Raw genomic sequence first — 271,555 nt, 5'->3', positions numbered from 1 at the left:
CTTTCATACATTGGTTCACTCCCCAAATGGTCTTGGGCCAGCCTACACTGCTTTCCCAGGTGCATTAGCAGAGAGCTGGATCACAAGTGGAGCATCAAGCCGGCGCCGCGGCTCAATAGGCTAATCCTCCTCCTTGGGGCGCTGGCACACCGGGTTCTAGTCCCGGTCGGGGCACTGGATTCTGTCCCGGTTGCCCCTCTTCCAGGCCAGCTCTCTGCTGTGGCCAGGGAGTGCAGTGGAGGATGGCCCAAGTGCTTGGGCCCTGCACCCCATGGGAGACCAGGATAAGTACCTGGCTCCTGCCATCGGATCAGTGCGGTGCACTGGCCGCAGCAGCCATTGGAGGGTGAACCAATGGCAAAGGAAGACCTTTCTCTCTGTCTCTCTCTCTCACTGTCCACTCTGTCAAAAAAAAAAAAAAAAAAAAGAAGAAGTGGAGCAGCCAGGACTCAAACCAGTGCCCATATGGGATGCCAGCACTGCAGGTGGTGGCTTTACCTGCTATACCACAGTGCCAGCCCCAAAGCAGAAGATTTGAATTCTAGTAAATTTCAACTTAGTTTTTCTCCCATGGTCATGCTTTTGGTGCTGTATGTAAACTGCTTCTTCTGTTAGTGCGTGAATGCCCAGTGTCCACCACTTCTGCAACTCACAACGACCATTCCTTGTCCTCAGCAGCTGCCTTTGCTGTGGAATAGTGTCAGGCCATCCCTGTGTATACCTAACAGCAGCCACAGCTTCCCATAAATGTAGCGGGCAGAGGAAGGAGAAGAGCAGCGCCGTGAACATGCAGCGTGGCCCCTCCCTTCACGAGGCTGCGAGGCTGTGTGTCCTTCCCCCCACTCATCCCAGCTTCTCACCTCAGCGGGAGTCCTGTCAGATGAGGCCACACCCACCTTTAGTTCTGTACAATCCAGTCTTTGATGGGCATATTTTTTAAAAGATTTATTTAACTATTTAAAAGGCAGAGAGAGAGGTCTTCCATCCACTGGTTCATTCTCCAGATGGCCACAATGGCCAGAGATGCACTGATCTGAAGCCAAGAGCCAGGAGCTTCTTCCAGGTCTCCCACGTGGGTGCAGGGGCCCAAGCACTTGGGCCATCTTCTACTGCTTTCCCAGGCCATAGCAGAGAGCTGGATCGGAAGTGGAACAGCCAGGACTAGAATCAGCGCCCATATGAAATACCAGCACTGCAGGTAGTGGCTTTACCCATTACACCACAGCACTGCCCCCCACCTTTGATTGTTGAAGTTTCTATTGACTGGTGTCCCTGAGCCAAGGACTATGAAGAGAGAGTCTCAGTGCGTCTCATGGTTGAGTTAGCCATTTCTGGGTGGTAGGGCACGTGTTACGTGAATTCCATTTGATTTCATGTTCACCAAGGGCAAGTTTAGTAGCTCCCCCATGAATCAGACCTTGCTCATTTCCATGATGCAAATACTCCAAGGTGAGTTGCCCCAGGAGAGGACTTGTGGGTTGGTACTGTGGCTCAGTGGGTTAGGTTGCCGTCTGCAGTGCTGGCATCCCACACAGGCACCTGTTCTTGTCCCAGCTGCTCTGCTTCTGAGCCAGCTCCCTGCTAATGGCCTGTGGAAGCAGCAGAGGATGGCTCAAGTCCTTGGGCCCCTGCATCCACCTGGAAGACAGAGAGGAGACTCCCGGATTTGGCCTGCCCAGCCCAAGCTGTTGCGATCACTTCAGTAGTGAACCAGCAGATGAAGATCTCTTTCTCTCTCTCTTCTCTCTGCTTTATAATAAATATTAAAAATCTTTGTAAAAAAAGAACTTGCAAAGAGATTATATAGTATCTTACTATACAAATACAATTGATGCAAATAATAACTGCAGGAGCACAAATAATAACAAATTCTAAAAAAGAAGAAAACGACACACTTTGTGTATTTGTTACAGAAAAAGCCTAGGTCTAATTGAGAAAGAAATCGTACAGTGGTTTTACAGGGAGTTTAACGTGAAGAATTAAGTAGTGACAAGCAAGAAACTCCCAGTTACAAGGAAACTCTAAATGGGACCCAGGTCTGCAGAAAGGCAACCAAGAAGTGGCCAACTTGGAAGAGCTCCGGCGGCACGGGATGACGTCACCAGATGACGTAACTGCGGCTGCTCAGCAGGTGGCGGAGAAGTCTGTCTTCCTTGCCACACCGGGTTCAGGGCCACTGGGCAGACAAGAAGGCAAGCCACAGGCAGGACTCAGGCAAGCCAGAGCCAGAGACTGCGCCCACGCGCCTGCAGGCTGTGAGGTGCTGGTGCAGGCGGGAAGCCCAAAGCAAGTGACGCCCACAGTCGAGGGCCACAGCAAGGGCCTTCGTCCTTGCAATCATAGTTCTCACCATGAACCTGTTGGACAAGCACTGGAGAGGTTGGGGAAAGAGGCAGACACCTGTGGGACAGCTCCTCTGTACCAGCGCGTTAGGACGAGCCTCCCAGCCCAAGGCTGCCCTCTAGTGTCACTTGCTTGAATGACATGTCTCCATAGCCGGCCCGTTAGAAAGCTCCACGTTCCCGACCTTCCCATTGTGTTCTTGCCAAGTGCCCTGACTACCCAGCTCACCCTTTAGCCAGGGAGTGTGTGCAAATCTGTGCTCAGCCATCTCTTCTTCCAGTGGAAGCGGCTAACCAGTTATGCTGCCTGAAGTTTGGTCCACAGGGAAAAATTCCCTTCAGGAATGCCTCTTGGGGTTGCAGCTGGAAACAGCTGCCATGCACCCCCTCAACTGCTGTCAGAGGCCATGCAGAAGAAACCCTCTGTGCGATGAAATGCGGGCAATGTTCCACTTGTCACTGAATTTTAACGAGCCCCCACTCAGAAAATAAGTGGGCTGAGATAGCACTTTGGATTTGGACACAATGTATTAATTCTGAGTCCCGGCCTGTAAGTCCAGGGTGGCCTGTGAACTTTCATTTCCCAGGACACATTGACCTTGGTCAATGACAGCAAACCTATCAGGGGGGAAGTCCGAGGTCAGAGCCTCCGTAGAACCCTATTGCAAGCCTCTAACTCCAAGGAAGGTTCCCATTGATCCAGGCGCTCTGTTCATGAACTAGTTCCATTCAAGGAGCTGAATAAGAGGCTGTGAATCTGCCCACAGTTACGTTCTGTGGACCTAGAATACCCACACCTGCGCGAGGGGGCAGCATGTCAGTGAGCTGCCCATCTATTGGGGACGACTACATGGGGTCCCACGGGGTGGGGGTGACCTTCCCAGGCCTCCACGTGCTGATCCCCCGCTGACCTGGGGCTTGCTGTGGTCACTGCAGCCCTCTCTCACTGACAGCTAAGTGCTGTCGCCTGGCCTCTGCCACGCTGAGATCCCGTTCATATTAGAGAAGCCAGCTGCACACCTTCATGGCTCAGTACGGAGTGAGGAGCTCTGTGTCTTCCCGGGGTGATCAGCATAACAATAGACACTTTTTTTTTTTTTGACAGGCAGAGTGGACAGTGAGAGAGACAGAGATTTTCCTTTACCGTGGACACTTTCTGATTTATTCCTCTGCGGGGGCTTTTCCGGGATGCTACAAAGGCCCTGGCCTCTCACCCTCACTGACTGCAGGCCACCGAGCAGACACCACTCCCAGGCGCTCAACACCTCAAATCCCACTGCTAAGGTGGGGAGTGGCACCCCATTGATAAACTTGACCTGGTCTTATCAACGAGGACCCCCTTAGAAGTCAGACACACACACAGCCACTGTGCTCTTCCAGGCCATCTGCCGCAGGAACAGGTGTGTCTGTCTCCGAGGAACACTGGGCTCTACCTTCCACTAGGGGCCTAGAGGCGATGAGAGGTGCTGGGGCTGGGTTCTGGACTCTCACATCATCTTATGGAGCAGGATGGAGAGGATGCAGGAGGGGGCACAGCAGGTTCAGGGTTCTCCTCCACCTCCCTGTCCTCCATCTTGCATATTCAACAGGTACTGCCATACCACCATCATGAGTGTATATGATACGTCAGCTTGTTTCCCTTCAGTTATTTCACTTATTTGAAAGGCGGGGGGGGGGTATCTTCCATCTTTGGTTTCACTCCCCAGATGGGCACGATGGTTGCGGTTGAGCCAGGCTGAAGCCAGGAGCCTAGCACTCTGTCTGGGTCTCCCAGGTGGATGCAGGGGTACAAGCACTCGAGCCCTCCCATGCATACTGGCAGGGGCTGGATCGGAGGCAGAGAAGCTGGAGTTCAAGTGCTTGGGCCCCTGTGCCCATGTGGGAGACCTGGAAAAGGCTCCAGGCTCCTAGCTCCAGCCTGGCCCAGCCCCAGCCCCAGCCCCAGCCCCAGCTGTTGTGGCCATTTGGGGAGTGAACCAGCAGATGAAAGATTCTCTCTCTCTCTGCCTTTCAAATAAATAAACACAGCAAAAAGAGAGAAAGAGCGAAAAAGAGAGAGAGAGAGAGAAAGAAAGAAAGAAAGAGAAAGAAAGAAAGAAAGAAAGAAAGAAAGAAAGAAAGAAAGAAAGAAAGAGAAAGAAATAAAGGAAGGAAGGAAGGAAGGAAGGAAGGAAGGAAGGAAGGAAGGAAGGAAAGGAAAGGAAATGAAATTAAGATGGGGAGGTGGAGAGGTGACAGACAAAAGGAGGGAGGAGCTCTTTTTGGATAAACAGATGATAACTGATCGTTTTCCTCCCTGGAGGCAGCTGCTGACCAGGAGCACAGGTCAAGGATTAGCACTGATCTATAATCATATCAAGAAAGGGAGGGGCTGGCACTGTGGCTTAGTGGTAAAGTTGCCTCCTGTGATCCCAGCATCCTATATGGGCACCTGTTCCTGTCCCGGTTGCTCCACTTCCGATCCAGTTACCTGCTAATGGCCTGGGAAAAGCCCAAGTGTTTGGGCCCCTGCACCCACATGGGAGACCTGGATGAAGCTCCTGGCTCCTGGCTTCAGCCTGACCCAGCACTAGCCATTGCAAGCCATTTGGGAAGTGACCCATGAGATGGAAGATCTCTCTCTCTCTCTCTCTCTCTCTCTCTCTCTCTCTCTCTGCAACTCTGACCTTCAAATAAATAAGCAAGTCTTTTTTTTTTTTATTAAAGATTTACTTATTTATTTGAAAGGTAGAGATACAGAAAGAGGAGAAAGGGAGAGAGAGAGAAAAAGAGAGTGAGAGAGAATCTTCCATCCACTGGTTCACTCTCCAAATGACCACAATGACTAGGGCTGGGCCAGGCTGAAGCCAGGAGTCAGGAGCTTCATCCAGATCTCCCAAGCACTGCAGGGGCCCAAGTCCTTGGGCCATCTTCTGCTGCTTTTCCAAATGCATTAAGCAGGGAGCTGGATCAGAAGTAGAGCAGCCAGGACTTGAACTGGTACCCATATGGGATGCCAGCTCTGCAAGTGGAGGCTTAACATTCTACACCACAGTGCCAGCCCCAAGAAAATTTTTTTTTTTTAATGATGAAGGAGCAAGTTAAATGGTACCACAGAAAAATGAGATAACTCCAGAATGTAGAAGATTCTGTAAGAAAACTGGCCTGGTCTCTTCAGAGCCGGTTCAGAGAAGAAAGACTGGGTTTTCCAGGGTAAAAAGGAGGGGAGGGCACTTTTTAACAATGTGGAGGCAGGAGTCAGCACAATGGTTAAGATGGTGCTTGGGATGCCGGCAGGGCAGCCACATGGAAGTGCCTGGGGCAGAGTCTCAGCTCTGCTCCCAGTTCCGGCTTCCTGCTGAAGTGCATCCTGGCAGGCAGCAGGTCCTCACCTAACACATGCGGTTCCCAGAGCCCTGGTCTGAACTCTCTGCTCCTGGCTTCAGCTTGGCGCAGCTCCAGCCATTGCAGCCTACTGGGGAGTGAACCAGCGGATGGAAGACCTCTCTCTCTCTATGCCTCTCCTTCTCTTTCTGTGTAACTCTGATTTTCAAATAAATAAGCCTTTTAAAAAATCTATTAAAAACAATAATGGTCTTTCAAAAAAAATCACCCAAGCAACTCAACACAGATTCAGCAAACCCTAACTTTGCCATCTTTGCTTTGTCTCCACCTATCTTTCATATCTGTCTCCACCTATCTTTTCTGAACCATTTAAAATACACTGCAAATACCGGGACCATTCATCCCTAAATACTTCGGGTACATCTCCTCCACAATCACAACAGAATTATCATAGCTAATCAATTAGTAATCCCTAGTGTAATCTAACATCTGTCCATATTCAAACTTTCCAAATTAAAATGCCTTTCATAGCATTTTTTATCTTTTCCAAAAATGTATTAGCTTTTGAACTTTTCCCAGCTTTACTTATTTAGGTAAGTAAAAATTTTATCTCTGGGATGTGAGTATCCCAAGCAGCATCTTTATTTTATTTTTATTCAAAAGGCAGAGAGAAAGAAGCAGAGGGAAAGGGAGACAGAGATCTTCCATCTGCCAGTTTACGCCCCAGATGGCCACAACAGCCCTGGCTGGGCCAAACCAAAACCAAGAACCAGGAGCTTCTTCCTGGTCTCCTACATAGGTGCAGGGGCCCAAGGACTTGGACCATCTTCCACTGCTTTTCTCAGGCCAGCAGCAGAGAGCTGGATCAGAAGTGGAGCAGCTGGAACACGAATTGGCACCCATAGGGGATGCCAGGTGTCACACATGGCAGCTTTACCCACAACGCCGGCCCCTCCCAAGCAGCGTCTTACTCGCTGTGCCAAACATCTACCCCATTTGGGTGTTTATGGTCTTCTTCTGTGTTAGAAAACTTTCAAACTAGAAAGTTGGAAAGAATTTTTACACTATCCTGATTTCTGCACAATAACAGAAGACATTCCAAGCTGAGGCTCGTTAATATTACCTCTCCTTTGTTCTGGGGAATCAAAATGTTCTCGTTTATGATTTTTTTTTTCAAAAGGCACATTAAGAAACACACATTAAGAAACATAATGAAAACTCTGTGGTCTCTTCATTCAAGTTTGGCTTTAATATTTTATTAAAAATCCTAGAATTTGTAAATAGTAAAACACTGAAACTTGCTTCCGACACAAGAGTGACAATGCACTAACAATAAAGTCAAGGTAGAAGCTAAACTATCCAGAAACAGTAGCAACTCCATAGCCGGAAGGTAATCTGAGCAGGCAATTTTGCAGTGCAAAGCAGCCTCTCGGCCTGCAGTGGTGCTTCCTCACCGGCAGATGGCGCTGCAAAGCTTCCTGGGTGCCGGGGGAAGCCCATTTACCAATGGCTGTTGCCAACCGATGTGTTCGTATTAGAATTACTTTTACTGCTTACCGCAGTTACTCTTACACTACTCACTAACTGGTACAGAAGTGTTTTAACGACTACCAGTGCGAGCCGGCTGAATGTCAGCGCAGTTTCTTGGGAGGTGATCTGGAGCCAAGGGCTCCCGCCTGAGGGTGGTCCCTGCCCCGGGACCCTCCAGCTCCCCGCCGCACTGCCTGCGCGCTCAGCCCACCCCCTGCGTCTGAGCAAAACGCTGCAGACGCGGGCAAGCCTCAACTCCCTCCACCTCTCCTTCGTTGCAACCACAGCCAAGCTTCTTGGCGATGCTCTCCCCACCTCCACGCCTCCGACACCCGGGCCCCACGAGCTCACCTCTCCGAGGGAACTGCCTAGCTACTTCTCTCCTGGCTCGCTTGCACGTGCCCGCGCTTCCTCAGCCTTCTCTCACGTCGCATACCTTGGATGCCCCCACCCGCGTCCTCCTCCTCCCTGCCCATGCCCTAGATCAGTCTCTAGCGAGACTCCTTCTTCCCCAAACCCCATCACCTACCCAGCTGCCAACTCAGAGGCCCCACGTGCACTCTTGGCGCGCGCCTCTCCCCTCATCACACGGCCAAAGAACCGCAAGGCCCCTCCACGCTGGCCCCTGAGCACCCCACAGAAATCTAGTCCCCTTCTTCCCATCTGCCACCACCCCCACCTCTGGCTCCCATTCTCTTCATCCTGATCTCTCTCGTCTACAGCACTTTCCACGCTGCGGTCTCAGGGATCTCTCGAAGGCACGGTTCTCTCTTTTGGTCCTGGGCTTAATGGTCTTCAGTTCCTCTCGATGAAGCGGACACCTCCCCCCGGCTGCCAGGGCCCAGCAGCAGCTGGACCAAGCCCTACCTCTCCAGCTTCACCGTTCCCCAGCTTTGCACCTCTCTGCCAGCCCCACGTCTGGTTAAAGGGTCTTCAGGCCTCAGCTTGCACCTCTGTTCTGCTAGGGACCCCTCACTCATCAGCGCTGATGTAGGTGCCCCAGACCAGCAACACAGGGAAAGCAGCAGGGCTACCAACAGAACTGACTTTTCTTCCTCTTAAGGAAATGGATCCAACGTCCCTGCCCCACCTCCTGCAGTGGAGAAGCCCCCCCCCCCCCCAGCATCCCTGACCATCAGGAACCCTCCAGGGAGTGGCCTGGGGCTCCCCCTTCCTCCATCAGAAGAGCCATCTGTGGAGCTACCGAGCCCCTGGTGAGACAGGTGGCAGCTCTCCCAGCTGGGAGGTTTCCCTTTTCCAGTGCACTCTGGGCCGACTGCAAGCACATTCACATGCTCTGGGTATGTCAACCTTGCACGGGAACGCAGATATCGGCACGTCTGTCCCGCTAGGACCAGGGAGGGTGTGGGCTTTGAAGGGATGTGCAACCGCTTCTAAATGACTTTTCTTTGCTCCTTGGGTGACAGGGTCTCTGCTGGCCATTAGCGCAACTGCCCAGTGATGCAGGGCCCGAATGGGGACGTGGTGACCGAGGAAAAGCAATCTGGTGCTCCCTCTTCTCACCCTGACAGCTAATGGTCACCCTGACAAACCGCCCGTTTCGCTGCCATCCAGCCCAGCCCCACTGCGGCAGCCCACAAAGCAAAGCCCATCCTCCCTGTTCTCTAAGAGGTAACTCTTGCTGTTGGGGTCGACTACAGAGAACGCAGTCACACGTAAGCCCTGACTCAAGAGATGGCTGCTGCTGAAACTCGGAGCCCACACGCCTGGTGGCCCTGACCACCTGCTGCCTCCTGGCACAGCCCCTAACCCGGTGCTCCCTGGGACTGGTTCTGCATCCTCTCTCAAGTCTTGTGTAGACCTCTAGCTGCCAAATCTTCTAAAGATTTCTACCAAAAGGAAGTTCTAGAATCGCAGCAATTGAAACCCCAGGATGTGGAGACACTGTACGCCCTTGCTAACCCAAATGCTCGGCGCAGCCAGGCTGTGAATTTCGGTCAGGCCCCTGTGTGCGCACCTTTGTAGGATCAGCACTTAATCCGGGTCAACACACGTGGCAGACCCTCGAGAAACACTTGTTGGATTTGAAAAATTCCTGTAAAAATCTCCCTTGAAGGCATCAGACTGAGAACCTTCTCCCAGAAGCTCCTGGTATAACCCAGGTCGGGCAGCAGGGGGCGCGCGCAGGGCTGCCACTCTGGTCAGAGGGACCCGCACCAACACCAAGAGGCCTGGATTTGGACCGCCCCGCCCCACGTGCATGATGGGATTCCTAAGTTGCATGGTGAGAGAGCAGGCAGGAGGCAGGCTTCAGGGCCTAAGAACCCACTGAGTTAACTGCTAAGAGTATATGGAAAGAAGGGCGGAGGGGTCAGGCCCCCGCAGCTCAGCCTGAAGCAGCGCTCTCACCTCAGTTCATCTGGGGAAGGGGCTACAAAGCAGACAATCTTTATTCACAACTGGGGCGGCGGAGGGATGATACCCCTGGGTCAGTCCAAAAGCAGAGACAGTGGGTGGGAAGATGGCCACGGGCGGGGACTCAGCACTCGTCCTCACCCAGCAGGGCATAAGGGTTTCGGGCGGCCAGGCTGGACCCTGGGGCTGAGCCTGGGGTGTCCTCCTCCCCTTCTCCCTCCTCATCCGCATCCCGGTCCTCCTCTCCCTCCTCCTCACAGGAACTGCTCAGCTCTTCCTCTTCCTCCTCCTCCTCGTCACCTGCTGGCCCCACCCTGCCCTGTAAAACCACCAGCTCCGTGGTCTCTGGATGAGACTCCCAGGTGCCTGGGGAACCAAAACAAGAAAGAGAACGGGGGAAGAGTTTTGAGCAAGGAACTAAAAGCCAGAGAGACGGGCAAGAGGCAAGAACTAGGAGGAAAAACCATTGAGACAGCTGCTGGCGATCCTTCATTCGCTCAACCTCCCACGTGCACAGAGCTGGACAGAAGCTGTGGACACGCGTCAACGTCAGCCTTCAGCCACAAAGCCCATACCCTCTTGCCCACACCATGGAGGGGCCTGGGGGAGAGTATCTGGGCTCTGACCTTTCTGTTCGCTGTAGCCCGGCGGGTGGAAACACAGGCTGAGGCGGCCGTCCACCGCCAGCCGCAGGAGGCTGTTGGCCGCTCTGTACACATCATTGCGGGCTGCCTTGGCTGTCTTGTAACCGCGTTTCTCTGCCCAGGCTGCAGGGAGAGAAGAAGGATGGGAAGGGAAGCTGGCTAGCCAGGTGCCAACACAGTCCTCCCGGTTTTGCCCCCAAACATCCTAGGCCTAAAGATCTTGCTGACCCTGCAGTAGCAGCCTGGGGCTGCGTGCACGGCTGCTTCATCAGTGGCAGAATCTCTATGGAGAGGAAGGAAAAGACAGGGCAGGGTAAAGAGCGAGGCCCACGGGAATGGAGGGCAGCGGGAGGAGAGTCAGGAGGCGAGAGGCAGGGCTGGCAGTGCGGCGCAGCGGGCTAAGCTGCAGCCTGCCAACGCCGGCATCCCATACAGGAGCACCAGCTGGAGTCCCCCTCGCTGCACTTCTGATCCAGCTCTCTGCCACTGCCCCTGGGAGGGTGGCAGAAGCTGGCCTGAGTACCCGGACCCCTGCCTCCCCTGTGGGTGACCCAGGCGACTTCCAGACTCCTTACTCAGCCTGGGCCAGCCCCAACTAATGTGGCCATTTGGGGAGTGAACCAGCTGGGGGAGATCTCTGTTATTCTGCTTTGTAAATAACCTAAAGTAAACCTTAAAAAAAGAAAGAGAGAGGTGAGAAGCCAGGAGCAGGGCGCTCACCTTCGCAGATGTCCCAGGCACACCAGGGGTGTTCTGCTGAGGGGTCGTTGGCCTCCGGGTGGCGCAGGTGCAGCAGGGCCTGCACGGGGATGCGGGAGGCCAGGTAGCCCACAGCCGTGTAGGGCTCCTGGATCTGGGCGATGGGGTAGATCCCTGCCAGGACCTGCAGGGGGTGGAAACAAGCACTCAGCTCCCACCCGGCGCTTCTCCTCGCCCCCCACCCGGTCTGCCTGCGCACCTGCAGCTGCCTGGGCAGAAGGGAGGGGAAGATCAGGCCGGGGCAGTCGCAGAGCTTCACGGACGGGGTGAGGAAGTAGGTCTGGAAGTACCGCGTGTGCCCAGGGGTCCTGGAGACGCTCACCACCTTGCGCCCCACCAGCCCGTTGATGAGCGAGGACTTGCCCACGTTGGGGAAACCTGAGACAAAGACGACAGACATTTGACAGGTCCTCCGCGGAGGCTCAGGACCTAGGGAAGGGGTATACCCTTGCGAACGATAGATTGGGCTCCCGCCCGCCGTGCTCAGGTCCCAGCCTCTCCATTTCCCAGTGCAGTGACCTCAGGCAATGTACTTCCTGGATCCACAGGGCAGGTGTCTCTGCCTCACAGAGGTCAGGGGGAATCAACGGTGCAGGTCGAGCCTGCGCCAGCACAGCGAGATGCCTCGGGGCTCACTGCCACTCTCCCCCGCCAGCACCTTCAGGCTGGCTGACCGCGCTGTCTGCCCCGCCTGCGACTCAGCTCCAGACACCATTTCCTTCATGCCCCCTGGGCGACCGCTGCGGCAGTCACATCTGGAAGGCTTCAGGTTCCTGCACCTCTCTTCCTCCTGACATCCATCTTCCCAGCTCCCCTATTCTGGTCCCTTCATCCAGGGAGTCTTTGCTCCCGACTCTAGCACAGCGAGACCATGCAACACGCAACATGTGTCCTCAGGCCCCTCCTGACCCACCTCAGATTCCACGACCCAGCGGACAAGGCCGTGGTTCTGCCTCTCCCCTCTGTCCTACCCATCTGACCAAATCCCAGCCCTGTAAGATGCAAGGCTCCGCCCACCCAGCACCTGCTCCTGGGCAGCCCGAAGGCACGCTGGAGGCCTCCTTCCCTAAGAGGGAAGGAACAACTCTTCAACGCTCACCAGCCCCAGTTCTCTCTCCCGATTATAGAGAAACTCCTTTAAAGCTTTTTCTCACCACTTCTTTGTGCCATCTTCCTTGTGTCTATGTAACACACAACAAAACACACACAGTATCAGTGTGCAGCCACATGAACCCCATTCCATGCAGCCCTGGACCCAGAGTGAGGTACTGACCGCACCCTGTTCTTCTCCATCCTAACTCTCTCTGCCTTTTGATGTGAGCCTTTGCCTGACTCGAGACTCCACCCCTAATGTTTCTTTTTCTTTTTTTTTTTAAAGATTTGTTTATTTGAAAGGCAGAGAATGAGAGCAAGGAAGAGAAGCGAAGAGAGAGAGATGTTCCATCCACTGGTTCACTCCTCAAATGGCAACAACAGCCAGGGCTGGGCCAGGACAAGGCCAGGAATCAGGATCTCCATCCAGGCCTCCCAAGTGGGTGGCAGGGACTTGAGCACTCAAACTTCCCCACATGTCTTAGCAGGGAGCTGGATCAGAAGCGGAGCAGCCAGGGCTTGAGCCAGCACGATATGGGATGTCAGCGTCGCAAGTAGCAGCTAAACCTGGTGTGCCAAACGCTGGCCCTCCTTGTATTCCTTCTTCATTGATGACCTGTGCCTGGATCTCTGAATGGTGTAGCTTCAGTCTGCAGCTTTTGAACTTCACAAGCGTGGAAGCTGTGGCAGCAGGCTCCTTCCACACAATGCCACGTGAGGCTCCCTGCACTGCCACTGTTCACCCCTTCGGTTTCCTCCTCCCCATTCCACGGGCTCCTCCCCCTCCCAGTCTACTGCAGTAATTCCAGTTGCTCAGAATGCAACCTGGAGGTCCTTTCTTCCTGGCTTTCTCCTGCACGCCGAGTGCAAGCCATGAGCAACCTCATTTTTTCTACGTTCAGAACACATCCTGGGGTGGGCACGTGGCCCAGCAGGCAAGATGCCCACTGAGATGCTTGCATCCCCTATCAGAGTATCTGGGTTCAATACCCGGCTGGCTCCTGGCTCCAGCTTCCTGCTAATGCAGACCCTGGAAGGCAGTGGCGATGGCTCAAGTAATTGGGTTCCTGCCACCCAAGTTGGAGACCTGGATTTGGAGTTCCTGACTCCCAGTTTCCACCTACCCTAATGTTGCAGGCATTTTGAGAATGAACCAGGGGCCGGCACTGCGGCATAACAGGTAAAGCTGCCACCTGCGTTGCCGGCATCCCATATGGGTGCCGGTTCAAGATCTGGCTGCTCCACTTCCGATCCAGCTCTCTTCTATGGCCTCAGAAAGCAGTGGAAGATGGCACAAGTCCTTGGGCCTCTGTACCCCTGTGGGAGAGCCAGAGGAAGGTCCTGGCTCCTGGCTTCAGATTGGCATAGCTCCGGCCATTATAGCCAACTGGGGAGTAAACCAGCAGATGGAAGATCTCTCTCTCTCTCTCTCTGCCTCTCCTCTGTGTAACTCTGATTTTCAAATAAATAAATAAATCTTTAAAAATAAAAAGAGTGAACCAGCAGATGGAAGTGTATGCACGCACGTTCTCTCTCTACACACATGCATGTTTTTTTTTTAAATAGATCCTGTGTTTGATCCCGCCTTACCACCTCCGACTCCACCACCCTACCTAAGCAACTCCTACTTCTCTCCTAGACCAGGATAATGGCCTCTGACGGCTCTCTGCTTTCCTTTCTTGCCCATCACTACCATTTATTCTCCAGTAGATAGGAAAAAAAATCTCACGAGACTTAGATGAAAACCCAAAATGCCCGTCATAACCGGTCACTAGACCTGTCCCCGCCCCCGGCACTCCTGCTGGTCCCGGGATCATGAAGCTTCTTCTCGCCTCCAGACCCTTTCTCTCGCTACCCTCCTAGCTCCGAGTGGGTCACTCCCTGTTACCCAGGGCTCTCCTGGGGAGGCTCCCCCTGAGGCCCCAGTCACTCTCCATCCCCCGTCAATGCTTGATTTTGCTTTGTTGCCCCTGAATAATAACTGCGGATCACAAATCTGTCTACTCGCGAGAGAAGTAAGCTGCACTGAGTGTGGGGACTTCCGCGTCATGTCCCCGGTGGCGCGTCCATCACCAGCATGGCACCTGCCCTGACGGCGGGCGCTCGGGAAACCTTCGTTCAGCGGGTAAATGAGTGAGAACTGATGACAAGTCTACACTCAGGGCTTCCCGGGCAAAGCACTCTCCTCTCACTCTACCAAGGGAGGGAGCAGAGGGCCCTGCGACTGAGACCTAGGATCGGACATCAGGGAGCAATCACTCAGCCATCAGGCTGGCTCTGCCCAGGACAAAGGAGACGCTGAAACACAGGTGGAGGCACTTCAAAGGAGCCCTGCCGGGCTGCTCCGGAGTCAGGCTCTCTCCCCACTGCTATTATCTCAGATGTCATAACTTCACAAGGTCCCTTCACACCTCTCCCCCAACCTGGACAGCGCCCTGGGTCCCAGGCACACACTCCTTTCCCCCCACTCGGAGCTGTCACAGAGCCCTTAACTGAGGGGAGCCTGTCCCTGACAACACACTTAAAGCGTGATGACCTGCACGGAAACTACTCCCTGCTGCTACCAGGATTTAACACGCGCCGTCCTCGGGTCTAATTACGATGATGATGATGGAATCGGGGAGTATTCTCGTCCGGCTGGTGCATAACTGCTACATCTTAACAACCACCACCATCACCTCTGTTACTACTGTGTATCAGAAGCCCCTATTCCCTTCATTCCTCACAACTATTCTTTTAATTGGGTAAAAAATTCCCCACTTTAAAAATGAAAGTGAGGGGCCGGTGCTGTGGCATAGCGGGTAAGGCCGCTTACCCCCCACCCCCCATGGGTACCAGTTTGAGTCCCAGCTGCTCCACTTCTGATCCAGCTCCCTGCTATGGCCTGGGAAAGCAGTGGAAGATGGCCCAAATCCTTAGGCTCCCACACCCACATGGAGACCCAGAAAACGTTCCTGGCTACAGATTGGCCCAACTCTGGCCATTGTGGCCATTTGGGGAGTAAACTAGCACATGGAAGACCTCTCTCTCTCTCTTCCTGCCTCTGCCTCTCTGCAACCCTGCCTTTCAAACAAATACATCTTAAAGTAAAAAAAAAAAAAAAAAAAGAAAGAAAGAAAAAAGAAAGAGAGAGAGAGAGAAAGAAAGAGAGATTCAAATAACCTGCCCAGATCTCACTGCTGAGAAGAGGTGGGACTTCCCTGAGGCTGCCCGGGCCCTCCACTACAGCGGATGGCCTCCCCTGCCTTGTCTATGACCACAGGCAGAGGTCCCGCCTCAGAGAACTGATCTCCTTCACTCTTTTCCAAATCCTGAACTCCTGTACCCCGGGGACGCCACCACGCACAGGCAGCCGCTTCCTCACCCACGCAGCCAATGGTCACCACCCCGTCCTTGTAGCGCTCCCGGGTTGGGCCCGTGGGCTCCATCGCTGAGTCAGTCTGCTGCTCCACCAGGACTGCTGGCCCATCCTCCTCTTCTTCCTCTTCCCCGGAGCCATTGCCCCAGGTGGCCCCGGCCACATCCCGGGCAATCTTCTCCCGCCAACTGCTCAAGTCCACTGCTCAGAGAAGGACAAGAGGACAGAGGTTCTCCTGGGGCCCGCTGTGTGACAATGGCACCTGCAGTGCCGACCTGCACAACCGAAGGCTAGAGAACAACCTTGGCCGGCACCTGACCCCACACTAGAAGCACACACGCTGCTGTGAAGTACAGGAAACCAGAGCAGTAAGCCACTGGGCTTCTGTCCCCCTGCAGTCTCTCTTCACCCAGCAAGCCCATCTGTTCCTGGTTCCATCCCTGTCCCCGGCCTCTAGCGTCCACCCACCAGGGAGAGGCTGTCCTCAGACGGGGAGCAAAACGACTCCTGGGCTTGGCACCCCCACAGCCTCCCATGGCTCCCACAACCAAGGGCCACACACCTTTCCCAGCAGTGATGGCTTCACAGGCTCTCAGCAGCTGCTCCGGCCCCAGAGCCCGAGTCCATCCTCTCCCCCGCCTCCGATTCTTCTTCAAGACTGAGATCGGAGGGGAAAGAGGGTTAGCACACAGGGCTGTATGCCTCATCTCGCTCACCACCCTTAGGCCTGAGACCGAGCACCGGTCAACAAGACCCTCTGTGTCCCCCCTGTGGCCCCTGCCACCCCACCTCTCCCACGGTGCTCTTCACTGCCAGCTCACCACTACTGGAGTCCTGCGGGGTGCGGGGGTCCCGTGGGAAAGAGGTGAAGAGGACGACATGGAGCTGGGGGTAGTGCTGGTGGAAGTAGTGCTTCCAGGCCACCACAAGGGCTGGCGGGGCCAGATCCACCTTGTTCAGGACCAGCACCAAGGCGAGTCCCAGCTCTCCAGTCACATACTCGTAAAGTGCTGGCGGGAAGTTCACAACCTGGGATTGGGAACAACGAGCGGTCGGCCCAGAGTGCTCTGCCTCCAGCTCCCTCCCACTCACCAGGCCCAGCTTAGAGACAAAGCCCTGCCCATACTGGAGTCTGGGTCAAAAACAGTACAGCAGCCACGGTGAACACAGTAAAGCCAGGGTCCAGGTCATGGGCACAGGTAGCAGGGAATCGAACACCAGGCAAGGAAATAACACACAGCACACTCAAGGAAAGGCAGGGGTCAGGCACAGGGATGGGGGGTTGGGTAGAAAGTATTGTTTTCACGTGCACGTTTGAGTACACGTGCATATGTGTGTGCAAGCACATAGGTGCATGTCTGTGTGTTAAGCGTGTTTTGTGAACACGTGTATAAATATGCCTGTGTACAGACGTGCAGGCACACCTGAATCCGTGAGTGGATGTGTACACATCATGAGGGCCCCCCCAACCTAAGAGTCTCCATAGACCTCCTTTTCTCCAGCAGAGCCAGCACTCACTCAGGGTAGCCCAGCAGCACAGTCTACAGCCTCAGCCCCCCCGCCCCCAACACCGCACATGGGTTCTACAGCGACCAGAGTGGCCGGGCTAAGACGACAGAGGGGGAAAAGGCATCTTTGGCCTGGGCAGCATGGAGCTCCCAGCTGGCTCGCAACACCCTCTGGAGCTCCACACTGGGGCTTTCTACAGGGCCGGCTCTGCTAGGCTGGGAGTCAGGATAAACAAGGTGAAGGCGTGTCAGCTGGCCAGGAGAGGAGTGACAGACTATGGTGAGATGGGAATGAACAAACTGAGTTCCTGACTGCAGTTATCAGCACAGGGTAGGGGAGGCTGGAAAGAAAGGAAGAACAAAACCTCTCTGTCTCCAACCCCCACCCCTGCCCTTCATCCTCTAAGAACCTCCCTCCCTCCCCGCCCCCGCACTCACTGGATGTCGGATATCAGTGATAAGCAGGACAATGTCCGACATCTCTAACACTCGCCACAGCTGCCTCCAAGTCTGCAAACACAAGATTGGGGGGCGAGAACTTGAGGCAGAGCCCCCGTCTCGCCTGACCCAGATCGCCCAACCGCGGCTCGCTGTGGCCCGGTCCCGCCCCCAGCCCGCTGTCACCTCCAGATTGTGCTCAAAGTAGCTGAGTTTCTCTGAGGTGAACGCCCCGTGGATCTTCCCAAGGTACTCCTGGAAGCTCCGCTCCTCCTGGCTCATCAGTTGCTCCTTGGACATCTCATAGCTCCAAGGTGGGCGGCGGGGGAAGTCCAGCACTGGGGATCCATGGAGAAGTGCAAAGAAGCAGGAGAAGTTTCAGGACCCCTGCCTGGCTCACTGTCCGCTCACCCGTCCACCCCGGGGTCTCGCTCGCTCTCACCTGAGCCGGGCTGGTAGACCTCCCGGATGTCCAGCTCCAGCAGCTCGGCGCTGACCGGCTGCAGCACCTGCTCCCGGGCTGCTCTCTTCCTCTTCTCCACCTCCTCCCTGCTGTCCCGCTCGAAATGCAGCCGGTATCTAAGGAAACACGGGCCGCGGTACCCAGCGCCAGCCCGGGAGCCAGACAACTTCGCCAAGCTTTCTCTCCGGAGCCGCTGAGAGTCTCTCTCCCAGCCAACCGTTCTCTCCTTCCCACAGTAGCGAAAACCAGACTCTCGGGCCCCTTTGTCAGGGAGGGCTGCGGCGGCTTGGGGCGGGGGGAACCTCGACCCGCCAGCAGCCGGCTTGCCCTGGACGCCCGGGGCCAGAGTCCCCCCTCCACGCTCACCGATTCGGGTCGTAGCCCCGCGGACCCAGGCCCTGGGAAGGCTGCTGATTAAGCCTGCGGATGTGATGGGTCACAGACTCCCCGTCCGAGGTGTCGGTCTGCTCCTCCCGCCGCTCCCGGCTCCCGCTGCGGCTGTTGGAACTGGAGCGCAGCCCATCTTGAAGTCCTGCGGGGAGGGGCCGGTGACGCCAGCGCTGGCCGGCTCTCAGGGGCCATAAGACCCCCCCACACACGCCCCCGCCCCGGCCCCAGCCCCGGGAGGCCTGGCTCCCCTCCACCCACCCAACTTCCTCCGCGGCTCGGCCCTCCCAGCCACGCGCCCCAGGACCCCTCCGGATGTGCGCGGGGGCAGTCGCTGCTCCAGGGAGCTGCGGGAACGGCTTCCCCTCCCCCAGCTCCCCATCCTCGCCCACCCCTTCCAGCTATGGGGGAACCCCTCCACGGCCGCCCGCGCACCTCGGCGCGCGCTCGCCGCCCCCTCCCACGCCCCCTCCCCAGGTGCAGCGGGCACACCCCTCCCTCAGAGGTGCGGGAGCCCGAGCCCCGCCCCCTCCGCCCGCTCCCGCACTGACCTCGCTTCCGTTCGCGCTTGTCCTGCAGCTGCTTCTTCTTCTGCTTCACGCTGAAGGGCTTCTTCCTCGGCATGGCCCGGACCAGTCACCGGGCCCGCCCCTCCGCCGAGCTCCCGCCGCCTCAACTGACTCCCGGGGGCAGCCCCCGCCGCCAGGGCCCGGGACCCTCGAGGAGGCGGGGCTAGCGGGTGACGTCACGGACGGGCCGGGCCGGCCGGCGGCGGCTGCCGGGATGGAAAGCAGACACGGGGTGGTCACGTCTCTCCCGGAGCGAGGCGAGGGGCTGAGGGGACGGGGCGGGCGGCCGGCACGTGAGAGTCAGCGGCACCGGCGGGGCGCAGCGGCGGTGGAGAAGGAGGCGCGCGTGGGAGGATCGGGCCCGCTCCGTCACGGACGCTACCAACGGGCGCCCGCAGGAGGGGGGGCGCGTGTCATCACTACCTTGCGCTCCCGGGAGACGCTACCACTCACCTGGCGGGGGCGGCGGAGCGGAGGGCGGGCCCAGCTACCTTCGGAGGGAGGGGGCGGGGACGCGCCGAGGCGACAGCACCGAGCGGGGATTGGCCTGGGTGGAAAGCGGAGACGGAGCACCCCGAGAGGGAAGCCCGCTTGCTGGCGACTCGTGGGGCACGGCCGGAGGTCTTAAGGGGCGGGTGGCGTTCTGCCGGTTCCCGGGCGCGGACCTGCTGGGACCCGAATTTCGATGCTAACGGGCGGGTCTGCAGACCCCAAGCGCGGGCGGGAAGGGAGACCCAGGTGGGACAAGGACTTTTGGAGGGAGGTCAGAGGGCACCGAGTTGTGCCTGCGGCTGTTCCCATGGTAACAGGGCACCGGAAGTGGCGACGTTAGGACGCGACAGCCCGCTCTCTCCTCAGGCCGTCCGGCCCGAAAGCCCGTGGGCTCTGCAGCACACTGGTGTTTCTTGGCGGAGGAGAGGGCACTTGTAAGCACTTGGAGAGATGCAGCACAGGTAAGGTTTGAGGTTGCCGCCGTGCCTAGCAGAGCGGGAGCGGGGCGGTTTTCGGGCGGGTGCGGCCGCGGCAGGGGCTCCCCGCTGCCTCCCGGAAGTGGAATGGCGGGAGCCTCAGCCCCGCTGCCCACCGGGCTCCCCCCGGAAGCGGAAACAGCTTCCAGCGTGCCCCTTCCTCACTGCCCTCCAAATCCCGCTGCAGCCATTGCCGCAGCCACGATGCCGAAACGAAAGAAGCAGAATCCGCAGCCGCCGCCACAGCAGCCCCCACGGCCCGAGCGGGAGGAGACTGGAGACGAGGAAGATGGTTGTCCCATGGGTAAGGGAGCGCACGTTCTCGGCAGCTGGGCCAGGCTGGGGCCAGGGACTAGGCAGGTGCGGGGGAGGGGGCGCTCACGGAAGGCGCGAGGGCGCACGCGCAGGGGAAGGGGCTGTCCTGCATGCAGCTTTAAGCCAGGAGTTTACTCACCTGAACTCCTGGCCTTTATCCGGCCCCCAAACCTTTCTGGAGGAGGCGGGGGAGGAAAAGCTAAAGTGCGGAGTGCGCAGCCGCAGGAGGAGAGGGGCGCGATGTTGCAGGCTGTGGCGGGTGGGAGCGCAGTCTGAGATCAAACTAGGAGGGTAGAATGCAGTGCGGCCGCCTTTTAAGCACTCCCCTGGGGGAGGGGGAGGGGAAAAGAGCTGTTTGATTGGCCAGCAGTTCAGGTGGGGGATTGAATTAGCCCTGGAATTACCTAGGATGTTGTGGTTGCACCAGTATGAGGGAAAGACAGTGGTCAGCGTCATTCCTGCATGACCGGGTTTCCTGAGTCTCTGCTTTCTAGCAGAACATGGAAACAGCTTGGCAGAGGAAAGGGCCCACAGATGGGGTGAGAATGTGCAACACTGATGATACATAGCTCACTTCGCTGATTGAGTTAAGGAGTGCATTCTAGAAGGACATCTGAGGACAGGATCATAGCCCATTCTGATGACGGTATTTTCATGTCTACTCTTAGGACCACCCAGCCTTCTGGGCCCTCCCCCCATGGCCAATGGAAAGCCTGGTGACCCCAAGTCAGGTGAGGAGGAGGGGACCCGGATCCTTGTATTAGATGCTGGAGAAGGGTGCAAGAGGAGAAGTGAAACCTAGCAAGAATTTCACATCTTACAATCCAGGATTCGATGCCTAAGTGAATGGAGAGAAGTTATGCATTCACAGACTGGAAAAGTCATAATATTGGCGTGAAAATGCAGGGAATCAGGGTGAGAGACTGTAAAGACAGTGTAAGTGAGAGGGCTACTCTGAACATCAAGATTTTTTGTAAAGCTACAGTGGTTACAGCTGTGACTTTGATGCAACAGAACAGATTAAAAAGGCAAGTAACAGGCCCACACATAATGAAAGTGCCTCAAAAAATTGATGGAAAACAGTTAAAACATAAGTTTATCTTGGTGCCTAAAATTTTCAAAGTGCATGCATGGTTTTTTCCTAATATGTGTTTTCTGTGAATTTTTTGACGTCTTCGTGTGTGAGCTCTTCATTTATAAAGATAGAACTGAAAAAGTGGTCTTTTCGATAAATGATGCTAGATCAGTTGGATAGTCGTGTAGGAAACGAATGGAATTTAACCTCCTCACAGTCTTAAAAATAACAGTACTAGTTGGACTGCAGATCTAAGTATAAAAGGTAAAAGAAAAATTATTGTAGAAAGTAAGTGTATATTCTTGGTCTTAGAGTAGCTAACAGTTCTTAGATGAGAAATACACATACACAAATTATAAAGAAAAGATTACTATATTCAACTACATTAGGTAACATAAACTTCTTTTAATCAGATGACATTGATTAACAGGAAGCCATAGAGTAGAAGACGATATGTTCAACAAATATAACCAATAAAGAGCTCTTATCTGGAATATAAGAAGAACTCTTCCAGACAGTTCATTAGAAAAATTGGCAGAAGACCAGAACAGATTCTGGAGATCTTAATGGACCCAAACTGTGTGAACTAGTAGTCAACATCATTAGTCATCAAATACAGAATGAAAATATACCACGTTGGAGTTGGAACTCGTATGCATTATTGATGGGATTGTAAAATGGTACAAGCACTATGGAAAACAATATGGAATTTCTTCAAAAACTTAGAACTGCCATATGATCCAGTCCCACTTGTGGATATATATCCAAAATTACTGAAAGCAGGGTTTTGAGGAGATGTTTGCCCACCCATGTTCGTAGAGTATTCCCAGTAGGCAAGACCTGGAAGCAACCCAAATGTCCATTGATAGAAGAATGGATAAGCGAAGATAAAAGTACAATGGAATACCTTAAAAAAGGAAGAAAATGCTGTCACATAACTACAACCCAGATGAACTTGGAGGACTTTCTAAGTGAAACAAGCCCGTCACAGACAAATGCTGTATGATTCCACTTACATGAGGTATCTCAAGTCAAACTCATAGAAACAATAGAATGGTGGCTACCAGGGGCTGGGGGGCAGAGGGATGGAGGAAAGGGAATTGTTTAATGGGTACGGAGTTTTAGTTTTGCAACAGACAGTTCTGAAGATCTGTTTCACAACATGAATATACTTAACACTATTGAACTGTACACTAATACATAATTAAGATGGTACATTTTTAATATTTTTAACCACAATAAAAGGCAAAAAACAACTCACCACTTTTCACATTCACCAGAATGGCAAAATCAAAAAGAATGATCATAGCAAGTGTTAAGCCTGTGTGATAATTGCTGGTGGGAGTGTAAATTGGTACAAACATTTTATAACAAAGCTTGACATTATTAAATTTGAGCATACATATGCTCTATGACCCAGCAATACCTACATATACTCAACAGAAATGCATGCATACGTATGTGTAACAAAGACATGTATAAAGATGTTCATAGCAGCATTTTTCGTTATAGCCCCAAACTGGAAGCCACCCACATGTCCATCTTCAGTAGAATGGATAAATCAGTTGTTATGTATGTATGCAATGGGAAACTACACTGCAATGAAAATGAACGAACTGCTACTGGCAACCGGATGAATCTCACAAATACGATGTTGGCGAAAGAAGCCAGACACAAAAGAATGCAGACTGTATGATTCTATTTATGCGAAGTTCAAAAACGGGCAAAAACTAACCTGTGGTGTGAGCAGTCAGGACAGCGTGACTTTTGGGAGGGGGGAGGAGCATGGGGGCCCTTTTGAAGTGCTAATAAGGCTCTATCTCTTCACCTGGGTGGTGGAAACACAGCCTTGTTTACTTTGTGGTAACTGAGTTTGACACTTAAAAAAGTCTGTGCATCTTTCTGTCTATATACTGTACTTCAATAAAAGGGGGAAAAACAGGCTTCCGAGTCGGGCTAAACTGCTTGCTGATTGCTTTTCTGTGTCTTTCTCTTTCTCCAGCTTTTCACAGAGGTCCTCCGGGAGCAAGGGGACCAATGATTCCACCGCTGCTGAGTCTCCCTCCTCCTCCCCGGGGTAGAGGCCCAATGCGGGGAGGCCTTGGCCCCAGGTGTGGTCCATATGGTCGTGGTTGGTGGGGGGTCAACGCTGAACCTCCTTTTCCTGGGCCAGGCCATGGGGGTCCCTCCAGGGAAAGCTTTCACAAAGAACAGAGAAACCCTCGAAGGCTCAAAAGCTGGTCTCTTATCAAGAACACCTGCCCACCTAAGGATGGCCCCCAGGTTATGGAAGGTGAGGTCCATTTTGTTATACCCGTACACACTGAGTGAGTGGCTTCGTTTCCAGAATGCCTGTGACTCCTTTGGGATATCCTTTTCCTGTTGAAGTAGGAGTGGCCCTGATTGCTTTCTCTCTCAAGAGAAAGACCACCATGCCCAAATAGCTCGAAATGGCGGGGAGTAAGAAATCTGACCTCCTCTGTTTCTGCATGTCATTACAATTGCTTCCTTCTTTTCTCCGATTTTAAACTGCCCAATTTTCACTTGTTCACAGACAAATCTGACCGCCCTGTCTGCCGACACTTTTCCAAAAAGGGCCACTGTCGATATGAAGACCTCTGTGCCTTCTACCACCCGGGTGTCAATGGACCTCCTCTGTGAGACTGTGCCTTCCCGTCCAGGGTGGAAGAAGCCCTCTGTGACCTCGTGGGCATGCATTTCCCTGTGGCCCTGTGGTGGCTACTGTGAGGCTCTTCTGCCCACCCCCATCTACCACCTTTCCCGTCTGGGGTCCCAAGTGAGTCATCACCCGTGCGTGGTGTCCACACTTTCTTCTGATCCAGCCTCCAGAGACTGGCCTTCAGGACCCCGTCATTGCTCCCTTCAACTGCCTCCTGGATCCTCCCCCCTCGCCAAGTGACTGCTAAACAGGAAACCTCTTTGGTTGGTGCTGTTTCTTGTACATCTGTCCACCTATTCCCCAGTACTGCCCTCAATTCCTGAGAGCCCTGGAGTGGTTTCCTACCCCCTCTAACTGCTTGTTTTTAAAGTCTCTCACTTTTTTTTTTTTTTTTTTTTTTTTAATGTGACATCCTCTATGTTGTCAGCTGCTCGTGAAACTCCAGGTTGCCTGATCTGGGGTCAAGTTTGGGGGACTGGCTCAGAGGTCCTCCCTGAAAGGCCCCACTCCCTGCTTTTGGATTCCGTAGTCTCTCTGTCAGTAGCATGATCCCCGCCGCTATGGTCTGTGACCGCTGTGCTTTGTGAAACTCTGCAGCCCCCTCGTAGCCTTTCTCAGTGTCTGTGGCATTTTTGTGACTTCTCAACACTAGAATATGTTTTTCTGCCAAAATGAGTGAAGCTCATGGTGCCCTCTTAACTTTCCCTCCAACATGGGAGAATTGTGAAGCTTTCCACAGACTGCCTCCCTGCTCCTTCCCGTTCCCCTGGTGTTGGCTATTCCAGGTCTGACATGGGCCTCTGGGCCCCGTCTAGTTCCTTTCCAGCCCACTTCAGTTTCACTGTCATTGTGAGGCCAGCGGCCCTCTCATTGGAATTCTGTGAATCCCACCTGGCCTATCTTTGGGTGGAACCTGGACAGTACTGTTGCCCTCTCCCAACCCTCTGTCCACATCCCTGGCACTGGTTGTTTTCTGTGAAAACGGCAGTGAACAGGTTCAGTCTTGAACTGGCCCTGAAGAAATGGGTCAGGAGTTAGGTGGCAGGAGGGTTGGAGGAGAACCGTTGGAAAACTGAGAATGAATTTTTTTTTCTTTTTAACTTTTTTTTAATATATTAGTAATAAATGCAGTGAAAATGAACATTTTCCTTACTCCCTGTGTTCCGGTCATCTTTGGAGGTGCAGCCACTGTTCTTCATGGAGTCCATCAGCTCATTCTTTGTTCAGTTCACGCACAGTGGTAATGGACAGTGACAGAGCTTATGTTTCTTCCAACATGAAAGAACCGTTGAGATCCCGTTGGCCTGGAGCTGGCTGCAGTGTGTTCAAGGGCAATGTTTTGTAGACCAGAAGAAAAGTCAAGTGTCTGTGGGGGTGATTTTTTAAACATTTTACCTATGTTTGTAAGTTTGGTGTTTATGGAGTGGTAATGAGAAGTAGTCTTCAAGTATCCATGGACCAGACAATGCACTATGCATTAGAGATAACAAGCAAAACCAAGGAATTTTAAATCTACAGAAGACACGTTCATCAAATCACAAATACATAAAAAAGTTACACTTGTCAAAAAGGCTATGAAGAAGGGCAGGTGTGGCAAAGCAGGTTAAGCCACTATTTGGGATGCCCACGTCCCATACTTATGGGAGTGCCTAGGATCAAGTCCTGCCCACACCTCCTGCTTCAGTCATGCTCCCTGCTAGTGCACCAGGGAGACCACAGATCAAGTCTCAGGCATTTGAGTAGCTGCCACTAGGATGGAGTTCCCGGTTCCTGGCTTCAGCCTGACCTATTCCCAGCTGTTGTGACATTTGGAAAGTGAACTAGTGGATGGAAGATTTCTCTCCCTGCCTTTCGAGTAAATAAACATGAGTGAACACTGAACAGAAACAGCGAAAGGAGCATGTAGTGTCAGGGAAATAGTACCGATGCTAAGATTGAAAGAGATGCTTTGGAATGGTAACAGTCCTAGCTGCCTTTTATGACGTGTAAACAAATACATAAAGTAGGTAGCTGCATAAACAGGCATGCTGTTCATGTTAATGCTAGAGGCTGCCAGGACTGTGGCATAATGGATAAAGCTTCTGTTTGTGGTGCCAGCATCCCATATGGGCACTGGTTTGAGTCCCGGGTGCTCCACTTCTGATCCAGCTCTCTGCTAATGACCTGGAAAGGCAGCAGAGGATGACCCAAGCCCTGGGCCCCCACCTAGGAGACTTGAAAGAAGACCCCAACTCCTGGCTTGGGATCGGCCCAGCTCTAGCTGTTGGGGCCGTATGGAGACTGAAGCAGTGGGTAGAACTCTAACTCCATGAATCTTTTAGGGGGAAAAAAAAACCAAAAACTAGACATAAACCTGAGGTATCTATATAGGTTGTGGCTGAAGCCATGATCATGGATAATAGGAGTCTTCAGAAAGTTCAAGGAAAATGCGTATTGCGAAAATGCATGGATTTAATTCTGTTTTACTATGAACTTTAAGTACCTTCATATTCCTTCACTCTGTAAGTATCCAGTGCCTATTGTATTCCAGTTTATCAGGTTGACAGAAACCCAAGTTAATGGAAACTCAAGATCAGTCTTGAACAAAATAGAAGTTTATTTCTCTGACAAGACTTATGGCTTGACAGTCTAAGCCATATGTGACAGTTGTGCCACCACAAGGTTCTCAGGTATTTAGAACCCAGTCACCAGCTTCCAGGTCCACAGCCAATAACCACAGATTCCTGTTCACAATACAAAATGAAGCTCGCTCTTCCTCAGCTGTGTTCAAAGACTCGGGAGGAAGGAAGAGTGGAATACCTAAATTTTCAGTTAGTGTACAGCTCTTCAACTTCTGTTGCCACTGGTAGTAATTCCTGAATTCTAGCTCTTTGGAAAAGTAGTCTTTGTTCAGGTAGTTATGTGCTAAACAACTTACTAGGGGGTTTTAGCTGGTAACAACATTGTAGAATGAATAGCCCCTACCCGCTATCCACTGCTGCAGTTTGGAGTGCAATAGGAAACAGCGGTAAGTGTCAGTGTCCTCCAGGCAAAGAGTACTAGGAATGCACCCACAGTCGAAGTTGTGTTTATTCTGCTCAGGTTTTTAAGAGATTAGGAATAGGTAGGCACTGTGGCACAGCGGGTTAAACTGCTGCCTGCTGCGCCAGCATCCCATATGGATGCCAGTTCTAGTCCCTGCTCCTCTGCTTCCAATCCACCTTGCTGTTAATACACCTGGGAAAGCAGCAGAAGATGGCCCAAGTCCTTAGGTCCTGCACCCAGGTGGGAGACCCAGATGAAGCTCCTGGCTCCTGGCTTCGGCTTGGCTAGCCCAGCCTGGGCTGATGTGGCTGGAGAGTGAACCAGTAAATGGAAGATTATTTTCTCTCTCTGTCCAACTCAGCCTCTCAAATAAATAAATCTTTAAAAAAAAAAAAAAAAAACTAGGAGTGACAGGATTAGAATTTGTGTCAGATAATTTCAAAGAAACCAGGAATTATTCTGGTTTGGATGCTGTCAGGAAGTAGGGGACAATCATAAACTGCACATCTTAGTAAATTTTTTAAAAAAGATCTATTGATTTATTCGAAGGAGTTACAGAAAGGCGCAGAGAGAGAGTCTTCCATCTGCTTGTTCACTCCCCAGATGGCTGCAACAGCTGGAACTGGGCGAATCCAAAGCCAGGAGCCAGGAGCCGCTTATGGGTCTCCCATGACAGCGCAGGGGCCCAAGGACTTGGGCCATCTTATGCTTTCCCAGGCCGTAGCAGAGAGTGGGATCGGAAGTGGAGCAGCCAGGACTCAAACCAGCGCCCACATGGGATGCCAGCACTGCAGGCAGAGGCTTTACCTTCTATGCCACAGCAACAGCCCTCTTAGAAAGTGTTATCTAGAAGGTGGGTGGAATGAAATGTGAGTGAAGCTGTAACCATCACTCATTTTAGCCAAGAGAGGACGCATTTTGTGACTCGTGCAATGATGTCATTTTTGTCTTGCTTAGACAAGATTGTGAAGTTTCTCTTCACCACAGTTACAGGATAACTTAATGTGACACCGGTTTTCTGTGAGATTGTTTTTGTTTAACAAGAGTAGCAAGGCCTGGTGCATGAGTGTCAGGCCAGCAGCACCTATTACTGATGGACTGGTTCCCAGATGTCACGCTGCTTTTCTCAAAAGTAAACAAAGGAGTCTGCGTCCATACCACCGTGAACGCCCAATCTCGCCTGATCTTGGAAAAGTAAACAAAGGAGTAATTACAGGTTGTGATGGATGATATGAAGGTAATAAAAGGTACCAAATAGAGATCAGTAGTTGGGAGACTACTCAAAACATAGTATGGAGGATAGAGCTCTCCCCTGAGGAAGTTACAGTTGAAACCACCCGGGGAGGAAAGTCTGACATCTAATACCTGAGTTGAGGGCAAGCAAGGAAGGGCCTAAGAAGGAGGCTGACGGAGGGCAGAGAGGCAGGGAGGCGTCTGAGCATGGCGGCGGCTGGCTGTTTGCTCTATGCTAACATAATGTGTGAAGTGTTTATATGCATTGTCTTGTCTCAAACTTGTTGAATGAACACTTCAGTGCCTGTCCTGGGAAGGCACTGTTTTAGGAGCTGAGAAGAACAAAAATCACTCCCCATATGGAGCCTGCATTGTTTTGAGGATGTTAGACAATAAGTACATGTATAATATGACTTTAAGTAATAATAAGTGCTCTGAAGAAGTGGAGGAAGAGGCCAGAAAGTGACAGGACAAGGAGTGGTGGTTAACCTTGTGCTTGAGATGCCAGTGAAGACACCCGCATCCCATACCCGAGGACCTGGGTTTGAGATCTGGCTCCCGATTCCAGCTTCCTGCTAATGCAGACCCAGAGAGGCAGCCACAGTGGCTCAGGTAATTGTGTTCCTACCATCCATGTGGGAGACCTGGATTGAGTTCTTGGTTACTAGCTGTTGCAGACATTTGAGGAGTGAGCCAGCGGATGGAAACTCTGTATCTTTCTCTGCATCTCAAAAATTTGAAAAAAAATTTAATGTAAATTGGGTCATGTTAACTCTACTCATCACCCTGCAATATCTTCCGTTTTAGTCAAAAGGAGAAGTTAAGGAGCCAGCATTGTGGCATAGTGGGTAAAGCCATCCCCTGCAATGCCAGCATCCATGTGGGTGCTGGTTCGTGTCCTGGCTGTTCCACTTCTGATCCAGCTCCCTGCTAATGGCCTGGGAAAAGCAGTGGAAGATGGTCTAGCTGTTTGGGTCCCTGTGGGAGACCAGGTTGAAGCTCCTGGTTCCTGGCTTTGGCCTGGCCCAGCCCTGGCCATTGCAGCCATTTGGGGAATGAACTAGCAGATAGAAATTCTCTCTTCTCAAAAAAAAAAAAAAAGGTATTTTTAAAGTCAGAGTTAGAAAGAGAGGGAAAGAGAGAAACACTACCTCTCAAATAAATTTTTAAAAATATTTATTTATTTGAAAGAGTTACACAGAAAGAGGAGAGGCAGAGAGAGGTCTTCCATCTGCTGGTTCACTCCCAAAATGGCTGCAACAGCCAGAGCTGTGCCGATCGAAAACCAGGAGCCAGGAGCTCTGGGTCATCTTCTACTGCTTTCCCAGGCCATAGCAGAGAGCTGGATCAGAAATGGAGCAGCCAGGACTCGAACTGGCCCCCATATGGCACTGCAGGCGGCAGCTTTACCCACTATGCCACAGCACCAGCCCTTCAAGTAAATAAATTAAAAAAATTTTATTATTAAAAACTTAATCTGAGTCACTTCAGCATTTTAAAAAAGATACTTATTTACTTCAACATTTAGACCTCAGGAAGCGAAGCCAGCAAAGGCATGAAAAGAGCAGCCGTGGAGATGGAAAGGAGAGGTGCAAGCCTAGTGTCCCTGAGGGCGTGACCAGCTGTATCAGATGTTGCTGGGACAGTAGGCAGGATGAGCTCAGAGAACCGGCCCCTGAGCTGCTGACCTTGGCAAGAGTGAACTCAGCCAGTGACCAACACAAAGGCATGATTATAGTGGCTTACGGAGAGAAAGGAAGCGCCCTGCCCTAGCTCCCACACCTATTATTCACTGGAAGAGCTGGCAGTGACCCAGATCTTGACCGTGGTGATGGCGTGATGGATGTATGCCTGTCAAAATCTGCCAAAGTGGACACTTTGCACTTTATTGTCAATTATACTTCAGGAAGCTGTTGTCAAAAAATTTTTTTAAGAAAGGAGAAAACAGTATATCCAAGCGGCACTGCGCCGAGATTTCTACTCGCTGGGCTGGAGTTCCGCATTTCCAATTGTTTACTTCGGGATTCTATAACACATCAAGGCCGGCAGCTTTAGTGGGCACACCTTACGTAAGGTTTCGTAGCACGTACCAGGCACATAATATATATATGTATATATATGTGTGTATATATATATATATATATATATTCCAACATCTCCATGCTAGCCGGTAGCCGGTGTAGCAGGGTCACCAGGTCAGGCTGTCCGGGGTGTCATAAACCCAACACTGACGCGACCGTAGCTGGAGCCGGCCCGCCGCGTCGCTGCAGGCCACGCCCCGACAAGCCGCGGTCACGCCCCCGGGTAGGCGGTGCGGCGCGCACGTGGGCTGCCGGGGGCGGGGCGGCCTCCTCGGCGAGGAGAGCCCGCCTACTCCATGCCGCCGGAAGCGGAAATAGGCCGGACGCTGCCGGAGCACCGGTAACTGCCACCGCGATGCCGAAGGGGCCCAAGCAGCAGCCGCCGGAACCCGAGTGGATCGGGGACGGAGAGAGCACGAGCCCCGCAGGTGAGCCTGGGGGGCGAGAAGAAAAGAAGAGTTTTAGAAGCGGGACAAGCAGAATGCGCGTGTCCTGGGAAGAGGGGGCCGGGGCGCGAGGGTGGCCGGCCGTGCGGGGCTTACTGCGCATGTGTGCGGTGGGGCCGGCAGCGCTGAGTTAGGAGTCGGGGCGACGGCAGAGGTTGTGGGGTGTCGCGCACGGGCTGTAGGGGACTGGGCTGGAGACGAGGGAAGTGGGGGAATGAGAAAGCCCTGCTTTCTTCTCCTGTGGGCCTCCGTCCGTCCAGCCACGCCGTCTCGCAGCCGGTGCCTGAGCTGGCCTCGGCCTCCCTCCCGCCGGCGCTCCGCTTGCTTCTATGCCTCGTCCGACTCAACTGCAGCAGGGATTTGGGTTTGGGTGTTAAAGTGGGGGTAGAGATTTACCTACAGAGCAGCAGGTGTTTGTTGGGCGCCTGTTGGTTTTTTTCTTCTGTTTCGTAAATTTCATTTATTTGAAAGGTAGAGAGACAGTGAGGAACCTCCCATCCACTGGTTCACCCTGCACATTGCTGGCAACAGCTGGGGACGGGGCCAGGAGGAAGCCAGGAGGGCCTGTTTTTGCTTAGGCTGTGCTTTTGGGAGGGGAAGGGGGAAAAAAAAATGCAGGCAGCCTCCCAGGCTTGAAGGCACTTGACAGCGGAGATAAATGAATCCGAATAGCTACAGCAGATACAAAGGTGACTAATTTTACAAGCATTTATTGGATGCCTACCGTGCACCAAGTGCTGTGCTGAGGCACTGGGGATGCAGAGAGAAAAGGTAAGCCTTTCCCTCAAGGGGCACTCAGGCTGGTGGGGGCGATGGAGCATTACCCAGACTCTGATGGACAGGGGTGGTGGACGTGCTTGGGAAGGCTCTGCCTGTGCAAGCAGAGGGGCGCCCCCTCAGACGGGCAAGCTAGGACTGTCAGCAAACCTCCCGGACACAGGCGGTGTTTCTTCACGTTCACTCTTGAAGGACTGCTGTGAGACAGCACCTGGGAAGAGTCTTCCAGGCTAGAAGTTTGTGTACACGAGCCTGGCTGGTTCCCGCTGGGGCCTGATGACCCGTGTGATGGCGTTGAAAGATGAGCAGAAGTAAGGAAAGGCTTGAAGTGCTACTATTCCAAGGGGTTTAGTCCTAAAAACATGAAAACATGAAGAGGAAGGATCCACAGAAATGCGTAAGGGATGGTGTGGTCAGTTCCCTCAATAACACTGAACAGTCGAGAATGGACCTTGAATTGATTGGGGTGGATGCGCGGAGGCCATGTAGGGGGCTCCAGGAGAGAAATGGTAAGAGAAGAGTTACTAAGGAAATGGCATGGACCAGAGCTCGGGACTGATTATATGGAGAAGCATTAAGGTTGACACTGCAGAACCCATTGGGTATGGGGCTGGCATGGAGGTGTAGCAGGTCATGCTGCTGCCTGTGGTGCCAGTATCCCATATGGGCGCTGGTTCAAGTCCCCACTGCTCTACTTCCAATCCAGCTCCTCGCTAATGCACCTGGGAAAGCAGCAGAAGATGGTCCAAGTGCTTGGGCCTCTGCACCCACATGGGAGACCCAAAAGAGACTCCTGGCTTCAGTCTGGCCCAGCTCTGACTGTTGGCAGCCATTTGGGGAGTGAACCAGTAGATGGAAGATCTCTCTCCCTGTAGTAACTCTGCCTATCAAATAAATAGATAAAAATAAACCCCTTTTTAAAAGAAACTCAGTGTGTAGCAGACCATCAGTTGAAACAATGATGGGTGGAGGGTGGGAAGAGATAAGGTCATTTTGAATGCTGAGTTGGACGCTTCTAAGAAGAGGTGGCAGGGAGAGATTGTTTGTCGGCTGTGGAGACTAGAAATGAAGACACGGGGCCGGCGCCGCGGCTCACTAGGCTAATCCTCCGCCTAGCGGCGCCGGCACACCGGGTTCTAGTCCCGGTCGGGGCGCCGGATTCTGTCCTGGTTGCCCCTCTTCCAGGCCAGCCCTCTGCTGTGGCCCGGGAGTGCAGTGGAGGATGGCCCAGGTGCTTGGGCCCTGCACCCCATGGGAGACCAGGAAAAGCACCTGGCTCCTGGCTCCTGCCATCGGATCGGTGCGGTGCGCCGGCCGCAGCGCGCCGGCCGCGGCGGCCATTGGAGGGTGAACCAACGGCAAAAGGAAGACCTTTCTCTCTGTCTCTCTCTCACTGTCCACTCTGCCTGTCAAAAAAAAAAAATAAATAAATAAATAAAAAAAAAAAAAAAAAAAAGAAATGAAGACACGGGAGAGCATAGTTGCGGCGTTACACACAGAAGACTTCTCTACAGAGTACAGTGAACAGAGGACCGCCACGTGGGTGGCAGGAGCAGTGAAGAACCAGGTTTTTAAGGGAAGAAGGCTGAGGAAGATGAGACTGAGAAAGGTGAGCAGCTAGGGAAACTGCAGGCAAACCAGGAACACGCAGGATCCCAGAAGTTAAGAAACAGAAGGGGCCCAAGGCTGTGGTGCAGTGGGTAAAGCCACTGCCTATGATGCTGGTATCCCTTATGGGCACCAGTTCTTGTCCCAGCTGCTCCACTTCCAATCCAGCTCACCGTTCATGTGCCTGGCAAGACAGCAGATGACGGCCCAAGTGCTTGGGCCCCTGCCAACCACGTGGGAGACCTGGATGGAGTTCCATTTTCTGGCTTCAGCTTGGCCCTGCCCTAGCTATTTAGGGAGTGAACCAATGAGACATCCTTCTCTCTCCCTGTCTCCCGTTCTCTGTATCTTTGCCTTTCAAAGAATAGATAAATCTTTATTAAAATAAAAATTCTGGGATTGACCACCTAACAGGCTAATTATAACTTAGAGAAAAGTAGTTTCTGTCAGATGATACCCACATCAGATTGCAGTATGTTCACAAAGGGATGGTTGGCCAGCTTTTGACCAGGTGGTTATGGTCCCTGTGCCCCACGTTGGAATGCCTGGGTCGATATCCAGCTCTGGCTCCTGCTCCTGCTCCTGCTCCCTGATGATGTGGGCCGTGGGAGGCTGTTGTGAGGGCCACATAATTGAATTCCTGCAACCCACAAGGAAGATTCAGTTCCTGGGCTGAAGCAGTCATTTGGAGGGTAGGATGGGAGCATGCTGTCTCCACCCCACTCCCAAATAAATGAACAAAATTTAAAACAACCACAGCCAAACAGGAGGTGAGGCGGTAGAACTGGTGAACTGCCCTTTTGAGACTGAAGATAAGGGTGGAGAACATGATTGGTTGGGGAATGTGTGGCAGGTTAAGGAAAGTATTTTTTTTTTTTTTTAAGATTTATTTATTTTATTTGAAAGGCAGAGTTACATAGAGGCACAGGCAGAGAGAGAGGTCTTTTATCCACTGGTTCACTTCCCAGTTGGCCACAATGGCTGGAGCTACGCTGATCCAAAGCCAGGAGCCAGGAGCTTCTTCCCAGTCTCCCATGTGATTGGCAGGGTTCAATGACTTGGGCCATCTTCTGCTGCTTTCCCAGGCCATAGCAGAGAGCTGGATCAGAAGAGGAGCATCTAGGACTTGGACTACCACCCATTTTGGATGCCAGCATTGCAGGTGGCGGCTTTACCTGCTATGCCACAGCACCGGCCCCCATTACTCTTTTTAAAAATGTTTATTTTCATATGCTTGAAAGGCAGAGCATGAGAGAGAGGTATCTTTCAGCTACTGTTTTGTACAGCAAATACCTGTAACATCCAGGGCTGGGCAAGGCCTAAGCCAAGAGCTGGGAACTTCATGTGGGTTTCCCAGATGCATTATTAGGAGTCTGGGTCAGAAGGGGCAGCTGGGACTTGAAAGAGCACTCTGTTGTGGAATACGGACATCCCAAGCTGTGGCTTAACTGCCTGTGCCACAGCACACACCTGCCGTTACTAATCTTTTTTTATTAAAGATTTTTATTTATTTGTTTGAGAGGTAATATTACAGACAGAGGAGAGACAGAAAGGTTTTCCATCCACTGGTTCATTCTCCACATGGCTGCAACAGCTGGAGCTGGGCTGATGCGGAGCCAGGAGCCAGGAGCTTCTTCTGGGTCTCCCATATGGGGTATAAGTACTTGGGCTATCTTCAACTGCTTTCCCAGGCCAATAGCTGGGAGCTGGATTCGAAGAGGAGCAGCCAGGACTCGAACCAGTGCCTATATGGGTTGCAGGCACTATAGGCAGAGGCTTAGCCTACTGCATCACAGCGCCAGACCCTGATCTTTTTTTTTTTTTTTTTTTTTTTTTTTTTTTTTTTTTTTTGACAGGCAGAGTGGACAGTGAGAGAGAGAGACAGAAAGGTCTTCCTTTACCGTTGGTTCACCCTCCAATGGCCGCCGCGGACGGCGCGTCGCGCTGATCTGAAGCCAGGAGCCAGGTGCTTCTCCTGGTCTCCCATGGGGTGCAGGGCCCAAGCACCTGGGCCATCCTCCACTGCACTCCCTGGCCACAGCAGAGAGCTGGCCTGGAAGAGGGGCAACCGGGACAGAATCCGGCGCCCCGACCGGGACTAGAACCTGGTGTGCTGGCGCCGCTAGGTGGAGGATTAGCCTAGTGAGCCGCAGCGCCGGCTTTTTTTTCTTTTAAAGATTTATTTATGGGGCCCACACTGTGGCACAGCAGGTTAAAGCCCCAACCTGCAGCACCAGCATTCCATATGGGTGCCGGTTTGATTCTCAGCTGCTCTGCTTCCAATCTAGTTCTCTGCTAATGCGCCTGGGAAAGCAGCAGAGGATGGCCCACATCCTTGGGCCCCTGCACCCACATGGGAGCCCCAGAAGAAGTTCCTGGCTCCTGGCTTCGGATCAGCTCAGTTCTGGCTATTGCCGCCATCTAGGGAGTGAACCAACAGATGGAAGACACCTCTCTCTCTCCCCTTGTCCCTGTAACTCTCTTTCAAATAAATAAAATATTTTTAAAAAATTATTTATTTGAAAGAGTTACAGAGAGAGGGAGAGACAGAAAGGTCTTTCATCTGTTGGTTCACTGCCCAAATGGCTGCAGCAGCCAGAACTGAGCTGTTCTGAAGCCAGGAGCTTCTTCCAGGGCTCCCATATGGGTGCAGGGGTCCAAGGACTTGGGCTGTCTTCCACTGTTTTCCCAGGTACATTAGCAGGAAGCTGGATCGGAAGTAAGCAGCCAAGACTCCAACTGCTGCACATGTGGGATGCTGGTGTGGCAGGTGGTGGCTTAACCTGCTAAGCTGCAGCGCCAGCCCTAATTATTAATCTTGTACATCTTTCTAATTGCATCATGTTGGTCACCCGGTACAAGGGTCAGATTTTGAAATGTGTTCTTGATGGAGGACACTGATCAAGCAAAGACAGACACAAGTATGCCTGGCATTTCATCAAGGAGCAAAAGACAAGCCAGGGTCTTAAATGCAGGTGTGAGTAGGAAGCAGAAAAGAGAGGATGGGGCCCTTAAGGTCTGTGAAGCCCTGAATTACAGGGATTATCTCAAGGTTTTCGGCAAAGTAGATAGATGCTCAATAAACCTTTGCTGATAAACTACTATGATGGGATTCTGATTTTGGAATACTTGTGCTTCATGTAGTGAAGAACAGGAAGCCACCAATCATTTTCAGAAAAAACTGAAATGATTACAGGAATGCTTTTGGATAAAATTGAACAGCAGTGGTTGAAGGAGATGGTTTGATAAGGAAAGGGTAGTGGCTAGGCCTGGGCATGAAAACGAATCATGAGGCTACTTGGCTGCCTTCTAATATGATAGTGGAAGGGAGATAGGCATGTCCCCGCCCATAGGGAAACAAGGATGGACAGAAGGGAGGAGCTGGAGTTTGTCCAGTCAGTAAGTACACTTTTACTGACTTAAGCACAAATAGTCTCGGTTCACTTTCTGGGACGAAAGACTGACACAGCAAACACAGCCAATCCTCACTGACTGTAGATTCAACCAACCACTGATTGAAAATATTCACAGAAAAGAATTGCATGTGTCTTGCTAGTGTGGGGACGTTTTGTTATTGTTGTTTCCTAAACAATACAGTGTAACAGTTATGTATCACATTGTGTCAGTGTTACAGGGCCTGTAGAGATTACTTAAAAGATGGGGAGGGGGGGTGTATAGTGTGTGTGTGTGCATGGTTTGATGTGTGGGGCACTCAGGGATGGTCGTGGGACAGCATGATCTGTGCTAACAGACATGAGTAGGGTTCATTTATTTACCAGATGACACCACGGCCTGCAGGTTCCTCTCACAACACATCCCAAACAATTCATAATGTCGTTTTCCTACCCTTTCCCAATGGGGGTGGGAGAAAGGACCTTTTCTTCCACTATTTAACCCGCTCACTTTTGCCAACTGAAAACCTGGAGATGTGTCTGAGTGTACAGTTTTAACTTGTTCTCTGTCCCCACCCTGTGGATCTTCCTTCCGTCCCTCACCTGGCCACCGCTGCTGTCGGCCTCCTGTGTTACTGCATTGCCTCCTCACAGATCTCCTGCTACACTCTTCCCCTCCCACCCTTGCTCCATTCTGAAGTCAGAGTGGGGCCCGCGGTGTGAGAGTGACCCTGCAGTGAGGTCCCCGTTCCTCACCTGACTGCTGTCTCCCCTGGCCCTCTTGCACCCCTCAGTCTGAGTCTCAGCCCCACCGAACCTTCCCCTGCGTCTCCATGCGTTTGCATCTCACACTTGGAGCTGTGCACGCCACTAGAACCCCGCAGTGTGCCCAGAACTTCTCACACTTCGGGTGTTAGCTAGAGTGTTGTTTCCACAGGAAGGCCAGCCCCAAAGGTGAGGTCAGCATGTCCCCACAACAAGTAGCTTTTAGCTTCCCTTCTGTAATTACTGTTTACAAATCCCTCTTGCAAAGCCTGCGTGCTTCAGGGAAACCCAGTGTCTGGTGCTGCGTCCCCTGCACTGGCACAGGGTGTGACACATGGAAGCTGTATCGGGTGAATGAGTGGAGCGCGGGATGATGCTTTCTGCAGGAGTTGGGGCAGTGACAATGTCTAGGGAGCGATAGTTGAGCTAGGAAAAGAATGAAACGGGGTGGAGAATCCTGGGAGCCCTGTAGCGGAGAGGACACTGCTCTGGATTTGCTGATGAGCATTCATAATATCTGCTTAACCTTCCAGACAAAGTGGTGAAGAAAGGGAAGAAGGACAAGAAGACCAAAAAGACGGTGAGAAAGTAAAGGCTGAGGATGGGGGGCGGGTCTTGGGGGACGAGCAGAGATCTTGTCAAGAGAGGAGGCGGGATGCGGGTGAGATGCAGGCCCACTGGGCCTGTGTGGGGCGGGGAGGGCTTGGTTGGCCTTGGAGCCATGCTTACCCACCTCTTAACTCTTTATAGTTCTTTGAAGAACTGGCAGTAGAAGATAAACAGGCTGGGGAGGAAGAGAAAGTGCTCAGAGAGCGGGAGAAGGAGCAGCAGCAGCAGCAGCAGCAGCAGCAGGTACAGGTGACTTGGAGCCCCGAACCCTGGATCCAGCGCCCTCCGCAGGCCACGCTGGCTCTCTTAGCTGACGGGGAGCTCTGTGGTCAGGCCCGCAGCAGTGGCCGGGCTCTGCTCTCTCACTGCCTTTTGCTTTCAGCAGCAGAAAAAGAAGCGAGACGCCCGGAAAGGCCGGCGGAAGAAGGATGTGGATGACGATGGGGAGGAGAAGGAGCTCATGGAGCGCCTCAAGAAGCTGTCGGTGCCGGCCAGCGATGAGGAGGACGAGGGTAAGCGGCCCGGGGCAGGCAGGCGCGCCGAGTCCCAGACGCAGACGAGGCCACAGGCGCCGCCTTGGGGAGGGATCGGGGCACAGCCAGACGGCATCGGTCTGGGTCCTGTCTCATCTCCCCTTGTCGTTTCAGCGCCTGCCCCAGCACCCCGAGGAGGGAAGAAGAACAAGGTGAGCTGTCTGTGTGGTAGACGGAGACCCCACGTGCAGCCTCACCTCCCCACTGACTTCTCTGGCCTTTTCATTTTCCAGGGTGGGAATGTTTTTGCAGCCCTGATTCAAGATCAGAGTGAGGAAGAGGAGGAGGAAGAAAAGCGCCCTCCTAAGCCTGCCAAGCCAGAGAAGAATCAGATCAATAAGGTGAAAGTGGTGACTCTGTCTGTCACTCCTTCTCTGTTCACCTGCTGGCCATGGTGTGGAAATTTACTGCTTTTTTTCTTTTTTTGACAGGCAGAGTGGACAGTGAGAGAGAGAGAGACAGAGAGAAAGGTCTTCCTTTACCGTTGGTTCACCCTCCAATGGCCGCCGCGGACGGCGCACCGCGCTGATCCGATGGCAGGAGCCAGGTACTTCTCCTGGTCTCCCATGGGGTGCAGGGCCCAAGCACTTGGGCCATCCTCCACTGCACTCCCTGGCCACAGCAGAGAGCTTGCTTGGAAGAGGGGCAACCGGGACAGAATCCGGCGCCCCGACCGGGACTAGAACCCGGTGTGCCGGCGCCGCAAGGTGGAGGATTAGCCTAGTGAGCCACGGCGCCGGCCCCAAAATTTACTGCTTTTAAATGAGCTCTTGTCAGTCTGTCTGTCTGCTGCTGTCAGTCATCTTTCAGAACATGGCCGTCACTCACACCTGCAGTGATTCTCTTGCACAGGTGGGGAACCTTTCCACTGGCCAGGATCATTGAGATATTTGGAGTACCATTCGCAGGCCGTACAAAATCATTAAGTTAAAAATTAGCCTCCACAGCCGGCGCTGTGGCTCACTTGGTTAATCCTCCGCCTGCGGCACTGACATCCCATATGAGCACCGGTTCTAGTCCCGGCTGCTCCTCTTCCAGTCCAGCTCTCTGCTGTGGCCCGGGAAGGCAGTGGGAGACCAGGAAGAAGCACCTGGCTCCTGGCTTCAGATCAGCGCAGTTCTGGCCATAGCGACCATTTTGGGGGGGTGAACTAATGAAAGGAAGACCTTTCTCTCTGTCTCTCTCTCTCACTGTCTATAACTCTACCTGTCAAATAAAAAAAAAAAAAAAATGAATTAGCCTCCAGTAGATGTAGTGCATTTTTGAGTCCTGCCTGCAGTTGCGTTGGCAGGACCAGACCAGATTTTGCAGGACGTTCCTCACCCCTGTTCTGCTTTAAACTCGAAACCTAAACCTGCTTTTCACTGGGAGCTGCTCCGTGCATCACTCAGATTGCTCTGATTGCTTGCCGGCGTTCAGTGTGCCCACGTCCATGTCGCTGCTGCTGCTTCCTCCTTCCCAGAGCACCTTCTCCACACCTGCACCGTTGCCTCTTGTCGGGATTGGCTGTCGTGCCTGCGTCGTCCCTCGCCTTCGTTGATATTTCCTAGTCCTCTCTGACGGTGTGTGTGTCTTCCAGGTTGTGTCTGAAGAACAACGGCCAGGTCTCAAAGGCAAAAAAGGAAAGGAAGAGAAGTCAAAAGGCAAAGCTAAGGTGAGAGGAGCTGGTAGGAGGTGGCACCAGTTCTCAGGAGATAGAGCATCTTCTCAGACCTGTGTTTTCCCTCTTAGCCTCAGAATAAGTTTGTTGCTCTGAACAGTGAAGAGGAAGAAGAAGAAGAAGAAGTAACGAAAGAAAAGGAGCCTCCCAAACAAGGGAAGGAGAAGGCCAAGAAAACAGAGCGGGTGTGTATTTTGGTGTTGGGAGCAGAGGGAACTTGGATTCTGTGGCTCTTAGGTGAAAGTTGGTTACTATGCAATAACAACAAATCAAAGTTTTAAAGACTGATTGATTGATATGAAAAGTAGAGTGACAGAGTAAGCAAGCCTCCATCTACTGGTTCTCTGTCCAAATGGTTGCAACAGCCAACACTGGGCCAGGCCAAAGCCAGGGGCCAGCGACTCCAGTAGGGTATCCCACGGAGGTGGCCGTGTTCTGCTGCCTCTCAGGTGCATTAATTGGAAGCTGGACCAGCAGCAGGACTGGATCCCAGGCGCTGTGATATGAGATGCCGGCACCCCAAGCAGTTGCTTAACTTGCTGCACCACAACACTGCCCTGGCAGACTTTCTGTACAGGCCTACACAGTAATATTCTTGGCTTTGCAGGCCACACACAGTCTCGCTGTGTCATCGTCATCATTCTTGTCTTTTTTTGTTTGTTTTAAAAATTCTTGCCGGCGCCACGGCTCAATAGGCTAATCCTCCGCCTTGCGGCGCTGGCACACCGGGTTCTAGTCCTGGTCGGGACGCTGGATTCTGTCCCAGTTGCCCCTCTTCCAGGCCAGCTCTCTGCTGTGGCCAGGGAGTGCAGTGGAGGATGGCCCAAGTGCTTGGGCCCTGCACCCCATGGGAGACCAGGAGAAGCACCTGGCTCCTGCCATCGGTTCAGCGCGGTGTGCCAGCCGCAGCGCGCCGGCCGCAGCGGCCATTGAAGGGTGAACCAAGGGCAAAGGAAGACCTTTCTCTCTGTCTTTCTCTCTCTCTCACTGTCCACTCTGCCTGTCCAAAAAAAAAAAATTTTTTTTCTTATAAAATGTAAAAGCCTTTTTAACTCAGGGCACGTAGAAACAGGCATCAGGTCCGATTTGGACCAGTGACTGTGGTTTGCACTGCCTGCTCCAGCAAAGAAAGGACTCCAGAGTTAGTCTCAGGCGGTCTGGGTTCTGGCTCTGCATTTATTGGCCATGTGACCTTGAGTGCGTCTTTCCACGTCCTTGGTCGGAGCTTGTCTCATCTTTGTGAGCAAGGGGAGGCTGGTGCCCTGGTGCGCCTTTACTGTCAGCACTTCCTCGTTCTCTGATCCTGCCTGGCTCCTGGGGGTTGTGTGTTAGGGCTGCCTGATTGCCTCTTGGCATGTAAACGTGTCAGCCACGCAACCTCATCAGCCACAGAGGAAGCTCCTGTCCTACGCCTGCAGTTCTGTTGTCTTGGGTGCTGTACCCACAGGCCCGTAGGAGTCTGCGCTGCGGCTTTGTGTGCGTGTGTGCTCGCAGCACCTGTGCTACCACCATTCCTGCTGGCAGAGATTGACAGAGGGCCGCGTGTGAGAGGGTGGAGGATCCCAAGATAAATAGCCCAGGACTCTGGGTGGAACTGGGGGAGGGGTGTGAAATCTGAGTCTGCCAAGGCCTCTCAAATTTCTTGATACCACCTCTGGTTCTCATAGGGTTCAGAGGACGAAGGGGAGGAAGAAGAGGAGGAGGAGGGGGAGCCTAAGGCAGATGATCCGTATGCTCACCTCAGCAAAAAGGAGAAGAAAAAGCTGAAGAAGCAGGTAAAGCGGCAGGTGTGAGTGGCTTTGACTGTCGTGCTGAACTCAGAGCCGTGGAGGAAGGAGAGCTCTGGGGGCTGCTCACGTAAAGCAGGGGAGGAGCTGTGCCGCGTGAGCCTCGGCTCAGGCCCCCAGTGGCACGGGCCTCACTCCCGTTCTGCTTCCTTCTCAGATGGAATATGAGCGCCAGGTGGCTTCTCTGAAAGCAGCGAATGCGGCCGAAAACGACTTCTCCGTTTCCCAAGCGGAGGTGTCCTCCCGACAGGCCATGTTAGAGAACGCGTCTGACATCAAGGTGAGGCCTGAGGGCCGCCTCCCCTGCTCAGCTGGGAGAGCTGGTTCCCTCATCTCGCCTGAGTGCTGTGGCAAGCAGGGCCACCGTGGAAGCGTTAGTGCTGAGGAAGAAAGCTGTGTCTGCCGCCGTGAGCGAGGCAGAGGAGTCCAGCCTTGGAGGCCGTGGTGCCCAGGGAGGGCCAGCCCTGGGGAGCGGGCGGTTCTGTGGGAGGCTCTGGTTTGGCAGGTTTCCACATGGGGAGAAGGCTGCTGCTCTGGCCCCACTGGGAGAATTCTCACCTGCTCGTCCCTTCCTCGTGCCCACCCTCCCTGATGGCCACAGCTAGAAAAGTTCAGCATCTCTGCCCACGGCAAGGAACTGTTTGTCAACGCGGACCTGTACATTGTAGCCGGCCGCCGCTACGGGCTGGTGGGCCCCAACGGGTGAGGAGAGGAGGGGGCTGGGGGCACAGAAGGGGACGGGGCTGGAGTGGAAAGAAGAGACGTGGCGGCCTGGTGCTAATGGCTGTCACTCCCCAGCAAGGGCAAGACCACACTCCTCAAGCACATTGCCAACCGTGCCCTGAGCATCCCTCCCAACATCGACGTGCTGCTGTGTGAGCAGGGTGAGGCTGGGGGCAGGGCCCTCGCGGGCTGGGCACTGGAGTAGGAGAGCAGCCGAGGGTAGAGGAAGCCGGGGTAGTGGGGTAGGAAGGGGTGTGTGGGGAGCCTGGGGCCTGGGAACGAATGCTCCCGGGAGGAGGGGAGGAGCAGGTGCCCCTGCATCGGAGCGCCTGGGTGTGATACCTGGCTCTGGCTCCTGACTGCAGCTTCTGGTTAATGCAGACCTTGGAAGACAGTGGTGATGGCTCAAGTAATCAGGCTCCTGCCACTCACATAGGAATTGGAATTGATTTCCCATTCTCAGCTTCAGTGCCCAGCCTGAGCCTGGTGGGGGTCGTCGTGGGCCTTGGGGAGTGAACCAGTGGGTGAGAACTCACTGCCCTCCACCCAGCCTCTCAAAAATGTTATTAAAATTTTTTTAAAAGGAGGGTTGAGTGAATGAGGGAGTAAGTGCAGAGAGCTGGGCAAGGTGAGGGCAGCAAGAACGGAGCTGAAGGGGGCAGGGAGTAGGTCCTGGGGCCCGTGGGGTGACTGCCCGTTACCCTACTGCAGAGGTGGTCGCGGATGAGACTCCAGCCGTGCAGGCTGTTCTTCGAGCCGACACCAAGCGACTGAAACTGCTGGAAGAGGAGCGCCGGCTTCAGGGACGGCTGGAGCAAGGGGACGACACAGCCGCCGAGATGCTGGAGAAGGTAGAGGCAGTGGCACAGGGCGCCTGGGCTGAGATTCGGGGGTGCCGGGGCCCTGTGGCATGCGTCCTCTCCTCTGCCATCCCAGGTGTACGAGGAATTGCGGGCCACCGGGGCAGCGGCTGCAGAGGCCAAAGCAAGACGGATTCTGGCTGGTCTGGGCTTTGACCCTGAAATGCAGAATCGGCCCACCCAGAAGTTCTCGGGGGGCTGGCGTATGCGTGTCTCCTTGGCCAGGTGGGACATCCCCCTCAGCATTCACCATTCTAGACCCCAGACCACCAGGGCTGTTTCCTTCCTTCCCTGCCTGCATTGTAAGAACTGGGCGTCTTCTCCATTTCTCACCCTACCCGGGGGTGTGTCCTCAGCATCTCCTGCATCAGAACTCCCGGGAGAGCTTGGGAAGGGGCGTTCAGGTTCTCAGGCTCCACCTCACAGGGGCTTCTCTGGGTTCCGTGAGCAAGGACCTTCGTCCCCCTGACCCTATGCTCTGCTGCCCCACCCCCCACAGGGCACTGTTCATGGAGCCCACGCTGCTGATGTTGGATGAGCCCACCAACCACCTGGACCTCAACGCCGTCATCTGGCTCAATAAGTGCGTTGTCCCTGGTGACAGCCACTCGTGCGCGCGCCCCTGTAGCTCTCCCGCCTCTCAGCCCAGCCCTGCTTTTCTCCCTCCACCGCCTCCTGTGTGCTTCCCCTACTTGTCTCTCATGTTGTCCTTCTTCAAAACACAGCTACCTCCAGGGCTGGCGGAAGACACTGCTGATCGTCTCCCACGACCAGGGCTTCCTGGATGACGTCTGCACAGACATCATCCATCTGGACGCGCAGCGGCTGCATTACTACAGGGGCAATTACAGTGAGTGGGGTCGTCGGTAAGGGGCGGAGCTGCAGGCATGGGCTTGGGAAGTGGGACCCAGCGTGGAGACACGTGCCCTGGCCCATGTCACCGGTCCCTGGTCGGCATGTGCCCGGGGGAGGGTGGCCTTCATGCCTGTCCCCCTCCTGCCCAGTGACCTTCAAGAAGATGTACCAGCAGAAGCAGAAGGAGCTGCTGAAGCAGTACGAGAAGCAGGAGAAGAGGCTGAAGGAGCTGAAGGCGGGCGGCAAGTCCACCAAGCAGGCGGTGCGCACTGGGCCACGCGGGCCGGCACTCGGCGCAGGCACCGCCGCGCAGCGCGCAGACTTGTCCCTTCCTTCCACCCCTCCAGGAAAAGCAAACGAAAGAAGCCCTGACTCGAAAGCAGCAGAAATGCCGGCGGAAGAACCAGGATGAGGAGTCCCAGGAGGCCCCCGAGCTCCTGAAGCGCCCCAAGGAGTACACCGTGCGCTTCACGTTCCCGAACCCGCCGCCCCTCAGCCCGCCCGTGCTGGGTCTGCACGGTGAGTCTGAGCGTGCCCCCGGCGTGCACCCCAGCTCCTGCCCCGAGGCCGGCACCTCGAGGGGGCGGGCTGTGAGTTGCCGCTTTTCCTGGCTTTCAGGTGTGACATTTGGCTACGAGGGGCAGAAACCACTGTTTAAGAATCTGGATTTTGGCATCGACATGGACTCGAGGAGTGAGTTGACGATGTGGGGCAGGAGCCGGTGAGGTTTCTGGGGTCCTCCTTGTCTGACTGCTTGTCTGTCTGCTTGCAGTCTGCATCGTGGGCCCTAACGGCGTGGGGAAGAGCACACTGCTCCTGCTGCTGACTGGCAAGCTGACGCCGGTGAGTCGCGCAGCCCGGGCAGGAGAGCGAGGGAAGTGGAAGACCCAGCTTGTTCCCCAGACGCTAAGATCAGGGCGTCCGCCTGGCGGTGCAGGGTCAGGTCCAGAAATCAGCATAGGTTTCTGTAAGAGGGGCTGTAGATGGGAAGAGTTTAGATCTTCTAGGAAGAGAGGTAGGATTGGGCTTGGACTCAGTGCCAGTGCCATACTCTGGGGCTGCTGCCGCTTTTTTTTTTTTTTTTATTAAGTTTTAAATTTTATTTGATATGCAAAGAGATAAAGCTCTCTCATCCACTGGTTCACCCCCCAAATGCCACAGCAGCTGGGCAGAGCCAGGTGGGAGCCAGGAGCTGGAACTGCATCCAGGTATCCCATGTAGGTTGCCAGGGACCTGAGTACAAGAGTCATCGCTGTTGCCTCCCAGTGCACAGTAGCAGGAAGCTGAACCAGCAGCAGAAGAGCCAGGACTCACACTAGGCAGTCTGATGTGGGAGGCAGACGTCTCGAGCAGTGACTTACCCATCCACCGGACACCCTGAGCAGTCCCCGACCCCCCATGTTTTGGTTATACAAGGATGTGTGTAGACATCACATAACCCAGGGCCGACGCTGCGGTACAGTAGGTTAAGCCACCATCTGCAGTGCTGGCATCCTATATGGGCGCTGGTTCGAGTCCCGGCTGCTTCACTTTCTCTCCTGCTAATGTGCCTGGGAAAGCAGCGGAGGATGGCGCAAGTCCTTGGCCCTGCACCCACGTGGGAGACCCAAAGAAGCTCCTGGCTTCAAGTACTGGCTCCTGTCTCTTGTGCTTACAGTGCATCCATTTGGGGAGTGACCCAGTGGACGGAAGATCTTTCTGTGTCTCTGTTTCTCTCTGTAACTGCTTTACAAATGAATACATATTTGAAGAAAATAGGCTAGAAGTTGTATAACCCAAGAGAGAAAACTAGAGAAGCCAGTAAACTAATGTTTTATTGGATAATTCTTTTCTTTGTAAACTTGGGGTACATTTTCTAAGAGAACAGGCTATCATGTGAATTGTTTACTAGCCGGCCTTCTTTGGGTCATAGATATTAAGCATGTTTCCATGCTAATAGTCACGTGCTTACGTATACCTTATAAAGATCTAAAATGACTTTCTTAAAAAAAAAAGATTTGTTTATTTACTTCTTTGAAAGGCATAGTTGGCCGGTGCCGCGGCTCACTAGGCTAATCCTCCACCTGCGGCGCCGGCACACCGGGTTCTAGTCCTGGTCGGGCGCCAGATTCTGTCCTGGTTGCCCCTCTTCCAGGCCAGCTCTCTGCTGTGGCCAGGGAGTGCAGTGGAGGATGGCCCAGGTGCTTGGGCCCTGCACCCGCTTGGGAGACTAGGAGAAGCACCTGGCTCCTGGCTTCAGATCAGCGCGGTGCGCCGGCCGCAGTGGCCATTGGAGGGTGAACCAACGGTAGAGGAAGACCTTTCTCTCTGTCTCTCTCTCACTGTCCACTCTGCCTGTCAAAGAAAAAAAAAAAAGGCATAGTGACAGAGGAAGAGACAGAGATCTTCCATCTGCTGGATCAGTCCCCAAATAGCCAGAACTGAAACCAGACCAGGACCTCCATCCTGGTCTCATGAGTGGCAGGGACCCAAGCACGTGGGCCGTCATCCACTGTCTTCCCAGATGCAGCAGCAGGGAGGTGGATTGGAAGTGGAGCAGCCAGGACTCGAACCAGTGCTCTGATAGGGGTGCTGGCATCACAAGCCGCTGCGCCCCTCGTGCTGCGCCGACACGGGCTCCTACCATGCCTTCATGCGAGACGTCTGGAGTCGCTTGTAGGACCTGTGCCGTGTTGCCTGTGGTACCACAGAAAGGCTGCAGCCACTTCTCCCTCCAGGATACCGAGGGGCCTCTTACTGAGGCCCACAGAGAGCGATCTTTAGGAGGATGTCAATTAGACACCGCCCTCCCCCAGTGAAACTCTCTTAACGGCCCCCCGAGGCGGAACCCTAAAACGTGCTGCTTGCGAGCCTAGCTGCCCCTCGCCCTGCGGGTTTCCCGTGTGTGCCTTGGTTAGGGAGAAGCTCCGTGTTCCGTTCTGGCGTGCGTTTGCCCTTCTGAAAAGTTGGGATTCAGGCTGCAGCCCTTCCCTTGTCTCACCACTTTCTTTCTCCTTGCAGACCCGCGGGGAAATGAGAAAGAACCACCGGCTGGTAGGTGGGCTTTGGGAGTCGGGGGCGGGGGGAAGTCTGACAGAGCAGCATCACTCATGACCACCTCCCTCTCGGGCAGAAAATTGGCTTCTTCAACCAGCAGTATGCAGAGCAGCTGCACATGGAGGAGACGCCCACTGAGTACCTGCAGCGCAGCTTCAACCTGCCCTACCAGGATGCCCGCAAGTGCCTGGGCCGCTTTGGCCTCGAGAGCCACGCCCACACCATCCAGATCTGCAAGCTCTCTGGTACCGTGCTGGGGGCCAGGGGAGGCCAGGGGGTCTCAGTCTGGCTATGCAGTGTCAGGCTGTGGGTGTGATGGGCCACCTCCTCTCTGTTGCAGGGGGGCAGAAAGCCCGAGTGGTGTTTGCAGAGCTGGCCTGTCGGGAGCCTGACGTCCTCATCTTGGTGAGTGCACTGGGCCATGGGCGAGGGACAGGTGGCCACGGTGGGAGGTGGGAGTGCCCGTGCGCTCTGATGAGCTTCTTCGTCTCTGTAGGATGAGCCTACCAATAACTTGGACATAGAGTCCATCGATGCTCTGGGCGAGGCCATCAACGAGTACCAGGGTGGTGAGTCAGCGTAACGCACCCCGGCCCGGCCTCTCCCTGGGGACCTTCAGCTGGGGCGGCCGCCTTCCTTGTGCTCACTCGGCTCTTCTTTCTCCAAAGCTGTGATCGTCGTCAGCCACGATGCTCGCCTCATCACGGAAACCAACTGCCAGCTGTGGGTGGTGGAGGAGCAGAGCGTTAGCCAGATTGACGGCGACTTCGAGGACTACAAACGGGAGGTGTTGGAGGCCCTGGGTGAGGTCATGGTCAGCCGGCCGCGAGAGTGAGCTTCCGGCCCGCAGCGTCCCGAGAGACCAGCGGACGCGGGCCGGAAGCCCCCGTCATCGCCCGCCTCTGGGCCGCAGCTCACCCAGCGACCAGTCGGGCAGCTGGAGGTAGAGTGTGGCCTCGGGCCACCAGGATACCACTGGATTGCGTCCGTTCTCCCTGAAAGACTTGCCTGGTGGACTCCCCTGCAGGCAGCTGTGCTGGCCTCATCTGTGAGTCCCTCCGCACAGAGCTTACTCCTGCAGTGGGCTCCAGCAGCCTCGCTCGCCTGGCCTGGCGTCTCGAGACTCAGTGCTCAGAAACCTGCCTCTGGGCCGCCTTAAAGCTCCGGCGCAGCTGCGCCTGGGCTCGAGTGCTGCTGTCCTCTCCTGGGGGTCCCGTTCTGACTGTGTGATGCTGGCAGCTCGTGGAGCTCAGCTGGACGGGGCGCCTACAGCCGCTTGTCTCTTGGGACCTGGAGCAGTGAACGCTGCCGCCCTCTGATCGCCCTCTGCAGGGCAGGAAATAAAAGGCATCGCTGCCACCCTGTCCCTGCGCGGAGATTGCTGTGAGTCGGCGCCCCCGGGCCCCTTCCTCACTAACACAGGTGGCTCTGCCTGTGCCCTGCCCCTCCCCCGCAGACAGGGCAAGGGAGAGCGCTTTGCCCCTTGTCTGTGTCCAAGCTGAGTTCTCAGTGAGGAGGTGCTCCACTCAGTGGTCAGGGACAGAGTACTGGGCCTCCTAAAGCTTAGTAAATCAGCCGGCCACTGAGCCCCTGCTGTGAGGGGCAGGAAGGGAAGGGCGCCCCCTGCTGTGGTGAGCAGAGAACGTTGGAGAGCTGCACTATGGCGTGTGCGCAGATGTGGTCGATTCCCAGAAGCGGCGGGTGCCGTGTGTCTGAGGAGGGAAGGGATGGTGCAGGGCTTTGTATCTGTCAGGATCACTTGAGGGTGGACCTTCAAAAATAATAAGCACTGGGGCAGAGTAATGAAGAACAAGGAGCCGATATTTCGAAACTGGAAAACATAGCTAAGGCCTGAAGAGAGTGCTGTTGGGAGTCAGTGAGGGAGCCTGACGTGGCCATTTTTCTCGGCATGGGGACATGGGTGTGGAAAGTCAGGGGTCAGTGGGTGGTGATGGGTCAGGTGCAGTGGAAGCAGGGTGGACCGCACAACTGTGTCCAGTAGGCCGGCAGTGCTGGCAGGCACCAGTAGGGGGGGTGGGGGCGTGGTGCGGAGATGGCTGTGTGGGTGCAGAGGGGCTGCAGGAGTCAGGGGAGAATCTGAAGGCCGGACAGCCGACTGCCGGGAAGGCGTCCTGCAACAGCAGGAGCCAGGCTCTGGGCCCGCTTGCTGATGCTGGAGCCGTGGACAGGCTGCTGGGGCCAGCGTCCTCGTCTGCAAGGTGAGGAAGTGCCTCCCTCATCACACTTCCCGGGGATTAGATATGTAGTGTTTTTTTTTTTTAAGATTTATTTATTTATTTGAAAGGCAGAGATAGGAGGAAAGAAAGAGCTTCCACTGATTCACTCCCTAAGTAGCTGCAATGGCCAGGGCAGGGCCAGACCGAAGCCAGGAGCTTCTTCCAAGTCTCCCACATGGATGCAGCAGCCCAATCACTTGGTCCAACTCCCACTGCTTTCTCAGGCTTATCAGCAGGGAGCTGGATCGGAAGTGGAGCAAACCGGTGCCCAAACAGGATGCCAGCACCGCGGGCAGAGGCTTAACCTGCTCCGCCACAGTGCCGGCCTCTAGGTGTATGGTATAAAGTGCTTTGCTTTCTTTTGTTACACGCATCTCCTGTTGCACTTCAAATTTTCAGCTCACTAGTCGAGATGTGATGATGATAATATATAATAGGGCTGGTGCCGCGGCTCACTAGGCTAATCCTCCACCTGCGGCGCCGGCACACCGGGTTCTAGTCCCGGTCGGGGCGCCGGATTCTGTTCCGGTTGCTCCTCTTCTTGTCCAGCTCTTTGCTGTGGCCCGGGAGTGCAGCGGAGGATGGCCCAAGTGCTTGGGCCCTGCACCCCATGGGAGACCAGGAGAAGCACCTGGCTCCTGGCTTCAGATCAGCGTGGTGCGCCGGCCGCAGCGGCCATTGGAGGGTGAACCAATGGTAAAGGAAGGCCTTTCTCTCACTGTCCACCCTGCCTGTCAAAATTTTAAAAAAAAATAAAATATATAATAGGAGGGTTACTTATAAAATGAATATCAAAATTTTGTATTTCAGTTTGTTTCAAGCACTTGAATCTTTTTTTTTTTTTTTAAGAGTTTTTATTTGAAAGGCTTAGTTAAGAGGGAGGTACAGGAGGAGAGAGATCTTCCTCGGCTGGTTCACTTCCCAAATGCCCTCAGTGGCCAGGGCTGGAACCCATTTGACCCAAAACCAGCAGCCTGGAACTCCATCCAGGTCTCCCACATAGGTGGCAGGGACCCTGGTACCTGAGCCATCTGCTGCTTCCTGGGCACATTAATAGGAATTTGGATCAGAGGTGGAGCAGCCGGGACTTGAACAGGTGCTCATAGGGGATGCCAGTGTCTCACCAACAGCTTAACCAACCGTGCCACAACACCAGCCCCAGTGTTTCAAGTGTTTGATCACTAATGTCAGGTACTTGAGGTGCTATGAAAGGACCTCCATCCTGGGCACACATTTCCTTCCTTTAATACACATAGTCTGGGGCCGGTGTTGTGGTGCAGCGGGGCACCAGTTCGAGACCCGGCCGCTCCACTTCCAATCCAGCTCTCTGATGTGGCCTGGGAAAGCAGTGGAAGATGGCCTAAGTGCTTGGGCCCTTGCACTCATGTGGGAGACCTGGAAGAAATTCCTGAGTCCTGGCTTTGGATCGGCGCATCTCTGGCCATTGTGGCCAACTGGGGAGTGAACCAGCGGATGGAAGACTTGCCTCTGCCTCTGCCTCTCCTCTCTCTGTATAACTCTGACTTTCGAATAAATAAATCTTTTAAAAAATATATACTCTGTAGCGGGATTATCAGTAATTCACCTAAGCGTGGGCAAACATATGCCCTGCCTCAAACCCAGCGAAGAAACAGCAGGAAAGGTAGGAGGGCGCACAGATTTACATGGTGGGGAAAGTGGAATCAAGTCTTTTACTCGCAGATTGAACTTGTAGCTACAGTTCATGGAGATGTGGTACATGGTCATGATTGTCCACACCTTCCTGATGAGAAAACAAAACCCAACCCTGCCTGCCCCGTGTCACCCAGCCTGGAGAGGCAGAGCTGGGATGGTGGCCCCTGGTGGCTCCAGTGTCTGGGTTCTCTCCTCATCTGAGGCTGTGGACAAGATGAGCAAAGGACGCATCCCAGAGGCACGGTAACCACCATCAGGCTGTGGAAGGTGTTAGGAGGGTCACGACAACAGTGGGGAAGGTGAGAACCAAGAAAGGCCCATGGCCACAGGAAGCTGCCAGGGGAGAGAAGTGAGAAGTCGCCCCGTGTGGCCAGAGCTGAGAGCAACACCTGGCAGTTAGAAGTGCAGACAGCAGCAGCAGGTGCTGTGGGAAGGGCACTCTGCGTCACCCTTACGTGGGTGAGCAGGGGTGGTGTCAGCAGAAACACTGCAGGCAAGACCTGAACGTGGACAAGGAACCAGCCCGACTAAGAGGAACGAGCTGTCAGGGGTCAGGAATGCAAAGGCACGGAGACTGCTCTAGATGCGTGTCTTGAGGGGCCGGCGCCGTGGCCCAGCGTGTAGCCACTGCTCGTGAGGCCTGCGTCCCGTGTTGCAGTGCCAGTCTGAGTCCTGACCCGCATGCTGGGGTGCAGCAGGTGACTCAGGTGCTTGGGTCCCCACCGCACATTGGAGACCCAGATGGAATTCCAGGCCCGGGGCTCTGGCTTGGCCCAGCCCTGGTGGTTGTGAGCTTCAGAGGGGTGAACCAGTACCTGGAGGACCAGTCTGCCTTACAAGGAGACTAAAGTAAGCAACAAGAGAAACGTGAGAGTGAGCAGCAGCCAGCAGGCATAGGGCCACGTGCCCGGGGAGGGACTTGGAATCTGACTCTAGGGACATAGGGTGGGCATTGGTGCTGTTTCAGCAGGAGTGTGAATTGGTCTTTGTTTTACAAAACTGTTCTGGCTGCTGGGTGGAGCACGGTGGTGGGGAGACAGCAGGTGTGTCCCATGTGGAGAGAAGACCCTCCTCTTCCTCTAAGAATGGACAGCAGGCCGGCGCCGCGGCTCACTAGGCTAATCCTCCACCTAGCGGCGCCGGCACACCGGGTTCTAGTCCCGGTCGGGGCGCCGGATTCTGTCCCGGTTGCCCCTCTTCCAGGCCAGCTCTCTGCTGTGGCCAGGGAGTGCAGTGGAGGATGGCCCAGGTGCTTGGGCCCTGCACCCCATGGGAGACCAGGAAAAGCACCTGGCTCCTGGCTCCTGGCTCCTGCCACCGGATCAGCGCGGTGTGCCGGCCGCAGCGCGCTGGTTGCGGTGGCCATTGGAGGGTGAACCAATGGTAAAGGGAGACCTTTCTCTCTGTCTGTCTCACTGTCCACTCTGCCTGTCAAAAAAAAAAAAAAAAAAAAAAAAAAAAACGGACAGCAGCAAGCAGACGTGTGACTCGGTGATGAAGATGTTGCTTGGGCTGCCTGGCATCCCGTAGCAAAGTGCCTGGGTCCCAGCTTCCTGCTAGGGCAGCAGTGATGGCTCGGGTGCCTGGGTCCCCGCCACCCACAGGGTTGGATTGAGTTCTGGGTTCCCAGCTTTGGCCTAGCCCAGCCTCAGCCATTCTGGGCATTTGGAGAGAGAACTAGCAGATGGGAGGCTGTCTTTCTCTCTTCTGCCTTTCAAATAAATTCTGAAAGAAAAAAGTAGTGGTGACTTGGGTGTTTGCCTATGATGAGAAAGGCAGTGGGGCACAGAGGGGATGAGACTTCCCTTCTCAAAAGTTTGGTTCAGCCTGCACTGTGGCGCAGCAGGTTAATGCCCTGGCCTGAAGTGCCAGCATCTCATAGCCGGTTCAAGACCCAGCTGCTCCACTTCCCATTCAGCTCTGCTATGGCTGGGAAAGCAGTAGAAGATGGCCCAAGACCTTGGGCCCCTGCACCTGTGTGGGAGACCCAGAAGAAGTTCCTGGCTTCGGATTGGCACAGCTCCAGCCATTGTGGCCAATTGGGGAGTGAATCAGAGGATGAAAGACCTTTCTCTCTCTCTCTCTCTCTCTGCCTCTCCTCTCTGTAACTTTCAGATAAATAAATAAATCTTAAAAAAAAAAAAAAAAAAAAGTTCTGGTCCCAGAATCAAGAAGGGAAGTTTTCCAAGCAGCAGTAAGTGTTGGCCCAATGCTGATGTTAACTTGTACTGTGTCAAGATGGTAGGATTTCCTGCCCAGGAGCAGGAAGGAGAATTGCGAGTATTGCTGACTCAGCACTGGGGACAGCCTGGCTTGCCTGGGGTCAGGGTGTAACGTTGAAGGGATATTTTGGAAGGGGAGAATGGGAGCAGGAGTAAGAAAAGCCTCCAGGGCTTGGAGGGAACGGTCAGGTGCCCTGGTGCCACGCCCGTGCCTCCCGGCCCACTTCCCTGCACCGAGGCAAAGGCTTGTTTCCTTCAGCGAGGGGTAACTGGGTCCTTTGGGTTTTGAGAATTTGGCAGAAAAAAAACTAAACTCTTAGGTTCCCGTGGGCCCTTATGAGGGGGAGGAAAGGGAGGAGCAGCACTAGACGGAAGAGAAGCCCATCACCCTGCTGCCACTAGGTCAGGTGGTGGCTTTTTTTTTTCCTTTTTTTTTTTTGATTTATTTAATTTGAAAGAGTTACGGGGGAGGAGGGGATATCTCCCACCGGCTGGTTCCCTCCTCAAATGGCTGCAGTGGCCAGGGCTGGGCCAGGCTGAAGCCAGGAGCTTCAGCAGGGTCTCCCACATGGGTGCAGGGGCCAGAGCACTGGCCCGGTCAGTTGATTTTCACTTGAACAATATTTATTTGATATTTTACTTTTTTTAAAGGTTTATTCATGCATTCATTTGAAAGGAAGAGACAGATTTTCCATCCACTGCTTTATTCCCCAAATGGTTGCAACAGCAGCAAGGCTAGGCCAGGCCTAAGCCAGGAGCCCCATCCAGATCTCCCACGTGGTTGGCAAGGACTTGAGTACTTGAGCCATCACCTTCTGCCCTCCCAAGCTTCTTAGCAGGAAGTTGGGTTGGAAATGGAGTAGTCCGGCCTCCAACTGGCATTCAAATATGGAATGTGGCGTCTTACCCCTTCTGTACCACAATGCCTGCCCAGGTATTTCACCTTTTAGCTTGGGCCTTAAATTATGTCTTCTCATCCATGGTCTCCCAGTGCACAGAGCAACAGACTTCAACACCCTCACAAGACTGGGCAAAGGGAGTGTAAAAGTAGCACCATTGGCCAATAGGGAATGGGGCCTGTGAGATGTAGGAAGTTGTTGCCCTCTTGTGGCCAATGCTGGAAATAACAGCCAAGACATGTTAGCTTTTTGCACATCAGCAGCACCTGGGACTTGTTTAGAACTGTAGAATCATCCCAGCCCTGCTGAATCAGGCTTTGCCAGGCAGTTCAGATGATTCTGATGAATGCCAGAATATTTGAAAGCCATAATTCTCAAGTGACCACATCCCAATATCCCCATCTTCCCCCATCTCCCACTGGGTAGTGCACTCCTCGTTTCAGGTTTTGAGAAAGAACTTCCTGTTTTGAAGTTCATCCTCTCCCTCAGTGTTCTGGTCCCCCAAACCTCCTGCATCACGTTGCATCAGGCCTTCAATGTAATACCTACCTATCCTTAGCAACTAAAAATAACTTGGGGCCAGGCGTTGTGGTGCAGCAGGTTAAGCCACCACTGGTGATGTCATCCCATGAGTGGTGGTTTGAATCCCAGCCTCTCTCCTTCAATCCCGCTCCCCAGTATGCACCTGGGAAGGCAGTGAAGGTCATCCAGGTAGCATGGACTCCTGCCACCTGCGTGGGAGACCCAAGTGGGGTTCCAGTGTCAACGTGGCTCAGCCCTGGCCATGGTGGCCATTTGGGAAATGAACTAGCAGACTTTCAAATTAATAATTTTACCCTCTAACAGCAGGCCTATTTTCTTCCCACTTTTTTGGGACAGTCTATATGGTTTCCCTTTTCTTGTCTTTCTCCACTGAAATTGCTCCTCTTAAAAATGATCAGCCTGGGGGCTGACGCTGTGGCATAGTGGGGAAAGCCTGCAGTGCCCGCATCTCACATGGGCGCCAGTTCAAGTCCCAGCTGCTCCATTTGTGATCCAGCTCTGTTATGGCCTGGAAAAGCAGAAGATGGTGCAAGTCCTTGGGCTCCTGCACCACGAGGGAGACCTGGAGGAGTCACCAGGCTTTGGATCAGCCCAGCTCGAGCTGTTGCAGCCATCTGGGGAGTAAACCAGCGATGAAAGACCTTTCCTTCCTCTCTGTAACTTTTTCAAATAGATTTGGAAGGCAGAGGAGAGACATCCTTATCTGCTGGTTCACTCCCTAAATGGTTGGGCCAGGCTGAAGCCAGGGGACAAGAACTCCCACATAGGTGGCAGCTCAGGCACCTGACATCTACTGCCTCCCAGGCGCACATTAGTAGGAAAGCTGCACTGGAAGTGGAGCTGCTGGGGCTCGGCACCCTGAGGCGAGATGCAGGTGTCCTTCATGGGGCCTAACCCACTGCACCTGCACTCACCCTGTCAGTCAAGATGCACACACAAGGGCATCTGGAATTAACTCCCAGCTCAGGCTGCAGACTCCAGCTTCCTGCCAACACGGGCCCTAGGAGGCAGTGGAGCCGGCTCACAGAGCTGGATTCCTGGCTCGTGCTCCTGGCTGCATTACCTGTCTGGCAACAGCCATGCGACCATTTGGAGAGTTAATCAGTGGACAGGAGTTCCCTATTTCTACTTAAAAAAAAAAAAAAAATACTCCAAACACAACATGGATTAAATAAGCTGCTTCTCTTTCCACTGTTTATTATTAATGTACAAAATATACAAAACCAAAAGAAAAAGAAAATACTTATCCTCAAATCCATTGTGGCTCTAACCCAAGACCCTGCACAAAACCCAACCAATCCACTGTTTTCATAGAAAACAACTGATGCCAAGACAGGTGGAGGAGAGGACTGGGACAGGGTGAAACCATCTTGTTGAATCCATCCAGGAAGGCGCCCGGGAGGGATCCGGAGGTGCCGACAGGGCGAGGCTGGTGGATGCCTCACACTGACAAGGTTCCAGGTGGGGGCAGGGAGCACGCTCAGCTCCGAGAGGCAGTGCATGTAGTGTGACGGTCAGGCCCAGCGTGCTGGGCTCAGAGTTGATGAGAAGCTGGTCTCACTGAAGTCATTTCTGAAGTCTCCAGAATGGCTATGGGCAAAGGCAGGCCAACGCCACTGGCCTCACCCATGCAGCTAGAACTGTCAATGGCTGCAGACATGAATTTGCCATCACTGAACCTAGCAAACCCAGGATGCAGACGTGGGGACAGAAGACTGTGAAGTCTTAGTTGAGAGAGGGCTCTGTGTCAGGCAAGGGGTGGGGACGACGTGATCCAGAACTCAGCTGCAGGCTGACTGAGCCCTCAGTGCAGAGGGATATACCATACCCCTTGAGCATCTCCCCACCCCAGGGGGAGTAATGAACTTGGCTGGGATGGTTTCCTAAGTGCAGCTGATGCCGTGTGGAGGGCCCAGGACAGGAGAGCAGAGGTGTTCTCCAGGGTAACCAGCTTTAGGTTCTCAGGCATGAAAGGTAATACTGGAAAGGGGTTTAGGGTACAGGGTGAAATCTCCTCAAAAAGTGAAGCCAACTGGGTCTCCTCTTCAGTAGTCCAGGGTACAGAACGTGTCCAGTCTCTCTCCTCCCCAGACTGGAGGAAAATATGTACATCAATGCGCACCAGTGATCAGAAACCCCCCAGGAACCCAAGCAGGTGGGAACTGAAGGGGCCGGCTCATCAGCTGGGGAACGGGGAAACGGGCCTCACAGAAGCCATAACAAGGTGGAAGGAGCAAGGCTGCAATCCACGGGGGCGGGGGGGCAGGCGGTCCCTAGGGCAGGGGGGGCCCATTGACACCCGGGTGGTAGAAGGCACAGTTGTTCTCATAGCGGCAGTTGCCCTTCATCATGAAATGTCGGCACACAGGGCGGTTTGACATGTCTGTGGGAACAACGGCAGACTGGTTAGGGGACACGCCAGGAGGCCACCCCCACCCTCACCACCCCATCCACACAGCCCTGGGGAAAGGGCAGGGGGTGGGGCTTGCCATGCATGTGGGGACACCAAGAGACCCAGTGCTCCCTGGCACACCCATGGCACCGGGTCTCCCCTGCTCCCCTGGGACACCACAAGCTGCAGGCAGAGCAGGGAGCGTCCTCACCTCCTCCATGACTGTGGCCTCCATCGTGCCCTCGGTGACCCCCTCCCCCATGGCCAGGGCCATCGTGGCCACGATGCTCGTGAGGAGGTGGCCCTCGGTGGTCGTGGCTTCGGTGACCGGGCACATCATGAGGCCGGTGGCCATGGGGCCCCCCGTGTCCAGGGCCTTCGTGGGGGCGATGTCCACTACTTCCACCCATGCTCCCGCCAGGGCCTTCGTGGGGGCGGTGTCCACCACCACCACCCATGCCACCGCCAGGGCCTTCGTGGGGACGGTGGCCGCTGCCCATGCCACCGCCAGGGCCTTCGTGGGGACGGTGGCCACTGCCACTCCCCATGCCCCCTCCAGGGCCTTCATGGGGACGATGGCCACCACCTCCAACCATGCCCCCGCCAGGGCCCCCGCGTCCGTTTGGGGGTCCTCCCCCAGAGCGACCGCCTCGGGCCCCTCGGAATGGAGGAGGTGGGGGAGGAGGTTCGTTCCCTGCTCGGCCCCCCCGGCCTCTATGGTACGGCCCGGGGCCTGGTCCTGGACCCCCTCGCATCGGGCCTCCCCTCATGGGGTCACCTGGGCCATCCCAGAAGGGGTCACCCCCCCGGGGAGGGGGTGGGGGACCCAGGAGACGCGGACCCACTGGCCCACCAGGGCCTCCGTGGGGACCTGTTGGGGAAAGCAAAGCAGAGAAAGACTGTCAGCCGCGCACTGCACACAGACCGCCGACGCCCACCCTGAACCACCTCCACCTTTCTGATCAATCCCACATGCAGGACTTCACAAACATCGGAATTAAAAGATGTCTATTTTGCTACCAAAAAAAAAAAAAAAGAAATCCATGCATACTTTTCTCCTAATACACACTGGGGACTTCGGTGAAGACCCTCATACACCAGTGTGATGTTCAGCACCCAAGCCCCTTCCCACCCTCCACTCAACCCTACCTGGCATAGGCCCGCCAGGTCCAGGCGGGAAGTGCTGCATGCCCTTGGGGCCCCCAGGGCCTCCTGGTGGGAAACCATTGGCTATTGGACCAGGGCCTAGGAGTCCATGTGGCACTGTTAAGGGAAATGGAGTGAAATAGTCAAGCAAGAGAATTCTAGAAGAATGGCCTCACTTCCCATTTAGGTGTGCCCTACTGACCCTCACGGACCAACACGGCTGAGCGGTGCCCTTTCTGTCCAGTCTCTCCCCCATTCCCTGCCTAGTGGCAACAGCCCGGCCCTGCTTCCCCAACTCTGCTGCAGGCTTCCTCCCCCAGGGCCCTGGGGCTGCCCATGAAGATTACCCAGCATCTGCTTGATCTTATCAGAATAGTCTGGTTGTTTCAGCAGTTCCTCTGAGGGGTGGCTGTTCGGGCTACCCTGTGAAGATACAAGAGGATGTTCACCAGACAGCGGATACAGGGATGGTCAAATAGAAGGTAAGCGGAAAGACGAGCACTGGGGTAGAGAGCTGGGAGATGGCTCACACAGAACCCTAAGGGGGTTCCCAGGGGCGTGGGAAGGGGGAGGAGGCCCGTACCATGATGGAGGTAAGGATCTCCTGGACGTTGATGCCCCCTCCTGCAGGACCTTGGGGGCTCTTCCCAGCACCCATGCTTCCCATGAGATTGGCCAGAACCGGAGGTAACTTAGAGCCTCCTGCACCATCAGGTGAGCCCCCTGACCCCCCAGGCTCCAGGGTCTCAACATACGGGGTCTCATCCATGGAACACTCCTGAAAGAACACGAGGAAAATTAAACTCAAAGTGTAGAGAGAGATTCTCACATGAAAAACCCACCGACATCAAGCACCGTCACAAGCCCCGCCCCCCGCCCCGCCCTGCGACTCACCTCATCCAGGGGGATGAGTTTAGGAGGGATGGGCTCGTAGGGCTCAGGATCCGGCTCGTGAGGGCTGTCCAGAAAGCCACAGTCAGTGGGGAAAGGAACAGACATTGATTCGTGCCCCCCAGCTCTTCCCAGGCCCACCCTCCTCTTAAGGCCCACCCCCCGTGGGGGGGTCTCAGCCCACGGCACCGCAGCGCAAGGACACCGTTCTGCTCACCTCTCCTTGTTCAGGAAGAGCTCCTGAAGGATTCCCTTCTCCCGCTCAGCCTGGATGTAGCGCTCCTGACTGTTACTTCCAGGGGTGACAAGAGGTGAGGGCAGAGCCAGGGGCCGGGGACACACCCAGGGCACCTTCTCCTCCATGTTGTCGTGGCTCAACCGCCGAGCTGTCTCAAACGCGTGTCGGTCTGACAGTATCTCCCGTTTAGCCGCCTCGCCAAAGTCCTTGATCTTATTCACATTTACTATTGGCAAGGGGGAAAAACCGAGAGGGGACGTAAGCAACCAAGCCCTTTAGAAATGCCCCGTACCACCCCGTCATGTAGGAAATCACTTCTCACCTCGCTCCGTTTCATCCAGTTCAAAATAGAAATATTCTCTCAACTTGCCCTCCTCGGGCCACGTCACAGACTTCCTCTTCCTGCCTTTCCGCGTCAGCTGGCTGGGATCCCCGGGACTCTCCACAGGCTTTGCATCCAGAGCCCCCGGCTCCAGGGAGGCTGGAAGAGGCGAGGTTTCAGACCCAGATCCTTCCTTGCAGGACACCCCAGACCTGACCCCATGTCTACCTTACCTGTATCCATGAGCTCTGGGACTTCCACAGGGGGGACGGGGGTGCCCGGACGGTCTGTGTCCATAGTCTCAGAGGGAGGTGCTGGTTCTGGGGAAGAAGGTTTGGCTGTGCTTGGTTCTGTGCTTGTTTTCCCTTCAAAGGGGCTTGGCTATTATGGAAGAGAAAGAAGTTAATGAGCTGACAGAAAAGCTAAGAAAAAGTAAGGGTCCTAGGCAGGATGCCCCAATGGTGCCATATTATAAAGGAAGACCGTCTCCGACCCGGCCCCACCCCTCCCAGCCTCCCTCACCTGTTACACCCTGCCACTGAAGCCTCCTTCTAGGGGCCATACCTTGGCAGCTGTAGGTGACAGCACCTTCTTCTTCTTCTTAATTTTGATGCCTGGGACAGGGGCTGAATTGAGAGCATCCAGAAAGCCCAGGCCTTCCATAGCTAGAAAAAGCACAAAATGAAATCACCAAACCTCCTTTATAATTCCCTTCCTACGTGTAGTCTAGGAAGAAAATGGGCCAGGGGAGACCCCCGCCTCAACTTAGGACACGGTCAGCCGATGGTGACCAAGGGGCAGCGCAGGCAGGAGGATTCACCCAGAAGTCCTGTCATCATTCCACCATCCTCTTGGCAAGAAACTGTGGCTTTGGATTCGACTTAGAGCTCAGGCAACTGCAACAGCAGGGCCTGGGCAGAGCAGACCCCGTGCCAGGAAGGAGTGTCCTGACTGGCCGCCGCCGAAGGTGCCACTCCCTCACTTCTGAAATTGCTCCAAAGCAACCCCACGAAAAGGGAGTTCCAGGGGTGGAAAAATGTAAGGATACCCTGAGAGAAAATAGCTCCTCCCCTGCCTCTGGACATCCATTCCAATTAAAAGCTTGCTCTCAATTAAAAATACACTTGAGAGGCTGGTGCTGTGACACAGTAGGCATCCCATTTGGGTGCCGGATCCGAGTCCTGGCTGTCCCACTTTCGATCCAGCTCCCTGTTAACGTGCATAGGAAAGCAACAAAGGATGGTCCCAGTGATTGGGCCTCTGCACCTGTGGGAGACCCCAAGGAAGCTCCTGGCTTCAGCTTCGCCCAGCCCTGGCCCTTGAGGCCATTTGGGGAGTGAACCAGCAGATGGAAGATCTCTCTCTGCCTCTGCCTCTCTGTAATTCTGTCTTTCAAATAAATAAATACATCTTTAAAAAAAAAGAGTCCCTGCTTTGCTTACGCTGCGGCGGGATGATCTTCACTTTGATCTCTTTGGTGGCATTGGGTGTCGTATTGAGGGGCTTGTACTTCTTCTCTGCAGGGGGCACAGCATCTCCTGGCGCAGCTGCAGTGCTGTCAGGAGAGGAACCGTCACCTTCTCTGACTCCTCTCTTCTCTCCCCTCCCGTCCACAGACCCCCCCCCCCCCAGACATCTGCCACGCAGCCCATACCTCTGCCGCTTGAGGGGGATGGGTTTAAGGTTGTACTTGTCAGAGACCACCACTGCACTGGCGTTCTTCTTCACAGGCACCAGAGACGGCGTCTCCAGCTCCAGTCCTGGGAGAGAGACGCGGTGTTGGCAGGGGAGCCCAGGGCCCCCACTCCTCTGACTTCCTGCCAAACACTCCCCCAGACCTGTATGATGACCCCAAAGCCTCTCCCGTGAGGCCGGCCTACAGCCTCACCAGTGGATCGGAACTTGGCGTGACTGGGTGCTGTGGTTCGAAGAGACTTGGGCTTCTCCTTCTTCTTCTCCGGGGCCTCCTCAGCCCGGGGCTCAGCCTTCACCTCAGTCAAAGGCCGCTCAGGAGGGGTGGTTCGACTCTTCCCCTCCTCTTTACGTTTCTTCTTATCTTTCTCTGTTTCAAAAACACATAGCACAAAGGATTTATTTAAAGAGAAAGCCATCAGAAGTGAAGCAGGCTGGGACACACAAAGCACACAGGACCGAGGCCTCACCAGCAGGCTGAGCACTGCTCTGGGAACGGATGACAGCCATCCAGTCGCTGACAAGGACCGAGGCCAACTTCCGGAGCTCTGCAGGTGAGAGAGGAAACGCCTAAGTAGTTTACATAATTTCATCATTCTTCCAGCAACAGAAAATGGGACATCTGTAAAACTGCTGTAAACATCTATGCAATGGAAAAAGCAATCCAGAGTTTTAAAGCTGAGATACACTTAAAAACCAAAGTCTTAAGTGTCTTTATTTATTTATTTTTTTGACAGGCAGAGTGGACAGTGAGAGAGAGAGAGAGAAAGGTCTTCCTTTGCCGTTGGTTCACCCTCCAATGGCTGCTGCGGCCGGCGCACCGCGCTGATCCGAAGCCAGGAGCCAGGTGCTTCTCCTGGTCTCCCATGGGGTGCAGGGCCCAAGCACTTGGGCCATCCTCCACTGCGCTCCTGGGCCACAGCAGAGAGCTGGCCTGGAAGAGGGGCAACCGGGACAGAATCTGGCGCCCTGACCGGGACTAGAACCCTGTGTGCCGGCGCCGCAAGGTGGAGGATTAGCCTAGTGTGCCGCGGCGTCGGCCAAGTGTCTTTATTTTTTTAAAGATTTGAAAGTCAGAGTTACAAAGAGAGGAGAGATAGTGAGAGAGGTCTCCCATCCACTGGTTCACTCCCAGCTGGCTGCAACTGCCAGAGCTGTGCTGATCTGAAGTCAGGAGTCAGGAACTTCTTCCAGGTCTCTCTCACCGGTCCCTCAAGTGCACCACTGCACCAAACAGCCACCTTGTTGTTTTTTTTTTTAAGTCATTGTCACTAACATCATTCCGGGGAAAAATTAAAAGGTTGCTTAGGCACTGTGGTGTAAAGGGTAAAGCCGCTGCCTGCAGTACTGGCATCCCATATGGGCACCAGTTCAAGTCCAGGCTGCCCCACTTCCAATCTAGCTCTCTTTTATGGCCTGGGAAAGCAGTGGAAGATGGCCCAAGTCTTTGGGGCCCTGCACCCACGTGGGAGACCCAGAAGCTCCTGGCTTTAGATCAGCTCAGCTCCAGCCATTGCGGCCATCTGGGGAGTGAACCAGTGGATGGAAGACTTCCTTCTCTCTCTCTGTAACTCTGCCTTTCTAATAAAATAATCATAAAAAAAAAACACACACCACCACTTGAGTTGCCTATATCCCCTGTCAGAGTGCCTGAGTTGCAGTCCTGCCTCCCCTTCCAATTCCAGCTTCCTGCTAACATACACCATGGGAGGCAGCAGTGATGTCTCAAGTACTGTCACCCACACGGAAGACCTGGATTAACCTGCCAGCTCCTGGCCCTGGCTGTTGTATGCCTTTGGGGAGTCAATCAGTGGATGAAAATCTGTCTCTCTGCCTTTCAAATAAATAGAGAGCTTATAAGTAGGCCAATCTAGGTTTGGGAAATCAGAGAATCAAAAGAATATAATTTGTTTCTAAACATATGAAAACAAGACTTTTGTAGCTTGTTTTGTATCTCCTTTCATATATGGAAAATAACATCTCATCTACAGCACCTCTCTCGCAAATATTTCCATTTACAGGCTCATTTAATTAACTAGAGTATCAAAGAACATTAAAAAATCTAATTTTTCAAAACAGTCACACAATTGCCAATGTCTGTACCTAGGGTAACATAAGCCTCAATGCGTCCCCAATGCAGGAATATCCTAACACCTTGGGGGAGCCAGTGCAAGGCATATATAGATTTCACTATCTAAAGGAATTAGAGTAATTAAATCCACATTCAAATGGGGCAGCTAGCTCAAAGAGGAAACAGAAAAAAGAAGATTGGCAGTGACTGAATGAGAACCCCTGCATTACAGGTCACATTGCCTGTAATTATTACTAAGAATACTCAGAGAGCTGCTCAGTATCTAAAAGGACTCCAACACTGAGAATTAATACAAGAATGGAAAGCTTGGGAATGTTCTGCTACCTGAACAAAACTGTGAGTTCAAATAAACAGGGATGCCAGTGCTCTGTTCCACAGTAAAGGGCCCCAGGCAGGCATGCCTTTTATGGAAGGAACTAGGATATGATTCCCTAAAGCAGCAACCTTGTATTTTTATCAGGATAAAAAAAATACTGATTTCTGCTCTGGTAGAACACTGCCTACATGGTGGGAAACCAGCTTAGGCCTTAGCTGGAGGTAAAGGGACTTGACCTTGACTTAAGCTTCAGGAAAGGCTGGGCCCTTCAGAGCCAGGCTTTTACTTCAAGTCAAACCAGGAGCTCCCAATCAACATGTTGCCCTCAGAGCTGTGGAACACTCCCATCAGTCAGGCTTTTGCCAGTCTCTACAAGAATGCTCATCAGGGGCTGGTGCTGTGCCTTAGCGGGGAAAGCCACTGCCTGCAGTGCTGGCATCCTGTACGGACACTGGTTTGAGTGCCAGCTGCTCCACTTCTGATCCAGCTCTCTGCTACAGGCCAGGAAAGCAGTAGACAATGGCCCAAGTCCTTGGGTCCCTGCACATGCATGGGAGACCCGGAAGAAGCTCCTGGCTTCAGATTAGCCCAGTTCCAGCCATTGCAGCCATCTGGGGAGTGAACCAGTGAAGACACCTCTCTCTCTCTCTCTCTCTCTGCCTCTCTGTAATTCTGCCTTTCGAATAAATACATAAATCTTTTAAAAATAAATAAATAAAAAATGTTTATTGGCAGAAAGTGTGTTTACTATCAGAAAAAGATGCTGAAGGGCCCACAACATGCTACATTTATTGAGAAAGATGGAAATAAATGATAATCGACTCTAGGACTTCTCCCGAAGGACTGGAAGTGTCTGCCTTACACCAAGCAATCTGAAGAATCAGCTTCCAGTTAGCATGTTACCGTAGGTTATAGTCAACGTGACAGAAACAATTTCTACTTGGAACTGAGAACAGGAAAGGAAGGGATAGTTAGAGGGACTAACTTTTTAAAAAGAAAGAAAAGTAAGGTGAGGTAGAAAGAGGAGGGAGTGAGCAGACAATCCACAGATGAGGCAAGAACCGAGGGCAGTGAGCGAGGTCGGGGAAGGACTGGCACCCTACCTTCATCCTCGCTGGACTTGCTCAGTTGCTTCACCAGTTTGGCTGTGTTATTCTACGACAGATGGCAACAGCAGAAAGGTAAATGCCACGAGGAAAGCAAGCCCAGAGCTAACACCCCCTCCTATCACCCAACAGTCCCTCAACAGCAACAGCCCCACTACACCCCTTTACCTACTGTACCTTTACAGCATCTTTGCAGACATACTGATTTAATCCTTAAAACCCTGTAGGCAGGCTTACTTATTTCCATCTCATAGATGAACAAACAGAGGCTCAGAGGTATGAACTACCCAAGCCACATCAAGTCTTTGGACAAATTCCATTCCAATTTTTTTCTACCATTCTCCCTTGAAAGTCCAAGCCTGCAGCTACATCTCTTTCCTCTATGAAGCTCAACCAAAAAGGAAGAATCAGGTTGTAAAGACTGACAGTACCTGCTTAAGGTGGTCCACAGTGAGCGGCAGGTGCTGCAGGGTCAGTAGAATTTGCTGGAGGAGAGGAATGTTATTGGTTGTCTTGGAATACGTCAGCCAATTGTTAAGAAGCTTATAGCCACCAACATCGATAAACCTGCAGGCAGACAAAAGGAGAATCTAGAATGCCCGTCCTTGGTTTTGGAACTCCATATCCTGCATTCCTGGCCTCCATCAGCAACCCAAGAACCCCATGCCTCACGTCCCCACCTGCCGACCACGTGTCCCCATTGCGCCACAGGTCCCTGCTTACTTGACCAGTATTTCTGGAGAGCGGGTCTGCAGGAGAATGTTCAAGTATGTGCACCGACTCACCATCTTTCGTGCTTCCTTCATCAGACTGTAGGGGAGGAGTCAGGGTTAGAAATGGGAAAGCCGGTCTTGTTTTCAGCAGAACAGTGTCCAATCTGTGGAACCCTTAAGAGATCCCTGATGACTTGAGACTTTGAGCGGAGGAGTCACACAGGCCTCCAGTGGGATGGGGATAGATCCAGAGTGACACGGAACCCATGGAAGGATGGAAGACAAATGAGGACACCCCAAAGTCTCTCAGCTGGGGTCGGGAGCATCGCTGCTTCCCTCGCACACAGGAGACATTTGATTCTGCTTCCAGGCGAAGAGTCCCACCCTCAATAACCATCTCTTCAAGGCTTGTGTTTTGGCACAATGGGTAAAGCCACCCCTTGCGACACCAGCATCCCATATTGGAGCATCAGTTAGAGTCCTGGCTGCTCCACTTCTAGTCCAGCTTCCTGCTTATGTACTGGGTCAACAGCAGATGGTCCAAGCACTTGGGTCCTGCTACCCATGTAGGAAACCCTGATAGAGTTTCAGGCTCCTGAGTTTGACCTAGCCCAGCCCCAGCCATTGTAACTCTATCTGGGGAGTGAACCAGTGGATGCAATCTCTCTCTGTTGCTCTTTCAAATAAATCTTCATAATCTGTTCAAGATAGCTTATTTGCTTTCCCCTGGAAAATGAGAGTCCCTGAAGGAAAATGACATTTTGAGTAGGCAGAACATGATTAAAAACAAAAATTCTGTCACCAGGCTCCCCTGCTCTCATTCCCAAGTGTTACCTCCTTGGGGCTCCAGCTCCATTATGGGCACCAACAAAGGACTCTTCCTGTCACTCACCCTGCAGTCACTGGATCGGAATCCTAATCCAACTCTCCCCTTCCTCTCCAGAAGCACCCATTCCTGTCTGCCAGACTGCTAGGCACGTTAGCACACAGCGACCTGTCCTCACAGTGAATGCGAACGACAGACTCACCTGAAGATCTTGGAAATCCCATCCACACTCTTGACTTCCCCATCTCGGTTAAGGAAGCTATCCAGGCCCTTGAGAAGCTCTTTGGGGTCTATGGGACCTGAACCCATGCTTGTGGTTTCTAAGAGGAAACGACAAAACAAACCCAGAGTAAATGGGAGGCAAGGACAGTGCAGCACGCCCTCCAGGGAATCCCACGGCTGCGCCTCACAGCACAGCCCCTCACTGCTCCCTCTACAGCCAGCACCCGCTTTCTGGGTGTTAACTACTGAGGTAGTCCTGGCAAGTTAGGTGGGCGACTGATACATCACTGAGTGGGAAGGCAATCAGATTGGAGCACTGGGGCTCTCTTACCAAGCCAGCTAAACTTCACTAGACTGTATCGGAGCTCACTCAAGTTCCCACAAGATGCTCAGTCCACTAAGCCTTTTGCCCAATATTAGCTCGTCTCACTCAGCTGCTGCTAAATTCGGCTCTGAGAAAGCTTATAGTTTGCACGGAACTGGGCCAATCTTTGGTATTTGGGCCCATTTCTCTTTATCGTGGTCCATTAAGAGGCATAATCACTGCAAATGACAGGATATGTATCACCTGAAGCTGTAGAAGAAAACAATTTGGGGGGGAAAAAATAAGAGAAAGCCTCCCAAGGGATTTGGAGGTGAGGCAGGAGAGCGGGGCTCTGAAATGTCCTTCCAGGCCGTGAGTGGATACCACTCAATTACCAAACCATGCACAAGTTTTTACTGCCTCAAAGGAATATTAGTTTTTGGTTTCAAAAGCAGGCACAAATCTGGCTATTCCCCTTAAAATCATGCCACCATCCAAAGTCCTCAAGAAACTCTTGAAACTAGAAGCCATGGAACCAGCAAGAACGAACAAATAAAGATAAAGGCTGAAAAACTGCCACTAAATTTTAAAGCAGCTACCTTGATCAGATCGGAAAGGGAGTTAAAAGCGAGACTCCTTTTATGGAAAGAACAGAAGTGTGAAGCAATTTCTGGGCCAGAATAAAAATTCTCTAACACTGACTTCTGAGAACCAAGACAGCAAGCCACCTTGGCAATTTCTGCCTTTGGGAAATCAGGCTAACAGTGGGAAGGAAGAGGCAGACGGAAAAACCACCTCCTGTATCCCACACCATGACAGAGCTAACAGACACAATCCCCACAAAAGTGTGGGAAAACGAGCCAGCACTTTAAGAGATGATTCTATTTTATATAGAAGACAGGTTTCTTGTAAGATAATGCCAATCAGTTCTCAGCAAAACCACAAAAGAAAAACATTAACAACCTAAGCTTTTTTAGTCCTCCCAACAAGGTCAACTTCTAACTTTACAGATCCTAACAAACTAGGCAAGCAGCAGCAGCAGAGAAGGCAGCCCAGGAAGGCAGAGCGGGAGTACAATCTTGGTTCTGGCGATCATAACCTGTGGCTGAACCTAGGGAGAGAAGACGAGACGAGACAAGCGGTGAGCCAATCTAGGTCAGCTGTGCTGTTGCCCCTGGCCTGGGAGCTTCACGAGGACAAGGGGAACCTGAGGTCAGAGGGAAAAACACTGACGTCCAATCCTGGAAAGGATTACAAGTTTGTGGGACAGATCCACTGAAGTGTGAAAGAGAAAGGAATTCTTCCCACGTATTAAGACACTATACAGAAATGACACTTGGGATACGATAAAGGGGTATGTGAAAACCAATTTCTCATCTGCTGGAGCCTGGAAAAGCAATGAACAGGTCCAAAGCAGTAATACATATCATTTGCAACCAAGAGAGTAAGAAATTTTCAAAATATTAATCCACACACACATACATACACCTACCATCAGATCCTAAACCAAAAATACGCAATTTGACAAAAAAAGCTTTGAGTTAAACATCACTTTGAGCCAGTCCCTATGAACACAGCTAACTCCATGGGTTTCAACCCAGAGCAGAATATACAAAACCTTGGAGAACTTCCTTTTGCACATCCAACTCTTAAGTTAAGCCAATAGGCCTACTTCCTCCAGAACTAAAAATCTATAGTCATCTGAGCATAAATGCTCCTTCACTAAATAGGGTGCGAGACAAGAGAATATTCATCCTTAGCCAGAAATATGGACCAATGAGTACAAAGGTAAATTCTGCCCGGTGCCCTCTGCTGGGGATAGCAGCCAAGTACTTTTAAATTCCTTTTTATAAACAGCAAGAATAAAAGCCCTAACAGTCAAGGGAGGCTACAGAAATGTTAACTATTGACCTGTATCTTGGAAATGCGAGTTTTGTTTCATGAGCACCAGCCATGTGATAAATTCCAAGTGGGTTTTTCTCATGATGGCTTTAACCCAGATTTTTACTTTTTTAAAAAATTAAGGGCCCCGAGTGTTTGAAATCCTAGCTCCCTTACTTTGAAACAAAGAAGCTCCAAGTCACTCAAGTAGACAGGAATAAAGAGCTTAACAGAGCCAGCCCAGGCCTATAGTGGAGAATGCAAGGGAGCTGAAAAGGGAAAACACGCAAGGGCAGCGATCGAGTGTAGTAACATTACCTACTTAGGGTCTGGAGCCTCGAGTGAAAGCTTTCTGGAACCATAAATATTCCAGGGCCATGACTGTTTTCTTCTAATGAGCTGCTACTTTTCTTGAAGGCAGAACATATTAGAAAGCTGGAGGCAGCCCCTGGCCTACCTCCACCACGTCAAGTTATGGTTTCCTTATGGATGCTGCACACAGGGCCATGCACTGCTTTGGTGCAAAGCACTGGGAATTTTTATCACACTGTGACACGATTCCTGCCTCCAGAATGAATTTTACTTGAAAGTTATTCAATTTAAAAGGGGAAAAAAAAATATGTAACTTGGCTATTTATTCCAAACCCATCGCCAGTAGGACTGAATTGGTTCAGGACAAAAATTCTATAAAGAGCCCATTAAAAAGGAACAGGACTATCTTCTAACAAAAGGACAAAGTCCCAAGTTTACCTTCATTTAGAAGCCTTGGCACTTCAGGATATCCCTTTACTGCCCTTTTCCTTGTTTTAGGCATTTCTTAGAACTCAGCAGTGAACAGAACCTCTCAGGTGACTGGCAAGAGCCCATCTTTATTCTGAGTACTAAGTCCCTACCCCTCAAAACCGTTTTGAGAACCTGGTACATGAGTTTTCCAGATGCTTAACTGCTTTTCAATAGGATGCAAAAACCATACATATCATCCCCACCCTTAAAAAGGATCTCAAAATACTACTAGTCACAAACTACGAGGAACAGGATCTCCAGATAGATTGTTCCCCTGGTAGGCCTCGTTCTCCAGCTCTTATGTGAAGAACCATCTTCTTAATTAATCCCCTGTTCACTAGCGATCAGGAACCCCAATGGGCAGACTGCAGCTCCCAAGGAATGTATACTGCAGAGGCACATGGCAAACTGCTTAAGAGATAAAAAAATAATAATAAAAGAACTTGTGGCCAACAGACACATCGAAGAGTCCCTCCCATCCAATCCAGATCCTTTTAATAATGTAAGAACCCATCCCGAGAGGATTAGTCCTAAATCACTACAGGACAGCTCTACAGAATGGTTTCCGGTCCTGGATTCTGTCTAGAACCTCTCCATTGCAATGCAGGATTTTTTTTAAATGAAAGTAGGAGAGCTTGATAAAGATTGACTTTGAAAAGTTGAGGGAAGAAAAGCAAGAAAAGAATTGGACACCGAATACCACTGATAGGGCATGGCTTTCAAACATGCACCAATTGCCAAAGCAAGTTGAAAATGAGGACATTATTTTTGCATTAATGCTTTTAAGGAATTTCTTAGAAGAGCAGGAAAAAGAAATTCTACAAAGGTGACTCCTTGGAAAAAAATGGAGGTTGTGAAATGTAATACCAGAAATGATTTTGCTTACCAGAAACCGTAGCTTCATTCCCCCTGCCTTGAGTTTACAACTGCCGCCTCCTTTCCTAAAGATTCACTTCTCATCCTAGTACCAATGTGCAGGAAAACTACGTAACTGCAGAACGTGACACAGCACTGAAGACAAAGAGCTCACCCCCAAACCGAGGTGGGAATAGGGCAATTTAGGAAGTTCTAAAAGTACCCCACCTCCCCCATATTCTCAGAGAACACAAAGCGACCAAATGCACAAGGCTCAAGGACTGGCTCCCCGGTAGAAATGGCACATTTGTTCATTAGGCCGTTTGTCTAAAGTTACTCTCTGATCACAAGCCCGTGTGTCTTCCCCAGCCTCCCCCAACACATATACGCCCGCACTCACGCTCCCTCTCTCTCTCACACACACACACACACGCTGACCCCTGAAAGCTTCCCAGGCTTAAAGTACAGTTGAGGTTTACTGGTTCTTCACTCTTGGCAACTGAAGTGGGGAAAACTTCCAAGCAATTGTGATGAGTGAAGGAAGGTGAAAATCAAAGCAAGGGGCTGATCATTAAATATAAAAACTACATCTACCCAAGGAGATGTACAGCCTTGATAGCTAAATCCTAAAAGCATTTGTCTTTTAAGACTTTTAAAAAACGATTTTATCTAAAAGAAAATACAGAAATTGTCTTTGCCTAGCAGCACTGAGCACAGGGAGCCCAGAAGGAATCTGCCCAGGGGTGGAGTCTGAGGGTGGAGAGAGGAGGAAGCAAGCGGATTACATCACCTTTCATTGCTGCTCCTCCCCCTCACCAAGTGTCTAGGGCGGCCCTAGGCGCCGGATGGCAGAAGGGGGAGAAAAAACAACAAAGAAGGAGGGCGGCCATCTTGTCATGGAGAAGAGGACTCAGAAGGTACAAAGCCGCCCCGGCCCTGCCGGCAGCTCGTTACATTATAAACACCCCTTTTCAGTTGAGTAACAAAAACCGGCAGCCCATCCTCAATAACTCTCGATCTATTTTGAATCATTTAAGAGCGTAATGAAAAGCAGTAAAATATTAAAAACAATTTTCTGCGGGAAAGAATTCAATTTGCCAAGGAAGTTCAATCTGCTACCGCTGACCACCCCCATTATCCCAAAACGGGAAAGGGGGAGGACTTGAGCCCCCCTCAACAATAGGGTTGAGGTGGGAGGACAGGAGAAAAATGGGTCAAGACACAACCTGCACCGCCGCCGGGAAGACAAAAGGACAAGGAAAAGTCGCCATTTTGAAGCAGGGAAGAAAAAAAAATTCCTTTTAACGACACAAATCTTTTAGAAAGCTAGCATTCAATGCACTAAATAATGGCTTTTAAAATTATACTCCTGTATTCCACATTCCCCAACCCTCTATTTCAACTGTATCCCCCCCACCAAAAAGATACCAAGTTAAAATGTAATTAATCAGTTTGCTTTTAAATAACCTATGCAACCTGCAACAATTACAAAACATTCTTTACCGCCCCAACTGTTATATTGTATGTACTGGCACTAATATTATTTTGCCCTAAATTAAGTGTCTTGCAATCTTTATTCCTAGATTGCCACGTATTTAACCACACAAATATACCCCAAGCAAATTACATTAAAATTGAGAGGATTTAACAATCATTTAAAAAGTCATAGCCAGCTGTTTTTTTCTCTGCCCATCTCCTTACCCTGCAATCTTTATGTACAGATTGCTTATTAATCTGGCAAATTGAAAGGCACCCTGCGTGTCTCACACACAAAGAAGTGGGACTCTGGGCCTCAAGATCCACCATCTTTTGTATGTGAGCTCATTAACCCTTTTGAAGACTGCTGCTAACCGGAGGAAGGCAACCCGTTCCTCCTTATAAAAAGTAACCACTATGGCTTTGGCAGTCTGGAAATTGGCTGGATTACCAAGGGTTAACCATCAAAATCCTCACTTGCTGGCCCTCCCTCCACCCTCTCCAGGCCTGCAGCAGAGCAGGGAAGAGGTAGGTGGTAGGGGAGAGAGAACAAGACTGTTCAGACCCCAAGGCCCGTTTTTTAATGGAGACCAAGTGACCGGCTCGGTCCTTCTCCAGTTCTATTTGTTCTACGGTCTCATTGCTTCCTCTCATTAGTTTTGGTTTCACAACGGGAAACGTTGATTTCTTGTTGCAAGGCTGGTTTTTGAAAATTCGACACTTACTATCCAATTTTTTTGCGACGTCAGCACCTCGGGCTCAGGGGGGAGGGGGGGTAAAATTTTGGAGGAAAAAAAAAACAACCAACCAGGACCCAAAACTCAAATGACTTGGGGGGGCCTCATTGGATCAAAAAGTCTCTTTAAAAAAAATAAAGGCCGACTCAATATTCATTTCCCCCCCCACCCAACTCCATATAGGGAGGGGGGTCGCAGAAAAAAAATTCTGAGTGGATTCAAAAAAGTAAGCGCTGGATGAGTGGACTTGGGCGGGTTTGGGCAGGGAGGGTGGCTGATTATTGTTTGCAGTTATGTGGTGACGGTCCTTCGGCCGCAGATTTCAAGTCCCAAGCAGCGTGGGCTGGTGGGGTGGGCAAGTGGGAGGGGGCAGAAGACACAGTGGTTGGGCTGGTGGCGGCTGTTTCCCTTTCCCCCCTCAGGATCCTTTCAAGGGCTTAGATGTTGCTGCGGCTTGTTTCTGCTTTCCTCGTGGCCGGCCTGTCTTTCTCCGAGAAAATTCAGACCTGGGGTGAGAGGAACACAAGGGAGAAAGAGGTCATCAGTACGGGCAGCCTTTCCAACACCCTGGAGAGCCATCTTTGTTGTCCCCAAGCACACCTCCACGTCCCGCTTCCAACACAGCCCATTTCGTACAGAAGCCATGGGTCGCAACCGAAACCACTGCTACCCCGCGCCCCAGACCAACGGGCTCCGCGAAAACAGCCTCAGCCTCCAAACAACAAGTACCCAAACTTACCTCTAAACGAACCCCAGAATGGCGGCTGCCCGATCGGGCAGAGTTTTTTATACCCGGACGCCGCCCAACGCGCCCAAACGTGCTAGTGAAACGCCCTTGTCGCGAGACATTGTGCGCGAGGCGTGAACTCATTGGTCCACCCGAAAGACAACTCGCCATCTGATTGGCCCCACTTCCTTTCCCCTTCGCTCAGCCCCTTCCCCTGAGCATCCTCTTCCGCCTCCTTCGTGCCCCGCCCGCGGCGTGCGCGTGACTGGGATCTTAGCCCCGCCCTTTCCTCCGCTCCCACCACTTCCGCCCTCGAGAACGTGTCTCACCCTGGGTTGGTAGAAAGGAAACGGCGCATGCGCACTTAGAGGGCTCCGGACAAAATCGCCTTCAAAAAAGCTCAAGACGAGAGCTCCAAGTATGGAATGTAGGAATGGTAGTGATCGGTCCCCCAAAAAAGAAATTTCGAGGGCTAATTTGATTGTGACGCAGTTGAAATTAGTTTCTCCCCCCGCCCCCCTTCTGCACTTCCGTCCTGACGCAAACGCGCCGCAGCCTTCCGCACTGCGGGCCGGCCCTTAGCCCTACCTTAGCCAGTTCCCTGGAGCATGCGCAGTCGCTTCTCCGGGCGTGCCTGCCGGGGGGCCTCCGGCAAGATGGCGGCCTCCGTATTGAACACGCTGCTGTGGCGGGTTCCTAGACTTTCGCTTTTCAGAAGTGCCTACGGAGTTCAGGTAACTCCTCGGAGGACCTTTTGCACAACCGTATCTTTGGTGTACCCTCTCTAGGTTGTCGCTGCACTGCCAGGAACCCACGAACGGAGACCTTCCCACGTGCTTTGTCTCGGCTGTCTAGTCTACGCCTTACTTCCTGCATCCACCCCTTACCCCGACCAGTGCTGTGCGCATTGCCTGACCTGGGCCGATCGAGGGCTAAGAACCAGGGTTAGGTATCATCCTCGTCCCCAAATCCCGTCTCGGCAAAAGAACTAGGTGATGACTTTGGCCCCTTGGTTCCGCATAGCTGGATGCAGGTGGTTAACTCTGATGTCCCAGAGTGCCCTTTGATTGAAAAGACACCCTCCCTGCTCCCTCCCAGGAAAGCCAGCAGACATTGTCGCCCCCTGGGACCGGTTTCAGTGTCTTGTCTTATGGTACATGAGAACTTAGTCCTGTGAACGGATGTTGCCCTTCGGCCTCACGTACTCACCACTCTGGAGGTTCTTGGTGGGGCAGGGGGGACAGGACGGCTTGCCAGCTGCCACTCCCTGAAGTGGGGCTGAAGACCGGTGACGGAGGTCACCTCGGAGTTAATAATAGGCCCCGGAGCTTTACGGCCGGCGTTAGGACTCAAGCTTGTTTTGTCCCATGGAATGTTGACCTTCAACTTTGTATTAAACCGGGAACTCTGGTGACCGAACTGGGTTGGATTGGCGACTCCCCCGCCTCCCCACAGTACATCTTAGTTTTCAGAGACTGGACAGCCTCCCTTTTCTTCCGCCAAACTCTGTTTCCCATAAGCACGAATACCTTTTATGTGCCAGGTTCTTAAATCTTCCCTCTCAGATAAGAGCACTTCCCAATCACCTATCCAAGTTACCCCCTAACATTGGGTTTTCTTTCAGGATCCAGGTGGAGAGAAGTATGGCTTTAGACTTTTTTCAGTTTAACAACAGAGATCATAGCTCTTCTTGCTGTATTCTGCTAACACAAGGGCTCTGCGTTCCCCTTCTTCCCAAAGTGTGACAAGCAAAACAGTTGACATCTTTCCATCAACTCGTTCTCTGTTTTCCCCTCCTTTATAGGTGCCCTTCCAGACTCTTTGCTCCAAAGCCCCCCCTGAGAAAGATTCTTTGCCCACTGGTCCCATTTCCCCGTATAAGGATGAACCCTGGAAATACCTGGACTCAGAAGGTATCCGTGCATGGTGGGACCTGGGGTAGACAAGCGGGGTCTGAGATAAGTGGACAGAAAGAACCTCTGTCCTGCCGGGGAGTGACTTGTGTGGGCTTTCATTTCAGAATACCAGAACCGCTATGGTTCTCGCCCGGTCTGGGCTGACTACCGCCGCAACCACAAAGGTGGGGTACCCCCACAGCGGACTCGAAAGACATGTATTGTGAGTTTCTGAGGGCTGGGAGGTCGGGGGGTGGAGGCCCTAGTGACCGTGGCAGCAGCACTTTTTTGAACACCTTTGACTGCGAGCGCCTTCTCTCTGCAGCGTAAGGATAAAATCGCCGGGAATCCCTGCCCCATCTGTCGGGATCACAAGTTGCACGTGGACTTCAGGGTAAGGAGGATCCTTTCTCCAGAATGAGGATTTGGGGGCTTTTTGTGACACTACAGGGATTGTTGCAGGTGCCCCACATTTCTTTGTGCCTTTGTATGTATTTTGCAGTGATTTTCTGGCAACATAAAAACACTCCTGGGGCAGGCATTTGGCATAGTGGTTAAGGCACTGCTTGGGACTCCAGCATCCCTTATTGGAGTACGCAGCCCTATTCCCAGTTCCGCCTTCCTGTTAATGTGTATCCTGGGAAGCAGCAGGTGATTGCTCAAGTAGATGGATCCCTGCCAACCGCACAGGAGCCTGGATTTAGTCCTGGACTCCCGGCTTTGGTTTGTAGCAGCCCTGGCTATTGAAGGCATTTGGGAAGTGAACCAGCAGATGGGAGTTCTTTCTCTGTCTCTATGTCCCGTCCCCCCCCCAATCTCTGGCCTGTTGCTTTATGCTGTGGATTATACTGAAAAGCCTTATGCTGTGCCTGTGGAGTTTATGGTCTACATCGGCAGGTAGGGGAAATGCCCTTTTCTAATCGGATAGCAATGTCAAGACTCATGTATAGTCATTACAATTACTGACAGGTGTATTGGCCTTCTTTTTTCCTGTGGGTTTCTTTATTCTTTCATCATGTTCAGTAGTGTGCTAGGACACCTCAGCTGGGGCTGAAACACAGTAATAGAGCATTTTTTCAGAAAGCCTTCGTCATGAGGACAAGATTTGTTCCTTAAAGAATGTGACAGCGTAGAGCTGCCGCCTTTAGGAAAGTGCTGTTCTGAGCCTGTAGTGAAGGTGTTAGAGGGGAAGCTGAGCGGCTGTCCATCGGAAAGCTGGAAGGTGTTGGTGTGCCAGTCAGCAGGTGGGGTATCCCAGAGCTGGAAGGTACGAGCTGCAAACCCCTCGGATAATTGCCCGCTTCCAACTGTGTACGACTGGTCTTTAAAAAATATATATTTATTTATTTGAAAGGCAGAGTTAGAGAAACAGAGAGAGAAGGAGAGAGAGGTCTTCCATCCATTGGTTCACTCCCCAGATGGCCGCAACAGCTGGAGCTGTGCCAATCTGAAGCCAGGAGCCGTGAGCTTCTTCCAGGTCTCCCACGTGGGTGCATGGACTTGGGCCATCTTCTACTACTATCCCAGGCCACAGCAGAGAGCTGGATGGGAAGTAGAGCAGCTGAGTCTCAAACCAGTGTACATATGGGATGCAGGCACTGCAGATGGTGGCTTTACCTGCCACACCACAGCACTGGCCCTGACGATTGGTTTTGAAAGCAATAGACCAATTGCATGGCCAAGGGAGTCAGAAAGATTACAGACTGAGTAGCACATATGCTTCTCACTCCATTCCATAAACCTACCTGCTGTTTCTTCAAGAGTCTCATTTCCTCTGATTACTTTGCTAGCTGAGAATCGTTCTATGTAATTAAAGATGCAAAATTGTTCTGAGTATGTATTATATTCAGTGTGCTGTTATGTACATTAAACACTTACACGTGCAGATGACAGCATTCTTGGGGGTGATTTCTGGACTTTCCAGTAACCATCCCGACTGCTTGCCCAAAGGCTGGCTTTAGAATCTAGGTACTGCAGAGGGGATTTCTCCGTGAGGTCAGTGACAGAGTCGAGAATGTGCATGTGAGGTGGCTGGTCCCCAAAGACCTTTCTGCTCTCCCCTCATGGCCCTCTACCATTCTCCTCTGCAGAACGTGAAGCTCTTGGAACAGTTTGTCTGCGCCCACACGGGTATCATCTTCCATGCTCCATACACAGGTTTGCCCGTCATCCCTGCCAGCACCCGAATATTATCTCCTTGACTGTGCAGTTAAACAGGTGGCTCCTGCTTACAGCGTACAAAGTGTATTTGAACCTCGTGGTTTAGTGAGGATACTCACATGCTGAACCAGTTATCTGTTGGCAGAAGGTACAGGCAGGTACCTTTGTAAGCAAACTGAGTGTAGTTCTTAACAAAATAAATGTTGGTGGTTGTTTCTCTTCTATTATAAAGTTTCTTCTCTTTTACAAAAGGTTTGCATCATAGTTAGTGGTCAGATAAGTTCTTATGCTGTTCATTGAAAGTTCAGTTAAATTTTCCAGAATTGGCATTGTGAGTTTGGCAGTTCAGAAATATATGTAGCCTCTAACCGTGGCCTCAGGCCAGATCTAGCCCTTTGCTCTCCATTTGTTTTCGTATTGTCCACAGCTGCTTCCAGGTTACAGTGGCATAGTAGCTGAGACAGAGACCACAGAACCTTTGAGACCACAATATTAACTGTGTGGCTCTAAGCAGAAAACTGGCCAGTCTGTGCTCTGAAGCAAGGTGAATTTGCACAATGCTGAATCCACCATTATTGGAGGTGGCAGATGATCAGTGTTCAGTTTGTCGGAGCTTTTTATCTTTCCGCTGTAGAAGGCAGAAGGGACAGTTGTTGCTACTCTGAGATCACCCTCCCCAGATCTGGAATCACGTCTCCCCATAGCGGGTCTTTCTCTGCGGATTGTCCCCTTCTGTCCTTTAGTCACCCACACTTGCCCTTTGGATTATGTTCTGCTTCCAGTCTTGCGGCCTTTGTTACGTGGCTTCTGTGTGGTGCTGGGCCCTCCCCCTGAAGCTTCATCCCAGCTCTTAGTAGGTGGGGAGGATTGTACCCATGGAGCAGACGGGAAAGTGGAGGCCCACGAGGGAGTCAGGCGGACAGGGTGTTTGGGTAAAGCTGTATTCCAACTCAGTTCTGTCCCCGTCCAGAGCACCTGTGTTCTGTTACTCACTGTGCCATATAGGATGAGCACCACATTAACCATTCTTCTCCCCACAGGAGTCTGTATGAAGCAGCACAAGAAGTTGACCCAGGCCATCCAGAAAGCCAGAGATCACGGTGAGTGTGAAATGGGGCACCAGGCAGTTTTGTTAGGCTCCTTTTGTGAGGTGCCTCCGATCTGGAGCATTGCTGCAGATGGCCTGTCTGAGAAGGAAACACCCTGAAGTCCTTGTCTTACTGCACTCCCTGTCCCCTCTCCTGTCCTTGCCATTGCCCCTCCCTTTGTTGTTCATCTCTCCTTACCCCCCCCCCTTTTTTTTGACAGGCAGAGTGGACAGTGAGAGAGACAGAGAGAAAGGTCTTCCTTTGCCGTTGGTTCACCCTCCAATGGCTGCCGCGGCCGGCGCACTGCGCTGATCCGATGGCAGGAGCCAGGTACTTCTCCTGGTCTCCCAGGGGGTGCAGGGCCCAAGCACCTGGGCCATCCTCCACTGCACTCCCTGGCCACAGCAGAGAGCTGGCCTGGAAGAGGGGCAACCGGGACAGAATCCGGCGCCCCGACCGGGACTAGAACCCTGTGTGCTGGCGCCGCAAGGCGGAGGATTAGCCTAGTGAGCCGCAGTGCCGGCCTCTCCCCTCCCTCTTACTCTGTGACTTAGGGTTCCACTGCTATAGCAGGCTGTGGACAGTTCTGGCCCTGGCCACACAGCACCTTTGTACAGACAGTGAGAAGTCTCCTGCTGGGTTTGTGCTCTCATAGCCATGGTGCACGGCTGTACGGGCAGTATGAGCTCATACCAGTTGCCTTTGTGTAATATACACCGTGCATAAGTGCACCTTTTACGGGGGCATCTTTTCTTATTGTCTTAGTCCCCTGTTAGGTCCCTCTGTGGCCCCTCCCTCATTTTGTCCTTTTAATCTCCAGGTCTCCTCAGGTACCACATTCCCCAGGTTGAGCCCCGGGACCTTGACTTCAGTACCTCTCACGGAGCTGTGAGTGCCACTCCACCAGCCCCCACCCTGGTTTCCGGCGATCCCTGGTACCCGTGGTACAGCTGGACACAGCCACCAGAGAGAGAACTGTCCCGCCTTCGGCGGCTCTATCAGGGCCATCTCCGAGAAGAGAGCGGCCCTCCGCCTGCAGCACCAGCAGAAGCCCCCTCCAGTGAGGGGGCGGGCTCCCAGAGTGCTCTGCAGGGGCTGTAGCCTGGGAAGGCAGCCTGCGGGTTAGGAGACAGTGCCTAGGGTTACGTGCTTGGATGTACCTTGTCAAATTGTATTTACTGTGTGGCCAGCAGCAGGTCCAGGGAGAACATGGTTGGTGATGAAGGGGTATACATTCATCGGGCTGAGGGGGCCAGCACAGGTGTGTGTGGAAACTGTCCCCTATATACTGTAAATAAATGGGCTGAACATTCGGCTGCTGCTTCTTCAGATTTCTGCCACCTCAGCTTCTCCACAATAAAGCTTTATCTCCTGTCTCTGGCTTGCTTTGGGCGTGGATGAATGCTACTGGGGGCGGGGGTGACCAGCTGGTGTCCGGTCTTGGCTTTTAAGTGAAGAAGCCGCGTGCTGCTGTGGACAGGAGAGGGCCAGGTCTAAGCCGGCCCTGACCCTGACCAGAAGCGGGTGGGGATGGGCAGCTGTGCCCCTCACCCATGCGTAGTGGTCGCAGCATGTCCAGCAGTTCACCGAGGCCCAAGGAGGGTTGAGAACGACATGCTAGGCCAAGGATAAATGCGTTGCCATGGTACCGGCTTGCGGTGGGGGGGCGTTGCCAAGGGGACAGCTGCCAGGGCTTGGGGGAGGGAACAAAGGACTCCCTGGGGGTGGGTCTTGGATGCCGCTGGGCGTGGTTCCTGAAATAGACCGGGGTGGGGGGGGAGGCAGAGGGAAGGGGCGGAAGTGACGTCGTGTGGGGCGGGTCCGGCCGCGCACAATGGGCCATGGAGTTCCCGTTCGATGTGGACGCGCTGTTCCCGGAGCGGATCACGGTGCTGGACCAGCACCTGCGGCCCCCGGCCCGCCGACCCGGAACCACAACTCCGGCCCGGTGACCTCTCATACCCGCCCCGTGTCCCTTCTCTCCCAGTTACTCAGCCAGCCGGGACCAGGCGCCACGCCCCCTTCTCATCCTCTAGCGGCCGTTCCTTTTGATGTCCCGGCCTGCCCTTTTGATGACCTTTAACCCTAAACTTAGTGGGCTTATCAGAGCTTGGACCTGTGACCTTTCACCCTTTTGCCCAATGCGGTCCCAAATTGGCCTGCCCTCCCTACTTCCCCACCGCAACCTTAAGGGAGGAGGGAGAGGTGTGTTGAAAGTTTGGGATCCAGCGGGGCGGGTGGAGACTCCCAAGCAAAGGTGGAGAGGAGGAGCCTTCAGGAGGAGCCGGGGTTGGAGTTGTGGCCCAGGGGCTCAGGAGTGACTGCCCAGGACCACCTAATTCAGTGAGTGAGTATCTGACTCTTTGTTTCCTCTCTTCTTATAGTATTGATCTGCAGCAGCAAATTATGACCATTGTAGATGAACTGGGCAAGGCTTCTGCCAAGGTACTGGGGAGTCTCGGGGTAAAGGGGGCCCTCTGTAGGGATGGCAAATAAGGGAGGCCCAAGTCCTGTGGAAGGGACGTGCAGGAAGTCTCTTCCTCCTCCTGACAGGCCCAGCACCTTCCTGCTCCCATCACCAGCGCGTCAAGGATGCAGAGCAACCGCCATGTCATTTATGTGCTCAAAGACACTGCAGCCCGACCGTGAGTGCCACTCGCCCTTCCAGCCCTTCGTCCTCCGCTCACTAACAGATAGCCACCACTAGCTTGTTCACTATTTTCCCGTTCTGCAGGGCTGGGAAAGGAGCCATTATTGGTTTCATCAAAGTTGGATACAAGAAGCTCTTTGTATTGGTGAGTGTTGTTGGAAGCTGGATGTTCTTATGCCTTGGTTCCAGAGAACAAACATGCTGGTGGCTGGAAGGCAGCAAAGATACCTGGATCCTAAAAAAGCCCGTAATATTCTTTGCTACACAGGATGATCGTGAGGCTCACAATGAGGTAGAACCACTCTGCATCTTGGACTTTTACATACACGAGTCGGTGCAACGCCATGGCCACGGGCGAGAACTCTTCCAGTACATGCTGCAGGTATCAGTTGTCTTTTTTTTTTTTTTAATCCAGCCCCCCTCCTCGTACCCCCACTGCCATGTTCCCCTGTCCTCCTAATCCCTTCCAGGCTCCTTTGGCCTGCCCTCTCCATACCTCCCCTACTCCATCCTGTTCCCTGCAGAAGGAGCGCGTCGAACCACACCAGCTGGCCATTGACCGGCCTTCACCGAAGCTGCTGAAGTTCCTGAATAAGCACTACAACCTGGAGACCACCGTCCCACAGGTTAGAAGCTGCAGAGGATAAATTCCCACTGAGCATTCCCATTGAACTTATTTATTATTTTGGTCAAAGAAACAGTGCCTTCCAAGAGCTCCTTATTTCTCATTGAACAGAGTTAACTGAATACAGTTAAGCTTGCTTTTTTTTAAAAGACATTTATTTATTTGAAAGAGTTACACAGAGAGAGAAGGAGAGGCAGAGAGAGAGAGAGAAGAGGTCTTCCATCCTCTGCTTCACTCCTCAATGGGCCGCAACAGCTGGAACTGGGCTGATCAAAGCCAGGAACCAGGATCTTCTTCCAGGTCTCCCGTGCAGGTTCAGGGGCCCAAGGACTCAGGCCATCTTCTGTTGCCTTCCCAGGCCATAGCAGAGAGCTGGATTGTAAGTGGAGCAGCCAGGTCCAGAACCAGTGCCCATATGGGATGCTGGCACTGCAGGTGGCGGCTTTACCTGCTATGCCACAGTGCCACCCCCAAGCTTGGTTTTCTTCTCATTGTACCATCTCTCATCTTGAAGTCTTTCATGTTCATCTATTTCTCAAGTCTCTTTAAAATTTTTTAATTTGTTGACTTGAGGTACAGAGAGATAGAGAGGGAGAGCTCCCTTCTACCTGTTCACTGCTTAGATGTCTACAATTGCTCAGGCTTGGCCAGGCAGAAGCTGGGTGCTGGGAACTCAATCCAGGTCTCCCATGAGGATGGCAGGAGCCTAACTCTTGAGCTCCCTGCCAAAGTCTGCATTAGCAAGAAGCTGGAATTAGGACACAGAGTAGACTGTCCAACTCAGGTACTCTAATGTGTGAGAACAGTGTCAACCACTGGGCTAAATGTGTCCACATGCATCTATACTTATCCTGAGTTGTTTCCTACACATCATTTTTACTTCGTTCTCACACTAGCCACTGCTCATTTACATTTATTAAAGATTGAGAAAAATGTATTTTCTCTGGCAGCTTTATCCTAAGATGGGGAAAGTGGCTTGTTTAAAATTAAGCGCAATAAAATGTTACTAATCCTGCCCATCCATTCAAAAAATATGTACTGAGCACTCAGTGCTGTTCTGGGTGCTGGGAACACTTTACTCAGTAGAAGAGACAGAAGTCCCTGCTCTGGCAGAACTTACATTCTAGCTGGGGAGACAGACAAACAGTAAATCAAGCGTATACCATGGTCAATGATTAGCACTCCAGGTAGATGAGAGCGAGTAAGAGGGCTTGAGTATGCCATGGTGGGTGTGGGGTTTTGGGATTGCAAGTTCAAGTGACAACCAGAGAAGGCCTCACTGACAAAGTGCCACTGGAGCAGTAACTCAAAGGAAGTGAATCCTGAAGGGACAGCGTCCCGGACAGAGGGGACAGCCTGTTGAAAGGTCGTGAGGCAGGAATGGGCCTGGATGGAGGAATAGTGCTAAGTGATGGGGGGTGCAGTAGATGCGATCAAAGAGGTAATGAAGTATTTTGAAGGTAAATAGATAAGATTTCCTAATAGCTTGTATGTGGGAAAAAAGAGGGTTAATTTAAAGGTTGATTTATTTACTTATTTATTTGAAAGAGTTACAGAGAGTGAGAAAGATCTTCCATCTGCTGGTTCACTCCCCAAATGGCCACAACAGCCACGGCTGGGTCAGGCCAAAGTCAGGAGCCAGGAGCTTCCTATGGGTCTTCCACATGGGTGTAGGAGCCCAAGCACTTGGGCCATCTTCTGGTGCTTTCCCAAGCCATTAGCAGGGAGCTGGATTGGAAGTGGAGCAGCTGAGACTTGAACTCGTGCCCATATGGGATGCTGGTGTTCAGGCAGTGGCTTTACCCTACACCACAGTGCTAGCCCATGAGAGAGGGCTTAAGAATGACCCCCAGGGGCCGGTGCTATGGTGTAGTAGGTAAAACTGCCACCTACAGTGCCAGCATCCCATACGGGTGCCGGTTCGAATTCTGGCTGCTCCACTTCCCATCCAGCTCTCTGCTATGGCCTGGGAAAGCAGTAGAAGATGGCCTAAGACCTTGGGCCCCTGCACCCATGGGGGAGACCTAGAAGAAGATCCTGGCTCCTGGCTTTGGATCAGCTCAGCTCCAGCCATTCCAGCCAACTGGGGAGTGAACCAGCGGATGGAAGACTCTCTGTCTGCCTCTCCTTCACTCTCTGTGTAACTCTGACTTTCAAATAAATAAATAAATCTTAAAAAAAAAAAAAAAAAAAAAAAAAAGAATGGCCCTTACAGTTCTTGGGGTAAACATTTGCATTTGGGAGGATGAATTTGCATAAAATGAGATGGTAGATAGGTCAGCTTTGGGAGGAAATTTTTTTGATATTTGTTTGAGAGTCAAAGAGACTCCAATCCACTGGTTCACTCTTCAGATGCCCATAACAGCTAGGGATGGGTGAGAGCTGAAGCTGGAACCAGGAATACAGTCCAGTTTGTCCAAGTGAATGGCAGGAATCCAATTACTTGAAATATCATAGGGTCTACATTAGCAGGAAGCTGGAGTCAAGAGCTGCAACTAGGAGCCGGTACTGTGGCATAAAGTCACTGCCTGCAGCACCAGAATCTCATATCAGCGCCAGTTCCAGGTCTGGCTGCTCCACTTCCAGTCCAGCTCCCTGCTAATATGCCTGGGAAAGCAGTGAAAGATGACCCAAGTCCTTGGGCCCCTGCACTCATGTGAGAGACCCAGAAGAAGCTCCTGGCTTCAGCCTGGCCAGGTCCTGACCATTGTGATCACTTGGGGAGTGAACCAGAGTGGATGGAGGGTCTCTCTCTCTCTCTGGCTGTGCTTTTGCCTCTCCTTCTCTGTAACTCTTAACTTTAAAATAAATAAATATTAAAAAAATAAAAGGGGGCTACAGCTGTGGATGGATTCCAGGTACTCTGGGAGTCGAGTGTAGTAAACTGTTAGGATAAAGGCCCATTCAGAAATCCACTTCTAATATATTAATTGAAGATGCCTATGATGTGTTGAGGTTGAGTACAGTTTGGTACTTCCTGGGATATCCAGGGGGAGGTTTGGAGTGGAGTTTTAAGCATACACACAGTATTTATTTATTTATTTAAAAGATTTATTTATTTGTAGGGGAGGATGACATACATCTGTACACATACCCACCCATGCACACAGGAGAGACAGCAACAGAGAGAGATCATCCATCTGTTGGTTCACTCCCCAGATGACTGCAATGGCAGCTGAGGCTCGTCCAGGCCTGTAGTCTGGGTCTCTCACATGGGTGCAAGGGCCCGAGCACTTGGGCCATCCTCTGCTGCTTTCCCAGGCTCGTTAGAAGGGAGCCAGTTCACAAGCAGAGCAGTCAGGACTCAAACATATGCTCCAATGTGGGATGCTGATGTTACAGTCAGTAGCCTAATTCAGTGTGCCACGCTGCCAGCCTTGCATACACATGGTATTTAAAGCACTGAGATGGGATGAGATCACCAGAGAGACAGTAAAGAGAAGTGGTCCAAGACTTAAGTCCGTGAGCATTCTTTTAGAAAAGTAGAGAGAGGGCCAACATTATGGTGTCAGTAGATTAAGCTATCACTTGTGGCATCCGATATCAAAGTGCCAGTTTCAGGGGGCCAGTTCAAGTCCCGGCTGCTCCACTTCCAATCCAGCTCTCTGCTATGGCCTGGGAAAGCAGAAGATGGCCCAAGACTTTGGATCCCTGCACCCGTGTGGGAGGCCCAGAAGCTCCTGGCTCCTGGTTTTGGATTGGCCCAGCTCCAGCCATTGTGGCCATTTTGGGGGAGTGAATAGTGGATGGAAGACCTCTCTAACTCTGCCTCTCAAAAAAATAAATCTTTTTTTTTTTAAAAAAGTGCCAGTTTTAGACCCAGATACGGTTTTTGGCTCCTGGCTTCAGCTTTGCCCGGACATTGGCTGTTTTGGTCATTTGGGGAGTGAACCAGTGGATAAAAAATCTGTTTCTCTCTCTCTGCCTTTCATATAAATAAATAAATATTAGAAAAGTAAAAGGTAGAAGAACAGCCAGCAAATGCAACCAAGGGCCAGTAAAGTTAAAAGTGAGGTGACCTAGAAGGCTGGTGAAGACTATGTTTCCAGGAGAAAAGAACGGTTTACTGGAAACATGCTGCTGATCAGTGGAATAAGAAGTCTGAGGAGTGGCTGTCGGATTTAGCTAGCACAGCCCTGGGGATCCTAAGCACCTGTTTTGGTGCCATGGTGGGTGGAAGCCAGGAATGAGTGGGTTTGGTACATTTGAGAAGCCAGGACCGGAGACAGCAAGGATAGGTCACTCCTAAATGTTGCTTTAAGGGGAACAGAGAAAACAGAGCAATAACTAGAGGCAGAAATGAATCCGAGAAGACAAACTCTTTTCAGAACTAACAGCGTAGGAATGATTCAGCAGAGAGAAGATCTGATGACGGCAGAGCAAGTGGGGAAAATGCTGAAGTGATACTGTTGGGTTGGCAGGACGGGTTGGGATTTGATTGTCAGGTTAGCCTTGGATCTGAGTGTGGACAGTTAATCCACTGTAACATTACTTGACATGGTCACAGGGAAGGCACAAAGACATCACGAGTGCTTCCTTGGGTTGGGAATTGGATAGAGAAAGGCTTGATGTATGTTTAATCTTTTTCTTAAAAAGATTTATTTATTTATTTGAAAGAGTTATAGAGGCAGAGAAGGAGAAGCAAAGAGAAGTCTTCCATCCGACAGTCACTCCCCAATTGGCTGAAACTGCTAGAGTTGCGCCAATCCAAAGCCAGGAGCCAAGAGCTTCCTCCAGGTCTCCCACGTGGGTGCAGGGGCCCAAGGACTTGGGCCATTTTCTACTGCTTTCTCAGGCCATAGCAGAGAGCTGGATCGGAAGTGGAGCAGCCAGATCTTGAACCAGCGCCCATATGGGATGCCAGCACTGCAGGCGGCAGCTTTACCCGCAGCACTGGCCCCTGTATGTTTAATCTTAAAAGGCAAATGTTCTTCACTTGGACAAACTGGGGTGGACTAGTGTATGGACCAGCATGAGCAAAGGCAGAAAGCAATCAAACCACCATTCTGGGCACTGCCACCAGCAGTGTGCTGTGATGGAGTGCTGGCATGTGCCAAGTAGGGGAAGATGAGGATAGGCTGGTAGCATTACAGCAAGGTCAAGGCAAGCAGTAAGCAGGGTCTACTCCCTCTCCAGGAGATTTCTCCATGAGGAGGCAGCAGAGAGCAGAAGGAGTACAACGCCTGACATCTAACACTTTACTCAGTGAACACAAAGGATTAGAGGGATGCACTGTACAGAATGTGTCATGGTCTATCTAGATGCGTCATCTCAGAACCTTGCCCGTCTCATTTGAGCTAGTCTCTTTTGAGCTGTGTGCACTCATACAAATCAGTGACTTACCAGAGTCACACAGCTAGTAAGTGCTATGTCCAGATTTGAACTGAGTCCTGTTCATGTCACTGCACTCTGGCCAGGACACCACCACTAGAATCGGGAGTTGCAAGCCTAAGGCCCAGTGCTGCCGCTTGTACTTCTTGACTTTGGGCAAGCTGTGTCTCCAAGTTTTGTTGGTTTGGGTTTGTTTTTGTTTTTGTTTTGTTTTTTTTTCTTTGCATAGTGACTCCAGTGTTTTTAATATTTAATTACTTATTTGAAAGGCAGATTTACAGAGAGGGAGGAAGGGAGAGAGAGAGAGGACAGAGATCTTCTATCCACTGGTTCACTCCCCAGGTAGCTGCAATGGCCAAGGCTGGGCCAGGCCAAAGTGAGGGGCCTGGAACTCCACCTGGGTCTGCCACATGGGTGGCAGGAGGTGCAAACATTTGGGCCATCATCTGCTGCCTTCCCAGGCACCTCAGCAGGGAGCTGGAGCATAAGTGGAGCAGCTGGGACTTGAACCAGCACTTATGTGGGATGCTGGCATCGCAGGCAGTGGCTTAACGGCTGTACCATGCTGCCAGCCCCTCTAACAATTATTTGAATGTAATAATACAATTGTGCTTCAAAAAGCTCATGGAAATAGAATTAAGAGGTAGGTAGGTAGGTTTATTTTTTTAAAGATTCATTTATTTGTAAAGCAGAGTAACAGCGAGCTTCCATCTACTGCTTCACTCCCCAAATGGATGCAATGGCCAGGGCTGGGTCAGGCCAAAGCCAGAAGCCTGTAGCTTCATCTGGGTCTCCCACATGGGGTAGCAGGGGCCCAAGCACTTAGGCCATCTTCTGCTGCGTTCCCAGGTGCATTAGAAGGGAGCTGGATTGAAAATGGAGCAGTGAGGACTCAAACCTGTGCTCATACGGGATGCTGGTATCCCAAGTGGTAGCTTAATCCATGATACCACAACACTAGCCCCTAATGTTTATCTTTATTTGAAAAGTATAACAGAGAGAGAGAGAGAGAGAGAGAATATCTTCTATCTACTGCTTTACCCCCCAACTTCAAAAAACAGCCAGGGCTGGGCCAGGCCAAAGCCAAGGAGACACCATCCAGATCTCTCATGAGGACCTCAGGAACTCAGATACTTGAGCCATCACTAATTTACCAGGATACATATTAGCAGGAAGTTGGACTGGAAACAGAGTAGCTGGATTAAGCAGGCATTCTGTTATAGGATATGGGTGTCCCAAGCAGCAGCCTCACCTACTGCACCATGACCCCTACCCCAAGAAGTGTTTATGGACATACAGTAACTATAGATGTTTATGGAGTAGAGTGTGGGAATTCAGTACATGTGTAAAATGTGTAATGATCAAATCAGAACATCTAGCATTTCCATATCATTCATCATCAAGAACATTCAAACTCTTTTCTTCTTTTTTTTTTTTTTTTGCAAGACTTATTTATTTACTTGAGAAGCAGAGTTACAGACAGAGGTATCTTCTGTCCACTGGTTCACTTCCCCAAATGGCTGCAATGGCCAGAGCTGCGCTGATCTGAAGTCAGGAGCCTGGAGCTTCTTCTGGGTCTCCCACATGAGTGAAGGGACCCAAGCACTTGGGTCATCTTCCAGTGCTTTCCCAGGCTATAAGCAGGGAGCTGGATCAGAAGTGGAGCAACCAGGACTCAAACTGGTGCCCATATGGGAGGTTGACACCACAGGCAGAGGCTTAACCTACTAGGCCACAGCGCCAGCCCCCTTCTGGCTCTTTATACAATGTAAAATGAATTGTTAGCTATGGTGGCTACTGACTTATACTTGTATCTCTAGTTCTGTCAGTGTGTACCTAAGAGTGGGACTGTGGAGTCACTCAGTAATTCTTTTCACTTTCTGAGGACTGACAAGCTGTTTCTCCGCAATGGCTGTACCATTTTACCTCTGCACTAGTAGTGTAAGAGGGTTCCGATTTCTCCATGTTCTTGCCAGCAGGTTAATTTCCATTTTCCTTAAAACAGGCATTCTAATCGATACAAAGTGGTTTTGGTGGTTTTGATTTGCATTTCCCTATTGTCTAATGATGTTGAACATCTTCTTATGTGCTTATTGGAAATTGTGTTCTCTAGAGAAATGTTCAGTTAAATATTTTGCTCATTCATTTTTTTAAAATTTATTTATCTGAAAGGCAAAGTTAGAGAGAGGGAGAGACAGAGATCTTCCATCTACTGGCTCACCCCCCAAATAGCCACAATGACCAGGCCAGGCTTAAGCCAGGAGCCTAGAACTCCATCCAGGTCTCCCACTTGGGTGGCAGGGAGCCAAGCACTCAGGCCATTTTGTGTTGCTTTCCCAGAACATTAGCAGGGAGTTGGATTAGAAGTGGAGCAGCTGGGACTTGAACCAGTGCTCCTAAGGTATGCCAGCATCACAGATGGTCCTTAATTTGCTATGCCACAACAATGGCTCATTTTTTTTTTTTTTTTTGGTAGTGTGTTTGAAACACAAATTTTTTAAGAACTGATTCATTTATTTGAAAGTCAAAGTCAGAGTTAGAGAGAATCCTCCATCCACTGGCTCACTCCCCAGATGGCTACAACAGCCAGGGCTGGACCAAGCTGAAGCCAGGAGCTTCATTCGTTTCTCTCATGTGGGTGCAGGGGCCCAAGGACTTGGATCATCTTCTGCTGCTTTTCTCAGGCCATTAGTAGGGGGCTGGATTAGAATTGGAACCTCTGGGGCCAGCACTGTGGCATGAAAGGTTAAGCCTCTGCCTGTGGTGCTGGCATCCCATCTGAGTGCTGGTTGAGTCCTGGATACTCTATTCCCAGTCCAGCTCTCTGCTAATTCACCTGGGGAAGCAGTGGAAGATGGCCCAAGTGCTTGGGCCCCTGTACCCAGGTGGGAGACCCAGAAGAAGCTCCTGGTCCTGATCAGCTCTGGCCATTGTGGCCATTTGGGGAGTGAACCAGTGGATGAAAGATCTCTCTCACTACTCTGTGTCTCTCCCTCTCTCTCTGTAACTCTGCCTCTCAAATAAATGTTAAAAATCTGAAAAAAAAAAAAAAAAAGAAGTAGAACATCTGGGACACTAGCGCTCATATGGGATGCCAGCATTGCAGGCAGCAGCTTTATCCACTATGCCACAACACCAGCCCTAAACCACAAAATTTTTAATTTTGATGAAGTCTATTTTTTGTTGGTTATGCCTTTTGTATCATACTTAAGAAACTGTTGGGGCTGGCTCTGTGATACAGCAGGTAAAGCCACTGCCCATAGTGCCAGCATCCCATATAGGCACAGGTTGGAGTCCTGGCTGCTCAGTTTCCTATCCAGTTCCCTGGTAATATGTCTGGGAAAGCAGCGCATCATGGTCCAAGTTCTTTGTCCTATGTACCATCTGGGAGACCGGGAAGAAACTCCTGGCTCTGGGCTGGCCCAGCTCTGGCTTTTGTGGCCATTTGGGGAGTGAATCAGTAGATAGATCTCTCTCTCTGCCTCTGCTTATGCCTCTCTGTAACTCTTTCAAATAAAATAAAATAAAACTTAAGAAAAAAGAACGGTTGCCTAATCCATAGCTGTGATTTTCCAATTCCCTTCTAAGAGTTTCATAGTTTTAGCTGTTACATTTAGGCCTTTGATCCACTGTGAGTTATTTTTTGTCATTGGTACACATCCAAATTCTCAATCTCGCATGTGGATATTTGGTTATCTAAGTACCATTTAAGGGAGACTGTTCTTTGTCCCACTGAATGGTATTGGCACCCTCGTCTAATTGACTACGGACACATACATTTATTTCTAGACTCTCAATCCTATTCCACTGACTATGTATTTGGCCTTATGCCACCACCACGCTGTTTTGACTACTGTAGGTCGGTGAGAGTTTTAAAATTAGAAAGTCCTCTGTGTTTGTCCTTCTTTTTCAAGGACTGGCTATTCAAGGTCTTTTGCAATTCCATATGAACTTTAGGTTCAGCTTGGTGGAGGCTAGGTTTTTTGAGTGGGTCTGTTTGCCCAGGACGAACTGTCTGGCTTCTGCTCTTCCCTGTATGGTTTTCCCAGTGCAAGGTTCTGTACCCAAGGGTGTGCCAAGTGGCCGACTCAGGCGTTTTGTTTGCTTCATCTTCTAGGTGAACAACTTTGTGATCTTTGAAGGTTTCTTCGCCCATCAACATCGTAAGTTTCCTCAGCTCCTGTGTAGTTGGGATGAGGGGAAGGAAGAGGTGGGCTCTTGGCCCTGCAGGCCCCCACTGAGGGGCACCACGGCTTCCTTCCTCACAGGGCCCCCCGCTCCCTCTCTGAGGGCGATGCGACAGGCTCGTGCTGCAGTTGATGCCACGCCCGCTGGTAAAGCCCGCCTGGAGTGCGTGGACCGCAGCGCAGGGAGGGCTAGTTACTCTGGGGACGGCCCAAACACAGTGCTGTCTGCGCTGCCCACTGGCCTCTGCCCTCACTGGAGCTCAGTGCATTTTTGCCTCGCCTGTATTTTTAACCAAGCAAGCTCCCTGGGGGCCTGTTGATGCCAGGGGCACCTCCTGCTAGCTCAGGTCCATCCAAATAGGCCTGAGTTGGGTCCCTTTGTAACGCATTAGGGTTTCGTCAGGAGTGAAGGACAGGTGAGCGCAGGCAGCCCTTCTGTTTCCAGAGAGAACAGTGACAGGGATGGTCCAAAGTTTACATGTGAGTGTTAGGAGGTAATGCTCAGAACTTATAGCATTTCCAGCTAAAGTGCTCCCCAGGTCTCATCCTCATCCACACCCTCAACCTGGCTGCCCATGGGGGCCCCTCACCCCTTCTCGCTCCCGCCTGGAGGACGAGCAGCACAGGGCACACAAGGGCTCCCTTTCGGAGCCAGCTTTCTGGCTGGTTCTCACTGTCCTCCATGGCTGGCAAAGAAAGGGGGGGCTGGTCCTCCACCTGATGTCACCAGGGCCAGGCACCGAGGGGCACGTGATACGGCTGACTTTGGTTTCCAAGCTCCTGCTGGCACAGATGGTAAGAGGGGGTGCGAGCCAACAGGGATGTGAGGATTCAGGCCCATGGGGCTGAGCTGAGGATGAAGCTGACATGTGCTGGCTGAGGAGCCTGTCCGTGGCCACACATGGCAGAGCAGCTCTTCAAGGGGAGAAGGGGGAGCAGGGAGAGGAGTGAGGAGAGGGGCTGTAGACAACATGTCTCATAGCTCCCTTTCAGATGTCCAAATTCTCTGTTTTCGTTTAACTTAGGGAAACTTCAGTCTCTCCCTCTTTGCATAGGGAAGAAAGGTTCTGCCCCACACCAATCCCCCGTGAGCTCCCCAGAGCAATTCCTGATTAACCAAGGGCTTTGTCCATCTCATCTAGACAAACCCACGGTCCTTGCTGGCCCAGCTGGGACCATTGCACTGCCCCAGAATCCCAGGGGGGCCTGACAGCACCCACCAACAGTAAGAGCTCTCCTCCCCTCGGCCACCCTTCTCCTGCATCTCCCAGGATCCTGGAATCTCCCTCGGATCTTTCTCCCTTAACTCTTGTGTTTGGCCTACTCCTCTGGCTCTCCTCCAAAGTGCTCCAGCATCCTCCTGAATTCCCTCTCGCGCGTCGGCACCGCCACAGCACACCTTCTGCGATGGAGTTCCCAGGAGGAAGTGTGGCGTCCGGGAGCAGAGGCCTGGGGCTCTGGGGGTAGCGGCTGGGAGGAGGGGTGCTAATGCTCACCTTGTCTGTCTCCACCACCAGCCCCAGCACGGAAGCTGCCACCCAAGAGAGCAGAGGGAGACATTAAGCCATACTCCTCTAGTGACCGAGAATGTAAGAGGGGCTGGGGTTCCCGGGAAGGGCGGCAGTGTCCAAAGACTCTGGTTTCTCTTCTTTCGACCCTAATCCTTCCTGTCGTTAACACCTACCTCTTCCTTCCCTCTTTTCGTCCTCTTACTTTTTTTCCCTCCCTCTCCCCAGTTCTGAAGGTAGCTGTGGAGCCTCCTTGGCCCCTCAACAGGGCCCCTCGCCGTACCACACCTCCAGCCCACCCGCCCCCACGCTCCAGCAGCTTGGGAAATTCGCCAGATCGGGGTCCCCTCCGCCCCTTCGTGCCAGAGCAGGAGCTGCTGCGTTCCCTGCGCCTCTGCCCCCCACACCCTACCGCCCGCCTTCTGCTGGCCACCGACCCCGGAGGCAGCCCAGCCCAGCGTCGCCGCACCAGGTAACAGGAGTCGGTGGGTCAGGGAGTCCGCAGGCTGTGCAGGAAGAGGTCGGGAATGGAACTGAAGGGCGGGCGGACTGGGGAGTCCAGAAAGCTTTCCAGAAAAGTCAGTGCACTGACTGTATTTGTGGAACAATTGGGAAGCAAATTATATTATTATGGGGAGCCCAGTTTTAACACTGGAGTTGCATGGAAGGGTGGAAGAGCACAGAGGGCCAATGGGCGGGGCATCTAGGCCTTCTGAGACCAGGAAGGGCAGTGTCCCTGACACCGACCAGGGAGCCACTGGCCCCAAGTCCTAGCGGGCAGGGCACGGGCGTCTCCTTTGTTTCTCTCCCTGGCTTTCTCTTCACCTCTGATTTCTCTGTTTTTCTCTCTCCCCCATTTTCCTTCTCCCTTCCTCCCACCCCTAACATCCCTCCACAGCTCCCTTCCCCGCTCTGATGACAGTCGATACTGACAGCCACCCACCTCCCTCCCTGGGAGACGCGGGGTAGGCAGAGACCCTCCCCCCAGGAACCTCAGACCCGCTCTTCCACTGCATCCTCCAGGACCCAGTGGAACCCATAGGATTCCCTCTTCCCCTTTCTTGGAGAACTGGGTTGTCAGGGTCCCAAATGGCCTAATCCTTGGTAGGTTTTCTTACCACAAAAGGCGCCCCGCTCCCCTGACTTGTGTTCTAACTCGCTCCCCACAGACACTAATTATCTAGAGAAGCACACTCTGGCCTGCTGTCAGACTCTAGAGCACCCTGGCAGGCCCGAGGGCCTCGGCCAGCAGGGAACCCTGGAGCCTCGCCCACGGAGTGACTCTCATACTCCCTCTGCACTGCCGGCGGCTCCAATACTGCTTGGTGCTGCCTGCCCTTGGCAGCCAGTGAACAATCCAGGGGCCGTCAGCTCCCCAGTGGGGTCCATTCAACGTTGCCAAACTCTCAATTTCCATGTTTGTGTATGTGTTAGGGAGCCCCCAAACCCATGTTGCTTTGGGGACTCCGAAGGAGACTTGCTGACACCACCACATGCCCTAGATCCAGATTCTCTGAGGGAGCACGTTTCTTGGCAGGGGAATCCCAAAAAGCCCCCTGGGATCACTCAGCCATGTTTCTCAAGTTAGGTTTGGGTCTCAAGGGTCTATCAGATCCTGGAATCTCCTCACATGCATCCTGCCCTGTAGCTTTGCGGATATATTCTTGTCTTGTGAGACTGTCTTGAGATGAGATGGGGTACCACTCTTCCTCCGGCCTTCCCCCTCTTCTTTCCTCCATAGCAAAAACCTCCCTCCCTGCTCCACGCCCAGGGTATAGACAGCTCCTCCCCCTCCACACCCCTTTATGTGTGTAGATCAGGTACCCCCTGCCACTGTGTTCCCTGAAACCCTTGGGAGCAGGATCTCCCTCTCTCCCTACTCCTCCCTTTTCTTTTCCCTCTCAGTGTTGTCTGAATAAAGTAAGAATTCTTTTGTGTTTTCTAAATTGACATTTTCACTGAAAAAAAAAAAAAAAGAAACACTAAAAAAAAAATCTTCAGGTGTCAGCCTCGTTTGTGTATCACCCCTATCTTCCTGGGATCTCAGGCCCACTGTCTCTCTCACCCTCCTCCCCTCTGGGATCTGCAGAACACCTGCCAGGGAGCCTCCGCGCTGGGTCTCCTGCAGAGTCCGCCCCTCTGGTGCAGTGGCTGAACCCTCTGCGCCAGCCCTCTGCATCCTCTCCCTCATTCCCTCAACGATCTCCACCCTTCACCCCGGTGCCAGCCCCTGCTGAGATGCCAAGGTCTACCAACATCTTGGGATCCACTAACTGCCTCCCAGCTGATCCCTGGATTCCTCTTCCCATTTTGATTTCCTGATGTCTGCCCCACTGAACCCTTGGATCTCTCTCTCTCTCTCAAGACAAGCCCTTACCTCCATCCACAGTCCAGCACAACTGGTCACCCTATTCCAAAGGCTCCCTTCCTTTTCCTCCTAAATTTGCCTTTGGCCTATGGTATCTTAGAGTAACCACATTTTCCAAACCATGTATCAGGGCACCAGGTCCAGCAAATTCTTTTTTGCCTATACAAGCGTCTGTTTTTCTAAGATGACTTGGATCACATTTAGCCATACATTTAACACATTACCTCAGCTGGAAGGAAAAAAGCAACAACTCGGGACTGCTCCAGAAAATCTTGGGGCACAAAAGGAGCTCCCTCCCCTTCTCTGGGCACAGCTTAGATTAGAACCCCTTAGGAATGGTAAGTACCCTCTGATCCCTCCATACCAACCATCTTCCATCCTGTAGCCTCTGCCCCATCATCTCCCATTTCTTCTGCAGGGGGACACCCCCAGGGCTGGTAGCCCAAAGCTGCTGCTACAGCCGCCATGGGGGGTTGAGTGCCTCATCCCCTAATACGGGTAAGTATTCTTTCCTCCTCACCCTCCCATCTGGCAGGCCACACTCCCTGTCTTCTCCAGCCTTCCCATGCACATGGCTGGTATTTCCACAGGCAACCAGGAAGCGAAGCAGGGGGAACAGGAAACAGAGACTAGGTGAGGTCTAAACCCCTCCCCTAATCGTCTCCCACCACCTCCCGGCATCCTCTGCTAACGTCACACTCAGCTACTGCCTCCTAAACCTTGACCCTCACACACGACTTCCCACCTAATACTCCATCAGCCTCTTTCCCCACAGGTTCAGCCTTCAGCATTCTCTGAGGGGGTTTTAATTTGGATCTAACACAGCTCCAGCCTCACACCCATAAACGTGGTTCCTAAGCCCTGGAATTGTCTAACGCCCATTCCCACCTGGGTACCTGTGTAACACCCTCTCCATCTCCCCACCTACCAGGTCTGCCCCTGAGGAGCAGGTTGTGGCACAGGACGGGTCTGGGGAGGAAGCCACGCACACAGCTCCTCCACAGGCCCCGGCCCCAGCAGCCCAGTCCTGGGCAGTGGGTGGGGACATGTTCAACGCCAGGTTCATCCGAAACTTGCAGGAACGTCGCAGCACCAGGCCTTGGTGACCGCAGCTCACCCTCACGCCCTCAAAGTCAGTATTATTTCTCCCTCACTACAGGGGACAGCCAAGAGCCAAGCCCTTATAATGGATGTATTCATTCATACATTCATTCAACAGGCTTCCTTATCAATTCCAAATCATTTGCATCTTACTTTTAACCAGAGCAATAAAAAACATTTTTAGCACGGGCGATCCTTAAAAATCTCGTGTTATTATTTCAGTCCAGCCAATCCTCACTGTCACTGCACCCGGTTCAGCCTCACATCCGTTCAGCTTTTGGGACAAACGCCACAGACCAAGGCACTGGGCCGCTAACTTACTGCGCAAGCGCTCTGAGGCAGCCGCCAGTACCGCGAGCGCAGGCGCACGGACGGCCGACCGGGCGCCTCTTGCAGCCTCCTTGGAGCCCGCAGTGCGCAAGCGCGCAACATCTCCGTTTCCCTCCCTCAGCCCTAACCTCCCCCCCACCTCCTTTCCCCTTCACGGAGCCGGCTCCCGGGCGCGCTCACCCTCGTGAGGAGGCCGGAGGCCGGACTCGGCAGGCGCGCTCTCCACTCCCGGGAGATCATGTACCAGCGCAGCCGGGGGGCGGCCCAGCGTCTCGGCCCCTGCCTCCGCGCCTACCAGGCTCGACCCCAGGTGAGAGGAAAGGAGCGCGAGGGGAGCAGGGGGGCGGGGAGAGACCCTCCCCAGAGCCGCAGCGTGGGGCGGAGCGCGCGCCGGCGTCCGCGCAAGCGCAGTGACACCACCGCCCCTGCCCACCTCTACCGGGCGGCGAATGGAGGGGTACGGGGTCGTGTGGCCTGGAAAGCGGCGCTCGCCAGCCCCGCGCAGAGTGGGACATCGGTTCTCTGCTGAGGGTCGGCCGGCGGGGTCGAGGCCGGGCCTGCGGGGCGCGCCGCGCTGCGCCCGGAGCTGCACGGTTACCTGTGCCTGGAGGTGATTTGAAGGGCAGGACGAAAAGGTTCGGAGTCCCGCCGCGGCGCCGCCCGTGAGTCCCCGGGTCCGGACCCCACCCCGCGGGCCACGCAGTGCAGCCCGCGCATCCAGCATCCGAAAACGGCCCCAGCAGGAAGTCCGGCCCGGGTGGACCCGGTTCGGGCCCCTGTGCCGGGGAGGGCAAGATGGCCACGCCCTCAGCAGAGGCTGCGCCTCTGGTACCCGCGTGGCTTCCCCGCGGTGAGACCACCTGACAGGTGCGGTCCCGGACCGAGGTACCCACAGTGAGACCACCTGGCAGGTGCGGGGGTCCGGTGACCGCCCCTCCTCGCAGTTTCAACGCGGGCAAACCGGGGAGAAGGAAGTCCAGCCTCTAACAGCCGCCTGGGGGTGTGTCAGGGCCCGAAATGATAACAACTTCCACATTCATTATCTCATACTGTAACGACCTAATGAGCCTCGCCGCCCTCCTTTATGGAGTGCTTACGGGAAACAGGCTTAGGGAATGAAAGCCCCTAGGTTACACAGTAACTCCAATTCCCGGCTTGAACTAGATGCCTGCCCCATGTAATCCTGGAGGTGTTATATATGTGCCACCTCATTTCACCACAGTACAGTAAGCCTGTTAACTGTTCATCAGCTACGTGTAACGAGTCTTGCCGTAAGAAGTGAAAGCGCCCCCTAATAGTGGTGGAATCTTAAATCAAGGTGAAGGTGCCTGCTCCTGTGGCAGGACCTGTCCCTGTGTCGCATGCACCTATTTCCTTGTGCTTTCGGCAGATGGAGATGAACCCACCCCCTTTTTCCGTCTCTTCTGTCAGGAGGAATAGGCGGGATTGGAAGCAGCAGAGCGTGGGTGCAGGGGCGTTAGGCAGCTGGATTCTCACCCTTCCCGCCTTTCTCTTGCCTCCTCAGGAGCAGCTTTCTCCACGGACTCCACCATTCCCAGTCCTTTGGCCCCACTGCACGCCAGCCACGTCCCCATCTCCACTCGTCTGGCCTTTCCCACCCCCACACCTTCCTACTCTCCCTCTTCCTCCAGCTCGCCCACTGCCTCTCCCTCAGGTCCAGGCCCTCAGCTCCCCATGGGTGGTGCTCCCTCCAGGAAAAGGGGAGGAGGGCCCAGGACCCGAGTTGCACAGTGGCTGCCTGGATGGGCTTAGGAGCCTTTTTGAGGGGGCTCCCTGCCCCTATCCTGGAGCTCTGATACCTTTCCAAGGCCCCGGAACTGCCCACCCATCCCCTGGCAGCCCCTCGGGAGATCCTAGTATGGAAGAACACCTGGCTGTCATGTATGAGAGACTGAGACAAGAGGTGAGTCAGAACAACAGTGGCTTCCATCTACAGAAGGCAGCAGCGGGTTGGCCAATTAGATTCCTGCTTAGAATCAGGAGGGCACGGGACTGTGTTTAGACATTTTACTGAGGAAATAGGTGCTTCTCGGTTTGGGAGAGGGGGGAGTTAGACGTGCACTGAGATGACCTTTTGCTTAGAGGGGAGTAAACCAGCCCTAAAAATAGAAAGCTGAGAAATTAGATCATCTTTTCTTTGCGTCTGGGTTGATGCCGTCTTTTCCCACCTAGCTTCCTAACCTCTTCCTTCACTCCCACGACTACACTCTCTATTCACCCGACGTGGAATTCATCAATGAGATCCTGAACCTGCGTACCAAGTAAGGGGCAGGGGTAGGGCCTTGGGGAGGACCCAATGCTAGACACTTGGCCTCCTCCGATTACTTGCCACAGCTCTTTCCCGTTGCTCTGACAGAAACCAGTTGCTTTTCTGACTCTGCCATTCTTTCCCATTCCATCTTCACAGGGGACGGACCTGGTACATCCTGTCACTCACCCTCTGTCGCTTCCTGGCATGGAACTATTTTGCACAACTTCGGTTGGAGGTCCTACAGCTGACCCGCCACCCGGAGAACTGGACCCTGCAAGCCCGCTGGCGGCTTGTGGGGCTGCCCATCCACATGCTCTTTCTGCGTTTCTACAAGCGTGACAAAGAGGAGCTTTACCGGTGAGAAGTGAGAAGGATTCTAACTGCGTAGGCCCTCTTAGGAATCTGATGAGCTAGTTCTCATCAGTGACCTGCCCTGACTCGACCGGTGGCTGGAGGATGGGGGTCTGGTGTCAGTCTGCTTTATGGAAAATAATAGGGACGTTGAGCGTTATTAGGAAGCCTCTGCACTCTAGTTTCCTCATGCACATCACCTGACACGTAATGTGCACTCAAAGGCTTATGGAACAAAGCAAAGTTCTTGGTAGTTAAACCTCATAACCCTAGGTGAAGTACTGGTAAATTTTTGGCTGTAAGTAGAATCCCAAAAAAATTGTTAGGCTCAGCCTCTAACATCTAACAGCTATTCAGAGCAGCGGTTCCCAAACACGGCTGCACCATGGAGTCGCCTGGTGGCAGGCACTGATTTAATTGTGATAGCGTAAGCAGCCTAAGCATCTGGGACTTCTGAAAGTTCCTCTGGTGATCTAACGTGTAGCAAGGTGGTTTTACAAATGCTTGAACTAATTAAGCTTTGGAACCAGTCACCGTCTGCCTCAGTAAGCCTTGTTCTCTTCCCCAGGACCTACGATGCTTATTCTACCTTCTACCTGAATTCCAATGGCCTCATTTGTCGCCATCACCTAGACAAGGTGAGTCCTAGGGCCGCGTGGGTGGAGGGCAGAAAAGCTGCCTGCTCTCCTGTGACTGGCATTCCCCTTTCTCCTTACAGCTGATGCCTTCACACTCACCGCCTGCGCCTGTGAAGAAGCTGCTAATGGGAGCCCTGGTGACCCTAGGGCTATCAGAGCCAGAGCACGAGCCCGGCTTAAACCTGTGTTCCAAGGCCTGATCCAGGAGCTGGGGTGAAGAAGCACTGAGGACTGCTACGCACAAGAGAGAGGTGGAGGCAGCCAAGAATCTCAAGAGCCAGCTTCCTCCCCTCGCTCCCTCCTTTTTTTCCATCTCGTGCTGTGTAAAGCTGCTGTGTAATTTAACTTGTAAATAATAAAGTGACTATATGAGATGGAATATCTCTGGATTCCAAAAGTTCCCACAAGCTTTATTCCAAAAATAATTTTATTTAATAGATATTAAATAATGTACAGAAGAAAGAGGAGCTGGTATCAGGTTGTTTATGTCCCCTTCTCACCCTAGCTCTTCTCGTGTCTTGCCTATTGTTTTGGGCATTTTCTTAGAATGGGGATCTTCTAGCTCCTTGGCCTTATAATAATGAGGAGCCACTTCCAGAAGCCAGCTGCTCTCAATCTCCAATACCTAGAAGGACAGAGAGATCAGTGGGTTCCCTTCTTTCCAACCTGCATTCGTATGTGTGACTGCAGGGCTGAGGCAGAAGGTGGCTGGCTCTGTGATGACACACCCAGGACAGACACCTCTATGTGGTATTCAAGACACCAAGCAAGCCAGACTTGAGAAAAGCCCGGAGGGTAACCATGTAAAGGGAGACTCCATCTGCTTTGTTCATCATTGCAGGCCCCACACCTAAAACACTGACAGATGTCACAGCCAATTACAGTTCTCAGATCCCAGAAGATGTTGAGACAGCTGTCACAGAGAACGCTGCTACCTGATCTTACCTTCAACCAAGCCAACACACTTCCCTGTTTCTGTGCAACCTGAACCTGGGTTCTCAGCTTGCCAGCATACTCTCCCCCCACGTGAAGTCTGTGCCTACCTGGGCAGGGCTGGGCACCTCACCTGTCTCATGAACTCCTTGGTGGTCAAGACGAGCTCATGATAGAGCAGCCAGCGTGGCTGCTGCTCAAAGAGGGAGGAGTTGGGGTGGATGAACACCGTCTGCTGCTGCTTCACTGTGCGGTAGCCGCTGCGAGTCAGCCGCGCTGTGTGGTAGAAGTACCCGGCAGTGATGGCCTAGGGAGCGGGCAGCAAAGAAAGTCAAGCAGAGGGCAGTCATCCGGGGGCCCTTACCCTCATCCCCTGTCTTCTCAGTCCAGGTTTCCAGAGAACCTGAAAGGTAAGGAATGCGTGAAGAACCCAGGGAGGACAAACCTTCGGCAGTCTCGGGGAGGAAGCCCAGGAGACCACCTTTTCCACAGGAGGGAGAGGGTGTGCCTCGGGCTAGGACTGCTGCTGCCCCCAGGGGGCCTCCGGGGGTGCATGAGCAGACTGAAGAAATGCTGACCTTGCGGACACGGACGTAGTCCCCCTGGCAGGAGCTGAGACCGACTTCCACACGCTCCAAGAGCCCCTCCAGCTGCTCCCGCACGTCCCGGGCTCGGCGCATTGATCTGAACTGGACGAAGTTCTCGTAGCACCACTGGGACGAGTACCCACTCTCAGCCCACTGTGGAAAGGGCAGAGAAGGAGTGTTAGTACACAGCAGGCCCAGAGTCCCCCACGGCTCCTCCACTCCCACTCACCCAAGCCCAGTGACCTGTGTGTAGACGTTCAGCAGGGCCAAGTGGTCCCCACCAGGGAGGTAGAAGTTGACCCGGGCATTGTCGGCATGGACAACCTTGTCTTTGGGTCGGTAGAAGATGGAGTTGTTGACAGAGAGCATGGCAGCCACTGTCAGGATCTCCTCTGAACAGCCGTATCTGTGGCAGGCAGGGAAAAGCATGAGGCTTCAAAGCACGACCTGAGCAGACACAGCGGCTGCTGTGTGAAGGCCTCCTCACGGGGAGAGGGCCAGCTGCAACAGTGGCTGCAATCAGCCAGCAGACAGCCGGTGGCGGCACATGCAGCGTGGGGGTCACGGTGTGGGACCTTCCCAGCAGGGGTATCCACAGGGGATCTCTGGGGCTGCGTGCACTGGGCAGACCTGTGGCCTACACCGCAGCGGGAGAACGGCATTTCAAGGTGGTCCCTCCACAGTCACATCTGAATGTTCTAGCGGGAAGCCTTAGCGGAGGCAGCTCCAGAATGAGCCCTCCCTCAGCATCCCTCACAGAGAAAAGAGCCTCCACTTCTGTGCTCACTCTTGCTCCCGGATTTCCTGTCGCTCTGGCCCATTTAATACCATGACCAACGACAGGACAGTGTATTAGTGACCCTTATGGGCCTCAAAAAGGGCAGTGAGGGTTATCCAATTACGTTACTGTTAAAGGACAGTATGATGGAGAAATACAGAGAGAGATGGCCATGGAAACAGGGGAGGCACGGCCAGTGTGTGTGCTGGAGCCCCAAGGCGGGGTGGGGGAGGACTTACTTCTCGGAGGCCAAGATCATTTTAGACAGCATGGGGTCCACTGGCAGCTCTGCCATCTTTCGACCAGACTAAAGAGAAAATCGGAGTCAATCCTCCCTCAGGTTTCCCTGCACCGCTGCAGCGGTCCCCAGGGCCCCCAGCCCTCCTCCTGCCCTCCCATCTCACCGTGGTGAGCTCCCCGAGGTGGTTGAGGGCTCCTAGAGCATACAGCTGCTCCAGAGCCAGCAGCAGGGTCTCATATGGTGGAGGGTCCAGGAAATCAAAGTGCATCAGGTCGTGGATCCCTGGGGAAGGGCATGGGAATAGAACAGGACCTTCTCACCAGGACCAGGCACTCTAGCCCCCACCTCCCTCCACTCAGGAGGACTGGGGTAGCCCAGTCACCTAAGCTTTTGAGCAGCAGCACGACGTTGCCCAGGCTGGTCCTCTGGATCTCAGGCACCGTGGTCTCCTCAAGCTCATGCTGATAGGCCCAGGCGGTATACAGACGGAAGCACTTCCCCGCGGCCACCCGGCCCGCGCGGCCAGCCCGCTGATTGGCTGAGGCCTGTAGAGAAAGGAGAGGCTGGCTGACAATCTGACAGTTCAAGGGGGGTATGTACACAAGAAACCTGGGCATTTGTAGACTGCTTGTCCCCCACCCTCTAAGAAGCTGCTTCTGGGCTGACCCTCCCTGCAGGATAATTCCACCTCTCTCCAGCCCACAGAGACCCAGGCTGACCTTGCTACAAGGTGTGACAGTGAGGGATTCCATGCCTGTGCGGGGGTTGTAGCTCTTTTGCTTACAGAAGCCTGGATCCAGCACATAAATGATGCCCTCAATGGTCAGCGACGTCTCGGCAATGTTTGTTGCCACAACCACCTGAAAGAGCAAACGTAACCCTGGGAAGCTGGGAGTGGAGAAGCAGGGGCAGGCGGGGCGGGAGATGAGGAACCAGGGCCGAGGTCAGGGGAGGGGCCAGGCCATAGAAGGTGGGAGGGCCGTGGTGGGGACGGTCAGCAAAGGCCTGAAGAGGGGAGGATGTGAAGAGGACTTGGAGTTCCTTCAGGGAGGCGAGGTGGAAGTTTCCAGGCACCCGCCCCCCCTCTCCCCTGCACCACCTTATTGATTTTCTTCATGCTACCACTTCCTGCGATGGCCTCCTAACAAGTCTCCCTCTTCCTACTGCTAGTCCCTGTCACATGGCATCCAGAGTGACCCATTTAAAATGTAAACCTGGAGCAGGCGTTTAGCCTAGAGGTTCAGAAACCTACATCCTTTGTCAGAGTACCTGAGTTCAACTGCCAGCTCCAGCTTCCTGCCAATGCAGACCCCATGAGGCAGTGATGATGGCTCATGTAACGGGGCTCCTCCCTCCCACAGGGGAGACCTGGGCTGCATTCCCAGCTCCCAGCTCCCAGCTTCAGCCCCAGCCCAGCCCCTGCCACCACAGCATCTGAGGAGTGAGCCAGCAGATGGCAGCTCTGTTTCCCAAATACACGAATAAATCAAACCTGTCATACCACTCTCCCAGACCGCCTGAATGGTTTCCTATCCTGCTCTAGAAATAAAGCTAAGTTCCCTAAAGCCCTGAACCTGGGCCCTGGCTGCCTTTCTGCCCTCAGCCCCCTCTCACTGCCCAGGCCTGGACCCCCCTAGCACACCCCTCTGGCAGATCCTGTGCGACAGCTGCTCCCTTCCTCACCTGGTGTAGGCCTCTGCTCCACTTCCTCCCCTGTACTGTAAGGGAAATGCCCTCCTGCTGTTCCCCACTCCCCGCCCCCAGGGCTGGTCTCAGCTCTCTACGCTGCCTTGCGTCTCCTCACAGCACTTGCTGGAAGTAAGCACCATGCTTTCACGCGTCCGCTATCTCCGCCCATCGCACTGTGGGCTCTGTGAGGCTAAGGACTTTGATTTTCTGCCACTGTATCCTCAGCCCCTGGAACAGTGGTTGGCACACTGGAGGGACACACTAAATGTGGAGTGAGTTACAGCTCTACTCAAAGTCGAAAGCCCAGCCTCTCCTGCCTGCCATCAAAGGCCTCCCTAATCTCCATGCACAGTGGCTTTCACCCTCACCGCAGCCCCACCTTGGCCTTCCCATGACCTCCCCAGGGGTTTTTCTGAAAGCTCCACACCAGATCCTTCCTGCTGGCACACCCGGGCTTCCCTTCCCTGCAGTACTTCCTTTCCGACCATGCGCTCGCTCTCAGTCCTGCGGTATTCATCCTCTCTCTCCAGCCTGCAGTGAGGGACTGGCTGCTCCTCAGCCTGCGTCTGCAGCTGGGCCCAGGACACGCCTTGTATGGGTCAGGCAGCCACCCTCCCTTTCACTACCATTTGTACACAGCAAGAGGTGCGCAGTAAGGCTTTCACACTGACCTTTCGTGCCCCAGGGGGCGTGGGCTGGAAGATTCGAGCCTGCATGTCGGAGGGCAGGTTGGCATAAATGGGAAGGACCAGCAGCTCCCGGATTTTGGAGCCCAGGCGGCGGCAGCGATCCTGGAGCATTTCACAGGCAGCCTCGATCTCCTCCTGCATTGGGGGTGGGGAGAGCAGCAGGGGTTCCAGTCACCGAAGGCCCACGTGCCCGCAGTGTCTTGCCCGGGGATAGCCCCTCCCCGGGCCCTGCACGTCACACACCTGTCCTGTCAGGAACACCAGGATGTCCCCGGGGGGCTGCGTCACGTGGATCTGCAGCACAGACACAACACAGGCTTCCAGGTAGTCAGCCTCCGGAGCCTGGGGGGAGAGATGTGGTCACAGGAGGGCCGCCTGCTCAGGCAGACCCCTCCTCCCTTCCCAGCTCGACACATGCTCTGTCCCACCTCCCACTTCCCTCCCTGGGACAACCCGGACTCAAGCCCATCCTCCCTGGGCAGGGCACCTTGGTATAGAAGATGTCGACCGGAAACCTGCGTCCGGGGATTCGGAAGACAGGGGCGTCATCAAAGAAGGTGGAAAAACGGGCAGTGTCCAGCGTGGCTGAAGCCACGAGGACCTTGAGCTCAGGGCGGAAGCGAGCAACATCCTTGATCAGCCCAAAGAGAATGTCTGTGTGTAGGGTCCGTTCATGCGCCTCATCCACCATCACCACGCTAGGGGAGGGAGACAGGGAACGGTGAAGGGGGAGGAGCTGGGCAACGCGGGATTGGAACCAGGGTCCCCTGGACGAGAGGGCTCAGGAATGGATGTGAGGGGAGGGGCTCCAAGGAGAAAAGCCAAGCATCCCAGTTACCTAAAATCAACAGAAGGTCAGAGAAGGCCAGGGCCCGCGTCTGCAGCCTGACCCAGCCCAGGAGACAAAAGGAGCCACGACACGGAGGCTGACAGCTGACAGCACAAGCCAGCCCCTCTGAATGCGCTTAGAGTCGGCAGCTGCTCTTATTAGAGCAAGCAGAGGCAAGGATATGTTTTAAAGAAAATAAATAAATAACAAGGGAAGGGCTCTTTTGACTGAGGCTGGCTGGGGATGGAGGGCAGGCCTGAGCTGCCATGGCGAGCAGCCCAGGGGGGCCTCAAGGCCCTGCAGGGCTGGTGCTGCTGTGCACCCTGGTGCGCCCTGCCCCTTCTGGGAGAAGGAGCGCCTTTCCACCCCAGCCCTCAGAGGGCTCTGCAGACCCCTGAGTCTCCTCCAACTCATCTGTGTGCCACCATCTTTCTCCTTGCTCTGTTCTTTGGTTTGGGAGCTCATCCCCTGCTCCTACCTCGACTCTGTGCCCAATCCTGACAGTAACCAGGCCCCTGCCATTTAACAAAGCAGCACTCTGGCCTCAGCTGGCCCTCCACGGGCCCCGAGGCTGCCCCACCGCTCGGCTGTGCTCCTCCAGATCTAGAGACTTCAGCTCAGAAGAGTTGAGAGAGCACACAGTGCCACGCCGAGCTCCGCAACATTCCTTCTTCCAAGTTCTGCTTTCCCATCCCCAGCACTGAGAGCTCCCTGCTCACGGACGCAGGCGGCCCAGGACTTGAGGCAAGGGCTGGGTGTCAGAGGCTGAGCACGGACGCCCCACAACCTCCACCACACTCAGCGCGGAGCTGAATCCATCGCCCTGTAAATTCCCTCATGGTTCCAGCTGCGCCTGCAAATAAAACAAGTCCTGTCTCTCCCCATGTAACAGCCCTGCACACATTTCAAGGCAACCAGGGTATTTCCCCTGAGCTTCTCCGCTCTACGCTGAACACCCCGAGTGTCCGCAGATGCCTCCCCATGGCATCTGTGGTCTCCGCAGTGTTACACTAGCCCTGGGAATGAATGCAGAGGGAAGGAGATGCTTTCTCTGTAATCTTTTCTCTCTCTGGTCCCACCTCCAATTCTACCACCATACAAACCATAAAGCTTTAAGAACTGGCCAAATCAGCTCAGTGGGAAGAAAAGAAAGCAAGCCTAGAGATTAAAGGAGACGGAGAGGGGCCGGTGCTGTGGCACAGCGGGTAAAGCTGTCCCCTGCAGTGCCGGCATCCCATATGGGCGCCAGTTTGAGACTTGGCTGCTCCTCTTCCGATCCAGCTCTCTGCTATGGCCTGGGAAAGCAGTGGAAGATGGCCCAAGTCCTTGGGCCCCTGTACCCATGTGGGAGACCCAGAAGATGCTCCTGGCTCCTGGCCTCAGATTGGTTCAGCTCCAGCCATTGTGGACATTTTGGGAGTGAATCAGCAAATGAAGATCTCTGCCTCTGCTTCTCTGTAACTCTGCCTTTCATATAAAATAAATCTTTAAAAAAAAAAGGGGGTGGGGAGGAGCTAGAGAGGGCCCAGCGCTGTGCCACAGCAGGTAAAGCTGCCACCTATGACACCAGCATCCCATATGGACACATATGGACCTGGCTGCTCCGTTTCCAACCTAGCTCCCTGCTAACGCATCTAGGGAGGCAGCAGAGGATGGCCTGGGTGTTTTGGCCCCTGCCACCCATATAGGAGACCTGGAGGTCACTCCTGCTCCAGCTTTGGCCTGTCCCAGCCCCAGCCATTGTGTCCACTTGGAGAGTGGACAAGTGGATGAAAAATCTGTCTCTTCCTAACTCTTTCAAATAAATAAATAAACCTTTAACAAATAAATGAATGAAGGAGCTAGGGAAAGACACCGGAAGAGATGGGGATAAACAGAGCAGAGGAAGAGACGGCAGGTGGCTGCTCCGTGGCAGGCAGGGGCCCAGTGCGCACCTGTAACTCGCCAGGTCAGGTTCGGAGAGGAACTCGCGGAGCAGCATCCCGTCTGTCATGTAGCGGAGGACTGTTCGCTCGGATGTGCAGTCTTCAAAGCGGATGCTATAGCCAACCTGGGCAAGGAGGCCACTAGTGACCCACAGTGGGATGGGGCTCCCTGGAGGGAACCTGGGATACAGAACGCGGGGCCAGCACCTGCATCTGTGGTGTGGGGCCCTGAAGGCCGAGCAGGTGAGCTCTAGACCCTGTGGGCCCACGGCATCTTTTAGCCGCTGCCCCCCACCCTGCACCCCCAGCGCTTACCTCATTCCCGAGCTTCACACCCATCTCCCGGGCCACTCGCGCAGCCACACTCATGGCCGCCACTCTCCGCGGCTGGGTGCAGGCAATCTTCATGCCCTTCTGCGTGTAGCCCTGAGTGACAGGAATGAGAGAGTTCTCAATTGCTTCAGGTGCCCCGAGTCCCAGCCACGATACAAAGAAAGAAGTCATAGAAGCCAGGCAGGGTGGGGGAAAGGGAGAGACAGAAGCAGCGGACCAGAAATGATGGGCAAACAGATAGGAAGACAGACCTCGGGCCCCAAGGGGGTCCTCCTCCCGCCCTGGCACTCCCCGCTCTTTGGGTCATCAAATTCAGGGCGCTATTAGTCTTGAGCTAGAAGAGGACAGATCGGCAAAGGCAGACCCAGAAGCAGTGAGGGACACAAGACGAGAGCAGGAGAACAAGCCCGGTAACTCCTCATCCTCCGGCCCCTGCAGAGGGGCAGAGGCCTGGCTGGGCTGGATGAGGGGAGGATTTTATTTCCACACACTGCACTCCACCTATCCAGCACGCGTCCTTCCAACCTGGAGATACTGAGCCCTCCTAGGCACGGGCACTGTGGCAGGCAGCGAGAACAGAAATGTGACAAGGCTCTGTGTTCTCAGAACCCTCAAGATTTAGTGGGAACACAGGCAAACAACTTCCTTGACGATCAGGCAACAGGAGCCCTGCAGGACTGTGCTTGTCACCCCCCGCTGCCCCAACCTCAAGGGTGTGGCGACGGTACCTCCTCATAGAGATACTGCGGAATCTGCGTGGTCTTCCCCGAGCCGGTCTCGCCCTCAATGATGAGGATCTGATGATCGGCAATGGCAGCCAGGAGCTCCTCGCGGAACGGGAACACCGGGAGGCTGCGGCGCACGGCCTGGATGGACTCCCTCTGCTGGGCCTGGCTGGAAGGCGGCGGGGCCGTGGGCTCCTGGGAAGGAGAGGGTGGCTGTGAGCCTGCCAGCAGGCCTCGACGCCTCCTCAGGGCGTCCCAGAGCGTCCCCACTCACTTTGTCGCCCTGGAGCTGAGTGGCCCGCACAAACTCGATGGTCTCCTCTTCCTCCAGCACCAGCTGATACTTGGGCTCCTGGGAGGCCGCATCTCGCGCCCCAAACTTCAGGGACGCAGCCCCCAGCCGGGCTTCCTCCCAGCGCCGCTGCTCCTCCCCAGGGGCGCCCGACTCCTCCTCTACCAGATCCACAGCTCGAGCTGGCTGCAAAGACAGGGGCACGTGAAGACTGGGGACACCTTCCCTGCCTGGTTCCCGCCCGCCCCCATGCCTGCCCTCTGAGAAGAACAAGACAAGGGAGGGGTCCGCCAAGGCACTGCCCCACCCCCTGAAGCCCTCCCTCCCTCCCTCCCTGCAGCAGATGCCGCCTCGCCTCACCTGCCCTCGGGTCTCCTTGGGCATGTGGTAGCGATTGGTGGCCTCCAACCGCTCCTGCTCACCGGCAGCCCGGTACTCCCTGGCCAGATCCCGCACTTGCCGCTTGTATTTGAGCTCGCGCCGCTCATGGCGGCTCAGCTCCACATCCCCGAAAAGGAACTCCTCGTCAGCCAGCTCTGCTTCGAGGTCCTCCAGCTTCTCCCGCTCCCGCTTCGCCAGGTACTCTCGGCGCGATTTCTTCCGCAGCTCAGGGACCTAGGTCAGGAAAGGGCAGTCACATCACCTTTCCCTGCCTACTCCTAGGAGTGAACAGCTCCCTGACAAGCAGACGAGACCCTCAAGACACACCCTCCACGTGCCCTCTGTCATGCACAATGCCCAGCGCCGGGCCTCCTGGAATGCCACAGCCCGACCCCGCGGCCAGCCTTCCCACAGCAGAATCCAGCGGGAAGGGCCTGCTGGGCCCCGGCTTCGTCAATGCAGCTTCATCAGGGCACTTATGTCAATAATCAGTATTTTACTCTTACTATTACTCTCAAATTAGTAGAAAGAGAACAATGAAAAGGCTGACCTAGTATTTAGAAGCACGGATCTCGAACTGAAAATGATTGAGACAAGGATGGAAACCACTGAGGGTGCCAACCGGAGGCGATGTGCAGCCCCAGTTACCTGCTCCTGACCTCAAATTAAATGAGCGCAGCTTGGGGAGGAATGGGGAAAGTTACTCGTACATAAAAAACTGGATGCATCACAGAGCATTTCTGCAAGGCCAGACATAATCAGGGATGCTTAGTTTTCTGGAGCTCACCTTGTCCCCCCCACTCCCCAAATGCATCACTTGGCTTCTACACGTTGACCTTTGCTATGGCCTGATAGGGCACATGATGGATGAAGCAGAAAAGTGGTTGTCCCTTAAGGGCCTTCCTGCCTCTAGCCACGATCCCTCCCGCTGTGACCCTGACCACCTTCTCCCCTGCAGGGACAGAACCCCCAGCTCTCCACCCTTGGGGCTCTGGTTCTAGTTAGTTGCATGGCTTTTCTTGCTTGATCTGTGAAGACTTAAAGTGGAGCTTCCAATCATGACCCAATCTGAGCACTATAATCCAATACTTCTTCCACAGGATGGGTGAGGCAGATGCATTTTTCCCTCTACATCTGGGCCAAAAATCAGGGCAATTACAGCATCAAAGCCATGATATGGGCTGAGGGCTTGACTTAACCTGCGTCCCCTTGACACTGAGCTCCAGCTCTGAGCCCAGCTTCCTGCTAATGCAAACCCTGAGAGGCAGCATTGATGGCTCAACTCACAAGGTTCTTGCCTCCCACACTGGACATCTGGAGAGCATTCCTGGCTCCCACCTATTGTTCTGGCCCAGCTCTGGCTGTTGCAGGTATTGGGAGAATGAACCAGGGGATGGAAGCTCCATCTAACTAAAAATAACAGAGCAGGCTTCTGATGCAGTGGCTAAGCTGCTGCTTGGGACATCCACATCCCCTATCAGAGTGCCTGGGTCTGAGTCTCAGCTCTACTGCTAATTCTAGCTTCCTGTTAATGCGCATCCAGGGAGGCAGTAGGTGACAGCTCAAGTGCTTGGATCCCTGCCATGCACATGGGAGAGTCAGATGGAGTTCCAGGCTCCTGGGCTCAGCCTGACCCCGCCTTGGCTGTTGTAGGCATCTGGAGAGTGAACCAGCAGAGGATGATCTGTCTGCCCATCTCTCTCTCTCTCACTTAAAAATAAATACATACAATTTTTAAATAAACTAAAAATAAGAAGCATAATGAGTGGCAGAGGCCTCACAAAGAATCCAGAGGCACCATGTGACACAGGCGAGTTGCAATACACGCAGGGTGGAGGGCCCAGCGTGCAGGCTGCAGGCACTGTAACTCATGCCAATAGGACTGCACTGGGCACAGCATTTCCCACTCCTTCCCCTGCGTAGCTGCAGCTTGGGCCTTCGGTCTAATGCACCCTGACCACGGCTTTGTCTGTGAAAGAGCTACAGAACTAAACAGAACAGATAAAACTGTAGCTAGAAAAGGCCACTAAAAAATGCATGGTGTCCATACAGGAAAACAAAAACAAAAACAAAACCTCAGATTGAGACAGAAATCAAGAACAAGACACTAGAGAAGAGAAATCAGAGAAGGGCCGATGTTGTGGCATAGTGGGTAAAACCACTGCCTGCACCAACATCCCATGTAGATGCTGGTTTGTATCCTGGCTGCCCCCCCCCCTTTTTTTTTTTGACAGGCAGAGTGGACAGTGAGAGAGAGAGACAGTGAGAAAGGTCTTCCTTTTGCCGTTGGTTCACCCTCCAATGGCCGGCTGCTCCACTTTCAATCCAGCTTCCTGCGAGCAGCCTAGGAAAAGCAGCAGAGGATGGCACAAGTGCTAGGGCCCCTGTCACCCACGTTGGAGACTTCGATAAAGCTTTGACTCCTGGCCTCGGCAGGGCCCAGCACCAGCCATCATAGCCATCTGGGAAGTGAACCAGCAGATGGAAGATCTCTCTCTTTCCCCACCTCTTTCTGTAGCTCTTTCAAAATAAATAAATAAATTTCAAAAAGAAGGAAAGGAAGGAAGGAAGGCACAGAAGAAAGCAGACATTCCTAACAGTAAGAAGCCAACTGCTGTGCCTGCTCCCAGTACAGCAGTGAAAATCAGTAACTACACAGGATCGGTCAGATACGCTTGGGAAACTTCTATTACTTTACGTGGAGCTCATCAAGCTCCCACTAAGAATGTGCAAGTGCATTTCTCAGGCCCTTTGACCTTTTGGTGAAAAACCTAAATGGGAAAAGTTATTTCATGATTGAATAATCTCTTAAAGCCCCTCCCTGCGGAAAACAGTTCAAAAAGGCCAAGAGGCAGACGTTTGGCACCAGGGCTAAGATGCTACTTGGGATACTGCACCCCACAGGTCTGTGCCTGGACTGGAATCCTGGCTCAGCTCCCGATTCCAGCTTCCTGCTGATGCACACTCTGGGAGCCGGCAAGTACTTGGGTCCTGGCCACCCACGTGGGAGAGCTGGGTTGAATTCCCAGCGTCACAGCTTCAGCATGGCGCAGACCTGGCTACTGCCAACATTTGGGGAGAGAACCAGCAGATGGCAGCTCTCTGGCTCTCTAACTTTCAAATAAAACGAAGTCAAGACCAATACACTTCTTATATCATGTAGGAAACAAAAAACAAAAAGCAGAAAACACACAGTGGGACTATCTGACTCAGGCTGAAAAAGAAAAAAAGAGCCCTCCCACAACACTGCAACAGATCCTAGTAAAAGACTGATGATGCTCTAAAGAACACTTATGAAGATGGAGAGGGTATCTGAAGCAAATTGTGAACAAATCCTGGGCAGAATCAAGAGGGAATCAAGTCAAAGAAGACACAGAGCTTTAAGACTGTTGGGAACCATGATGTGGAGACACTGATGTTTCCAATGAGGGAATGCTGGTGAACTACACATATAAACCTCACGGGCCACAGCTTTCTGAGTACAGACAATGAACCCCCCGTTTCCCACTGGAGGATTTATTTAAAATGAAATATGCTTTAGTTTTTAATGCTTTATGTTTTTATTTTAAGTACATTTGAAAAACATTCCCTATGCGAAAAAAAAGAATGGGATTTCAAAATATTGAAAGATAAAAATTCTTGAGTTCAATATGGCACACACAAATCAAAAATTGGAAAAAATGCTTATCACCAGTGAAGTGACTATTACACCAAACTCTTGACTCTAAAAATTGGTAATTAGAAAGAAGTCTTTACCACCATGTTATTTGAATTAGAAGTGACCATGTATATTATCTTGCTTGAAGAAGTATTTGACAAAAAAAAGCAGTATCTGTCATTTGTAAATTTTCTTGTTCTAAAGAAAGCATTATGTTCTATAGATATAAATTATGTAAATAAAAGTTATTTTATACCATTAAAAGAAAAGAAGTCATTTACAGTGCCTTTTATAAAGAAACTCTAGCTCATTCCTAATTGTTGAGGAAAAGCTCTTCTTTGTACTAAAGTTCTAGCCAATCAATGTAAATGGAGTGACAGCGTCCAAAAATCACTATTTTGCAATGCCCAGTGAGAGACTCAGGAGAGGACTAACAGTGGTAAGGAAAACATCAGAGGAAAGGCCATATCTGTCCTCACACACACACCTGGAGAACAAGGCCACTGAGCTGATACACGGTGCAGTGCATATCACCCACCAAGAGGTAAGCGTCTGTCACAACCATGTAACTGGAGTCCAGGCAAGCGCTGCACACAATTCCCACTCTAAAGGAAGCACTGGGGATAGAAGAATTTTACACCACTGGATAAGGATCTAAGAAATCCAAAATATAGGACAGTGAACAAGATGAGACAAAACACACATAGAAAGGAGAGAAACTAAAGACACTGAAGAACCAAGTGCAATAAAGGAACCATGACTACATTTTGATTTGGAAAAAGGAACTGTTAGAGGCATGGAGTAAAGAGGAAAATTTGGTAGACAGCATGCAAGAGTTATGGTTCATCCTGCTGGGTCTCACAATGGCTCTGAGGTTCTGGAGGACAATGTCTGCATTCCTAGGACGTTACATGTTGATCTATGTAGGCTTAAACTGCATGACATCTAAAACTTTTAAATGGGCCAAAAAAGAAAAAAAAAAAACTACATTTACATAGACAATGCCAATACTGCACAGGGTATCAGCCATCTCTGAATCTGAATTGCATATCTGAGCACTGCACTATTCTTTCTTTATTATTATTATTATTATTTTTAATTTATTTGACAGGTAGAGTTATGGACAGTGAGAGAGACAGACAGAAAGGTCTTCCATCTGTTGGTTCACTCCCCAAATGGCCGCCACGGCCGGCGCTGTGCTGATCTGAAGCCAGGAGCCAGGTGCTTCTCCTGGTCTCCCATGCGGGTGCAGGGCCCAAGCACTTGGGCCATCCTCTACTGCACTCCCCGGCCACCGCAGAGAGCTGGACTGGAAGAGGAGCAGCCAGGACTAGAACCCGGTGCCTATATGGGATGCTGGCGCCGCAGGCAGAGGATTAACCACATGAGCCTCGGCGCTGGCCCCTGCACTATTCTTTCAACTTCTGTTTGAAATGTTTCATAATTGAAAAAAAAAAAAAAAAAGTCCAAGCAAATGAAATGCTGCAGCTGCACCAAGAAACGGCTCCGCCCACAATTATTCTGTGGGGTGGGACGTAAGATGGGTCAGGAGAGACCCGAGGGTCATCCTTTTGGAAAACCTAAGTGTGACTCTACTTGACAAGATCAGGCCTTTGCCTACCTACCTGGACTTGTAGCACAGAAAGTCTAGTTTGGGGCTGGCATTGTGGCACAGCAGGTTAAGCTGCTGCCTGCGACACCAGCATCCCATATGAACACTGGTTCATGTCCTGACTGCTCCACTTCCAATGCAGCTCCCTGCCAACATGACTGGGAAACCAGTGGAAGAAGGCCCAAGTGCTTGGGCACCTGCTACCCATATGGGAGACCCAGATGGAGCTTCAGGCTCCTGGCTTTGGCCTGACCAACCCCTGGTCATAACAGCATTTGGGGAGTAAACCAGCCAATGCAGGATCTCTCTCTCTCTTTCTGTCATTCCCTTTCTTTCTCTAACTCTGCCTTTCAAATAAATACATCAATCTTTTTTAAAAAGGTCCAGTTCATGAACTGTAAGAGCTCTGTCCGTGTCCAGTGAGAAGCCTAGCTCAGGCAACCACGGGGAGATCACCAAGCCACAGGGGATGCAGGGACTAGCGGGGAGGCGGTGTGCCTAAGCTGATTGGCCAGCCAGCTTGGGCAGCAGGACTGCAGCCCCGCCATTCCCCCAGCCACCCCGACAGCGTTCCAGCGGCCTTACGCCCCATGCCGCCTCCTAAGACAGGAAGAGCGCACACTTCCCTAACACCCACCACAGTGTGCAGAGTCAAGCAGGCCCTGGGGAGCTTATGGCCACAAACCGAGGCCTGCTCCAGAGCCCTGAGCACCCCTCCCCTGCCCTGCACCCAACCGCTCCATCAGAAAGCCTGTCCTTGAGCTTCCCGCTCTCGGCGTCCCAGGTCCCGGGGCTCACCATGGCCTTCCGATCTTCCTCAGCCATCTTGAGGCGCTTCTGAGCCTCTTCATAAGCCTAGAGGAGGAGACCGGAAGTGGAGGGTGTGAGTCCAGAAGGCCTCCGCCCACGGCCATCTCCTCTAGAACCTCAAGCATCTCTTAGAGGCGCCGCAGCACAGGGAGACGTCCCCTGCGGCCGTGAGAACAGCAGTGGCCAGAGAACCACGGGGTGGGGTGGGGGCCTCCCGCCCAGGGATGAACTCAACCTCCGTCCTCCCAGAGAGGCCGGCCTCGGATTTCAGCTGCGCCGCCCCTACCTTCTTGTCTGAGCGCTCCAGGACATTGCGCGTGCGATCCTTGTCCCGCTGCCGGACCCGCTCGGCAAAGGCGTCTCGCTCCTCCAGGTCCTGAAGGCGCTCGCGCTCCGTGCGCTCCCACTCGTCCTCTGACTCGGGCTTGGCCGGCTGCTGCCCGCTGCCCCTGCAGCCCCAGACCCGCTCAGGGTTAAACCACGGGTCCGCCCCTCACCCGCCGGCCCACCCTCCCTCGCCCTGCTTGACCTACCCTGCCTTCTTGTCTTTCTCGGGAGCCTCTTCCTCCTCATCTTCCTCCTCCTCCTCCTGGCGCTTCCTCCGCAGGTGTTTCCGTTTTTTGCGCCTCTTCTGGACGCTGCTCCCAGCCCTGCCCACGGCCTCCTCGCTGCTCTCTTCACTGTCTTCCAGCAGCTGATAAGACCGGTTCTTCTCCAGCAGGGCTCGGGCCTCTCGCTCCGCCGCCCGAGTCGGCTTTTCTACCACCGCCTTCCGCGGTACCTGTCAGGGATAAGCAGTGTGAACAACTCCTGACCGCTGCTCACCCCCCTGGCTGTCCCTGACTTAAGGACTTGATCTTAGATCAGCCAGCATTCCCTCTCCTCCCCATGACTTCATCCTGCTCTCATCTCAACAGAGCCCCTCAGTTTCTGAACTTCCTTTCTGTCATTCACTTTTTTAAAGACTGATTGATTGATTTTAAAGAGCTACAGGCCGGCGCCGCGGCTCACTAGGCTAATCCTCCACCTAGCAGCACCGGCACACCGGGTTCTAGTCCCGGTCAGGGCGCCGGATTCTGTCCCGGTTGCCCCTCTTCCAGGCCAGCTCTCTGCTGTGGCCAGGGAGTGCAGTGGAGGATGGCCCAGGTGCTTGGGCCCTGCACCCCATGGGAGACCAGGAAAAGCACCTGGCTCCTGGCTCCTGCCATCGGATCAGCGCGGTGCGCCGGCCGCGGCGGCCATTGGAGGGTGAACCAACGGCAAAAGGAAGACCTTTCTCTCTGTCTCTCTCTCTCTCTCTGTCCACTCTGCCTGTCAAAAAAAAAAAAAAAAGAAAAAAAGAAAAAAAAAAAGAAAAAGAAAGACAGAGCTACAGAGAGGCAGAGAGAAAGGTCTTCCACCTGCTGGTTCACACCCCAGATGGTCACAACCCTATCTAAGCCAGGAGCTAGGACATTTCTCTGGGACGCCCAAGTGGGTGCAGGGGCACAAGACTTGGCCATCCTCTACTGCTTTCCTAGGTGCATTAGCAGAGAGCTAAATCGGAAGTGGAGCAGTTGGGACGCGAACCAGTACCATATGGAATGCCGGCGCTGTAGGCGGCAGCTTCACCCCCTATACCACAGCCTCCTTGTTTAACACACGTTTAATGAGGTCTATCCCACCTGTCGGGTACTTGCTAGGTACTAGGGATCCAGAATGAACAAAAATCTCTGCCCTCCCAGAGCTTACAACCCCACACCCAGTTCTCAATCACTTGGCCACTTTCTTATAGTTCTGCTTTTCCCAAGGATTTAAGTCATTCCTACACAAGGACTGACAGGCTACAAGGGTTAACTCTGCAATGTGGGGCCGGCGCTGTGGCGCAGCAGGTTAAAGCCCTGGCCTGAAGCGCCTGTATCCCATATGGGTGCCGGTTCTAGTCCCGGCTGCTCCTCTTCTGATCCCGCTCTCTGCTATGGCCTGGGAAAGCAGTAGAAGATGGCCCAAGTCCTTGGGCCCCTGCACCCACGTGAGAGACCTGGAAGAAGCTCCTGTCTTCGGATCGGTGTGGCTTCAGCCATTGCGGCCACCTGGGGGTGAATCAGTGGATGGAAGACCTCTCTGTCTCTACCTCTCTCTGTAACTCTGTCTTTCAAATAAATAAAATAAATCTTAAAAAAAGAAAAAAAAAAAAAAACTCCAAAACTTCGCAATGTGACACCGGCTGTCACACATCACCACATCACCTGTAGATGGCAGGATACACCGGCCACAGGTCCGCAGGCGGAGCCGCACCAGGCTCTCTACCGTTCTGGGACACTCCCACTCTGTGCACACATGGGGCCCTGCTCTGTCCGACAGACAACGGCTGGGCAGGAGGACTACCCGGACAGACGCCCGCGATCCTCCAGGAGTTCACCGCTCACACCTTCGCTCCCTCCCCCTTCTCCACTTGACAAATCCCCGGGGATCCTTGGGCCTGAGTTTGCTGAACACTGTCCCCGCCGCCTCTTCTGCCCTCCCGCAGTGTTTCCCAACCACCTCTTCTAGAGCCTGGCCACTTACAGCCCGGCCCGCGGACCACGGGCATTTGAACAAGGACCACAGCTGACTTCTACGCAGGTTGAAGCTCGGGGAACATTGCTCTACAGCACTCAACCCACCCCATGTAAGACCTGCCGGATGCTCTCCACCGAGCCGGACGCCCGGCACCAGGCACAGTACCCAGCCTACAGTCGGCAAAGGATGACTGTGCCTTTAGCTTATTTATCTCCCCGATGGACAACCGGGCCAGCCTCCCCCGGACGCGTAACTCGGGGCCCTCCCCTGCCCCGCCCCTCGGACACCTTGTTCCAGAGCCTCAGAGCGAAGTCCCGCGCCGGCCCGCCCAGGTCCAGCGTGTCGGTGTCTCGTAGGCGCTGCACGAACTCCTCAGCCGAGGCGCAGCGCTGCGCGGTTCCAATGAGGAACTGCGCGACGTGCCGCTCGCTCAGTCCCAGCACCGAGTGCAGCTCCTCCTGAACCCAGCGCTCCAGCCCCGCCGGCGTCGCCATGGCCACCCACCTGCCCGGTCCTCAGCGCTGAGGCGTCCGGAGCAGCCGCGCCGGCGGCCGGGCCTGTGGCAGGCCCGGGGCACCTGGCCGGAGCCTTAGCCCCGCGAGGGAGCTGCTTTAGAACCTCAGGGTTCGGTTTCCAACAGTCCAAACCCGCCTTCCGCGGAGCCCGGAAGAGGATGCTCGTTTCCGGCCTAAGCACTACGGTGGCTACGCGAGTTCAAATCTCGCAGAATCAAATCTCGCTCTGGGTAGCGCATTTTCCTTCCCTGCCCGATTTCTCTATCGCCCCCTGATGGTCAGTGGAGGCTTCGCTAATTCATTCATTCAAAGGAGATTAATTCAATGAGCGCCTAAAAAAAGGCGTTTTAAGCACGGTGTAAAATGTTGGGGATACTGCAGACGGTAAATCAGACAAAACATCGAGTTTACATTCAGAGTTCAAGGGAGGTAAGCCACATAATAAATAAGTAAAAGTACATATTTTCTACCGGGTCTAAAATAGTTCAAGGTAAGGGGACGCGGGCTGCCGGCTTTATTTCAAATGAGATCATGTTCATGCTATGAAAGATTAGCAGGTGCTGAGCAGGATTGACCTTTGCTAGAAATGGTATCTGCAACAAAAGTGAATACAGGTTAGCTATAAGGGGAGTTCCAAGCAGGAAGAAAGTTGGAACTGGGGAAACTGTTGCAAGAAAAAATTTGGGCCAGCCGGCGCTGTGGCACATCAGGTTAAAGCACCAGTATCCCATATGGGTGCCTGTTTGAGTCCCAGCTTTCCATTTCTGATCCAGCTCCCAATGCAGGAAAGCAGCAGAGAATAGCCCAAGTCCTTGCGCCCCTGCACCCACAAAGGAGACCTGAAAAAGCTCCTGGCTTCAGATCGGCTTAGCTCCGGCCCTTGCAGCCATTTGGGCAGTGAACCAGCAGATGGAATACGTCTCTCTCTCTCTCTCTCTCCCTCTCTCTCTCTGTCTATCCCTCTCTTTGTAACTGTCTTTCAAATAAAGAAAAAATTTTCCTTAAAAAAAAAAAAAGACAAAATTATCTGAAATGGGCAAACTGTGTTCGGCGTTTGTGCTGTCAGTTTGATTAATTCACTGGTGGCTGCTTATTGAAAGATAAGCTGGGGCCAGCGCTGTGGCGCAGCGGGTTAACACCCTGGCCTAAAGCACCAGCATCCCATATGGGTGCCGGTTCTAGTCCCGGCTGCTCCACTTCCCATCCAGCTCTCTACTGTGGCCTGGGAAAGCAGTAGAAGATGGCCCAGGTCCTTGGGCCCCTGCACCTGCATGGGAGACTTGGAAGAAGCTCCTGGCTTCTGGCTCCAGATCAGCACAGCTCGGCCATGGCAGCCATCTGGGGAGTGAATCTCAGATGGAAGATCTCTCTCACTCTCACTCTGCCTCTCTGTAACTCTGCTTTTAAAATAAATAAATAAAATAAAGAAAGAAAGAAAAAGAAAGATAAGCTGAGAGGGCTGGCGTTTTACAGTGGGTTAAGACACTGCCTACATCCTATATGGGTGCTGTTTTGTGCCCCAGCTGGTCCACTTCTGACCCAGCTCTCTGCTAATGTGCCCAGGAAAGCAACAGAGGATGGCCCAACCAGTGTGTGAGATCCGGAAGAAGCTCCTGGCTTTGGCCTGACCCAATCCTGGTCACTACGGCCATTTTGGGAGTGAACCAGTGGATGGAAGACCTCTCTCTCTCTGTCTCTTTCTTCCTCTCAAATAAAATAAAAATTTTAAAGTACAAAAAAACAAACAAAAAAAAAAACAAAAAAACAACCTAACGTGTAAAATACAAACGTTCCACATTTGGAGAAGAGTCTTTGAAATGGGAAAACCTAGTAACAACCGCAGCTGAGCAGCAAGCACAAATCATCGAAGCTTTTCAAGGTAGAATATAAAATCCTCTGTCAGAAGAGAACCTTCTCCACTGCGTCGCTGTACAAACTTGATTTTGCAGCAACTTCAGGCTGCCTGCCGCTCTTGGTCCCAAGTGGCGGAGTTTAAGCGTCCCCGGAGAAGCCACGCGCAGTACTCATGTGGCACTTCCTGACTGCCTGCATTGCAGCAGCCTTCGAAATCCTGGAATTCTCAGCTCAGGGCCCCGGCTTCCAGTGCCCTAGCTCTTGTGCTCTGCCCATTCATCGTTCAGCCATGCACTCTGGAAGCAATTTTTAAAACTTTAATATTTATTTATTTATTTGAAAGGCAGAGTTACAGCGAGGCAGAGGCAGAGAGAGGTCTTCCATCTGCTGGTTCACTCCCCAGTTGGCCACAATGGCCAGAGCTGTGCTGATCTGAAGCCAGGAGCCAGGAGCTTCTTCCAGGTCTCCCACGAGGGTGCAGGGGCCTAAAGACTTGGGCCATCTTCTACTGCTTTCCCAGGCCATAGCAGACAGTGGGATTGGAAGTGGAGCAGCCGGGACTGGAATGGGCACCCATATGGGATGAAGGCACTGCAGGAGGTGGCTTTATCTGCTACGCCACAGCACCGGTCCCTGGAAGTAACTTAAGTCAACCAGGTACCCGATGTAGGGATACTGCAGTGAATCCAGCTGACCGTGCCCTCGTGGCACCTGCATTTCAGTGGACACTCCACCTGCCCTTCTCCGGCTCCTGCTTGTCCTTTGGGAAACCCACGCGTGGCTTCCCAGAGCCATCTGCTCATGGCAGAGCTGAGGTTCACCATTCCCCCGACACCCCCAGCCTCCCCTCACGTGGACTTTATACGATGGAAGCAGCAGGCAAGTTGGAGAGCGCTCCAGTTTATTACAGAAAGTTAAAAAAAAAACAAACCAACCAACCAGGATGAAGAGGCGCAGTGGGAGCGGAGAGGTGAGGTGTCCCCCTGGTCACCTCACACCACCGCAACTCAGCTCAGCTGGGACCCACTAGAAGGGACAGAATTAAATAACTCTCTCGGGGTACAGAGTTAAAAAGATTCCCAGCCTCCCCTCCGGGGAAAACCGAGACACAGTAATACTGAGCGAAGAGTGCAGGAAGCCGCATCCCCAGGCCACTCCCAAGGAAATGACTGAAGGGGATGGGCCAGAGGATGCCACACAGACAGGGAAGTAGGCGTGGCTTGTAAACTCAGGACTTTGGCAGGTGGGGCTGGGAGCTGGTGGGCTTTGTAAACCAGGCTGTGGCCAGGAGAGGAGGCAGGAGCTGTAAACAAAGGGGCAGCAACCTGGGGGCACAGGAGGGGGACATGCCTGGCCATGGAAGGGGTGGAGGCCTCCCGGGCAGGGGGTGGGGGATGAGTGCTTAAATCCTGAGTCTCCAGGGAGAGGTGGGGAGTCGGGGAAGGCTGTGGGGAGAGTGTACCCTGCCATGGAGACGGGGGGGTGCTCCATCTCCACCTTGCAGTGAGCTGGCGCCCGCCACCCAGGATGCACCTGCACGGTTGTCCCACCCACACCAGGGACCTTGGATTAGGGTGGAAATGGAGCAAGTGGTTCTACTCCCAGAAACCAGATGGGAAAGGCTCATTTTCAGAAGGGTCTGCTCTGAGTCTTCTGGCTCCAGGATCTTCAGTTCTGGGAAGGAGGGAGGTAGGTCCCTGTGTCAGAAGAGGGTCACCGCCGGCACGACTCATCTGTGGCACAGAGGGTACAATAAGGAGAGAGAATGAGTGAATGCGGATATGGGACATTGAGTGTCCCAACCAGCAGCTTAACTCGCCGTGTCACAATGCCAGGCACTCTTATAACATCTATTCTCACCATCACCGCGCGAGAGGTTTGCCATTCAAGCTGTGGTTCCAGGTGTTCACAAAAATTACTTAACCCCTTCGACAACTCCAGCAGGAGGCGACCACTAACTCCATTCCATAAGTAGCAAGCGGAGGCCAGAGGTTGGCTGGTTTCTCTGAGGTCACACCACAAGTAACACAAGCTGGGATTCAAACTCAGACCTCACGGACCCAACCCTTGTGCTTTATTTTTATTCTTAAAGGCAGAGTGACAGAGAGAGAGAGAGAGAGAGAGAGAGAGAGAGAGAGAGAGAAAGAGAGAGAGAGAGAGAGAGTCTTACATCCAGTGGACTGGGCTGAAGCCAGGGCCAGGATCTTCATCCCAGTCTCCCACAGCCCACATACTTGGGCCATCATGCGCTGCCTCCCAGGTGCAGTAGTAGGAAGCTGGATAGGAAGTGGAGTAGCTGGGACTGGAACAAGGACTCCCAGCAGCTTAACCGGCTGTACTGCAAGGCCCATCCCAAGCCCTGTGTTTTAAACCAGACTGAGTGCTCAGAAGCAGCCCTGGCTGTGGCAGCGGGAGACTCAATGCACACATCACTTCCCAGGACCTGGGTTCCTGCATCCGTGTAACCCGCAGGTTGGCCCAGAGCCCCCTCCAGGCGACCACGTGAGACTCCCAGCTTCCTCCGGGCCTGCAGCGCCCGCTCCGACACCAGGGGGCGCGCTCGGGCCGGAGGCGCCTCTGCTTACCCACTATCAGGGCCTTGGTGCGGAGCCCAGGCTGCAGCAGCAGCAGCTCCTCCTCCTCCTCTTCGTCGTCCGCTGGCGCCGCCGCGGGGCTGGGGGCACTGGGGGCCTCAGGCTCCGGGCCCAGCTCCTCCAGTACCGAACTCTCCGAGGGGTATTGGTACGTGGTCTCCAGGGCCGTCTCGCTGAAGGAGATCTTGAGCTGTGGGTGGGAGGGGAGGGGATGGGAGGGTCAGCACAGAAAGCAGGCTGGGGACAGGTGGAGGAGGGAGCACAGACTGGACTTCCCCTGACTTCCCCACTGGCTCCCCCCACCCCGCATCCCTGTCCTTTCCACACCGAGTCTCAATCCTGGATTCTCCCCCTTCCATCATCAGACTTTGGTCCAGGCTTTGGCAGGGCCTGGGAGACTGAAGGGAATAATATAGGACCAAGGCCTCTGCTCTTGGACGTGGAGTCGGAGGGGTAAAATGAAATTAAAACACATGGATGTAAATCCAATGATCAGAACTGAGTCTTTGGGCTTCTTGGGGAGCAATCCAGGAAGCTTCCCGGGGGAGGTGAGATCTGAGTTGGTCAGGCAGAAAATAGCCAGCTGGGGAGAGTCCCAAGCAAAAGTAAGGGACAAAGTCATTGATTTCCACATCCTCAGCCTCTTGCTGTCCCCCAGGACACCCAGGACCCTGCACCTATGCCTTATCTCACTCCTGTCACTCATCTCCTGTAGCTGCAATAGACCCACAGCAGAGGGTCAGGGCCTGGGAAGGGACAAGGCCAAGAGGAAGGCCCGGAGGAACCAAGAGAAACTTCCCCAGCACACAGGGGAGTCCCTGAAAGGCGCAGCTGGGGCAGAGAGCAAAGTCCACACAAACAGCGTGGGGGTGGAGAGTGTGCCAGCGGGACAGACCCGAGGGGGCAGAAAATCCGTCATAGATACGCTGTCCCAAGAACAGGCTGCCCCAGCTGGCCTCCACGCTTTCCACCCGCCCCTTTGCCCTCTAGAGCAGCTCAGGGGGAGAGGGAGGGCGGATTAACGCCAGGAGCCAGAGGGATTAGGGGGACAAACAGGAGGATTCCATGTGAACTGCCTGGAAAGGTCCCCACGATGCACTTGGGCCTTCCTGCTGTGTACCTGGGACGCTCTGGGCTGGGGCCCTGCATTTCTGAGCCCCTGCGAGAAGCCAGGATGGTGGCGGAACAGGCGGCTGCTGAGGATGACACCTGTGTCCCCATGAAAAGCTGGAGCTCAGGGACTCGATGTGGAACTCACTGCTTGGCTTCAGCTCCTGCAGTGGCTCCCTGTCATTCGGGACACAGCCAGAGCTGGAACAATATGCCATTCGTCCTAACTGGCCAGATTTCCTCCAAGCCCAATCGGGTGGTTCACCCCAGCTGCTGCCCCTGCCTGGAACACTTCTCTCCCAGCTAACCCCAGGGATCCCTAGCTCCTACCTCCTGGTTGACCTATTCTGAAGCTGTCAGGTTTACTTCCTTACTTCCTGACCCTCTAAATGGCACTTGTCTGTTTTTTTTTTTGTTTGTTTGTTTTTTAATTTATTTATTTGAAAGAGTTACAGAGACAGAGAGATAGAGATCTTCCATCCACTGGTTCACTCTCCAAATGGCCACAATGGCCGGAGCTAGGCCAATCCAAGGCCAGGAGCCTGGAGCTTCCTCCAGGTCTCCCACATGGGTGCAGGGGCCCAAGCACTTGGGCCTTTTTCTACTGCTTTCCCAAGCCACAGCAGAGAGCTGGATCAGAAGTGGAGCTGCTGGGACTTGAACCGGCGCCCATATGGGATGCTGACACCACAGGTAAAGGCTTAGCCTGCTATGCCATAGCACCGTCTCCTTGCTTGTTCTATATTTTCTTCTCATAATAACCATCCTCCAGCCTACTAGAGGACATACAATTATCCCTGGGGACCCATGGGGATTGGTTCCAGGACCATCCCCCTTGGACACCAAAATTCGCAGATGTTCAAGTCTCTCTCTCTCTCTTTTTTTTTTTTTTTTTTGACAGGCAGAGTGGACAGTGAGAGAGAGAGACAGAGAGAAAGGTCTTCCTTTGCCATTGGTTCACCCTCCATTGGCCGCCGCGCTGCAGCCGGCACACCTAGCTGATCCAAAGGCAGGAGTCAGGTGCTTCTCCTGGTCTCCCATGGGGTGCAGGGCCCAAGCACTTGGGCCATCCTCCACTGCACTCCCGGGCCACAGCAGAGAGCTGGCCTGGAAGAGGGGCAACCGGGACAGAATCCGGGGCCCCGACCGGGACTAGAACCCGGTGTGCCGGCGCCGCAAGGTGGAGGATTAGCCTATTGAGCCGTGGCGCCGGCCGCTCAAGTCTCTTAAACATGACACAGCATAAAGTGACACCAAAAGAGGGCCAGCACTATGGCGTAATAGGCTAAACCTCCACATGCGGTGCCAGCATCCCAGATGGGCGCCGGTTCAAGTCCCAGCTGCTTCTCTTTGAATCCAGTCTCTGCTTGTAGCCTGGCAAAACAGTAGAAGATGGCCCAAGTGCTTGGGCCCCTGCACCCACATGGGAGACCCGGAGGAAGCTCCTGGCTCCTGGCTTCGGATTAGCCCAGCTCTGGCCATTGTGGCCATTTGGGGAGTGAACCAGCAGATGGAAGACCTCTGTCTCTGTCTCTCCCTCTAACTCTACTTCTCAAATAAATTAAATCTTTAAAAAGGAAATGGCACGTGGCCTGCAGCGGTTAACACCCTGACCTGAAGCACCGGCATCCCATATGGGCGCCGGTCCAAGACCCAGCTGCTCCACTTCTGATCCCGCTCTCTGCTATGGCCTGGGAAAGCAGTAGAAGATGGCCCAAGTCCTGGGGCCCCTGCACCCACATGGAAGACCTGGAAGAAGCTCCTGGCTCCTGGCTTCAGATCGGCGCAGCTCCGGCTGTTGCAGCCAATTGGGGAGTGAATCTCAGATGGAAGACCTCTTTCTCTCACTCTGCCTCTCCTCTCTCTGTGTAACTCTGACTTTCAAATAAATAAAATAATTTTTTTTATTTTTATTTTTTGACAGGCAGAGTGGACAGTGAGAGAGAGACAGAGAGAAAGGTCTTCCTTTTCTGTTGGTTCACCCCCCAATGGCCACTGCGGCCAGCGCGCTGTGCCGATCCGAAGCCAGGAGCCAGGTGCTTCTCCTGGTCTCCCACGCAGGCGCAGGGCCCAAGCACTTGGGTCATCCTCCACTGCACTCCCGGGCCATAGCAGAGAGCTGGCCTGGAAGAGGAGCAACAGGGACAGAATCCGGCGCCCCGACCGGGACTAGAACCCGGGGTGCTGGTGCCACAGGTGGAGGATTAGCCTAGTGAGCCACAGCACCTGCCTAAAATAAATCTTAAAAAAAAAAAAAAAAGAAAGAAAAGAAAATGGCACAGAGAACCGACACACATCCTTTCATGTACTTTAAATCACATCTAGGTGCCTTCCAACATTGAATACTGTGTAAATGCTATGACAGTGAATGTTCCAGTGTTGTTTAGGGGGTAACAACAAGATAAAGAGGATGCACGTGGTTAGCACACATGTGACTTTTTGTTTTTTCCAAATACTTCCTGTCCTCTGTGTGTGGACGCCATGCACAGCGAGGGCCAACTGCACTTACTATGTGGGTATCTGCTGTTGATGGAAGTCTCGGAATGCGGAGGTTCAGCTATCTCCGACCTCAGATGAGGTCCCAACACAGGACCGAGGCTGGGGGGCCAGGTAGGGGTATACAGGTGGCCCTGATGCCATGTAGAATCAAGTGACAGCAACTACATTGCTTACAAGCCAGTCTCTGGTCTGTGGCTCCTGGATTCTGTTGCTAGCGGGTTTACCCAAATTTCTAGGAATCCATTTGTTTCCTCTTCAGAGCCTCTTTTGGGAAGACCACCTCTGTAGTTTTATTCTGCATTCTATTTGCCCTGAGTCCCCCCCCACTCTGCCTCTCTCCACTACCCCCTCCACTTCTGACTGGGCGTCTCAGGAATGCAGAGTCTGCATGAGAGTGTGGGGGGGAGTGGGGGGTGACTCACTGGCTTCTCTCTCATCTGCTATATAAGGTCACCCAGGGGGCCGGAGAAGGGCGGGGCCTCCGGGGAAGGCACCAGCCACAGCCCATATCCTGGGCTCCAGTGAGTGGCAGGGCTGGCATCTCCGCTGGTAGCAGGGATCAATTTGATGGAATTAGCCTGCAAACGGCAGTTATTCCAGGAAGGCAGGGTGGGGTAGGGTGGCAGGGTCGTCCTTTCGCTGAGCCAGGGTGGGTGGGGCTGAGCTGGGCCAGGACACACCCGCCCCTGCTGAGCAGGCGCTGAGGGAGAGGAGAAGGCCTGAGGCTGAGCAGAGGGTGAGCTGCCTCTTCCCCGCCCCCACTGCACCCCAGCGGGCTGCTTCCTTATTCTCTCACCACATCCTGAGCACAGTTCTGGCAGGCCCAGGGCCCACTCAGCCCCACCAGCTTTCCGGCCCCCACCCCAGGTTTCCTGTTTGGGCGATCTGCTTCCGGCTGCCCTACTCCCTGACCTGGGTATGGTCACCAGCACTGGCCCTGCCCAGTTGTTAGTTCCCGGCTCCCCTTGGATGCTCCCTGGGCTTTAAGCCCCAACGCTTCATGCCTCCCTCCGCTGGTTCCCCAAAGGACGAGCAAACCTCAGGGGGAAGTGAGTTTTCTGAACACCACACCCAGGCAGAATTTCCAGACCTCCCTCCTTTGCCTCTGCCCAGCTCCAAGGGAAAGGGGCTGGAAGCAGACAGAGGGTTCAAGGTAAACTCGCAGAGGCAGCTGAAGATGCTAAGTGACCAAATGACCTCCAAGCTTAAGCCAGGTCTTTGGTCCCTGCGGCTTTCCACCAACAATGGGGACCCAAGACAACACATCTGAGGCCATGACACGCCGAAGGAGCCGGGTACGGGGCTTCCCAGGCTGGGAGTGGAAAGACGTCTGCTTGCAAGGTCAAGTGTGGGACTGCTCCCTAGGGATTTTCAAACTGGAAACTGATGTGCCCAGGGCAGGCGTTGGGCCACGGCCAGGGGGAGAAGTCAGCCTGGCTGCTGCCACTTCCCCTGTGTGTCCCAGCCTCAGTCCAACCTCAGACCCGCTGCCAGTCTCAGCCCCCACCTGCTGCTGTACCCTGGGGCCCAGATGCACTTCTCTTTCTACCGCTGTTGGGGCGGCGGTGAGGGGGAGGCCAGGGTGGCAGGAAGAGAGGGGGAAAAAGCTACTGCTGAGCCAGTTCTGGAGAGGGAGGGGCAGCTCAGGGAGGAAGGACAGGGGGTGGGGGGGTGGGGGTATTTTGGAAGAGGAAAAGGCTGTTCTTGTCCCGAGAGAAGGGAGTACTGTCTGAGGCAGTGGCCCAGCTGGGGGGTATGCAACCCCGAGGTCACCCACTTCAAATGGCCTCTGTGTGCTTCTCTCCCACGGGGCACACTTGGGGTTCCAAAGCTTTCTTCTCTCTGCTCCGCAGCAGGCCCTGCCCCATCCCCTCGCCCGCCAGGCTCTGGCTCCCTGGCCCTCAAAGCCATAAGAGCTTCCTCTCCACTCCTCCCTGCGGCTTCTTCCAGAACCCAAACCGGACTCCCTGCCGATATTTGCTGCCCCCCTCTCTCTTTGAGAGCTCTAAGTGCTGTCAGCCCGATCACCTCGATCTTGCAAGCTCGGGCCCACATCTCTCCCACCAGATGGGCCGGGGTGGGTCCCAGCTCAGAGCAAAGGAAGGAAAGCAAAGGGGGGTGGGGTGGGAGTGAGACTCAGCCGGAGGCAAGGGAGAATGAGCAGGCTGGGCACACCCTGGGAGACACACCCAGAGACAGCAGCACTGCTGGGCTGGTCCCTGGGGCTCCGAAATGAATGGAAAAGCAGGGCTCCAGAACGAAGGGTGGTGGCAGGGACGACGGGAGAGGGAACAGAGCAACACGGCGGGTATAAAAAGCAAGCCCAGATTCCAGAAAACCCAGGGAACTGACAGGTGGGTGGCCCAGAAGTCTGGCCGGGCTGCTCCCCTACCTGTTTGTGTTGTCTTTCGGGGGACCCCTTGGCAAGGCAGCTGCGGCTGAGACGGAGGTAGCCCCCCAGAACCAAGATCTCCTCGGCTGTCGGGTACCGCTTCTTCCCAGCCCCAGGGACCGCAGCATCAGCCGGGGCTGGGGCAGCCGGAGCGGCGGGGGTGGCCGGGGGCAAAGACCGCCGGGGGTTGACGGTGAAGGTGTGTCCACTGCGGCGGGGGGCCCCCACCCCTGGCCCGGCCTTCACCCCATAGAACAGTCGGCTCATGAGGGGGTCCCCAGAGGGCTGGGGAGCAGCAGGGGCTGGGGGTGGGGGAGACAGAGGGGCTGCTGGTGGGGGCCGGAGTCCCACTGCTTCCTCTTCCTGCAGTCTCGGGCTGGCAGTCCCAGCGTCCTCTGGTGGGAGGGGGGAGGGTGCAGAGCGGAGGTTCTGCGGGGCTCTCAGAGGCCTGCCCTGAGCCCCCGCCTCCTCCTCTGCTGCCTCGGCTTCTCCAGCCCCTGTACTAGGAGGCCCCAGACGCCTCTCGACAGACTCTGGAGGTTCTGCTTTGTGAGGCTGAGTCTCTGCGTCCCTGGCTGTCCACTCTCGAGCCTTTCCGGAGTTCAGGGTCCATTTGCACCCGTCTGTTGGCCTGGAGCTCCTCAGGCCATCTTCCACTGGGCTGGGCCTCTGTTCTGCTGCCTCCGAGCCCCTGGGGCTGTGGTCCTGAGCACCATGGGTCAGGACGTCCGTCAGCCCTGCCGTCTCTGCTGGGGCCGTCCCCTTTTCCTCTCTCCCACGCTCCTCGGCGCAGACGTTTCCTTCTCCTCCCGGGCTCAGCCTGTACTCGAGTGTCTCCAGCTGTACCAAGCTCTGCTCCTGGGGCTCTCCCGCGTCAGGCCTCCACTTATGGGCCTCAGTCAACCCCGACTTGGGGACACCAGACTCCCCTGGGCTCAACCTGCTTGCCACCACCTCTTTCCTCCTGGGGCTTTGCTCCTGAGGCTCTGCTTGTCGCGGGCTCCACTCTGGGGCTTCTCCTGGACTCAGCCTGCATCTCTGAGCCTCAGAGGGCCGGGAGCTCCTGTCTCCCACCTCTCCTGGGCTTGGCCTGCAGTCCCGAGTTTCCAAAGTCCTGGGGCTGGACTCTTGGGCTCCCCCTGGCCCCAGCCTCCTCTCCCTGGGGCTTAGTCTCTCTTCTCGGCACTCTCTGCCCTTGGGGCTGAGATCCCGCATCTCCCCAGGGCTGGGTCTCCGATCCCGAGGCTCCAGCAGCCCAGGCTTTCTCTCCAAAAGCAGCTCTTCACTCCGCTGCTGCTGCTGCTGCCGCTCCTGCCGGATAAATCGGTTCTGGTGCACTGGCCCGATGGCTTCCAAAAGGACAGCCGACTCATCTGGGTCTGGAGGTCCAGCCTCTGCAGTCCCAGGCACTGGGCTGGGCTCCCCCGGGGATAGGCCAAGCTTGGCCCGACGGCGCTCCAGAAGCCCCCGCTTCCAGGCTGGCATCTGGGACAGGCGATCCCGCTCTGCCTTCTCCCGGCCGCGAACCGCTGCCTCCTCTTGCCGGCGCCGGGCTAGCAGCTGCAGCTTCCAGTCTGGGATGGTGGCCATGGTCCTCCTGAAGTGAGGGTAAGGAGCGCTGGGGGCAGAGAACAGGAAGGAGGGGCTCCAGGGAGGCCCAGGGGGTGAGGCTCCGGGTGGGGAGAGGAAATGGAGGGCAGAGGAGCTGAGGATGAGGACGAAGGAAAGGGGAGAGGAGAGAATGGAGGAACCTCAGAAGGCCAAGTTCGGGGTAGCAGTGATGTGGGAGTAGGAGTCCAGATTCAGGGCTGAGGCAGGAGCCAGATTTGGCAGCACGGAGTCAACGGGTGTTTGCGAAGAGGACAGAGAAGGCTGAAGAGAGAAGCTGGCGTGAGGGAAGTGAGAGAAACGTGGGCTTGGGGTGAGCGGGGGCCGGGCTCAGGCGAGGATGCCCGCTGGGACAGCCCGGAGGGAGGTGAGAAGGGGAACGGAAGGGCAGGGATTCCCGCCAGAGAGTGGGGGGCGCGGGACCCAGGGGATGCCGGAGAGGTGAGGAGGGGCGCAGAGCGCAGAGGTCGAGGGGAGAGGGGGAGATGGGGGGCAGCAGGGGACGGAGCACGGCGGCGGCGGCGGCAGCCGGGCGCGACTCGGCGCGGGCCGCACAAGTCCGGGCTCCACTTCCAGCCGCGCGCGGGCCACGCCTCTGGGCCCCCCGCCCCCACCCCCGACCCGCACCCCCCCTCCGAGGCGGGTCAGGGGAAATACCCTCCCCGGGGACTTTTGGAACCCGGCTGTCGTGCTGCCAGTCCGTTCCCAGAACCCCAGCGTCCACCCCTCCTGGTCCCGTCACCACACCCGGCGGCTGCGCCCCGGGCCCCTTGGCGCACTGAGGGCCAGCTCCACGCTTCTTCCCCGGGGGCCGGCGAGCCCGCTGCCCCGGGCCCCTGACAGAACCGGCCCTTGCCACCCGCTCAGACTGCACAGACACAGTCTCGGCACAAAGACCAGGGACGGCCCCAGGTCCCAGCCCCGGGCGACAGCGGGGTCGGAAGCGCGGGGACACCCCCTCCCCGAGCCGGAGCCCCCAGGTCAACTCACGCGCCGCGGGGCCCTCGGGGGCGGGGTGCGGAGGAGCCAGGCGTCCGGAGAGAGGAAGAGGAGGAGAGAGGGATCCAGGGAGATCCGGAGGCTGGGGGGGTGGGGAGGTGGGAAGAGGAGGAGGGAGAGAGGGAGCAGGGGAGGAGGGACGGAGACAGACGAGGGGGCCGGCCGGGGGGCGGCGACCGCTTTGTCTAAGGACAATGAGGAGAGGGAAGGGGGCGCAGGGCGGAGCCCGGGAGGGGGCGGGGCCTCGCCCCCCACCGCCGCGCGGAATGAGCTCCGGGACTCCCCTCTTTTCCCGGCACCCCCAGGGACCCTCACCCGCTCCCTGCCCGTCCGCCCTGAAGAACCAGGGTTTCCAGACCCCCGCCCCCAGCTCGCGGACCAGGGCGGCGGCCAGTGACTCAGGCCCCTCGAGGGACTAGGGGAGGAAGCTGCAGCTGCTCCGACCGAGCCCGCCCTTCCCATCCCTCGCCGCTCCGCCCCACGCTTTTGCCTTCCCGGGCCAGCCTTTGTTACTGCGGGGTCGAGGGCGGTCGCCAGGCTGTGGGGACGGGAAGACGGGCGCCCAGAGGCCAATGGCCTTGGAGGCTTCGCTGCCCTTAGTGCTGCCCCCCACCCTTTTAGCTTCACCTTGTCTCCCCCGGGGGTCCCCGGGTGTGGCGCGGGGAAACTGGAGGATTCGGAGGAAGCCGACTGGCCCGCTTCAGGAAAGTGGGGGCGGGCCCGCGAGGAGTGGCCGCAGTCGGGCGGTCACCAGAGGGCGCGGTGACTGCCCACACTTGATTTCGATGCTCCCGCTTCCCACACTCAGCCCTACAGCTGAGACGCTGTTCGCTGACAGACTGCGTATGAACAAAACACAGGCTGAATTTTATTTTCCACGGAGTGCACATCGAGCTTTTGGAGTGGAAGTGAGAGGTGGAGAAGAAAATAACAGTTTCAGGGGAGTGGTCAGGGCAGACCCTTCCCATGTGAGGAGGCTGCTGGGGGGGGGGGAGGTGCACAGCTCATGCTGTAACCTGTGAGCAGACAGATGAGTTCTATGCCCCCTCTTGCTAGCTGGTGACAATCAGACTTTGGAGTCTAGTGGCTGCAACTCAGAATTTAGGACCCAGGGAATAAGTCCCAAGCAGTGGAAGGGACATCCCCCTTCACGCTTGGCCTCGGGTCTCTGGACTGAATTCAGCAGCTAAGGCCTGGAGGTTAAGGAGTTTGGAACTCGAGGGGGAGAGGAAGTACAGGGCTTGGAACCAGAGTTAGCTCCTCACTCTGCCGCCTCCTCCTGGGGCCGGGAGAGCAGGTGGAGTTTCCGCTGTAGCTGAGCCCGCAGGTAGCGGAGGTCTTGCTGGTCAAGCCCGTGAGCCAGCCCCAGGTAAAGGGTAAGGAGGAGAGCGAGGAGGAGACGGTCAGTGCCCAGGGTGGGCACCGCCCACAGCACGGTCAGCAGCTCCACACACACTGGGTGGCGCAGGTGAGCGAAGAGGCGGAGAGCCCGGGGGGACTTCAGGGCCAGAGGCTCGCCCAGCCCCAGCACGTGGTAGTACACCTGGGAGAGGGAGGACATCTTAGAACCATGGCGAAGCCTGGTTTCCAACCTGGACTCCACCTCCAGGAATCCCCCATTCTGGGACTTGGGCCCTTGACCCTCATCTCAGGTCCCAGGAGACCCGTGGCTCTCACCAAGGGTAAAGGAGGACTAAAGGGAGGAGGGGGCAGTAGAAAGCCTAGAAGAGTGTGGGAGGGGGAGGGGAGTCCTTGGAAGGAAAGGGGGTAGTCCTAGAGAGGGTCGGGGTCTCGGCGAGGGGTCGCAGAGCCTTACCTGTTTGAGGCCCATGAGCTCGGCGTAGTCAAAGACGAGAAGGATGCTGAAGATGAGGAGCCAGGAGATGACGTGCAGCACAAAGCAGAGGAGGGGCACCCAGGTGGCCCAGGGCTCCGCGCGAGCCTCCCATAACACAGGGCCTCTGGGTACCGGCTCCCAGTACCGCATTACCACCTGAATAAGGGTGACGGGCTGGGGATCTGACAGCCCACCTGGCCCACTCTTGAGAGACCCAGGCCCAGAGGTTGTCCCCACCCCAAGGCCTGCAACTCCCCCTGCCTCTCTCATGAGCATCACCAACAAGCATTCACCACGGGGAGAGTGCTGGGTTGGGGTCCCAGGACGCGCAGATGACTCATCTCTTGCCTGCGGCCCCACAGAGGGCTGGGATGAACTGAGAGGTAGGCACCCGGTGCAGCCCATGCCGGCCCTCAGTGAGGAGTCGGAGAGCAACTGAGGGCCAGGGAAATGGTGCTGTTGAATGCAGTGGCACTGAGCAAAGTTGCAAAGCTGAGAATGTACCTACTGTGCTAGGGAGCAACTGGTACACCCGTCTTGATACAAAGTAGAATATGTGCTGGGGAGGAACAGACTGTGAGACTCAACTCCTGAACACCCTTGCTTCTCAGTCTGCGGAACCACGTGTTGCCCCTCCAGTCCAGGGAGTCTCCCGCACATGCTCTGTCTCCCCTGGGGACTCAGCTCCAGGGCTCCTACCTGCAAAGCCAGGGCAGTGCATGCCACGTACAGGGACCTCTGCAGGACCCCAAAGTACCGGGTGGTCCACGTCTTCACTGTCTCGGCAGCCATGAGGCTGTGCTGTGCAACAAATAGGAGCAGAAGCCCCAGGTCCCAGGCCAGGGAGGCAAGGACATTGCGGTCCTGCAGAGCTGCCAGCCATCCCTGGCGGACATCTGGAGGGAGGCGAGGGAAAGGGACAAAATGTCAAGAAGATGGAAGGCATGTTCCATCTCCCTTTTCCAGTCCTTGCTTCTCCTCGCACGCCTAGGGTGCGGGAGAGCATTCACGGAACACGCACGCTGGGCAGCTGGACAAGCAGGGCAGGGGAGGCCACTGCTCCATTGCCTCTAACTTCTTCTGCAAGTGCTTCTTCTTTTTAACACTCTCCATTGTCCTCTCCACACAACACGTTCCTTAGGAGACTCTGTCGACGGCCCTTTCCTTCCCCGCGTCCTCACCCTCTGGCCTCTCCAAATCGCTAGTCCTCACGTTGCCAATTCAGCCCTGGGTCCCTCAGTCCGGCAGTCTCGGTCGGGGTTCCCTCTCAGGGACTTCCCTGGTTATTTGTCTGCAAGCCCCGCCCCCGCGCCCTCTCCTCCGGCTCCACCCCCCTGGCCCCTCGACCCCTCCCGCTCACCCGGACCACCAGGCTCGGGGACGCCTCCGAGAAGTGGCCGAAGAGAGGTAAAGCGCACGAACTCCACTCCGGTGCCAAAGGCCAGGATGAAAGAGGCGAGGGCTGCAGGGATCAGCAGCAGCGCAGGGGCCATGGCGAGGGACGGAGGGGCAGGGAAAGAGGTGGGTTTGGGATTCCCGCGGCCGCACGCCCCGCCTCCCCAGGGTCCCGCCCGGCGAGGCGGGGCTCCCGCGCGCCGCCGCCCGGGCTCCGCGCGCCACGCTCTTTCCCTACCCGAGCGGTGGCTGGGATTCCTGTGTCGAGCGTCACAAAAGGGAAGCTTAGAACCGTCAAGAGGTGTCAGGGCAGCGGCTGTGCAGCCGTGGGCGTGGACTGCTCCCTTGCGAAGTGCAGACAGTGTCTCCTCTTGCAGGTTCTTGTGGAAGCGGAAGACTATGAGCCCCGCTTGTAACTGAAGCGTGGCTAGGAAACCGCAGCCGGAGGTAACGAGGCTGAGTTAACTCTCGGTAATGTACGGGGAATGAGCAGGCCGGTGATCCAGGCCGAGCGCCCGCAGCTCCGACCACCTGTGTCTGACGGACGCCGTGTTAGATCTTTAAAAAGTGGCCGCAGAGTGGTGCCTATTCTGTAACTTCCTGTGGAGCTGAGTTCCTGCATCTCTACTTGCTAAGAACGACAGCGAACTCCAATACAGAAACGTTTGTATTAATGGTTGAAGGTGATCTATTTGTAAATATAGAGAAACGAGAAAAAAAATTGGATGTTCAAGTATTTGTGCTTGAAAGCTTCGGTTTTCTAAATCAGTCTTTATTTATTAGAGAGCTCCTTTGGGCTGGCTCACCCTCCACATGCTCACACCAAGGTCCGGTCTCAAGCCAGCAGCTGGGAACCCAATCCAGCCAAGACTCTTGCCAAGTGGGTGGTAAGAATCCAATCCCTTGAACTATAGCCGCCTCCCAGGGACTTTGTTAACAGGAAAGTGGAAGCCAGAGGACAGATCAAACCCAGAACCTCCAATGTGGGCATTTTTTTTTTTTAACATTTATTTACTTGAAAGGCAATTAGAGAAATCTTCCATACTGGTTCACTCCCCAAATGGCTGCAGCAGCCAGGGTTGCGCCAAGCTGAAGCCAGGAGCCTGCTTGTGTACAGGTCTCCTATGAGTGGCAGGGGCCCACGTACTTGGGCCATCTTTCATTGCTTTCCCAGGCGCATCAGCAGGGAGCTGGACCAGAAGTGGAGCAGCCAGGACTCGAGTTGGTATTGTGATGTAGGATGTTGGTGTTGTGAGTGGTGACTTAAACCTCTGTGCCATGACACAGACCTGGGACTCAGGCATTTTTTTTTTTATTTTTAAGATTTATTTATTTTAAAGGCAGAGATACAGAGAGAGGAGAGACACACAGAGATCTTCCATCTGTTGGTTCACTCCCCAAATGTCTGCAACAGCCAGAGCTGGGCCAGGCAGAAGGCAGGAGCCAGGAGCTTCTTCTGAGTCTCCCACACGGGTGCAGGGGCCCAAGAACTTGGGCCATCTTCTGCTGCTTTCTCAGGCCACAGCAGAGAGCCGGATTGGAAGCAGAGCAGCCGGGACTTGAACTGGTACCCATATGGGATGCCAGCACTGCAGGAGGTAGCTTTACCCACTACATCACAGCACTGGTCTCAAGCTTTGGTTTCAATCTTGACTGCTCCAGTTCCAATCCAGATTCCTGCTAATGTACCTGGGAAAGAAACAAAAGATAGCCCAAGTGCTTGGGCCCCTGCCACCATGTGGGAGACTTGGGTGGAGTTCCAGGTTCCTGTCTTCCATCTGTCCCAGCTCCAGCGGTTGCAGCCATTTGGGGAGTAGATGATAGGCCTCTCCTTAGGGGCTCTGTAATATGCCTTTTTTTTTTTGGACAGGCAGAGTTAGTGAGAAAGGTCTTGCTTCCATTGGTTCACCCCCCAAATGGCCGTTACGGCCGGCACTGTGCCGATCCAAAGCCAGGAGCCAGGTGCTTCCTCCTGGTCTCCCACATGGGTGCAGGGCCCAAGCACTTGGGCCATCCTCCAACACCATCCGGGGCCACAGCAGAGAGCTGGACTGGAAGAGGAGCAACCAAGACAGAATCTGGTGCCCCAACTGGGACTAGAACCCGGGGTGCCGGCACCGCAGGTAGAGAATTAGCCCAGTGAGCCGTGGCGCCAGCCCTCTGTAACTATGCCTTTCAAATAAACAAAAATCTTTTTTTAAAAGATTATTTATTTGAAAGGCAGAGTTACACAGAGAGAGGAGAGGCAGAAAGAGAGAGGTCTTCCATCTGCTGGTTCACTCCCCAGATGGCCGCAATGGCTGGAGCTGCGCCGATCGGAAGCCAGGAGCCAGGAGCTTCCTTCAGGTCTACCACGTGGGTGCAGGGGCCCAAGCACTTGGGCCTTCCTCTACTGCTTTCCCAGGCCATAGCAGAGAGGTGGATGGGAAGAGGAGCAGCCGGGACTAGAACCAGCGCACTTATGGGACGCTGGCGTTTCTGGCCAGGGCGTTAACCTGCTGCGCCACAGCATCGTCCCCCAAAAATCTTTTTTGAAAAGGTTAAAGATGATGTAGCTAAGGACCTACGCATAGTAGCTAAGCACTTGGAAGGGGCCTTGGCTATCAAGCTACGTCCCTCAACTTGGGAATGGAAAAAAAAAAAAAAAAAATGGCCTAAGAAGAGAATTGAAGGAAGCTGCTCATCTTGTAGTCTGCAGCATCGTCCCCCACCCTCTGAATCAATGCTGTTGTGTACTGTAGTACCAGACATCTCATGCTCTCCCTTTAGAGCCACTCTCCACGTTGCTTTCCTGCTGAGCTCTCCTGAGTACATCTGTGGTCAGTTTTTATCGAGGAAGCTCTCTCTACCTAACAGGTAGCTCATCTTGAGTTCAGAGGTAGACACAGTGGAGCTGTGGGTACTGCTATTCAATTCTTTCTCCTTTCCTGCTTATTTCTTTGTAATTTAAAAAAAAAAATTTATTTGAAAGGTACAGTTACAGGGGCTGGCGCTGTGGTGTGGTAGGTTAAGTCTGTGTCTATGGTGCCAGCTTCCCATATGGATGCCAGTTTGAGTCCTGGCTGCTCCACTTCCATTCCAGCTTTCTGCTGATGGCCTGGGAGAGCAGTGGAAGGTGGCCCAAGTCCTTGGGCCCCTGCACTCACATAGGAGACCCGAAAGAAGCTCCTGGCTTTGGATCAGCCCAGCTCAGCCACTGCAGCCATTAGGGAGTGAATCAGCAGATGGAAGACCTCTCTGTCTCTTCCTCTGTCTGTAAACTCTACCTCTCAGATAAATAAATGAATCTTACAAAAAAAAAAAAAAAAAAAAAAAAAAAGGAAAAAGAAAAGAAAGGTAGAGTTAGAGAGAAAGGGAGACACGGAGTTTTCCATGTGCTGGTTCACTCCCCAAATGGCCATAACAGTTGGGGTTGGGTCAAGCCGAAGCCAGGAGCCTGGAACTCCATCCAGGTCTCCCAGAGTGCAGAGGCCCAAGCACTTGGGACATCTGCTTTTCCCAGGTACCATTAGCCGGTGGCTAGATGGGAAGAAGAGCAGCCAGGAACTGAACAGGAACCCATATAGGATGTTGGCATTGCAGGTGGTAGCTTAACCCACTGCACCACAATGTCAGCCCCCTACTTCTCTGTATTTCGCACTCTAAAAAAAAACTCCAAGTTATCATAATTTGACTATGTCCTCCATTTCCTGCTAGTACTGTGACAGAGATACAAAGCAATGTGCTACAAGCTGTGTAACAGCTTTGGAAGTATAAGAAAAGATTTTATTCTCTAGAAGTTTAACTTGGGGCACTTAAGTAGTACCAATCATGAAAACAGAGTGCCTGAGTACTACAAGGTCCTGGAACAACAGCAGGTGTGGAGGAATCCTGTGGCCCCAGGGATATGGGCACATTCAGGAAGTATGAAGTCTTTGAGTTGTACAAAGGGACTAATACTGTTTTGGGTCCTACCATGTGACACACCCACAGAGCCATGCTTAATGTGTATTATGAGAGGTGTTTGAAAGCCAACACAGGGGCTGGCATTGTGGTAGTGGGTTAAGCCACTGTCTGTGAAGCCACCATCCCATATGGGTGCCAATTCGAGTCTCACTGCTCTACTTCTGATCCAGCTCTCAATGTGCCTTGGAAGGCACTGGAAGATGGCCCAAGTGCTTGGATCTCTGCCTCCTAAGTGGGAGAACTGGATAGAGTTCCAGTTCTGGCCTAGCCCTGGCTGTTGTGGCCATTTGAGGAGTAAACCAGCGGATAGAGGATCTCTTTAAAAAAAAAAAAAAAAAGCCAGCATAGTGGCTAATGATTTTTCTACTACATCATTTTCCAAACTTAATTGTAATTCACATTTACAGAAAAGTGTACAAAACTAATCAACACTTTTTTTTTTATTGAAGTCAGATATACACAACATAAAATTAATCACTTTAAAGACTGGCATTTAGTACATTTACAGTGTATATAACCATCACTTGTATCTAGTCCCAAAACTTTTTCATCAACTCAAAATAAAACCCTATACCCATTACATAGTTACTCCACATTTTTCTCTCTTCCCAGCCTCTGGGAACCACCCATTTTTTCTTAGTCAATGGCTTTACCTATTCTGGATATTCCATAAAGTGGAATCTTACAATGTTTCCTTATGTGTCTGGCTTCTTTCACTTAGCAAAATATTCAAAATACTATAGCAATTTTGAAACTTCATCTCTTTTTAAAAATGGCTAAATAATATTCTATTGTGTGGATATATTAAATTGTTTACCCAATAATCTTTTGATGAGCATCTGTGTTGTCCATCTCTTAGCTATTGTGAAAAGTGATAATATGAACATACAAGTATTTGTTTCAAGTCTCTTTTTGATTGTTCTGGATATATACCTAGGAGCAGAATTGCTGAGTCATATGGTAATTTTATGTCTGACTTGAGAAACCATCAAACGGTTTACTGTGGAGACTGAACCATTTTACACTCCCACCAGCAACATATAGAAGTTCTAATTTCTCCACATCTTTGAAATCAACCAACTTAAAAACTTAAAGTAGTATATAATATGCCCTAAGTGGATGTTAAAACAAATTTGTAACTATTTATTTAAAAGACCCAGACATTAAAAAAAAAATTGCACTACACCATAAGGCACAGAGTGAATATTTATTTGTGACAGAGATCAAACCTAAGCTGTCATTTTATAAATACTGAAAAACCAGGGCAGAAAAGTGCAGAGACTTGCTGAAAGTCAAACTTAAAGGTTCCTTCTAACCACATGAGGCCAGAAGTGAGGAAAATATTTTAGCAGCATTCTGTAACTGCACCCTCCAATCTACTCACTCTAAATATCCCTTCAGGCCCCTGACACCAAAATTGTCTCTCTGTCTTTAGAGGATGGATAGAATCCCAGTAGGATGAGATGGCTTGCCAGTGGGAGATGGGACACCTGTGTGCCATGGAACATTAATATCAGTATGGCTAGAGATGAATAGTGAGTGAGTTAGGATAGCTGAGCATGACATTAATAGATTAACAGCCATTTTTGAAAATCTGTGGTCCCCAAAGAATCTCCCTATCTTGCTGTTTATCCATAAATCTTTCTAGTCCTACTGTAGTTCCAGGACAAGTCCTACCAGCACACCCCAAACCTTTCTAAAGCCCTGAGTCTTTTATTCCACAATACTTTACTGGTTTGGGACTGAAAAGAATGCTGGGATTTTCAGGTAGATGGCAATTCCAAAGCGGAGAAGACAAAGGCCTCTGGTGTGGCTTCCTGCTTCAGCACTCCTGTCAGCAGGAACTCGGATGAGAGGAGAGGCACACCAAGGCGAAGTGGACCGGAGCAGCGAGGGAAGTCCTGGGGACACGTGATCACAACTCTCTGAGGCTGGGGAAGACAGGAAGTCACAGGTGAAAAAAGGATCCTAGAAATAGGATCAGGATCCACTCATCAGTCTTTTTTTTTCTTTTCTTTTCTTTCTTTCTTTCTTTTTTTTTTTTTTTTTTTTAAAGCAGAATTACAGAAAGGAGGAGAGAGAGAGAAAGCAAGCAAGCTTTCAATGGCTAGGGCTGGGCCAGGTTGAAGTCAGGAGCCAGGAGCTTCATCCTGGTTTCCCACATGGGTAGCAGAGGCCCAAACAACTGGGCCATCTTCTGATGCCTTTCTCAGGCCATTAGCAGGGGAACTGGATTGGAAGTAGAGCAGCCCCAACTCCAACAACTGTCCATATGGGATGTTGGCGTCGCAGGCAGCAGCTTAACCCACCATGCTGAAAGGCTGGCCCCCACTAATCCGTCTTAGCATCACCAAAATAGTACTTCCTGATAGGAAGCCATACAAAATATGCTTGCAGGAAAAGTTTCATCTGAATTTATTCAAGCTTTTAGAAGGAACTACAATTTACAGAAAATATAGAAGGTAAAGAAACAAGGGAAATGATACAAGGGAAAAAATGAAAAACTCAGACTGGGGAACATTCTAAAGGACAAGTAACTGGGTTTCTGCATGAAGTCACAGCATAAAAAGGCTGAATGGGTAGAGGTATGCTCATCAGTAAATTAATCAGCAGATGAACAGGGCAGCAACACATCAGCCACATTTGAAACCTTGAATTGAACATCTGTATAAAGGCATTTTTTTTAGATAGCTTATGAAATTTAATTAATGCCATGTGAAAAAATGAGCAAAAAACTATCAATTTTGTTGAGGATTGATATTAGTATCATAAAGGCCAGCATTGTGGCACAGCAAGTTAATTTGCTGCTTGCAATGCCAGCCATCCCATACTGGAGTGCTGGTTTGAGTCCTTGCTGCTCTACTTCTGAGCCAGCTTCCCACTAATGGGAAGGCATCGGATAATGGTCCAAGTACTTGGGTCTCTGCTATTGATGTGGGAGACTTGGATGGAGTTCCCGGTGACTGGCTTAGCCAGTCTAGCTGTAGATGCTTCAGACATTTGAGAAATAAACCAATGGATAGAAGCTCTCTCTCTTGCTCTTTCCCTTTTCTCTGTCACTCTGCCTTTCAAATTAATAAGTAAATGAATCTTTTAAAAAAATAATAATGGTATTGTGGCATATCCAGTAAAGAAGCTGCATCCCATATGGTTTAAGTCCTGGCAACTCCACCCTCCCCCCCACTCCAGCTCCCTGCTAATGTACCTGGGAAAGTAGTGGAAGATGGCCCAAATACTTGGGCCCCTGCACCCACATGGTAGACCTGGAAGAAGCTCCTGGCTTCTATCTTGCCTAGCCCTGGCCATGTGGCCATCTGGGGCGTGAGCCACAGGATGGAAGATCCTTCTCTGTATCTCTCCCTAACTCTGCCTTTCAAATAAATAAACGGTATTGTGATTATGTAAGAATATATTTCTTAGAATGTATGCATTAAATATTTATGAGAAAATACAATGTTTGCAGTTTGCTTTAAAATACTTCAAGATGGGGTGGGCATTGTAGCTCAGTGGGTTAAGCCATGGCTTGTGACATGGGCATCCCATATTACTGCCAGTTCAACGATCAACCCTTCTGCTTCCAATCCAGCTTCCTGCTTATGCACCTGGGAAAGCAGACTAAGATGGCCCAAGTGCTGATCTGAAGGGAGTTCCACTTGGTTTGGGCCTGGCTTAGTAACCCTGTTGTTGCAGCCATTTGGAAAGAGAAACAGTAGATGGAAGACCTTTTTCTCTCTGTCCCACTCTCTGTAACCCTGTCTTTCAAATAAATAAATGTTTGAACAGTAAGTTAAAATAAAATAATTCTCAAAGAAAATCAAAGAAAAAAGTGGTGGAATAATCGTATCATAATCTAAAAACTGTTGAATGTGGTGCCTGATATAGAAGGGTTCACTGTATTGCATTATTTACTCTCTCCTTTTGTTGTATATTGTAAAATATTAAAATACAGGGTTTGGCATTGTGGCATAACAGTTTAAGCCACCGCCTGCAATGCCAGCCTTCCAAATGAATACCAGTCCAAGTTCTAGATATTCCACTGCCAATCTAGTTCCCTGCTAATGCACCTGGGGAAGCAGTGGAAGATGGCCCAAGTCTTTGGGGCCCTGTACCCACATGGGAGACCCAGATGAAGCTCCTGGCTCCTGGCTTTGACCTGGTCCACCTCTGGCCATTGCAGCCATTTGGGGAGTGAACCTGTGGATGGAAGATCTGTTTCTGTGTCTCCTTCTCTGTAACTCTTTCAAATAAATAAGTAAGTCTTTAAAAAAATAAAAAAATTGGGCAGCGCCACGGCTCAATAGGCTAATCTTCTGCCTGCTGCGCCAGCACACCGGGTTCTAGTCCCTGTTGGGGCGCCAGATTCTGTCCCGGTTGCCCCTCTTCCAGGCCAGCTCTCTGCTGTGGCCCAGGAGTGCAGTGGAGGATGGCCCAAGTGTTTGGGCCTTGCACCCGCATGGGAGACCAGAATAAGCACCTGGTTCCTGCCTTTAGATCAGCGCGGTGCACCGGCTACAGCACGCTGGCCGCGGCGGCCATTGGAGGGTGAACCAACGGCAAAAGGAAGACCTTTCTGTCTCTCTCTCTCACTGTCCACTCTGCCTGTCAAAAATAAATAAATAAAAAAGTTAAAATACAAAGTAAAACTAAGTCCATGTGGTATCAGCAGATCTCTCATTCCTATCACCCCCCCTTTTAAAAAAAAAAAGATTATTTATTTGAAAGGCAGAATTACAGAGAGGCAGAGGCAGAGAGAGAGAGAGAGAGAGAGAAAGAGAGAAAGAGAGAGAGAGTGTCTTCCATCCGCGGGTTCACTCTCCAGTTGGCTTCAATGGCCAAAGCTGGGCTGATCCAAAGCCAGGAGCAAGGAGCTTATTCCAGGTCTCCCATGCAGGTGCAGGGGCCCAGGACATGGGCCATCTTCTACTGCTTTCCCAGGCTATAGCAGTGAGCTGGATCGGAAATGGAGCAGCCGGGACTAGAACTGGCACCCGTGAGATGCCTGCACTGCAGGCAGTGGCTTTACTTGCTATGCCACAGCACCAGCCCCACCTATCCTTTTTTAAAAAAGTATTTATTGGGGCTAGTTCTGTGGTGTAGCAAGTAAAACCACATCTGCAGTGCCAGCATCCCATATGGGCGTTGGCTCAAGTACTGGCTGCTACACTTCTAATCCAGCTCCCTGCTAATGCGCCTGGGGAATCAGCGGAGGATAGCCCAAGTACTTGGACCCTTGCACCTGTGTGCGAGACCCAGAAGAAGCTCCTGACTCCTGGCTTCGGATTGGCTCAGCTCCGGCCATCGCAACCATTTGGGGAGTGAACCAGTGGATGGAAGACCTCTCTTTCTTTGCTTCTCTATAACTCTGCCTTTTGAATACATAAGTAAATCTTTAAAAAATGAAAAAAAGCATTTATTTATTTATCAGAGATGAAAGACAACATTGCTTCCTGTCCTTTCCCTCACCTCTCCCTTCAAGTCTGTCTATAGATCCATGTATTTTAGAGACAGAAATCTCCCATCTGCCAGTTCTTTCCCCAAATGCTAGCAGCAACCAGGGCAGTCCAGGCCCAAAGGAAAGACAGGAATTCCATCCCGAGGGTGGGCATCACAGGAAGCTGGAAGAGAAAGAGCTGGGACTTGAACCCAGGCATTCAGATGTGGGGGCTGGGCATCCCATACACCACCGGCACCAAACACTTGCCCCCTGATCCCTTTATATTCCATACATTTCATAACCCCCCACTACTGTATAATCCCACCTCTATTTCTTCCTCCAGTCTTTTCCCACTCCAGCCACATCACTAGACTCAGAACTCATCAATCATACCTTGTAGGACCGGGGCATGCTAGGTAAGATGGTGCCTCCACAGCAGCTGATGATCTCTCTCATCTGAGGTGGTGGCGGCTGGACTCCAGGGGTCACATGAATCTCATAGCCCTAAGAGAAAGAAATGGTGGAGGCAGTGGCTGTCTCTGTGCTCAGAGCTCATGGGCTGTTGTGTAATTTTGGAGGGAGGCCTGAAGCCCAGGGTAGGAGGTAGCCTCTCACCTCCAGCAGCTTTCGCTCCCGGGCCCGGCTCAGGGCGTCTCGAAGGCGGAAGCCAAAATTCTTCTCCTGCTCAGGATCGGTCACCACATATTCATCCGGGGGCAGGAAGCAGCCAGCCTTTCGAGACTAGAGGAGGCGGCATTCAGCATGAGTGCTCAGCCCAGCCCCCACCCTGCTCCCCTGCCCAGCATTTGCAGAGTTCAAGTAACGTTTTTCCAGATTAATCTAGCCTTCCCCTTACCCACCTCCCTTGTCTGTATCCCCTTTTTCTTCCCACCACTTTATTTTCCTGTCACTCTATCCATTGGTCTGTCACCCCTGGGTTCCTCACCTGATACAGCCAGTCCAGGGAAAGGATGGGGATGCCCCGCCCTAGGGCACATAGGAATTTGACAGTGCGGCAGATTCGATCAGTGACCAGGTGGGAAGCCTCTGCCACCGAGCTGGCTAGACTCCCACCGAGTTCCAGCACCGCCTGCTCCCCGCGAACATCCAGGACTCCTGTGAAAAGCACCTGTGGGAGGGGTTAATCTGGGCTAGCAACCCATGACAGCAGCACCAGGCTGTCACATCCTCTAGCTCTCCTCCCATCCTCCCACAAAGCCCTAGACACTTTTCCCCCTACTTTGGGGGCTGCTGATTGTTGGTGAGGTTTGGTTCGGCGACGACTGCAGCTTGGAATTCCCTTGGGCTTTTCCTCTGCCTGGTCTCTCCTTCTCTTGCCTGGCACTGGAACCACCAAATCCTGGGTTTGAGAGAGACCTTAGTGGGAATTTCTGAGCCAGGTGCCCATCTTCCTAGCTCCGTGGCCCCAGCCCTCTCCTCACCTCTTCCTTGGGGAATACCGTCTTCCGGGACACTTCCCCTCTTCGGGGCCGTTTTTGAAGTGGGGGTGAATCCATGGGCGCTGAAGACCTCTTGTGGCTTGGAGAGGTCTTCGGAGGCTCTTGAATGACCCCGGATATGCCTGCTGCTTCTACCTTTTGGATCTGGGGAGCATGGGTGGGTACCCCAAGAAGCTGGGGAAAGGCAGGCTCAGGAACAGTCCCAAGGGATTCAGCTGCTCTCACTGCTCCTTGTCTTTGGTTGCTTGATAATTGGGATTTAGGTTCAGGGAGTGCGGAGCAAGGTTTGTAGATAATGGGAGCTATGGGGGAGCCATGCTTCCTTCTAGCCCTCTGTCCCCTGCTGTTATTGGCTTGAGGAATGGGCTCCAGGGTAGGCTGCTCTGTGGTGACAGTGGACTGGAATTCAGAGGGGGTAGGAACTGGGACAGCATTTAATGTAGAAGACCTTAGTGTCCCACTCTGACCACTCTGAGCTATGGCCTTAGGGGTGACAGGCTGCTCTACAGTAGGGGGAGGCTCAAGATTAGCGGCTGTGGGCTCAACTGGTTCAGGAGTCTTGATAGAGGACCTAAGGGTCCTGCCTCGAGTGGCCCTGGGAGTGACAGGCTGCTCTGTGGGGGTAAGAGGCTCAAGATCAGGGACTGTGGGTTCAACTTGCTCAGGGGTCTTGACAGAGGACTGATGTTTCCTACCCCGAGTGACCCGGGATGTGGGCTTGGGGGTGACAGGCTGATCTGCGGAGAGAGGAGGCTCAAGATCAGGGGCAATGGGTCCAACTGGTTCAGGGGACTTGGCAGAGGACCTACGTGTCCTGCCCCGAGTGACCTGAGGTGTGGGCCTGGGGGTGACAGGATGCTCTGTGGGGGTGGACAGCTGGAGGATTTCAGGTACTATGGGTTCAACTGGTTCAGAGGACCTACGTGTCTTGCCCCGAGTGGCCCCAGTGGAAGGCTTGGGGGTGACAGGCTGCTCTGTGGGGACAGGAGGCCCAATTGGTTCAGGGGTCTTGGCAGAGGCCCTACATGTCCGGCCCCGAGTGGCCCTGGTTGAAGGCTTGGGAGTGACAGGCTGGTCTGTGGGGACAGGAGGCTCAATTGGTTCAGGGGTCTTGGCAGAGGCCCTATGTGTCCTGTCCCGAGTGGCCCTAGTTGAAGGCTTGGGAGTGACAGGCTGATCTGTGGAGAGAGGAGGCTCAAGATCAGGGGCAGTGGGTCCAACTGGTTCGGGGGACTTGGCAGAGGACCTACATGTCCTGCCCCGAGTGACCTGAGGTGTGGGCCTGGGGGTGACAGGATGCTCTGTGGGGGTGGACAGCTGGAGGATTTCAGGTACTATGGGTTCAACTGGTTCAGAGGACCTACGTGTCTTGCCCCGAGTGGCCCTAGTTGAAGGCTTGGGAGTGACAGGCTGATCTGCAGAGAGAGGAGGCTCAAGATCAGGGGCAGTGGGTCCAACTGGTTCAGGGGACTTGGCAGAGGACCTACGTGTCCTGCCCCAAGTGACCTGAGGTGTGGGCCTGGGGGTGACAGGATGCTCTGTGGGGGTGGACAGCTGGAGGATTTCAGGTACTATGGGTTCAACTGGTTCAGAGGACCTACGTGTCTTGCCCCGAGTGGCCCCAGTGGAAGGCTTGGGGGTGACAGGATGCTCTGTGGGGACAGGAGGCCCAATTGGTTCAGGGGTCTTGGCAGAGGCCCTACATGTCCGGCCCCGAGTGGCCCTGGTTGAAGGCTTGGGAGTGACAGGCTGGTCTGTGGGGACAGGAGGCTCAATTGGTTCAGGGGTCTTGGCAGAGGCCCTACGTGTCCTTCCCCGAGTGGCCCTGGTTGAAGGCTTGGGGGTGACAGACTGGTCTGTGGGGACAGGAGGCTCAACTGGTTCAGGGGTCCTGGCAGAGGCCCTATGTGTTCGTCCCCGAGTGGCCTGAGATGTGGGCTTGGCGGTGACAGGCCTCTCTGTGGAGGTGGATGGCTGCAGGTCAGGGGCAGTGGATTCCACTGGTTTGGGGGTCTTATCATAAGACCTATGTGTCCTGTCCCGAGTGGCCCGAGATGGGAGCTTGGGGGTGACAGACTGCTCTGTGGGGGTGGGAGGATAAGGCTCAAGGATAGCAGAGGAAACTGGAGAGGACTTCTGGGGCCTGACTTCAGACTCCAGCTCTGAGGACAAGGGAATTTCTGGAGCTTCCTGACTTCCATTTTGCCTGGTCCTAAGAATGGGTGGCTCAACAGAAGGTGGGGAGGGAGGAAGAAGGGGCTGAGGTGCAGGATGTTTTTGGCTCTGACAGATCAGGGGGGTTGGGGGTGGGGTTGAGGCTTCAGGCAGACAAGCATCTGGGGATTCCGGATCACCCTGGGGAGAAAAGAAAGCCAGTGAGGGAGGAAGAGGTAGTGAGGAGAGAGAATCTAGATGCTGTTGTTGACACTGTTTCAGGTGAGAATATGCTCCTGGCATTTCTATTCCTGACTGTGACCTCTCTTCCTAATGGGACTTCCTGGGAAGGAAGCAGTCCTCTTTCCCACAGACCTCTCCCCCTGTGGTATTTTCCACACATGGATGGTGGTAGTGAAGGGAATGTGTGAGGCAAAGAGAGAAGGAACACAAAGAAAGGGACTTCCTTTCTGAGTCAGGTGGAAGGAGCAACAAGTTGGGAGATGGATATGGAAAACCATGGGAGCCACGGGCAAAGGGACAGGAGCCAACCAAGGAGTGGAGAAATTAGAATAGGGGAAAAGGCAAAATCAAAGCAAGTCTAGAGGAAGGACACTGCTGGAGGAGATGCAGAGATGACCTGTGGGCTGGGGAAGGTACAGCGGCAGCTCTCACCCTGGGAGTCTTCTCATCAGGTGACATCTTGCAATTCAAGTGGCCTAGACAGAAAGCAAACACAGTGGTGGCTGAGTCTCGGGAAGCTGGTTGCTCAGGGGTTGATGATCATGAATTAATGATCATGAAGGCTGCATACCACCCTGGAGTCCCTCTGCCTTCACTTACCTCTCGGCTGCCTCCTGGGGTTCTCTGGGGCTCCCCTTCCTCCACCTGACTGGCTCCCAGAAGCTACAGGGACTGAATCAAGTCCCTGAAGATCCCCTGCCCCGAGTCCAGGCTGTGGTCTTGGCCTGGAGGCCTGCTCTTTCTGGTCCTGGCTCCCTCCTTCCATCTCTTCTCTTTGGGGGCCTCTTATCAGGGTCACTTCTAACCCAGCTGGCTCACACTCTTTCTCTGGCTTAGGCCTCTCTGCCTCTCTCTCAGATACTTCTCCCAAAAGGGTCTGCTTCTCTATTTCTTTCTCTGGTACTTCTGTGCTCGTCTCCATTGCTACCTCCAAATTCTCCTGTTCCCTTTCAGGACTTGCACTTTCCTCCCTCTTGTCAGACTCTTGGTTCCCAGTGTCTCCTGCTAGGGCCTGTTCTCCATCCTGTGTGTCCCTGGCAAACTGTCCTCCTCCCACTGTAGCTGCCTTCTCTCCTTCTGGTGGCAGTTTGTTGGTTTCCCTCTCGAATGGCCTTCTCTCAAGGGTCACTCTATCTGCTGTTTCTTTTGGTGTACCCATGTCTTTCTCCATAGTTTGCATCGCTCTGCCTTGACTCCCCAGTGGCTCTGTGTGTAGTGGGCTCTCTGCACGCTGGTCTTGTGGTATTGCTCTAGATGGAGATGGGCAGAATCCGTTGGCCTCAATGGGCTGGGTCTCAGAGGTGTCAGATGCTGTGGAACAGAATTGCTGTGTAGCCATGAGCTCCCAGGACACATCCATGGTACCTGGAAGTAGACAAGAAGGTAAGAGGAGTGTAGGTTGGGAAGGTAATAGATTGAGGAAGGATTATAATAAATTCATGAGAATAAACCTAAATGGATTATTAGTAGTCAGGAATAGGTTGGTAGTTACAATATTTAGTGCTTGTTTCAAAAAGCCCTTCGCCTTTTAGGAAAGCTTTTTTGGTAGTCTCTCTTTATTTTAAAGATTTATCTATTTATTTGAAAGGCAGAGTTACAGAGAGAGAGGTCTTCCATCCACTGGTTCATGCCTCAAAGGCTGGAGCTGGGCCAATTTAAAGCCAGGAGTCAGGAGCTTCCTCTGGGTCTCCCATTTGGGTGTAGGGGCGCTTGGGCCATCTTCCACTGCTTTCCCAGGCTGTAAGCTGGATAGAAGAGGAGCAGCTGGACATGAACCAGCACTCATAAAAGTACCGGTGCTGCAGGCAGAGGCTTAATCTACTATACCACAGCACCAGCCCCCTCAGTAGTCTCTTAAAATATGATCTAAACTAGTTGGTCAATGAGTAGGACTTAACTTGGCATTTTTCTTCTGATGAGACAAAACAACATCAGCAAAATATAGTATGAAAAGAAACAAGTAGATGGAGAAAGGAAAGGATGCCAAGTTAGTAACTCAGAGAGTTTCCTATACCTGAACTCTGAAAGCTGCAAGAGGAAGATGCAGGCTCTGGAGGTGGATTCAACAGGAAGGCCTGGGTAGGTTCATCTTCCAAATTCTGGTCTGTGGCACAGGAGAAGATGGCCTAGGTACTGCTCCCCCGGGAACCCCAGGTCCTATTCCCAGTCTCCTGCCCTACCATGCCAGCCTTCATACCCTTCAAGGACCACCAGTCCAATTTCCCTGCTCCCACTGGTACTGGGACCCAAACCATAGATGTCCTCACCTTCCACGCTCTGATTGTCCCTGTCCACAAAGCACTGGGTAGCTTGAAGTGCCACATCTTCAAAATCTAGTGGGAAAGAACATAGGATAATTAGAAACCTTACCCAACCCTTAACTCCTCACTTTATCTCTACTATTCTCTCCCCAACCCCAACCCTTATAACCATTGGTTTTATCAGGGATCAGGGGAGGACAAAAGCCAGCACTTACCATCAGAGTCTTCTTCCAAGTCCTCGGTCCCGCCCACATATAGCTCTCTCTGCTTTCCTGTGGGGGACTGGGCTCCCTCTCTTTGTGGCTGGGTGGTTCGCCCTGGAGTACCTGTGTCCACCACTAGGTCTGTGACATTGCTCCTGGAGACAGGGAGAAGGTCCTGCTCCACCTGTGCCATAGGTGACCTACCCTGTGCCCCCAACTGCAGAGCTCTCTCATGCTCAGCTGTAGTGTGGTCTATTCCCACATCCCCATCTGCTGGAAGCTGGCCCTCTCTTACATCTGCCACTACTGAGGCTGCTAAGGACATGCCCTCTTCTGTGCCTGTCTCACAGTCTCCAGCTACAGAAGGCTGGACTCCCTCTGGAGGCAACACAGGCAGTTCTGCTGGGCCACCCTCTGCTTCCACCTCGGTTTGATCTGTCCCCAACACAGGCACCTGATGCTTCTGTAGATGTACAGCAGCCAGCCCTGGGGACACTTCCTCCTCCAGTTCTGTGTTGATGGCCACTGGGGCAGATGCTTGGCTTCTCTCCAGGTGGATCCCAGGTGAGCTCATGCCTGCTTCCACATCTGTATCACTGTCGTTAGGAGTAGGTGGGCCCATCTTTGACTGTGCCGTAACTAGGGCTGCATCCTTGTCTGCGTGACTGTTGGGAACAGTTCGGTCTGCTGGCAGCCCCTCTTCCTCCACGTCTGTGTCACTGTCTCTCCCAGAGGTGGTTTGGTTTTGCTGCAGAGGGACCTCAGGTTGGGCCCTGCCCCCTTCCATATCTCCATCTCTGTTCCATGTAACAGCTGGGCTCTCTTTCAGACGCGCCAAAGTAAGCGCTGCAGAGATTTCTTCCTCATCATCTGTGTCGCTGTCGATCACCATGGGGGCGTGGCTTCTCACCAGAGGGACAGTGAGTGGGGCCTTGTCCTCCTCCACATCGGTATCACCTCTAGCCTGGCTTTCCTGCACATGTTGCAGGCCGAGTGCTCCAGAGCCCTGGGGACCAACTCCACGGAAGATTTGCCTCTTTTTCACAGGAACTACAGCTGGGGTTGCAGGGATTTGCTCTTCCTCCACATCAGTATCACTGTCCATGAAGCCAGAAGGTTGGACCCTTTCCAAGTGGCCCACAGTGGGCCTTCCAGGAAGCCTGCTGTCATTATCTGCATCTGTGTCCTCAGGAGCTTGGTTCCTCTCCAAAATCTCCCCATCTGGAGCCAGCCTGTTGCTTGCCTTCCCCTGGACTTCTGTGCCGTTGTGTGTTTCTTTCATGGCAGGCATGAAAGTTGCGACGCCATTGGCTTCAGGCAGCTTGGCTCCTGTGGTCGCGTCTCTTCTGGCAGCTGAGGAGGCCTCCTCTGCTACTGGGTGCTGCCCTTCTTCCTCATCTGTGTCACTGTCCAATCTGAAGCCAAAAGATGGCGCAGGGCCACTCGGGGCAGGAGAAAACCCCTCTTCATCACTATGAAGGGAAGAAAAGAGCAAGGATCCATAGAATCTACTTGCCAGGGAGGCACACCCCACTGGACCACGAGCTCCCTGACAGCAGGCAGGCACAGTGTAGTATTTGTTTTTCTACCTCCAGCAATCAGTTCAGTGCTGGGCACATCAGGGGTGTGCTATAAAAATTGAGCAGAATGAATGAATATAAGGGAACTTCAAATCGGATTGAAAGATCAATTTGTGGTCCAGAAAATGTTGAAATGCAATCACAGGTTCCTCATAATACACATTATCCATGAACTTTCTGAAGACCCCATGTACCACAGTGCCCCCAGCCCCAATTTTCATGATCTTTATCTCTTGGAGGTTGAGCCTCCAGCCCCTGGCCCAGCCTCCTTCTGAAGACTCAAGTGTCTGACCCTAGGCACTCACCTCTCTGGTACTACTGTTGCCAAAGAGGGGGATGCGGTCCTTGAGTCTTGCATCATACACCTCTTTGAATCTGTCAAGAACAGAACAGAGTGACAACTTTATACTCCTCATCCCTGCCTCCTCATCCACCCTCCCAACACATACACTTACCTAATTCTTCCTCTGAATCCTCAGCCAACTGAAGCCTCTGAGGTTGAGCTTCTCCCTGTACCCTGGGGGTCTCCTCTATAGTTAGAGGGCCCTGGGGAGCACAGGGTATGGGGATATCCAGGCGATGGTACTGGCAGAGCAAGTCAGCAAAGAGAATCAACTGCCGGTCCTTGAGACAATGACTCACCCCAGGTTTCAGGACCTTAGGCGGCCTCAGGATCTGAGTACCATTGAGGCTCCCACAGTCGTGGAGGAGAGGTGCCTTGCCCTGGGCCAAGATTTCAATCACTGCATGTTGTTTGGAGATGGATGGAAACTGCAGGGCCACAGAGCAGTCAGGCATTCGGCCCACTACATTCTTCCCGAGGTACAGTGGGAAATCTAAGAATCAAGAGAGGTCCACAGGTTCCAAGGTCAGAGTCTTGGCCTGTCATTAGGAAAATGTTCCTATCACATAACCCACTACTCAGTAATGCCCCAGGCGCATCAGAAAAACAAAAGGTCCTAGCACACCTAGGAATTAAAGAACATGTACAATGCACTATTCATATGTAAAACCTCACCTGTCCACATTGGTCATTCTAAAACTGTGATAAATACACATAGCACAGGGTTCTGGGCATTACACACATTCACTGTGTTGGCCAACCACCAACACCATTCATCTCCAGACACACTGGGTTTTTTATCTGAATCTCTTTATCTTCTACTAAAATAAAATCACTCCCAACTAGGCCCAGGGCACTAGCCTGGAAAAATGAACTCAGTCTGCCCCTCCTTCTCCAATTCCAGTAAAAAATATTTCTTTAGATCTCTTTGGAACATATATAAGCTTCCCACAATCCTTCGCCCACCTCCCCACAAAAATAAAAAGACCAATATTTTAGCACCCAATACCCTCTGACCTTTCTCTGGTCCGTGAGTACTACTGAAGACGCGCAGTCGCCCTACGGGCTCCAATCCACCTCCTGCAATGTGGTTGGATTGCTCTGTGTCCTCCTCATCTTCAGTCTCCAAGATAATAGCCTGTGTGTCTTCCATGATCTGGGAAGGAAACATTATCATCTCCATCACTGGCTCACAGACAGAGCATCAGAGATGAGACTGATAATGGGGTAAATCTGGATAGTTATGGAAGTTGATACTTGTCTTTCCTTCAGTCATTCTGTTATCCTTTGGAAGCATTTAAAAAGATTTTTGATCAGGGCTGGCACTGTGGCATACTAAGGTTAAGCCTCTGCCTGCAGCATCAGCATCCCATACAGACAGGTTTGAGTGCTGGCTGCTCCACTTCCGATCCAGGTCACTACTAATGTGCCTAGGAAAAGAGTGGAAAATGGCCCAAGTGCTTGGGCCCCTGTACCCACGTGGGAGACCTGGAAGATGCTCCTGGCTCCTGGCTTCTGCCTGGCCCAGCTTTGGCTGTTGCAGACATTTGGGGAGTGAACCAACAGATAGAAGACCTTTTCCTCTGTAACTCTGCCTCTCAAATAAACAAATATTTAAAAAGTATATATTTTTGACCATGACACAAAGAAAGATAAATATTACAAGGTCCTCATTACACAAATATATACAAACATGTTTATTTATATATTTTTTGAGAAACAATGCTACGATAATACACTAAAATTCTTATTTCTGTTTTTCCTATTCTCTATATTTTTAAATTTATTGTATTTGAAAGACAGAAGAAACAAAGAAGGAGGGAGCAACAGAGATGGTCACAATGGAGGGGGCTGGACTCAGCTAAAGCCAGAAGCCAGGAACTCCATGCGGGTGGCAGGGGCCCAAGCACTTGGGCCATCTTCTTTTGCTTTCCCAGGCACACTAGCAGGGAGCTGGATTGGTAGCAGAGCAGCCACAGTAATATGGTATGTCAGCATTGTAGGCTGTGGCTAACCCTGTGTACCACAATGTCAGCACCTCTCCTTATACTTTTTAAATGAACATTTACAACCTATTAAATGAACTTCACTATCCACAACTGGGCTGCAGCCCACTGCTCATACACGCCAAGTCTGTGCTGGGCATTATGTGTCATGCACAGTAGACGACAGAGGTAGACATTTAGGAAACTAACGCTGAAAATATGAGATAATTTGCTCCGGATAACACAGCAGGTTAAGTAGACAGGTAAGAAGAAATGTTCTTTTGGTTGTACTGCCCGTACTTTTTACACTTTGCCAGAGCACCTCGGCGTGATCAGACTAAATTACAAAAACTCCTAATAGTCGACATAGAGAGGATTCCGGTTTCTTACACTGACTGCCTCACTTAGTCTCCACAAGAACCCTGTAAAGAGGCATTATTATTATCTTTTTCTTTTAGCTAAAACAACATATATGGGTGAAGGAACTTGCTCAGAGTCACTCAGATCTCTCTTTTTAATATTTTCTGATGGTTTTCCCAGGGTAAAATAAAACCTAAACTCCTCAGCAAACCTCCTCCACCCCACTTAAGCCTTTTGTTGGGCACTGCAAGCCCCCACCCTCACTCCGCTGACCCGCATGCGGTCCAACCAAGCCTCTATAAACACACTCCCCTCGGCCCCACAGCTGATGCCCAAGGCCCTTCCCTCCTGGTTTCCTGATCGACTCCTGCCCACCCTGGGGGCTTTAGTTCAGGCGCAGCGCTGAAGACGCTGGCATCTCACATCCGAGCGCAACTCCGCTTCCAGTGTCAGCTTCCTGCTAGCGGGTACCCTGAGAGGCAGCGGGCAACGGCCGCCCACGTGGGAGGCTTGGGATTGAGTTCCAGGCTCCTGGTGTGGGCCCGGCACAGCCCCGACTTTCAAATCGATAGTAACAGTAATCGCCGTCCTCTGTTCAAATGTCCTCCCCTCATTAAAGTCCTTCCTAGTTTCCGGTGACCCTGGTGGCCGACGGCCTTGCGCCTACCCTGTAACCACCACTCTCACACTCCGCCGCCCCTCCCCCCGGAACTCTCCCTTTCCCCCCGGTGCCCATCACGGTCGTTCTACGGTGGTGACGGCGCGCCTAGGGCTGATCAAAGAACGGGGGCCACATCCGTGAGGCAAACCCTACATGCACCCTGCCCTCGCAGGGCTGCCTCACTGAGCCTGCTAGGGGCAGAATGAAAGGAAGAAATAAGGATGGAGTTCACTTACAAAGAGGGAAACGGGCAGCTAGGGAAAGGAGGACGCCCCCGAGGCGAAAAGGTTCACTTCGGCCTTAAGACGGGCCAGCCCAGCGGGCGCCCGCGTTCCTCGCCTTGGAATCAAAGGACCACCATCTTTGATCCCCGCCCAGTGGGGCTCCGTCGGGATCCAACGCCTCCCGGGGCGAGGAGAGGCGTCAGGTGAGGGTGGGCATTTACAGTCCCACAAACTTTCGAATTACCTCCGCCCAGTCGCACCCAGGGCACGCCCCTCCCGCCCTCCGTCGGAATCAAGATGGTACCCGCGAAGATGTGGGCGAGGCCCTCAGAACTCACCTACTTGGAGTACGCGCGCGCGCGCCACCCGTAACGGTCGCGACCGGGGCGGTGCGAATGCGTGCGCCGGAAGGGACCCGGCTCGCTGATTGGCTGTTGTCGCTGTCCTTCACGACCGTCCTGCACGTTGATTTGATGACGCCCACAGAGCGGCGGCACATTCGAATCCCCTCCCCCAACCGTCCCCCCACAGTTCAAAAGGAAAGCATCTCCCGGGAGACAGTGCTCAGTTGAGGAAGAGTAATCGGAGGCCGCGCGAAATAGCGCATTCTGATTGGCCAGCTCCAAGGGACCGCCCACTGCCGTTTCATGGCCCACCGCCCACTTCCCGCGCAGACTTCCAAACCGCGACCAGAGAGTCTGGCGCCAGTTTCTGGCGGCGGATAGAGCGTCTCTGTACTACAGTCGTCGGCCGCGTCTGGTCCGGCCAGAGCGCCCTTTTCCGGTCCTCCCAGACATGGTGTCCGCTGACTCAGGAGAAACAAATGGGTTGCGGATTGCAGTCGTGGCTCCAGGCTGCAGTTTGGAGGACAGCCCGTAGGCGTGGCACTTGAGGCTCCTCACTGCAGTGGAATTTCATTGCCTTTTGATTTCGCTTGTTTAGTAGAAGTCGTGTCATTTCCTCCTGAGAATACATCCCCGACGGACATTTTGAGGACATTTTCCTAAACGGAAGATCCTAAAATAAAAATCCAAAGCCTAAGAGAGGAAACTGTTTTGCTAACCGTTTTAAAAGGTTGGCCTCACTTTTCAAGGGGCAAGGCAAGGATGGAAAGTAATTTATTTCATTATAACGAGACATGAAGAGACCAGGAAATAATTTGATAGGGATCTACTTTAGGTAGCTCTTTCCCGTTTGTTATCTCAGCTCGGGCCACGAGAACCAAACAGAAGTAGATTTTATCTCTGCAGCTCTGCGAAGTTAAATGACTCGCTGGGTTCCTAATGCAGAGACAAATGGAAACAAGTCCTCCAGTTCTAAATCTGAGCTCTTTACTGCAGAAAAGCTGCTTTCGTTGTGAGCATGCCCGAAAACATAAGATATTTTAATGGAGTACAAGGGTCCTACACTCACTTAACGCTCCTTCATTTGGAAGGTGATTTAGAAATGTGCGCTGATGCTGATGGAATGTGGATTAACAATGACCTTGACTGGGACCACACCTCTCTAGACTGGTGCTTACCGCATTTCTCATCGAACTGCAAGGTCCTGGAGGCCAGGGAACGGATTCTTAATCATTTTTGTATCTCTTGCTCCTGGGTTGGTGGATAGGTAGTACCTACCAAATGAGTGAGTCCTTGGGAAGAAGGTGGACCCCGTGGAAGCCCATTCCATTTTCCACTCTTTCAGTCACCCCTCCCCCTCTGCAATGGCCACCGCCCGCCTAGTCAGTGAAACTGAAACGCACCGATTTCATCAATCTGGACAGGCCGTCTGGAAAGACCGAAATCCTATGAAGCTTCAGACTCCCTAGTTCCCCGTTTTCACAAGAAAATCAAGCTGTTTTCCAAGGCCCACATCCCCTATAACGGAGGCTGCAAATCTCAGCACTTCCTCTAAACGCTGCAACTTACTCCTTGAACAATAGCTACATCCCAAAAGACCCTCGCTACAGTTTTGTTTCTCTGTCGCAACTTTCTCAGTCCCAGACTCCCAGGGAGATATCAGGAAGGCAATCCGAGGGGGCAGCGGCTTATGCGGGTTCAGGCTTTGGGTCACCCAAGGGCCAGAGTGCTGCACCGCTCCCTGGTTTTCGCTGAGCTTAGCAGTCCTGTCTTCAGACAGCTGCTACTACAGGGAGCTTTCTGGGCGTGCCCTCCTCACCTCCCAGCCCCCGGCACCCAGGACTCCCCAACCCCTGCATCCCCGAGAACAGCCCCCTTTCTGCACAAAAGAACTCAGGCACAGAGGGAAAGAACCGCAGACACAGTCCTCCTCTATTGCAAACACACGCAGACGCGGCCGGTACCCACCCCTAGTCGCTGGAATTTTTTTTTTTTTTTTGCAGCGTGCACAACAATAGGGAACTACAACTCCCAGGGAGCACTGCGCTGGCCCGCCAGCGTGGAGACCAATGGGCGGCCGGCGCCTGTCGGCCGCGGCCAATCAGCGGCGGGCTCGGGGCGGCTTTGTCTGCAGAGCGGGGCGCGGGCTCGGTCTCCCGCCTCCCGGGCCGCGCACGCGCGCCCCGCCCTGCCGCCCGCCCTCCCCCGCCCGCCCCTCTCTTTTCTCCCTCTCCGAACCTTGGCGCTGCCGCGTTCGGACCTCGCTGCTGCAGCCTCCGGGGCACGCTCCATCCTCCCAGCCAGCGACCGGCAGAGAGACGGGAAAAAAACAATAACCAAAACCCAGACTACCCGAGTCACATAGTTCCTTGCCCCGCAGGCGAGCCAGAGAAAATTAGATTCCAACCATGAGGGAAATTGTGCACATCCAAGCCGGTCAGTGTGGCAACCAGATCGGTGCCAAGGTAAGCGTTTCCAGCCTCTTCTTGGAGCCGTCTTTCGTGCTAGAAAGCATGCTGTAGAGACGTTGGCGGGGCAGCCGCGGGCTCCACGCTCCCGCGAGCTTTGTTTTCGCCTGAGTTGCTGCCTGTGCCTGTGGCGAGCCCCCCGGCTCTCGGGAAGACGCGGGGCTCGTTTTCTCCGCCAGGCGCAATTTTTTTTGGGGGGGGGGGGGACGCTCTGCCAAGGTTCTTTGTGCGCGAGGGCGGGAAGACAGGACTTGGAGCGATTTCGCCTCGGAGGGTTTGCTAACGGTCCGCGCACAAAGCGGGGCGCGGTCTGGCCCACGTGCACCCCGCCGCGCTCTGGGGCTGGGGTAGGGGCAGGGGCGAGGCTGGGCCCCGGCGCGCGGGGTGGAGGCGAGGACCGTGCGGCGTTCATTTTACCTCTATTGCCCCTAGGAGAGCCCTTAGGGCGTGAGCGGACTCGGAGAGGAAGGGGGAGGGGGCTGGACTTTCCTGCGGGGCCGAATGGCGGGGGGACAGAATTTCTATTTAAAACTAGGTGAAGAAGCGAAGGAGGAGAGATTTCGGGGCTGACGGGGATTTTTTTTTTTTTTTTTGCGCGGGCTGTTACAGAGTAGCGGGGGCAGGGCAGGGAGGAAGTGCGGCGTTGTAGCCGAAGGGCGGGCCCGCGGGGGCGGGGCCAGGCGCGCGCCCGCGCGGAGGCCCCGCCCCTGGCGGCGGCGCGTACGCGGAAGCCGCGCCCCGGCCCCGCCCCCCGCGCGCAACGCCCTTCTTTGTCGGCGGCCCGGCGTGCGCGTGCGCCGCGGTCACGTGGGCGGGCGGACTGCGGCAGCGGCGGGGGGCGCGCGGCGCGGGTCCATTGTGTGCCGCGTGGACGGGCGGTGCCCGGCATGGGGGGCTGGGAGGGGCGCCTAGCGGCGTCGGGTGACCCCCGCGGCGCTCGGAATGCCGGGCCGCCCGGTCGCGCCGCGTTCCCGCCCCAGGCTCTGGGAGGCTGTGGCTGACTGCAGGGAAGGGCGCGGCCGGCACATAAAGGACCGTCAGGGCCGCTTTGCTCGCGTCTGCGGTGGAAACGAGGGGCGCGTGGCTGACTGGGGCTCTTCCCTCCGCCACGCCCGCAGTTCTGGGAGGTGATCAGTGATGAGCACGGGATCGACCCCACCGGCACCTACCATGGGGACAGCGACCTGCAGCTGGACCGCATCTCCGTGTACTACAACGAAGCCACAGGTGAGGCTGGGGCCTGGAGCCTCACCCGCTGCACCGCCTTCCTTATTTTAATACCGATTTCACAGAACTTCAGAAGCGTGCTTCTCTCGCTTTCACAATCTCCCCTCCCATTTTTTCCCGTTTAATTTTGGCCGTTATATTCCTGGGGATAGGACCGCCTTTCCTTTTGCGGAATCTGCACCAGGGCCGAAGCCTCGCATTGCTGCCACCTGGTGGCAGAACCTGGAACGACAGCTCCTGATTCCCCCCTGCTGTCTCAACCTCAAGGCACCAGGTTCTCCTCCCTAGTTCTCACTTCTCCACTTTATTTCCTGCAGGTGGCAAATATGTCCCTCGTGCTATCCTGGTGGATCTAGAACCGGGAACCATGGACTCTGTGCGCTCAGGGCCTTTCGGCCAGATCTTCAGACCAGACAACTTTGTTTTTGGTGAGTTTTGTAGATGAATTTAGTACGTACTCACATTCAGCTTATTTGGACACGGGGAGACAGGTGACAAGGTGTTTGTAGTCTTGGAGAGCTTATGTAGGCTGTGCCCTGAAAGCTAATGGAGAAGAGTGACTGCCCGAGCGAGTAAGTTAAAGGAGAAAAAGGCATATCTGGAATTACCCTAGAAGTAGAAAGGGGGAGACATGCTCCCTACCAGCCCTTGTTAATAAAGCTTGCTTTCTTGCCTTTACCAGGTCAGTCCGGGGCAGGCAACAACTGGGCCAAGGGCCACTACACAGAGGGGGCAGAGCTGGTCGACTCAGTGCTCGACGTGGTGCGGAAGGAGGCTGAGAGCTGTGACTGCCTGCAGGGCTTCCAGCTCACCCACTCGCTGGGTGGCGGCACGGGCTCTGGCATGGGCACCCTGCTCATCAGCAAGATCCGGGAAGAGTACCCTGACCGCATCATGAACACCTTCAGCGTGGTACCCTCGCCCAAGGTGTCAGACACCGTGGTGGAGCCCTACAACGCCACCCTGTCCGTGCACCAGCTGGTGGAGAACACGGATGAGACCTACTGCATTGACAACGAGGCCCTGTACGATATCTGCTTCCGTACGCTCAAGCTGACCACACCCACCTACGGTGACCTCAACCACCTCGTCTCGGCCACCATGAGTGGTGTCACCACCTGCCTCCGCTTCCCCGGCCAGCTCAACGCCGACCTCCGCAAGCTGGCCGTGAACATGGTGCCCTTCCCCCGCCTGCACTTCTTCATGCCTGGCTTCGCGCCTCTCACCAGCCGAGGAAGCCAGCAGTACCGGGCCCTCACTGTGCCTGAGCTCACCCAGCAGGTCTTCGATGCCAAGAATATGATGGCCGCCTGTGACCCCCGGCACGGCCGGTACCTCACCGTGGCCGCTGTCTTCCGTGGACGGATGTCCATGAAGGAGGTGGACGAGCAGATGCTGAACGTGCAGAATAAGAACAGCAGCTACTTCGTGGAGTGGATCCCCAACAATGTGAAGACAGCTGTGTGCGACATCCCGCCCCGGGGCCTCAAGATGGCAGTCACCTTCATCGGCAACAGCACGGCCATCCAGGAGCTGTTCAAGCGCATCTCGGAGCAGTTCACAGCCATGTTCCGGCGCAAGGCCTTCCTGCACTGGTACACAGGCGAGGGCATGGACGAGATGGAGTTCACCGAGGCCGAGAGCAACATGAACGACCTGGTGTCCGAGTACCAGCAGTACCAGGATGCCACCGCGGAAGAGGAGGAGGATTTCGGGGAGGAGGCTGAAGAGGAAGCCTGAGTCAGAGCCCTCCTGTCGCCTTGGGCATCCTGGCCCCCTCAGCTGCCCTGTCCTCTCCCTCAGAATTTGTGTTGCTGCCCCCCTCTCTCTCTCTCTTTTTCCTTTGTGGGGAGGGGGATCTAGAACAGTGCCTGGCACATAGTAGGAGCTCAATAAATCTTTGTTTGTTGAATGTCTCCTCTCTCTCTCCGCTCTGGGAAACTAAAATCCTGCCATGTGTTTCTTTCTGGTGCCCACTGCTCCCATCTGTCCAGTTAATATTTCCCTTCTGTTTCCAAAATAATTGTCCATAAGCCCAAGTACCAGGCAAGAAAGAGAAGTCGGAGCCCCTGCCAGGGAAGAAATCTTCGCTTCAGGTATCCCATGATCCGTCTCGGCTTTGGGGTGTTGACAGTATTATCTCCGTTCCTTCTCCCTCCAGGCTCCGTCCTGAGCTCACTCTCCCTGTCTCACATGCTCCATTCCTGCCTTTCCCCTGATGAAAGGAAGGGGATTCAAGGAGAAAGGCCAGCAGCCTTGGTCCCTGAGCCTCCAGAAACGCCTTCCTGCCTCCTCCCCCGCCCCCAACCCCCATCCATCCCTGCCATGCATGGGAGGTTCGCTCTGCTCCCCATAGCAGAGGGGACAGGACAGCCTCCTGTCGGCAACATCTCAGCTCTTCCTTGGCTGTTTTCCCCCTGTTCCTTTAGTTTTGTCCCACACTTCAGATTTCTATTTTGTGTTGAACTTGCTTTTTTTTTTTCATATTGAAAAGATGACATTGCCCCAAGAGCCAAAAATAAACAGGAATTGAAAAACAAGTCGCCAGACGTGTGCTCATTAAGGGAAGGTTGCTGCTGGAGCTGTGGGGCCCAAGTTCAGTTATACTCCGACCTCCCTGAACTGCCAAGGTCCTCATGGTGCCTTATCCTCCTCTCAGTCCCTGGCACCCGAGCCACACCCACCCCTACACCAGCCCCATGAGCGTTCATAATGGCAGCAGGCTCAGATGTGGGACCCAGGGGTGAGAAATGGGAGCAGAGGTCTTGTCCCAGGGTGCAGCAGCAGGGCAGAGGTGCCAGCTTGTGGTCCCACCCAGTGCACTGAGCAGCAATGGGCTGGGTCACAGTAGCCCCCAGAGATCAACACAAATGCACAGTTTGTATCACTTCAAGATACTGTGCACACAGGGTTCCTTTGGACTACTGGGTGCCTGTGGCTGTTTCCTGTGGTCCTGTGCATTTTCTTTGTCAAACTAAGGGCAAGGATGACTGGTTCCACTCAGTGTGTGTTCCATGGTAAAACTTGGTTCTAGTTGACCTGTATCTTCTGTCTGCTGGTTCAGTTCCTGAATAGCCATAACAGCCAAGTTTGGGCAAGGCCCATGTCCAGAGCCTAGAGTTCCACTTGGTTCCCCCTTGTAAGTGGCAGGGGTTCAAGGACTTGAACTTCACCTGCTGCTTCCCAGGAAGCTGAGTTGGAAGTAAAAGGTGAGACTGGAACACAAACACTCCAATGTGGGGTGCAGGAATGGCAAGCAGCGTTTTAACCGCTGCATCAGACGCCTGTCCTAAGTGTATACTTAACTAACAGTACCTCGTGGGCAAAGTTGAAAAGCAGACCACTGCTTAGTCTTAAAAAGAATTCCAGATGACAGCCTGTCACACTCATTTAATTAGGAAGTTAAATAAGGTGGGATGGGAGCGAGTAGGACCGTGGGGAGCCCCCTGGAGCACCGGCAGTGTGCAGTGGGACTGGAGCATCCCCTCCAAAGCAAGGCACAGGCTATTTGGCAAGGAGAGACGAGGGGCAGGACCCCACTGTCAGGGCATGCTCAGGGAGGCCGGCCAGAGTGCATGCAACGGGGGTCACCCAGGCAATGTGTTCCGTGAGGCTGGGCACCGGGACAGCTGAGGCTCAGGCTGTTCGCAAAGGCTTGTGGTTCACCTGGCAGAAAGACAAGAGTTGATAACACTTGAGGCCTTGGCTGGCTGGTGCCGTGGCTCACTAGGCTAATCCTCCACCTGCAGTGCCGGCACACCGGGTTCTAGTCCTGGTCGGGGCGCCAGATTCTGTCCCGGTTGTCCCCCTTCCAGGTCAGCTCTCTGCTATGGCCCGGGAGTGCAGTGGAGGATGGCCCAAGTACTTGGGCCCTGCACCCGCATGGGAGACCAGGAAAAGCACCTTTTGCCGTTGGTTCACCCTCCAATGGCCACCGCGGCCAGCGTGCTGATCCGATGGCAGGAGCCAGGAGCCAGGTGCTTTTCCTGGTCTCCCACAGGGTGCAGGGCCCAAGCACCTGGGCCATCCTCCACTGCACTCCCTGGCCACAGCAGAGAGCTGGCCTGGAAGAGGGGCAACCAGGACAGAATCCGGCGCCCTGACCGGGATTAGAACCTGGTGTGCCGGCGCCGCTAGGCGGAGGATTAGCCTAGTGAGCCGCGGCGCCGGCCCATGCAGTTTTCTTCGTAATACGCATTTCCATTTTGAGACTCCTTGCATACATATTTTTACTACACACATTATGCTATGTGCCGGATGCTGTTCCAAACACTACGTTTACTGAATCCCCTTAACAAGTAGTTTCTAGCAACTGAATCACAGGCATGAAACACAGGGAGGCTGATAACGCGTCCACGGTCACACCTAGGAGGCAGTGGTCCTGAGCCTGTTCTCTCACCTTCCCCATGACCCACAGGTGGATAAACCCAGGCACTGAGAAACAGTGATTTGCCTTGGAACTAACCGAGAGCAGGCCGCAGTGAGTCCCCCAGGCACAGGCTCCGGAGCCAGCCAGCCTGTGCTCAGCTTCCCTGGCTAAATATGTGACTAGCTTATTAACATGTTGGAAGTTCAGTATCTACTTTGTAAAACACCCTGAGGGCAGTTTGGTTCAAAACAAACCAACCAAGCCTCATCTATATGTAGAAACCCAGCCCTGTGTCTGGCACATAGAAAGCAGCAGATAAACACCAGCGACTGACTACCGGGCTGCCAGCTGCTGGCCAAGCGCTGGGCGCAGGGATGCAGCCCCACCCCCAAAGACCCTCACCTGGGATATGCTGACACCTGTAAGTCGCTCCACGCTCTCTGGCAGACGGCTTAGGATGTCCAGTACTTCCCCGGTCACTTTGGCTGCCCCCACGGTCCCACTTCCGCTGGACACCAGCGTGATCTTATTGGCTGAGGTCAGGGGACCGCTGATCTCCTGGGCCACCTGGCAGGGGAGAGACACCTGCTGAGCACCTCTCTACAACAAGGACCCTGAGTTCTCAGGTCCTTGCCCTTCGGATCATCCATCCTCACTGGTAATTTCCACCCCCTCATTTACGGTCCCCTGGCCCGGCTCAACCCATCTCATCCCGGGGGCCGGTTCCTCTCCCGGTGCCCACAGGCGCCCAGACCTGCGGCAGCTTCTCCAGCAGCATGTCCAGCTGAGCAGCCTCCTGGTACAGCTGGAAGGCTTCGGCCTTCTTGGCCATCTGCTCAGCCTCGGCGCGGGCTCGGGCCCCAATGGCAAAGGCTTCGGCTTCCCCACGCATCTGAGGATACAGGTGATACCTGTCCAGGCAATGGCTGGGAAGAATTCAGAGGGAGAAAGGGCTGGGCCAGCCCAGGCCAGGCAGGGGCCCCCAACTCCCTCCAGGAGCCAATGGGGGCCAGCCGCTCACTCACCCGCACGGATTCCGCCTCCGCTTCCGCCTGCATAATCAGCTGCGACCTGGGGACGAGGGAGGGGCGAGCAGGAGCTGAGAGGGGGCCTCTGCTCCCAGGAGAGCACCAGCCCCAGTGCTGGGGGGACGGGGGCTCCTGCAAACTGAGTTCCACAGGAGTCGAGGTGCCGAAGGGCTCAGCGCTCCATCCTGGGGCACTCAGGAGACCAAGGGGCGAGGGCGTGGGCGTGGTCGGGGTCCAGGGAAGAGCATTTACTTCTCGGCCTCGGCGAGGCGCTCCAGCCGGTAGCGCTCGGCTTCGGCGGGCTTCCGCACGCGGGCCTCCAGCTCCTTCTCCCGGCGGGCGATCTCCTGCTCCTGCACTGCCACCTGCTGGGCCCGCTCCACCACTTGCACCTGCACGCGCTGCTCCTCGATTTGCTGCTTCGTCTTGGCCACCTAGGTAAGGAGGGGCGCTCGCTGGGGGTCAGCGCCGAAGGCAGAGCCAGTGCCCAGGGGTAAGAGAAAGGGAGAAGCCCGGGCTCCAGGAAAGGCTATAAAGGAGGCCCACGAAGACGGGCTCCCCAGCGGCGCAGCCAAGCCAGTGGAATCCATTTCCCACACGGAGCAGGGCGTGGCCTGGGTGTGCCCCGATGGTCCTCTTCCTCTGAGCCAGGATCTGCATCAGAGCTCGGCAGGGCTGGGACCCGGCTCCTGTTCTCCTTTAGGTGACTCTCTGACGAGCTCCCATATTCTGTTTCTCACTCCAGAGTGTGAACAGCTGGAGGGGACTGAGCCCACCTCCACTTCCATGGTCTCTCTCAAGCACATCTATGCTGCCACACCCCTAATGCAGCCACCATCAGTTCTGGGTCTGGCTATTCCAACAGCTACTAGCTACTGGTGGGGAAGGGAAAGGGGGGGGTCTTTCAAAATTTTTACCCTTTGGGGCCGGTGCTGTGGCGTAGTGGGTTAATCCAGCACCTGTGATGCCGGCATCCCATAGGGGCACCGGTTCCTGGCAGCTCCACTTCTGATCCCTGCTAATGCACCTGGGAAAGCAGTGGAAGATGACCCAAGTACTTGGGCTCTTGCACCCGCATGGGAGACCCGGAAGAAACTCCGGGATCCCAGCTTCAGATCAGATCAGCTCCAGCCTGTGTGGCCAATTGAGGAGAGAACCAGTGGATGGGAGATTGATCTATCTCTCTTTCTCTCTCTCCATAACCCTGGCTTGCAAATAAATAAATCTTTAAAAAAAAATTTTTTTTTACCCTTTGCATATGGTATTCATTGTAAAGGCAACAGTAAGAAGTAACACTCCCCCCACCCCACTCCCATCTCTTTCCCCAAACCTGCCAGTTCCCTTTCCCAGAAACCACGGCTGTGCCAGCGCCCCCTGTAGCCTTTCAGGGGGACTGTGCACAGAGTACCTCTTATACACGCTGATTTCATTTGCTTTTAATTTCTTAATTTTTTATTTGAAAGGCAGAGAGAGAGAGAGAGAGATCTTCCATCTGCAGGTTCACTCCCCAAATGGTTATCATAGCCAGGAGCCAGCAGCCTCATCCAGGTCTCCCTATGGGCCATCTTCTGCTACTTTCCCAGGTGCATTAGCAAGGAGCTGGATGGGAAATGGAGCAGCCAGGACTCGAACCAGTGCCCATATGGGATGTCGGCACTGCAGGTGAGGTTTAGCCTGCTACACCACAGCACTGGCCCCAGTTTCATTTTCCTATTCTCTGCAGTGTACAGGGTTCAGAAGCTTGCATAAGGTGCTGGGGAGGAATGGCACCAGGCAAGGAACACATCTCTCTCTTGCCCATTCCCCATGCTCAGCCATGCACATCACCCCACAGGTCTGATCACACAAGCCGTGTCACTCGCCTTCTTCACTTCTACATCCTCTTTTGTTCTTTATTCTTTGTCCCTGTTTCCTGAATGAAAACTCTTCTCTCACTGAGGCCATTTAAAAACACTTTTTAAAGACTTTATTATTATTTTTAAATGCTGATTTGGGGCCCAGCACTGTGGCGTAGCAGGTAAAGCCACCGCCCACAGTGCCAGCATCCCATATGGGCACCGGTTCAAGACCCGGCTGCTCCATTTTCAATCCAGCTCTTTGTTATGGCCTGGGAAAGCAGTAGACGATGGCCCAAGTGCTTGGGCCCCTGCATCCGCATGGGAAGACCCAGAGGAAGCTCCTGGCTGTTGTGGCCAACTGGGGAGTGAACCAACAGATGGAAGACCTCTCTCTCTGTGTAACTCTTACTTTCAAATAAATCTTTAAAAAATAAATAAAAATGCTGATTTTTTTTTATCTACTTGAGAGAGTGAGAGTGAATGAACATCTTTCTCCCTAGATACTCGCAAACAGGCATCAACATTGTGGCACAAGGGGTTAAGTGGCTGCCTGCGATGTTGGCATCCCGTATGGGAGTGCCAGTTCCAGTCCCGGTTGCTCTGCTTCTGATGCAGCTCCCTGTTACTGCACCTGAGAAAGCAGCTAAAGTTGACCCACACACTTGAGCCCCTCCCACCGATGACCCAAACTGAGCTCCAGCCTCTTGGCTTCAGCCTGGCCCAGCCCCAGCTGTTGCATCCATCTGGGGAGTGAACCACCAGATGGACAATCTGTCTCTCCCTCTATATAACTCTGCCTCTTAAATAAATAAAATATATCATTTTAAATTAAAGTTTATTTATTTGAAAGGCAGAATTACCAAAACAGAGGGAAAGACAGAGAGAGAGATCTTCCATCTGCTGGTTCACTCCTCAGATGGACACAACAGCCAGGAGCTGGGGCTGGACCAGATGGAAGCCAGGAGCCTGGAACTCTGTCTGGGTTTCCCACATGGGTGGCACAGGCCCAAGCACTTAAGCTGTCATCTACTGCCTCCAGGACGCATTAGCAGAAGCTGGATCAGAAGCAGGGTATCCAGGACTCAGGGGGTGGGCATTCCTAGCAGCAGCTTAATATGCTGTGCCACACGCCAAGAAAGCTTTATTCTGAAGTGAGCATTTGGCCTAAGAGTTACAATGCTGGTTGGGGCTGGGCTTTCGGCACAGCAGTTAAGTTTCAAAGTGCCTAGGTTTCAGTCCTGGCTCTGCTGTGATTCTAGCTTCCTGCTAATGTATACCCTGAGAGGCAACAGATGACGGCTCGAGTACTTGGGTTGCTACCACTCATATAGGAAACTTGGATTGAGTTCTGGGTCCCTGGCTTTGGTCTGGCCCTGCCATAGCTGTGTGGGCATTTACTGAATGAACCAGTGGAAGATCTGCCTTTCAAATAAGTAAAAATTAGAAAAGACAGACACTTTTTGGAACACCTGCATCCCATATCAGAGTCCCTGGGTTCAAATCCTGGCTCTATTGCCAATTCCAGCATTCCTGCTAATGCACACCTGGGGAGGCAGCTTGCAATGTCTCTATTCATAGGTCCTTGCCACCCATATGGGAGACCTGGATTGAGTTCCAGGCTTCCGGCTTCAACCTGGCACAGGAATTTGGGGGAGGGAACCAGTAAATGGGTGCTCTCTTTGTATGTGTATGTGTCTGTGTATTATATATATAACACAAATAATGTCTGTATATCCATCTGTCCTGTCTTCCCCTCTGTTTCCCTGCCTTTCAATAAATCAGTCTTGTTTCATGTTAAAGCTTGCTTCTCCCTGCATAGTAGTTCTCCTTCACATTGCTTGTTCTGTTGGGGGTTTGGTCTCTGCCTCCCGTGCTGAGGATCCCTCATTTTTCAGGTAATCTTTGCTGTCTTGCTCCCAGGGAGGAAGGTAACACACTGAAGGAAGCGCTGAGATGGCAGAGAGGCTGCTTAACCTTGAGCTTCACTCCTGGGTGACCTGGGGCAGGCCACGTACCCGGGAACGTCTGACTCATGATCGCACTGGTCACATTCCCTAGAACAGCCTTGTTGTTTGTGCGAAGACAGATGTCCTGGGAGCTGGACGGGGTGGAGGGGCGGCTGTCAGGATTCAGCCCTCAGTACCCATGGCGACCACCCTGTGATTTCACTGGTAAACAACCCCCAACTCTTACCGCTTACAGTCAGCTCCTGGCCACAACCTCTGGTTTGTTCTCCAGGCAGGAGAGGAGCCATCGTTCAGAGGCAGGAACCCATGCAGGGTCTCTGGCTGAGAAGCCCCTTTCCAGCCGTTCTTCCTCTCAGCAGGCTGCACCATGGCTAGAGGCACCCGGGGCTGCCAGCTCCTGAGCCTGGTCATCATTTTGCTGTTTCCCCTTGCAGGATTCAAGCTCAGCTGTCTCAGGGCTGCTTTGTCAATGACTGCTGATTTCCAGCTTCCAAAGCGATGCTGTGATTTTGGTTCCTATTTTCTCCAGTTTTAATTTTTTTAATCACCCTATGGTTTTATGAGAGAGTACTATAATGAGCTGCATTTATTCAATCCATCATCTTTGGAAAAGATCTGCTTCCTTTCCTCTCCCTTTTAAAGGTTTACTTATATATTTATTGGAAAGACATAGCAACATAGAGAAAGAGGTGTGTGTGTGTGTGTGTGTGTGTGTGTGAGAGAGAGAGAGAGAGAGAGAGAGAGAGAGATATCTTCCATCTGTTGGTTCAAATGGGTGCAACAGATGGGAATTCCATCCTCATCTCCCATGTGAGTGGCAGGGGCCCAGGCACTTGGGCCATCTTCTGCTGCCTTCCCAGGAACAATAGCAGGAAGCTGGATGGGAAGTGGTGCAGCTGGGACTTGAACTAGCACTCTGATATGGGATACGACATTATAAGTGGCAGCTTACCCTGCTCCACCACAGTGCTGGCCCCTTTCTTCTCATCTCATAGTCCATTCTCTACAAGGCAATCAGACTGCCCCTTACTATACCTTGCCAGCTCCCTGCTTAAAGTTCTCTAATAGTTTTGAACTCTCTTCTAGGTCTCCATCATGGCCAGCAACACCCTACATGATGTGGCCCTGCCTGTCTCTCCTTACTCACAGCACATCAGCCACCCCAGATCAGAAATCCCCTTCCTCAGGCTGGCGCTGTGGTGTAGCAGTTAAAGCTACCACCTGTGATGCCAGCATCCCATACAGGCACCAGTTCAAGTCCCAGCTGCAGAGGATTAACCTAATGTGCCACAGCACCAGCCCCAAGAAGTAGAGTTAACAGACACAGAGAGGAACAGATAGAGAAGTCCTCCATCCACTGGTTCACTCCCCAAATGGCCACAATGACCAGAGCTTAGCCAATCTGAAGCCAGGAGCTTCTTCCGGGTCTCTCACAAAGGTGCAGGGCCCCAGGACTTGGGCCATCTCCCACTGCTTTCTCAGACCACAGCAGAGAGCTGGATCAGAACAAGAGCAGCTGGGATGGGAACCAGCACCCATACGGGACGCCCGCACTGCAGGTAGAGGTTTAGTCTATTACGCCACAGCGCTGGCCCTCAAATAAATCTTTTTTTTTTTTTTTTTTTATTTTTTGACAGGCAGAGTTAGAGAGAGAGACAGAGAGAAAGGTCTTCCTTTCCGTTGGTTCACCCCCCAAATGGGTGCTACGGCCAGCACGCTGCAATGATCCAAAGCCAGGAGCCAGGAGCTTCCTCTTGGTCTCCCATGCGGGTGCAGGGCCCAAGCACTTGGGCCATCCTCCACTGCACTCCTGGGCTACAGCAGAGAGCTGGACTGGAAGAGGAGCAACCAGGACAGAACCGGTGCCCCAACTGGGACTAGAACCTGGTGTGCCGGCGCCGCTAGGCGGAGGATTAGCCAAGTGAGCCGCGGCGCCAGCCATAAATAAATTTTTTTTTTTTGACAGGCAGAGTGGACAGTGAGAGAGAGAGACAGAGAGAAAGGTCCTTCTTTTACCGTTGGTTCACCCTTCAATGGCCGCTGCAGCCGGCGCACCACGCTGATCCAATGGCAGGAACCAGGTACTTATCCTGGTCTCCCATGGTGTGCAGGGCCCAAGGACTTGGGCCATCCTCCACTGCACTCCCGGGCCACAGCAGAGAGCTGGCCTGGAAGAGCGGCAACCGGGACTAGAACCTGGTGTGCCGGTGCCACAAGGTGGAGGATTAGCCTAGTGAGCCGCGGTGCCAGCCCATAAATAAATCTTAAAAGAGAACTCTCTCTCCAGTTCCTGGGACACACCCAGTTCTTTCTGTCAGGGCCTTTGTGTTTGTTGGTCCCCCTACCTAGCCACCAGCCACACGTGGTTATTTAAATGGCACAAACCTAAGATGTTGTTGTCACCACTCCTCTTCTTTAGATTAACTTCAACCTTATGGAAGCATCCTCTGACTCCCACCAAGCTCAATACAGTGTCCCTCCACTTATTTTTTCATATTAAACTGTATTATTTTTCTTCTCACAGCACTTAAGTAAAATATGGCCTGGGAAGTCCATTTACTTATTATCGATTTCCTGTATTATAATGTAAGCTCTATGAAATCTTCCTGTCTCCTCCACACTTACATCCTCACCTCCAAAACAATGTCTAGCACACAGAAGGCACTTAACAGATATTTGCTGAATGAATCTTTGTTTCCAAGGCAACTAGCTGTGCCTGACACATAACAAGAAACTGTTAAAAGCTGAGCAGCACCCAGCCAGCCCAGCCTTCTAGAAGGCTAGGAAGCTTATCCACAGCCTCCCTGTGAGCTACTGGGGGCTTCACTATGGCAATGCTTCTCAAAACCCCAATATGCATAATATGTGTTCTAGGGACTCACCTGTTAGAACACAGGTTCCTGGCCGGCGCCGCGGCTCACTAGGCTAATCCTCCGCCTAGCGGCGCCGGCACACCGGGTTCTAGTCCCGCTTGGGGCGCCGGATTCTGTCCCGGTTGCCCCTCTTCCAGGCCAGCTCTCTGCTGTGGCCAGGGAGTGCAGTGGAGGATGGCCCAGGTGCTTGGGCCCTGCACCCCATGGGAGACCAGGAAAAGCACCTGGCTCCTGGCTCCTGCCATCGGATCAGCGCGGTGCGCCGGCCGCAGCGGCCATTGGAGGGTGAACCAACGGCAAAGGAAGACCTTTCTCTCTCTCTCTCTCACAGTCCACTCTGCCTGTCAAAAAAAAAAAAAAAAAAAAAAGAACACAGGTTCCGACTCAGTCGGCCAGACGGGACCCTGAGGTTTTGTATTTCCAACAAGCTTCCCAGTGGTGCTGACATGGCCGCCAGGCAGACCATGCTCGGAGCAGCAAAGCTCTACACCACCCTCGGCCGCCTATCAAGCTCAGGGATTCAGCATCACAACCAAAGGTGTTTTTACCCCATTATGCTTTCAGCCTGGACCCACTCCCAATAAAACTGAAATTCCTAACAGAGCTATCTTTTGGGTGAAGGGCATAAAGCCCAGTTGATCCTCATTGTCCACGGCAGTTCTGTTCTAGAAAGTAGCCGTGAACACTGAATTAGCTAATGCTTATTTTGTTCCCAGGGGAATATAGGGCTGGGTTCCTGTGAGCTTCTGGTCACAACATTAGCATCAACCCATGAACACACACCCCTGCTTTAGGCTTCTGCTCGAAGACACCTTAGGTAATGCACTGTAGCTCACACCTAAATGAAGCTTTTCTGACACACGGCTTCTCGTGCTAAGCGACAACAGACAGCACTTCACACAGTGCTTAGGGGCCACGGGAACCAGTGAACTCATGAACAAAAAGCAGCAGAGTGTGGGGGACAGTGGCAGGCAACATACCACCAAACGACGCTGCAGGAGGCAACTCCTTGGCGTGCGTGACCGCAATGTGCTGTGAGTACTGACTCTGGGGTTACCAGCACCTTCCAGTGAACATGCGGGGGTTCTCCCCCAAGGAAGCCCTGAATAACGAGGATGGGCTGTACCTCCTTGTGACATCAAGGGCTGCACAGATCATGCTTTGTAGGATTCCATGCCTGGCTCTCCTTTCTCCTTTCTCCAATCCTTCTTTGATAGCTGTTGTTTAGCCTATGGGGTGCTCCTATGCAACTTACAAGGCACTCCTTCCTCTGGGCAGATGCAAAGCCACTCCAGGCCGGCGCCGTGGCTCACTAGGCTAATCCTCCGCCTGCGGCGCCAGCACCCTGGGTTCTAGTCCCGGTTGGGGCGCCGGTTCTGTCCCGGTTGCTCCTCTTCCAGTCCAGCTCTCTGCTGTGGCCTGGGAGTGCAGTGGAGGATGGCTCAGATGCTTGGGCCCTACACCCACATGGGAGACCAGGGGGAGGCACCTGGCTCCTGGCTTTGGATTGGTGCAGCGCGCCGGCCATGGCGGCCATTTGGGGGGTGAACCAACAGAGGGAGGACCTTTCTCTCTGTCTGTCTCTCTCACTAACTCTGCCTGTCAAAACAAAACAAAACCCACTCCAGAATGTACAGACTGGTGAGTGGAGCACGGCTGGATCCTACCTGTAGTTCATCCCCTCCACCAGGTTCACAGGGCACCACCTGCCCCGAACATACGGCCCAAACCCTATTGATCAGCTCCCTTCTTGGCCTTCTCTTTGCTTTTCAGCTGAAATGTTGGTCTTTTAAATGTTTCCTTATGTGGGGAGAAACAGAGAACTAGAAGATCAGAGTTGGAACAGGAGAGAGTGGTAGCCTGGGCAGGAGGGGAAGGGGCAGCGAGCAGCCTGGACCCCTCCCCGGTGCGAGGCTCTCACCTGAAGCTGGTAGGCCAGGTCAGCCTGTGCTCGGCGGGTGTTGACCTCGATGTCGTAGGCGGCCTTCTTCAGCTCGTAGTCCCTCTGCGCCTTGGCCATCTCGATCTCGCTCAGGTACTGAGCGGACACCTTTTCCTGCCTGGCTTTAGCTTCCTGTCCAGGCAGAGATCAGGCAGGAGAAGTCAGGGCAGAAAGAAAGAAGGTCATCAAGCGAGAGCTTCCCTCCCAGCCCCACCAGCCCCCTCAGCTGTGCCCCTCCCAGCCCCCATCAATCTCACCCGGATCCCAGCATCTCTCTTGGCCTCTGCTTCCCCGATGCGAGCATCCTTTTGGACTTGAGCGGTCCGCGCCTTCCCCAAAGAGTGTAAATAGTCCTGTGGGGGTGGGGCAGAAATCAGGAGTCCTCAGAAGGGCAGGGGAGGTGGGCGAGGGGGCCAGGAAGGACCACCAGCCTGGCTTTACCTGGTCATCGTGAATGTCCTTCAGTGTGTAGCTCACCACGCTGATGCCCATGTTGACCAAGTCTGATGAGGCCACTTTGAAAACTTGCTCTGAGAACTTCTGCCTGTCCTTATAGATCTCCTAGGAGAACAGAAAGAGTGGGGGGCAGAAGAACCTTCAGCTCCCAGCCCACCACCTCTCGCAGACTAGCTGGGTCCTTGGGGTCCATGTATTCTGCACCGCACCCCCACTGCCCTCCGGGGCCCACCTCCACAGTCATGTGAGCCATGATGGCCCGCTGGTGGCCCTCCAGGGTCTCCAGCGCGATGTGGGCAATCTCGGCTTCCGTCTTCCCCAGGAACATCTGGCAGGCAGCTGCCAACATCTCCTTGTTCTGCCCCTGGATTTTCACCTGCAGCCAGGGAGGCGGAGGGGGAGGCCTCAGGAAGCCAGGGAGAGAAAGGGGAGCCCTCTAAGAGATGCTTCTAAGGGGCCTGGGGTGCCTGGAACATGCCAGACTAGCAGCCGAGTTTCTTTGCAAGCAGAGGTTGAGAAGTTCATGGCCAGAAACCTCTAGGAGGTGATGGAGCAGTAGACTCTGGGGAAGGCTCTGATAGCCTCACCTGGGCGATGCCAGTGACTGAGATGGGGACCCCATGGCGAGTGTAGACTTTTTCACTCTTGACATTGAGGGTCAGTGTGTTGAGAGAGATCCTGGGGGCAGGGGCGGGAGAAGACACAGACAGTAAGAAAGGCAGGAGAGAGACTGAAAGCCAAGGCGTTCCATCCCTGTGCTCCTCCTACCCACCTCTGGATCTGCTGGATGCAGGGCAGGACAAAGACGCGGCCTCCAGCCACCATGACTGGGGGGCTCCGGCAGAAACCTGCGAGGGGCGGGGCGGTGAGTGGCCACGGAGGAGCTGGGGGCGGGCCCCAGTCCCCAAGAGACAGCTTAGGACCCGCAGGGCAGGTAGCCTGGACTTGGGCAGGGGGCGGCTGGCCATGACAGGTGGGTCTCTCACGACCATCAGGGGGCAGAAGCTGGGCGCTGGGGAGCTGGCAGGGAAGGGGGAGACGCGGCAGCGAGCAGACTCACAGCGGTTTGGGGGTGGGAGGGTTAACTGGCTGTCTGGGACGAGAACAGTACTCACCCGAGACCACCATGGCCTCATTTGGGCCGCAGGTGAAAAACATGATTCAAGAGGAAGCTGGAGGAGACGGAGAGAACGCCTTTGCGCATGGGCACGCCCGTCCCTTCCGCACCCCTGGGTCCGCTACGGCTTACCCCAGCGCAACCCTGAAAATCCCTTGCGCAAACCCTTCCCCGTGTTTCCGGTCACTCCTTTCCCCCTGCCCTCCGCAGCTCCGGGCTGCTTCTCCCCGCCCCCACTTACCTTCCCGGACGCCCAGCGAGCCGAACAGGGGCAGCTAGCGCACCGGTCTCCCCGCAAGCCCGGCCCGGCCCTCCAGCCGGCCGCACCCTGCTGCTGCGGCAGACGCGAGCCCGCCCAGCCCACCCGCTCGGCCCCGCGCGCTCGGCCCGCCCCTTTCCCGGCAGGCCGCGCTGGGTCCGCGCCCGCCCGCCTGCGGCCCCGGCCCCTCGGGGCGCCCCGCTCTCCACCGCCCTGCGGGAGCCGCAGTCCCGCCCCAGCCGCTGCGCGCTCCGCCCCGTGCGCGGGACGTGAGTTCCGCGGCTCCGGCACCCCCGGAGGAAGGGAGGCTGCCACACTTGGGCTGTGCCGCGGTTGACTTGGGGAAGCCACAGAGCCGGCAGCCAACGGCGGCCCTCCGACTCCGGGAAGAGGGGCTCCGGGACCGGGGGCGGGACGGGGCGGGGCGCGGCCACCGCTCCTCCCGCGGGCGGGGAGGAGGGACTCGCCGCTTGCAGAAAGAAGCACACTGGGAGAGTCACAGACGGTAAATCAGGTTTATTTGTGTTCACAGAACATACCGGGCGACCCCGACAGCCGCCCCTTAGGGGCAACCTGGAGGAGGTTGACGGCCCCGGACCTCATTCCCAGCAGTTCCCCGAAGCCTCGCACCGCAGACCGGCGGGGTTGAGACGCTGGAGAGCGCAAGGTGTCACCCACTAAAGACACGACCCACCACCACCCCCCTCCCGCTCTGCCTCCACCAACCCCACGAAGTCCAATAAATACCAAAAGACCTGCGTTTACAGCAGAGGGGGCGGATCTCGCACCCTTGCATAAATTAAAATAAATATTACATACGTCCCTCCATCACCTAGGAGGACATATAAATACATATAAATACGAATGAGGAGTCCAGCCGGGCACCTGCAGGCGGCCTGCGTGTGCTCGCCCGGGCCCCGGCTGGCGCCTTGGCTGTAGTGTTGAGTTTGAGTTGCCTTGGAAGTCCCAGTTTGGGATACGCTCTTGTGCACCAGCTACGTCTGGTGTGGGTTGGGTTTTTCAGATTCTTCTGGGGGATGTGTAGTTAGAAGGCGGCTGGATGTTGCTGGAGGAAAGTGCTGAAGTCCAAAGCGTAGTCCGAGGGCTCCGAGGTCAGATTGAAGGGCTCGAGGACAGGGGGCGCCGGCGTGGGCGCCGGGAACTCGGCGCTGGGGGCGTCCTCCGGGACCAGGGGCGCCGACATATTCTCTTCGGCCATCAGGATCTGGCAGAACACTATAGTCAGCAGCACAAAGAGGAGTCTCTTGGCGGGATTCGGCTCTTCGGCTGGCGGCTGGCGCCGGACCTGAGGAAGGACAGACAGAAGGGACGGGTCAGATCAAGAGCCTGGCGTCCGGTGGTTCCCCAGCCGCACCAGGGCAGCGCGCCCCCCTCCCCCAGGCTGCCCACTCCGGAGACACTCACCGCTCGAGGGTACAGAACCCTGCGGCTTCTCCTCTTGTGCCCGCGAGAAGCGAGGGCGCGCATGGCGGGTGCCACCGCCGGCTCCGGGAGAGGATCGAAGGTGAAGATCTCAGGCCCAGAGCCCCGCCGGTGTCCCGGGCTGGTGGAGGGGGCAGGGGTCGGGGCTGGCAGGACGGCCATGGTGGAGAGCGAGCTGCGAGAGTGACACATCGCGCAGTGTGCAGCGTGGAGCCGAGTGCTGGCCGGCAGCGCGCGGGGCTCCTTATGTACGCCCGAGGATTGGGCGGGTCCTGGCGACTCCTCCTCCCGCAGCTGGGGAGCGGTTGGCTGGAGCCGGCTGGAAATTCCGACGATTAAGCAAAGGGAGGGGGTGGAGACCTGGCCCGTGCTACCCTCGGCGCCCAAGTGCACGTCGTGAATGGGGGTTGGTGAGGTCCCGGGCTGCAGGCACATGTCGGAGCATGTGGCAGCTTTAGCCAGGCCCACGACAGCATACAGATGGTTCAGCCACAAGCTCCATCACAGACCCCGACCCTGGGCAGGCAGCAGAGGTCACAAAAGGAAACCTGCCTGTTGGCTACATTACTGACCCAGCAAGGTCAAGGAACAGCAATTACACAGGCACGGACACACACCTGCAGGCTTGCATAGGAACACACGCCCCAAGAGGGAAGTCATTTCAGAAACTGGCAAGAGGACCAGGAAATGAACACACTAGCTCCCACAAGGCACAACCGTGTTTGCCTTAGCACACGTGAAGACACACACATGCACTTATCACATGTGCACACTCGTGCATACACATACCACGTGTGCATAACACACAGGTACAGCAAAGGTGCAAGGATTGCAGAGGGACAACCCAGCAGACCTGCTCACCTGGATGTGTCAGAATATGGTTCAGAGAGTCACAGAATAACAAAGGTTAAGAAGTTAGCAGCCAAATGTTTTACATTGTGAGACATTGTGCAAATGTTGCAGTAATGTAGTTACTTAAGACAGAATTGACACATTTCCATGACCCCCTTGGAGATAGCTGATCTCCCAGGCAGCATTTAAGATCTTCTGAGCATTCACCCGAGCCAGGTGCCTGTCAAAGGTGCTGTTGCCAGTGAGGAGGTAAGTTTCAGGGCGCTGCAAGCCAAATGAAGCTGACCCTTCAGCCCGGAGGGCTTTACCCGCCAGCATGGGGAGGGGACCATGACCAGGAGAATTCTCGAGGGTCCTAAGGAAACGGAAGCAGTCAGGGGCATCAGAAAGAACTGATGTTTACATCTGTCCAGTCAAGGGGGGAGAGGCTTCATGGCAGAGTGGCATTGGAGATGGCCTTGAACAGTGAGTGGGATATGACACATTCAGATGTGGATGATGACTGGGAGAAACAGCGTGGAATCAGCAAAGGCCTTGAACTGGAAAAGTACAGGATGTGTTTGGGGAATCACAAGGAAAACAACCTCAGAGGAAGTTTCCCGTAAAGGAGCAGTGGGGAGCCATGATGGCTGGAGAGGAGTCTGGCGGAATGTGGAGGGCTCAGCTGGTGGCCGGGAGCCTGAACTTGACTTCGGACCATGGAATTTGTGGGTTGAGATTAATAAAAGAAAGAAAGAAAGAAAAGAAAGGAGGGGAGGGATTCAAGATGGGAACTGACTGGGGCAAGGACTGTGCTCAGGCTGGGGAGACACTGAGGCAGCAGACAGGGCGCGATGGAAAGGTTTCAGGTAGAAGATAACAAGGGCCTGAAACGCTGACTGGAAGAGGTCGTCCTAGCATGAGGTCCCTGGAATCTGACGGTGGGCGGACTGGACCTGCCGGTAGCGAAAGATGGGAAGATCAGGGAGGGCTCTGGGGGTTTGAAGTGCGTCTGGCTCAGATCTGTCGCCATCACATTAAGCTTGGTACACCAGATCAGCACACCGACGATCTGCTCCAACAGGGGCTCTGTCCTGGGTACTATCCAGCCTCCCTGCCTCTTGTGAAATGAACAATAAAGTACAGACGTGTCAATGCACACATTGTAGTCACACACTGGCTGGGTCTCCCCAAGCTTTTGAGACATGGATACAAACCCTCACACAACTCTACAACATCTTAAGGAAATCTGAGGCAAGTCTCACAAGGACATCAAACAAGAAACACCTAAGGGCATTTTTCAGCCATATTTCAGTATAGGAAGGCGATAAGGGACCGCTCCACGATTTGGCTAGAAATTGATATATTGTTGCCCTAATGCAGTTGCTTCCAGGGCCTATGAGTTCCTTTGTTTGGCACCCATTACCCTTGGGTAAACATGGGAGACTCCTTTCCCATTACACACCTCTTCCAGGCAGGCCTGTAAAATACACCTCCTCCGTTAATAAAGACATATCTCTTCCCCACATCTGTCCTTTGTCCGCCATCAACCCTGCATCTAAAGCAAGCACATGGAGCCTGCACACCCACTGGTGTCCTTACTCAAAGGCCAATGCACACTACGCAAGGACCAACGAATGAAAGCACATGACTGGTTGCACATGTGGACAGAGACACATCTTGGGGGTGGGGGAGATAGTGATGATGGAAGAAAACTGCTGGGTAGGAGAGAGGGGGAAGCACCCAAGGTCAGGAATTCATAACTTGTTTATGATGGAAAATTTCTCCAGGGCATCAGGCAGGGGAGGGGATAGGAAATGGATGTCAGGATCTTGCTTGGCCACTACCTCCCACATCTGGAATCTGGGCCTCCAGCTGGGTTTAGTTATCCTCACTGTCCTCCTAGCACACAGAGACCTTTCTTTGTGGCAAGACCAGAATGGGGACCCAGAGAACACTGCAGTGCCCGTTCCTGCCACCGGTGGAGACCCCGGGGCTCTGCCCCTGCATCTCCCTGCCACACAGGAAGCTGGAGAAAGGTTGAAAGTGAATCATTAAGCCAATGAGGGGGTGTGGAGGTGTGTGGGGGGGTGATGAGTTAAGGCCAGGAAGTGCCAGGGGCAGAAACCAGTAGCTGGACCAGCTCCCACTGCCCTCATCCTAGACAAGGGGGCCTTGATCCTCTTCCAGCGCCAGCTCCTCTCCTGTCCTCCCCAGGACCACCTCGATCCTCCGGATCCTCTGTCTGACCTATTGTCTTAACCTCCACCCCCCACAATAACCTCTTTATCAGCCCCATGTTTTGTTTACGTCACAGCACTTACACACTGGGGAGGTATCTTGTGTTTGTTTACCTCCGGCTGTTTTTTTTCCTCCCCCACTGGAATCTAATCTCTGTGAGTGTTCATGGCCACATCTGCCCTTTTCCCCCATAACCCTCTGTGTGGGGTTCTCAGTTCTTGGCCTGTCACCCAGTGGGGGCTTCATAAATATTCCTAAATCCATCTCCTCCCCAGAGCTAAGCCCCAGTCCTGGAGATGTTTGTTTATCCAGCTGTGTCCCTTCAGAGCCCGCTGCCCTTCCTCTTGGAACAAGAGGTTGGAGGATACTGAGCAGCAGCAGAGCGGGTGATGGAGTCTGGTCCTCACGCTTTGCAAGTCCCCAGCCCGCGGGTGAGCCAGGCCTGCTGCCCCAGTGTGGAGGCTAAAGACTGGACAAGGGAGACAGACACTTGGAGGTGGCAGCTGCTGAGAAGGGGAAGCCGAGTGGAGTGGTGGGGCCAGGGTACTGAGGTCACCACCTGAGCGGTGAAAGCTCTTGGCTGCACCTGGCAATTAGCAGCTACTCATTAACTGTTTGTTGACTTCAGGTGGGTTTAAGGTTAAAAAAAAAGGCATAGGAGAATCTAGTGGTATTAGAGGAAGTAAAGAGGAAATAGGGCTTAAGTTCCAGATCTGCCACTCGTTAACTACATGATTTGGGTTCAGTTTGCTAACATCTCCGAAAATCTGTTTCCTCAATTGACACATGGGACAATTGGCCTTTAGGTTATTTCAAGGATTAAGAATATAAATAGGGTGGGTAGCACCCTAAGAGGAAGCAGGTGTTAGCTCAAGTACTTGGGTCTCTGCCACCCATGTGGAGGACCTGGATTGAATTCTCAGCTCCTGGCTTTAGCCTGAATTAGCCCTGCCTGATGCAGGCATCTGGAAAATGAAACAGCAGATTGCAGATTCTCTCTCTCTCTCTCTCTCTCTCTCTCTCTCTCTCTTTCTCTCCTGTTCAAATAAATAGCTTGTAAAGTGTAATGAAGTGGCCAGTGATGTGGTGTAGTAGGTAAAGCTGCCTCCTGCAGTGCCAACATCCCATACGGGCACTGGTTCAAGTCCTAGATACTCTGCTTCCGATCCAGCTCTCTGCTATGGCCTGGGAAAGCAGTAGAAGAAGGCCCAAGTCCTTGGGCCTCTGCACCTGCATGGAGACCCAGAAGAAGCTCCTGGCTCCTAGCTTTGGATTGGTACAGCTCTGGCCATTGCAGCCAACTGGGGAGTGAACCAGTGGATAGAAGACCTCTCTCTCTCTCTCTCTCTCTCTCTCTCTCTCTCTGTTTCTCCTTCTCTCTCTGTGTAACTCTGACTTTCAAATAAATCTTTAAAAATATAAAAGTGCAATGTGTGGAGACAAGCATTTAGTGCAGCAGTTAAGACATCTTTTGGAATGCCTGTACCCCATATCAGAGTTCCTGGATTTGACTCCTGGCTTGGCTTCCAATTCCAGCTTCCTGATAATATGCACCCAGGGAGGCAGCAGAAGATGCGCCAAGTATGCAGATTCTTAACAGAGTTCCTGGCTCCCGGCTTTGGCCTGGCCCAGCACCTGCTGTTATGGGCATTTGGGGAGTGAACCCACAGATGGAAGATATCTCTGTCTCTCTGGCTTTCAAATAAATATGTAATTTTAAACATATTTAAAAATGTGTTGCTCTAAGACACACAGTAGGTGCTTCATGCATGGCAGCTGTCATTTCACCTGCTTTGGAACAGGGATGGCACACCAGTGAGCCAAGGCAGGGACAGGAGAGCAGGTAGAACATAGCCTCTGAGGGCCCAGACCCCCGGGACTCAACTTCTGTCTTCATTCCTCACCTCCTCCGTCTGTGTCTCAGGCAGATTTTGTAGCTCCTTCTTTTCCTTGGAGAAGCAGAGGCTTAAGCATTCCTGTTTTGATACAGGTACGTGAGTATTTTTAAACACCCTCTCCCTGCTGCCTGTTCCACATTTTAGCTGGAACAATTCAAGCCAGAAGCGTGGGGATAAGGTGAGATGGTGAGATCTAGGCAGCAAGTTAATAAATGACCCCCTAAAAACCTTCCTTTAGGCTCTAGGAAGCCAAAGAGCTTTCTCCGGCAGTTTCCCCTGACGCAAAAAACCTGGCTAAGAGTGCCTGGAGCACCAAGGCAAAGTCACAAAAGTGACGCTGACCCTGTGTCCTGGGAGGCAGCCCAGTTCAGCCCAGCGCAGTCCAGCTTGGCCGGGCTACCCCCAGCTACACTGAAGGCTGCAGAGAGTGGGGAGCTGGGGGGAAGCACCCAGCACCCCTGTTGTGGATATGACACGGATTTCTAGGACCCGGTGTTGTGCCTGCTCCCTTTCCAGCAATCCACGAGAGCAGCACTTTCTCCGACTTGCTCACTGCTCTCTTTTCAGTGCCTCCGGAGCGACACAGATGCCTGGAAAGGCTGGAAACTCAGCCTCTGTAGGTGCTCACTGTGGCAGGTGCATTGTTCATCTGGGAGGCAGCTGGATGTCTCTGTAGATGGCTCCAGCGCCAGCTGTTGAGAGCACAACCAAGGTGTAAGTCGAGATGTGACTGTGTAGGAGAATGTGCAAGCACATCCAGTATTTCCCTGCCTTTGCAGACACCCTGTATTTACTGGATGAGTTCACCTACAAGGCGAAGGGCTAGGATGAAAGGGAGCCTGATGTTTCTCCCTCCTCTGGAGCCTCATGATTCAGCGGCGTCTCCCAAGTGCACTCAGGTGGACCTGTCTCCCCCGCACTTTCAAAGCCACTGCAGCTCCCTTTCCTTTAGGTTGGAGCCACAGTTCTGTTCCCGAGAGGCCTCTGTGGTGGAGGCGGCGGGAGCTGGGGGCCGCCTGCCTGGGCTCCTGGGCCCTACCCAGTGGAGATCGCGTGTTAGCGCCTGGGCTTGATGAGCTGCCAAGGGGTGAGCCCTTGGGCGTTTTTCTGGGAAGGGTAAATACCAAGGGTGAGTCAGAACCAAGTTAGGGAAAAAACACGCAGCAGCCTCTCGCCCGCCTGGCTTTGACCATGAGCTCATGAAAGAGGAAGCTGGGCTGGGCGGACAGTAGCTTTGCTTTCTCTCTCATAGCCTCCCAGATTCCCTGGAGTGCCTGGGCCTCATGCCACCGGCATCCCGGCTCCTGTCCTGGCCCTTTTGACACTTTCTGTTCCCAGACAATTGTTGGGTTGTTTCCCCAGATCGGAAATCCCACCGAGCACGGGAGGGGGTTGCTGGAGGGTGGGGTGAGGAGTGGGGTTGTGAGTGACCATGTGCCCAGTGGGGGCTGCAGCAGACCGAGTGGTGCCAGTCCTGGGAGCTCCAAGTAAGGGCTTCCCAGGTAGGACCAATTTACCTAACACTTTTGGTATTTACCAAGTACCAAGTTCATTACCAAAAAGGCACATTTCATTTCAGCAGAGATGATGGTGATGATGAGCCACATGGAAGTTTACTAACTCCAGCCCACCTTCTGTGCTCCCCCAGAACCTTCTTGTTGAAAGACAGACTTGAGGGGGCTGGTGTTGTGGCATGGCAGACTAAGCCCCGCCCCGCCACACCTGCATCCCCAGAGTGGCTGGTTTGAGTGCCAGCTCCCCCACTTCTGATCCAGCTTTTGGCTAATGCAATCTGGGATGCAGCAGGTGATGGCTCAGGTGCTTGGGCTTTGCTACCCCTGTGGCAGATGGGGTGGAATTCCCAGCTCCTGGCTTCTGGCTGCAGCCTGGCCCAGCTCTGGCTGTTGCAGGTTTTTGGGGAGTGAACCAGCAGTTGGAAGATCTCTGTCTGTGTCTCTCTCTTACTGTCACTCCAGTAGATGGAAATAAATAAAAAGTAAACATTAAAAAAAAAAAAAAGACAGACTTGGCCAGCTCGGTGTCTGCTTTCATAACTTCAGTGGCTCCAAACTCTCTAGAGAGGCCTACACTGGCCTCTAAATCTGAATCTGAGCCACCTCCATCTCCCCAAACCCCTGCTGTTGTCTCAATTTTGTGTCTCTCTGATTTGGGGCTTTTTCCCATACATGCTAAACTCTTAGCCACTGGACTTCCCCTCATTCTGTTTCTTCTCCAACCTCCTTGGGTGGGGAAAAACCCAGCCCTGCCTCTCTTATATAGAATTAGTCCATCCGCTCTGTCCATCAATCTCTCGAGGCATCCTACACACTACATTATGGTTACCTGTCTATTTGTCTTTCTGATTGTCTGGAGGAACATGTGGCATCGTGCCACAGGCATTTTAATGCTGGAGACTTTTGGAAAAGGCCTAAAGAGCTTATTCGATCATCAATATTTTGAAAAAAATAAGAAATATATAAACAAGATTATCTCAAGCCCTCCTTATAGGTTGAATGATCCTATGTCTGACTTCTATTGTGTCCCATAGAATCTGGTAGTTGTTGGTAATAGTACTTTTTTTTTTTTTTTTTTTTTTTTGAACAGGCAGAGTGGACAGTGAGAGAGAGAGAGACAGAGAAAGGTCTTCCTTTGCCGTTGGTTCACCCTCCAATGGCTGCTGCAGCTGGCGCACTGCGGCCGGCGCACCGCGCTGATCCGATGGCAGGAGCCAGGTACTTATCCTGGTCTCCCATGGGGTGCAGGGCCCAAGTACTTGGGCCATCCTCCACTGCACTCCCAGGCCACAGCAGAGAGCTGGCCTGGAAGAGGGGCAACCGGGACAGAATCCGACGCCCCGACCGGGACTAGAACCCGGTGTGCCGGCGCTGCAAGGCGGAGGATTAGCCTAGTGATCCGCGGCCGGTAATAGTACTTTTTAAAGTGCTTATTTATGTATTTGAAAGGCAGAGAGACAGAGAGAGAAGGAGAGAGAGAGAGAGAGAGAGAGAGAGAGAGAGAGAGAAAATCTTCCATCTTAAGTTAGTTCATCCACCAAATGGCTGTAATAGCCAGTTCTAGACCAGGCTAAAGCCGGGATGGAGGAACCCATTCTGGTCTCCCACATGGGTGCAGGGGCTCAAGTACTTGGGCCATCTTCTGCTGCCTTCCCAGGCACATTAGCAGGGAGCTGGATTGGAAACAGAGGAGCTGGGACTTGAACCAGCACTCTGATATTGGATGCTGGCATCACAAGTGGTGGCTTTAACCCTCTGTGTCACATTTCGTAAAATGTCAGTGACATTGAAAAATACACTTTAAATACAATAAAATCCACCTTTTTAGGAGTACTTTTCAATACATTTTGACAAAAGCATATAGTTGGGTAAATGCCACCATGTTCGTGATATAGAATATCTCCATCAACTCCAAAAGTTTCTCATGCCCTTTTGTAGTCCACCCTCTTTCCCAGCCCCTGGCAACCCCTGCTTTCATTTCTGATGGTGGAGTGCTCGCCTATTCCAGAATATCATGTAAATGAAACTGGAGTAGGTATCGTTTGTGTCTGGATTCTTTTGCTCAGTGTGATATTTTTGTAATTCGTCCATGTTATTGCATGACTCAGCAGTGCTTCCCTTTTGATTTCTAAATAGTATTTCCTTACATAAATATGCCACAGTTGGCTTCTTCATTCGTCACTGATGAACATTTGCGGGTGTTTTTCCATGTGTTTGCCTACTATTAATAAAGCTGCTAAGGGCATTCATATACAATTCTTTTGGTGGACATGTATTCCTTTGAGAAAGTTCACTGACATTTATTTTTGAAGATTATTTATTTATTTGAAAGGCAGAGTTTCAGAGAGAGAGAGAGAGAGAATCTTCCATCTGCTGGTTCACTTCCCAGATGGCCACCATGGCCAGGGCTTAGCCAGGGCCAAGACCAAGCTGGGACCAAAGCCCGGAGTTGGGAACTCGATCCAGCTCTTGCACATGGGTGGCAAAAAACCAAGTACTTGAATGATCACTGCTCTACCCAGAGCGTGCATTAGCAGGAAGCTGGAGGCAGGAATTGAACCCAGGCAGGCTGATGTGGGATGCAGGTGTCTCTGGATTGCCATGTTGTTTTCCAGTTTGGATTCTGACAAGATCGTTTAAGGATGCTGAATCAGAACGTCCCTTGTGTAAGTTCTTGCTTCAGATCTGCCAAGTTAAAGTGTTTTTTTATTTTTCTATGATTTATTTATTTATTTATTTGAAAGTCAGAGTTACACACAGGAGGTGAGGCAGAGAGAGAGAGAGAGAGAGAGAGAGAGAGGTCTTCCATTCACTAGTTCACTCCCCAATTGGCTGCAATGGCTGGAGCTGTGCCGATCTGAAGCCAGGATCCAGGAGCTTCTTCTGGGTCTCCCACATGGGTGCAGGGGCCCAAATACTTGGGCCATCTTCTACTGCTTTCCCAGGCCATAGCAGAGAGCTGGATGGGAAGTGGAGTAGCCGGGTCTCGAACCGGATGCCAGTGCTTCAGGCCAGGGCGTTAACCCCTGGGCCACAGTGCCAGCCCCTAAAGTGTTTGTTTTTTTTCCTCTGTCAGGGACCATGCAGTTTACCTCAGGGGACAGAGGAGAGCAGCGATGCAGCCGTCTCATGGTGAGCAACTGACCCTGAAGACCTGGCATGTCCCCAGGGTGCCCCAAGCAGCAGCACAGCCACCTCCCTGCCTAGGCCACCCTGCAGCTCGGCCTCTGCCTGCCTGCCGCTCTCCACCCGGCTACTCCACTTCCCATCCAGCTCTCTGTCTCTGCCGGCTGGCTCTGCACCTGTCCTGTGTAGTGTGCTGTAACGCCAGCCCGCATGGGTGATGCCTTGTGGGCCACGTTCTAGGTGCTACACTTGAATCAAGTCATTAAGCTTCCATAAGTCCTGCTGCTATCACCTACCAGAGATAGGTTCAATGAGGCAGTTCACTTTCTCAAGATTGCACCACTAAGACGTCACGGAAGCTAGATTTGAACCCAGGTCTACTTCGTCCCAAAGTCCATACGCATGGCATATGGGTGGGGGAATGCACCTGGGTTCAATTCTGTGTTTCCATTCATTTTGCCATTCTGGGACCCTGAGAGGGGGCAGGGTAACGCCCATCTCACAGGTGCAGAGACGGCAGAGGCTCTACAAAGCAAGGGAGTGGTGAGCTGGGTCTGGTATCCAGGAAGTTTGGTTCTGGAGACAAAGCTTTCAACCTCTATGCTTTCCTGCCTCTCAACAATCCCATTATTCAGTTATTATTCAGCTCCTGCGCTGGTCCTTTGTGTCTTTGGGGTTTTACGCTGCACTGACGTTTGTGTCCCTGTCGTTATCCGGCATTCAAACTCTTGAGTGTATCGTGTACACAGTCTCCGGGTTATGGTAACCGGGCAGGCCTGTGGGGCATTCTCACCTTGGCCATATCACTGGCCTCTCGCCAGCCCTTGGGACCTACCCCAGCTCAGGCGGCGATACTAACAGGTGAGGTCACAGCAGCAAGGTCATCTCCAGGGTGACCCATCCCTAAGGACTTTCCTCCAGCTACTTTTCTCAAGTCCAGGTGATATAGCCAAAAGACATTTTAAGGTCTTGAGGTCACTCTGAAAGATTAATTGTTTCCCCAAACAGATTTCGAGCACTGGCAGATGAGAGGGTAATCATTGAATACACTGTCAGTGTTTAGGCTTTTTCCCAGCATCCTTAGGTAAGCAATGGATTTAGTTGAATGATGGATGAATGAATGGAGAGATCCAGAGGCTCTTACTCTGACTCTGTGCCATCTAAATGGTAGCACCTGCACTTAGATTTTAACCACTTCAAGTGAAGTCAAATGTAAAATTCAGTTCCTCGGTTGTATCAGCCACATATCAAGGGTACAGCAGCTATGTACGGCTGCTGGTTACCCTAGCAGAAAGCACAGGTATAGGGTATTTCTCTCATTACAGAAAGATCTTCTGCAGGGGCTGGCAGTGTGGCATAGTGGGTAAAGCTGCCTCCTGCAGCGCCGGTATCCCGTATGGGCACTGGTTCAGGTCCTAGCTGTTCCACTTTCGATCCAGCCTGGGAAAGCAGTAGAAGATGGCCCAAGTGCTTGGGGCCCTGCACCCGTGTGGGAGACCCTGATGAAGCTCCTGGCTCCTGGCTCTGGATGGGGTCAGCTCTGGCTGTTGTGGCCATCTGGGGAGTGATCCAGCAGATGGAAGCTCACTCACTCGCTTGTTCTCTCTCTCTCTCTCTGCCTCTACTCTGTAATTCTGACTTTCAAATAAAGAAATAAATCTTAAAAAAAAAGAAAGGAAGATCTTTTGGACAGCACTAAAGTAGCTGATGAGTGGAGTGGAAGAGGGGGAACTGCTGCATTGAGAAAACACTTAGTGTATGCTGATGGCTTTATTTGCTGTCAACACTTAAAAGGTGTTTTATTTACTTATCTACCTTTTTTTATTTTGAAAGGCACACACACACACACACACACAGTGATAGAGAGAGAGACTGACAGAGATGGAGAGATTTCCCATTGCTACTTCCCTCCCTCCAAATGCCCAAATGCTTGCAAGAGCTATAGCTGGGTCAGGCCAAAGCCAGGAGTCAGGAACTCGGTCTGGGTCTTCCACATGCATGTCGGCAACCCTACCACTTGAGCCATCATTGGCTGCCTCCCTGGATACACGCCAGCAGGAAGCTAGAATTGGGACTAGAGCCGAGACTCAAACCCAGGCATTGGGAATGGGGACACGGCTAAGACCTGCTTGCGCTCGTTAGCTTATGTCACACACTGCCCGTTCAGAGGTCTGGAAACCACTTCTCAAAACTTTTTTTCTGTTGAGAAAGGGAAACATGCTTCTAATCACATCCATGACCCACACTTGGTGCAAATGAAGCCAGGAATCCAAGGGGGAACTCAGGCGGCTGGGTTCCTGCTTTCCCCGACCACACGCACACAGCTAAGCGTCCGGGTGCTTTGCACCCTGTGACTCATCCAGCTCTCCTGGCAGCCCTGCAGGACACAGAGGAGCCACGAGGCTAAGTAGCTAAAGTTGCAGACTCATAAAACGGTGGTGGTGAGTCCCCACCCTCAAAACCCTAGTGGAGCAACTGTCAGATGTGTCTTACGAGCTTTAGCAGGCAAAAAGATGTGTACAGTATTGATCTTGAGGGTTTTTTTTAAAATCCAGTTAAGGGAAAATAAGAGGTAAACACAGAATAACTGTATGTGGGAACTTCAGAAAGTCCCTGGGTGGGGCGAGCGTTTGGCACAGCACTCAGTTTGCTACTTGGGATGCCTGCCTCCCGTGTCGGGTCCTGGCGTCCTCCAGTTCTGGTCCTGGCGTCCTCCTAACACACCTTTGGAGGCCACAGATGATGGTTCAAGGACTTGCGTTTCTCTCACCCACGTTGGGGACCCAGGTTTGGTTCTGGGCTCTTGGCCTAGCTGCAGCTGTTGAAGGCATTTGGAGAGTGAACCAGGGCTGGAAGATCTCTCTCCCTCTCTCTGCCTTCCAAGTAAAATTAAAACTAATTAATTAATTAATTAAAAGTTCATAGAAGGCCTTGGGGCATAGTGAATTAAGCTGCTGTCTGCAGTGCTGGCATCCCATATGGGCACCAGTTCATGTCCTGGCTGCTCCACTTCTGATCCAGCTCCCTGCTAATGCACCTGGGAAAGTGACAGATGATGGCCTAAGTGCTTGGGCCCCTGCCACCCAAGTAGGAAACCTGGATGGAACTCCTGGCTTCAGCCTGGCCCAGAACTGGCTGTTGAGGCAATCTAGGAGGTGAACCAGCAGATGGAAGATCTCTTTCTAAGATCCCTTTCTCTCTGTCTGTCTCTCTCTCTCTGTGTATCTCCCTCTTTCTCTCTCTAGCTCTACCTTTCAAAATAAATAAATCTTTTTTTTTTTTTGACAGGCAGAGTGGACAGTGAGAGAGAGAGACAGAGAGAAAGGTCTTCCTTTGCCGTTGGTTCACCCTCCAATGGCCGCCACGGCCGGCGCGCTGCAGCCGGCACACCATGCTGATCCGATGGCAGGAGCCAGGAGCCAGGTACTTATCCTGGTCTCCCATGGGGTGCAGGGCCCAAGCACCTGGGCCATCCTCCACTGCACTCCCTGGCCACAGCAGAGAGCTGGCCTGGAAGAGGGGCAACCGGGACAGAATCCGGCGCCCCGACCAGGACTAGAACCCAGTGTGCTGGTGCCGCAAGGCAGAGGGTTAGCCTAGTGAGCCGTGGCGCCGGCCAAAATAAATAAATCTTAAAGTTCATGGAAAAGGGAATTAAAAGTTTATTTTGGTTCCAAACAATTTTGAAATCTATTCTTATATTTATTTTTAAAAATATTTTTTTTATTTGAAAGGCAGAGTTACAGAGAGGCTGAGGCAGAAAGAGAAAGAGAAAAAGAGAGAGAGAAAGAGAGAGAAAGAGAGAGAGGTGTTTTCCATCCACTGGTTTACTCCTGAAATGGCTACAACGACTGGAGCTGCACTGATCCAAAGCCAGGAGCCAGGAGTTTCTTCCTGGTCTCCCTCGCAGGTGCAGGGGCCCAAGGACTTGGGCCATCTTCCACTGCTTTTCCCAGCCCATTAGAGAGCTGGATCAGAAGTGGAGCAGCTGGGACTTGAACCAGTGTCCATATGGGATGCTGGCACTGTAGGGGGCGGCTTTACCAACTACGCCATAGTGCCGACCCCACATTAAAACTTAATAAGTACTTTTCCTGAAGTGAGGAACCGGCGGATGACCAAGGTGAATGTCAAATGAATGGAATGTTGATGCAGAGAGCAAGCATTCTAGGAATTCAGAGCAGGGTGAGATCGCTGCCTGATGGAGTGGACAGAGGACTGATTGGGTTCGGCTGAGGTACAGACCAGCAGGAATGCTGAGCGGCTGCACAACCTCTCTTCCCCGTGAGGCACCTTCCAGATGCTCCCCTGCTTATTGTTTTTAAATCTTATGTATTTACTTTATTTGTCTCGGGCAGAGAGACAGAGAGAGGCAGAGAGAAAGACCCTCTGCTGGTTCATTCTCCAAATGCCTACGACAGCCAGGGCTGGGCTCGTCCAAAGCCACAAGGGGGAATTCCATCTGGGTCTCCCATGTTGGGGGCAGGGTCCCAAGTCCTGCTGCCTCCCAAGGTGCACACTAGCAGGAAGCTGGAATCGGGTGCTGAAAGTGGTTCTCTGATGTGGGAAGAGGACCTCTTAGCTGCTAGTTCAAATGTGCACCCTGCTTATACCGTTTAATGAGATGATCGTAAATTCATTTTACTTTCTAGAATATAAAATGCTGATTAGGAGTACCTCCTGTTCTGTGTTTTCCCTCTAGTCTCCCAACCAAATGATCAATGTGTTAAAAAAAAAAAAAAAAAAGCTTGTACATGTTTCACAGTGATTCTCGAAACAGAGCAACTTGGTGTGATGCTATGATATCTGTATGTGGGTTTTAGTCCGTGGTTCCTGGCTCCTAACTCCCTCCTCAAGGCAGGCCATGGAATCACAATTTCTCTTCTCTAAGGCAGGTTGTAGAAACTCTAATATCCCCACCTTTTTACGACCTATCTTGTCTGATAATGGATCCTAAGACCTCTGGGTCAGAAGGGGAACTGCCAGAAAGGCCACGAAGAATCTGAGCAGATCAGGCCCTCCCCGGCTCCCACCTGGTCCTATGGGCCTCAGCTATGCAGTGAAGTCTCCATCAAACCCCCCAAGGAGGGCGTCCCGAGGATTTCCACACAGGTGAACGCTAGGAGCCCTAGAAGCTCCACACCCCTTTCCCATACCTTGCCCTGTGCAGTTCGTCCTCTGTGTTCTTTTTAAGGTCCTTTTTTTTTTTTAAAAGATTTATTTATTTGAAAGTCAGAGTTACAAAGAGAAAGGGAGACGCAGAGAGAGAGAGAGTCTTCCATTCGCTGGTTCACTCCCCAGTTGGCTGCAATGGCCAGAGCTGCACTGATCTGAAGCCAGGAGCCAGGAGCTTCTTCCGGGTCTCCCACATGGGTACAGGGGCTCAAGGACTTGGACCATCTTCTGCTGCTTTCCCAGGCCATAGCAAGGAGTTAGATTGGAAGTGGAGCAGCCAGGACTTGACCCAGCGCCCATATAGGATGCTGGCACCGCAGGCGGCGGCTTTATCCGCTTTGCCACAGTGCTGTTCGCTAAACGTTCTTTATACTAAGCTGGGAGATGTGTTCCCTGAGATCTGTGAGCCACTCACGCAAATAGGTTGAACCTGAAGAGGAGGTTATGGGAACCCCAATTTATAACCCCTCCATCAAAAGCATAGACAAAGCTATTCGGCCTGTGCCATGGAGGGGGTGGCCCTGGGGGAATCCAGCCCTGCTCCCGTGGGCTCTGGCACTATCTCTGGGGGGGGGCATAGTGCCAGGGTGAATTGCGGGACACCACCCTCGCTACCCACTGCAGACTTCAAGGCTCGTTGGTGTGTGTGGGAAAAACTCCAGCGTATTTGGTGTCGGAAGTGATCGGAGTTGTGAGTGTAGAGTGGGAGAAACGCAGTGTGCTTCTTCTGCCCTTGGGGACTCTCACTGCAAAGTGATTACATTTGCCTTTGTTGGATAACCATGTGGAGGCATCCAATGGTGTATCCCCAGCACCTTACTTAACACTCAGTTATATAATGGTGGCTGCACCCATAATTCCTGCAGTGTGGAACACGTAGAAATCCAACCCTGAGCCCTGACCAGGCTTGCCTAGCCTCTCCTTGCACAATCAGAGCCACTTCCCCTCCAGCAGTAATTTGGAAATGCTCTTTTAAAAGCTCTGGGCACTTTTGTCTCAGCTTCCTTTATTCTTGTCTAAGGCTTCGTCTTTTCTTGCTTGGTCTTTGGATTTCTTTGGCTTCAAGCCACAGAGATGAATCGTGGCTACTTAAACAGAAAGACTGAGTAATGCAAAGATATTGGCTAGCTTCAGGAATTTAAGGGAGGAGAGAGAACCAGGGGAGCTCCAGAGGATGAGGTAGCAGGAATCCACAGTCTAGCCGCGGGTAGGTGAATGAGCTGCTGAAGCAATGAATGACAATGAGCTTTCTCCAGCCCTTTCATTCAGTGGTCCTCAGGCCAAGCCCCAGCCGAGAGCCTAATGAGCCTGGTGTGGGCAGCACTGTAGAACTACACCAGTGATTCCCCAAGAATCCAACGGCTAGAATCAGAGGAAGAGAGTATGGATGTGGGAGGGTCAATTCCCAGCAAATATCTACTCCATTCTCAGTTTCTCTTCCTAATCTCCACTTCTGACTTTTTCTAAACATCCATAATAGAGGGGCCCAATATATTATCCAAGGTTGTAAAAAAGACATATAGGATAGGGCCAGCGCCATGGCGCACTAGTTAATCTTCTGCCTGCAGCGCCAGCATCCCATATGGGCGCCAGTTCTAGTCCAGGCTGCCCCTCTTCCAATCCAGCTCTCTGCTGGGAAAGCAGTGGAAGATGGCACAAGTCCTTGGGCCCCTGCACCCGTGTAGGAGACCCGGAAGAAGCTCCTGGCTCCTGGCTTTAGATCGGTGCAGCTCCAGTCATTGTGGCCATTTGGGGAGTGAACTAGCGGGTGGAAGACCTCTCTGTCTCTACCTCTCTCTGTAACTCTTTCAAATAAATAAATAAATCTTTTTTTAAAAAAAAGTTAAAAAAAAAGACATATAAAAATAAAGCCACTCATATTGGACTTTTCCCCAACAAGAACAAATGGTTGAAGAAGGTTTGGCTTTACATACCCTGGGTGCTGAACACTCAAATGCCTCTTACAGTGCCTGGCACACAGCAAGGGTCATTAACTATCAGTCCCACTCCAGCCCTTCCCATCGGCTTGGTGCTGAGCTGGAGCTGGCCAGTGGCAGCTCGTGACGGCAGATCAGGATCCTGCGTCGTCAGAAGCTTTGTGAGCCAATGGACATGGCACTGGTAGCCATGGTAGAGTTGACCAGAGAGGAGTGTTTATGCTGTGGAGACTGGAAATGCTGTACACCAGACTCCCACCAGCGTCCTGGACAGCTATGAAGTCCGTTAGGGCCATCATCGCGTCTGCTCCATTCTCTCCATTGCAAAGTGTCCACCTGCGTGGGAGGAGGGGCAGTGCAGTGCCTACTGCAGGCTGCCGTGTGCCCCACAGCGAGATCAGGGAAGAAGTGGTGGGTGGGTGCTGGGAGCCTGCAAGAGCCAGCAGACAGTCCCGCCCATCACAGGGCAGGATCTAGGAACATGCAGGAGAGATGGGAAACTGGTGTTGATGTTATGAGAACGTGTGTAGTTTGTGGAACTCTGTAGAAGAACGGAATAGACAATTGGGAATCCTGATAAATGAGGTTAAATCAGCAAGGTGGAAGCCAGACCCCAGTAGGGGTCCTGAAAAGCAGACAAAAGAGCCTGTATCTCCTACCATCAGACACGCAAGGCCTTGACCTTTTCAGCAGGGGAGCTCCAAGACCCAAGCCATGTAAGAATCTTTAATCTGAGGCTCTGGGCCAGGCTTAGGGCAGGAGGGAGGAAAAACAGGAAGCAGCCGGGAGGTGGGAAAGGAGCGGATTTCACAACCCAGGTGGCAGGTGACCTACGTGGTGTGGCAGCGATGGGGAGGAGCAGGACATGCCAAATGTGAGCCGTGTTTGCTGGCCAATGTATTGGGTTGGTGGCCAGTTTGATAGGGAGATTTAGGCTGGGACTCACAGCCACAGGTCAGCGGAGCAAGCCGGGCTGGGAGCTGCTTTAGACTGGGGTCCCCTAGAAGAAGGGGCTGGGACACGGAGTTGCGCTCGAGAGGTTTCGTGCTAGAGGTTCTGAGACGGGCTAGGGAAGGGGAAGCAGCTGGGTGAGCGTGTGGCCCAGCTTTGGTCTGAACCCAAGGGGTAGCACAGAGTTGCAAACTGCGCCCGAGCCAGGTCTGTTCTCCAGGTGTGTGGAGGAGGATGGCTTGGTTTCTCTCTGAGCCATGGCAATTCTCCAGAAAACAGGGCAGCTATGAGCAGTAATGGGCTAATGTTCCCAGCAGCTGGGAGCTGAGTGCATCAGCTCATAAAGAGGAATCCGGGTCCCAGTAGCAGCCAGCTCTGTGGATCCGTTTTTTTTTTTTTTTTTTTTTTTTTTTTTTTTTTTTTTTTGTTGCGTGTATTCGATTCAAGGTGACAGAGCAAGAAGAAATTGGCACATGGCCAGTGGGAGATTGGAGACACTGATGAGGTTCTTGTGAGAGGACAGGATTACATATGTAGATAGTGGAGTGGAGGGTGCTGGCACGCAGGTGACAGCTTACTCAAGAAGGAGGGAGGTGAGGCCGGCGCTGTGGTGTACTGGGTAAAACCCATGGCTGCAGCGCCGGCATCCCATATGGGCACTGGTTCGAGTCCTGGCTGCTCTTCTTCCAATCTAGTTCTCTGCTGTGACCTGGGAAAGCGGTAGAAGATGGCCCAAGTCCTTGGGCCCCTGCACCTACCTGGGAGACCTAGAAGAAGCTCCTGGCTTCTGGCTTCAGATCAGTGCAGCTCTGGCTGTTGTGGCCATTTGAGGAGTGGTTAGAAATCTCTCTCTGTCTCTCTCTGTCTCTGTCTCTCTCTCTGTGCCCCTTCCTCTCTGTAACTCTGCCTTTCCAATAAATAAATAAATCTTAAAAAAAAAAAGGAGGAAGCTGTTGGAAGACTGTTGATAGACAAGGGGAGCCATTCTTGGGAAAGGAAGTTGGTTCTATCCTAGTGGGAAGGTAGGTTGAAGAAGAAAAATCAATTAACACAGCAAAGACGATGGGTGGACATTGTGGTGCAGTGGGTTACGCTGCGCTTGGACACCTATGTCCCCTACTGGAATGCCTGGGATAGCGTCCCGGCTCCTCCTTGCTTCCAACCCAGCTTCCTGCTAATGCACCTGGAAGGCAGCAGATGCTGACCCAAGTACTCACATCCCTGCCACCCACGTGGAGACCCCGATAGAATTCCTAGCTCCTGGCTTTGGCTTGGCCCAACCCTGGCTGTTGTAGGCATTTGGGGAAGTGAACCAGTGGGTGATGACCTCTCTCTCTCTCTCTCTCTCTCTCTCTCTGTTACCCTCCCTTTCTTTCTCTCTGCATCACTTTGCCATTCAAATAAATGAGTGCATCTTAAAAAATAAATAAATAAAAGCAAAGAAGAGGTCAAGAGAAAAGCAAATGTATGTGTGTGGACATTGAGCTGACATGATTGTGGGTCAAGGGCAGAAGTTGAAGGGCACTGAGCGTGCAGAAAAGGCTGGGGCGTGCCTTGTTTGTGTTTCCACGGTTCTGGGGTTGCTGAGGGAGCGGCTCCACAGCAGGGCAGAGGAAGAAGCCACATCTGAGGGCGAGCAGCGCTTTCCACGTTGACTGCCGCTCCGTTCTGACGAACTCTCAGCTCCTCCGGGGCCCTTTCTGCTTCAGTGGACACACGGCTCGTTCCGGCTTGGCCTGAAGTTACCCTGTATTTGGGCTATCTGTTGCTACCCAGCCAATCTCCCAGGGTTGGTGTTATGGGAACAACGCTTTGTTCTGAGCACAGATTTGGTGGGTCAGGAATGTGGACAGAGCAAAGTGCGTGTGGCTTGGCTCGGCTCCCACCCGTCTGGCGCTGCAGTTGGAAGACTGGAAACTTGGGGGCTGGAGTCATCCTCCAGGCCATTCACTCCCCTGTCTGGCGGTGGCTGCTGCCCACAGTTTGGTTGGAGTTTCTCTTGCATGTTGGTTGGGTTGCTGAGGGAAATACAGGCATGAACTCTCTCTCTCTATAGTATGTATATATATATGTACACAAGTACATATGTATATAATATGTATATATTATATATTTGACAGGCATGAACTATATATAATATGTATATATGTACACATGTACATATGTATATAATATGTATATATTATATATATATATATTTGACAGGTAGAGTTATAGACAGTGAGAGAGAGAGACAGAGAGAAAGGTCTTCCTTCCATTGGTTTACTCCCCAAATGGCCACCACGGCCAGCGCTGCACCTATCCGAAGCCAGGAGCCAGGTGCTTCCTCCTGGTCTCCCATGCGGGTCCAGGGCCCAAGCACTGCCCTCCCGGGCCACAGCAGAGAACTGGACTGGAAGAGGAGCAACTGGGACTAGAACCCGGCACCCATATGGGATGCAGCGCCTCAGGTGGAGGATTAACCAAGTGAGCCACGGCGCCGGCCCCAAGGCATGAACTATATTTTTAAAAAAGATTTATTTATTTGGAAGGGAGAATGACAGAGAAAGAAAGAGAGATTTCTCCCATTTGCTACTTTACTCTCCAGATGCTCCCAACAGCTGGGACTATGTCACACTAAAGCCATGAGCCAGGAGCTCCATCAGAGTCTCCCACGTGGGTGGCAGGAACCAAAGTACTTGCGTATCATCTGCTGCCTCCCAGGAGCATTAGCAGGAAGCTGAATTGGAAACACAAAACAGCTGGCACTCAAACCAGGCTCTCTGACATGGGATGCAGGTGTCCCGAGTGGTGCTTTAACTAGCTGTGCCACAATGCCTACCCTTATGTTCGTTCTTTTCTTTCTTCATTTATTTATTTAAGATTTATTTGAAAGGCAGAGTTCTAGACCGAGAGAGGGAAAGACAGACAGTGAGATCTTCCATTCACTGGTTCACTCCCCAAATGACCACAATGGCCAGAGCTGGGCTGTTCCAAAACCAGGATCCAGGAGCTTCTTCCGGGTCTCCCACACTCGTTTAGGGGCCCAACCACTTGGACCATATTCCATTGCTTTCCCAGACACATTAGCAGGGAGTTGGATCAGAAGTGGAGCAGCTGGGACTCGAACTGGTGCCCATATTGGATGCTGGTGCTGCGGGCAGAAGCTTAACCTACTATACCACAGCGATGGTGTCCCCCACCCCCGCTGCACCTCTCTGCCCCATATTCTTTCTTTTCTTTCTTGCTTTCTTTCTTTCTTATTTGACAGAGTTAGACAGTTAGAGAGAGGGACAGAGAGAAAGATCTTCCTTCCATTGGTTCACCCCCAAATGGCTGCTACGGCCAGAGTTATGCTGATCTGAAGCCAGGAGGCAGGTGCTTTTCCTGGTCTCCCATATGGGTGCAGGACCCCAAGCACTTGGGCCATCCTCCACTCCTCTCCCGGGCCACAGCAGAGAGCTGGACTGGAAGAGGAGCAACCGGGACTAGAACTGGCACCCATATGGGATGCCGGCGCTGCAGGCGGAGGATTAACCAAGTGAGCCACGGCGCTGGCCCCATCTGCCCCATATTCTTTTTGCACTGTCACCGTTTTATGAGTTGCATCATTTTCCCCATACCCCGCTGGTCAGAAAGGTCATAGCTCCACCCATATTCAAGGGGACGGAACCTGATCTCCCCGTGGGTGTGTTAATCACATGACAACGTGTGCTTGTGGCAGAAGGGCTCATCTTGGAGAAAACACAGTAGCCCCCCTTTATCTGTGGAAGTTATGTTCTAAGACCTGAAATCTTGATATTACCCAGTGTTTCAGACACAGTGTCTATCCTGGCAAATAGACCATGTTTTTTGCTGTGCATGTATTATCTACGATGAAGTTTAATTTACAAATTAACAACAGTAGTTAAAATAGACTAACTGAAACCATATATTGTGTTGAAAGTGATATGGATGTGCTCCCTCTCTCAAACTATTACAATGTACTCGATGACAATGCCGTGTGATGAGAGGAAACGAGGCGAGTGACCCAGACCCGGTGACGTGGCCGTCACTGCTCTGGACCTTCTGACCGTATGTCAGTGGGTCAGGACGACGCGGGGCGGGCAGTGGGCACAGTATGGATCCATCCTGGGCAGGATGGAGCTGGATGGTGCAAGATTTCATCACACTACTCTCAGAACTGTGTGCAACTGAAAACCTCTGAGTTCCTCATTTTGGGAATTTTCCATGTCATAGTTTTTAGGGGTAACTGAAGCCATAGAAAGTGAAGCCATGAATCAGGAGGTCTACTGAAGATGCCTGTGTGGAACAAGGGACTGCTTGTAAGTGGATCATCTATGTTTCACACATCATTGCAGGGTTTGCTACTCAGCTGGCATTACTTTGTCACAGTTCAAGAAAGCTAGGCATAGAGGGATAACTGGTCTACCCCAGCTGTCTCAATCAGCAAGATCACGGCTGGGCGATATGGAACCCGTATCCCTTAGGTTGATGCTGCTGTACTAAGAGCTTGCTGCCTCCGGACAGCAAATAAGGCTCCCAGAGACTGTTATATATTTCTGTTGGGCTGTCACAAAACACACCAGACACCAGAGTAAGGGAAAGGGTTTATTGGGGCAAACGCAGCAGACTGGAGGGAAGGGGCGAAGAAGGAAAAGGAGAGTAAGAGAGAAAGAGAGAGGAGAGGGGAGAGGGGAGGGAGAGAGAAGAGGAGGCTAGAGAGAGAGAGCAGGAGAGAAGAGAGAAGCCAAGAGAGCCACGTGTTCAGGAACAGGCCCTTTAAAAACTTTGCTGGAGGGCGGGCAGGGAAGCAGGAATAGCCAATCCCATTAGGTTGGGGGTGGAGCTTGGCACCCGTGGTTGGGTCATGTGGCTCTCTGGCTTTCAGCAATGGCACGGGACAGGGCATAGGATGTAAATCAAGGTGCAGATCGCGCCATAGATAAAACTGTGCCATTTTCCTAACAGAGACTGGGGCAGTTTCCTCAATACCACAGCTTCCTCCTTCCTCCCAGTGGCAGGGGCAGGGCCTGCTCCAGGGCTGTGGGCAGAGATCTGTCAGCCGCTTACTGGCTGGCTCCGCATTTGATATGTGTGATGACTGAACATGAAGATTCAATAGGATTGAATCTCTCTTTCAAGGGGTGCATCATGGATCTTCAAGTTGCCTTCGGCTTGGGTCACAGGCCAGGAAGGTGCTGGTAGCACGCAGGTGGGGGTGTGTGCGGTGAACGACAGCTGCTGGGGAGACTTCAGGGGGCTAAGCAGTGGGGGAGCAGAAGCACCTGCACCGGGACTGCGTGGGAAGAGGGGCAGCCTACAGAGGCAGGTGGCCCAGGCACTTCCCATAAACCCAGCTCCACCCTCTCCCCAAGTCACACGGCCTAAGGGGGAAATCCTGGCAGAATGGGTGAGTGGGGGGGGGGGATTGGAGGGGAGTGGGAGGGGAGCAGGCCTCAGAACTTGCACCAGCCCTCACATTTCCAGATCCTGCCTGGTCCTGCTCCTGGGCCTCCCACCCCAGCCCATCTTTGATTTATCTCTTTGGAAATCTCCAGGCCAGCAGCTTTCTTGCTCAGAGATGGAACGATGAGGAAGGGCTGTTGAAACCACAGCTTCCACTCTGCTGTGGGGCAGAAAACACAGGACTCTAACCCCGTGATGCTTGGAGAGTGAGGAAGAAGAAGGCAGCCCTTACAGGACCCCTCTGGGGCCTCTTAGGGGCTCGTTCTTGTCTCTGGTTTCTCCCCAGCCTCCCTCTGCCCAGCGCCCCCCCCCCCCCATGCTTCTGCCGGTGACTTCTCGTCTCACCTCCAGCCCGGACCTTGGGGGAGCAGCTTCCACCCTGTCATGTGTGAGTCAGTCTCGCTGCTGTTCCAGCCCCCATGATGTGCCTCCTGCCCTCCCCCACAAGGAGATTACTCACCGCTTAGGTCACCGTCCCTGTGGAACGTAGTCCTCCTTGGGGACATCCATTCTCCCACATCCTTCATTATTTTGTTTAAACTAACAGTGTCCACCACCACCCGTCATCGAAATCGTACATGCTTGTTGTGGAAATTTTGTAAAATGTAAAGTGCATACAAAAGAAAATAAAAAGCACCCACAATCCCGTCGCTCAAGCACTGCTTACGTTGGCAGCCTCCGGCCCAGGACTCCTTCCGGCTTCAGGCAGTCAGCTCCTTCTGCCGCCCTCCCTCTGTGAGGGAAGCTACTCATCCTCACTGTCATAAAGGTCATCATCCCAGAGAAAACGTCCCCTACCCCCAGGGGAGGTCTCCTGTCACACATGGCGCCGCACGGCGCCTACCATAATTACAGATCACTCATCACTTTTGTCCTGGCGTGTCTAATGTCTGTCCTGGCTCCTCGACTAGACACAAGGCCTGTGACTGGCTCTCTTGTCTTTCTGGTGGCCCAGCACCCACCACAGCACCCTGTAGACAGAAGCACACAGCACCTCCCGCCAGATGCCTTCCTTCAGGAACCACAGGCCTGTCTTCTCTGTACTTTCACGTAATTGACTTGACAAACACAAGTCAGCGGTTGTCATGGGCTTGCTGTGTTTCCCGGGCAGGGTCCCAGGGGAGAAGTCCCAGTGCTTGCCCCAGCAGGGGATGGAGCGTGACAGCCATGGTCAAGTGTGCGGTGCTGAAGTGTCAGGTAAAGTGTGGAGGAAAGGTCCCTACACCAGCCTGGGGAGGGGTGTGTGTGTGTGTGTGTGTGTGTGTGTGTTGGGGGCAGGGGACACCATCTGATTTCATCCTTGTCAATGCATTTTCTTCATAGAATCATAGAATAGAATAGAATAGAATAGAATAGAATAGAATAGAATGAGACCCTGAGAATGGTAGGCCCCACCTCTTGAACCATTGGCTGGGGGCAGGCAAGGCCAAGATCACAGTTCTGGACCCACAGTGGTGGCAGGAAGCCAACTGCTTCAGCCTATTCCCCTGCCTCCCAGTGTCTGCATTAGCAGAAGTTGGAGTTGGGAGCATAGCGGGGACTCGAGTCCAGGCCCTCTGGCAGGAGATGCAGGTGCCTTAATGACCAGGCTCAGTGATTGCCCAGAACTTGGATCTTCAGACTCCCCACCCAGGGCTCTCCCTCCAGTACCTTAGAGGCCTCGGAGTCTCCCCTTCTCCCCCGGTCCTGTCAACCCCCAGGTCCTTCGGTTTTCCTTGTAAGGGGCTCTGCAGTCTCTCTACTTGTCCTCGCCTCCACGTCAGCACACCCCAGGCCTCCATCACCTCCAGCCAGGGGGCCCACCCTTGCCTCCCACCTTGTCTCTCGGCGTCTAGTCTTGCTCTGCTCAGGTCCCTTCTCCACTCTGCAGCCAGAATGAGCTTTCACAGAGAGAAGTGTGAGTAAGTCTGTCCCTGGCTTCAAACTCCAGCGGTTCCCTGCCCCAACTCCAGGTGTTTAGAAATATGTTTAAAACTCTTGGGGCCAACTCTCTGGTTCAGTCGTTAAGCTGCTGCTTGGGATGCCTGCGTCCCATGTCACAGTGCCTGGGTTTGAGTCCATCTCTGCTTCTGATCCAGCTTCCTGCTAATGTGTACCTTGGGAGGCAGTGCTTGTGTTCCTGCCATCCATGTGCACAACCTAGATGGATTTCTGAGTTCCTGGCTTTGGCATAGTCCAACACTGGCTTGTGCAGCCATCTGGGAAATGAACTAGCAAATGGAAGCTCTCTTTCTCTCTGCCTTTCAAATAAATAAATAAATCTAAAAGAAAATGACCAACCTCTCAGATTAGGGCTCCACCTCCAGGGCCTCATTTAGCTTTAATTACCTCCTAAACACTGTATCTCCGAGTACAGTCACAGTGATGATGAGGGCGTCAACATAGGGATTTGTGGGGTTTGGTGGGAAGACACAATTCAGCCCACGGCATACGGCCCGCCAGGCCCTTCACGATCTAGCCCACCTTACCATCCTCTCTGACGCCCCTCTCTTGGGCAGGTGTTTGGTGTAGCGGTTCAGACACCGCTTGGGATACACAATCCCATTTGGGAGTGTTGAGTTTGAGTCCCAGCTCTGCTGCCGATTCCAGCTTCCTAATAACGGATACCCCGGAAACCCTAAGATGATGTCCCCAATACTTGGTTTCTTGCTGCCCTCATGGAAGACTCAGATTGAGTTCTTGGCTCCTGGGCTGTTGCAGGCATTTGAGGAGAGAATCAGCAGCTGGGAGACTCTCTCTCTCTGCATTCTACATAAAAGTGAAAATGAAAATAGGTAAGCCCTACTCTCCGCTCTGCCACTGTGTTTCTATGCCCTGGATTTCTCTGGGTTCTTTGAAACGGTCCAGCTCTCTTGTAACTTCTTTCCTCCTCTGCCTGACCTACCCCTACGTAGTTGTTGTAAGGAAAAATCCATCTAGGCTTGGAGGATGCCGATCTGTTTTGCCCACTTTGGACCTGAGTCCTGACATATCACGTGATGTGTCCTGGCCGCTTGGAGAACTGCCTGTTCTGCTGAGAACTAAGAACTGGAGATGACCGATCACAGAGAAGTGTTTACAGTCCTGTTAGTGAGACAGAGCCCAGAACTCAGACTCCTGCTTTATTGCTGCACTTCCTTCTTTTTGACCCACATGTCCAGTCCTTTCTGTTCCTGCTTGGGGAGACCCACTGAGCTCATTTCCCCATGGACCATGGCTGTCCCTTGCCTGTTCAGCAACTAAAATCAGCGTCCTCCACTGTCTCCCCATTCGGCCCTGGCTCGAATACCTTTGTGTTTTGGTTTGTCACTTTTACGTCTGATTCTTCATTTATTATTTAAAAATTATTATTTGTGTTATATTTATTTGAATGGTGGGGAGAGAGAGAGAGAGAGAGAGAGAGAGAGAGAGAGAGAGAGAGAGAGATATGCATACATACAGACTCAGAGCCAGCTCCCATTCATTGATTCACTCCCCCAAATGCCAACAGGGCTGGGTCGGGCCAAAGCCAGGAGCTGGGAACCCAATCCAGGCCTTCCAGGTCGGTGGCACAGACCCAAGTCCTTGAGCCAGCACCTGCTGCCTCCCATTAACAGGAGGCCGGAATTGGAAATGTTGCCAGGACTCCAGCCCAGGCACTCCGCTTAGTCACTGCGCCAAATGCCAGAGTCTCAGCTCGAATGTGGTTTCCAAGGGCGGACGTCCCCTGCCAGTCCTGCGGTTGGTCCTGGGTTCTTCATTCTCGCAGGCACACACCGTGTGTGTGTCACGTGCGCGCCTCTGAGCGTGGCGCCTCTCGGCCTGATTGGCTGCCGCCTCCCCAGGCATACAGCGAGTGACCAATCAGCAGGCGTCAGTCTTCATCGGTAACCGCTCAATACATCGCGGGGGGTCCGAGTTCTGCTCGGATAGTTTCTCAGGATGAATATGGATTTTGGATGGGAATCTCTCAGGAGGGTCCCGTGGGCGCGTTCTGAGTCCCCAAGCTAGGGCCGTCTTCAGGAAGCCCCGTTAGGAAGTGTGAGCGGGTCTCCCGCGAGAACGCTGTCAGCAGCCGTATTTGCCGGGGCCATCTCTGACAAGATGGCTGCTTCCCTGTGTTCGCCTGCGGTTCCTGACGCGTTACTCCCGGCCGGCTGTTTCCCCCGTGGAAGCCTGTTGAGCACCGGGGCCTCGGAGCGAAGCCTGTCCCCTCTCTGACCTTTCCTCGGCTCTCTTCTTCCCTGAGGTCGGCCATAGAGACTGGAATTTGTCTTCCCCAAGGCGGGAGCTCTGCTTTTATCCTCTCTGGCCCCCTCATCTGATAAGACCCCATTTCCCAAGGGGTCAGGAAGGCCTGCTGGGCCCACCTGACCCAGTCTATCAGTATTGGGTGGCGATGAACAGCCTCTCTGAAAAGCAGAATCTGGGGCCAATGCTGTGGTGTACCAGGTAAAGCCTCTGCCAGCTCTCTGGTATGGCCTGGGAAAGGAGTGGAAGATGGCCAAGTCCTTGGGGCCCCTGCACCCACGTGAGAGACCAGGAAGAAGCTCCTGGCTCCTGGATCCTGGCTTGGGATCAGCCCAGCTCTGGCCATTGCGACCAACCAGTGGTTGGAATATGAGGAGTCAGATGGACTAAGAAGTAGTCAGAGGATCCCAATGGATTTTGGGGTGTGAAATATTAGCTTCCTTCCCCAAAACATTATCTTTAGCAAGAATAAACAGGCCGCCCACCTTCCTTCAGAATCTCCAAATTTAATCCGAGACTAGCGAGGGAGCTCTTCCTGAGCTCAGTTTATTTTGAAAACAAGTTACCTAGCCGGCGCTGTGTCTCAATAGGCTAATCCTCCGCCTAGCAGCATGGGCACACCGGGTTCTAGTCCCGGTCAGGGCGCCGGATTCTGTCCCGGTTGCCCCTCTTCCAGGCCATCTCTCTGCTATGGCCCAGGAATGCAGTGGAGGGTGGCCCAAGTACTTGGGCCCTGCACCCCATGGGAGACCAGGAGAAGCACCTGGCTCCTGGCTTCGGATCAGCGCGGTGTGCCAGCCATAGTGCGCCAGCCGCAGCTGCCATTGGAGGGTGAACCAATGGCAAAGGAAGACCTTTCTCTCTGTCTCTCTCTAACTGTCCACTCTGCCTGTAAAACAAAACAAAACAAAACAAAACAAAACAAAACAAAAAAAAAAAACAAGTTACCTATCCCACCCTGAGCAGACCAGACAGGATGGAGACTTGTAAACTAGACCTTTTGCTGGGTTTTTGTTCCCGCCTGGTAACTGAATGCCAATCTGATTATCAAATGTTTTTACTTCCATACTGTACTTAAAAACCTGAATGCTAGGGGGTCTTGTGCGGTTCCTTCCTCTCTTGGAAGTCCCCCTGCCATGCTGCTCCTGATGGAGGTCTTCGACTCCAATAAATACTTTTTTTTTTTTTTTTTGACAGGCAGAGTGGACAGTGAGAGAGAGAGACAGAGAGAAAGGTCTTCCTTTGCCGTTGGTTCACCCTCCAATGGCCGCCGCGGCCGGCACACTGCGGCCGGCGCACCGCGCTGATCCGATGGCAGGAGCCAGGAGCCAGGTGCTTTTCCTGGTCTCCCATGGGGCGCAGGGCCCAAGCACCTGGGCCATCCTCCACTGCACTCCCTGGCCACAGCAGAGAGCTGTCCTGGAAGAGGGGCAACCGGGACAGAATCCGGCGCCCCAACCGGGACTAGAACCCGGGGTGCCGGCGCCGCTAGGCGGAGGATTAGCCTAGTGAGCCGTGGCGCCAGCCTCCAATAAATACTTTTAAATCTCTTTGCTGGGGCCGGCGCTGTGGTGTAGCAGGTAGGGCCACCACCTGCAGTGCTGGCATCTCATATGGGCACCGATTCCAGTCCCGGCTGCTCCACTTCTGATCCAGCTCTCTGCTATGGCCTGGGAAAGCAGTAGAAGATGGCCCAAGTCCTTAGATCCCTGCACCTACGTGGGAGACCTGGAAGAAGCTCCTGGCTCCTGGCTTTGGATCGGTGCAGCTCCGCCCATTGCGGCCAATTGGAGAGTGAACCAGTGGATGGAAGATCTCTCTCTCTCTATCAAACTCTACCTCTCTTTAACTCTGCCTTTCAAATAAATAAATAAATCTTTAAAAAAAATCTCTTTGCCATCCACTTGGAAATTCTTCTTCCATGTGAGACAAAGAACCGAGGTAACAATAATTTCTCCACTGCCATTTTCCCATAACAGGAAGACTCTCTCTCTCTGCCTCTTTGTAAATAAATCTTAAAAAGAAAGAAAGAAAGAAAGAAAGAAAGAAAGAAAGAAAGAAAGAAAGAAAAGGAGAATCTAAGGTGTTGTTGTTTCAAAGATTTGTTTATTTATTTGAAAGGCAGAGTCAGAGAGAGAGCATGCACACTTCTATCCTCTGGTTCACTCCCCAAATGGCTGCAAACCCCTGGCTGAGTGAGGCAGAAGCCAGGAGCCAGGATCTCCATCCGGGTTTCCCACGTGGGTGGCAGGGGCCCAAGCACTTGGGCCATCTTCTGCCGTCTTCCCAGGCACATTAGCAGGGAGCTGGATGGGAAGCGGAGCAGCTGGGACTCCAACCAGCATTCATGTGAGATGCCAGTGTTGCAGGCAGTGCCGCAACCACGGCCCCAAATCTAAGGTCTGCTCAGGGCAGAGTGTGAGCGACCTAAGCAGGGAGGCACAAACCCAGAAGCGAGACGTGTCCTCCCCAGAGTCTGTGGGCTGCACAGAGCACATTCATCAGAGCTTCAGGCAGGAGGTGCGCGGATTCTTACAGGTCGGAGATTAGGATCTGCTTGGCAGAAAACCTCTTCAGAGATAGGGAGGGAATTACCTCTGAAAAGAGGCTACTAAGTAATTTAAGGAGGGTGTTTCTGGGAATAGGTAAGGAATGCGTAGGTGAAGGACAAAGGATTGTGCCAGATTGCTCCAGGTGGCTAAGAGGAAACAGACCCCACTTGCTCAGCTGACCTGATGAGACTACAGCTCTGCACCCCACCCCTTAGATAAAGGGCAGCAGGTTCTTTTGAATTGTCCCCTGGCTTCCTTAGGGACATGTCATTCTCATACCCTTTTTGCTCAATCACATAGTGATGCAGTTGTGAGCGTTTCAACCGTGCTGGGCAATGACATTTCTGGAAAGATCCAAAAGGACAGGGTTCTGGGAGCTACCAGATAGCAGGACACGCTGCAGCTCCAGGAAGGGGGGCACCCAGAGCAGGCGTAAGCGCTCTGCAACCCCTCCCCAGCCTCAGCCTGCACCTTGCTCCATCTGAAGCCCTCATGATGTCCTTTACAATGCCCTGTTAAATGTAAGCCAGTGTTTCCCTGTGAGGCACTCAAGCGAACAAGTTGGACCTGGGGAAGGTTGTGGGGGCCCTGATTTGTAGCCAGTGGGCCAGAGCATGGGTGATGCAAGCTGTGGCATGGAGTGAGGATGGCCTTGGGACCCAGCCTTGAACCTGTCAGAGCTGATGCTGGCTCCGGGGAGGCAGGGTTGGAACTGAGTTGAATTATGGTGTCCACTGCTACAGCACTGCTGGCTTGCTGGTGGCGGGGGGTGGGGGTGGTGGTCCCCACATCTTCTGGACTCACAGAGGTGATCCCATATTGTTCGTGTGTACTGGAGTCCAAGTTGGTTTTTCTATGCCCTCAGATAATCACATATAAAGGACTATGTCATATAATGGGATAATTTATTATTGTTTTTACATCAGGAGTTCTGTATTTGTTCATTTTATTTATTTTTTTCAAAGATTTTATTTATTTATTTGAAGGGTAGAGTTACAGAGAGGGAGAGATAGTGTAAGGCCACCACAAAATACACCAAACACTGGAGTAAGGGAAAGAGTTTATTGGGGGAAACCTGATAGACAGGAGGGAAGGGACGAAGAAGGAAAAGAGGGAGAGGGAGAGCATGAGAGAGATCCGGAGAGAGATCAGGAGACAGAGGGGAGGAGCGAGAGAGGCATGCGTTCAGGAACAGGTTCTTTTAAAACTTCGCTAGGGGGTGGGCAGGGAAGTAGGAGCAGCAAATCCCATTAGGATGGGGGTGGGATTGACACCTGTGGTTGGGCTGTAGAGGAAATATGGCCGCGACCAGAGACAGAGAAGGAGAAGCAGACCCCTCCTCCCAACACAGACCTTGAAAAGTGGCTGGTCACAATTCACTAGTGAAGCCCTGCCCGCTGTGACCTTGTCTAGGAGGGAAGAAGTCTAAGTCCTGCTTCTGTAAACTCCAGACATACATCTTACCTAATAAATCTGCCCGGTATCTCTTCTACAAACATACCAGGCCCACCGACCATTGGAAGTGTGGTCCTAAGTCATGTAGGCTGCAATTTCAACCCACCAATGCTGTAACAGCTAAGGTATGATGCTGATGAGCCTATAAATATAGTAAGAAACTTGGCATTGTCGCTCAGTTCTCGGGAAATGATTCCAGCTGAGCCCGCTGGCATAATAAACCACTTCAATCTTCCACTGTCTCTGGTGCCTGTTTGAACAAAGGGAGTCTTCCCACCTCAGATTTCTGTAACAGGGCCATGTGGCCACCTGGTTTCCAGCAATGGGGGGGGGGCTAGAACCTAGGGTGGTGTCAGGGTGTAGATTGTGCCATAGATAAGACTGTGCCATTTTACTAACAGAGAGGTCTTCCATCTGCTGGTTCACTCTCTAAATGGCTGCAGTGGCCAGAGTTGGGCCAATTGGAAGCCAGGAGCCAGGAGCTTCTTCTGGGTTTCCTACATGAGCACAGGGACCCAGGCACAAGCAGAGAACTGGATAGGAAGAGGAACAGCTGGGACATGAAATGGTGCCAATATGGGATGCAATGGAGGCTTAGCCAGAATGCCAGCCCCTTTATTTATTTTTTGGAAGGCACAGGAGACTGAGACAGAGAGCGCCAGTTGCTACTTCACTCTCTAAGTGCCTGCAGCTGTCAGGGCTGGGCCAGGCTGAACCTGCTGCCTCCTAGGGGATGCATTGGCAGGAAGCTAAATCAGAAGCCAAGCTAATACTTAAACCCAGGCTCTCTGATATAGCATGCGGCTGTCCCAAGTGGCATCTTAACTGCTCTACCAAATACCCCTGTTATAAAGCTAATGTAGCAGCGATCTACCGACGATTTTGTTTCATTGAAATTGTGTATTCTGCGCCCCAAGGGGCTTGGATCATTTGTATGTTTTAGAAGTGGGAAGAGACAGGCTGGGTGGTGCTCTAAGGAAACTCGGCTACAGCAGGCCTTGTGCTGGGAAGGCGCTGGGTAAACGCTGTGTGTGGGGGCAGCATCTCCCCCCTTTCCCCGCCGAGGGCGGCTCTGGGGCCTCCAGGGACTCAGAGGAAAACAGGGGTGTGGGTTGTTCAGGGCCTCCGGGCACTTGGGCCTGTCCCTCAGAACTGGGCTGGGGCACTTTTGGAGCCTCAGCAAATGCCCTCCAGCCCTAGACGAGGCCAGATGAGGAATACAGAGAAGCACTAAACGTACAATTGTGCAATTTAAATAAACAACTGTGAAAGCAAAAGTAACTGTAAGGGACGTGCTGTGGACTCGGGACTTTCCAAGGAGTGTGTGACCTTGATGCTTTGTTCTTCCCGCTCCAGCTCCTCCTCTTCTTCTCAAGTACCAGCAAAACATATTTTTAAAATATTTATTTATTTACGGCCGGCGCCGCGGCTCACTAGGCTAATCCTCCGCCTTGTGGCGCCGGCACACCGGGTTCTAGTCCCGGTCGGGGCGCCGGATTCTGTCTCGATTGCTCCTCTTCCAGGCCAGCTCTCTGCTGTGGCCAGGGAGGGCAGTGGAGGATGGCCCAAGTGCTTGGGCCCTGCACCCCATGGGAGACCAGGATAAGTACCTGGCTCCTGCCATCGGATCAGCGCGGTGCGCAGCATGTCAGCCGCGGCGGCCATTGGAGGGTGAACCAACATCAAAGGAAGACCTTTCTCTCTGTCTCTCTCTCTCACTGTCCACTCTGCCTGTCAAAAAATAAAAGAAAAGAAAATATTTATTTATTTACTTGAAAGAGTTGCAGAGACAGGAGGAGAGAAATAGAAAGAGATCTCCCAGGGCTGGCGCTGTGGTGCAGCGGGTTAACGCCCTGGCCTGAAGCGCCAGCATTCCATATGGGCGCCACTTCTTCTTCTTCTTCTTCTTCTTTTTTTTTTTTTTTTTTTTTTTTTTTTGACAAGCAGAGTTAGACAGTGAGAGAGACAGAAAGGTCTTTGTGGGGGACGCTGAATCCAGAGAGGCCTAGAGGAACTTCCTGAGCCTGCCTCGAATTTGAAAACCTTACTTTAAGTTTCAAATCCCTGGTAGCCAACACCCCAGCCCAGGGTGCTTCTGCCTAAGGATCATCAAGGTGGTATAATAGGAGTGGCTAGGATCCTTTTGCATCACAACACCCCACCCCTTGCCCGCATCCCCTCATCCACTCTGTACCATCCGCTCTGTACCTCAGCTATATATACACCTCCCTTTTACAATACAGTGAGACCCTGCTTGGACTGGGCTCCACACTGCGCCTGATTGTCCCCTGGGTTTGGGGAAGGCTGAATGGCAGGTGGCACACTTCCCCTCCTTGGTCAAGGCAAGCTGCGGGCAGCCTGTCTAATTCTCCGACGGTGGCGAGGAACAGTCACCGCAGGTCTTCCTTTCCATTGGTTCACCCCCCAAATGGCCACTACGGCAGGGCCCAAGGACTTGGGCCATCCTCCACTGCCTTCCTGGGCCAAAGCAGAGAGCTGGACTGGAAGAGGAGCAATTGAGACAGAGTCGGCGCCCCAACTGGGACTAGAACCTGGGGTGCCGGTGCCGCAGGCGGAGGATTAGCTAAGTGAGCCGCAGCGCCGGCCGTGGGCGCCGCTTCTGATCCAGCTGTCTGCTATGGCCTGGGAAAGCAGTAGAAGATGGCCCAAGTCCTTGGGCCCCTGCGCTCACATGGGAGACCCGGAAGAAGCTTCTGGCTCCTGGCTTTGGATCAGCACAGCTCCAGCCATTGTGGACAATTGGGGAGTGAACCAGCGGATGGAAGACTTCTCTCTCTCTCTTTCTCTGCCTCTCCTCTCTCTGTGTAACTCTGACTTTCAAATAAATAAATAAAATCTTTAATTAAAAAAAAAAAAAGAAAGAGATCTCCCATCTGCCGGTTCACTCCCCACGTAGCTGCAATGGCCAGGGCTGAGCCAGGCCAGGGCCAGGAGCCAAGAGTTCCATCCAGGTCTCCCACATGGGTGGCAGGTACTCAAACGCTTGGGCCATCTTCCCAGGTCATTAGCAGGGAGCTGGATTGGAAGTGGAGCAGCTGGAACATGAAGCAGTGCCCACATCGGATGCTGGTGTTGCCGGTGGTGGCTTTACCTGCTATGTGCAACGCCAGCCCCGTATTGAACTAGTTTTTGTTCGTTTCTCTGCTGATGTCATGCTTGGGTGATCTGGAACTGCCAGGGCAGCTGAGCGGCCTGAGAGACCCCAGAGGCCTGGGCAAGGGATGCGCAGTGCTGAGCAGTGTGGCCGGAGGAGCTGGCTCCGCTGTGCTCCTTCAGAATCGCATGAACCTGGGCATCTTGTGTGATCCAAGGGAGGGAGACACTGGAATTGCAGTCAGTGCTGTCAGGGCTGAGGCCAGATTGCGTGAGAGTGAGCCCACCAAGAAATAGGACGTTGCGTGCAGCCCAAGAGCTATGGAGCAATGGTATAGGTAATCCCATGTATATGGTCATGATGTGCCTACACACAACATACAAGTTTCTTTTTTTAAAAAAGAATTACTTTTATTTATTTGAAAGACAAAGTTACAGAGAGAGGTAGAGACAGAGAGAGAGGTCTTCCACCCACTGGTTCACTCCCCAGATGGCTGCAAGGGCCAGAGCTGTGGCGATCCAAAGGCAGAAGCCAGGAGCTTCTTCTGGATCCCCTATTTGGGTGCAGGGCCAAGGGACCTGGGCCACCCACTGCTTTCCCAGGCCACAGCAGAGAGCTGGATCGGAAGAGGAGTAGCTGGGACTAGAACCGGCGCCCATATGGGATGCTGGTGCTTTAGGCCAGAGCTTTAACCCGTTGCACCACAGCACCTGCCCCACATACAAGTTTCTACATAGAGAAGGAGCTGGTAGTAAGCATGGCTTCTGGGAAGTAGCAGTGGCTCCTTTAATGTTTCTGCTTGAATTAAAAAAAGGAAATCATTGGGCAGATGTTATTTGTATAATAAAAATGTACTGCAGAAAGGAAAATGACAGCAACAATCAACACGTCCGCTTGCTCCATTCTTCAAACCACGGCCCAGCAGGAGGCTGCTTTTCAGGAGTGGGGAGCGTGGGACCCAGGCCTCGGCTGAGAACAGGAGGGGCACTGTGGGCTCACACGTCCTCCTGTCCTGTGGGCAGCTGGAGAGCAGCTAAACTTAGAAGAGGCTGTGGGGTGTGCCAGGAGGGATCGGCCTGGTGCCAGAACGTTCCTTCCCTCTGCCGAGGAGCACCCACCTCTGCCTGTGTTCCGGGAGGGGCAGACTGGGTTCCTTAGCTCGAGCCTGGGCGGGGCGTGGGGGCGATGTGTGGACGTGGCCCCTCAGGAGAACAAGGAAGGAGGGTGGGAAGCAGGGAGGGCTCAGGACACCCGCAGGCCCTGTGCACCCGGAGCCTCCCAGGAACTCCCCCTGTGCTGCTGGAGGGGCTGGAAGGCGTCTCTTTAAATAACGTTTGTTTTAATTTTTGCAGTTCATTTTCCAAGTTCCACATACAGTAAAACTGACCAGTGTGCAGTTCTCTGAATTTGACACAGTGGATTCAGATAATCGCCACCACAATCAAGATAAAGAACATTTCCACTGCCACCCCAGCACTGTCTCACGCTGCCCCTCTGTAGCCACCTCCTCCTCCTGCCCCCTCAAACCTTGGGGCCTTCTGACCTGTTAGCCATCCTAATAAACCTGTGGTGGTGATTCATTGTCAATTTCTATTTCCCTACTGGCTAAGAAGGTTGAGTATTTTTAAATATATATTATTTGGAGGGCAGGTGGGGTGGCACAGTAGGTTTAAGCCATCCTTGGGATGCCTGTACTGCTCCATTTCCGATCCAGCTTCCTGTTCGTGTGTTTGGAGGCAGCTGATGAAGACTCAAGTGCTTGGGCACCTGCCGCCCTGGGAGACCAGGAAGGAGTTCCAGGCTCTTAGCTCACCCTGGCTCAGCCCTGGCCGTTGCAGGTGTCTTGGGAGTGAACCAGTGGATAGAAGATCTCTCTTTCTCTCTCTCTTGTTCTGCCTTTCAAGTAGATGAAAGTAAGTAAACATTTAAAAAAAAGAATATTGAATGTATTTTGTAAAATATGTGTTTATTTTATTTATTTGCAAGGCGAGAGAGAGAGAGAGAATCATAGTCACTGGTTCACTTCCCAAATGTCTATGACAGCAGGGGCTGGGTCAGGCTGTAGCTAGAATCTGGGAGCTCATCCAGGTCTCTCACTTGGGTGATAAGAGCCTAATCGCTGGAGACATCGCAGCTGCCTTCCAGAGTCTGCCTTAGCAAGGGGCTGGAGTCAGGAGCTGGAGCGGGACTCGAACACGGGCACTATGTGGGATGTGGGTGTTAACCACTAGGCTACATGTCCTCTCCTGCCTAGTTTTGCGCTGGGCTGTTTATTTTCTTACTGTTGATCTTGAGTTGGTTGTGTATTCTGCATACACAGCCTTTGCTGGGTTTGTGATTTCCAGATGTTCTCTGTAATTACCTTGTCTTTGCAGTCTCTTAGCAGGCTCTTTTATGCTGTAAATATTTTTATTTGGACAAAGAAGGTTATTCCTGTTTTTATTGAGATGTGACTGACACACAGAGCAGTGTACGGCTGTTTAATGTATGGCTTGATGGGCGTTTGCACTTGTAATTGCCTGTTCAGCCGCCCTGCAGACAGGAGCACATCAGCCCACAGCTTCCCTGGGCCCCCTTCCGCTCAAGAAGCAGCACCCTGGCAGCCCTGAAGCGGCTGCGCCCCGACTGCCATAACTCAGGCTGCTCTTGCCTAGGAATTTTCTATTTTCAAGGATTTATTTTATTTATTTGAAAAAGTTACAGAGGGAGGTAGAGAGAAAGAGAGGTCTTCCATCACTGGTTCACTCCCCAAATGGCTGCAACAGCTGGGGCTTGGCCAGGCAAAGCCAGGAGCTTCTTCCAAGTCTCCCATGTGGGTGCAGGGGTGCAAGCACTGGGGCCATCCCCCACTGCTTTCCCGGGTGCACTAGCCAGGAGCTGGGTCAGAAGTGGAGCAGCTGGGACCTGAACCGGTGCCCATGTGGGAAGTCGGTGCTGCAGGCCAGGGCTTTAACCTGCATTGCCACAGTGCTGGCCCCCGATTCCTCTCTGTTCCATGCATCCCCCCCCCCTCATTACTCTGTAATTGCACCTCCATTCTTCCTCCAACCTTTTCCCATTCCTGCCACATCACAGCGCTGGCCCCTTGCCTGGAAAATTTCTAAGCACTGTGTTCCATGTTTTTTTGATCTTGGTTTGGTCTTGGGACCCAGAAGTCTTCCTGTCTCCTGGGGAGAGCTCCCGAGGCCCCTCTCCAGGTGTCACGCAGAGGCGGTGGGCAACGCTGGGCTGCTCAGCCTCTTGCTGCCTGACTCCCAGCAGGGCCCAGCAGTAGAAAATGACAGAAAGGGCTCTGGCACCCTAAAAATCCAGCCAAGTGCGAAGGGCATGGTCCCAGGAACCAGAAGACCGGGTTCAGTCCCTCTCTCTGGCTTCTGTATTTTCCTGAACAACAGGAACAACAAAAGCCCACGTAAGCCTCTTGGGGTCCCAGCCACCTCCCCCGTGCAGAGGGAGTGGTAGTGTCCACTGTGGGTGTCAGGCCGGCTCCCAAGATGTGGGCCCCCCCCTCCGGGTGCTTCACTCTCCCAACGACCTCTCAGCAATTAACCAGGCAGGACTGTGGACTGACTTCGCAACTGACCACGTCTCCTTCTGCCAAGTGGCTGCCTAAACCCATGGAGGATTGGAGGCTGTTTGTTACTGAGGCCCAGCTTGGATGGTGTCCCTTACTGCGCAGATTCATTACTGAGTTTTGTTTTTTTTTTTTTTTTGAAAGTCAGAGAGGCAGAGAGAGAGAGAAATCTTCCATCTGCTGGTTCACTCCCCAGTGGCCACATGGCTGGGGCTATGCCAGGCTGAAGCCAGGAGCTTAATCCATGTCTCCACATGGGTACAAGAGCATAAGCCCTTGGACCATCCTTCATTGCTTTCTCAGGCATTAGCAGGGAGCTGGATTGGAAGTGGAGTACCCGGGACTTGAACCGGTGCCCATATGGGATACCAGAGCTGAAGATGGTGGCTTAACCTTCTGCACCATAGTGCTGGCATTACTGAGATAAAAAAAAAAAAAAAGATTTATTTTATTTATTGGAAAGGCAGGGTTACAGAGACAGAAGGAGAGACAGAGGGAGATCTTCCATCCACTGGTTCACTCCCCAAATGGCTACCATGGCCAAGGCTAGGCCACACCAAACCAAAAGTCTGGAATTCCATCCAGGTCTCCCATGGGGGTGGCTGGGGCCCAAGCACTTGAACCATCATCTGCTGCCTTCCCAGATGCATTAGCAGGGAGCTGGGTTAGAAGTGGAGCAACTGGGGCTCAATTGACACTCACATGGGATGCCGACATCACAAGTGGGCAGCTGAACCCACTGTGCCACAATGCCAGCCCCGTGACTAAGATTATAGAAAATAAAATGGACGTAATTTCTTATACAGGATAAGGCTTGAGTTCCTTTCTTTCATACCCCTTTCCCCAGGGATACTCTGAGCAGTCCAGGTCCCACACTAGGAGGCAAAAGAACGGACAGATCACCCAAGCCCAAAAGGAAGAGGAAGAGGGAGGGAAACAAAGCAACAGAAACAGGGCACAGAGAAAGGAAGAGAAAGCAATAAAGCACGCGTGGGGTCAGGGAGGAGACAGTGCAGAGGAGGCCTGAGACAGACAGCCTGATTCTAAGAACAGAAACAAACAGAACCCAGCCGGGACAAGTGGAAACTGTAGCTAGGTGAGCTGCTGGGCTCAGCCCAGTCCAACATCAGTTATGACAGGTGGCCTAGCAAGCTTTGGTTAACAGAGCTCCTGGTCAGCCACTTTCCAGCCTCCCCTGCAGGGCTCAGGGAGCGCTTCCTGCATGCTGGGCACTGTGCTTGTGTACAGAGCTGAGCAAGGACCAGCGGCTGGCTCTGCCTTCAGGGGTCCCCCAGCCTGGAGTGAAACAGACATAGGAAGGGCCAGCCTTGGGGTGCAGAGGGCTAAGCTGCCACCTGCGCCACTGGCATCCCGTATGAACGCAGCTTCTCTTCTGATCCAGCTCCCTGCTAATGTGTCTGGGAAGGCAGAAGAAGATGGCTCAAGTGCTTGGGCCCCTGCCACCCATGTGGGAGACCTGGATGGAGTTCCAGGATCCTGGCTGTGGCCTGGCCCAGTCCCAGCTGTTGGGGAATGAACCAGTGGATGGAAGACCTCTTTCTTTCTCTCTGTGACTGCAGGGACAGTTAGGAGGCGGTCTGGCCTGTCTGATGGAGCGGGGTGTTGGGAAGAGCTTTCCAGAAGTTGAGAGTGTCTTAGGGGATTCCTAGAGTCAGCGAGCGCAGGCTTGTGTTGGGGAAGAGGGAGTGTGCTGAGTGCAGGGACGACAGGAGCCAGGTGGAGGTGAGAAGCTGCAGATAGTTGGGGGTCGCTGGCACTTTGACAAGAGGCAGGGGACATCAGGATAGGAGGCTGGAGGGGGACTCCAGGCCTAATCCAGACTATCCAGGGTCCTATTAAAACTTGACTTGGGGCAGGTGTTGAGCGCAGTGGTTAACGTGATGCTTGGGACACCCGCATCCCATATCAGAGTGCTCGTTTTGAGTCCTGTCTCCACTTCCCACCCAGCTTCCTGCTAATGGGTGCCCTGGGAGGCAGCACGTGGGAGATCTGCATTGGGTTCCTGGCTCCTGGCTCCTGGCTCCTGGCTCCTGGCTTCAGCCTGGCCCAGCCCTACCTGTTGTGGGGGCATTTGGGGAACTAAACCAGTGGAGGGAAGGTTTCTGTCTCTCTGCTTTTCAAATAAAATGAAAATCAATACATAAACTTCAAAAAAAAAAGTTGTTACTCACGGGCCAGGGAGATTTGGGTTGTTAAACAGGGAAGGGGCATGGTCAGATTTTAGCCACATTACTCTGCCTGCTGTGTGGACAGTGGGTTGGGGGAGCACTTCTTTGTGTGAGGTCTCTTGGGATTGAGCTGAGCGCCCAGCCCAGGGTCACCCCCATCCACACTTAGTGAACACCGCATGTACTGGGCATGGTTCCTAGCAGACCCGTCTGGAGTACCTCATCCCCCTCCCCGACAACCCTGAGACACAGTATTTTCATCAGCCGTGTTTAGACGGTGACATAACCAGGCACAGAGAGGTTGAGTTGTACGTCCCAGCGGCAGAGCAGGCATGGGTAAGCCTGCTGCGTGGCTCCCGTCAGCCTGCAGCCCCGCTCCATCCTCCCTGTGGGACCTGCTTCTTGCTCACAGAGGCAGAATTTGGCACTGGCAAACCTGCTTCAGGTTTACGAAATCCTGCATGGGGATGACATCACCCCAGCCTTGCAATAATGGTTTCTGTGAAGTAGGCATTATTATTCATAGCTCAAGAAAAACTGAGGAAGCTAAGGAAACCACTGATTTGTCAAAGGTCAGAGGGAGGTGGCAGAGGTCCTACTCAGCTTCCATCCTCCGACTCCGAGTCCAGTGCTCAGGCCCCACGCTATTAGTCAGTGGGTGCTGCAGCCAGCCTCATGCCCCACACGTCCCGTGGCTCAAAGACCAGGGCACTTTCCACTGCTCTCAACTGTCTCCTGCCTAGGAAAATGCTTTTCTGGACAGAGGGAGTCACAGACAGATGTGCTGTTGGCATCGACTTCCTGTCATTGGGCAACAGCTTCCGCCATCTGGCCCAGGTTGACGTCAGCTCTCTGGGTTTCTGCCAGGGTTCTCTGGCCCAGGAAGCAGACTTCCGGCCGGCCAGGCTCTGAGCCGTCCCCGGCCTCCTGGAGGAGTGGGTCTCTCAACTGGCCAAGAGAAGAACTGAGAAATCAGATCTCACGGAAGATTGCTCTCTAGGAAATCAGTAAACGTGGAGGCGTGGAGATCGGGGACCCTGGGTAGGGGTGAGTAGGGAGCCCCTTCTGGGGCTGGTGCATGTCTTGGGGCGAGAGGGGAGGATCAAGTGATCAGACTGGGAGGCTGAGATTTCATGACTCAACAGACTCGAGGAAAACTGAGAGTGGACCCTGAAGAAAGATAAGCAAAGCTAAGGAAATTTGGAAAAAGCCACACAAAAGATACAAACACGGAAGGTCAAACGCAGGCCGAGAATTGAATGTTGATCACAGTCCCCATGGGTTTTCCTGTGGACACTAACTCTTGAACAAATCAAGAACACAGAAATATAAGCAGCCGTTGTGTTTTGCTTCTTTTAATTATAGAGGTGCACCGGCTGGGAGAAAACCTAAGTAATCGATAAACGAATCAAAACAGAAAGCTAAACTGTCCCTTGCCTCGCCCTCGCAGCCATCTCCAAATCACGTTTCCAGGCCCGGGTCATAAATGTTGTTAGTGACTTCAGTCATTCCTTCAGCAAACGTGCATCTTCTCTAACGGTCTCACCATGATCCTATGAGGTTGGAGCTACTGTGCTTTTATTATTATTATTTTTAAGATTTATGTTATTTATTTGAAAGGCAGAGTGACAGAGCGAGCGAGATCTTCCACTTGCCGGTTCGCTCCCCAAATGGCCACAATGGCTGGGGCTGGAGCCAAAAGGCTGAAGCCAGGAGCCTGGAACTCCATCTGGGCCTCTCAAGTGGGTGCAGGGGCCCAAGCACTTGGGCCATCTTCTGCTGCCTTCCCAGGTACATTAGCGGGGAGCTGGACTGGAAGTGGAGCAGCCGGGACTTGATCTGGTGCTAATCCTCTGTGCCATGCCAGCCCCAGGTTTAACAGTTTTTAAGTGTGCTGTTCAGTGTCATTAAGTACATGCATATTGTTGTACAACTGTCACCAACACCCATCTCCAGAGCCTTTTCATTTTCCCCGACTGAAACTACCCAGGAAACAAGTCCTCTTCATTCCTCACCCTCCTCAGCCCCAGGCAACCACCACTCCACTTTCTCTGTGGATTCGACTACTCTACATACCTCACAGAAGGCACTTAACATAGTGTTCTCAAGGAACATCCATGTTGTAGCATGTATCCATTTGTTTTCGTTTTTGAAGTTGCATAATGTTTCATCGAGTGTATATCCCACATATTGTTTATCTATTCATCGATCAATGGACTCTTGGAAAGTTTGTTTGGGGGCTGGCATTGTGCTTTAGCAAGTTAAGCTGAACCCATATCGGAGTGCTGTTTTGAGTCCCAGCTGCTCTGCTTCTGCTCCAGCTTCCTGCTAATGTGCCTGGGAGGGCAGCAGAAAATGACTCAGGTGCCACCCAATGTGGGAGACCTGGATGGACTTCCGGCTCCTGGCTTTGATCTGGCCCAACCCTGGCTCTTGTGGCCATTTGGGGAGTAGATCAGTGGATGCAAGATTCCTCTTCTTCTCTGCGTCTGTGCCTCTATTCGCTGTTACTCTGCCTTTCAAATAAATAAAACAAATCTTTAAAAATATATTTAAAAAGAACAAGCATATACTTTTAAAAAAAGATGTATTTATTTGAAAGGCGGAGTTACAGAGAGGCAGAGGCAGAGAGAGAGAGAGAGAGAGAGAGAGAGTCTTCCATCCACTGGTTCACCCCCTAATTGGGCCATCTTCTACTGCTTTCCCAGGCCATAGCAGAGAGCTGGATGGGAAGTGGAGCAGCCGGGACTTGAACCAGCACCCATATAGGATGCTGACACTGTAGGTGGCGGCTTTACCCATTATGCCACAGTGCCAGTCCCTGAAGTTTTATATTTTCATGAAGTCTTTTTTATTATTTTTTTTAATTTGAGAGGAAAAGAGAGAGAGAATTCTCCTCTGGTTCATTTCCCAAATGCCTACACTATCTGGGGCTGGGGCTGGGGCTGGGCCTGGCCAAATCAGGGAGCTGGGGACTCACTCCAGGTCTGGCGCAGGGGTGGCAGGGACCCGGTCAGCTTAGCCGGAACCTGTTGTCTATCAGGCTGCACATCAGCAGGAAGCTGGAATCAGGGGCAGAGCCAGCACTCAAACCCACGCACTCCCTGTGGGTGGCAGATCTCCCAGTTGGCCTCTTAACTACTAGGCCTGATGCCTACCCCTGAAATCTTGTTGCCTGTGCATTTGGTGCCATAGCTAAGAAATCATCATCTAATTTAAGATTGTAAAGATTTGCACCTCAGTGGAGGATGGCCCAAGTACTTGGGCCCTGCACCCCATGGGAGACCAGGATAAGTACCTGGCTCCTGCCATCGGATCAGCGTGGTGCACTGGCTGTGGTGGCCATTGGAGGGTGAACCAACGGCAAAGGAAGACCTTTCTCTCTGCTGTCTCTCTCTCTCACTGTCCACTCTGCCTGTCAAAAATAAATAAATAAATAAATAAATAAATAAATAAAATAAAATAAAATAAAAGATTTGCACTTATGCTTTCCTATAACAGTTTAATAGCTTTAGCTTTTGTCTTTGATCTGCTTTGAGCTAATTTTGGTCTATGGTGTGAGATAGGGGTCTGACTTCATATCTGGTCATCTCTGCCTTCACCCATCCTTGTACAGGTGAACAGCTTGTGTGCTCCATTAGAAAAAGGGCTGTGCTTGGTTTAGCTTGCCATTCTTTCCCAGAATCCACTTAGTTCCATACCGGACGCATACAAGAGGCTAAATGCAGGCTGGGTGAACAAACACAGGCGTGATGGAGGTCCAGAGAGGCTCAACAACTTGGCAAAAGTCACTCAGTGGACATGGCTCAAGCTCAGGTCTTTCCACTTGTTTCTCATTAAGAGTTTTTTGTAGTTCTAAATTTCTGAAACTTTCTTGGTTGGCAAAAGCCTTTGCTACAAGAAACCAGATTTCCCTAAAATTTCTTTTGCTTCCTCTTTGTGTATCACTCTGATACTGTTTGTAAAAAAGCAACTTCTCAAATTGAGTGGCTTGTGCTGCTTCTGCCTCCGGCTCCTCTACACCTGCTCCAGCCACACAAAGATTCCACTTCCTTCTATGGGGGTTTTGTAGTTGGAAAGTTCTAGATATCTGACCATAGCCTCCTGTTGCACAGTGGTACCATAAGCTCTCATGAGTGTTTAGTGCAACCATTTATTAAGCATGTGGTGTGTTGTGGAAGGCGTCTTGCAAACGGGCAAAGTTTTATGCTCTCTGCTCTGTGTGAAAGGCCACCTCGGTGAAGCCTTGCTCTGGCCCTGAAGTGGGGTTCCCTTTTTGGACTATGAGTTCTGGTCATCTCGGGGGAGAATGGAGCCAGGTGGCGGAAACTCCAACAACAAAGTTCTGATGGACTCTCCTTCTGGAAGTGAGGACGAGTGAGAGTCTTGCAGGAAAAAAAGAGCTGTGTTTCTCAAGGGGTCCAAAATTGAAGCTGAACCGGGAGCGAGTTAGGTTGATTCACCCGCCCCCATATTGGCAGGGTTGCGTTTGGGCTCCCCCTGTTGGAACCTTTGGCAAATAATTCTTTACATCACAAGAAAACTGGGGGTGGGGCGAAAGGAAGAACATTTATTGAAAGCTGGTTCCGGTTACATATTAGGCATTTTATTTAGGCATCTCATTTTCATTTTAAAGCAATACCACAGGTGGGTTCTCTCACTCCTGTTTTGCAGAGTTGGATGCTAAAACTTTTCCAAGTCATGCAAGGATTTGAACCCTGGGCTTTCCATTTCCTTCCTAGTGCCCTGAGCCATTGGGCAGAAATGGTGCCTGGGGGCCCCATGGAGTTCTGGTGATCCTCCTGACTGTGGGGTGCTGGGGCAGGCTGATAGCAGCCAGAGAGGGCGATCGTTAAATATTTAGAAAACCGTTGGTGGTTAGAGAGCTACCCCGGGAGGGAGTATTTACACCATGGAAATTGGCAGCCACTGCAAGCTAGAGATCCTCGTGTGCCCCACAAGCTGGATGCCCGGTCCATCAGTGTCACGAACTCACCTCTGAGGTGCTAGATGCCCTGAACAGAGCACAACCTTGGGACAGTGAGAGCTGGAGAGGTGCCCGGTGCCCGGTGGTCACTGACCGACAGCTGCAGACAGAAGAAGGGGAGACACATCTTCTGGAAAATGGGGAGGTTCGTGCATCTGGGAGAGGGAGGGCTGGTTACTCACAAGTGGACACAGGGACAATTTTTTTTTAATTGACTGATTGGTTTGAGAGGTAGTGAGACATACAGAGAGATACAGAGAGATCTCCCATCCACGGGTTCATCCTCCAAATGCCTGCAATGCCAGGGCTGGGCCGGGACTGCAGCTGGGAGCTGAGACCTGAATCCAGGTCTCCCATGTATGCGGCTGGGACCCAAGCACCTGCTGCCTCCTGAAGCCAGGAGCCAGGTGCTTTCTCCTGGTCTCCCATGCGGGTGCAGGGCCCAAGGACTTGGGCCATCCTCCCCTGCCTTCCTGGGCCACAGCAGAGAGCTGGACTGGAAGAGGAGCAACCGGGACAGAATCTGGCACCCCAGCTGGGACTAGAACCCGGTGTGCTGGTGCCGCAGGTGGAAGATTAGCCAAGTGAGCCGTGGCATGGTCCTCTTTTTTAAAGATGTATTTATTTGCTTGAAAGGCAGAGTTACAGAGAGGCAGAGGAAGACAGTTTTCCAACTGCTGGCTCACTCCCCAATTTGCCGCAATGGCTGGAGCTGTGCTGATCCAAAGCCAGGAGCAAGGAGCTTCTTCCAGGTCTCCCACATGGGTGCAGGGGCCCAAGGACTTGGGCCGTCTTCTACTGCTTTCCCAGGCCATACCAGAGAGCTGGATCAGAAGTGGAGCAGCCAGGTCTCAAACCCATGCCTATATGGGATGCCGGCACTGCAGGCAGTGGCTTTACCTGCTATGCCACAGCACGGTCCCCATGAGTCTGTTTAGAGAAGGCTACAAACCCACCACCCACCCCTGCCGGCTCCAGGCTCCCTTTCTGAGCTCAGGTCCACCCTCACCTGTGTCTGCCTGGATTTCCGTCTCTTTCAGAGACCACTGTTACTCACAGGGGTGTGACCCACCCCTACGGGGTCCGGGCAGGAGAGCCACCATCTCCAGGTAACACCCACACAGTGAGAAGTGAGAGGGGTGTGGTCATTTGTTCCAGGTACTGTTGACCCTCTTTGAGGCTCACCCTAGAGCAAGAGATTGTGATCAAAGCGAAACCCGCCTTGCACGGCAGGATCCGTGGGACTGCTGAGACATTTAGGATTGATGAGTCTCTTTGGCAGGGCAGGCTTCCACCTGCTGGTACTGCTCCCGCCTAAGGTGGGTGGGCGGGGACCTCACGGGAAAGGCGGACCCTGGAGTCTGTGCAATCAGAGGGAGGCCTGACCTCACAGGCTGCCGGTTTCTGCTAAGCAGAGGCTAGCACTGGGTGGCCCAGAAACTGACGATCAGCTGAATACTGGCTGGTCACCAGCCCTGCACCAGCTTGCCTAATTTGAGAAAGCCTGCTCCTATTGCTTGTGCATGTGAACTTGCTAGGCAAGGCTGCTTTAAGTATCTCGGGGGTGTCAGGAGCGGTGCAAGATGCTGGGTGCAGCCATGAACAGGACAGGTCATGTTGGCTCCACGGCACGCTATGAAGGAAAGGGAGGACGTTTAGTGAGGCATCTCATTTAGTCCAGGCTGACAAGGAGTGCGTGGGGAAGAGGATCTCTCAGGGATCAGCACTCTTTTCAGGGAGTGTCTGCTGTGTGCACTGGTGCCCATGGCTGGTGTGGAGTGCGCTCCAATACACGTGGTTGAAAGAATAAAGGATCAGGGATGGCACTGTGGTGTAGTGGGTAAAGCCGCCGCCTGCAGCGCCGGCATCCCATATGGGTGCTGGTTCGAGTCCCGGTTGCTCCACTTCCCATCCAGCTCTCTGCTATGGCCCAGGAAAGCAGTAGAAGACGGCCCAAGTCCTTGGGCCCCTGCACCCACGTGGGAGACCTGAAAGAAGCTCCTGGCTCCTGGCTTTGGATTGGTGCAGCTCCGGCCATTGCGGCCAATTGGGGAGTGAACCAATGGATGGAAGACCTCTCTCTCTCTCTCTCTCTCTGCCTCTCTGTGTAACTCTGACTTTCAAATAAATAAATAAATCTTTAAAAAAAGAATAAAGGATCCTAGCTGAAGAGGGTGTGTAGGTGTGTGTGGGCATGGTGTAGTTCAGGTTGGCAAAACAGCTTTTGTAAAACTACTGAAGTTCTAATTAATGGTAGGTGAGAGAGTGACACCAGTGAGATGTGTCTTATTCCTATAGCAATCTGACACAGATTCCTTCCCTCTTAGGTCTAAAACGAGTTTACCACTTATTGGCTGCAAGAGCAGTAAGTTGTCTGCCTTTCCTTTGCCTCTTTTTTCTATACATTCTACATGAATAACAATATACATATATATAAATCAAAATCTAAATGATATTTGGGAGACATAAATTGGAATACGTTATTTGAGATATATTTTTTAAAGATGTGTTTATTTATTTGAAAGAGTTACAGGGGGAGAGGGAGAGAGAGAGAGAGAGAGAGATCTTCCATCCACAGGTTCACTCTCCAAAGGGCCACAATGGCTGGAGCTGGGCTGGTCTGAAGCCAGGAGCTTCTTCCAGTCTCCCACGTGAGTGCAGGAGCCTAAGGACTCAGGCCATCCTCCACTGCTCTCTGAGGTCATTAGCAGGGAGCTGGATCGAAAGTGAAGCAGCTAGGACTTGAGCTGGTGTCCATATGGGAGGCCAGCGCCGCAGGTGGCGGCTTTCCCCATTACACCACAACGCTGGCCCCTAACTGAAATAGTATAGTCAATACTTGATAACCATTACTATTATTTATGCGCACCAAGCTTATATCCAAAAGGACTTTGATAGATAGAAAATACACACAAAGGATAAATCTGGGTATCACTAAACAAGAGTAAAATAATAAATTGAGTAGGAAGTGGGAAGGGTGCAGGTGGCCCAAGGCAATGTCTACATAGAGAGAGAAAGGGATGTGGAGGAGGAGCCCAGAGCCTTCGCTGGTGCAGAGGGTCCTCGCGCATGGCCTGCTGGGTGCCCTTAGGCAGCCCCCGCCCCTTGGTCTTGTCCAACCAGCAAGGCGGTCTTTTTATTTTCCCCAGGGAGCTCAGAATCTTTGAGAGCCCCACATCCGTCTGTATCAAGCTGGAGGAGACGTACTTAGTGCTGGGGCAGCTGTTGTGTGCTCACTCCGAGGCCATGCTCCAGGGGAGGAGAGACCCCTGTCTGACCTGTAACAAAAAGCACCAGAGGTCTTGGTAAGTCTCAGATTAGAGGAAGCATAAACACTTCTCCAGGACTTGGGGGGCCTTCCTCAATTGTGTTTATGTAGAGCAGCCGCTGCTTCCTGTTTGCGTTTTCCTACCGCAAGTGAACCACCACTGTGCTACTTTCACTGCTGGGAACGCCGCTGCAACAGCTTCTCAAATCTTTTTTGGGTATCTGCCTTTATTGTGAATTAACAGAGCCGATCAAAATGCCAGGCTCCCCCCTCCCCACCCCTAATTTCTAATTCCTACTTTCATTACTTCTATTGCCAAGTGTCAACAATGACTTCCTTTCTGGGCAATTTTCACAAAGCAACAAAGTGTTTTCAAAAGTCCTTTCCCATAGGTTCCTGCCCACGCGACCACCTGCCGAGAAACACAGGCAGTTTGGGGAAACTGGGTGGTCTCCTCCCAACAACCACAACCCGCAGACGCCTGGTCTACCATGGATCACGCCTGCGGCTCAGGACAAAGGGGCGTTCTCACCAGGCAGGAGTCTTCACGGCCAAGCGAGGCGAGTGGAAGTGTCAGATCTGCAGGTGCCACGCGCACTGTCCTCAATACCCCTCCAGCAAGGAGACACAGCCACAGTAGTACAGCCACGACCCTGCTGTTCCTCCATGGAGGTGATTCTACTTAGGACTGGGGGCTGCTACAGAGTTAAGTCTCATTGTTAATTTTATGGTTTTAGGGTGTGTGTATGCGTTCGTGCTCTTGCACCTTGGTCAAGTCGATGCACACAACTCACGCACGGGCTTCCGGATAGGAGCAGCAGCTGGTTGGACACAGCTGCAGGAAGGCTTGTGCCGCTTATTACCGCACAGAATGGTAGAAGACACAATGATCCATACCTTTTTTTTTTTTAAAAAGATTTTATTTATTTATTTGAAACTCAGAGAGAGATCTTCCATCTGCTGATTCACTCCCCAAATGGCTGCAACGGCCAGGGTTGGGCCAGGCTGAAGCCAGGAGCCTGGAGCTTCACCTGTGTCTCCCACGTGGGTGGCAGGGTGAGGCCATATTCAGCCGCCTTCCCAGACCATTAGCAGGAGCTGGGTGGGAAACGGAGCAGCCGGACATGAATGAGCCGGGATGCGGCACTGCAGGTGGAGCTATACTTTACTAGTGATAAGGGAGCTGGGGTGGAACTGGTGCTGTACCATTCCTTTGCTGTCACTGAGGAATAGCCCCCACCCCCACCTCCCACCACCCCACCTCCCACCACCCCACCCACGGCATCTTGTTGTTCTTATCATAAGGGTTTGTGACAGCCCTTAGACTTTATCTGCAGAGTGGCCTCTTGGGCGCACAGATGGCAGCTTCCTTCCGAGACACCAGGAGACTCAAGATGGCACCACTGTGGCTTGCTGTGGCACAGATGAAAGAACCTCTGTTCATTGTGTTCTGAGGTCTTTGGCCCTCTGGTGACCTCTGACCTCTGACCTTGGCACCTTTGCTAGGCTTGTATGACCTTTCAGTTGTTGTGTATGACTGTCAGTGTGTGAAATAGGAAACAGCTAAGAGACGTGCTCCTGAGACGTGTCGGCGAGACTGTCCTTGAGAGACGGAAGCGAGCAGCCAGTACCTAGTAGGCCTTTGAGGGTATCATTTTTTTTAAAAGATTCATTTATTTTACTTGAAAGTCATAGTTACACAGAGAGAGAAGAAGGGGCAGAGAGAGAGAGAGAGAGGTCTTCCATCCACTGGTTCACTCCCCAATTGGCTGCAATGGCCGCAGCTGCACCAATCCGAAGCCAGGAGCCAGGAGCTTCTTTCAGGTCTCCCATGTGGGTGCAGGGGCCCAAGGACTTGGACCATCTTCTACTGCTTTCCCAGGCCACAGCAGAGAGCTGGATCGGAAGTGGAGCAGCCAGGATATGCCCATATGGGGATGCCGGTACCTCAGGCGGTGGCTTTACCCGCTACATCACAGTGGCGGCCTCTTTGAGGGTATCATTTTTAGGATAATTATTTTTGAATTTTTGAAGCCCACATATAGTTTTTGTCATAATACACAATTTCGTATTGTATTATTAAACTTTTACTTGAAAGAGAGACAGATATTTCATCCACTAGTTCATATCCCAAATGTTTGTAACAGCCAGGGCTGGGCCAGGCGGAAGCCAGGAGCCAGGACCTCCGTCTCATGTGGGTGGCAGAGACCCAAGTGCTTGCCCCATCATCTGCTGCCTCCCATGATGGATAGACTCAAATCCATACACTCTTGGGATCGGCACTGTGTGTGGTATATCGGATAAAGCAGCTGCTTGCAGTGCCAGCATCCCATATGGGCGCCGGTTTGAGTCCTGGCTGTTCCACTTCCGATCCAGCTCTCTGCTGTGGTCTGGGAAAGCAGTGGAAGATGGCCCAAGTCCTTGGGCCCCTGCACTCGCACGGGAGACCTGGAAGAAGCTCCTGGCTCCTGGCTTTGGATCGGCACAGCTCAGACCATTGTGGCCAATTGGGGAGTGAACCAGTGGATGGAGGACCTCTCTCTCTTTCTCTGCCTCTCCTTCTCTCTCTGTGTAACTATGACTTTCAAATAAGTAAATAAGATCTTAAAAAAAAAATCCATGCACTCTGATGCAGGATGTGAGCCTGCAAGGCAGTGGCTTAACCCCCTGTACCACAAAGCCTGTTCATGTTGAGAGTATTAAATGTGACAATCTATTCCTCATTACACATCAGGGGATTCACACAGGGGAGAAACCCAGAAAACATCTTCCCGGAATCCAAGCATAACAGGCAACATGGAATTCACACATGAGAAACCTTTGGAAAGCAAGGAATGTGAAAAACAAAACAAAACAAAGCGAACAACAAAATAGCTTTTGCCAGAAGTGAGACCTCAACAGGCATCAGAGGAACCGTGGGAGGCAAAAACCCCAGTGATGTAACGGATGGAAAAGGTCCGTTTGCAGAAGTTCCGTCTTCAGCCTGAATCCAAGGATTCACAGCTGAGACACGTGTGTGCGGGCAAGCCTTCTACCGCCAATCATTCTCGCTGTCCACCAAAGAGCTCACACGGGGGAAAACCCGACGAATGTAATGCAAGTGGAGACACCTTGTACTAGAAAGGCACGCTGCCACCACAGCAACATGACACAGAGGAAACCCTGGGAGCGTGATGGATGTGGAAACAGCCCTTGCTGGAGGTCATGCCTCAGCAGGTGCCTAGAGGATTCACACGGGGCAGCCATGCTGTGCGACACAGCCTGGCCGGGCGTGTCGATCAGGATCTGCTTTCTTCTCTCTGACAAACAAGCTGCATTTTTGTCCTCGCCTTACTGTAAGTGGGGCAATGAAGCTGAGCTCTCTGCTGTCAGGCGTGAATTTTGTTAACAAATAATTATTCGGTCTATAACACTCAAAAATAAATAAATAAATGGGATAAAGCATATAAAGGCCTAGCCCAGCACCTGGCACATGGGAGAACTCAGTACAGACTAGCGTGTGAAGGGAAGGGGTATTTGGCACTTGGCATGCTTGCATCCCCAATCACAGTGCTTGAGCTGGAGTCCCCGCTACTCTGCCTCCAGATTCCTGCTAATGTGCACCCCTGGGAGGCAGCAGACTCAAGTACTTGGGTCCCTGCCACCCATGGGAGACACCCATGTGAATGCAGGGGCCCAAGGACTTAGGCCATCTTCCACTGCTCTCCCAGGCCACAGCAGAGAGCTGGATGGGAAGTGGAGCAGCTGGGACTCGAAGTGGCGCCCCTATGGGATGCTGGCTTGCAGGCGGCCGCTTTATACCACAGCGCCAACCCCTAATTTCTAGATCTTCTGACTTAAGAGCATTCAGGTTGTGGAGCAGGATTTACCTTTGTTTGAAACAGAGACCCATGCATGGTGCAGGTTGACAGCAGGCCACTTGGTGGTGGTATTTGGCGAAACGTCCCAACCCCCTCTCTTTCAGGATCACAGACCCAATTGGGAGCAGAAATATCAGTCACACCAGCAGATCTCACTCATCCGGGGAGGTCCTGGACGATGCCAGAATCTGGGCTCCAGATGGGCAGACGCTGGAACCGCTGGAGAGACGCGATCCCGGCCCCGCCCCTCGGGCGGGCGGCTGAGTGCCCCCTGCACTCCTGGGTCTCTCCTCGGTGCTGGGTTAGCCCCGTGTACCCAGGGATGGGGAGAGGTGGCCGGGACAAGGAAGAGCCTTTTAGAGAGAGGGAGAGAAGCAGCCCTGCGGTCTGGGGCCTTGAAGTGGTCTTTACTTAACATGGCCAAGACTCCTAGGTTCAGGTCAGTGGGAAATCTAGCCTGGAATCTGGGATTTTTTTGTTTGTTTTTCAGATTCCCCCAAATATCTTACGTGGTCAAAACAAGTTGGCTGTTATGAATTAGGATTGAAATAAAGTCCCTATGTTTATTGGTTGACATTTTTATTTTGTCTCCTTTAATGTCTAAGTTCTCTAGCTCATTCTTTTTGTCTTTTGCAATACATTTGTGGAAGAAAAAAAAATTTTTTTTGATCCATTACAGCTTCCCAGCATGGGTTTTGCTGATTGGACTGCTCAGTCGCTCTGTCACACATTCTTCTGTCCACTGCCTTCCTTGAAAATGGTGATTTCACTTGGGCAAAGTGTTTGCCTTTTTTTTTTTTTTAATAATATGCATTTCTGGGGCCAGCGCTGTTGTGTAGCAGGTAAGGCTGCTGCCTGCAGTGCCAGCATCCCATGTGGGTGCTGATTCACGTCCCTGCTGCTCCACTTCCGATCCAGTTCTCTGTTATGGCCTGGGAAAGCACCTGCACCTGAGTGGAGGCCCAGAGGAAGCTCCTGGCTTCAGACGGGTGCAGCTCTGGCCGTTGCAGCCAATTGGGGAGTGAACCAGCTGATGGAAGGCCTCTCTCTCTCTCTCTCTGCCTCTCCTTCTCTCTGTGTGTAGCTCTGCCTTTCAAATAAATAAATCTTTAAAAAATATGCATTTCCCATGACCTTTTTTTTAAAAAATATTTTATTTATGTATTTGAAAGGCAGAATTACAGAGAAGCAGAGGCAAAGAGAGAGAGAGCGAGGTCTTCCATCTGCCAGTTCACTGCCCAGCTGGCTGCAACGGCTGGAGCTGGGCTGATGCAAAGGAGCTTCTTCCAGGGCTCCCACACGGGTGCAGGGGCCCAAGCACTTGGGTCATCTTCACTGCTTTCCCTAGCGCATTTGCAGGGAGCTGGATCAGAAGTGGAGCGGCTGGGACTCGAACCGGTTGCCATATGGGATGCTGGCACTGCAGGCGGCGGCTTTACCCGCTACACCACAGCGCTGGCCCCTCTGTGCTTTTGCAGCACTGCTTCTCAGCAAGTGTGTGAACTTCCTACAGGAAGCACAAAAGACCAGGGCTTGTGTTTCCTTAGATGATGCTTGAAGTCATTGTGACCATGGACGAATCTGGATCTCATTAGGAGCTGCAGACTGGTGACGCAGAACCCTGTCACCCCTTTCCCCTTTACTAGCTGAACCACGTCTGCAAGAGAAAGTGTGCTGCCCACCATGGGGAGGTTACGGTGCCCCTGGGCAGGGCAGCATTAGTGTTTGGTTTCCCGGTGTGACCATTTTTCCGATTGCTTGGTTGCCCACCTAAATTCTGCTAAAAGTGACCATTTTTTAAAAAGATTTATTGATTTACTTGCAAGTCAGAGTTACACAGAGAGAAAAGAGGCAGAGAGAAAGAGAGAAAGAGAGAAATCTTCCATCTGCTGGTTCACTCCCCAATTGGCTGCAACAGCCGGAGCTACACTGATCCAAAGCAAGGAGCCAGGGACTTCCTCTGGGTTTCTCACGCAAGTGCAGGGGCCCAAGGATTTGGGCCATCCTCCACTGCTTTCCCAGGCCATAGCAGAACGCTGGATCAGAAGTAGAACAGCTGGGTCTAGAACCAGTGCCCATATGGGATGCTGGTGCTTCAGGCCAGGGTACTAACCCGCTGCGCCACAGCGCCAGCCCCCAAAAGTGACCATTTTAAAAACATTGTTATGAGATCACAGATTTAAACATACCTGATGCACTTCAGGCCATTGTAGTCATTCCTGTCATCAGTCCTCAAATTGAACCACCTTGGGCAAGGGAGAGTCCCTTCACCCCCTTTTATTTTATTTTATTTTATTTTATTTTATTTTATTTTGACAGGCAGAGTGGACAGTGAGAGAGAGAGACAGAGAGAAAGGTCTTCCTTTGCCGTTGGTTCACCCTCCAATGGCCGCCGCGGCCGGCGCGCTGCGGCCGGCGCAGCGCGCTGATCCGATGGCAGGAGCCAGGAGCCAGGTGCTTTTCCTGGTCTCCCATGGGGTGCAGGGCCCAAGCACCTGGGCCATCCTCCACTGCACTCCCTGGCCACAGCAGAGGGCTGGCCTGGAAGAGGGGCAACCGGGACAGAATCCGGCGCCCCGACCGGGACTAGAACCCGGTGTGCCGGCGCCGCTAGGCGGAGGATTAGCCTAGTGAGCCGCGGCGCCGGCCCCTTCACCCCATTTTGAGGTATTCCTAAAAGACTGATAGCAGCCACCGCCACTGCCGCCGCCGCCGCCTCCTCCTCCTCCTCCTCCTCCTCTTCTTCTTCTACCTCTTCTTCTAACATGTTAACTTCTGAGACATTTTATTTTATTTCAAAGGCAGAAGGCGGGGGAGGACTCTCCCATGCCCTGGTTCACTCCCCAAATGGCCGCAACAGCTGAAGCTGGGCCAGGTTGAAGCCAGGAGCCTGGAGCTCCATTCAGGTCTCCCATGTAGGTGGCAAGGACTAAGGACTCAAGCCCTGAGCCACTGTTTGCAGCCTCCCAGCTGCTTTAGCAAAACGCTGCATCAGACATGGAGTAGCCGAGGCTCTAAACAGGCTTTCTGACATGGGATGTGGGTGTCCCAGGCGGCGGCTTAACCCGTTGGGCCACAATGCTTTCTTTATTCCCTTTTTTATTCTTTGTAATACTTCCTGTCTAATTTCAGCCAACTCTCTCTTCCTAGACATTTGAGTTCTTTCTAGTCTTTTGATATTACCAACAGGGCTGCAGTAAATAACCTTACGCGAGTAATTTTCCATATTTTTGGCACTATTTTTTTTTTTTTGACTAGGTTCCTAGAAGTGGCATTGCAGGCTTGAAGAGGAAATGCGTATTTAACTTGGTCAGAGATTGCCATCCCAATTCCCCTCCACGGGGCTTGCCTCAGTCTGCATGCTCACCAACAATGCACAGGTGTGTCTGTTTCTCTGCCGCTTTGCCAACTAAGCGTGTTGACAAGTTTTGGGATTTTTGCCAATCTGATAGGTAAAACAGGCTCCTTTGGTACAGTTCTGATGCGTATTTTTCTTATTAGAAACAAGGTTGTGGCAGCTTTGGGATCCACAAGGAGGGAAGGCCTATGCTTCCGGGAATGGAGAGTCCCTACCCGTACTTCCAGGGAAGAAAAGTCCATGTCAAGGTCCCTGCGGGTGCCTAAAGGTCAACCAATGAGGATCAGACCCGCCTCAACCTTTAACCCTGATGCCCTGAATCTATAAAAGGAGCCCTCCCAATCGCTGACGCGCGACTTCCCCGGCCCCCCCGCTCTGTTGCTCTGTTGGGACCGCGGAACCTCGCCAGGGAGCGGAACCCCAATAAAAGCCTGTGAATTAATTGATTCGTCTGCCTGGGAAGATTTGTTACGCACTGGACACCTTGCAGGTTGAACAGCTTTTCTACATGCTATGTGGCCCTTTTTTTGTTTTCTGTAGGCTGTTTGTCTCTCTTGCCCAATTTTTAAATTCAGTTGGTTCTTTCTCACTCCTTGTAGACACCTTCTATATTGAGGGTGTTAACCATTTGTCTGGGATAGGTTTGCTGTTTGTTATTTTACTTTGCTTTCCTGACTAAAGCTGTTGCTTTTACATCTTGATGCAGTCAGATTTATCACTGCTTCCCCTGATCTACAGCTGGACTTTTTTTTTTTAAGGGAAAAGGTTTATTGGGGGAAAACCCAGCAGACTGGAGGCAAGGGATGAAGAAGGAAAAAGAGGAGTGAAGGAGAGTGTAACAGAGAGAGAAAGAGAGGAGAGGAGCTAGCGAGGAGAGAGAGAGAGCAGAGAGAAGAGAGACGGGGGTGGGGGAGAGGAGAGCAGAGAGCGCGAGAGTACACCTGGACTTCTTATTTATTTATTTATTTATTTTTATTTTTTGACAGGCAGAGCGGACAGTGAGAGAGAGAGACAGAGAGAAAGGTCTTCCTTTGCTGTTGGTTCACCCTCCAATGGCCACCTTGGCCGGTGCGCTGCGGCCGGGGCACCGCGCTGATCCGATGGCAGGAGCCAGGAGCCAGGTGCTTCTCCTGGTCTCCCATGGGGTGCAGGGCCCAAGCACCTGGGCCATCCTCCACTGCACTCCTGGGCCACAGCAGAGAGCTGGCCTGGAAGAGGGGCAACCGGGACAGAATCCGGCACCCCAACCGGGACTAGAACCTAGTGTGCTGGCGCTGCTAGGCGGAGGATTAGCCTAGTGAGCCGCGGCGCCGGCCTGGACTTTTTATTTATTTATTTGTCAGAGTTAGACAGTGAGAGAGAGAGAGAAAGAGAGAGAGCGAGAAAGGTCTTCCTTCAGTTGGTTCACCCCCCAAATGGCCAATTCGGCCGGAGCTATGCTGATCCGAAGCCAGGAGCCAGGAGCTTCTTCCAGGTCTCCCACATGGGTGCAGAGGCCCAGGGACTTGGGCCATCTTCTGCTGCTTTCCCAGGCCATAGCAGAAAGCTGGATGGGAAGTGGAGCAGCTGGGTCTTGAACTGGCGCCCATATGGGAAGCGGGCACAGCAGGCCAGGGTGTTAACCTGCTGTGCCATAGCGCTGGCTCCTAGAAAGATTCCATATGCATAACTTTTTAAAAAAAATTTTTGACAGGCAGAGTGGACAGTGAGAGAGAGAGACAGGGAGAAAGGTCTTCCTTTACCATTGGTTCACCCTCCAATGGCCACTGTGGCCGGTGCGCTGCAGCCAGCACACCGCGCTGATCTGAAGCCAGGAGCCAGGTGCTTTTTCTCCCATGCGGGTGCAGAGCCCAAGTACTTGGGCCATCCTCCACTGCACTCCCGGGCCACAGCAGAGAGCTGGACTGGAAGAGGGGCAACCGGGACAGAATCCGGCACCCCAACCGGGACTAGAACCCGGTGTGCCGGCACCGCAAGGTGGAGGATTAGCCTATTGAGCCGCGGTGCCGGCCCATAACTTTTATCTTTTTTTTTTCCCACATCAGATCTCAAATTCACAGTCTCCCCCGCCCCCCCCCCTTCAACTTGACTTTTCCTGGATTTTTTATTCTTTTCTTGGCTCAGACAAAACTGGACGTGGGTCAAAATCAACATCTGCTCAGCTGCAGGCCTTTGCTCCCATTTTGTTGCTGCTTATTTGTCTTTCCTGGATTGTGATTTCTACACACATTTTTTTTCCAGCAGTTCAAAGGGCTGATGACCTTGGGGGCTTGAAGCAGAGTACACCAAGGTCCTGACCAGACAGTGATTCAAGCTGGACATCCTGCAGATGCCCTGGGAGCCCAGTGCGTGGGGGGTGGCGGTGGGGGCAGAGGGGGCAGGTGCTCACTGGTGTTGGAGCTCAGAAGCTGCTTCTGTTGATGACCCACATTTCCTGTTTCCGCCCACCCCCTCTCCGAATTCCCACATTGTGAAAGACGAGAAGACAGGTGCGGGGGCGCAGAGGATGGCAGGGTGCGGGGGTTGGCTCCTTCTTCCTGGATGCTCCCCTCATGCCCGGGGCAGATCCGCACAGAGCTGTTTTCCCACGGCCAGGTGCCAGAGGCTGAGCGCGGGCTGTGTCAGGAGTAGGTTATGTCGACCTGTTGGTGGGCGAGAGCGGTTGTTTCCAGAAGGGAGAAGAAGCTCACGCCGCTAGGGAGCAGTCGGGTTCGCTTCTCTACGGCATCCAATTCAGACTGAAGAATCCCACAGTCTGCTGCTTCCGGAGTAAAAAGGTCACTGCAGCCTGCATTTCTCTTGGTTTCGCCATCTAAAGAGCACCCCCTGCTCTCCCTGCACGCTCTGTCCCCCAGATGCGCTCAGCTCAGCTCAGCATGGCAGCATGGCTGGCTGCGGCGAGCCCGTCTCACTGCGCTGTAAGGATCTGGGGCCAGCATGGGGCTCTGGGTCTCCGGCTTTTATTTTGTAGCCAGCATAATGCCTGGGTAGGCACGGTGCGGGGCCTCCTCAAGGTCTGTGGGATGACTGAATGCGTGCGAAAGATGGGGAGGGGTACTGTGAAGATGAAGGGGCCCGAGCGGAGGCCCTGGGGAGGAGGGGGAAGAGAACAGACTGGGGGTGAAGCCGTGGAGCCTGCAGGAGCTGGGCCGATGGCGGGAAGGGGCCTGGGCTTCTGTGTGTTCAGAAGCACAGAAAAGAGGCCACATCCAGGTGAAATAGTTGTTTTCAAATTTACTTTTATTTATTTTCTTTATTTACTTGAGAGAAAGAGTTACAGAGAGAAAGAGAGAGAGAGAGAGAGAGAGGTCTTCATCTGCCAGTTCACTCCCCAATTGGCTTCAATGGCCGGAACTGGGCAGATCTGAAGCCAGGAGCCAGGAACTTCCTCCAGGTCTTCCATGTGGATGCAGGGGCCCAAGGACTTGGGCCATCTTCCACTGCTTTCCCAGGCCATCAGCAGGGAGCTGGATCAGAAGAGGAGCAGCTGGGACATGAACCGGTGCCCATATGGGATGTCGGCACTGCAGGCAGAGGCTTAACCTACTATGCCACAACGCCGACCCCAGTAGTTCTGTTTTTAGCAAGTTCAGTTGCTGAGAAAATGACGTAGACTGTGACCATCCCAAGTTCCTTACCTCTTACCACATTTTGTTTTCTGAACGCGTTGTCTGAACATTTCAGTCCCTATCCAAGCATCCTCCTTTCACCAACGAACACAAAACCCTGGTGCCTTCTACAAAGCAGCTGCTATGCAACAGGTGTTCCTGCTCTGTCCGGTGGCAAAGGACAGAGACACGCCCAGGTCACCCCAGGGAGCCCCAAGCCGAGGCAGAGCGTGCCCAGGAGGCAGCAGCCCGGGACAGCGGGGGCCTGGCAGGGAGGGGAAGCCTCTCTGTGCGCTCAGGGCTGAGTTCTTCTCATTTACCTGTGGGAGAAGCACTCGAGTGTGTCCCTGGAGAACACGACATCGATGCAGGGTCTCGTCGGAAAGTTACACTGAGCGCAGCGCAGAGGAAGGGGTCTTTCCTTGAGCAGAGAAGCAAGAAGCGTGCGGGGGGTACGTGCTTAGTGGAGGCCATCCTAGGGCCGGGCGTGTCTGACAAGGAAGGCTTACTTGGCCCTTGTTCTGGACTGTTCTTCCCCTTTTTGAATGGCCTGGCCATGTTCAAGGCTCTGCTGCAGCTGAGGTTGTTGCCGACGAAGTCCACAGAAACCAACTGCACTGGAGACTGCGGGAGCAAAGGCCCAGTTCACTTAGGCGTGCGGGCTCCACTAGGCTCCCATCTCTGCACTCTGCACTTTTTTTTTTTTTAATTTGACAAGTGAGTTATAGACAGAGAGAGAGAGGCCTTCCTTCCGTTGGTTCACTTCCCAAATGGCCGTGATGGCCGGAGCTGCACCGATGTGAAGCCAGGAGCCAGGTGCTTCTCCTGGTCTCCCACGCAGGTGCAGGGCCCAAGCACTTGGGCCATCCTCCACTGCCCTCCCGGCCACAGCAGAGAGTTGGCCTGGAAGAGGAGCAACTGGGACTAGAACCCGCTGCTCTTTTTTTTTTTTTTTTTTTTGAAGATTTATTTTAGTTATTTGAGAAGCAGGGTTAAAGACAGAGAAAAAGGAGAGACAGAGAAAGAGGTCTTCCATCCGCTGGTTTACTCCCCCAAATAGCTGCAGTGGCTGGAGCTGAGCCGATCCAAATCCAGGAGCCAGGAGCTTCTCCTGGGTCTCCCAGGTGGGTACAGGAGCCCAAGCACTTGGTCCATCTTCCACTGCTTTCCCTAGCACATTAGCAGGGAGCTGGATGGGAAGTGGAGCAGCTGGGACTTGAGCTGGCGCCCATATGGGATGCAAGTACCACAGGCAGAGGCTTAACCTGCTGTGTCACAGTGCTGGCCCGGGAACCAGATTCTAAGGTCAATATGGGTTTGCTTAGACCCAGCTGGCCCTTTGCTGACAAGCTGGAGAGAGTCTGTAGCAACCCCTCAAACCGGCTCCTTAGTGGGGGAGGGGGTCTGTAACAAGGTGACCCCGGCCCAGTGTCAGCTGTTCTGTTTTTTTTTTTTTTTCAAGTTTATTTTTATTTGAAAGGCCGAGTTGCAGAGAGAGCTGGAGAGATGGAGGTGGAGATGGACGAACTTCTTCCATCCACTGGTTTGTTCCCCAGACGCCCACAGTTGCCCACCGCAGAAGCCACTGTGGCTGGCGCTTGCTCCCTCCGCCTCGTGGCTGGCTGTGGTGCTTCCCCATGTGGCCACCCCTACGTGGCCTGGACGCCTCCTGATTCTAGGGAACAGTGCGTTGGTGCCCCTCACCACATTCCAGGGTCTGTGTGTCTCGCACGCTGTGCAGCCTCTGAGCCCTGTGCTTACAGCTACCTCTACCTCACCCCGACAAGCTCATTTCCCACTTTGTTCCCCCCCCCCAACTAAGATTTATTTTATTTATTTGCAAGGCAGAATGATGGGGTGGGGCAGGGGAGAGAGACAGAGAGAGAGAGATCTTTTATCCGCGGGTTCACTCCCCAATGGCTGGAGCAGCTGGGGCTGGTCTGGGCTGAAGCCAGGAGCCTGGAACTCCATCTGGGCCTCCCGTGTGGGTGCAGGGGCCTAAGCACTTAGGCCATCTTCTGCCGCTTTCCCAGGAGCGTTAGCAGGAAGCTGGAACAGGAGGCGAGCAGCCAGGATTCACACTGGGGCTCTGATTTCAGACGCTCGTGTCGCAGATGGCAGCTTAATCCGCGGTGCCACAGTGCTGGCCCCAAACCACGATTCAACACGCTACACATTTGGTTATAATCCCTCTCCCCTCAGCACACCACAGGCTGCTTACTGGCTGAAATCTTAGTTACAGACAGGGAGAGGGAGAGAGAGAGAGAGACATAACTTCCATCTGCTGGTTCACTCCCTAGTTGGCCGCAATAGCCAGAGCTGTGCCAGTCCAAATCCAGGAGCCAGGAGCTTCTTCTGGGTCTCCCAAGCAGATGCAGGGACGCAAGGACTTGGGCCATCTTCTACTGCCTTCCCAGGCCATAGCAGAGAGCTGGATTGGAAGAGGAGCACCTGAGACTTGAACTGGCGCCCATATAGGATGCCGGCACTGCAGGCAGAGGCTTAGTCCACTAGGGAATTTATATATACATATATATATATAATATAATAATAATATATTATATATAATATTCTCTGGAGCTGCCAGCCAGCACTGGGCATGTGTCTGTGGAATGCGTGACTGATCGGCCCCTGGACGAGGGCTGGATCCCAGACCCTCAGCTTTGGGCTTCACACAGGGCTAAGTGCACAGAGAGTTAGAGGCAAAAGGGGCCCCGGGGCCAGCTGAGTCAGTCCCAGAACATAACTTTTCTGAAAGTCTCATTTGGGTGACTCAGGGTGACATCCATGCGCTGGAACTGTGTCACACAACCACTCCTACCTGCATGGGAGGTTCAGGGGAAAAACACTTGTTTTCAAGCGTGGAACTTTGCTAACCGAGATGAAATTGGGAAATTCCCCTGGAAGAAGGACCGGGAGGCTGGGGTCTCTTCCCTTAGCCCGTGAGTGACATCCGCTTCCCCAGACTCCAATTCCTCAACTCCTTGCTTACTGTTTATTTGCTGGATTTCCAAGATGCAATTGCATAGAATTCCAGGAACTGGAAGTAGTAAAAGCCCCTTTAGCCTGCCAGCTGTCCTATTTCTGGATTTCACTGTTCCTACCCACGCAGTGGCTTAGGGCCTACCCCACAGGCTCCTGACTGTGTGCATGTGTGCCTGAAGCTGTGACTGCGCATCACAAAACTGGGACGAGAGCGGACAGCTCTCCCCACCCTGCTCGCCTCTTCCGAGGCTGATGTCCCTAGCTGAAGAGGTCTTTTTTTTTTTTTTTTTTTCAACTGAGGTTCAGGTGATCCTGATCTCTGTCTCTGTCTCTCTTTTTCAGATTCATTTTATTTGAAAGGCAGAGTGACACAGAGAGAGAGATGGAGAGACAGGGACATCCACTGACATCCACTGGTTTGCTCCCCAAATGGCTGCAAATAGCCAGGACTGGACCAGACCAGAACCAGGAGCCAGGAACTCCTGGCCTCCCAAGTGGGTGAAGCACTTGGGCCATCTTCTGCTGCTTTCCCAGACACAGAAGCAGGGAGCTGGATTGGAAGAGGAATAGCAGAGACGGGAACCGATGCTATGGTAAGGGATGCCAGTGCCACAAGTTGTGGCTTAACCCACTGCCCCAGAGTGCTGACCCCTTCAATGCATTTTTTTTTAGATTTATTTATTTATTTGAAAGTCAGTTACACAGACAGAAGGAGAGAGAGAGAGATCTTCCATCCACTGCTTCACTCCTCAAATGGCTGCAATGGCCTGAGCTGAGACAATCTGACGCCAGGAGCCAGGAGTTTCTTCTGGGTCACCCACATGTGTGCAGGGGCCCAAGCACTTTGGGCCATCTTCCACTGCTTTCTCAAGCCATAGCAGAGAGCTGGATCAGAAGTGGAGCAGCCGGGACTCAAACCGGCGTCCATATGGGATGCTGGGACTGCAAGCGGTGGCTTTACCCACTGCACCACAGTGCCGGTCCCTCCCTCGATGCATTTTGATGTGCAGAATGCACACCAGCTTATATATAGGCAGGTCAGGAGAGTTGGGTGCTCCCAGCCAGGGGACTCCAGCAAAGGCAGCAGGTGCGGCTGGATTCCAGCCTGCACTCAGCTGTGGCTTAACCTGCTGCGCCATGATGCCAATCCTGCCCCCAGTCTTATTGGTGCACAAGAAAAGTGAACTGGTGTGTGGCTAGGCCATTGCATTGAATTTTCATTACTGAAAAATCAAACACAAACCTAAGTAGCGCAGCTTCCGCCTGGGTCGCTTTATTGGAGCTGGATAAACAGTGTCTGAGCTGCTCTAAGCTCTTGCTTACGGAGCTCAGGCTGCCTCGCTGAGCCACCGTCACCCACCTGCCCCCAACAACGGCAAAGGGGAGTCCAAAAAGACTTTGGGTCTGCGCTGGGTCCCCTGCGGGCTACGGGGCTGCGTACCTCCTTGTACTGAGCCTATTCTAATCCAGTGTCCTTCGACTGTGCCTCTCTCCAACCTCTTAAGTGACACTTTCAGTATTTGACCTTAACGATGGGAAGATTTCCTTGTTATTATTTATTTTGTGATTTTCTGAAGCCGTCTGATAGCCTTTTGCCATTTGCCATTCTCTCCCCCACTGCTTATGCGTCAGCCTCCTTTCTTGTTTGTTTCTGTTTTGCACTCACTCCCTGAAATCTGATCTTTCCTTTCGGTATAGCCTAGGAGACTTTAAAGAGCCAGCGTGAACAGGGACGCTTAGGCCCCTGCGCCAGAGCCCAGGGCGCCCTGTGGCCGCAGTCTCTGCGACCCTCAGCGAGGCGGCACGCACTGGCTTTAGACTCACGCCTTCCGCCACCCGCAGGCTCCTCAGGGCGGGAGCTGTCCTGTACAGGCCCTGCCCTTGCACTTGGCACTGCACTTGACATTTCTTCATTGCACTCAGCTGGACATTCTCACTGGGGAGGAGAAGCCAGTTGTACACCCAGCAGGTAACTGTGCGTGAGAAGTGCCTCCCGTATAGAACTGGAAGCAAACCCACGTGCTCAGAGGGCAAGCTATCCATCAGTCAGCACCACCTTTCATCACCTGGGGACCCACTGAGTCAGCGGTTCACGCCTAGTGAGGTAGCAGTGGGTGTGATTCCGGGACAGATGATATTTCTTTGGCTCAGCACCCAGCATCTATTTTTGTATCAGCGGGGTGAGACTCCATATGTAGAGTCAGTGAAGCTGCTTGTCCACATGCCCAACCAGGAGCAGGCGAGGTTAGCTGTCTTGGAGCTCCATGGAGCCGGTCCTGAGGGTCCCTCAGCCCCCCTGCACTGCACAAGTCTCTTTCAGGGTGGGAATACGGTGGGAAAGGGGGCTGCCAGGCATAGCGTAGACGGGACAGCCGCCAATCAGGTAAGATCCCTGGAAGCCTGTAGCTTCTACCGTCATTGTCGTATACACAGGAATTGAAACCTTGACCGTGGGTGAGATCACCCTGGCGGAGAGAGTAGGAGGGGTGTGGGGATGGAGGAAGAGGAGGATGGGCTGAGGAAGGAGTTAGGAAATCAAGGGGGGGGGGAGAGAAAGAGGGAGAGAGACAGCTCCGATGAGTGCAGCAGTTCCTGCGTAAGGTAGGAGCCAGAAATCGCCCCCTGGCTGTGGAGTCGGGCAAGGGATGGGGCAGTGAGGTCAGCCTTGAGGCAGACGTCAGGCAGTGGCGGGGAGTAAGGGGTGTGTGGCGGACAGGGAGATGCGCCACCTGGGTCCCTGCAGGGACGCACGTGGTCCCGAGCCACGCAAGAGCCGCCAGCAGCAGCCTCCAGCCTCCAGCTTCTGCCCAGAGCTGCCTGCCGCTGTCCTGGTCACACCCCTTCTCGGGGCTGCCCCCGCGGGGCCTGAGCAAGGCTGAGGTGTACACATGCTGGGCTCTTCCAGCCCAGCCCAGCTTGTTCTGTTGGGCAAAGCTGTTGAAAGCTCTCCTCCGGGCAAGGAGGAGGCCTGCAGCTCAGTTTAACTCCTCCCTCTGCACAGCCCTGCTTCCTGGGCCTTGCTGTACAGGTGTTGATGCCTAATCAGCCGCTCACATCCCAGTCCCCCATGGAGAGTGCTGGAAATGAGTCTTTCCCAAGAGCTGGACTGAGAAGACGGGGAGAAAGAGGGCAAGTGAAAAACAAAAGCGGGGGGTGGGGGTAGGGGAGTGGCCAGCGCTGTGGCTCAGTGGCGCAGTGGGCTAAGCCTCTGCCTGCAGTGCCGGCATCCCATATGGGCACCGGTTCCTGTCCCGGCTGCTCCTGTTCCAATCCCGCTCTGTGCACTGGCCTGGGAAAGCAGTAGAAGATGGCCCAAATCCTGGGGCCCCTGCACCCATGTGGGAGACCCAGAAGAAGCTCCTGGCTTCAGATCGGCCCAGCTCCTGCCGTTGTGGCCATTTGAGGAGTGAACCAGCGGATGGAAGACCTCTCTCTCTCTCTGTCTCTCCCCCTCTGTAACCTGCGTCTTATATAAATAAAATCTTAAAAAAAAAAAAATAGGGGGGAGGTTAAATTATTTATTTATTTGAAACCCAGAGAGACAGAGACAGGCAGACAGATAGCTTTCCACCTGCTGGTTCTTCACCAAATGCCGGCAGCAGCCAGGGCTGGGCCAAGCCGAGGCAGAGACTGGAACTCAACCTGGACCTCCCATGTGGGTGGCTAGGGCCCGAGTACTCGGACCATCGTCTACAGCCTTCCCAGGGCACACATCGGTAGGAAGATGGGATTGAAACAGGAGCCAGAACTGGAGCTCAGGCACTTTGATATAGGATGCAGGTGTCCCGAGCAGGGTCTTAGCTGCTGCGAGAGAGAGAGAGAGAGAGAGAGAGAGAGATCCTCCATCTAATGGTTCACTTCCTAAATGCCTACAACAGCCAGGGCTGGGCCAAGCTGAAGCCAGGAGCCTGGAACTCAATCCACGTCTCCTACATGGGTGGCAGGGACCCAAGGACTTGAACCACCACCTGCTCCCTCCCAGGGAGTGCATTAGGAGGAAGCGGAAGCGGAAGTGGAGCTGGGACCCCAACCAGGCCCTCTGATAGGGGAACTGGGCATCTCAAGCAGTGGTGGACCTGGGTTGTTTCGGGGGGTGGTGGTGAGGCAGCACCCAGAGACTTGAATTCCAGCACTGGTGATGACCGATTTCTGGGGCGATGAAGCGAGGAGTCCCCAAGGCTGAAGTGGGAACGCCGAGAGGCCGTGGAGGAGCAGGGTAGGAAGCAGAGGAGACACTTTGGGCAAAACCCATAAAGCAGGACTCCTGGACAGGGAGAAGACTCACTTTGTCTGGCGAGCAGCTGTTTGGTCTGTCAAGAAGGGATTGGCAGGGCCAGTGCTGTGGCAGTGGGTGAAGCAGCTGCCTGCGATGCCAACATCCCATATACACACTTGTTTGAGTCCCAGCTGCTCCACTTCTCACCCAGCTCCCTGCTAATGTGCCTGGGAAAGCAGAAGGTGGCCCAAGTGGAACATCCTCGTGATAGACCCGGATGAAATTCCAGGCTCCTGGCTTCAGCCTGGTCTAGTCCTGGTCATTGTGGCCATTTGGGGAGTGAACCAGCAGTTGGGAGAACTCTCTCTCTCTCTTTCTCTCTCTCTCTGTCTTTCCTTTTAGGTAACTCTGGATTTCAAATAAACAAAAATAAAACTTAAAAAAAGAGAAGTGTTTTGTATACTGATTCTGGAATCCAGTGGACTTAATATGTCTTCCAATGCTGCCATCCACATACACACAAGACATACACTCTATATAAAATACAAGACATGATAAATGTACTCAACAGGGCAGGGTTGAGAGATGTCAATCAGTTCCAGTGTCTCCTAGGGGCATCATTTCTATTCCATATTTCTCCTTGTGTTGCAGAAGGATATCCTATGGAATGGCACAGAATGGCTGGAGAGAAGGCAGACCCTTGGTCCAGCACACTGCCTCTCCATGGTGCTGGGGACCCTGGCAGGGGGACAGGCGGCTGCTGCCTGCCCTTGCTGAGTCTCTGTGCCCCCTGGTGGCCACACAGTTTTTCTCAGTGCTCACAAAACCCTCTGTAACTTGCTTCAGGCTTTTGCCTATGGTTATTGGCAAGGCCACCGATCAGTGATAGACACACACAGAGAGAGATCTCCTGTCTGTTGGTGCACTCCCCAAGTGCTCACAACAGCCAGGGCTGGGCCACACTGAACTCAGGAGCCAGGAGCTCTCTCCAGGTCCAGGCAAGGACCCCAAGCACCTGGGCCACCCGCTGCCCTCCCAGGTGCATTAGCAGGGAGCCGGTGCGGGAGCAGAGCAGCGGGAACTTGCACTGGTGCTCCCATGTCAGATGTGGCCTTGCAGGCAGCAGCTTCACCTGCTGTGCCACGAGACCAGCCTGATCAACTTCCGCGTTTTCCGTCTGTGGATGTCAGAGCCGGGCTGCCTCAGCTGCATCCTGCCTCTGCCTTGCTGTGATTCTCCCACAACTGTTGGTGGTGTCTTGGTTCATTTTTGGTTTGGTCCTCTGGGCTGTAATCCACCCACCCCATGGATTTGAACACATTTGGAGTAGCTGCGTTTCTTCCATACGCTTTTGCAGGCATCGAGTTCCGCTCTCAGAGCCCAGCGGGAAGCAGAGGCACGGACAGGCTTCTGCTGTCTCAGAGACATTGCGTCACCATCCGTGAGCAAGGGGCCCATCCCTGACCCGCCCCGTATTTTCCATTTGTCACAGCCAGTTTCATGCCTGCTTCCTCACCAGTCCCCTATAGGCATGCAGACACCATCAAGTTCAATGCCAGCACTCCTTATGTAAGGAGTGACATATGCTAATGAGACAAAGGGCAGGGAGAGAAGCGAGAGAAGGGAACACCTCTAAAAAGGACACATGCTTAGCTGCCATGGCAAAGGCCCCGCCCCAGTTGTCATGGTTGCATGGGTCTAACCTACTTTGGCCACTAGATGGCGCAAACGAGTGCTTACAAAAAATAAAGGAGACGTTTGCAAATGAAAAACAGAGCTAGATGATGTAAGCGGAAAATGTCCCCAAGAAAGCACATTCCACATGCCGATTCTAAGTGCCAGTTGATATTTCGAGGTGATTTTCTGGCCATCAAAGTACGGATAAATTCTTTTCTGCCCTGCCGGTATCTAAAAATCCACCTCCCCCACCTTCTGCCTTTTATACACGTATTTATTTATTTGGAAGAGCAGTAGAGAGAGGGGGAGACGGCGGGGGGGGGGGAGGGGAGAGATAGTCCATTCACTGGTCCTCTTCCCAAATGGCCGCAACAGCCAGGGCCAGCGGAAGCTAGGAATCAGAAACTCCATCCTGGTCTTTTTCATGGGTGTCGGGGGCTAAAGCACTTGGGCGGCCTTCTGCTGCCTTCCCAGGTGCATTAGTAAGGATCCGGAGTGGAAGCGCAGTAGCTGGGACTTGAACCGCTATCTGATATGGGATGCCGGGGTTGCAAGGCCCTTCACCTGTTTTTCTTTTTCTTTTCTATTTTTTTAGGATTTATTTCTTTATTTGAAAGGCAGAGTTACAGAGAGGCAGAAGCAGAGAGAGAGAGAGAGGAGAGAGAGAGAGAAGAGGTCTTCCATCCTCTGGTTCACTCCCCAAATGACTGCAATGGCTGAAGCTGGGCCTATCTGAAGCCAGGAGCCAGGAGCTTCCTCCGGGTCCCCCAAGTAGGTGCAGGGGCCCAAGGACTCGGGCCATCTTCTACTGCTTTCCCAGGTCATAGAAGAGAGCTGCATGGGAATGGAGCAGCCAGGACTCGAACCGGCACCCATATGGGATGCTGGCATTGCAGATGGTGGCTTTACCCCCTATGCCACAGCACCAACCCCTCACCTACTTCTAACATGAAGCCTCCTTGTTGGAAACTCTTGCTATGGAGCCACTGAGTCTCCGAGTGGACTGACGTGTGTGTCACAGAACGTGAGAAATACTGCCTGTGCCGCGGGGGCCTGGGGGGCGCTGACCCCCGAGTGTGAGCCGTCCCTTTGCTGATTCAGTGCTTGTGGGATTGATCTGGGTTATGGCAAGAAGGGAGCTGAGAAGGGAAAAACATTCAATCCTTGGTTTGTGCTTCCATATATTTTTTACCTTGGGGACTTTAAAGGATTATTTCTAATATTTATTTTAGGCAGGTAGATTAATTCATTCAACAAATAACCCCAGCCACTGTAGAGGGGCAGGGGACAAATAGTATTTTATTTGAAAGGCAGAGAAATAGAGAGACAGAAGCAGAGAGGTCTTCCACTTGCTGGTTTGCTCCCCAGATGCCCCGAACAATCAGGGCTGGACCAGGCTGAAGCCAGGAGCTTGGAGCTCCATCTGGGTCTCCCAGGTGGGTGGCAGGGGCCCACGCACTTGTGTCTTAGCAAGAAGCTGGCCTGGAAGCTGAGTATCCAGCCCTGGAACCAGGCACTGATAAGGGACTTGGGCATTCCAGACAGCGACTCAATTCACTTCATCACTGTGCTAAGTGCCCGCCTCTAGGGAGCTTTTTACCTTCGGCTCCAGCTGCACAGGAGTGCGATGGAAGCCCCAGGAGAAGCTCTTTAATTCAGTCCACGGGGATACCCAGTGCCCAGGTGTGTGGATGGAAACGCAGCTCCCGCACCCGGTGAGAGCAGAATTCTGCTGAAATGTTTCTGACTGTGAAGAATAAATGAAAAATGGCAAAACTTTGTGGTAATTCCTGGTGCATTTCTTCTACAAAGCAAAAAAACAAAAAAAACAAACAAACAAACAAAAAAACCTGCAGAGCTGCTGAGGAATAAGAGAAAGTAGCACAATGGAAACCATGTTGCAAAACCTGTGCTCGCTGGTGACTGGGGGAATCTGAGAAAAATAAAATAAAATGAGTGGAGGACGAGGACCGTGATGGGCATTTCTGGATGCTTTGTAAAACCTAGCATCTCTTTAGGGTTTGTTTTAGTAAAAATTGAGAATGTTTGCTAAACATAAAAAATAAACAAAACACATAGCTTTGCTGAAGGTTTTATCTCCCCTTCCCCCCACCACTAACTTGCATAAAGCCCTGAGCTCCTTCATCTCCACCGTTTTCATCCAAGGAAACATTTAGAAGCAGGTTGGGATACCCCAGTGCTAGTCTAAGTCTACCAGCAGCCAAGGTATAAACAAAAAGGTAATTTTCTTTTGTTTTTTAAAGATTTATTTATTTGAAAGAGTTACACAGAGAGAGGAGAGGCAGAGAGAGCAAGCTAGAGAGCAAGAGCGAGAGCGAGGAGAGAGAGGTCTTCCATCCACTGGTTCACTCCCCAACTGGCCGCAATGGCCAGAGCTGAGCTAATCTGAAGCCAGGAGCCAGGATCTTCTTCTGGGTCTCCCACGTGGGTGCAGGGGCCCAAGGTCTTGGGCCATCTTCCGCTGCTTTCCCAGGCCACAGCAGAGAGCTGGATCAGAAGAGGAGCAGCTGGGACTCGAACCAGCACCCACATGGGATGCCAGCACTGCAAGCGGCGGCTTTACCCACTATGCCACAGCGCTGGCCCCAAAAGTAATTTACTTTCCTTCTCAGGGAGGTTGACTTCCTGATACTTGTCAATGAGTTATTGTTTCTGTTATACACTGACTTTGAGTTTTGCACATTGCTACCATATCTGATAGAAACAGCTATTAAATGCTTTGAGTGTGCTAGATACTGTTCTAAGAGCTTTTCACGTCTGGATTTTAATTTTACTTGAAAGGAAGAGAGAGAGAGAGAGAGAGAGAGAGAGAGAGAGAGAGATCCACAGACTCAATGAGTTCAATCAAGAACTCGATCTGGGTATCCTGCACGGGTGGTAGGGACCCAAGTACTTGAGCTATTACTTGTTTCCCCAAGGGGTGCCTTAGCAAGAAAGGGTCTTGAACCCAGGCCCTGCAGCCCAGGTACCCATCTGATAGGGGACACGGGGGTCTTGAGCACTGGGTCGGATGCTGTCCCCGATTCTGAGAGCTGCACATGCAGTAACCCAGTTACTCACGGGCTGCTGTGAGGCAGGTGCTGTTCTCAGTCTCCTAACAGAGGAAACTAAGTGAGGAGAACTCAAGGAACTTGCTCCAGGCCACACCCAGGAGGTCTGCACCCACAGCCCCTTGCAAGACTTTCTCCATTTTTCCCCCTGTTGTTAAAATGATTTAAAAGGCAGAGTTAGAGGGAGCGATTCCATCCGCTGGTTCACTCTCCAACTGGCCACAGCCAGTGGAGCCAGGGCTGTGCCAGGCTGAAGCCAGGGACCTGGAATTCAAGCGGAGGGCTCAAGACTGGAACCAGTGTTCCTAAGAAAAGTCAGCGTCGCGGTTGGCGGTTAACCCGCTGAGCCACAGGGCCGGCCCCTCTTTTTCTCCTACTAAACATAAAGTGTGAAGCCAACGTCGATGTTGTTGTTAATTCCATCAGTCTACTCCTTTCTTGTGTTGGCCCATTTGCTTTTCTTTCTTTCTCTTTTTTTTAATAGGATTTATTTTATTTATTTGAAAGGCAGAATTACAGAGAAAGGTAGAGATACAGAGAGAGAGGTCTTCCATCTGCTGGTTCCATCCCCAGATGGCTGCAACAGCCAGAGTTAAGCCAATCTGAAGCCAGGAGCCAGGAGCTTCCTCCGGGTCTCCCATGCAGGTGCAGGGGCCCAAGGACTTGGGCCATCTTCCACTGCTTTCCCAGGCCACAGCAGAGAGCTGGATTGGAAGTGGAGCCGCCAGGACTCGAACCGATGCCCACGTAGGATGCCAGCACTGCAGGTGGTGGCTTTACCTGCTACGCCACATCGCCTGCCCAATTGCTTGCTTTTTAAATGAATACTTTTTATCCCATGATTCCTTTGTTCTGTTTTTCTCACTTTGGCTGGCACACGTCTGCCTCCCGTGTTGATGGTGCCGGCTGCCCTTCCTAGGTACGTTTGTGCGTATGGAATTTCAGTCTCCAGGTTCCTTTCCAGGTTTCCTCTCTCCATCTCTGTTTCTCTCCTTCCTCGCCCCTCCCTGTCTAGTGACTCTGCAGGTGCCCTTCCCAGGGGGTCTGCGCCCGGGGCTGGGTCTTCTGTGGCGGCCGGGGCCTCCTGGCCCAGGGGCTGACTCCCATCGCAGCCCGTGGCTTGTGGGAGGCTGAGTGAAGTGCAGGTGCAGTGCTGTCCTGCATTTCAGTCTCCACTGAAGAGGGGGGAGTGGGGGGAAGAAGCAACCCTCAGCCCTGATTTTGTATTTTTTTTATTTTTTTAAAAAGATTTAGTTTACTTATTTGAAAGGCAGAGTTAGAGAGAGAGAGAAGGAAAGAAAGAAGGAAAGAAGGAAAGAAGGAAAGAAAGGAAGGAAGGAAGGAAGGAAGGAAGGAAGGAAGGAAGGAAGGAAAGAAAGAAGGAAGGAAGGAAGAAGGAAGTGTCTTCCATCCACTGGTTCACTCCCCAAATGGCTGCAACAGCTGGTTGTGGCCCAGGCTGAAGCCAGGAGCCAGGAGCTTACTCCATCTCCCACCTGGGTCCAGGGCCCAAGCACTTGAGCCATCACCTGCTGCCTGCCAGGGTGCCCATTAGCAGGAAGCTGGAGGCAGAAGCAGATGTGGGACTTGAACCCATGCATTCCAATATGGGATGTGGGTGTCCCAAACAAGTTATTAACACTGCTGTGCCAAACACCCCCCCCCAATTTTAGAAAACACGTTTTTTAGAAAACACTTCTGAGAGCAAACGTGGGGTGACACAGTCCTGGGACTCACATCCATGAGTTTCCTACGTGGTGAGATCTGCCCAGAAGATGAATGTGCACCCAACAACCAGGATGCCCCCAGGTGTGGCTCCTGTGTTTTCAGAGCCGTGTGTGAATTGTGCAACCCTCCAGATCCGCTCTGACCTGGGCCAACAGCTGATACCAGGTGGAGGCGGGGCACACGCGGGATCCCAGCTTGATGCCCATCTCCCACTGCACCAGGTGTTCCTCGGAGGTGCAGGGAAGGTGCCCTGGGCGGGGACTGCTTATGAAGCAGCGCCTCTGGTGCAGCGTGCACTGAGCCAGGCTCCCTGCGGGGAGGCTCCCTGAGCCATGAGCTCGGGGACGTGAGGAGCAGCATCCACCCTCACCCGGTGGCCCTGGCCGCCCTGGGCTGTGGGAGTGGCCTGTGATCGGGTTCAGGGAGGCTGAGGAGGCAAGGCGGGCAGTCTTCCCTAGCGCCAGGCTCATTGAACCACGCACTTGGCCAGACAGTCGCAGGGCGCCTGTGCGACTTTGTCCCAGGAGCCAGTTCTTCCTGGAACTGGGTGTTATTTCAGGACAGAGAATGCCAGGAGTCATAACTTGGCCCTGAAGCGAGGGAAAGCCGTCCAGGCCTGCATGAGATAGCAGATTGTTTTGCTTGTGTTTGAGCTCGGACTGGGCCTTGGCCTTGAGTTGGAGTTGGCAGTCCCATGCGGACCCTCCGGCCATCCCACCAGGGGGAGCCCATTCCACATCTTTCATCTATGGGTCTCGGGTTTCCCAGAGTATTTGTGTGTGTGGATGAGCACGTCGACTTTGTTTGCATGAATGAGGGACAGAATCCTGATTCAGTTTTCCTAATTGATGTATCCTGCTTAGTCTACTGCCGTGGTTCGGATTCCAGCATGTAGCTGTGTGCAGCAACACACGGCTGTGCGGGGCTGGGGCCTGACGCGTGATGACGTGCACCTTCCACTCCCTAAATGCAACTCAGTCTGCGTCCTCTGATAGCCGGGGTCATGAGACTGTCTTGAGCCTTTGGGGCCCCGGGGGGTGGGCAGTGGACTGGGTGAGCTGGTGTCTGCCTTAACTACCCGGCCCTTGGACGGCACCTCCTGCGGGGTGGAGGGCTTTGGCCATCGGCCAAGTCTGCCTTCCTGCTCTTGCCAGGTGCCCTGGAGGCCATGGGTGGAGCTGCAGGTGGCTCCTAGTTCAAGGACTGGCCTGGGTGAGCAGAGGGTGGCTACATCCAGGCAGGGCGGGAGGAGGCTGCTCGGGGAGCAGGTGTGCAGGAGAGGAAGTGCTGGGGAAGAGAGCAGGAGAGCAGGGTGCGGGCTGCTTAGAGGCTGAGCAGGGCGGGGCAGGGTCTGGGGGACCACCGGCTAGAACATCACCCACAGCACCAGGTATCCTGGCGCTCACTGGCCCCCATGCCCGGGTCCGAACATGGCACAGGAGGTGAGGTGTCAGGATCCGGACGCTGCGCTGCGGAAGAGCCACGCTCTTCCCAGGGCTGCCCGCGGGGTGGGTGAGAGGTGGGAGGAGGACGGGTCTGGGCTGGGGAGGAGGAAGACAGAGGGGACAGGGCCCTCTGATTCTCTGAAGAGCAGAGGAGACAGAAAGCAAGGTGGGGAGCCCAAGCCGGCGCCAGCTGGAGCCACGACAAACGCAAAGGTTCCGAGAGTCGAGGAACGAACGAACCAGCAAACTGCAGCCGGCAAGGCATGGATCCTGCTGGAAGCACGCAGTGGCTGGGCTCGGCGGGCTGCAGCAGGATGCCTGCCGCCTGACGTGGAGGCGCCCCTCCCCCGGCTGCCACGGGGAAGGTCAGCTCTCCCCTGCCTGTGGGTGCACCTTGCTCAGAAAGACAGGGGCCCAGGAGACCCCTCAGGCTCTGGACGGAAGGCGCTAGGCAGAAAAGAGACTGAGATGAGGACCTCCTGAGATATTTCCGTTGGTACGTGTTAGGTAGCACCTCCACCCCAGCAGCGTGAACGCTGGGAAGACAAGGAACACACAGGCTCCCCCTATCCGCCCCCTCGGAGCGTAGCACGCGTTAACCCCACCAGGGAGACCCCTTGGGGGGAGGGGACTGGAGTCTTTCCGTACGGTTCCCAAGGCCATGGACCTCAGCGCCCTCTGTGTGTCGCGGGGGATTTTTGGAAGGGAGCAGATATCCAAGAGCCCCACCCCCACCCCACCCCAACATCCCCCAGTGTCTGTGATTCCCCCTCCCCACAGCAGCGCTGTTACCGCTGTCGCTCCAGATGCTCGTCTCTGCCCCCTGGCGGAGGACACGGCTCTGCACGCTGTCTGCGTCCTCTCCTGGGACAGGCTGGGGCAAGGGGGTGCGGAGCCTCTCCGGGATGGGGCAGGATCAGTGACAACACGCGGAGGGTGGGCACCATGCCCCCAGCCACACTGGGAGGGGCCTCCAGGGTCTGGGGGAGACCCCTGGGCTGAGAGGGACCTTGCACCCCAGCCCAGGGCAGACCAACCGGGCCAGGAATGGGGGGTGTCTGCAGCCTCAGAAGCACGAACCCCACAGCCTTAGGCACTGCAGAGCTGGGCGCTCTTTTCGGGCTCGGGTAAGGGAGGGGGCGAGGAGCCTCCATGGGGAGCTATCACGGTCAACGCCTGAGAGAGACACCCAGGTGGCTTGGTCCACGTCCTTTTGATCGTACACGTGGAGGAGCAGTCATTTTGGAGCTATTCTCTGATTTTTCCCCCATGTCTATCTCCTTTCTCTTACATGCCCCCTGCACATTCAGCAGAGAGCGGAGCCGTGTCTTCAGCCCCAGATCTTAGCTATGAGTGGGTTTGCAGCGTAGCCCAAGTGTTCAGGAGAAGCGAGGGCTGAAGAGCACCCTCCACCCCAGCAAGGGTTCCATAGGATCGTGTTGGAGAAAAGCTGTGGCCCATTCCACAGCGAGAATGGATTCCATTCAGCAGCGGGAATGGATCTTCCTAAGGCTCCCTCGTGATGACACAGGCCAATCTGCAAACAAGCCGCAAGAAAGGAGCCAGGTGCACACCGACGGCCAAACTGCCTGATCCATCTGCAGGAAGCCCAAGTCCAGGCACCGCTGCAGAGGTGGAAAGAGAAGCGAATCCAGAAAGGAGACTGGGGAGGGGAATGAGGGGGCGGGGCTGGCCTTTTGTCTTCTCAGTGCCCCGGGCGATGGACCTCCAGGCTTTGGTGGCAGCCCCAGCTTGCCCTCCCTCACAGGTGGGGGCGGGGTGCAGAAGTTAAGCAGTGAAGACCTTCCTGTTCCCTCTTCGCATCTTCCTTGAATGCACCTTTTAAAATAAAAATCTAAAAATTACTTATTTGGAGGGAGCGTTATTCAATTCCTGCAAAAACTGAAATGCATTAAGTGATATAATTTTTTAAGATTTATTTACTTATTTGAAAGGCAGAGTTACAGAGAGGCAGAGACAGAGAAAGGTCTTCCATCTGCTGTTTCACTTCCCAGATGGCTGCAATAGCCAGAGCTGGGACACTCAGAAGCCAGGAGCCAGGAGCTTCTTCCGGGTCTCCCATGCAGGTGCAGGGGCCCAAGCCGTTGGGCCGTCTTCTACTGCTTTCCCAGGCCACAGCAGGGAGCTGGATGGGAAGTGGAGCAGCTGGGCCTCAAACCAGCGCCCAGATGGGATGCCAGCACTGCAGGTGGCAGCTTTACCTGCTTATGCCACAGCACTGATCTGTCATAGGATTTTAAAAAAAAATTTTTAAATTACTTGAGAGGGAGGAAGGGCAGGCGGGAGAGAGAGAGAACACTCCCATTTGCTGGTTCACTTCCCAAATGTCCACAACAGCTGGGGGTTAGGAATTCAGTGTATGTCTCCTCTGTGGGTGGCAGGAATGCAATTACTTGAGCCTGTGTCAGCAGGAACTTGGATTTGGCAGCTGGAGCCAGAATCACACCCGGGCACTCTGAAGTGCGACGCTGGCATCTCCACCACCAGCCCTGTCCCCCGCCCCAGTGACAGGTGTCAACCGGCTACACCGCCGGCTGCCTGATTCAGCTTTCCGGATGTGTCTCTGAGAGCATTTCTGGATGAGATGGGCATTTGAGTCTGTGGACTCGGCACATTCGCTGCTCTCCCCGGTGGGGCATCTCACTCCCTGAGGGCTTGAGCGGAAGGAAAGGGCAGAGGCAGGAGGGATGCTGCTCTATTTCTCTCTGCCTGTCTGAGCTGCAACATCTGCCTTCGGCTGCCCTTGGACTGCGACTGACAGCACTGGGCCTCGGGCCTCGCGCTGGAGTTACCCTCCCCTGCACCTCAACTTGCAGGTTGTGGGGCTTTGCATGATCCTATGAGCCAGTTCCTCTCTCCTCTCTCTCTTTCTCTTCCTCCCTTCCTTCCTCTTTCTTTTTAAAGGTTTATTCTATTTATTTGAAAGGTAGAGTTCCAGAAAGAAAGGGGGAGAAAGAGACGCACACACACATGCATGCACACACACACAAAGAGAGAGAGAGAGAGAGAGAGATCTATCTGCTCATTCACTCCCCCAGATGGCTGCAATGGCAGGGGCTGGGCAGGGCCAAAGCCAGGAGCCTGTAACTCCATCCTGGTCTCCTACACGGGTGGCAGGAGCCCAAGTGCTTGGCTATCTTCCACCACTTTCCCAGGCTCATTAGCAGGGAGCTGAACTAGAAGTAGAACAGTTGGGAGTTGAACCAGTGCTCATATGGGATGCCAGCGTTGCAGGCAGTGGCCTAACCTGCTGTGCCACAATCCTGGCTTTGTCTTTCTAATCTATCTGTATCTATCTGTAATCTATCTGCTTACCCCTATCATCTGTCTACATATCTATCATCAATATCTACCTATCACGTATCTATCATCTATACTATCATCTCTCCGCTATACCCATCATCTATATCTATCTATTTATCTGTCATGTATCTGTCTATATCTATCCATCCATGCATCCATGCACCCATGAGTCTCTCCCTCCCTCCTGTGGTGCTCTGGAGGACCCTGGCTAACACATGGGTTGTGCTATTGAGAGCCCCCAATTTGTCACCACTTTTATACAAGACAAGCCGAGTTCCTGAGTATGAGTACCACCTCAGTAAACCCAGCAGTGAGGCCCGTGGGCTGCTCCCGTCAGCAGGCAGGCAGTCGGTCAAGTTCAAAGTCGAGTCTGAAGTGTCTTCTCCAGAGCCACATTTTCACAGATGCAGTTGCTGGGGTGGCGCTTGACTCATCTGGAAGGGGGCTACTTCTGTGTGCTGTGTGTGTGTGGTGGGGGGATTAAAGATGGCCATAAATCCTTTGCGACTTGTCCAACTGAGATGTGGGACCCTGTTGGGTCTGGTGGCTCTGTGGCTGTTGGATCAGCAAAAACTGGTGGAGGAAATGCTGAGCCAGTATCCAGCCCCAGCTTTGAGAGCAACTTCTACCTCCCGTCTCTTGGGGGCATTCTCTGAGCGTTTCAGTCGTCACTTAAGAAGTGCAAATGCCCTGAGGTGGCCACACGGGGCTGATGAGCTGTGGCACTCCGATCAACCCAGCTGTCGCCACAAAGGTGACAAAATGACACAGAAGCCATCTTGGACACCCGAGAGTAGCTGTCTGCCTATGGAGGCACGCAGCAACCCCGGCAGCACCAGGGGGAGAATGGCGGATGCCCTCATGAGCTGTCAGGAGGTGAGGTCGGGATGCTTATCACACAGGCTGGGCGGGGGGGGGCGCTGCTGTGTTTCCCATGGGCCGGAGCCTTCGTGCCCTTGGTGAGCGGCTCCCTGGCTCAGCAGGGACCCAGCTCCTCCGTTCCCTTTACCAGGCTGCAGCTACAGCATCTGCTAGATTTCACCCAAGGTCCCCTGCGGGGCTGTGGCAGGGAAGTATTTTGTTGTCATTCTTATTGCTCTATGTGTATCACTGGGCTTTTTGTTCCCAGTTCTGAGCTGCTTTCTTGAGCCTGGGGAGGGTGGGTGGGTGTTGGCATCTGGAGAATGTGCAAACACACCTGGTCCAAGAGAGGCAGAAGTGGGCAGAGGTGGAGATTCTCAGGATCCAGGAATTTAGTCCCCTCTGACCCCAGTGGTGGAGACCCAGGCCCCAGTTCTGTGTCGAGCAAGCCCAGGCTGGAACAGTGCTGGAGAATGCCCAAGGAGCAGGGCCTGCCTCCCACCAGGTAGACGCACCTGCGCCTGCGTGGGAGACCTGGAAGAAGCTCCCGGCTCCTGGCTTCGGATCGGCACAGCCCAGCTCTGGCCGTGGTGGACATTTGAGGGGTGAACCAGCAGATGGAAGACCTCTCTCTGTCTCTCCCTCTCTATATAACTCTGCCTCTCAAATAAATAAATAAATCTTTATGAGAGAGAGAGCGAGAGTGAGCGAGCGAGAGCGAGCACGTGCAGGCATGACAGAAACAGTCACTACTTCTGTGGGCTGAGTGTTTGTGTGCCCCAGTTCCTATGTGGAAGCCCAGAGCCCAGAGCCAGGGTACACAGAGGGGCTTCAGAAGTAGTGAAGTTTGGATGGGATCACGAGGGTGGAGCCCCATGTGGGATCAGTCCCATTTTGAGAACAGGAAGAGGCCCGAATGGTCTCTCCACTGTGGGGGCAGCAAGAATATGGCAGAGCAGGAAGACAGCCCTCCACAGCCCCAGTCTGCTGGCACCCTGACCTTGCACAGCTCAGTCTGCAGACCTGGGAACCAAGAACATCTGTCATTTGTTATTATTTTTAAAAGTTTATTTATTTATTCGAAAGGTAGAGTGATAGAGAGGGAGGTACGGGCAAAGAGAGAGACAGAGAGACAGAAAGAGAAAGAGGAGAGAGATCTTCTATTTGCTGGTCCACTCCCCGAATGGCTGCATTAGCCCAGGCCAAAGCCAGGAAGCCAGGAATTCCATCCCGGTCTCTCACGTGGGTGGCAGGGGCCCACGCACTTGGGCCGTCATCTGCTGCCTTCCCCGGCGCATTAGCAGGGAGCTGGAGCTGGCACCCTAACGTGGGATGCGACCATCACAAGCAGTGCTTTAGCCAGCTGGCCCCTGCTTGTCATTTAAAGCGTTCAGCCTGTGGTATTTCGTTAAAGCAACCTGAGCTGAGGCCACGCCTGCTAGGCGCAGAGGACCTGTGCTCACTCTCAGTTTTTCTGGCACTGCCTACGCCCTGGTGTTTTGTAATGTCTTGGATGAAGCAGAGAGCCCCACGAACGACCAGGGTTGAAATCCCTCCCAGTCTGGCAGGCTGGGACAATGAGCAATGCATCCGGTCAAGGAAGAGAAGAAAGTGACACTTCACGCTCATTTCATAAGCAAAAGTGAGGCTGTAATACGCTTCTCCGACACCGGGGATGTTTGGGGCTCTCTCTTGTTTGCACGGCAGGCTCCGGCATGCGTCAGATTACCAGCATTTTCCTTGGCAAGGTTTTCCTGAAACGTCTCCAGGCTGGAAATCTTGTGTTTATGAAAAGGAGGACATGGGGCAGAGGAGGGGCTTGCTCAGGACAAAGTGTTTTTGACCCATAGCCTTCATTTTTGGATAATTAGATGATTTGCTCTTCGTATTTCTTTAAATTTTAAAAAAAATATTTAAGGCAAACAAAATTCATGTATTTCATATATACAGATTTAGGAACATAGTGACCGTTCCCTCCCTACCCTTGCTCCTGGCCACACACCCACCCTTCCTCCTCCTCCCTTTCCCATTCCCATTCTCAGTTTTTACAATGATCTGGCTTGTTGGGCCCAGGACCGCCTTGTGCTGCTGGCTGTTCTTGGGGTTGTCCATGCGGTGCTAGCTTTGCAGGCATGCAGAACATGGGAGTTACGGGGCCATGGTGGCTTCCAGCAAGATTTCAAAGAGACGCCTCCAAGAGGCTAGGCGGAGTGGTGCTGTGGGACTGCAGCCCTTGCATGGAGCAGTGCCCGGTGAAGCTGTGAGTGGAGCTGCAGAGGGATCCCCAGAATAGTAGAAGTGCCAGTGCCATGAGACACCCACTGAGAAGAACCGCAGACATCAGCGCGTGGCCTCTGAGAACAGTGTGTGGGCAAAGACCAACGGGGCTGGGACGGGCACAGTGGCACAGGGCGATAAGCTGCCACTTGCAATGCTGGCATCCCATGGCAGAGTGCCCATCCAAGGCCAGGCTACTGTGCTTCGGATCCAGCTCTCTGCCAATGTGACTAGGAAGGCAGAGGAAGATGGCCCAAGTGCCTGGGCCCCTGCACCCACATGGGAGGCCCAGACGGAGTTCCTGGCTCCCTGGCGTTAAACTGGCCCAGACCTGGCTATTGTGGCCATTTTGGGAGTGAACGAGTAGATAAAAAAATCTTTCTCTCTGTCTTTCTCTCTGTCTCTCTTTCTGTTACTCTGACTTGCAAATAAAGTAAATAATAAATAAATCCTTAATAATAAAAAAGACCAACAGACATACAGAGACTTCCACTTAGATTTCAAAGACTGTTTTGGACAAACAGGGGCCCAGATGCAGATGGGTTCGGTGGAGTCACTGCGAGAAGCTTCTACCAGGGCAGCAGCTAGAGGAGCTGCAGAGATGAGAGCTCTCATCTGTGAGAACTGCAATGTGGGTTTACCCCAGCCCCCAACACAGCGTGACGATGCCACACAGAACTGCGGGACGTAAGGTTTGCCCTGCTGGTTTTCTGTCTTGCTTTGATCCAATATCCTTTCTATTTTTTTTTAAAGATTTATTTATTTATTTATTTGAAAGTCAGAGTTACACACAGAGAGAGAAGGAGAGGCAGAGAGAGATCTTCCATTTGCTGGTTCACTCCCCAGTTAACCGCAACGGCCAGGGCTGTGCCAATCCCAAGCCAGGAGCCAGGAGCTCCTTCCGGATCCCCCACATGGGTGCAGGGGCCCAAGGACTTGGGCCATCTTCCACTGCTTTCCCAGGCCATAGCAGAGAGCTGGATGGGAAGTGGAGCAGCTGGGACTTGAACTGACACCCATATGGGATGCCAGCACTACAGGCGGTGTCTTTACCCACTATACCACAGTGCCAGCCCCCCAATATCCTTTCTATTTCCTGGTCTCCCCTATTTGGAATGGAAATGTGTACCCTTCGCCTGCCTCACCATAGTATCCTGGAAGTATGTGACTTGTTTTTGCTTTTGCAGGTTCATATCTAAGAGAGTTTGCCCTGACTCTCAGATGAAGCTATCGACTTTGAGTTAATGTTGGACTGGGTGAAGATTTCGGGACGGATTTGGGGATGGAATGATTGCATGTTGTATGTGAGAAGAACATGAGTCTCGAGGAGCCAGGGATGGAATGTTACAGGTACAGCAAGACTTATCTCCCCAGATCTTATTATGGATGTCTACATTCTGGTGTCTTTATGGTTGATGAATTAGGAGTGGAGATTTGGGGCTGGCACGGTGGCTTATGGGGTAAGGCCACCACCTGCAGTGCCAGCAAATGCCTGGGGCCAGCACGAGGCGCAGTGGGTTAAGCAGTGTCTGCCATGGTAGCATCCCATATGGGTGCTGGCTCGAGTCCCAGTTGCTCCACTTCCAATCCAGCTCCGTGCTAATTCACCTGGGAAAGCAACAGGGGATGGCCCAAGTGCGTGGGCCCCTGCACCCACATGGAATAAGTTTCTGGCTCCTGCCTTCAGACTGGTCCAGCCCTGGTTGTTGTGGCCACTGGGGGAGTGAACCAATGGATGGAAGATCTCTCTCTCTCCCTCTCTCTCTGTAACTCTGACTTTCAAGTAATAAATGAATCTTAAAAAAGTTGGGGGGGGGATACGAAATCCCTACAGAATGGAAGTCAAAATACTAAAGAAACAGGAGAGACTCTGCATGGCAGGTCTTTGGCAGCCACCCCCAGCTCAGCAGGCTCTGATGTGCAGGTCGGGACACGCCATGGTTCAAATGTGTTGACAGTAGGGCCTTTGGGGGGGGGGAGTTAGGATTGGATGAGGTGATGCGGGTGGGGCCCTTGGGTGGCACTGGGGGCTCTGTAAGCAGAGGGAGGGAGAGAGACCCAAGCTTTCGTGCTCACCGGCCTCACCGTGTGACCCTCTGCCACGCTGTGCCCGAGCTCACCGGCCTCACCGTGCGACCCTCTGCCACGCTGTGCCCGAGCTCACCGGCCTCACCGTGCGACCCTCTGCCATGCTGTGCAGCAGTGAGACCCACATGGCAGCTTCCAGAACTGTGAGCCATCAAGCTCTCTTCCTATAAATTACCTGGAGCCATAGTTTGGATCTGATTGGGCCCCTGCGCTCAGACAGACATTTAAATCCCAAAGTCATCCATGAACCGCACGAAGAGCGTGGGAACCGAACATGATTCTGAGGTCTGGGAGCTGGGTCCAGAGCCGGTCTCCAGGCGGCTTGGTTACTGTGGTCCTTCTTCCTCCCTCACCAGACACCAAGCCAATGGCGCTGCCCGATCTTGGACCTGAACCTCCACAGCTGTAAGCTAACTAAACCTTCCCTCTTTATACAACTAACGGCCTCCCGAATCGCACTGCGCCCTACACCGGGTCTGCGGAACTCGATTGTCACAACGGCAAACAGACTAAAAGCCAGCGCGCCAATGACCCCCAGTGACGCTTGGGGAAACTTTCAGCGAGGCTGGGGCAGCAGAAATTCCCGTCCACCCCTCTAGCCGCTCGCGAACCGTGTGCAAGTGTGTCTCAGGAGAAGTTTTGCAGACACAGGATGTGGAAGTGGCCAATGGAGAAAACTGCCCACGAATTCTGGACCAGGAATCACTGTCACAGGGCAAACCGAAAACGACACGGCTTAAGCAGCGTTGACATGCATTTCTCTGCTTTTATGCAAGGTCTGAGATGGGAGTCCAGGGGAGGCATGGAGGCTCCTTGGATATCATGGGCCCTGGCTCCAATCTTATTGTTTATTTATTTCTATTTTATTTGAAAAGTAGAGCAACCGCGACTGAGACAGACAGAGATCATTCAGCACACTGGTTTATTCTTCCCCAAATGCTTGCAACAGTCAGGGCTGGGCCAGGCTGAAACCAGGAGCCTGGCATGGAGTCTGGGTCTCAAAATGCATGGAAGGCATCCAAGCAACCAACTTGTTGAGGCACCAACTTGTGCAGAGCAGGAAGCTGAATGAGAAGCGGAGCAGGACTCAAATCCAGGCGGTGTGACATGCGGTGTGGGTATTCTGAGCAATGCCAGGCGCCTGCTCCCCAGCTTCTGTTTTTTTTTTTTTTTTTTATTTATCTATTTATGTGAAAGAATTACAGAGAGAAGGTGAAACTAAGAGAGAGAGAGAGAGAGAGAGAGAGTGCTTCTATTTGCTGGTCTACTCCCCAAATGGCCACAATGGCCAGGCTGAAGCTACAAATCTAGAACTCCATCCAAGCCTCCCATGTGGGTGCAGGGGCCCAAGAACCTGGGCCATCTTCCGCTGCCTTCCCAGACACATTAGCAGGGAGCTGGGTCAGAAGTGGAGCCAGTGCTGTGGCATAGCATGTAAAGCCACTGCCTGCCTGCAGTGCCAGCATCCGATATCAGCACTATTTTTGAGTCCGTTACTCTGCTTCTGATCCAGCTCTCTACTATGGCCTGGGAAAGCATTGGGAGATGGCCCAAGTCCTTGGGCCCCTGCACCCATGTGGGAGACCTGGAAGAAGCTCTTGGCTCCTGGCTTCTGATTTTTGCTTGGCTCAGCCCCTGGCATTGCAGCCATTTGGGGGAGTGAATTAGTGGGTGGAAGATTCTCTATCTCTCTGATTTTGGAATAAAAAAAATTTATTAAAAGCAGTGGAGCAGCAGGCGATCGAAGGGGTGCTCCCATGGGATTCCCGGCATCGCAGGTGGCAGCCAACCTGCTGCACCACAGCCACAGCGCCCCAGCCCGGCCCGCTCCGCCCTAGCTTCTGTCCTTCCAGCCTCAGGGTTGCCTCCTGGTCCAAGGAGGCTTCAGAAACTTCGCTTCACTCCAGGGCACTGCCAGCGGCCTGGTCACAGCTTTGTGCACGGGGATACTTGTTTGTGGCATGAGGGTGCCAGGGTGCAGCTGCCTGGGAGCCCCAGGGCTGTGAGGCTGGGGGAGGTCTGAGGGTCCCACCTCCCTCTGTTATCTGGCCAGCGGAACCGGATATCCCCTCCACCCCCGCCAGGGCTCCTCCCGACACTCCCAGCCCCGCCCCCCTCCCCCAGTGCCCTTGTGGGGCTCAGTTTCCAGGAAGCAGAGCCTGAAAGGACAAAGTCCACCCTGCAGCTCCGTTGTGGGGCAGGGGTGGAGGACGGTGCGGGGTGGGGGTGGGGGTGGTGTGCAGAGTGGGAGGAAGAACCAGGCAGAGCAACACCAAAGCTGCCTTTGCCGCAGTTCCTAAGAACACCGACTTCCCCCTGCTCGCGAAGGTGGCGGTAGCCAGGGCCGGGGCTGGCCGGGAGCAGCCCAGCCAGGCTGAGGTGGAGAGCCGGGGTTGCTCTTGTTGATAACCTGAGGCAGGGTGAGCAAGTTCTTTTGTCAGCGCTGAAGCTGGGAGTCCAGTGGAGCCCGGCGCGGCGCGGAGTGGCAGGGTGGGGGGAAGGGAGGAGGGTCACTCCCAGGAGAGGCTTGAGGCATTCCTGGCCGTGCAGTCCCCACACACTGCGCGCTACCCCTGCCCTCTGCACCTGGGCCGCTCACCTGGCTCCTCCCACAGGCGCCGAGACTGCTCCGGAGCTCACTCTGGCCTCAAGAGCGCCACCTACGCGGAGATCAGGCCAGAAATGCTGGGGACCCACTGAGCAGCCCTCCCTGAAGAAGCGATTCGGGGGCTGGCGTTTGCTGCCTTTGGATGCCTGCGACCCTATCACAGCTTGCTGCGAATGCACACCCTGGGAGGCAGTGGAATGATGGTTCAAGTGCTTGGGTCCCTGTCACTTCCGGGAGAGACCTTGATGGAGTTCCCAGCTCCCGGTTTTGGCCTGGTCCAGCCCTGACCGTTGCAGGCATTTGGGGAGTGAACCAGTAGAATGAAGATAATACCTCGATCTTTCTCTCTCTTGCTCTGCCTTTCAACTAACGCAAATAAATAATTTTAAAAAAGAAAGCAACTCACATATTGAAGATATAGATACAATCTTCGAAAAAAAAACTGCAAATAAGTATTTATTTATTTATTTATTTGACAGGTAAAGTTATAGACAGTGAGAGGGAGAGACAGAAAGAAAGGTCTTCCTTCCATTGGTTCACTCTCCAAATGGCCACTATGGCTGGAACTGCGCCGATCTGAAGCCAGGAGCCAGGTGTCTCTTCCTGGTCTCCCATGGGGTGCAGGGGCCCAAAGCACTTGGGCCATCCTCCATTGCCCTCCCGGGCTACAGCAGAGAGCTTGACTAGAAGAGGAGCAGCCGGGACTAGAACTGGCACCCACATGGGATGCCAGCGCTGCAGGCGGAGGATTAACCAAGTGAGCCACGGTGTCGGCCCCTGGGTAAGTATTTTTTAAGGCCAGTGCCACGGCTCAAGAGGCTAATCCTCCCCCTGCAGCGCCGGCACCCTGGGTTCTAGTTCTGGTTGGGGCGCCGGATTCTGTCCCGGTTGTTCCTCTTCCAGGCCAGCTCTCTGCTGTGGCCAGGGAGTGCAGTGGAGGATGGCCCAGGTGCTTGGGCCCTGCACCCGCATGGGAGACCAGGAGAAGCACCTGGCTCCTGGTTTCGGATCAGCGCGGTGCACTGGCCGCAGTGCACAGGCCGCAGAGGCCATTGAGGGGTGAACCAATGGAAAAGGAAGACCTTTCTCTCTGTCTCTCTCTCTCTCACTGTCTACTCTGCCTGTCAAAAAAAAAAAAAAAAAAAAAAGAGAGAGAGAGAGAGAGAAAGAAAAAAGAAAAAGATTTTATTTATTTATTTGAGAGGTAGAGTTACAGACAGTGAAAGGGGGAGACAAAGAGAAAGGTCTTCCTTCCATTGGTTCACTCCCCTGATGACCGAAGCCAGGAGCCAGGTGCTTCTTCCTGGTCTCCCACATAGGTGCAAGGGCCCAAGCACTTGGACCATCTTCCACTGCTTTCCCAAGCCATAGCAGAGAGCTGGATTGGAGGAGGAGCAGCCGGAACTAGAACTGGCGCCCATATGGGATATGGCACCACAGGCGGAGGATTAACCTACTGTGCCACAGCGCTGGTGCCTATCTGGGGCCTTTAAAAAATGTAATGTTTATTTGAAAGGCAGAGTTCTGGAGCTGGCACTCTGGTGCAGTGGGTTAACACCCTGGCCTGAAGCGCAGGCATCCCATATGGACGCTGCTTCGAGACCTGGCTGCTCCACTTCCGTTCCAGCTCTCTGCTATGTCCTGGGAAAGCAGTAGAAGATGACCCAAGTCCTGGGCCCCTGCACCTGCTTGGGAGACCTGGAAGAAGCTCCTGGCTCCTGGCTTTGGATGGGCACAGCTCCTGCCATTGCTGCCATTTGGGGAGTGAACCATCAGATGGAAGACCTCTCTCTCTCTCTCTCTCTCTCTCTCTGCCTCTCCTCTGTGTAATTCTGACTTTTAAATAAATAAATAAATCTTAAAAAAAAGTGGAGTTACACACAGAGAGAGAAAGAGAGCTTTTTTTTCTTTTTTACAAAAAAATATTTTATTTATTTTGAAAGGGTTTGAGAGAGAGAGAGAGAGATTTTCCCATCTGGCGGTTTATTCCCCAAATAGCTGCAATGGTTGGGTTTGGCCAAGCAAAAGCCAGGAGCCAGGCACTTCATCCAGGTCTCCTACGTGGATGCAAGGACCCAAAGACTCGAGCCATCTTCCACTGCTTTCTCAGGCACATTGGCAGAAAGCTGGATCAGGAGCAGAATTGCCTGGACTTGAACTGGCATCTGATATGGGATGCCAGCATTGTAAGTGGCAGCTTGTTGCCCTGTGCCACTGTGCCAGTCCCAGGTACATTAGCAGGGATCTGGATGAGAATTAGAGCAGCCAGGACTCAAACCCGTGCCCCTACAGGATGCTGGTGTTGCAGGTGGTGGTTTAACCTGCTGTGCCAGAGCGCCAGTCCCTATTTGTGGCCTTAGGAATTGCAATTCAGGAGACACAGGTTCAGATTGCTCTGAAGGCCGGAAAAGTAGGAGCTTGTTCCTGTACGTTGAAAAGGAACAGGGGCTACGTGGCTGATGGAAGATATGGAAAAGAATGTATAAACAGATTGGAGGTTTCTGTCAACACAGCCAAGAAGCTCTTGATACACATCTCAGCCTCTGGGAATGGTGTAATTGTCTTGTTCTTTAGGTCATTGCAGAAGCCTGGGTCAAAGGGTGGAGGTGGCCCAAGTTCATGTCCAGGTAGCTGCTGGAATTGTTACCAGGGAAATTGCAGGGTTCTTGTCTTCGCGCAAGAAAGAATTCAGGCGTGAGACAGAGAGTAGTGGGAGGTAAAGTAGCAAGGTTTATTAGGGAAGGGACATCCGTAAGGACGGATGGGCACCTCTCTAGGCAGAGCCTAAGAGAGTGCCTAGTCGCTCGGACTTGGTGGGGGGTGGCGGGAAGGAGCGAGGTTACATGGTTGAGCAGAGAGATCACACCTGACCAGGCCAGGTGGGCAGCTCAGCAGAGAGGCAGAGGGCTGAGTGCGCAGTCCGGTTGAGGCGGGGTGGGGGGGGTGGGGTGTGTGTGTGTGTGGGGGGGTGTTAAGGAGATGGGTCTTTGTCTTCACACATCTCCTCCTGAAACAAAGGATTTTATGGCTGTAAATATTAAGAAGCTCCTATCTGAGGTTTTTTTTTTTTTTTTTTTTTTTTTTTTAATTTTTGACAGGCAGAGTGGACAGTGAGAGAGAGAGACAGAGAGAGAAAGGTCTTCCTTTGCCGTTGGTTCACCCTCCAATGGCCGCCGCTGCAGCCGGCGCACCGTGCTGATCCGATGGCAGGAGCCAGGATCCAGGTGCTTTTCCTGGTCTCCCATGGGGTGCAGGGCCCAAGCACCTGGGCCATCCTCCACTGCACTCCCAGGCCACAGCAGAGAGCTGGCCTGGAAGAGGGGCAACCGGGACAGAATCCGGCGCCCCAACCGGGACTAGAACCCGGTGTGCCGGCGCCGCAAGGTGGAGGATTAGCCTATTGAGCCACGGTGCCGACCCAAATCTGAGTTTTTCCTTGAAGGTATCAGACAGGAGGAAGCCTAGCTGGTGCCATCCTGGGTTCAGAGGAAGGGTGAGCAAGACCCCTGGAGAATGGGGATCCGGAGCAGGGTGTTTGAAATGCAGATACTGGGCTGAACCTGGGAGATTGTGGAAGATTTGTCAGGCAGAAGGGGCGGGATCTCCGCCTGGCAGGTTATCAGGTAGAAGGGGGCAGGGCAGGATGTGAATACCGGGCTGCCCCTGAAACATTGTCAGCAGATGCATATGCTGGACATAGATGTCTTCTCTCTAGGCCTTTATGTCACACACACATAAGCTCATAACTGACTTCCTACCTAACAGAATTGTGCATACGCCCTGTGTCCTCTCGGCCTCACAACTCTTATGGAACACTCGTTCAATGTTTCCTTCACTATGATTTTATTTGAGTTTTATTTTATTTGAGTTCAGAGAGAGAGAGAGAGAGATGCTGCTGATTCACTTCCCAAATACCTGCAACAGCTGATACTGGGCCAGGCTGAAGCCAGGACCTGGGCACTCCATCGGGGTCTCCCACGTGGGTGGCAGGGACCCAAGCACGTGGGCTGTCACCTGAGCACCAGCAGAACATTGGCATCAGGAGCGGATCTGGGACTTGAACCTCCGATATGGAATGTGGGCATCCAAGGGCTGTCTCAACCGCCACGCCCACCAGGTACTTTTCTTTTTACTTTCACAGGGCACAAGGAAGCAAGGAGAGCAGACCTCCGTTTTGAACTGGAGCCCACAGTGGGCTAAGGACACCCTTTATCAATCCCTGGTAACGCCAGAGGCGGACCCAAGAGGGAAGAAAGAGAAGGAGATGGGGGAGAAGATGGAAGGGGGCCGCTGGAGTGGGAGAATGCGAGGAGGAGGAGGAGGAGAGGAAGGAGCCCGCGTGGGCGGTGGGGCCTCTGCGAGAGCCCGTGAGCCTACAGTTGATGTCCGGGCCCAGGTTGGCCCAGTGCAGGTTCCCTCGTGGCTCAGCCACCTTCCCGCTGCTCTGCCACGTAAGCCGCGCCGCCGCTGCCCGCCCTTCTCTCCAACTCCACCACTTCCGTCTCCCTCGGCGCTCGGATTGTCTGGAACGCGCCTCGCTACTCCGGGGCAGCTGGAGCCAGAGAGTACTCTGCCTGGAATGTAAAGAATGTGGGGCGCTGGGGTGGGGGATGGGAGGGGAGAGAGAGAGAGAGAGCGCGCGCGCGCGCCCGCTTTGGATCTCCGGCTTCGTCTCTGAGGCCCCAGCACCTGCAGTGACTGCTTCTGAGAACGCTCAGTGCTGCGGGCGGGGGGGCGGCGTGGTGCCCAGGCGGTGCCCAAGCCACAGCCCACCAGCCGCAGTGTGGAGTTGGGACGTTCCACGGTCTGCCTGGGGCTCTCTGGAGCCACACACACCCCCTTTTTTTTTTTTTTAAGATTTGTTCATTTATTTGAAAGCAGAGTTACAGAGTGGGGGGGGGGGGGGAGAGAGAGAGAGAGAGGTCTTCCATCCACTGATCCACTCGCCAAGTGGCTGCAACAACCTGGGTCTGAGCCAGGCTGGAGCCCGGAGCCAGGAGCTTCTTCCGGGTCTCCCACGTGGGTGCAGTGGCCAAGCACCTGGGCCATCCTCCACATTCCCTGGCACGTTGGCAAGGAGGTGGATCAGAAGTGGGGCAGCCAGGATTCGAGCCAGTGCCCATATGGTTTGCAGGCGCCACAGGCAGTGGCTTAACCCACTATGCCCCAGCACCCCCCCACCCCCGGGGCCACAGCTTCTTCATTGCTCCTCATATTTCATGCTCCCCATCAGTAGCATCTTGGATGAGACAGACAGGTCCTCTGGCCCAGTTTTCCACGCTCAGTCCTCTTGGTCCTGGCAAGAGCACCTTAGAAACGTCTCAATTTTGTGACCCCCCAAACTGTCCACTTGTAACTGAGACCATGCATCTTGGCGACAGGGAACAAGTGTTTGGGACAGATGTTTGGCTGAGTGGTTCATCTGCCAGCACCTCCTATCAGAGTGCCTGGTTCTGAGGCCAGCTGGTGGGGCTGGGAGTCCGAGGGTCCTGCAGTCACAGGTAGGATGTCCTTCACAAGCAGGCTGTCAGCGGTGGCTGGAAAGCCTGTCTCCAGACCGACCGGCCTCTCCCCCACTGACAGCTTCTTGTGCTGCTTGTGTGGCCTCGCGGCTTTAAATCACACCCCAGGGTGGCTGCCATCTTTCAGCCAGAGCTAGCAGGGGAAGGGGCTGAGCCCCCCATCTCCATGAGCCCCAAGCCAATCAACATATGTATGTGAACCACCCCAGTCCAATGGGCACCCCCAATGGATGACCCAGTGAACAGACAGTAATGCCTTAAAAACCTGGGACATGTCCTCAAAGCCACTCCGCCTGCTCTCCCTCGGAGCAGAGGCTTTCTCTGTGGCTTGCCAATAAAATGTAAGTTTCTGCCTCTTTGCAAATTATTTCCGGCTTTTTATTTCTATACTAAGCTGAGGAAAAAAACCCAGGAGACTCGCTCCAGCAACCGCCCTCCCCTCCGGGACCGGTAACAGGCTCAGTGCCCACTTCTGGCTCCTGATTCCAGCTTCCTGCTAATGGAGACCCCAGGAGGCAGCAGTGGTAGTATCTCACACAGTTGACTTCCACGTGGGAGACCTGGATTGAGCTCCTGGCTTCCAGTCTCAGACTGCTAATGGTCACTTGAGGAATAAACCAACGGATGAGAGCATCTCTCTCTGCCTCTCAAATAACTGAATGAAAAAGAATTTTAAAAGAAATATTATGTTCAATAGGTTTTTTGTGTGTGTGAACCAGGGGTGGGGAACGGTCAGCCCGCAGGCTGTGTAAGGCCAGAGAAGCCATTTGTTCTGGCTCTGCCAAGGCAACAGCAGGTACGACTCAAAATCCATGGCCTTGTCTAAACATTGACAGAATCTGTGGATTCAGAAGGCTTCCATAGCCTAGGCAGCTCGTGTCAAGAGCCTCGGGTGGTCACTACCATCATACATAAGAGTGTTAATTGTTAAATTAGCAGCAGGAGTCACTGTGCACTGACTCCCCATGCAGGACCTCTGTCCTCAGTGAGTTGTATTATGAGAGTTAACTGTGATACTTGTTCTCTGTTGTGTGTGTACAAATTGTTGAAATGTTTGCTTAGTATAGAGTTGGTCTTCTGCGTACAAAATTAATCGAAAATGAAACTTAATGGAGAATGGGACTGGGAAGGGGAGAGGGAGGAGGAGGGGTGGGAGTGTGGGTGGGAGGGTGGGTATGGTGGGAAGAATAACTACATTCTTAAAGTTGTACATATAAAATTTTTATTCCTTAAAAAATTGATTAATTAATTAAAAATTCAATACATCTACAGCAGGCTGTTTAAGTTGATAACTTTGTATGACCCTTGAACGATGTTACAAATACCCAAATGATCCTTGGCCGAGAAAAGTTTCCCACCCTAAGTGATGGCTGTCCCCTTAGTTTAAAACCATGTTATTGGGGCTGGAGTATCCCATATGGGCGCCGGTTCGAGTCCCTGCTGCTCCACTTCCGATCCAGCTCTCTGCTATAGCCTGGGAAGGCAGTAGAAGATGGCCCAAGTCCTTGGGCCCTTGCACCCATGTGAGAAACCCAGAGGAAGCTCCTGGCTCCTGGCATTGTATCAGCTCAGCTCTGGCCATTATGGTTATTTGGGGAGTGAACCAATGGATGGAAGACTGTCTCTCTGGCTCTACCTCACTCTGTAACTCTGTCTAAAATAAATCTTAAAAATAAATAGACCATGTTTTTTATAGGAAGTTCGTGGTTGATTTTACCCACCAAGATGGTAATCATTAACCCGCTGGCTATGACCTTGCTAATCTAGCTCAATCCATTATATCAGACTGTGCATGGATTATATGGAGCGCTGCTCGCTTACAATTCAGGCTATTTAGCTAAACAAAAAGATGAATTCTTCATTGTAAAGAAGTGGTAACTTGTTTTCAGAAATAGTACAAACAAAGGACTATAATACATTACTGTCACTTTAAAATGGGAGACAGAAGCCCCATGTGCTACAGCAGCGTGAGTGTGGCGGAGGTGGGCGGGCAGCAGGAGCAGGCGCCTTGGCAGGAGGTGGGGGGGCTGCCCTTCTGAGAGTGAGGGGCTGTCTTCGCTTCAAAGCTGAGCGGCTGCATGTGGGAGGAGTGGAAGGAGGAGCCTTTGTGCCAGGTGAACAGTCGATTTCTGCCTGTTCCTCCAGAGTGGCAGAGCTCTGACGACTGGCGGGTGGGACCCTGGGGGAAGGCTTGGGATTCTCCAGAGAGACAAAACCACCAAAAAGCTCATTCACAAAGCTCATGGAAAATGTGTCTTATAAAAATGCATGCACAGATTTCATTTTTTTCACCAAAATAAGCTTTTTTTTTTTTCAAAAAAAAGATATATTTATTTATTTGAAAGGCAGAGTTACAGAGAGAGATGGAGAGATAGGGAGATCTTCTATCTGCTGGTTCACTCCCCAGATGGCCACAATGGGGAGGCCTAAGTCAGGGGCCAGGAGCTTCATCTGGGTCTCCCACATAGGTGGCAGGGGCCCAAGTACTTGGGCCATCTTCTGCTACTTTCCCAGGCCTTTAGCAGGGAGCTAGATTGGAAATGGAGCAGCCGGCACTCGAACTGGTGCCCATATGGGATGCCGTAGCGGTAGGTAGCCTGCTGAACTACTGCACTGGCCCCAGTGAATGTATTAATAAACTTATGTTTTAATTCCACTTTTCCCAGGAAACCTTTGCAACACCCTCACACACCACTGTCTCTTGGAACTCAAGCAAGCTCAGATGCTCAACCCCTTATATGACGAGTGACAGTGAGAAAGAGATCTTCCATCCTCTGGTTCACTCCCCAAACGGCCACAATGGCCAGGTCTGGGCCAGGCTGAAGCCAGGAGCCTGGAACTCCATTTGTATCTCCCATGTGGGTGGCAGGGGCCCAAGGACTTGACCCATTTTCTGCTGCTGTCCCAAGCTCATTAGCAGGGAACTAGATTGAAAGTGGAACAGTCAGGGGCTGGCCCTGTGGCATAGCAGGTAAAGCTACCACCTGTAGTACCGGCATCCTATATAGGCGCTGGTTCGAGTCCCAGCTGCTCCACTTCCGATCCAGCTCTCTACTGTGGCCTGGAAAAGCAGTGGAAGATGGCGCAAGTCCTTGGGCCCCTGCACCTGCATGAGAGATCTAGAAGAGGCTCCAGGCCCTTGGCTTAGGATCGGCACAGCTCTGGCTGTTGTGGCCAACTGGGGAGTGAACCATTGGATGGAAGACCTCTCTCTATCTCTCTCTCTGCCTCTCCTTCTCTCTGTAACTGAATTACAACCAAATAAATAAATCTTAAAAAAAAAAAAAAAAAGTGGAGCAGCTGGGACTCCAACTGTGCTTTGATATAGGATGCTGGTGTTGTAGGCAATGGCTTAACCCATTGTGCCGCAATGCCAGTCCCTGCTTTCTTATAAAAAGATTATTTAAGAGGCAGCAAGACAGAGAGGAAGCT

The 271,555-nt window shown here is 53.2% G+C and overlaps 14 protein-coding genes and 4 long non-coding RNA genes across 67 annotated transcripts; 10 read left to right on the top strand and 8 right to left on the bottom strand.

Annotated features, from left to right (window-relative positions):
• Window positions 1-9,589: 9,589 nt before the first annotated feature.
• Window positions 9,590-19,001, bottom strand: GNL1 (G protein nucleolar 1). Of its 2 annotated transcripts, none has more exons than XM_051854896.3 (12): window positions 18,773-19,001; window positions 18,201-18,366; window positions 17,814-17,950; window positions 17,558-17,709; window positions 17,372-17,443; window positions 16,247-16,454; window positions 15,988-16,083; window positions 15,432-15,626; window positions 11,175-11,353; window positions 10,937-11,099; window positions 10,199-10,339; window positions 9,590-9,938 (listed from the first exon to the last, which is right to left on the bottom strand). In XM_051854896.3, the coding sequence occupies exons 1-12, from the start codon at window positions 18,843-18,845 to the stop codon at window positions 9,697-9,699; spliced, it is 1,824 nt and encodes a 607-aa protein (XP_051710856.1). In that variant the 5' UTR covers window positions 18,846-19,001; the 3' UTR covers window positions 9,590-9,696. The 2 variants fall into 2 exon arrangements, with proteins under 2 accessions (XP_051710856.1, XP_089190462.1); XM_089334336.1 differs by lacking the exon at window positions 9,590-9,938 and adding an exon at window positions 10,039-10,102.
• Window positions 19,002-19,448: 447 nt separating this feature from the next.
• Window positions 19,449-24,980, top strand: PRR3 (proline rich 3). The gene is made up of 5 exons (XM_008262677.5): window positions 19,449-19,743; window positions 19,946-20,062; window positions 20,742-20,804; window positions 23,151-23,441; window positions 23,703-24,980. Exons 2-5 carry the CDS (start codon window positions 19,963-19,965, stop codon window positions 23,807-23,809), a joined length of 561 nt encoding a protein of 186 aa, XP_008260899.1. The 5' UTR covers window positions 19,449-19,743; window positions 19,946-19,962; the 3' UTR covers window positions 23,810-24,980.
• Window positions 24,981-30,373: 5,393 nt separating this feature from the next.
• ABCF1 (ATP binding cassette subfamily F member 1) lies at window positions 30,374-48,583 on the top strand. 9 transcript variants are annotated; one of them, XR_016234717.1, is made up of 25 exons: window positions 30,374-30,594; window positions 37,688-37,734; window positions 37,905-38,006; window positions 38,152-38,275; window positions 38,411-38,448; window positions 38,530-38,637; window positions 39,876-39,950; window positions 40,028-40,141; window positions 41,624-41,731; window positions 41,901-42,023; window positions 42,345-42,445; window positions 42,542-42,627; window positions 43,178-43,317; window positions 43,403-43,551; window positions 43,826-43,909; window positions 44,052-44,176; window positions 44,331-44,443; window positions 44,529-44,700; window positions 44,800-44,874; window positions 44,954-45,024; window positions 46,685-47,214; window positions 47,294-47,462; window positions 47,558-47,622; window positions 47,714-47,786; window positions 47,886-48,583. XR_016234717.1 is itself a non-coding variant. In XM_017345002.4 (25 exons), the coding sequence occupies exons 1-25, from the start codon at window positions 30,522-30,524 to the stop codon at window positions 48,050-48,052; spliced, it is 2,544 nt and encodes an 847-aa protein (XP_017200491.3). In that variant the 5' UTR covers window positions 30,377-30,521; the 3' UTR covers window positions 48,053-48,583. The 9 variants fall into 9 exon arrangements, 6 of the variants coding, with proteins under 6 accessions (XP_017200491.3, XP_051710848.2, XP_051710851.2 ...); XR_016234715.1 differs by having other exon boundaries at window positions 37,905-38,012; window positions 38,146-38,275; XR_016234716.1 differs by having other exon boundaries at window positions 30,375-30,594; window positions 38,146-38,275.
• A 7,376-nt stretch (window positions 48,584-55,959) lies between these two features.
• PPP1R10 (protein phosphatase 1 regulatory subunit 10) lies at window positions 55,960-74,074 on the bottom strand. 3 transcript variants are annotated; one of them, XM_051854895.3, is made up of 20 exons: window positions 73,841-74,074; window positions 72,773-73,290; window positions 66,729-66,846; window positions 65,711-65,797; window positions 65,419-65,554; window positions 64,985-65,036; window positions 61,944-62,021; window positions 61,670-61,843; window positions 61,436-61,541; window positions 61,224-61,336; window positions 60,346-60,446; window positions 60,015-60,162; window positions 59,782-59,940; window positions 59,439-59,685; window positions 59,225-59,288; window positions 58,914-59,108; window positions 58,678-58,753; window positions 58,334-58,447; window positions 57,396-58,055; window positions 55,960-57,175 (listed from the first exon to the last, which is right to left on the bottom strand). In XM_051854895.3, the coding sequence occupies exons 3-20, from the start codon at window positions 66,833-66,835 to the stop codon at window positions 57,066-57,068; spliced, it is 2,727 nt and encodes a 908-aa protein (XP_051710855.1). In that variant the 5' UTR covers window positions 66,836-66,846; window positions 72,773-73,290; window positions 73,841-74,074; the 3' UTR covers window positions 55,960-57,065. The 3 variants fall into 3 exon arrangements, with proteins under 3 accessions (XP_051710855.1, XP_051710853.1, XP_089190460.1); XM_051854893.3 differs by lacking the exon at window positions 73,841-74,074 and adding an exon at window positions 73,524-73,656; XM_089334334.1 differs by lacking the exons at window positions 72,773-73,290; window positions 73,841-74,074 and adding an exon at window positions 70,603-70,948.
• Window positions 74,039-80,030, top strand: MRPS18B (mitochondrial ribosomal protein S18B). Of its 2 annotated transcripts, XM_002714332.6 has the most exons (7): window positions 74,144-74,245; window positions 75,316-75,424; window positions 75,532-75,629; window positions 75,732-75,800; window positions 77,497-77,563; window positions 78,607-78,666; window positions 79,475-80,030. In XM_002714332.6, exons 1-7 carry the CDS (start codon window positions 74,168-74,170, stop codon window positions 79,753-79,755), a joined length of 762 nt encoding a protein of 253 aa, XP_002714378.3. In that variant the 5' UTR covers window positions 74,144-74,167; the 3' UTR covers window positions 79,756-80,030. The 2 variants fall into 2 exon arrangements, with proteins under 2 accessions (XP_089190461.1, XP_002714378.3); XM_089334335.1 differs by lacking the exon at window positions 77,497-77,563 and having other exon boundaries at window positions 74,039-74,245.
• A 417-nt stretch (window positions 80,031-80,447) lies between these two features.
• ATAT1 (alpha tubulin acetyltransferase 1) lies at window positions 80,448-96,627 on the top strand. Of its 8 annotated transcripts, none has more exons than XM_002714357.6 (13): window positions 80,455-80,602; window positions 81,039-81,099; window positions 81,208-81,299; window positions 81,389-81,449; window positions 81,573-81,686; window positions 81,829-81,930; window positions 91,378-91,423; window positions 91,529-91,594; window positions 92,965-93,036; window positions 93,184-93,427; window positions 95,742-95,821; window positions 95,914-95,956; window positions 96,255-96,627. In XM_002714357.6, the coding sequence occupies exons 1-13, from the start codon at window positions 80,496-80,498 to the stop codon at window positions 96,427-96,429; spliced, it is 1,263 nt and encodes a 420-aa protein (XP_002714403.1). In that variant the 5' UTR covers window positions 80,455-80,495; the 3' UTR covers window positions 96,430-96,627. The 8 variants fall into 8 exon arrangements, with proteins under 8 accessions (XP_008260909.1, XP_002714403.1, XP_008260907.1 ...); XM_051854899.3 differs by having other exon boundaries at window positions 80,491-80,859; XM_008262685.5 differs by lacking the exon at window positions 91,529-91,594.
• A 121-nt stretch (window positions 96,628-96,748) lies between these two features.
• On the top strand, window positions 96,749-100,412 carry C5H6orf136 (chromosome 5 C6orf136 homolog). Of its 4 annotated transcripts, none has more exons than XM_002714333.6 (6): window positions 96,749-97,064; window positions 98,280-98,678; window positions 98,948-99,036; window positions 99,183-99,383; window positions 99,946-100,015; window positions 100,096-100,412. In XM_002714333.6, the coding sequence occupies exons 1-6, from the start codon at window positions 96,993-96,995 to the stop codon at window positions 100,213-100,215; spliced, it is 951 nt and encodes a 316-aa protein (XP_002714379.4). In that variant the 5' UTR covers window positions 96,749-96,992; the 3' UTR covers window positions 100,216-100,412. The 4 variants fall into 4 exon arrangements, with proteins under 4 accessions (XP_002714379.4, XP_089190455.1, XP_089190453.1 ...); XM_089334329.1 differs by lacking the exon at window positions 96,749-97,064 and adding an exon at window positions 97,115-97,364; XM_089334327.1 differs by lacking the exon at window positions 96,749-97,064 and adding an exon at window positions 97,115-97,389.
• A 12-nt stretch (window positions 100,413-100,424) lies between these two features.
• On the bottom strand, window positions 100,425-118,738 carry DHX16 (DEAH-box helicase 16). 3 transcript variants are annotated; one of them, XR_016234704.1, is made up of 20 exons: window positions 118,326-118,737; window positions 116,031-116,278; window positions 115,784-115,946; window positions 115,486-115,542; window positions 109,397-109,651; window positions 109,019-109,222; window positions 108,748-108,939; window positions 108,002-108,112; window positions 107,696-107,811; window positions 105,420-105,630; window positions 105,176-105,274; window positions 104,915-105,067; window positions 103,339-103,414; window positions 102,937-103,099; window positions 102,718-102,836; window positions 102,553-102,620; window positions 101,779-101,941; window positions 101,527-101,688; window positions 101,082-101,255; window positions 100,425-100,640 (listed from the first exon to the last, which is right to left on the bottom strand). XR_016234704.1 is itself a non-coding variant. In XM_002714358.6 (20 exons), exons 1-20 carry the CDS (start codon window positions 118,530-118,532, stop codon window positions 100,512-100,514), a joined length of 3,135 nt encoding a protein of 1,044 aa, XP_002714404.1. In that variant the 5' UTR covers window positions 118,533-118,732; the 3' UTR covers window positions 100,425-100,511. The 3 variants fall into 3 exon arrangements, 2 of the variants coding, with proteins under 2 accessions (XP_002714404.1, XP_089190441.1); XM_002714358.6 differs by having other exon boundaries at window positions 103,274-103,414; window positions 118,326-118,732; XM_089334315.1 differs by lacking the exons at window positions 100,425-100,640; window positions 101,082-101,255; window positions 101,527-101,688; ... (6 more) ...; window positions 105,176-105,274; window positions 105,420-105,630 and adding an exon at window positions 105,642-106,614 and having other exon boundaries at window positions 118,326-118,738.
• Window positions 118,739-121,291: 2,553 nt separating this feature from the next.
• On the bottom strand, window positions 121,292-132,577 carry PPP1R18 (protein phosphatase 1 regulatory subunit 18). 3 transcript variants are annotated; one of them, XM_070074275.2, is made up of 4 exons: window positions 132,237-132,577; window positions 129,003-130,620; window positions 122,993-123,191; window positions 121,292-122,140 (listed from the first exon to the last, which is right to left on the bottom strand). In XM_070074275.2, exons 1-4 carry the CDS (start codon window positions 132,575-132,577, stop codon window positions 122,121-122,123), a joined length of 2,178 nt encoding a protein of 725 aa, XP_069930376.2. In that variant the 3' UTR covers window positions 121,292-122,120. The 3 variants fall into 3 exon arrangements, with proteins under 3 accessions (XP_069930376.2, XP_069930377.2, XP_069930381.2); XM_070074276.2 differs by having other exon boundaries at window positions 129,003-130,599; XM_070074280.2 differs by lacking the exon at window positions 132,237-132,577 and having other exon boundaries at window positions 129,003-130,592.
• Window positions 126,019-136,027, top strand: LOC149126748 (uncharacterized). Of its 2 annotated transcripts, none has more exons than XR_016234710.1 (2): window positions 126,019-128,964; window positions 135,219-136,027. It is a non-coding gene; the product is annotated as an uncharacterized LOC149126748 (long non-coding RNA). The 2 variants fall into 2 exon arrangements; XR_016234711.1 differs by lacking the exon at window positions 126,019-128,964 and adding an exon at window positions 130,473-130,610.
• On the bottom strand, window positions 132,454-135,219 carry NRM (nurim). 3 transcript variants are annotated; one of them, XM_089334330.1, is made up of 5 exons: window positions 135,080-135,219; window positions 134,807-134,908; window positions 134,146-134,342; window positions 133,426-133,602; window positions 132,454-133,152 (listed from the first exon to the last, which is right to left on the bottom strand). In XM_089334330.1, exons 3-5 carry the CDS (start codon window positions 134,236-134,238, stop codon window positions 132,871-132,873), a joined length of 552 nt encoding a protein of 183 aa, XP_089190456.1. In that variant the 5' UTR covers window positions 134,239-134,342; window positions 134,807-134,908; window positions 135,080-135,219; the 3' UTR covers window positions 132,454-132,870. The 3 variants fall into 3 exon arrangements, with proteins under 3 accessions (XP_089190456.1, XP_002714380.2, XP_089190457.1); XM_002714334.6 differs by lacking the exon at window positions 135,080-135,219 and having other exon boundaries at window positions 134,807-135,037; XM_089334331.1 differs by lacking the exons at window positions 134,807-134,908; window positions 135,080-135,219 and adding an exon at window positions 134,628-134,757.
• Window positions 136,028-139,208: 3,181 nt separating the features above from the next.
• Window positions 139,209-157,107, bottom strand: MDC1 (mediator of DNA damage checkpoint 1). 13 transcript variants are annotated; one of them, XM_070074257.2, is made up of 15 exons: window positions 156,033-157,107; window positions 153,482-153,620; window positions 152,577-152,957; window positions 152,427-152,496; window positions 150,554-152,013; window positions 150,345-150,410; window positions 150,092-150,181; window positions 148,678-149,442; window positions 148,510-148,553; window positions 145,663-148,035; window positions 145,461-145,580; window positions 145,167-145,349; window positions 144,836-144,961; window positions 144,614-144,724; window positions 139,209-140,717 (listed from the first exon to the last, which is right to left on the bottom strand). In XM_070074257.2, exons 2-15 carry the CDS (start codon window positions 153,615-153,617, stop codon window positions 140,550-140,552), a joined length of 6,093 nt encoding a protein of 2,030 aa, XP_069930358.2. In that variant the 5' UTR covers window positions 153,618-153,620; window positions 156,033-157,107; the 3' UTR covers window positions 139,209-140,549. The 13 variants fall into 13 exon arrangements, with proteins under 13 accessions (XP_069930358.2, XP_089190438.1, XP_069930356.2 ...); XM_089334312.1 differs by having other exon boundaries at window positions 149,233-149,442; XM_070074255.2 differs by having other exon boundaries at window positions 155,707-156,053.
• Window positions 157,108-158,288: 1,181 nt separating this feature from the next.
• On the top strand, window positions 158,289-162,273 carry TUBB (tubulin beta class I). The gene is made up of 4 exons (XM_002714359.5): window positions 158,289-158,503; window positions 159,625-159,733; window positions 160,051-160,161; window positions 160,416-162,273. Exons 1-4 carry the CDS (start codon window positions 158,447-158,449, stop codon window positions 161,471-161,473), a joined length of 1,335 nt encoding a protein of 444 aa, XP_002714405.2. The 5' UTR covers window positions 158,289-158,446; the 3' UTR covers window positions 161,474-162,273.
• Window positions 160,415-175,965, bottom strand: FLOT1 (flotillin 1). 4 transcript variants are annotated; one of them, XR_016234705.1, is made up of 13 exons: window positions 175,565-175,965; window positions 175,322-175,378; window positions 174,979-175,054; window positions 174,794-174,884; window positions 174,439-174,582; window positions 174,192-174,311; window positions 174,008-174,103; window positions 173,730-173,882; window positions 165,383-165,564; window positions 165,128-165,173; window positions 164,857-165,013; window positions 164,505-164,669; window positions 160,415-163,399 (listed from the first exon to the last, which is right to left on the bottom strand). XR_016234705.1 is itself a non-coding variant. In XM_089334326.1 (13 exons), exons 2-13 carry the CDS (start codon window positions 175,340-175,342, stop codon window positions 163,370-163,372), a joined length of 1,266 nt encoding a protein of 421 aa, XP_089190452.1. In that variant the 5' UTR covers window positions 175,343-175,378; window positions 175,565-175,960; the 3' UTR covers window positions 160,415-163,369. The 4 variants fall into 4 exon arrangements, 3 of the variants coding, with proteins under 3 accessions (XP_089190452.1, XP_002714406.1, XP_017200498.1); XM_089334326.1 differs by having other exon boundaries at window positions 164,857-164,994; window positions 174,975-175,054; window positions 175,565-175,960; XM_002714360.6 differs by having other exon boundaries at window positions 164,857-164,994; window positions 175,565-175,959.
• Window positions 175,966-176,083: 118 nt separating this feature from the next.
• Window positions 176,084-177,247, bottom strand: IER3 (immediate early response 3). Its single transcript, XM_002714361.6, has 2 exons — window positions 177,008-177,247; window positions 176,084-176,888 (listed from the first exon to the last, which is right to left on the bottom strand). Exons 1-2 carry the CDS (start codon window positions 177,215-177,217, stop codon window positions 176,628-176,630), a joined length of 471 nt encoding a protein of 156 aa, XP_002714407.1. The 5' UTR covers window positions 177,218-177,247; the 3' UTR covers window positions 176,084-176,627.
• A 40,865-nt stretch (window positions 177,248-218,112) lies between these two features.
• Window positions 218,113-233,159, top strand: LOC103349731 (uncharacterized). 5 transcript variants are annotated; one of them, XR_016234709.1, is made up of 4 exons: window positions 218,113-218,281; window positions 225,377-225,532; window positions 232,614-232,735; window positions 232,857-233,159. It is a non-coding gene; the product is annotated as an uncharacterized LOC103349731 (long non-coding RNA). The 5 variants fall into 5 exon arrangements; XR_007922999.3 differs by having other exon boundaries at window positions 218,113-218,287; XR_016234708.1 differs by lacking the exon at window positions 225,377-225,532 and having other exon boundaries at window positions 218,113-218,287.
• A 6,474-nt stretch (window positions 233,160-239,633) lies between these two features.
• On the top strand, window positions 239,634-246,975 carry LOC149126747 (uncharacterized). The gene is made up of 2 exons (XR_016234714.1): window positions 239,634-239,899; window positions 245,795-246,975. It is a non-coding gene; the product is annotated as an uncharacterized LOC149126747 (long non-coding RNA).
• Window positions 246,976-251,555: 4,580 nt separating this feature from the next.
• Window positions 251,556-253,309, top strand: LOC149126746 (uncharacterized). 2 transcript variants are annotated; one of them, XR_016234712.1, is made up of 2 exons: window positions 251,556-251,939; window positions 252,757-253,309. It is a non-coding gene; the product is annotated as an uncharacterized LOC149126746 (long non-coding RNA). The 2 variants fall into 2 exon arrangements; XR_016234713.1 differs by having other exon boundaries at window positions 252,754-253,309.
• The last annotated feature ends 18,246 nt before the right edge of the window (window positions 253,310-271,555 follow it).

The sequence above is a fragment of the Oryctolagus cuniculus genome, chromosome 5, assembly GCF_051225735.1.
Source record: "Oryctolagus cuniculus isolate XC-2025 breed Fujian yellow rabbit chromosome 5, ASM5122573v1, whole genome shotgun sequence".
Taxonomy (NCBI): domain Eukaryota; kingdom Metazoa; phylum Chordata; class Mammalia; order Lagomorpha; family Leporidae; genus Oryctolagus; species Oryctolagus cuniculus.
This window is presented reverse-complemented; position numbering and strand designations above follow the sequence as displayed.

Bases quoted from the DNA above. Each gene is read 5' to 3' on its own strand.
- C5H6orf136 (XM_002714333.6), top strand. From the start codon at position 96,993: ATGTACCAGCGCAGCCGGGGGGCGGCCCAGCGTCTCGGCCCCTGCCTC. The intron at 98,679-98,947 runs GTGAGTCAGAAC...TTTCCCACCTAG, and splicing joins ATGAGAGACTGAGACAAGAG to CTTCCTAACCTCTTCCTTCA. The intron at 99,037-99,182 runs GTAAGGGGCAGG...CCATCTTCACAG, and splicing joins ATCCTGAACCTGCGTACCAA to GGGACGGACCTGGTACATCC.
- PRR3 (XM_008262677.5), top strand. From the start codon at position 19,963: ATGCCGAAACGAAAGAAGCAGAATCCGCAGCCGCCGCCACAGCAGCCC. The intron at 20,805-23,150 runs GTGAGGAGGAGG...CTCTTTCTCCAG, and splicing joins GCCTGGTGACCCCAAGTCAG to CTTTTCACAGAGGTCCTCCG. The intron at 23,442-23,702 runs GTGAGGTCCATT...ACTTGTTCACAG, and splicing joins TGGCCCCCAGGTTATGGAAG to ACAAATCTGACCGCCCTGTC.
- ABCF1 (XM_051854888.3), top strand. From the start codon at position 30,522: ATGCCGAAGGGGCCCAAGCAGCAGCCGCCGGAACCCGAGTGGATCGGG. The intron at 39,951-40,027 runs GTGAGAGGAGCT...TTTCCCTCTTAG, and splicing joins AGTCAAAAGGCAAAGCTAAG to CCTCAGAATAAGTTTGTTGC. The intron at 45,025-47,181 runs GTGAGTCGCGCA...TTCTCCTTGCAG, and splicing joins TGACTGGCAAGCTGACGCCG to ACCCGCGGGGAAATGAGAAA.
- TUBB (XM_002714359.5), top strand. From the start codon at position 158,447: ATGAGGGAAATTGTGCACATCCAAGCCGGTCAGTGTGGCAACCAGATC. The intron at 158,504-159,624 runs GTAAGCGTTTCC...CCACGCCCGCAG, and splicing joins GCAACCAGATCGGTGCCAAG to TTCTGGGAGGTGATCAGTGA. The intron at 160,162-160,415 runs GTGAGTTTTGTA...TGCCTTTACCAG, and splicing joins ACCAGACAACTTTGTTTTTG to GTCAGTCCGGGGCAGGCAAC.
- PPP1R18 (XM_070074275.2), bottom strand. From the start codon at position 132,577: ATGGGAAGGGTCTGCCCTGACCACTCCCCTGAAACTGTTATTTTCTTC. The intron at 130,621-132,236 runs GTGAAGCTAAAA...CTCTGCCCCCAG, and splicing joins GGACCCCCGGGGGAGACAAG to CGCTCCTTACCCTCACTTCA. The intron at 123,192-129,002 runs GTAGGGGAGCAG...TCCCACCCACAG, and splicing joins CCGAAAGACAACACAAACAG to CTCAAGATCTCCTTCAGCGA.
- GNL1 (XM_051854896.3), bottom strand. From the start codon at position 18,845: ATGCCGAGGAAGAAGCCCTTCAGCGTGAAGCAGAAGAAGAAGCAGCTG. The intron at 17,951-18,200 runs GTGAGCGTGGAG...GTGTTTCCTTAG, and splicing joins CGGGGCTACGACCCGAATCG to ATACCGGCTGCATTTCGAGC. The intron at 10,340-10,936 runs GTGAGCGCCCTG...CTCTCCCTGCAG, and splicing joins TGCCTGGGACATCTGCGAAG to CCTGGGCAGAGAAACGCGGT.
- MRPS18B (XM_002714332.6), top strand. From the start codon at position 74,168: ATGGCGGCCTCCGTATTGAACACGCTGCTGTGGCGGGTTCCTAGACTT. The intron at 75,801-77,496 runs GTAAGGAGGATC...TCTCCTCTGCAG, and splicing joins AGTTGCACGTGGACTTCAGG to AACGTGAAGCTCTTGGAACA. The intron at 77,564-78,606 runs GTTTGCCCGTCA...TTCTCCCCACAG, and splicing joins CTTCCATGCTCCATACACAG to GAGTCTGTATGAAGCAGCAC.
- MDC1 (XM_070074257.2), bottom strand. From the start codon at position 153,617: ATGGAAGACACACAGGCTATTATCTTGGAGACTGAAGATGAGGAGGAC. The intron at 152,497-152,576 runs GTAAGTGTATGT...TGTTCTTGACAG, and splicing joins GGATTCAGAGGAAGAATTAG to ATTCAAAGAGGTGTATGATG. The intron at 145,581-145,662 runs GTGAGGAGAGGG...TCTCAAACCCAG, and splicing joins CGGTATTCCCCAAGGAAGAG to GATTTGGTGGTTCCAGTGCC.
- DHX16 (XM_002714358.6), bottom strand. From the start codon at position 118,532: ATGGCGACGCCGGCGGGGCTGGAGCGCTGGGTTCAGGAGGAGCTGCAC. The intron at 105,068-105,175 runs GTGTGTGACGTG...CCCCCAATGCAG, and splicing joins TGGTGTTCCTGACAGGACAG to GAGGAGATCGAGGCTGCCTG. The intron at 101,689-101,778 runs GTCACTGGGCTT...CCCTTTCCACAG, and splicing joins TGCTGAACGTCTACACACAG to TGGGCTGAGAGTGGGTACTC.
- ATAT1 (XM_002714357.6), top strand. From the start codon at position 80,496: ATGGAGTTCCCGTTCGATGTGGACGCGCTGTTCCCGGAGCGGATCACG. The intron at 93,037-93,183 runs GTAAGAGGGGCT...CCCTCTCCCCAG, and splicing joins CTCCTCTAGTGACCGAGAAT to TTCTGAAGGTAGCTGTGGAG. The intron at 95,957-96,254 runs GTGAGGTCTAAA...CCCACCTACCAG, and splicing joins GAACAGGAAACAGAGACTAG to GTCTGCCCCTGAGGAGCAGG.
- FLOT1 (XM_002714360.6), bottom strand. From the start codon at position 175,364: ATGTTTTTCACCTGCGGCCCAAATGAGGCCATGGTGGTCTCGG. The intron at 175,055-175,321 runs GTGAGTACTGTT...CGCCCCTCGCAG, and splicing joins TGAGGCCATGGTGGTCTCGG to GTTTCTGCCGGAGCCCCCCA. The intron at 173,883-174,007 runs GTGAGATTGATG...CTGCCTGGACAG, and splicing joins AGAGAGATGCTGGGATCCGG to GAAGCTAAAGCCAGGCAGGA.
- NRM (XM_002714334.6), bottom strand. From the start codon at position 134,939: ATGGCCCCTGCGCTGCTGCTGATCCCTGCAGCCCTCGCCTCTTTCATC. The intron at 134,343-134,806 runs GTGAGCGGGAGG...GCCTCCCTCCAG, and splicing joins CCCCGAGCCTGGTGGTCCGG to ATGTCCGCCAGGGATGGCTG. The intron at 133,603-134,145 runs GTAGGAGCCCTG...ACCCTTATTCAG, and splicing joins GCACTGCCCTGGCTTTGCAG to GTGGTAATGCGGTACTGGGA.
- IER3 (XM_002714361.6), bottom strand. From the start codon at position 177,217: ATGTGTCACTCTCGCAGCTCGCTCTCCACCATGGCCGTCCTGCCAGCC. The intron at 176,889-177,007 runs GTGAGTGTCTCC...GTCCTTCCTCAG, and splicing joins GGGTTCTGTACCCTCGAGCG to GTCCGGCGCCAGCCGCCAGC.
- PPP1R10 (XM_051854895.3), bottom strand. From the start codon at position 66,835: ATGGGTTCAGGTCCCATAGACCCCAAAGAGCTTCTCAAGGGCCTGGAT. The intron at 59,686-59,781 runs GTGAGAAGTGAT...CCTTGCCAATAG, and splicing joins ACTGGATGAAACGGAGCGAG to TAAATGTGAATAAGATCAAG. The intron at 58,448-58,677 runs GTAATCTTCATG...TTCCCTTAACAG, and splicing joins TAAGATCAAGCAGATGCTGG to TGCCACATGGACTCCTAGGC.